This window comes from Capra hircus, chromosome 6 (genome assembly GCF_001704415.2).
Source record: "Capra hircus breed San Clemente chromosome 6, ASM170441v1, whole genome shotgun sequence".
Taxonomy (NCBI): Eukaryota; Metazoa; Chordata; class Mammalia; order Artiodactyla; family Bovidae; genus Capra; species Capra hircus.
Window position 1 is genome coordinate 22478776 of NC_030813.1, and position 243069 is coordinate 22721844.

The 243069-nt window shown below is 39.9% G+C and overlaps 1 protein-coding gene and 1 pseudogene across 2 annotated transcripts; one reads left to right on the forward strand and one right to left on the reverse strand.

Moving 5' to 3' along the window:
* On the reverse strand, positions 336-125887 carry NFKB1 (nuclear factor kappa B subunit 1). 2 transcript variants are annotated; one of them, XM_018049265.1, is made up of 24 exons: positions 125795-125887; positions 98290-98335; positions 94219-94294; positions 89871-89908; positions 85210-85308; positions 51726-51874; positions 39239-39402; positions 37097-37255; positions 35649-35753; positions 33417-33508; positions 31601-31739; positions 25505-25648; positions 23520-23609; positions 21326-21511; positions 19690-19831; positions 16300-16414; positions 10288-10489; positions 9502-9671; positions 9082-9184; positions 7141-7265; positions 5325-5391; positions 4826-4998; positions 3838-4009; positions 336-1267 (listed from the first exon to the last, which is right to left on the reverse strand). In XM_018049265.1, the coding sequence occupies exons 2-24, from the start codon at positions 98326-98328 to the stop codon at positions 1110-1112; spliced, it is 2907 nt and encodes a 968-aa protein (XP_017904754.1). In that variant the 5' UTR covers positions 98329-98335; positions 125795-125887; the 3' UTR covers positions 336-1109. The 2 variants fall into 2 exon arrangements, with proteins under 2 accessions (XP_017904754.1, XP_017904753.1); XM_018049264.1 differs by having other exon boundaries at positions 89871-89911.
* Positions 156993-190309, forward strand: LOC102182208 (annotated as a pseudogene).

Below are 243069 nucleotides of genomic sequence, written 5' to 3' on the forward strand. Positions count from 1 at the left end.
TCGCGCTGGAAGTCTTCCTGTCGCAGAGCCTCTGTTGTGCTAATGTCTCAGGACTTCATCACAAGAGGCATGGGGAACACAGAGGCTTGAAGAACAGTGCTTGATGTGGAGGAAGATGAGGTGATATGGCCTACATAAAACTAGCCTAGCAAGGATTTGACAAACCGAAAGCTTTCATCTCCAGTTGAAACACTTTTGATAATTTCTGTTGTTATTCATTTCTGGATCAAAAACTTGATTCTACAGCGAGCTGTGAATCTGAGAACCAGGCTGTGGAGTGATCCTGTGATTATAAAGAATAATCTTAGAAAAGTATTTATAGAGATCAAACAAGATGAGGTCATTAATTTGCTTTTCCTTTTATTATAAAAGTAAAATAAAAAATAGCATTTATAAATCCAACATTTTTTCCTTTAAAAGTATTTGATCTAAAAAACATATTTACAATAGCAAAATGCAGAAAAGGGAGGAAATACCATTTTCAGCATTGATTGTAATCATGTTTAAATATTGCCATGTACATGTTCCTTTTTCAAATCACAGACACAATTAGAAAAAGCAGTGAGCTTTTTTTTTTCCTTTCTCTTGCCACCTGGCTTGCAGGATCTTATCAATAGTTCCCCAAGAAGGGATGGAACCCGTGCCCCTGCAGTGGGAGCGCCAGGTCCTAACCACTGGGCCCCCCAGGGAAGTCGCAGTGAGTCTTTTAAAATCATACCAAGGTGCAAGGTGACATCCCTTTCCATAAGCCTTGATCCGAGTGCACACCTGTGCTGTGGACAGCCAGAAGGCAGGCCAGGCGGGGGGTGACAGCTTGTAATGAGAGAGGGTAGGCAGCAGAGGGACAGCAGCAATGACAACAGAAGGCAGCTGGTAAAGCTTGACAAGCTACTGCACTCCCAGCGGGGCATCAGCCCAGCCGTCATTTGAGCTAAAATTCATTTCAGAACCAAAGAAGAAATCCACGTTTAAAAGGCCTGGAACTATATCCAGGGTGCTCCAGGCCAGCCTGTGTTCCTCGGAGCACCCTTGAGTGCGCCTCCTTCCTCCGGGCGACACGGCGGAGTCTCCAAGCTTTGGTTTCCTCGCTGTTGGAAACTGCCAGCGGGCTAAATTTTGCCTTCTATAGGTCCTTCCTGCCCGTAGTCATGGGGCACTTTGTTAAGAGTTAGCAAGGAGGTGCCGCTGGTCAGAGACTCGGCGAGGCTGAGTTTGCGGAAGGAGGTCTCCACACCGCTGTCACAGATGCTGTCGTCCTGGAGCTCGTCTGCGGAGAGAAAGCACGGGTCACGGGGCTGCACCCGACGTGGCCAGGCCGGCCTGCAGGGTGCCTCCACCCCAGCGGGGGCTCCCCGTGCGTCAGGCAGGCTCGTGGGCTGCGTCGTGGGCCTCCGCTCATCCCCACAACCCACACAGTGGGGTGGGGCAGAAGACACCGAGCGATACAAAGGCTGTGAAACCATCAGAATCAGCCAAGTGTTTTCGCCTCTCTTTCTTACAATCTAGCCTTGTGTTTGTCAGAATCCTTTCTGAATTTTCTTGACTCAAAGTGTACTTTTTTTCTTAGAAATTAGGCGTATTTTTCCACCTACTACCTATTGTATAGCAGAGGAAATTGCTGAATGTAAGCAAAATAAATTGGTGACAGAAGTAGGAGCTAAAAATGAGCCTCTGGGCTGCACATGCTATTTGACACCATACACTGCCTCAAGAACATTTTGGTAGCAAAAAAAAAAAACAAACCCAAAAAGTGAAAATGCGCTTCTACTAGGCAGGTAGGTCTGATTTCCCTTTGAGAAGTGTCTCTAGGGAGCTGAAGAGTGTGAATGATTTCCCGTCGGGAGAGAGTGACCAGGGAAAACGGAAGTCGACCATACCCGAGTCAGAGGGCTCCTTCTTGTATGTTAAATTCCAGCACTGAAACAGTAAGACCTTCATGGCACTGACAAGGCCATGGTCACTGATGGATTTATTCAACCGATCAGTCTTTATGGGTTTCTGTCTTGTGCTAGGAACTGTGAGGTATTTTACAAATAACTATAAAATGAGGGCTTGATGCTTTTTAAGTGTTTACCTACTTCTTCGTGTGGAAGGAGCATCAGGTCATGGACAGGAGATGAGAGGGTGGTTTTCTGGGGGTACCCTGCTCTCTTCTAAAGGGTGTGTAACACCTGTCCTCACTCCCTTAGGATGGCCACCCCAACGAGGAGACACTGGTGTTGAAACGCATGGCAAGAAGGAGCCTGTCAAGTAAGGACCTGTCCGGGGAAAGGGAAGAGAAGGCTCACAGGCCCTGGGCCTGGATCAGTGCAGCGAGCTGGGGGAGCAGAAGGAACACAGGGCAGGGAGCAGGAGGGGGCGTGTGAACACCACGTAGGAAAGAGAGGACAGACAAGCCCGGGCCGCCACCGCCCGCAACAGTGCTGGGCAGGCAGGATGCGCTCAGTGGAGACTGGCTGAGTGGATGCCTGAACAGGAGCACACACACCAGAGCCACGGCATTTTTAAAGGGAATCACACTCCCTGTGTGTAGAGAATGGACTGTAGGTGCTGGCAGAGTGACAGCCTGGAAACTGGAAACCAGCTGGGAGCTGCCGAAGAAATGAGGTAAGAAATGGGGGCGTGGGTCGAGGGTAGTGGTCACAGAGGGGAGGAGGCTGGAGGGAACGCTGGGAGGTGCTGGGACCAGGGAGTGTTCACGGTGTCGCGGCCTCCTGGAGCACTGCCTTGCCCACGAGCGCCATGGCAGTGCTGAGTCTGGGCGTGAGGGGGTCCGAGCCCTGTGACGTGAGGAGGGGGCTCTGGACAAGGTGGGGGTGGGCATGGCGTGGAGAAGTCCAGGGGCAGGTGGCCTGAAGCAGGAGGCGGTGGTCACCTGTGCCCCGGGGGCAGCTGAGGAGGGTGGTGAGCAGATCTGAGTGGACGTGGGTCCTCGTGGTGAGAGGACTCCTGCCGCACGGGCAGGAGGAACTGACCACAGAGGGTCAAGGAAGGACGTCATGCGGTGTGAAGAATAGCTACAGACTTCGAGGAAGCTTGGTTGAATCAGAGAAATTGGTCTGCAGCTGGGGATCAAGGGAGTGTTTGTTTTCTGTTTACTCTGAAAAGATGAGGGGAACCACACCTGCTTGCCAGGGGATCCGGTCAGGAAGGAGAAAAGGCTGACACGTGAGAGAGGCAGGAATCAGAGGAGTGTCTGGACAGGAGAGGGGTGGGCTGGGGGGTTTGCTGGCGCAAAACCAGAGTTCCAGCTCTTTCTGTGTTCTCAGTGCAGCGAGGCGAGGACGCTGGGTAAGGGGCAGGAAGGTGTGCCGGCAGTTTGGGAGGAGAAGCCGAGATGGAGGTTTTGGGAGATGGAGGACTCTCGTGCTTATGTGTTCAGGCGGGGTGACAGGTCAGTGTTGTGGAGGTTGGCGGGGGAGGCAGCTGAGGGCGCAGGAATGAGGGGACCCCTGGAGGGAGGATGCTGAGCAGCTGATGGAAACATCGGGGTGTTAGCCCACAGTCTGGGGCGCTTAGTCCTGGTTCCACAGACACTGGTCTGCTCATCCCGCTCATAAATTTAAGAAGTGAGAGAAACTGAGCTTACCTTCACCACCCGTATCGTGGTGTTTTTGTCATCTGTTGCGGACCTCAGTAACTCGTGTGTCAAGGTGACTGTGCTGGGGACAGCCCCTCCCTGAGCAGTAGCAGCGGGAGGGGTGGGATGACGCACCTGGGGTCCGAGAGGGACACGGATACGGGGACAGTGTGTTCAGGAGTGATGGTGAGAAGGACAGGCCACACCCCCAGAGAACAGAGGCACGTCTCAACTGCTTTCTGTCTGTTTTTCGTTACCTATTTGTGGCCTTGTGGAGGCGGGGGCGAATGGCAGCGAGTGGGCTTGGGAGGTGGTCTTGGCCGGGCTGGTGTCTGCAGTGCAGAAGGCTGCCTGGATCACGTCAATGGCCTCGGTGTAGCCCATCTGTCTCAGGGCCTCCATCAGCTCCTTTATGGTGCCCCCGGAGACCTGAGAAATGAAGGAAGAATGTGCTTCTATGTTCCAGCCTGTGCAGGAAATAAGCAGGCAGGCTGTAAACTCGACACCACACCCTGTCCCCCTGCCAGGCTGCCTCCTCCACTGAGATAGCCAGGGGGCATGGAAGGTCTGGTGGAGAGCCTCTAAAAAGAAAGCAGGGAGCCTCAACATGGTCTTTGAATCAAGTTTCCTGTTTCAGCTCAGAGACCACTCAGGAAATCACAGAGAAGCACTTCATAGTGAGCAGAGAGACTGCCGAGGCAGTAAAGCTCTAGAGTGAAACCTACAGTCTCCCTGAAGCTCTGAAGACCGCTGAGAGATGAGCAATGATGGAATCTTCAATGGAAAGTAACTTCACCCCGCGGTTTTTCAGCATTTATTTTAGAAATTAGAAGCATCACCAGGTAACGGCTCTGCTAGGAGTGACCTCACAGAGAGCTGCTTCTGGGATGTGCTCACATGAGACCAAGGGCTGTACTGGGGTAGAGGAGGGCACAGATGTGGGCCACAGTCTCTCGTTCAAGAGAGCGGTGTCCTGTGACCATCCTGACCCTCCAAGTAGCATTTCTGCAGCACACCTCAAAGTATCTGAATACAACCAAGGTGGGTTTCCTCCTGGCCCGGGTCACCCTCCCAAGACTTGGGGAGTGACTAAGATTTGATTGCTCAGAGTTAAGGGAGAGGGGAAGGGGCTGTGCTCTGGCCGGTAATGTTAACACAGTCAGATAAACACAGCCAAGGGGGTCGCAGAGAGTTGGACGTGACTTAGTGACTGAACTACAGGGACAACGTAAGGTGACACGTTACCTCGTAGTTGTCCATGAGGGTTTTGGAGGGAGCGGGACTCAGCCGGAAGGCGTTGTTCAGTATCCCCAGACCTAATTTCTGTGCCAGAGTAGCCCAGTTTTTGTCTGGATCAGGAATTTCTAGCAGCTTGTAGAGCTGCAGCTTTGCATCTTCAGTCAGCTGTTTCATGTCTCCTAAAGGAGATCAAGAAGAAACATGACCATCCTAACTGATCAGAGACTCTCACGGGGACTGGTCACGGCCACACAGCTCCCCCTCCCACCCCAGGGAAGCAGTCGTGCTCTTGCACCGGAGAGTCAGCAGCCACCCAGGTGAGCAAGAACGGCCCACGCTGTGGTAGATCACAGCTGGACCTTCTCCGTGGCAGGACCCCCCACTTCTGAGAGAAGCCCCCGCCTTTCACAGCAGAGTCTGGGTAACGCCGGCTCTCCCTCAGCCCCTTTCAGGGTCAGGATGGAGGTGACACTGGCTCAGGGCACCTGGTCCTCCCACAGCTCACCTTGTGCCAGCAAATCATCAGGCGTAAACTCTGGCTCATAGGGTTTCCCATTTAATATGTCAAATACCTGTTGGGAAGAAAAACACGGGGATGTTACAGGGACTACCAGGGAAATCAGCTGCTTTGTGGTAAGGGACTCAGCCCTTCTTCCTCAGGAGGGGCTTGTACGCCCCTAAGATGGAGTGGGAAGGGGCATCGGTGCCCTGGCCTGCAGACTTGTTTGCCCTCTGGGGCTCTGGGCCCAGGAGGCTGTGCCCCACAAGCACTGTCTGAGCCACATAGGAAGACCCCACCCAGCCTCACAGAGAACCAGGCCACAGCCCTTTTGAGGGACAAAGGAGGTCCAGGCCACCCAAGCAGCCACATGCTGGTCAGAGTCGATGGTAAATGACGTTTCCCTGAGAGTTAGGGCAAGAACTGAACCCAAGTCGTGCTGTGAAGCTTTACTGTCTGGCTGCCCCTCTTTCCTGGTAAAAAGACTCATGAGAAGCAGTTTTTTAAGCTTGCTCAGATTGTCGGAGAAGGCAATAGCAACCCACTCCAATACTCTTGCCTGGAAAATCCCATGGACGGAGGAGCCTGGGGGGCTGCAGTCCATGGGGTCGCTAAGAGTCGGACACGACTGAGTGACTTCACTTTCACTTTTCACCTTCATGTATTGGAGAAGGAAATGGCAATCCACTCCAGTGTTCTTGCCTGGAGAATCCCAGGGACGGGGGAGCCTGGTGGGCTGCCGTCTGTGGGGTCGCACAGAGTCAGACACGACTGAAGCAACTTAGCAGCAGCAGCAGCAGCAGACTGAGGTGTACAGATGCTCACAAGGCTTGAGGATAGCCTCGTGCCACCATTCACCTCTTAACTGAGGGGGCAAAAAAGTCTTGGGATAAAAAATAATAAGAACCTACTGTATAGCACAGGGAAGTCTATTCAATACTTTGTAATGAACCACATGGGAAAAGAATCTAAAAAAGTGGACATATGTGTAACAGATTCAGTCTGTTGAAACTAACACAACACTGTGTATCAACTATACCCCCAATAAAAGTTAACATGTAAAGGAAAAAGAAACCTCCATAGCTATGGAGGCTTTCCTGCATTCCCTGCAGTCACTTGGCTGACTGGCCCGGGTGAGGACCACGCCGGGTCACCCAGTGGCTTATCTTTGTGTTCTGTGGTGAGGTTTCTGGGAAGACCAGGCGCTCAACGTAGTGGGCTCTCTGCAGGGTTACTCAGCTCACACCACACAGGCCCTGGGGAGGCGGTTTCTGCCAGGGAGCAGCGCCTGCCCCTCAGGAGTTCAGTTAGTTGGGCTGGAGATGTGCGCTGCCCACCTCCTCCTGTGGCTCCCCTCCCTGGGCCCAAGGACCTGGTAACCGCTTTCATCTTCAGATCTTGGGTCAGCAGAGTTCTGAGGAAGGCTTTAAGTCTTTTCTGTTTCCACTGATGAAAACCCCCAGAAGAATCCCCATTTCGTCTCATGTTCAGCAGTTACTTACCGAAGTTCAGGCCAACCATGCCGTGCATCCTGGCTTCAGAAACTCAGATGGGAAGGATTCTGGTGTGAGTTCAGAATGGGCAACACGCTTTGTGAATTCTGAGTTTCTCTCATCTAACTCTGATCTGATTAGGCATACGCTTTTATGTTCAGAACTCTGCTGACCTAGATCTTTAGCGGATAGGCTTTTCAAGATAAATACAGCTCGTGACAAGCAGCCTGTCTTTTAAAAATACCAGGTGCGGGCTTCGGGGAATAAAGACTGAGGAAGACCACTTGCCGCCTCAGAGGCAGCCAGCACGCTGGCGGAGCGGGGCTCACCTGCCAGCTGGAGGCCATGTCCAGAGGAGTGGTTCCCGGTACGACCCCTTCATCCTCTCCATCCTCATCCCAGGAGTCATCCAGGTCATACAGAGGCTCGAAGTTCTCCACCAGGGGATCTGCTCCTGCGGAGCCAAGTCACACAGCATTAGGTAAAACCCACATCTTCTCGGCTCCTCACTGCCCACAGGGGTCAGATTCTATGAATATATAAAACACATTTCCACTGAAATATCCAGAAACCTGCTTTTAAATTCTAATATATCTTGACTGTAAAGGTGACCAATGATAGCTCTGTATAGCCAAGGATACTTTCAAAAACACAGACTTGGACTGAGGCTCACATTTGACCCCATAGGATAGTTGTGAGCGATGCACCTTTAACGTGAGGACTGAGGACAGTGGTTTACAGGGGCTACCTGGTGGCTCAGGAGACAAGGTTCCAACCCTGGGTCGGGAAGACCCCCTGGAGAAGGAAATGGCAGCCCACTCCAGTGTTCTTGCCTGGGAAATCCCACGGACAGAGGAGCCTGGTGGGCTACAGTCCATGAGGTCACACAGAGTTGGACATGACTTAGCGACTAAACAACAAGGGCACACCCTTAGGCTTAAGGCCCCATGTGTTCAACTTGATGCCTGGCACCTCGTGTTTCTGTGTCCTCACCTGCTTGCTCAAAAGAGCAAAGCTGCTTTCTGTCTAGTGCCAACCTGTTCTGTTTTATTCCTGGGTTATGGCACTGATCCTTAAATGCAAAGCACCAAGAAGACCTTCTGGTAGGATGTGTAGTTATTGAAAGGTCATAGCTTCTAGTCTGAAGGCATTTCATTATCATAACCAGTGACTCCCCAGACTAACCATAAACACTGCAATCACTGTCTCTTGTTCATGGGAATGTTCAGCTTGACGAAGGAGAAAAGAGAAGGCTGCTGCTTATTTGGGATATGATGTCAGAAAAATATGGTGCCAAAGAAAAGGTTCTTATATTTTTCCTAGTCTCAGTTTTTTTTTTTTTAAAGAAGGTATTTAATCTGCTATTTTCTTGAATTTGTGAGGCATTTATTTTCTAAAAACAATAACCTTGTAAATAAATCAAATATGCCAGGATAGGCTTGAGATACCAATTACAATTAAACATTTTTGAGGTTCTAAATGTATAAGGCAGTGGAGATTCAAAGAGGAGCAGGAATAATTTTCCTATATCTCACAGGATGAAAGGGTTGAATTGGAATAACACTCTACATCCTTGAGCAAAGCAGGGGAGAGAAACAGAGAGAGAAGAGTCTGGAAGTTCAAGGTGACAAGATGTGACTCAAGCTCTGCCCCTTACTGGGGCCCAGGAACTGGGATGCAAAAGTCTCACCAGTCTGTTTCCTTGGCTATAAAATGGGAATAGTAATGGGATTTGTCTCAAAGGGTCACTGCAGATTAAGTAAGATTAAATGAGACAGTGTGAAGTACCTAGCCCAACAGAAGCTAGCAATGTTTAGGGTTTGGTACATGACAGTACTCGACACATGGCCCATGTGTTTGTCCCTATCATTTTGGCTTCTCAGAGACCTTTCTTACAAACGGAAGTCTTCAAATGCTTTATTATACCAATAAACGCTTCCTTCTGAGGACCTGTGATGGGACCTTAAGGTTGATACTGCTCCAAATTCTACAAGGAATTCAGTTCAACCTTAGGATCTCCTGTCATGGGACTCAACTTAATCCAAATCCAAAACATGTGAGTAAAAATTAACATGACCATCAGCATGGCACCCAGGATTACTAATACAAACAGAGCCTTCATGGCTTCTAAGTGGGATTTGCAGCCACTTTTATTTATTTGTGCCTTTCTGCAGCACGTCTGTAGGTTAAGGAGGCGGCCTGGCTGCTCTAGCGGTCTGGGTTTGCCTTCCTGATGACATTTTCTAGGGCTGACTACCAGGCTGCCTTACCTGCTGCTTTGAGAAGAGCCGCCAGCCTGGTGGACCCCCTCCCGGCTGCTATGTGCAGGGGTGTAGTTCCGTCATAAGTGGTGCTGTCCACGTGGGCATCACCCTAAAATCCGCCCACACAGAAAAGGGTTAGCTCAAGGTCCTCTCGCCCTTCTGTCCCCACCTCCCCTGCCTGCGTGGCTCTCCAGGTCATGCTAGAGGCCTAGCTGTATTCTAGGCAGGCTCTGCCAGTGCAGAGATCCTCAGAGATGCCGGGCAGGGGAATACTGGAGGGCCTGAGCGGCTATTCTGAAGCCTCCAGTAGATACTACACAGGTAGAGCCCACGGTAGGGAGAGAGGAGCTGTTAGCGAAGTTTGAAAAGATTTTCCCAAATACCCTTTGGGAATTGAATGAGAAGGCAGGTAAGTGCATCCCTCACCTCCAGGAGCAGGCAGCCAGCCAAGGAGATGTTGTCATGCTCCACGGCCAGGTGCAGGGCCGTGCGCCCCGACTTCCGCTCCTGGGCGTTGACGTCGGCCCCCGCGGCCATCAGCAGCAGCAGACACGGCAAGCTGTTGCTCATCATGGCTACATGTATGGCATTCAGACCTACGGCCCAAGCACAGGGATGGTCATGGGGAGGCAAGGCTGTTGGGGGTCAGCATGGGTCTCTACTCCAGTCTTTATAGGTGCTGTAAGTCAGCTGTCCTGCATGTAAACCCCAGACTCCTTTTGTGTTCTAGAGACAATGAGAGCACATAAACATTCTCTGAATAAAGGATGCTTTCTACATATTGAGGGGGCTTCCCTGGTGGCTCAGATGGTAAAGAATCTGCCTGCAATGCAGGAGACCCAGGTTTGATCCCTGGGTCAGGAGAAAGGAATGATAACCCACTCCAGTGTCTTGCCTAGAGAATGTGTAGCCTGGCGGGCTGCAGTCCACGGGATCGCAGACAGTCAGACATGACTGAGCAGCTAATACTTTTTCTACATATCCAGAATGGTGTTTGCTCAGGTCTTGCTTTTCCCTCCTACTGACTATTCCAGATCATCTTTAAAGGAATTAGCTGCAGCCAGCAATGGAAATTTCCATGAGAGACGATGAATTCCCAGTGGTTAAGGAAAGCACTTTGGGGTGCAGATCAAATAGGCACATTTATCTGGTAGCTACTTATTGTTTGGAAAGCAGACAGAGGTTATACCACGATGTGTGATTGTCTCTTACCTTCCCCGTTGGGGTGGTCAATAAGTTGTGCTGCCTTCTTGTGCTTGAGTAAAATACCGAGAATTTTATCATGTCCTTCTTTGGCAGCGAGGTGCAAAACAGAGTTACCCAAGCGGTCCAGGAGGCTCAGGTCAGCGCCCGCCCTCAGCAAGTCCTCCACCACAGCTTCCTGTCTGGTGATCACTGCCAAGTGCAGGGGTGTCTAGGGAGTGGAGGAGAGGCAGGAGGTGACACTGGTCAGTGGCACAGACACGTGTAATCCACTGGCTTAGCTGTGACTGCGACAGGTGGAATCATACTGAGGGCCCATTTCTCATTCCCAGATTAAGTTCTCACCTGTGCAAATGAATTACTCTCCATTCCATATCATATGCTAATGATAAATATACATTGGACTGACATTTAGTCAGTTATCAAAACTATTTTTTATATTTACAATTCTTTTTTTTAAAAAGTTTTTAATTTTTATAATTCTTAATAGCTTTGTTTCTGGCTGCAGTCAATTGATTTTTGACAGTTAACTCCTATTAGTAAATTCGGTTTTCTTGAATTTCTAGTAGGAGTCTTACCTTCAGCTTAGAAATCATATGTTAACGAACCAAATCAACTTATGGTTTTACTGAAAATGTTTAAACAAACTACCCAACAGAAACCAACTGACAAAGGTACTGTTGTTCTATAATAACATGCAAAAAAAATTGGTAAATTAAAAAATATTGTTTCAGGAACAAGATCCATGAGACCAACCAACAGGATTCTGCCACCACACTTTATAAAAGGATTCTCAAAGGCATAAGAGAACAAGAGAGCCACCTCACAAAGAAGGCTCAGATGGACAAACGAGCCAAGCTGCTGACACGTAACAGGTGCATAAGTAGTCCATTTGATTATCCTGCCCACAAAGCGGCACCTCAGTGAATGCAAATGAGATGTTTTGAAAACTGCATTTTCGAGATGAGTAAGACAAACACACTCAAGAAAGTATCTTTCAAAGAACTTAGGTCACTGCCAGAACAGCAGTATATTTTTATACAGATCAGTCTATTTCACAGCAGCCTGTGAAATCCAGTCTCTCTAAGGACAATTTGCCTACACTTTCCTTCTCAGTAAGCAGTTTCTGGCTGTAGTGGTGACAGCAGGTGGACCACCAACATCCTTGTTGGGCACACGAGGTGAGAATGGGATGAAAGATACTGTGCTGCGTCATTACAGTGATTATTTAATATAACAGAAACAAAACAGGATTTTTTTCCCCAACATTTCTACTCTCTTTTTTCCTACCCCCCTTTTTTTTTCATCGTTTAGAACTATAGCCTGGCTTGAAATGAATCATGTCCTTGGAACTTTAGACATTATAGCCATGAGCTTTCCTCTCAAAATAAAAAATAAACTGTGTTTAGTAATCAGATATGTCATTTGGGGAGATGAGGAAAGGAAAGAGAATGAGATTGGAAAAAAGACCTGAGACCACATTATACCATTCAGAGATTTAACATTATCTGTAGTTTTAATATAATTTTCATATCATACAAAATCTCTTAATAAACTTTTTTTATTTTTACTAATGGTAAGTTGTTTTTTTTTTTTTTTGTTCTCTCTATGGTCCTATGGAAGGTTTTCTATGATATTTTAGATCCTAAACCCCAGGATTATATCTTAAGTAATTATACAATGTAGGAATCTAGGAACTTTTAATACCATGCTTGCTGGCACATGGACTTAGGCAGACATTTTGCAGAGCCAAGTAAACAATTACCCCAGCAACCCAATTCCTGCCTGAGGGACACAAATCCACAAGGGCATGTGAGTGAGACTCTTCACTGAAGTACCGTCTGGAGGTAGGAAGTGAGAGGCTGGCTAAGTGTCAACTGTTGGGAAACAGGTACAGAATAGATAGAAGATGTACACAACAGGCTCCTCTTCAGGGGCGGAAGCAATGAGCTAGTTGTATACAGAGGTGCATGGATAAATTCCACAAACAGTGAAGGCAGAGAGATCGTGACACGTAGGACAAAGCCACCCATGCAACTTAAAAATACATGCACGAAGAACTGTATGAACACACACCCGAGAGCAAGTAAAACTGGCAAAACCCAAGTGAGATCTGTGGATTATATCAATTTCCTGGCCTTGATACTGGACTAGAGTTATACAAGATGTTATCACTGGGGAAACCAGGCAAGGGTACATGCAACCGCCTCGTACATTTTTTGCAACCACCTATGAATCTAAAATTAAAAATTTAAGGAAGTTTTTTGCAAAGCAGAAGCAGTATGTATAATACACCATGGTTTGCATGTAAGAATAGACTTTCCTAACACCATACACAAAAACAAACTCAAATGTAAGGCCAGAAACTATTAAATTCTTAGAGGAAAACACAGGCCAAACATTTTGACATAAATCACAGCAAGATCCTCTTTGACCCACCTCCCAGAATACTGGAAATAAAAACAAAAATAAACAAGTGGGACCTAATTAAACTTAAAAGCTTTTGCACAGCAAAGGAAACTATAAATAAGATGAAAAGACAACCCTCAGAATGGGAGAAACTAATTGCAAATGAAACAACTGACAAAGGACTAGTCTTCAAAATACGCAAGCAGCTCATACAGCTCAATACCAGAAAAACAACCCAATCAAAAAACGGGCAAAAGACCCAAACAGACATTTCTCCAAAGAAGACAGACAGATGGCTAACAAACATGAAAAGATGCTCAACATCACAAGCAAATCAAAACTACAATGAGGTACTGCCTCATACTGGTCAGAATGGCCATCATCAAAAAATCTACAAACAATAAGTGCTGGAGAGGGTGTGGAGAAAAGGGAACATTCCTGCACTGTTGGGGGAATGTAACTGATACAGCCACTACGGAGACACATGTACTCCAAAAAAATCTACAAACAGTAAGTGCTGGAGAGGGTGTGGAGAAAAGGGAACATTCCTGCACTGTTGGGGGAATGTAACTGATACAGTCACTATGGAGACACACGTACTCCAATGTTCACTGCAGCACTATTTACAATAGCTAGGACACGGAAACAGCCTAGATGTCCAGCAACAGATGAATGAGTAAAGAAGTTGTGGTACATATATACAATGGACTATTACTCAGCCATAAAAAGGAACACATTTGAGTCAGTTCTAGTGAGACGGATGAACCTAGAGCCTGTTGTACAGAGTGAAATCAGAAAGAGAAAAACAAATATTGTATATTAATGCATCCATGTGCAATCCAGAACAATGGTAACGATGAAGCTCTTTGCAGGGCAGGAATAGAGACCCAAACAGAGAGCAGAGTTGTGGACACGGCAGGGAAAGGAAAGGGTGGGACGAATAGAGCAGCACTGAAACACACATACCACCATGTGTAAACCATGGCTACTGGGAAGCTGTGGTGTAACGGAGCTCCGCCTGGTGCTCTGACAATGTAGAAGGCTGGGCGGGAGGGGCCACACGTATACTTACGGATGACTCATGCTCTTATACATGAGAAACCAACACAACATTGTAAAGCAATTACCCTCCAATTAAAAATAAATTTTGAAAAGGTATATTAAAATATCTGTCTACTTTAAAGTATATATGTTAAGGTAGCAAATACCTAGGGAAATACTTATATTTGGGAGTGGGACTGAGAACTTGTATGCTGCTAGGCCCGGTAACTTTGATTCTCTAATGCATATCCTTACATACTATTTTAAAAACTGCAAACATATATATGATAATTAAAAACAAAAAATACATGCACAAACCCCACACTCAGGTTTTATAGGAAACATATGCAAATAAAATTGGTATCAAGCTAGAGTGGTTGTTTATGTTGCAAGCAGAGGAATGGGAGAAAATAGTTTAAAAGGAAAAGATTTCAGAAATATTTTCAGAAAAATCTTAACCCTATGTACTTATATTATTTTGAGTGCAGCTTTCTCTAGAGGGTGGGTGGAAGAGAGATTTGGTCACGACAGATGGCCACAGAAATGTACTAAGATTAGTGAAAGGTATTTTGGGAGCATGTTTCAGACAATTGCCAAATAATCCAAATTATTTAGGGAACTGTATAATTTCCCATCAAGAATAGCTAACAGAGAACTTTTACAACAGAAAAATGAAAGTTTAAATATTAGTGGGTTTCTAGTTCCCAAATAAAAGTCACCACTGGGTGTGTGTTTGACACCTTAAAGGCCAGCCAGGGGGTCCCAAATCATTGCCCATTAATGAAAATGATGGTAAACGGGTGCAGGAAGTGAACCTGCATGCCCCCAAGAGTCCCCACATCAGAAGGCATGGAAGCATCAAAGGGGGTGGTTTCAGAGTTCTGTCCCCAGCACAGTGGAGAGTCTCAATAGGTGTACCCGAATGATACAGTGAGGAGTTTGGCACATAATAAATCATAACTACTAAGCCTGTTGTGCAGTGTCCTTTGCAGGTCCTATTTATAAACAGAAAAACAATTCCTTGAATCTGACATACAGGCACTGAACTTAAGCACTCTTTGAAAGGGGGACTGAGAAGTACAAGGTCCCGTTTCCAGTTATATCTGTATACTTGTGACGGTGAAAGGAAGAGGCGGTCCTAAAGCCTGAGAGACTCAAGCTTTATGGGCCAAGTGACTTTCCAAATACCAGCAACACCCAAACTGGTATGAAAATGTGAAGAAGCTATCCTTTAAATACATACCTAAAATTAGACCTCATTCCTAGTTATGAGTCAGTGAAGAATTCCCCAGCTTCATTTTCCCTTCGATCTTAAGCATGACAGCCAAAGACGTGGCCTAATGCCTTAATATCCAATGGGAAACTTACTTTCCCTTACCAGGAGACACAGATCAACCTGATCCCTCTATTCACAGATAAAGATCTACTGGGAGCTACATGTAAACATTTCAGTGCTACTGCTTTTACAAAACGACTCACATCACTGCTTTAAAAATTAAGAACTGGAACAAGCACCTTTACTGTATAAATAACTGTACATGGTGGGTGTCTGTATTTTTAGAGGGAGGGGTAGGCTTGAGTCAGGCATCTGGGCATGCCATGGAGGCCCAGGAGGACTGGGAAGTCATTTTGAGTCTTGAAGGGAAGGAGAAAACAGAAAATCTGAGAAGGGCACAAGACCAGGAGGCTGTAGAGAAGGCTGGTGGGGCCGGGGAAAGGCAGCGGGAAGGGAGAGCACCAGGGGGAGAGGGAGGGCGCAGACCCCATTCACCTCCTCCCAGAGTGGCCCCTTGGCCTGGGAGGCTGGCCGGGGTCTGCCGGCTCCCTACACCAGCATCCCAGCTTTGCTTCTGACACCCGCAGTCTCCTTCCCTCACCTGAAATCTGCGTGTACCCACCAGGCAGCCTCACTGGGTCTCCAGTCAGCTCTACTCTCTGAGATACTTGACGACCTCTGTAACAAGAGTTCCTCAGCCTGCTTTTAAGTCTACCTAATTTCTGTGTGAATCTGATTTGGGCAAATCTCTTTAGTGTTCCCTGTTTACTTCACCTTGAACGTTATTATTATTATTTTGTATTTTGAATTTTCTGTTTTTTGAAAGACACTTGTTCCCTCTCAAGCAACCTTTTTAGTTTTCTTTATTCTTGACTCAGCACCCCTTCATTCGACAACCATTTAATCTAGATGCTGTCAACCTGTTCAGCACACTTCAGACTTCTTGTAAATCACTGGCCTTTCAAACTGAAAACTTTTTGCAATTCTATTTTTTCTTGACACGGGTGATGTATTTATCCTGCAGTAGACTGTCTGCTTTGGCAAGTTTCTGAAGCTTCAAGTTTGCAGTCTCTCGGCAGGATGCTGAATTTCACTGTGGGGTGACTGCTATTATACCCATAGATCAAAGGGTCCTCATTCATAAAAGAACATTCCTATGTAATGGGCTTTTTGCTATTACACACACTGTTTTATTTTTGCTACTGTTCACATTATATGTTACCATTAATATACACACAAGCATAGGTACACACCATGGCTTTTTCTTCATTCATCTCCTAGATATTTCTGCTTACCTGGTAGAGATCATTTCTCATGTTGATAATTTCATCAGAAATCAAGCCAGATGTGACTTCCAGCAGATCTCTCACAAGCTGATTATGAAGGTGGATGATTGCCAAGTGTAAGACACTGGAATAAAAATATAGTGGCAATAATCAGCTAAAGTGTTAATGGAAAAAAAAAGAAAACAGGTTCTCATGATAGGATTAGATTTGTAAACTGAATTTGGCTCTCCTACCTAGTTTCCTTTGGCGCGCAAATGTCTGGAATCTATGAAACATCCTGAACCCGAGGTGGGTGTGTTACTGCCTGCTCACTTACAGAGCCTGCCTGGTCTCTGGGGGCTCAGTTCGGACTCCTTGATGTGTAAAGAAGCCTGGACTTTGAGGCAGAGAAGTCTCCAAGATCAAATCCTAGCCCTGCCTCTGTGCTATGGTTTCAGGGCATTTTCTTCTCTAACTTTTCCCTGACTTACCCAGACACACAGATGATGAGTTAAATGCCTGAACTAGGATTTGTTCAGAAAAATGTAGTTATCTCACCTAGCACTGCCCCCTCTTCCAAAATACAAAGTGGTGGCTCTTGAAGAACTTCCTAGATCCCAAGAGGGGAGAGTGGAGTTAGACTCGTAACTATAGGAAGAGGCCTTGAAGGAAACCTCCAGAGGAACAATGTGATTGAATTTCTCCCCTGAATTCTCTCCTCTGCCTGGAATGGTTTTGCTCCTCTTGTCTGCCTCAACAGTGCCTCTTTATCCTTCATGCGCCAGTCCAAAACTCACATCCTTGGAGAAGACTTTCTCAGTTTCCAAGGCAGAGCAAGCTGTCCCCCGCTCAAGTTTTCTGCTTGGTTGAGCAACTACAGTTTTCTGTACGTCCCCTCTCTCTGTCTTCTGAGCCTCTTGGAGGCTGGTTCTCTCTCGGTCAGTCTTACAGCCCTGGCACACAATTTAGACACTAAAATAAGGATGACCGAACAAACTGAGGGCTTACAGTAATGAGGCTGAAAATATTGGCAGGTGCCAAGCATCACTCCTAGAAACAAAATTTGTTTGTTAAAAAAAATTACTATTAAAATTAATTGGAAATGACACAAGAATAAAAAATGGCTAGTTTGTTTAGAGCTTTTAATACCAGACTACACTAAGCATTTGACATACATCATCATATTAATCATAGTCTTACAAGGTAGGTAATTTTGGTGATGAAACTGAGACTTATGGGTATAAGAGAACTCAATCCAGGTCATATATCACGTCCATGACTGTCTTGCTCCAAAGCCATCCCTCAGTTCCTTAAGGTCTCCTGCTTCAGGGGCACGTGTGCGCTGCTCTGTGGGGTGGTGGTGAACATCCCGGATGATGAACCCTCTGAGGTATGGACAGATCCCGGTGCAGCACACACCCAGAGGATCCCGTGGTGGCAGCACACACGGGATTTGAGCACAGGCTGCATTCTCTCTAAACATGGCAGGGGTCATTTTCCTCAGGCCACTTTCTTGGCAATAGCAAGTGTGTATTACGTGGGATTAACACTGACATAGTGGCATCATTATTTGAGAGAGATTTTTAAATGAATTATCTCAGGGTTTCAGTACTGTCTCTTGAAACTTAGGACTGAAAGAACACCGATGAAAAGGTCCTGAAGTCTGATGCAGACGTGATGTATGTATACCAAGAAAAAGGTCGTACTTCAAAAACTGCCTAAAAATTTCCATGTGTAGCTCAGCATTTCATAGCAGAAGTACATTCCCCCTCCCCCATAAATTTTCACACCCTTATGGGAATTTCCCCAGTACCAGAATTTTTTTTTTCATTGTATTTTCTGTGATGACTAATGGCCACAAGGATTCAGATTAATAGCCGAATACAGAAAGCTCAGTGAAAACAAGGGACCTGAGCTGTGAAGGCTCAACACTATTCCTGTCTGCACTCTTATGAGGACTCTTCCTTGGCCTCCCCAGTCTCACCTGTCTGGCTTCCAGCTGCGGGGAGTCTGGAGGGAGGGCGTGCTTGCATGAGAGTGTTTGGGGACCTGGGAGGGGGCTCTAAAGATTCACTTCCTGCCTGGGCAGGGAAGGCTCCGTCCCCAGCCTCTCCACATACTTCCAGGTCCTCACATCCGTTCATACCTTCGCCTCAATGCCCCCACTTGAACGCGTGTGCCTGTATCCCTTTGCACAGTCCTCCCTTCGGACACCCGCGGTCCCTTTCTAACTTAACATGCGCTCACCTTTCTTAGGCTCATCAGCTGGTCCCTAAGAATGTCATCTGAAGTACTGCTGTCCTGTCCTGGTTAACTGCTTTCTCTTGTGGTTATATGCTACTGAATGCTAACTGGATTATTTAACCCTGTAAGACACGTTCTGCTGTTGATGACATTACACAGCGACGGCTGTGCTGGTTCCTCCCATACTGTATAACAAGGCCAGTGGTTACACCACATCCTTGGTTACACTGCAAGGAATGAGAACAAAGGTCTCTCTTTGAAACCCTGAGGTTGGCACTTTCCTAAAGCATTTGCTTCAGTGTTTAAACTAGGTTTAACACAGCACCCAAGAGCTCTTCCAGAGAGAAGGATTTCTCACTGTTGATGCTATTTTGGGGAAGGTTTTGAGCAAACCACTGGACTTGGACTTGAGAGCTGCTGTTGCGTGCTATTTTTATAGGCTTTTGAGATTATTTTAGAAGTCTCAGTGAAAGGATGAGGAGAACTGTTTTAGAAAAAAGCCAGGTGTCCCTGCGCTTATGAGCCCTGCGACACCAGAAGGGGGAAGCACGGTTGTGGAATGGCGGACTCCCACACCACGTGGGTGAGAGCAGAAGAGTCTGGTCCAGTCACAGACTGGTGGCCATTAACACAGGCAGCAGAGAAGGAGCTGCCCACCAGGAGAGAACGACGATGGCCTCTCAATCATTTTGTCATTGTTGCTCTTGTGCTGGTCTCTGTTGGGCTTTTCCTTGAGATTACTGTTACCACAGGTATGCAGTGGGGATAATAAGCACTTTAGACATGTGGTAAGACCAAACTTTATTACATTATTCCAATAAACAAAAATATTCCAATAAACGAAATGTTTATTAGATATTATTCTAAATCTTATTCCAACAAATGAAGCAGGGCTTTTCAAAAAGTACCATTTGCCACCCACATCTTAGTTTTCTAACCCAGAGTGCTGTACTCTTGGATGAGTAACCAGCTATTTTAGAACTCAACAGGTGGGAACCACAGGATAGAGAAGCAGATCACACCACAGCCTTACTGGTGCATTCTTTTTCTTGAGGGGATGCTTCAGCAGCAGGATTCAGTGACTTCAATCAATTTGTCTCACCTCTAGCCAGCATGCACACAATTCTTTTCTCTCTGTCCCTTTAAAACACCTTGTTTACAAAAGTCCTGACTTACCTGTCCCCGTTCTCATCCTGCACGGCAGTGAGATGGCGCTGGACGGCCAGCAGCATCTTCACGTCTCCCGTCACTGCATAGTCAAAGAGGGCATTGGCGTGCTGCTTGGCCAGCTGCATAGCCTTCTCCAGAAAGAGGTTATCTGCAAAGCAATGGTCACAGTCACAGTTGAGTTTCCTGTACTTGCTCTACAGGAATGGCATGCTTGAGGCCAACACTGTCAGCATCAGCATTCTGAGACCCTGAGACACATTGATTTAGTGGAAAATGCTCCTTTCAGGGGCTTCCCTGGTAGTCCGAGTGGTAGAATCCACCTGCCAACCCAGGAGACACAAGTTCAATCCCTTGGCCGGGAAGATTCCCTGGCAGTGGAAATGGCTATCCACTCCACTACTTTTTCCTGGAGAATCCCATGAGCAGAGGAGCCTGGCAGGCTACAGTCTATGGGGTTGCAAAGAGTCGGATGCGACTGAGCGAGCACGTGCACACACACACCTTTCAGTGCTTTTGGATTGCGTTCACTGCAAAAAGCACAAGTGGATGTTGGCTCACTGACAAATATAGAGGTTGATCTCAAAAAAAATCTGTCTACAATTTTTTTGGGGAAAAGAAATTCAGAAATGTCTGTTATTTTAAGGGGAATAATCAATCTCCAAATAATGCTCACTGGATTTTGCCACGATTGTAAAGAATCAATCTCTTGGGGAAATAATCCTTCACTGGAATCTTAAATGACTCTCTTGTTGGGCAGGAAGTGTCAAAAACCAGTCTCTGCCACAGACAGACAGACTCTCTCTGAGCCACTGGTGTTTGTGTGTTAGGTCTTTATTTTTATCGTCTGTGACTTTGTTTTATTAATTTTTATTGGGGTATAGTTGCTTTACAGCCACTGGTGTTCTTGTAAACTTTGCTTCCTGAAGGTCAGTGGGAGGAAACTTGTGGCTTGCAGGCCAAATCCTGTGTGTGGCCTGTTTATTATGGCCCCCTAGCTAAGCATGGTGTGTACATTTAAGAAAAAAAGAATATGCAGCAGAAACCCTATTAGCCCCCAATTCTACTTATTCACTATCTTTCTGTTACAGAAAAAGTCTTCCAAGCATAATCTGGGATGACCTAGACTTGTGACTCATATCCTAATGGGTACTGGTTCCAAATAGGCACTGTCCCTCCTAATCCTAATTCTCCAAAGAAGGCAGTAGCATAAAGGGAAAAGTTCCTATTTTCAGGCAGTTCCACCTCAGTGTGACAAGTCAAGCTACAGGCAGAGAAGGGAGACTGTCAAAATTAGGCAAACTGCTCTCTATTGTCTGCGGTGGAAAAGATCTAGATTATCTCTCCTGATACCCTAAAACTGCATGACATGACGGTAGAAGCATATGTAAATGTCTGTACTTTATTGCCAGAGATAACACTGGGCAAATGGAAACCCCAGAGTGAATAAAGTGACCCGGCGGGCTTTTCGAAAGGCATACAGGGCTCCGGAGAGCACCCAGAACCAGATGTGGACGTGTCATCTTTAGTCTTCAGGTCGACAGAAGATAAACCTGTCTTCTGGAAACAGGTTCTCCACCCAGACCTGACTCAGCCCTCGCCAGCCAGTGCCACGCGGTCCTCCGTCCTGCACGAGCTCGCTCACCCTGGAAGCTGCAGTTCTCTTCTCTTACTCCCACCGAGCACGTCAGGTTAGCGGCAGTGCCCCCCGTGCAGGATGCTCCATCTCGTTCTGTGGTTTCTGTTACTTGCTCGGAGAGATTTACAACCTCTCTGTCGTCACTCTTGCCACAACTTTCAGGGTCATTTTTAGATGGGGTGTCTATGGTTCCTAAGATAAAAGCCAAAAAAAAAAAAAAAAAAAATCAGCCTTTTCTCAGTAAGATCTATTCAGTTATAATTCACTGTTTCAGCAAAGGTCAGCCAAAGGTAGAGGCAGGTTTACTGCAAAGGGAAAAGAAAAAGTTAATTTAAAATTCCTTTTCAAATGATCTGTTTTCCAGGATATGTTAACACCTACAATTTCACTAACTGTTGATGTTATTTTCTATTGAAATTGTGGGACCTAGGGAGCTATTTGTTTTTTTTGTTTGTTTGTTTGTTTATTTTCATTCTTATTTTCCTGAAGAAAGAAACTTTGTATAGCCTTCAGTGCAAAGACTTGAGAGCCATTCTTTGTATTATACCTGGTTGCCTCTTGGCTACATAACTTCTGAGTGCAAATCACTGAACCCTTTAACACAATATTGCAGAGAATAAATCATAATGGGTAAAAATTGTTTAAAAAATGGTCATAAGTAACCCAGTTTGAAGCTATTTTAAAGTCACTTCCAGAAAACTTTTTTTAAATTGAGGTGTAATTGACATATAACATTGTAATAATTTTACATATACAATACAATGACTCAATATTTGTATCTGTTGCAAAATGATCATTACAATAAGTCTAGTTTAACATCTATCAGCATATAGAGTTACAAATTCTTTTCTTGTGATGAGAACTTTAAGAGCTTAAAAAACATGTTTTTACATTTCTAAAAATGTACATCTTATCCTGTTTATTTGGAAAGGAGGAAAATGAAGTAAAGCTCTTCTAGGAATTACAAGGAAGTGGCATTTTTAAAATTCTTGAAAGCAGAGCAGCTATTTTCCCCATCCCGTGCTCAAGCAAATTATGAAGATGTGGTCTAAATTCACATTCTTCACTGTGGGAGCATCCTGTGCAGTTTCTGATCATCCTCATTCAGGTCCTACTATACTCTCTGACAGCTACTTTGAGAGCACTGAGGTTTACAGGCAGACCTGGTTCAAATTCTGGTTCTGCCACTAACAAATAGGTACCTTCAGTGAGTGAATGGACATCTGTGAACCTTGATGTGCTCTCTCTATAAAATGGAGAAACTAATATTTTCTTTACAGTGGAATCAAGAAGACGATTAAAACATGTAAAAGCATCTGACATGTTCAACAGGTGTTGAACACACGAGAAGACCTTTTTGTATTCTTTTTTCAATAGGTACACTGAAATTGTACATCAAAGAATTGATGCCTTTGATCTGTGATGCTGCAGAAGACTCCTGAGATTCCCTTGGACTGCAAGGAGATCAACCAGTCAATCTTAAGGGAAATCAACCCTGAATACTTGTTGGAGGGACTGATGTTGAAGTTGAAACTACAGTATTTTGGTCATCTGATGCAAACAGCCAACTCATTGGAAAAGGCCCCGATGCTGGGAAAGATTGAGGGCAGAAGAAGAGGGTGTCAGAGGATGCGATGGCTGGATGGCATCACCAATGCAATCGACCAGAACTTGGGCAAATTTTGGGAGATGGAGAGGGACAAGGAGGCCTGGTGTGCTGCAGTTAATGGGGTTGCAAAGAGCCTGACACGACTGGGCGAATGAACAGCAACAACACGGGAATGGACAGGCAACGTGAAGCACGAACACATGAACAACTGCTAATTAGCGGGTACATTTGATGAGAAAAGACCATCCCTATAACATTCTTTTTTTTTTCCCCTATAAAATTCTAAATGTCTTCAAAAGTGTAGTAGTTGATAAACAAGGAGAATCGGTAAGTTTGGTGACTTTATGTTTGTTGTTTAGGTAAGTCTGTTTACGCTCCTTTCTAATGTTCTTTTCTTTCCCCTGTTTATGCCATGTACAAAGTAAATATATAAATATAAATACAGCATCAGGAATATAATTTCTACTCTCCACAGGAAATAATATTTTGGGGGAAAGAAGTTATTGTCTTAACTTATTTGCATTTATCAGTTTTTTTCAAGATAATGTTGTGTAAGTAATGACTGGAAAAAAAAAAAAAAGTGCTACTTACCATGCTTCATCCCAGCATTAGATTTAGTGGTTCCAGGATGGAAGGTAATTCCACCATACGTGGGGAATCCATAGTGGGGGAAGCCATACCCTGAAATGGCAGATGTAACAAATGAAACCTCATGACAATTAAAAAAAAAAGCCTCAGCAGACCTTAGTGTCCCCCCATCAGGTGAGCACAGGCTTCCGTGCACCTGACATGTTGCTCCTGTTGTGAGTTAGTAACACGTGCAGGGGGTCGTGGGATCATGAACATTCCATTCTGGCCAGAAGCCAGGCTCTGGGCAGTGTGCAGGAGTTCATATCTGAGGCCTCCCACTCCCGCATGGTGGGGAGAGCCTAACGGTGAGGGGCTACCACCCAGACTCAGACTGGTGGACACAGAAGACGGTGAACTAATCTCTGGAGAGAAAAAACTGAACCAACCCAAATACATCTACTGACTCCTCAACAGAAACACGCCCCCACTGGTCACTCTCCTGCACCTTTTGGTGGAGGCATAAGCTGGTAAAACTCTCTGGGGTGGCAGTGGGCATCAGTCATGCTCTGTGACTTAGTAATTTTACTTCAAAGAATTTAATTTACAGAAATAAACTGGAATAAAAGAAAAGCAATGTGGATAGAGGAGTTCAGTGCATTTTATATAAAAAAATTAGGAAACAATGTTCAAGTAAGTTATACTATGGTTTGTTCACTTGATAAAATATGAATCATTAAAATGATGCTTAAAAATTATGCTTATGTAAAATTTATATAACCATGGAGAATGCTTATGTTAAACTGTTAGGAAAAAAAGCATACATAACTCTATTCACAATCATGTGAGAATAATGAATAGGTCATATGACTAAATGGATTAAAATAATATATACAATGAGGAACACAGCTATGCTTGGAGAAATGTATAAATATATAATATATATACAAAAAAATTAAATAGCTAATCTATAATGGCAGGACTTTATATGTTTTCAACCTTTCTATCTGCTAAGTCACTTCAGTCGTGTCCGACTCTGTGTGACCCCATAGATGGCAGCCCACCAGGCTCCCCCATCTCTGGGATTCTCCAGGCAAGAACACTGGAGTGGGTTGCCATTTCCTTCTCCAATGTACGAAAGTGAAAAGTGAAAGGGAAGTCTCTCAGTCGTGTCTGACTTTTTGCGACCCCATGGACTGTAGCCTACCAGGCTCCTCCGTCCATGGGATTTTCCAGGCCAGAGTACTGGAGTGGGGTGCCATCGCCTTCTCCGCAGTATAGCATAAATATAAAATGAAACCTTTTCAATGTTTCCAAAGAATACCAAGACAACTGTATCCGCCTCCTCTGCCTCTCAAAAAAACATGAGGTGGTAACATACCAAAATGTTAAGAGGTATTCTTTGGATAACTGACTTCATGACTTTTTTTTCTTCTTACAGTTTTTGGTATTATCTATCTACATATTCGCAAAGAGTTAGACACGACTCAGCAACTGAACTGAACTGAACCAATCTACATACTATAAATTCAACATGTGTTCCTTTGAAAAAAGCTTACTGGGAGATTTTTCTTTTTTGGCCATGCTGCACTGCATGCAGGATTTTACTCTGACCAGGGGTCAAACCCATGCCTCCTGCAGGGCCAGTCCCACTGGACTGCCAGGGAAGTCCTAGGAAAGTTTAATGAATGTTAATACATCATGTTCAGTGGAGTTCCCTGGTGGTTCAGCAGTAAAGAAATCTGCCTGCCAACGCAGGAGACATGGGTTCAATCCCTGGGTCGGGAAGATCCCCTGGAGAAGGAAATGGCAACCCCATTGGGTTGAATCCCATGGACAGAGGAGCCTTGTGGGATACAGTCCATAGGGTCATACAAGAGTCGGACACGACTTAGACCCTAAACAATAACAATCATGTTCAATAATGTCACAAATACTCAATGCACAGACAAGGAAATCTAGAAGGAAATCCACCGTCTCTGATGTGAAAGAACAGCCTCGGTTCATACCTGGGCCGGTACTTCCAGCACCCCCACCTCCACCACCGCTGCCAAACATGCCCCCGCCTCCGGCTCCAGCACCGCTACCACCGCCAAAACTGTCCGAGAAATTGGGCATGAGCTTCTGTCGTTTCCTTTGCACTTCTTCTTTATCTGTATTTAAAGGAAGAGAAACCAAAGGAGAAGAGATTGATTCAGTTCCACTACTAGCCACAGAAAGAATATTGATTCTGATGGTATTTTTAAACATCTTAAAGGGAAACAGAAAACACCCAAGGAGGAAGAGATGCCAAATTTCAAGAAGCATTATATTTATTCCAATGAATACGAAGACCAAGAACTAGCCTCAGAGAGACCACAGAACAGTACACACCCAATTCTCTCTGGAATAGATTAAGTGCCCCACGTCATTCAAGTTAGTGAGACACTAGACTCCCCCAAAAAGATGAAGATATTGAAAAAACTGAATGAGAAAAACATTACTGCATTACATTACAACATTACAACATTTTCACATGGTCATACAAAACAACTGTTACTAATCGGCTAACATTTATTATGCATCTACAGTGAGCTAAGTGCTGTGGATAAAGAGAAGTATGACATCATGTCCTTGCTGTCAAGAATCCTCCAATATAATTTTAAGGTTTAGGGGAAAGACAGAGAGGACACGATAATACTATGTACGTTAAATTCATGGTGCCAACTAGGGTTCCAGGAGTTTATGGGAAGACTTCGAGGGAGGACCCATGAGCTGGAAATTCAGGAAAGGCTTCCAGAATCAACCTCCTATTAGGAGGGGGCAAAGGGAAGATGCTCTGGGGAGGGGATGCACAGAGAAAGAAACAAAGGAACCAATGTACGCTGCACGCTTATGAGAACACAGGGCATCAGTTTAGCTGACGTGGAAGTTTTCTACAAGGAATTGGTGAGAATCGGGGCTGAAGGGGACCACACTGTCAAGCACCTGGACTGTGAACCTAAGGGATTTAATTTACAGGCAGGAGAGCCATGCACTGTTTCTGAACTGGGGACGCTGTGGACAGGGTGGTGTTTTAGGAAGATCAGTCTGGCACCGGTGCATAGGTGAAAAGCAGAGACAGCACGCACAGAAAGTGACAGCAGCTGCTCCTTGGTGGTCACCACGAGAATAAAAATGGGTGGATCCAGAAAGACAACAAGAGAGGGACCTGTCGCCTCTGGTGACTCATGAAATACGTGAGGCGAAAAAGTTTAAGACCACTGCTTGACTAAAATACAGTGATGCCCGCTGAGATTTCTGAGTGTCCAGGTCTAGATGCTCTTCAGCGCTTCCCCCCTCATTCCTTGTGTGATTGCTCTGTTTCTTTCTCGCTCCTCACCAGCCCCATGGCCCCTGAGTTCTGCAAGCGCCTTTGTGGTCTATCACTGCATTCTTGTTTCTTCTTTCTGTTTCCCTTTCTTTACCTTCTCTGATTTTCCCACTATATATATATATATATTTTTTTTTTTTTTTTTCTGCCTTCTCTCTTTTGAAACAAAGGAGTGAAAGAAGCTTTTTGGGTTTTGTTTAATAGGGCATTCTTTTTTTTTTCAGTCAGCAGCGCAATACTTAACAATTGTCCTATTTCTGGTTCTTCAGGTCAGTTCTGGTAGTTGCTTATGTTCAGAAAGATCTTCAAAATTTCTAATTCTGTGGTTGTTTCAGCCATCTCAGGGCTAGGAAGAATACTGTTGTTTACTGATTATCTCGTGAACATCTAAGGGCAGTTGAAAGATGAAGCAGGGGAAAGTAGGGTAGCAAGGCATACTTAAAAAATCATCTTTTAAAAACAAATCCTGTCCAGACTCAGGAAAACAAAAGCCAGCATGGGTCAACTTTGACGAAAACATGCTCCCACTAGAAAAGGGTGACTTCAAAGTGGAGAAACTTGAACAATTTCCTTATTAAAAGGTTTTGGACAGATTTACAAAATTTATTTGTATCATGACTAACAGAATTATTACTCATCCTATAAACTGTTGATCTTACATGAGATATTTGTTCATCAGTAATATGAAATACAAGAGCAAACCAGACAACACATTCATCTTCAGAAATAAATATCCACTGACATGCTTTCTAGCAAAAAGATCATTTGGTATTTGCTATGTATTCAACAGGGACAGTCACTGGTTACATCACTGTAAAATGGGAATTTTTAAGAGTCAATTTAAAAAATATTAACTATCCTACAGTCATTAAGATGTCAAGGACAAGAAACTCCACAACAAGCTTTCTTAAAATAAAAGAACCTGCAGTCTGAATTTCCATGGACTTGAACATGGGGACTTTCACACTGGGTTCACTCAATCTTGTGGTCTGTTTTTGACGGTGGACCATGGGATGTACTATGAAACATCAACCTATTCTAAAAGGGCTCAAAACAAGCTCTTCTTTACAGAAGAGGAAGCCGAAGCTAGGATGTTAAGGGACTTGTAGAGGTCAGGGCAGAGTGCAGATCAGATACGAGGTCTACTGAGCAGTCCATTATGTCATCACTTTTTTGGGAAACACTCTAACACATCCTCACTTCCTGTAATAAAGGATGGCTTAAGGTAACAGCTTAGCTCACTAAGTGTCGGTACAACTTTTAGCCTCTACCACCTTTTGCTGTGCATGTGCCTTAAAAGTACCTCATTCTTGCTTTCTGGGTCCTAGTTTGCTAGTAAAGAAAGAGGTCTGCATTTACCCTGACCATAGCTTTCGTAACTAAAAGGTTACGATCCTATTTCTTCCTAATCCCCATCTTTTCAGACTGAGAAGTCATTTTGGTCTTTCTTTGCTTTTGTACAACGGCTCCTCAACTATCTTCTTCCCTTGCCAACCATCCCTCTCTTGATTATTTTGATTGTTTCCTTGGACCCAACCATCTGCATGACACTTTAATGAGACACAATGTCAGTGGCCATAAAGGATGCGGAGTTCAGGGCTGGATGAGTCTCTGCAACGAGAAGTATTACATACTGCTTTGTCTATTGTCCTGCTTGATGGCACCCAACAAGTTACTAGTGTTTTGGATAAGGATGGCAAATTAGTGGGTCAATTAGTAGCTTAGGTCTCAGATATTTAACAAACATCTTCTGTGTGACATATATTGTTTGAGATGCAGCAATAAATATGAAAGACCAAATCTGTGATCTCAAGAACATTCTTCCTACTAGAAGTACAAATAACAGACACATAGATTAATAGGTAAGATAATATTACATATTGATAAAAATAAGTGAAGAATATAAAACGAGGTAATGAGACAGGCAGTGACTCCAGGAGCTGGGAGCAGTGGAAGGTATGTTCAATGACTTCTGAGAAATGAAGACAGTGATCCTTTGGGTTGTACAGTTGGATTCATTTCCATACAGTTACTCTGATGCTAAATGGCCTGCTACTTTTCGGGCCAGTCACAGGTCTGGTGTGATTATTTCCCCCTGTGATTATTTCAACCTGGGATTTTATAATTCAGAAGGTATTATAGACTACGGTAATTTGTTATCTTCAATAAAACAGTTCTAATCTCACAACAGGGCTTCCCAGGTGGTGGTAGTGGTAAAGAACCCACCTGCCAATTCAGGAGACACAAGAGATGTGGGTTCAATCCCTGGGCTGGGAAGATCCCCTGGAGGAGGGCGTGGCAACCCACTCCAGTATTCTTGCCTGCAGAATTCCATGGACAGAAGAGCCTGGCGGGCTACAGTACATGGGGTCTTAAAGAGTCGAAAACGACTCAAGTGACTTAGACCACGCACAGAATTTCACAACTCAATCCCAGTACGTGCTGGCCATTCTCTCTGTGGAGCTCAACTATTAACTCTTATTTTTCCAGGTGGTTCTTTTTATACTACTTGTATAGATGGGGTTTTTAGTCAGTGATAGCCTGGAAGGTAAGTGCTTCTCGCGTAGAGGTGAAGTTTTGAACTTTCAGAAGACCCCCAACCCAAGATAGCTCCTACTATAATAGAGTAGCAATGAGAGTAATAGTCTGATGTGCCCCTGCTGTATCCATGCACAGATACCACTGGGAAAAAGACTCAGGCAGCCTAGAAACCAAGTTCAGCTTTGAATATTTCTAGGCTCAATATGGGTAGGTAATCTGAGTTGCCTTTATTGAACTAATTCTCTGTACTGGAAAAATTGGCATTAATTTGAGCATGTTGTAAGGGGAGAAACCTATTTTTTTCCCCTCAGAAAGTCCAAAAAATTTGCCCTGTTTCTGTTTTGTGTCTACTTTTATAGAAGGATGTTAATCCAGAGCGGGGAAGTGAGGAGACGTGACCACTCCTGGGGAAGCCAAGTGGGCAGGGCTTGCCACCTCATTTTACACAGAGCTGCTCAGCTTTATACACTGGAACTTCACACGAAATTTTATGTGGAGATAAAAAAGTCATCTCTGCTGACAGTGTCTTCAAACCATCAACAAAATGCACTATGAACCTGACCCATCTTTGGCAGCGTCACAAGCTCAGAAAAGAAACAAGAATGCATGGAGCCATTTTCTAAATGGTCCTGCCACAACATGAGTTCTAGGAGAAGCAAGCCCTCTTAGAAGGCCAGCCACCACATGCTGCTATCACAGGGTCAGCAGGCCGGTGCACTGCTGCACTGCACCTTGCGGCTTCCAGCCTCAGCCGGGACCTGGGTGCCTCGGCCCTCCCCACTCTCACTTCCCCTAGTCCAGGCCTGCTAATTTTGTTTGTGCCACAGCTTCTTTTGCAGCCTGGATCTCTTCTTAGGATCATAATTTTCAGTATTAAAATACAGAATAGGATTACAAAGAAACCCAGTTGTTTTAAAGTACTTTTCTTGCCATGGCCCTGCAGAGGAGTCAGTGGACTCCAGGTTAACAAATACTCGTGGGGCCTGTTATACTCATTTTGAGAGGATTCTCATGGCTGAATTTCCCATTCTGCCCGCTTGGATTCCAGTCCTGTCTTTTGAATGGCCTATTTGGAATCTGCCACAGGAACCTAAAATGCAACATGGTTTAAACTGACCTCTGCCTTTGCCCACCCAAATCTACTTCTGCTCCACTGATCCTTCATCAATTCATCCACATCACAATCTTCCCAGGCGAGGATTCCTAGAACCATCAATGACTCCTGATTTTCTCCTTCACTTTTTACCCCAACCAACAGCTGGGTCCTCCTGACATCATCACTGACTAAGACCTTCACTAACCTCTCCCTTTCTTACTTGGATTCTTGCATTATTCTTCTGACTCACTGCTGCCCAGACAGTGTCTTCAGGGTCTATGTAGAGAAGGCAGAGGCATCATTCTAAATCTAAATTGGCCTGGTCCTTCCCCTTTCCCATTTCAAAGCACAATTCTGTAGGTTCCAATCACAGCACCCCAGAGCCTGGCCCTGCCTTCCTGCCTTCCTTCAGGAGTCCATCTGGGTGCACCTTAGCCTCACTTTTCTCTGAACATACACTAACTGTTCCTAAGCCAGGGAAACCCTTTCCTTCTCAGTGGCACACTCAACTACTGAAAGACATGCCCAACTTTCATGACGTTGAAGAAGCTTTCTTCTTGTGGCTTCTTCAGAATCTAGGGTTCTCTCTTCTTGGCATTATCCTATGTTTTCATGGCTGTTTTACTTTCAGAATTACCAAAATAATAATTTGCATTATAGCAATTTAAGGAGACTATTTTCTCTCCTCCTTGAGGCATCCTTTGTGAGGAATAGAGAGCTGCCTTACCATTTTTATAGCTCTGCACTGCATGGTGGCTGAGTCTTCGGTGACTCAGTGAGGCCAGTGGCTGATTCTCCTATACAGCAAGGCTTACGTTTTCATCTCAATTGCCTAACCCCCGAGTTATTCAATAAATGATAGATTCTCAGATTCAAAGAGAAATTTTAAATGCTCAACCTCATATAAAACTCGGTGGAAATAACATTATTTTAAAAGGCTAGACTTAATTCTATGACCCTAAAATCATATATTACTTCTTTCTTCTCTAAAAAGAAGTACCATGGACCCAAGGACCAGTTACTAGGAGGCTGGTCAAAGGAGGTGACTACCTGACCTTTTCTCAACAGCCTGTCATCTTGTTGGAACAAGTGCAAGTGTTTAAATAACCGAGTTACCTTTGATTTCAGGATAGTAGAGGAAAGGTTTTGGTTCGCTAGTTTCCAAATCAGATTTCCTCCGAAGCTGCACGAACACAGAGGCTGGTTTTGTAATGTTGACATCTTTATACTTTGGAGTTTTGAAGACAATGGCAAACTGCAGGATACAAAGATACAAATGTTGGAATAGGACTACATTTCTTTTAAAGCAGTGGCACTCATTAAACACATTCTTTATGCCCAGTGCTTAGACACAGTGTCTTAAAAAAAAATACAACACCCTAGAGAAAGTTACAACCTTGGAATTCTGTACCCATATATGTTTATTATATTGCCAATGTGAAATTGAAATATAAGATTATGCCAATGTACTGCAAATCCTCATTAGTTCACTTGTCTAAAGTTTCAAATGTCTTTCAGTGTAAATAACCATGTGAATAAAATATATTGCATACATCCTCTTTTCCAAATTAGCCTTAAAAGCCTCCAAGATTATTTACAGCAATATCATAAAGACATAATGGAAGGAGAGAGAGGAGGATGGCCAGCCAACAACCACAGCGAAAAACTAAGCCCTTAAGGGAGACACTGTGACTGGGTAGCAACCGTGAGGCGGGGATGGCCAAGGCTCTAGACACACACAGGGCATCCGTAACACCTCCAAGACAGCCTCCTTGATATCTGCTAGTACAAGAAAAGTCAGATTTAGTTGTATTTCATCCACAAAATTAACGTTTAATCTAACAGTTATGCACAGAACTTCCCAGAGTTTCTTTATGCTATGTAAACATGAACACAGAATCTTTTTTTATATACACTTTGTTTCATATCTATCTTTTAAAAAATTTCAGTGTTGTATCTTTGAGACCTTTCCACGTTAGTCTGTAGAGTATTCATGCTTTCTTAATAACTGTACAATATCCCCTCACATTGACTTAACTGGTCACTAGCTGATGGGCACTTGGATTTTTTCCATTTTGTGTGTGTGTGAAAACTGTATTCCTCAATCACTCAGAGTAATTGTTAAGCTGAGGATTCAGCATTTTTATCTCTTTGTCATATACTCAAATGTTCCTGGGAGATCTTAATTTATCATGATGATATCAGCCTCAACTAGAAGACTCCTCCTGTCAACACTTTTCATTAGAATACCCTTTTAACAAGTCTCCTCAGGTTACTCTGGGAGAATACCGTTACAGACTAATTGTGTTTCCCCCAAAGTCGTATGGTGAAGCCCCAACAGTGTGGCTGTATTTGGAGACAGGGCATTTATGGAAATAAGTAAGGTTAAATGATGTCATAAAGGTAAGGTCCTGATTGGATAGGATTAGTGGTCTTAAAAGGAGAAGCAGCAAAAAAAGAGAAAAATAAAAAGACACGACACCAGAGAGCTTCTTTTCTCTCTGCCATGTTAGGACATAACAGGAAGGTGGCTGTCTGCCAACTCGGGAGAGAGCCCTCATCAGGAGCCAACCCTGTCAGACCTTGATCTGGGACTTATGGGCTCCAGAACCATAAGCAAAAAACTGCTTTTGTTTTATTCACTCAGTCTATGATATTTTGTTATTAGTCTGAACAGACTGGTGAAATACATAACACATGTCTACTTAAGGATTTGAGGGTCACAGCCTTGCATCTAAGCGATCAGATCCTGACAGAGCTTTACCCATAATTCTAGGTAACTTTTCTGGAACAACTCCAAGACATAGTGCTCTTTGATGAAAGTTAAAGAAATGCTTATCATTTTTCCTTTTTTATCCTTGGGATCCAAGTACTGAATTTCAACAAAGCAGAAAACATAGTATTATCTTCTGTACCATCATCATCCACTTACTTGTCTATGAACATCTGTGGGGGAAAAATCTCCAAATCCTTCCCAAATTCCACCATTTTCCTCCTCTTCATAAAATCGAATCTGGATGTCATCTGTAAACAGTCACGTTCAGGTGTATAATTTCATACATTATAATAGCATTTGTAATTGTGATGAAAAATAAAGCTGGTTCAAGAGTCTACCTACTACGTACTTAACCTTTTTTTGAAAGTAATTCATATAAAATAGACTTCTGAATTTATTTAAAATTTTGAGTAAAATTTTTTTGTCACCATAGTAATGGGCCCCAAGTTTCATTTACAAGGACAGAATTCTAGATTTACCTATTCAATCTGAGTTTTCTCTTAATCAATCTTCGACTTTCCCACTTCTCCAACCCTAAACCAATTCACTCCCCAGGAATATGAAAGATAGTGAAGAATATCAGAATCCCACAAGACAGTTCACCTTGATGCAGATTTACATAATAATATTTAACTTATATAAAGTTTACTATTTGGCAGACACTGTTCTAAGTGATTTTATATGCATATATTAACTGATTTCATCTTCAACTCTGTGATGCAAATGTACTATTAATATCCTCATTCTGCAGAAGAGAAACTGGAGTTCAAAGAGATTAAGTAACTTATCTAAGGCTGAACAGTTAGTAAGGGGAGAGACCAGGATTTGAACACGGACACTGAAGGTTCAGACCCCAAGCTCTTAAACATCCTACTATGCTACCTCTCTACAATATTCTAGTAGTCCCTGTTGAGAAACTGCTAAATTATGTGTTGGTCTAGACCCTTTGGGTTAAATTAGAATGTCTTAATTTCACACTTCAGTCATGGATTCTACTCCTGCAGAAATATGACTATATAACTCAGGTTGGCATCTCCCTGGCTTCACTTCCTAATTCACAGGGAGGAGTATACATTATTGACTTGCAAAAACTAAATGTATATTTCTATTTAAATAGAATTTTAGAAATATTAGGGTTGGGTAAGACATTCATAGGACTACCCTAGACCTAGTTATTCAGATTCTTTAAGCTGGGTATAAAACTTCTCTTAATTAGCCATTTCAATGTAATGATGATGACTTAGAGTCACATTTACAAATAAAGGTACTTAGATTGTGTTTACTCATAGTATGCACACCCAGGAATCTAGAAATGCATAATTACTTGGATAGAATTGGTTAAAAGAAAGCTGATACCAGAATCTGCAGAGAAAGTGTAAACATTTTGGGGACAAAGACATACACCTTTATCTTAAAATCTGATCTCATTTTTTCTGACTTTTTATCTCAGAGCATTTGGCCTCAAAGGACAATTTTCTTTTTTTAAAGCCATAGTTCTTTAAATAGGAGGTAAGTTTCCAGTTATACAGCTGCTTACTCTGAAAATGCTCATCAGAGTAAGCAACTGGGTAACTGCTTGTAGTGAGTATATCTTTACTATGGTATACCTTTTATGGTTTTATTTTAAAAATGAGTAAAGCTTGAGAAAATAACAATCTCCTTCTGCTTTTCCTAACTTATAAATCTTATGCCATATCTAGTGAGAGATAAATGCCAAGACCTTTTCTGAAAGTGAAAATTATGAGAGAAATATGCTCTGAGACTTTTCTTATGGCCCTTATTCTTTCTTTTTCTTAAATGACATCACAGTGTCATGTGAAGATATCCAGAGAAACTCTCAGTGTTGCAACAAAGCACTGTAAGAGAAAAAAATTAACAATTTTACACTATGTAAAACATTTATCATGCGTGTGTGTGTGAAGCATGGGCTAGTACTCATTAATTTAAAGTTCACATATCAAAGTTTAAAGCATAAAAGCACTGAAATATCACTGATTACAATGATCACTATTTTCTTATTTCTCTTACAATAAGGGAGACCTGGGTTCAATCCCTGGGTTGGGAAGATCCCCTGGAGAAGGGAAAGGCTACCCACTCCAGTATTCTGGCCTAGAGAATTCCATGGACTGTATAGTTTACGGGATTGCAAAGAGTCGGACATGACTAAGTGACTTTGACTTTCACTTCACTTTTGTTGAAAATTTTAAATGAATTAGTTGGGTTACAGAATAACTATGGACAACTTAATTTTGGAAGAGATGAAATGTATAAATTTTTAAAAGGAGTTCTTTGCCAGAAGAGAGATGTTACTGGGCTCCCTGCCAAAAAGTGACTCACAAACACACTCAGAATTACACTTCACATCTTGAGATCAGAGCATGTATTTACCTTTCTGAACCTTGTCACAGAGAAGATAAATCTCTTCCCCTCCAGTTACACATCCAGCTGTCCTGTCCATTCTTACTATTTTCAAGTTAGATGCATTGGGGGCTTCTGTTCACAGGAGAAAAACAACAAACATCATGATTTATCCTCAGCTTCACATGCTGACCTCCTGTGAGGGACCTTAACCAAAGCATACTTAACCAAAAGAAAGTTCAAACAGATGCTTTCACTCATATTGCTATTACAAAAATATGGATTAAAAAGTGCCTTCTGAAATCCTCAGAGCACTGCTTGGGCATGGCTCATTCATTATCCCCAAAATAGATAAGGCAGAAAGGAGCAGTATTCATTTCTCCCATGAACACAGTAAGAGACATTAATAGAGAAAGAGAAAGAACTTTTCTGATGTTTCAGGAAGTTCCAAGCTAAAGGATGTGTGGAATTTCAGTTAGGTCAAGACTTTAACCCCAAACTTACATCCATGGTACTGATATACCATTTACAAGAGTCCTAGAAATTTAGGAAAAGTACAGTATTCTAAAACTATTAATTTTTATTCTATAGAAAAGAAAAATGAAGATATTATATTTCCTTTTCCTAAATTAGAATTTTGTGTGGTTAAGACATAAAAGTTTTGTGTGGTAATAGTATAAAAGCTTCCTTTTTTTCTCACTCTAACAGCTGCATTTTAAAGTGATCTTTGGTATAGGAGCCTACAATATTTTATAAAGCTTTCACTTCCCTTTAAACCTGTTTAAATTAGAGAAATCAGTTAGTTGCTGTACTTGGGGCATGGAGTTTTCTACTTAGACTAAACTCTATGACCTTTTAGTGAGCCTAAATACTGCCCTTACAGACAGTTTGGAAATATCTATCTGTTTAATAAATCCCATGCATACCAAATAAGAAATCTGCATGGCAAATGCCAAAAACCACTGTAAAACTCTTCAAAAACTCCAGGAACTACAAATGGAAATAGAATTTTGAAGCCACAAAACATCAAAATATCTGTACTGCTCATTTAGTTAACCTGAAGTTCCTAAATGGATAAAGCTGTAACAAGTAAGAATGAAAATGGGTAACTATAAGAGTTATCTTTTATTAACTTCTCTTCAGAGCCCCAACTATTTTTCCCATCTAAGAGCACCAGCAATATATCCTCATTATAAAGAATTCATAAATAACAAGAAATTTGGCATTGCATGTAAAAGACTATAACAAACACAAGGAAGGAGATTTTTGAGCACCTCACCATATTTCACTTTTAATCTCGACATCAACTTTTAAAGCTAGATTTCTGTATTCTTATCTTGCAGATGATAAATGTGAGGCTCCAAGGGATTAAGTTACTTGCCCAGGAATCACAGCTAGGCAGTAACTGCCAGGAAGGGGATGGAAGTCTGTTCCTGACTTTGCAGCAAGCTGCCTCAGGTCAGGAGTCGAGTACTCACTGCTGTCATAGATGGCGTCCGACACCACGGGTTCCAGACGCCTCGTGAAGCTGCCGGTGCTGTCTGGAAGGAAAGCTGTAAACATGAGCCGTACCACGCTGAGGTCCATCTCCTTCGTCTGCTGAAGAGCTGCCTGGCGGATGATTTCCTTTTCCCGATCTAGGACCAGACAAGACAGGGTGTTCATGTCCAGGGAAAGGCGTTAAGTATGAACATTTTAGATTGAGTGCTTTTATAAAGCCCCAATTAAGAATGTCAACTTAAAGTAAAAGTCATTTGTCTCTTTTGAAATTCTTCATATTGCTAATAAAATTTTAAGAATTATCTATGTCATCCAAACATAAAGGCATCAGAAGAAGGCTTGCATTGTCTCTGGCTCACAGTGAAAACTGTCCTGTATGTGACAAATGACCTCATTCCTTTCCTATTATCCCCTGACCTCTCCCAAGACACAAACGGTGTGATGGAAATAGAAAGGAGTAAGCTGACTATGCCTCAGTTGTGTTGAGGAACGTGAAATTAAATATTTCAGCACTGATAAATATATATACACTATCATGGGTAAAACAGATAGTGGGAAGTTGCTAAAGAACACAGGGAGCCCAGCCTGGTGCTCTGTGACAATCTAGAGGGGTGAGGGTGGAGGGAGGGGAGACGGGCTCAGGAGGGAGGGGATTATGTATATAACCATGACTGATTTGCACTGGTGTACGGCAGAAACCAACACAAAACTGTAAAGAAAATTTCCACCAATTAAAAAATAAATAAAACATTTACAAAGGAAATTAAATATCCCCAAAGCTGTATTCATCCCATGGCGCCCAGCACAGTAGCAAGTAGGATTCAAAACGTGCAGTTAAGGAGCCGAGTAACTCAACTGCGTTTGGATCCTTTCCCCCTGATGGAGCTTTCTTGTTGATGGACATGACTGTATGTAACTTATAATATCATAAGAGGTGATAATTCAAGTGAAGAATACCACAAAAGAGCTACAGTTTAAGTGATACAAAACCTCAAAGGAGGGGAGAATCCAGAGGCTTTGGAGCAGAAGAGTCATTGCCCTGAATCTTGAAAGAATGGTAGAACTTGAACTCAGGAAGAGAATGAATAAAGACATCCAAGGAAGAGAAAGAATGCGCCAAAGAGAGGAAGAGAGAAATCATGGTGCTCGTATGGAGTGGTTCAATTTGACAAGGAGTGTTGTGGGAGACAGTTGGAAATGCAGACTGGGGCCAGCTCTCGGGATGCCTAAAATGCCAGGGTCCAGAATTTGGATTTTGTAGGCAACAGGGAGACCCTGAATAGTGGTGATGTGCAGGCTGTAGTAAGATCCGTCTGGTCAGAGGACATAAACCAGATTAGAAGTAGCAAGGGACAGATAGAGCCACAAAAAATTGCCACGAGGAATGGAACCCCACAGAGCACAGAGGAGCCGGATCACACACTGGATGGAGAGGCAGCAGAGGTGAGGAGGGGGCCTCAAGGATGGCGTGAAGGTTTCGAGGATGAGTATCAGAAGACAGAACGTGCTGGTGGGAAGAGGATGCCTGCTTTTGGGGCACCTGAGTATGAACTGGTGGCAGGATGGCTCGATGGGAGGACAACACAGAGAGGCAAAACGGCACGCGTCGAGGGACAAAGATTGGGGTTGGAAGAAAAAACACAAGCAACGGCAGGGAAATGTAAAGCCACAGCACTTCTTTATGATAGAGGATAGCTTATAATGTGCCTGAGAGCACAAAGCAAGGAAGATTCCTCATGATCAGGGGAGCTGGAGGAGTTACAACAAAGGAGGCGTTCTTTGAATCTTGAATTCTGAACTGGTTTTGACAGGCTGTAGAGGGAAAGGTGGCAGTTTAGGTAGAGGCAGGAGTGCATCAGTGTTTGAAGGGGTGATGGGAGGAGGTGGGTACCAGGTGGAACCTGAGATAAAGCTGGAAAGGGGGCTGGAGTCAGGCTTGGTATGCTCGGCTATGGCAGTACAGAGGTTATCTAGAAGGAACAAGATGCCATCAGAGGTTTCTGAGTGGTGACGGGGTGGGAGCAGCCTGGGGCACAGACTGAGGGTGAGATGAGCTCCAGGTCTACACCCAGGGGGAGAACCAGAGCTCTCAAAGGACCAAGGCTGGGAGGGACACTCACCTGTGAGCTGCCGGTCTCCTCCACCTTCTGCCTGCAAATAGGCAAGATCAGGATGCACCAAAAGCCCGGGATTATAGCCCCTTACACAGGCGTCTGTCATTCGTGCTTCCAGTGTTTCAAATACTTTTTTCTTTGTCACATGAAGTATACCCAGGTTTGCAAAGCTGGAGGAAAAACAGTAACGGCAACAACAACCAAAAGTTAGGCAGACAGAGACTAGAGTCCTGTTTTGCTTTAACAAAGCGGATTGAGAAAATAGGCACAGACCCTCAGTCATACTATCACCAGCTGCACGTCAGGTCAGGCTGGGTTTTGCCACCAAATCAGGCTGTGGTAAACTTAGAAAAATCTTCTGGTTTTCAGAGCTTATCAGACTTGCAAATTATGGGTATACATACCTTAATAAGAAAGTTTCACCTAGACGCATTTTAAAGTATTTTCTAGGAGAGTTGTATAAAAGGAAATTTTAATTCCAGATATACTAACTTTACAAACTTTTAAAAAATAATATGTGAAATACTATATTTGGAAATTATTTTTCCCTTGTGGATCATCCTAGGGCCTTGACGGGATTTAAAATCTACCTAGAACCCCATCTCCTTCTGGGCCATCTCTAAGGTTGGAATTATTTATGATCACTAGAATGTCTACTCTCCACATGCACTCAGTCTTGAGGTTCACCTGTAATCAGGGGTAGAGAAGCTTTTATATGACAAAGGCTACATATCTATAGAACAAAATATGCTCATTAAAGCAATTCAAGGAAGTTTTAAGAAAACATATGAAGTGCTCCAGCAAGTAATTCACTTTTTAAAATAAAGTACATGAAACAAAGAAGTGTGTTCAATAAATCTAATATAACAAGTAAAAAAAAAAAAAAACTGTACCAAGGAGACTCATTCAACAAATATTTATTTTGCTCCCTAGTGCCAGGCAGTGTCCTGGGTGCTTCTGGCAACAGTCAAGGAATCCCTAACTTCATAGAGTTCATATGTTGCTGTAACAACAGAGAGAAAACAGGGCAACAACAGAGAGAAAACAAACAAGTAAGTTTTATAATTTAAAAGGTAAAAAGTGTTACCAAGAAACATGAAGAAGGCATGGGAAACAGGAAGGGTAGAAGCAGAAGGCATAACACTTAAAATTTTAGAGACAGGACATCCCTGGTGGTCTGGTGGCTAGGACTCTGAGTTCCCAATGCAGGGGCTCAGGTTCTATCCCCAGTCAGGGAACTAGATCCCATATGCCTAACTAAGAGTTCACATGCTGCAACTAAGACTGGACACAGCAAAATTGATATTTCTAAAAATAAAAGGAATATTTCTAAAAATTAAAAAAAATAGTTTTTTAAATAGGGAGAGGCCAGAAAGGGCCTCACTGAAAAGATGTCAACTGAGCCAAGACTTCAAGGAAATGTGGGTTGGGACATGGATATGCAGAAAAAGCATGTCTAAGATGGAAGGAACAGTAAGTGCAGAGACCCTGAAGTAGGACCATGGCTGGCCGACGAGACAACAATGGCAAGGAGGCCACTGTGGCTGGAGTTAAGACAGGCAAGCAGTCATGAGCACATACAGCTGTATGTGAGAAGTTCAGAGAAATAAGCGGGGCACAGATCTTTTAAAGTCTTGTAAGCTTCTGTAAGGGCCCTTCTTTTTCTCTGGCTTTTACTTGGAAGGGAAAAAAAATATTAGTAAAGGAAAGATAGAAATATTATGACAACTGGATCAAACAAAATAAAGAAGAAGATAATGTTGGAAGCCAGATAAACTAGACAAAGAAAATACATGAGGTAAAGGCAGAATGAGATGAGCACTCAGACAGAGGCTCAGATACGAAACAAGACAGGGGTCCACACAGTGATGAGAAAATGTAGGGCAGCGGAGACACACAGAGAAAGGAAAATACAAAATATACCCTCCTGGAGAGCAGAGGTATCTGGTGCCAAGAACAGTGCTTGACACTGGGTATTTAATAAATGTCTGTTGGATGAGTAAGTGCAGGAATTAATCCAGCACAGAAAGATATGCACTATGACAAACTGGTAAGTGAGGAGGCACAGTCAGATTCTCAGAAAGAGCGCCTCCATATGCTGGCCTGTTAGTCCTTACTACTATTCAGGACATCAAACAAGCAAAACAAGGCTAACGCCAAGGTCACAGCACTGACAAAGATGGTGTAGCGCTTTCCACTTCACCGTCTATAAAGGGCTTTTCATGTATATTACCTAATTTAATCCCTGTGGAAAAGACATCATTGTTACTACATGAAGTGTTAAGTCCCTCAGTCGTGTCCGACTATTTGCGACCCCATAGACTGTAGCCAGCCAGGCTCCTCTGTCCATGGAATCTTCTAGGCAAGAATAATGGAGTGGGTTGCCATTTCCTTCTCCAGGATTATTACATGAAAAATGGATTTACTCTGGTAACAAATGAAATAATACAGAAGTCAGTCTTCTGCTTTAGGTTACAGTAGAGCAACAAAGACCATTTAAGCTTCTCACTCTAAACAACAAAAAATAGTTTTCATACCCTGGACAATAGATGGCTTAGGACAGTGAACCTAGAGGAAAGGAAGACAAACAAGGTGAGTCTGCAAATTACGCTGCACTAATATCTAGAGCGAGCTTCCAGGCTGCAGCATAGGGAGGAGCAGCTTTCTCTTTAAGCCTGCTGATCTCCCTGAGTTGAGGAGGCAGGAGACCAACGAGGATAGAATTCATGGGCAGATACCAGTGAGGAAAGAATTCCACACAGAGAGATACCTAGAGCATGAGTGCAAGGACATGACCCAAGGCTGGGAAAGGAACCATCAAAGTACAGATGCAGCTTCTCCTGGGGCACACGCAGGGCTAGAATGGTCCAAGAAATCTTGTGAAGCATGAAGGATTAGAGTGGACAGTTAGAAAGACATTGCCTTAGTAATGGTTTCAAGTTAACCCTAGATTAAAGTCTGCTCTGGTCTCCCTAAAAAAGGCTTAAAAGTAAGTCTAGAAAGGGCCAAATTAGTCTCAAATTTAACTTTATCCCAATGCTCAAAAATATTTGCAAGATTCCCCCAAAAGCCTATAGAGATGAAAATTACAATGTTTGGGAAGAAAAATACACTAGATAAAATTAAGAACAATTTAGACACCATAGACAAAATGTTTAGTGACCTTGAGGACACAGTAATAGAACAATCTGAAACGAAACAGAAAAAAAGTGAAAAAGAATGGATCATTCATGAGCTGTGGCACAATTTTAAATGGCCAAATACATGAGATTGATGTTCTAGAAGAGGAGAAAAAAACAGGAGCGTATGGGAAAAGTATTTAAAAAATAATGGCTGAAAAGTTTTAAAATTCAGTAAAAATTGAAACCCAGAGATTCAAGAATCTCAATAAATCACAAAGAACAAGAAACACGAAGAATATGACACTAAAGCTTAACATAATCAAATTGCTGAAAACCAGCTGATAGAGAAAAACCCTGACACATGATGTACGGAGGAATAAAGATGTACGAATGACAGGAGACTTCGGAAACAAGGAAAGCCAGAAAACAGCGGAGCAGTGAACTTTAAGGACATGCAAGAAAACCCTGTAATTCTACACTCCTCAAAAATATCTTTGAAAAACAAAGGCAAAATAAAGACTTTAAGATGTACAAATTGAAAGAATTTAGCAGCACACCAGTAGTTAAAAAAAAAAATGGAAAAAAAGTCAATAATGGTTAAGTATAAAATATTTTTTTCCTTATTTAAAAGTTTCTTTAAAAGGTAATTGATAACTTAAAGCAAAAATAAAAAAAACAATTTATGGTGGGATTTATATTAATAACATATACAGATATAAAATATATGACATAATAGCAAGAAGGCCAAAAGAGGAAAAATGAAAGTATACTGTTAACATGCTGTAAGTAAAGAGGTATAGTGCTTTTTGAAGGTAGACTACGATAAGTTAAAGATGTATAGTATAAACATAAAAAGATTGCTAACAAATACAAACAGGTATAAACCTAAAAGGAGATAAATGAAATAAAAAATAATCAAGTAATCTAAGAGACAGAAAAAGAGGAAAAAAGGAACAAAGAAAAGATGTGATAAGCAGAAAACAAACAGCAAGATGGTAGATTTAAACACAGCCATATCAGTAATCATATTAAATAAAAATCACTTAACACCCACTAAAAGACACAGAGTGTCAGACTGAATAAAAAGACCCAACTATATGTAGTGCAAATTTATTTTTAATATAAAGACACAAAAACACTAAACTGAGCGGATAGGGAAAATGTTTCAAGCTAACATTATTCAAAAGAAAGCTGAAGTAACTATGTTAGTCTCAGTCAAGGTAGATTTCAGAGCAAAGAATATTACCAGGAATAAAAAAGGTAATTTCATAATGATAAAGGGCCTGATTCTTAAGAGGACATAAGAATCCTAAACATTAATACATCGAATAAGAGCTTCACAACATAAGAAGCACAATCTTATAGAACTGAAAAGAGAAACAGATGCATCTATGAATATAGTCAGAGATTCCAATACTCTTAATAATTGATAGAACAGTAGAGAGAAAATTAGTAAAGAGACAAAAGCCTTGAACAAACAACCCAATTGATATTTACAGAACATGCATTCAATATGATCACGCTAAACACTCTTTTTAAGTGCACAAGGAACACATATACCAAGACAGACCGTATTCCATCCCAAAAACAAGCTTCAACACATTTAAAAGGAGTCAACTCATACCAAATACTTGCTTACTACAGTGGAACCCAATCAGACATCAATAACCAAGCTACCTAGGTAAGAATGTATTTAAATCAAGACTGGCCATGTAATAACTGTTGAAGGTGAGTGCTGGGTACAATGAAGGCTCATCATGCTAATCTTTCTACTTTTGTATATGTTTAGAAATTTCTATAATAAAATGCAAAATAAAAATGAGATCAGATATTATTATTATTAGCTCATGAAACAGAAAAAACTGCTACTGCTGCTACTGCTACTGCTAAGTCGCTTCAGCGGTGTCCAACTCTGTGCGACCCCATAGACGGCAGCCTGCTAGGCTCCTCTGTCCCTGGGATTCTCCAGGCAAGAACACTGGAGTGGGTTGCCATTTCCTTCTCCAATGCATGAAAGTGAAAAGTGAAAGTGAAGTCACTCAGTTGTGCCCGACTCTTAGTGACCCCATGGACTGCAGCCCACCAGGCTCGTCCGTCCACGGGATTTTCCAGGCAAGGGTACTGGAGTGGGGTGCCATTGCCTTCTCCGAGAAAAAACTGAGAGGATCATAAATGTTAACAAATGAGAACACAAAAGGGTACAGTAACTTTGGAAAGCAATTTGGCAGTTTCTTATCAAGATAAGTGAACTCTTAGCACAAGTCCCTACAATTCCATTCCTCAGTATTTGCCCAAGCCAAGAAAAATTACAACTTCTGTTCACACAAAAAAGTGGCTTTGTTCTGAAAAACTAGAAACCAACCAAATATTCTTCAACAGGTAGATAAACAAACTGATATACCAATACAACACAACAATGTAATGCTACCTAATAATTAAAAAGAATAAACTACTGATGTACACAGCAACCTAGAGGAATCTGAAATATATTATGCTATGTGAAATAGGCCAGATTCAAAAAGGCTACACACTGTATTATTGCATTTGTATGTCATCATGGAAAAGGCAAAATTATAGGGGTAGAAAACAGACCAGAGGTTGCCAGGGCCTAGAGCTGGAGAAGTATTTGCCTCTAAAAGGTCACACAGTGATTTTCAGGAGGTGATGAAACTATTCTCTACCTTGACTGTGATTACACTAGTATTTATCAAAATTAGAACTGTACACTTTAAAAAGTGAATGTTACAATATTTAATTTCAAAAATTTAATGAAGAAAGGTTATCACTGCTAACTGGACTAGAACTACAATCCTGCCTCTTAGTCAAAATGCCATACATAAATGGCTTTCAAAGTGTACTCTCTAGACCAGCAGCATTACCTGAGAATTTATTAAAATGCTTATTCTTGGGCCTTATCCCAAGCCTACTGAACCAGAAACTCTGAGGGGTGAGCCTCAGCCATCTGTGTTTCAAGAAACCTTCCAGGTGATTCTGATGGCCCCTAAAGTTTGTGAACCACTGCTCTGCACGATGACCAGGCAATGAGATCAGAATCTCTGGACACAGCGCTTGGCATCAGTAAAAAGTGATCAAAGGTGACTTTATTTAGCAGGCAAGTTTGAAATCTGCACTATGCCAGACATTTCTATCAATATAATCATCTGGGAACTGCCTCTGCCCTCTCGCTAGGATCAAATCCCCAAGTCCTTGCACTGGGATTCTAAAGTAGCTCCTCCATCTGGCCTTTCTTCCTCTAAAATGATGTCACAGCAGGCCAGAGACTTAAAAGCAGCCCAGCTCAACTCACAATACACACCCAAGCTTGGAAACTGGATACTACCAATCTCAGTCTAGATCTTGTCCATTTTCCCCAAATAGCTCCGTTTCTGCGTATTAAGGTTGAACCATACGAACCAGCCAAGTCAACTGTTTCTGGATCTACAAAAACAGCAGTTTAATGTGGTCTGCCTTACTTCGCCTCATTTCTCTTCTGTGTTTTATATCTATATATCTACTTTGAGAGCTTGCCATTGGTATATGCTGGAAATATTAGTTTAAAAAAAAAAAGAAAAAAACTTCACATCTCTCTAAATCAGGGCTGCCAGGAAGCAAGCAGAGGGTGTGGTGATTATTGGTGAGGAAGGTGGCTTAAAGCAAAGTCAAGTAACAGTTTCCATTGAATGCATATTTCAGAGAACGAAAATGTTGTTGAAATGAACTGCTGATATTTAAGATTGAAAATAAAACACCAAACTAAGATTATTTTTATGAGGATAAGCACTAAGGGCTGACTAAAGGAGTAGGAAATATTGACAAAAAGTCAAAATCAAAGTTAGTTTAAAAAGTTACTCACCCCTCCGCATTAAAGCAATCAAACATATAATATGACTTAGTTATCTAAAACATGAATATTTTAATATAGGTAACAAAATACCTTTGAACACAGAAATTAAATTCTATTGAAAACTCAGGCTGAGAGTTAAGAGAAACACTCCAAGGAAAGGTCATTCTTTTGGCTTTGATAATTTGGTTTTGGTAATAAAGGTTATTTATCCTCCCAGGGTCATTTTCCATATGTCTTTTTTGATTATGTTGGATTGATGCCCTGCTTATGAATCTATCCTTTTAACCTAAACTGTTCCACTGGAAACAGCTTATCAGGGTTTTCATTTCTAGTATTGACAAGTCTGAGGAGTAACTCTGGCTATCTTCCTAAATTTCTCTATGTGCTATTCTTACCTACAAGTTAGAACTAAATAAGAATAATCGATGACATCCTTTAAATACTCATGTGCAAGTCGGCTCATGTTATTTCATAAGACTACCTAATGTTAGTTCAGTATAGACCTTGGATGTTAAGCGCCTGGAGGTAGATTCTGTGGCCTAACTCTCAGACTGCATAAGAGAAGAAATTAATGTCCCCAAGAGGTCATGCATATTACCCCTAGTCCTGCAGTGGAAAGTGACAGAACTGCAAACAGAACTCTGGTTTCCAGACCACTAGAGACTCTTTCTACTAAAATGTGACAGGTTCTCACATTAGAAACTTAACAAAAAATAAGTGAGACAAATGAATCATGAAGGAAACACTGTATTTTGGGAAACACTCTAAGCAAAAGTTGCTCTGTTAAAAGTCAAATTATGGAAGGAGTACCAAGGTTTCACAGCACGCTGAACAGGAAAGGCTACCGAATCTACATGGAACATAGAACAATGGACTGTTTCAAAATTGGAAAAGGAGTTTTCAAAATTGGGAAAGGAGTACGTCAAGGCTGCATATTGTCACCCTGTTTAACTTATATGTGGAGTACATCATTTGAAATGCTGGGCTGGATGAAGCACAAGCTGGAATCAAGATTGCCAGAAGAAATGTTAATAACCTCAGATATGCAGAAGACACCACCCTTAAGGCAGAAAGCGAAGAGGAAATTAAAGAGCCTCTTGATGAAGGTGAAAGAGGAGACTGAAAAAGCTGGCTTAAAACTCAACATTCAAAAAACTAACATCATGGCATCTGGTCCCATCACCTCATGACAAATAGATGGGGAAACAATGAAAACAGTGACAGACTTTATTTTCTTGGGCTCTAAAGTCATTGCAGATGGCAACTGCAGCCAGGAAATCAAAAGACGCTTGCTCCTTGGAAGAAAAGCTATGACAAACCCAGACAGTGTATTGAAAAGCAGAGATATTACCTTGCCTACAAAGGTCAATATAGTCAAAGCTATGGTTTTTCCAGTAGTCATGTATGGATGTAAGAGTTGGACCATAAAGAAGGCTGAGAGCCAAATAATTGATGGTTTTGAATTATGGTGCTGGAGAAACACTCTTCAGAGTCTGTTGGACTGCAAGGAGATCAAATCAGTCAATCCCAAAGGAAATCAACTTTGAATAGTCATTGGAAGGACTGATGCTGAAGCTGAAGCTCCAGTACTTTGGCCACCTGGTGTGAAGAGCTGACTCATTAAAAAAGACCTTGATGCTGGGAAAGATTGAAGGCAGGAGAAGGGGACAACAGAGGGTGAGATGGTTGGATAGCATTACCGACTCAATGGACATGAGTCTGAGTAAACTCCAGGAGTTGATGATGGACAGGGAGGCCTGGCATGTTGCACTCCATGGGGTCGCAAAGGATCGGACACAACTGAGTGACTGAACACCACCACCACCCTAATCTAACGTAACTCTCATAGCATCCTCTTGATTACATTTTTTAAAATTTACTTATTTTTTAATTGAAGGATAATTGCTTTACAGAATTTTGTTGTTTCTGTCAAACATCAACAAGTATCAGCCATAGGTATACATATGTCCCCTCCCTTTTGAACCTCCCTCCCATCTCCCTCCCTGCCCCACCCCTCCAGATGGTTACAGAGCCCCTGTCTGAGTCAGAAAGAGAAAGATAAATACTGTATACTAATGCATATATATGTAATCTAGAAAGATGATACTGATGGATTTACTTTTAGGGTAGCAATGGAGAAACAGACATAGAGAACAGACTTACGGACACAGGGGGCAAGGAGGAGGCAGAGGGTGAGCTGTATGGAAAGAGCAACATGGAAACATAATACCACATGTAAAACAGATAGCCAATGGGAATTTGCTCTTGATTACATTTTTAGTAAAACTGCACAGTATTAAAAAAATCCTGCAGAGCTATGACCAGACATTTCTATGACCATATTTATAAGTTCAGATGCTCAAACTGTTTGTTGAATGAATTCTCCCAACTATCAAACCCGCTATGCCAGCACTAAAAGAGAGTAAGTAACGCATTTCCTCACTTTGCTTGGAGACAGAGAATTTACTTTGACTGCTGCTGTAGGACCCAAATTAAATAAGTATTAGTTTCTTCTAAAATCCTCAAAGACTACTAAGGCAAACCACAGAAACACCAAATTACAGACAATATACTGGAATATTTATAATAACAAACATTATTAGTAGGGAACTTCATCTATAATTTCCTCTGAAGCATATGATTATCACACAGATTAAACAGGACCAAAGAGAATAAACACTTCAAACTGACAATAGCCTATCGGAGTAAATTTGCAGAGATACTAAGTGACCGATTTGTCTGAAACTCTGACATTTACCCTGCGTTTCAAAGCTCTCCAGAGGTCAGTCAGGAACTGTAAGGGTATTCCAAACAGACCATGAACCAACTGTGACACACTACAGGAAACAGACCAGTCTTTTAAGAGGATGTTGAAACAAGTTCATTTAAAGCACAGTTGAATTTTTCAAATCAATTTAGGCTCCTTCCTCCAATCTAGAGTCTTTTTTTTCCCTGACATCAAAAGAATCAGATTTTAGTGACTTAAAAGAAAGCTCTCTCTCTAGGTTTTTCACACTTGAAAAATTTAACAGTCAAACAAAGAAATACCCAGGAACATGAAAGCTCAACCTCCCCAATACCAACCAACTTGAAACCTGATCGGAATTCAAAGCCTGAAATGTTACCATGAGCTTAATTACAGTTCATTTAAACAATTCTTTTCTTTTGAGTGAATAGTCGAGATTAAATGGGATTTTAACATAAACTATTTAAACCAGTATCAGGAAGCCCTGAAAGATATTCTTGGAAATTACACAAATTGAATTAAAAATTTCTTTTGAAATTGAATTTATTTCTGTAATACTTCATTCATTAAAAATGGCTTGTTTCAGGGCTTCGCTAAGTGGCTCAGTATAAAAAATCTCCGTGCCAATGCAGGAGACACAGGTGCAATATATGGTCTGGAAAGATCCCACCAGAAGACTGTTTTAAAAAAGAAAAAAATGGCTTGTTTTATCTGTCTGACCAACCTTAAGTGGATATGTCACTTTATATTTACATTTCAAGTCTACTGAAAGCCAAAGCAAATTTGTAATTCTTGGTTGTGTACACTTTTCCAAAAAATTGAAGTATGGTTGCAATATTATGTGTTATAGGTCTACAATATAGTGATTAAAATTTTTTTAAGGTTGTGTGTTGTGTGTTAGTTGCTCAGTCATGTCTGACTCTGTGTGATCCCATGGACTGTAGCCCACCAGGCTCCTCTGTCCGTGGGATTCTCCAGGCAAGAATACTGGAGTGGATTGCCATGCCCTCCTCCAAGGGATCTTCCCAACCCAGGGACTGAACCCAGGTCTCCCACACTGCAGGTGGACTTTTTACCATCTGAGCCTTAAGGGAAGCCCTCACTTACAGTTATTATAAAATACTGGTTATGTTCCCCATGTTTTACAATATATCCTTGTAGCTTATTTTATACCTACCCCTATCCTGTCCCTCCCTCTTGTCTTCCTTCTCCCCACTGATAACCACTTATTTGTTCTCTTATAACTGTGAGTCTGTTTTTTTGTCGTTGTACTTATTGCTGCTGCTGCTGCTAAGTCACTTCAGTCGTGTCCAACTCTGTGCAACACCATAGACGGCAGCCCACCAGGCTCCCTTGTCCCTGGGATTCTCCAGGCAAGAACTCTGGAGTGGGTTGCCATTTCCTTCTCCAATGCATGAAGTGAAAAGGGAAAGTGAAGTCGCTCAGTCATGTCCGACTCTTAGCAACCCCATGGACTGCAGCCCACCAGGCTCCTCTGTCCATGGGGTTTTCCAGGCAAGAGTACTGGAGTGGCATGTCATTGCCTTCTCCGTCGTACTTACTAGTTTATTTTATTTTTTAGATTCCGCATATGAGTGATATCACACAGTATTTGACTGTCTTTGTCTGACTTACTTCACTTAGCATAATACCTTCCAGGTCTATCCATGTTGATGCAAATGGTAAAAGTTCATCCTTTTTTATGGCTGGGTAGCATTCCATTGTGTGTGCATGTGTGTGTACACAGCACATCTTCATAGTCCACTCATCTGCTGATGGACAGTTATGTTGTTTCCATATCTTAGCAATTATAAATAATGCTGCCATGGACCCTGGGATACATGTGTCTTTTTGAATTAGTGTTTTTGTTTTTATAGAACCCAGGAGTGGAATTGCTGGGTCATATGGCAGTTCTAGTTTTAGTTTTTTGATAAACTTCCATATTGTTTCCCACGGTGACTGTACCAACTTACATTCTCACCCTTTTTCCCACATCCTCACCAGCATTTGTTTTTTGTATTCTTTTTGATGATAGCCATTCTGTAGGTACACGTAGTACTTCATTGTGGTTCTGCTTTGCATTTCCCTGATAATTAGCCAGATCAAGCATCTTTTCAGACGCTTGTTGGCCATCTGCATGTCTTCTTTGGAGAACTATCAGGTCTTCTGCCCATCTTTTCAATCAGGTTGTTTGCTTTTTTTGACGTTGAGTTGAATGAGTTGTTCGTATATTTTGGAAATTAAGTTCTTATGTGTCATATCATTTCTGGGCATACTTTTTACAGCAGCACAGAACTGAAATAAAACCCACTGTATGCACAAAATGTTCACAATGCAAATCTGTAGTCAATAGTTCATTAAATGAATCATCAAGGGTATGAAATCATCCATAAAGTACTGATTTCCACTATAGCTAGTTTTCTTCTAATTTGTCCATATCTTTATTTCTAGAAGGAAAATACTGCTAAAAGTGGCACAAATGCCTCATAGGTCAACTGACTGTATAATTCATCATCCAATCTGGGATACTTTTGAGAATGAAAAAGGGTGCTATAAATAATTAGGCCAGGACAACAGGTATAAAGCGAAATGTCTCAGGAAAGTCTCAGACAAGTGGGCAGCTTACTCCTGGAGTGCAAGTGACAGCTCAGATTTTCATATTCTAAGACTCTCTGAGGGTCTTGAAAAGACCCCTAACGAAAAAGGCCTGTCCAGTCCAAGTCCGCAGGTGCCATGTTTGATCTGCTCCTCCCTTCTACAACAACACACACCCTCACTTACCCGACCACCATGTCCTTGGGCCCAGCTGTCACAGTGCAGACGCCATCCTCACAATGTTTTCCCACCAGGCTGTGTGCATGCAGGTGGATGTTTTTTCCATTTGTGACCAACTGAACAATAACTTTTGCAGGTCCCACATAGTTGCAGATCTATATAAGAAGCACATTTCAAAGTTAGCATATCTGACTATATCACAACATGGGAAAACGCTAAGACAAGCTAGGAAGTAGAAAAAGTATGATATCAAATTAGCCTATCGGTACGTATACAGCCACAGCTTGGTTGTGAAAACATATGTGATGAACAAATGATGGAATGGAAATAAAACACGAGTGGTATTTGTTTTGGATGTGAAAGATACTCTTCAAGAAGCAGACCATTTAAAATACATATGTCTTGTTAAAGTTGAAAGGAAGAGCACATCTCAGAGGATGCTGTGTAGCCATTAAGCACCCTCTTCCTATTAACCAAGAACACGTTTTCATCTGCACCCACACTGCATTTTAGGTCATAAATGCTGAGTCCAAGATCAATGAAAACGGTACTGGGAGTGACTGACGGATGGAAATCAAGAGAAGGAAAGAGTTGCATGGAAAGAGTCCTTCCTAACCTGCCATGAGATGAGGCAGGAGAGAGTCTTACCCAGGGACCAGGCCACAAGGGTTGGCCATAGACACCCAAGCCCATGGCCTGCAGTGATCTGTTTCTTTAATTTAAAAAAAGTGTGCTCCCTAAGTACAAATCCTTAGATCTGACACCGGTTTAAGCTCTTGTTTTATAAAATCAGATTTCTCCATTTAAAGTAATTTGTATTTTTATTGTTGTACCTTTAAAATGATGACAACAGTAACAGAAAGGACATCCTATGGAGATGATGACATTTTAAGTAACAAGAGCTTGGGCACCATTTCTCCTCTAGCTGGTCCTCTAGCCTCCTACAGTAGATCACATATTCTTTCCTTGAGACAACCACAACACTAAAATCATACTAACAGAAAACATCAATGACCTTATTTTTACATTCTTGAATATTATAAGTCAGAATCCTGGGATAAATTCACCTAAACTTGGAAATGCGTTCTGTTTCCTCAAAGGGTGATCAGCCATCCTGGTTTGCCTGGGACCAAGAACATTTCCTGGGGGTAAGACTTTCAGTCTAACATTGAAAAGAGCTGGTCACTCCATCTCTTTAACTCATATTATCTCTTCTTGAGGAAGCATATGACTGAAATTGAGGATCTCCCAACTATGCAATTATTGGAAATATTTTAATCTGCGCAAGCAGCCCTTAGCTCAGATGAAAAGCTAAGGAGACACAAATTTCATGTGGCCATGGGTCCTTGAATGATGTCTTTCTGATATAAACTTGAGGAAGAACCTATACTTGCCAGTAAAATTTCTTGGAAAAGGACCAAATCCCTTTCAACTCATCTATTTCTACTATAAATACCATCTCATAGATTTACATTCCTTTGAGGCATGATTTTGTTAGGAGTTTTTCAGTACAGATTTTTTTTTCCCAATCTAATCTCCCATTGCAGGGTTGAAGAAAAGTTGATTAGAGCTGGGATTATGCCCCAGACACTTCTGGGAGAAAGAAGTTCCCTTTCTAAGCAAAGGTCAGACTCCCTGTGGGTCTGTAGTGTAGCTCCACTGGAAATACAGGGCCTGTCTGCCTGAACCCTGGCTCAGAAGTGTTGCAAATCTTGCTTTGCAACCCTTTCCAAGGAGCAAGGCGATCTGCGAGAATGGCCTCCAGTCCTAGCAGAGCAAGCTAATCACAAAGCATGTTTAGGATTAATTAGGTTTTTACCCCCTTGAAGCACAAATAAATAATTTCTTAAACAGGTAAGCACTTAAATAAGCCCCCTGGGCATAAAACCAATTATGAACTCAGTGCTTTCCCTTTTATAACAGGTAGAAAGTACCCTGGGGGCGATAGAGGGAATGAAGAGTTCTGGGTTTGCTCCAAAGTTGGCTGCTGTCCCTACATACTCCCTGGGTTGCTGATGCCAGTTCTGTGTCTTGGTATTGACATCTGAAATCAGCCTTTGTTATGATGGCATATTCCACAGGGACTTCTTCAGCAGTAAATGAACAGTGAAAGAGCATTAAATAGACCATGTAATTCCACTTTTAAGTGCACTGAGTACAGGAATGCGACAGTGTAAGGCATGACGAGACGCTTCACTTGGGTGAAATCAGGTAGGCTTGCCACTTGAGCAGGACACAGAAGGAATCTAGCAATTAAAGCCCAATCACAACGTAGTTCAAATACAACGACACATTCTAATTTACCTTCACTCAAAACTTCAATAAACTTCCATGTATTTTAGCATCTAGTATTACTGCTAAAAGTCTGGAAAGTTTATTATCTTACTGATCTTAAAAAAATCTGAATGAGGCTAAAACCTCTAATCCAGTTCTGAGAATGTAAAGAAATACTATGTTGTAAAAGAAAAAAAAACCATGAAATTAACATGTGATACAGTAGTATAAACTTTCGTTGTCGTTCAGTCTCTAAGTCATGTCCACAACTCTTTGCAACCCCATGGACTGCAGCATGCCAGGCTTTCCTGTCCTTCACTATCTTCTGGAGTTTGCTCAACCCCATGTCTGTTGAGTCAGTGATGCCATTCAACCATCTCATCCTCTATTGCCTCTTTTCCTCCTGCCCTCAATCTAAAGTACAGACTGTTCAAATTTCACAAAATTTTATGCTAGTGTCCCATTATTTGTTTTCATACCTTATTCAAGACTCCACATTCTATCATTGAGCAGCTTCAGCTGCATGCAACAAATCCTGGTAAATTCTCTTTTCATTTTTATTCTATTACAAATATTTTCTATTTCCTTGTTTTGGCTTCTTAGATCCATCCTTTAAAAGTGGACATTTCATTTCCAAATACATGGGATTTTAAACATATCTTTGATATAAATTTCTCATTTTGATATTAATTTCTCATTTAAATCTTTCATCTCTGCAATCACCCTCTGTTTTTTTTTTTTTTTTCAATCTTCTACCTTTATTGAGGCTTTCAATAGCTAAGTCAAAGATCTCTCTTGGTAAAAGTCAAATTGCACTAGAAAATATGGGGATTATTTACAAATATCTTTTGATATTCATTTCTAATATAATCCCACAGTGATAAAAGAACTGACTCTGTATGATTTCAATACCATTAGGCCATCAACTGTTTGCACCTGGTCTTATATCTCTGGATGTGTTCCTAGGTCTCCTAGTTTATAGTCTAAGGGAACTTGAATAGAATTTGTATCCTACCGTTGTGTGAAAAGTTGTATAAATCTTAATTATGTTGAATTCATAGTGCTTTTCAGGCCTACTATAACCTTCTACTTCTCTGTATATTCATCCTATTAATTTTTGAGAGTTTGATATTAAAACTCCAACTAAAAAAATCTTAATTTATTTACTTAAAAAATAACTGCAATATATAGTGGAACTACATGTAACTTTGCTGTGTATTTTCCAAGTCTCCTGTAAACGTGTTATCATACTCTCATAATTTAAAAAAAAATTTTTTTTAAGCCCTATCACTTTGGATGCCTTCAACATTACCATGATGAAGGAATCAGTCATGGGCACTGAAGGAAAGAGGTGGGAGGTGTCCTCAAAAAGTACTCACATCTTTTTCTTGCTATTACTTCATGATTGAAGGGTGGCAAGAATGAGGAACTGGGTAGTCTCTGAGGTAAAGGGCCTGAAAAATTTGCCAATGACTAATGCGCTGTTTGATCCATTTGAAAGAGCTCAAGCCAGCATGGCATCATCTGGTTTTTTACACAGACCACAAGGCAATGACAGGGAGGGCCCTGGGTTTTGTGGACTTTCCAAAATGCCAACTGAAAGAAGAGAGCTGAAGTGTAGGGACACACAAAAAATACTATTTTCAGGCTCTGTGGCACATGAAGACAATGGAATCCCACCTTAGGGGAGGGAATACTTCATAAAATGCCGCAGTGACTGACAGCTATTTCAACTGACTCAGAAATCCATTTGTTCTGGGGAGAATCTGATTCTTTTTATTCAGTCTGCTACTTCTTTGCATAGTAGTTCCCTTGAAAATTAAGTTTATAGAAAGCACCTGTATCTGCCAGAAAGGATGGGTTATTTTTCAAAGAGTCTGAGTATAGCAGGCTTTTAATAAACACGAATGGCTTAAATACAAGTTAAGATTTCAATTAGAGGAAAGCTTCCAAGAGCATGTACTTGATGAACAGACTAGCTAGGTTTGAAGACAGTGCCACTATCTGCAAGCCCTGTGACCTTGGACAGCATCCAGCTCCTCATCTGTAAAATGAGGATAATAATTGGACCTCACAGGTTTGCTATGAGGATTAAATACATTGACACATATAAAAATCTTTAAGACCTCTGCCTAGTATGTAACAGCAGTATCCAAGTGTTAACCACTATCTTATTATTGTGATGTATTCCTCTACCCAGAGATCTTTAAATAGTACAACTGCTGTGAGGTGATTTTTTAAAAATTGTGTTTAAAGGCAGGTGGCTTAAATAAATGACCAATTCCAGCTACTTCTATTTCTAGGCTAAGTCTTTTTTCCCAGGGTGACACATTTTGTTGGGCTTTTTTAAAGTAATAACTATGTTATTGTAGTTACAGCTATCATTCTTGGAGGTACTCAGGAGTCCTCGGTTTCCTTGATGAAATCAAGCCTTTCTTCCAGAAGCTTTATGACTCAATACATACTGCTGGCCACAGGCTAGATCTGCTTTTTGAGTAAGAAACAGAAACCAAGGGTCTCAGATAATACCCAACTTAGTCAAATCACCTCTTTTCATTTAAAGCAACTAACTCTGTCATGCTCTGGAAAAGTACATACTGGTTCTTTAACAGCGATTAAGGTACGTGGTCTACAAGTTTCTAAGAATCAGATTTTAAAAGGTCCAGTTTATGCACTGAGTTAATCTGGACATATCACTTTGGCAGAATGTAGAGTCAACATGAATGTGAGATGTCACGCATGATGTAGTTCTTTTCTGAGTTTTTCTCATGAAGTGGTGATAATGATGATACTTGAGGGAGAGGAGGAAGAGGGAAAATTCCACACTTTTAAAAGAGAAATCTACCCTGACTTGCCTCACGTATCTAGCTTTGGCCTCTACTGCTAGAGCAGCAGAGCAATGCGGTTAAATCCAAGAGTTCTGAAGCAAGGCTGCTGTGCGCAAAAGTCCCTCTGCTGTCACTTATCAGCTGGGCCAGTGGGAAAGGATGGTTACGGTCTCTGGACATCAGCTTCTCCATCTTTAAAAGGAAAGTAACAATACATCTGGTTTCACAGGATTGCTTTTTAAGGATTAAATGAGTTAAGAGCTTGGCACCTAATAGGATTAGCAGTCTCAAAAATAAACCCTATCTCCTATCCAGCCTATTACCTCACCAATAGCCAAAATGTATATATTGTTTCAGTGAGCATTTATTAAGCCCCTTCTATGTTCCATGTACTGCAGTAAGTAGGTAAAGGAGTGGGAGATACACAGTTGAGTAAAAAACAGACACAACCCCTGTTCTTATGGAAGCTAAAGAGCAGGACCGATACGAATTAAAAACTCTCACAAATAAATGTAAATGCATTAACTATGAAACACTTCCAAAGGAATAGAGGTGAGAGGGCGTAGTAAGGGCCAAACTCTGAAAGAGTAAGAATGTAACAAGGGATGGGGTGGGCAGGGGTTGAGAAGCGCATTCCTGGCAGGAAGAAGGGCACACAGGGAAGCTCTGGGATGAGAGTCTGCCCCTCAGCTCCTCAGTCATAACTGCTGCCACTCCTTGGGGCTTCCTCCACGTGGTTCCCATCACACGGGATGTCCCTTCCTTCTCTTCTCTCTCTAGAATCACCCATTCTTCCAAGGTCCAGCCGAAATCTGAATCTTCCATGACACTCCACCACTTTAGTCCTTTATTGGGGAATGTGATGGAATGGGGCAGGAAAACATCGCTTATTGCAGTAAGAAGATGGTAAAATCTATTGGCAACTGAAGAATTACTGTTTCACCTCGCTTGTTTGTTCCCAGAGCACATACATCTATACTTCCTCACTTTCTGTTTTTATGGAAGCGAAGGGGGCTTGCTAACTCGTCCAATCTTCACTTCAGCCCCGTGGGGTCAGTAGTGCTACCGCATTCCACAGCCACGGGAACTGAGCCCTGTTAAGGTGACATAAGCTGCCGCCATTCCTGTAACTGGGGTAATTGGGCAGCCCTTTGAACTTGGGTCTGTCCACCTCCAAAGCCCATTCATATTTTCCATTACACTGGCTTCCACTTGGCTTAATTGCTTTTTCTTCTGTATATGTCCAGTGAGCCCAATGTTTTATATCTCTTTGTGTAGCACAGTGTTGCTACACAACAGTTATCCCTGAAAAACCTGTTTTGGTTTTGTTGGTGTGTATTGTGGGAAAGAAGGTCTCAGAGACAGCTGTGAGACGGCAGAAGTGCACTTGTCCCCTTGTAAGCCTTTTTTCATAAACAAAATCATGCCACAGACATTACTAAACCACATACTGATTCTCCTCTGTTCGAGTGCAAGTCATAACCAAGAAAAAGGAGAAGGAAGGCAAAGGAAGGGGAGAAGAAGAAGAAGAAGAACAGGAGGAGGAAAGAAAAGGATACTGTTTTCATAATTACCGCCTCTTAGTAATGCAAAATAGTCAGATTTTATTGTTCGTTATTACTTATTCTATGTTGATGACACAGGAAGTACAGAATAGACTTCATCAAATAGATAGCACAGAACCATATCTAATAGTTTCTGGCATAGAGTAGGAAGATGCTTAGTAAAGTTAGTTCCTTCTTTTTAAGCCAGGGAGTTTCACATTGATCCAATCTGGGACCAAATCCCAGCTTTTCTTCTTCCAGCTCTGTGGGGTTACTCAAGTTAAATAACCTCTCTGAGCGGAAAGCGCCTACAAATGAGCCAATAATGGGACCTCCCTCAGAGGGCTCTTGTGAGAACTACACAGTGTCTGGCATATGGCAGGTCCCATGGAAGCACCAATCTCTCTCTCTCTCTCTCTTTTTTTTTTTTTTAAATAAAAAGGGGCTGCTTCTCTCCTGGGTTTCCCAAAGACCTCATGAAGTAAACAGACTTGGGCACTATCATCCCCATTTTGCAGATAAGAAAACAGAAATTTAGAGAGATTAACAAGTGACATAACTTAAGGTCACAGAGTCAAGACCCAGAGGCCCTTGGAATTCATCCTGATTCTCCTGAATGTAGCTGTAGTGTTCGTATAAGATTGAATGACGTGAAAATATCCTCTTTGCCCCACTCACTGTTGATGACATGGCTGTTTTCTGAGTGGTGCTACTGGATTTGCATTAATTCATTCACATTTGTTCACCTTTTTTATTTGCCCTACTTGTTTGACCAGCATACACCCCTTAGATGTTTGCCTGAGATTAGAAGGGCAAACTGGGCCATTAAACACAACAAAATGGGCAAAGAGGGCTTCATCAACTACAAAGGGAAGTAGAATAAAATCACTATTCAAAACTCAGAAAGTTTGAGGGGTTTTTTTTCGGTCATACTTTGACCTCTGGTTTCTTGTTTTATTTGAATTTTCAGTTTCATTATATCAAATATAGTTGTTATAAATCATACTTGGAAATCCAGACACTTGCTAACTCCAGAAATGGTTGGGGATTTGTACCTCAATAGGTGTCACTACCTCATTAATAAATTACAAATAAATGTTTACCCTTTTCATAGCCCAATTATCCATGGTTACAAAATAATATGAGAAGAATAGAAAGTTTTTAATTTATGGATGAACTGTGTCTCAAAGGCGTTTTCATTTATAGGCCAGTTTTTTGGGGAAGCTGGCTTGGCTTACAAATTTGGTTTATTCCTAAATAGGAAATAAAATTTAAAATAGCAGTCTTTTGGTATCATTTTTTTCTACATCTCCTTACCCTTGTTGCTGCACTATGTACAGTGTCAAATTCTTTTTTTGAACAAAGCATAAAACACATGGTATCTAGTCACAGAGTCAGATGTGACTGACACGACTTAGCAGCAGTAGTCAGATCTTTAAAAGATATCCCCAAACTAACCACTTCTCCTGTCTCCACTATTCCCTGGTTTCATGGAGGACTAGCCCACTCGGAGGGGCCTGGTGGGCTGCCGTCTACAGGGTCGCACAGAGTCGGACACGACTGAAGCGACTTAGCAGCAGCAGCAGCAGCCCACTATGATTAGTTTCCTAAGGTTTTGCTCCTGTGTTTCTTGTGCCTCTCCCACTTCCCCATGGCCTGTTCTTCTGGGTGATCCTGTTCAAGTCAGGTCATGCCAAATCCTGACACACCTCTGCTCAAAGTTCTCCAAAAGTGAAAACTGTTGAAGCTGAATGAGTCGTCAGCAGGACTCGTTACAGTATTTTGTGTATATATGATTAAATTTTTCCATGGCAAGAAATTAAAAAAAAAAGGCCCAGACCCTCTAAAGGCTTTCCATCTGAAAAGCCCAAGTCTTTAAAACAGCGCACAGTCCTTGGCCATGTGAAGCCACTTCCTCTTTGCTCTTGTTTGTTACTACTTCTGGGCAGTCACATAACCTGCTGCCAGCTCAGCTTCCACCTGAGAGCTTCTGCACTCGCTGTCTCCTCTGCCTAGAACACGCCTTCCCTGTATACTTGCGCGGTCTCTTACTTTTCAGGATTTGCAGAAATGCCATTCTCTGGCGAGCTTCCACGGCTCACCCTACCCTTATCTAAACTTCTATCACTCCCATTCCTGAATTCCTTGCTGCTTCCCCTGCTTTACATTTCTCTCTGTACTAATTATCATTTAATAGAATATACACCTTACATGACTACTGCCTAACTTCCCCATTAGAACAGAGGCCGTGTAAGAGTGGGGACGATGGTTTCTTCCATGCCACATCCCCAGTGCCTACAATAACGTTTATTATATTGTGGGAATTCAATAAATAATTCTTTAGTGAATGCATGATTAAAAAGAGGCCTAAAATGTTATCTATGGAAGGTGAGATATTAAAACAAGAGTGTGTTAGGTGACAGATGGAAATTGGGAAACTATATTCTATTTTATCTCTTCCCCCAAAATTGGCTAGATCCTGGTGCACCCTCTCATTAGGCTATTTAAATGAGAATGTGACTATTTACATCAGGACAGAACATTAGCCTAAGCAGATAGAAAGGTGTTGGGGTGTGGGCTCTGGGCCTGCAGTGTGGTCACAGGACTCTGACTGCTGAGGCGCAGGGACGGGCAGCTGTGGGAAAGAGAAGGGAAGGTAACTCTTTGATCCTCTTGTTGGAAAATCAAGGTAGCAGCACTCTTCTTACAGTCCAACACACCCTCCTGGACACCCCTCCTCCCACCCTAACTGCTGGCACCTGGTGTACTGAGGATTCTAAACTCACACACTCTATTCCGCGCCATACTAGGGCACTCAGAGGTCCAGGATTCACATTTCTGGTTCACCCCAGTTTCACAGTCATGCACTCCCCAAATAAGAAAGGCCTTTCTTTGATATTCACTGTGGTGACTGACAGGAATAAACAGCCTACAGAACCTTATCGTAAAGCTGTGCAGGTCCGCATCTACAAGACAGCAAACAACAGTGGGCTCCCTTTCAATGAAGAGCACAGGCTCTGGAGTCTGAAGGACAGGGCTCTGAATCCTGGCTCCTCCCTCCCCTAGCTATGCCATCCTGGGTACGTTACTTGACCTTTTGACGTGTTTTCTCATCTGTAAAACGTGAATACAAATCCCTAATGTCTGACTTTTCACAAGGATTAAAGGAAGCAGTTTACAGCATCTAATGCAGCACCTGATTCCCAGCAGATGCAGAGCGTATGAGAGTGACCTTGACTCTGTCCCTTCATGCCATAAGCAGACATCTGCAGTGGAGACTTCCTCTGAATTTAACGAGAAGGTGGACAGCATTGCATGGCAGGCTCTCCAACCTCTCTTCTCCTCACTGTCTGTCACCCAGGAGCAAATGTCCCTATTACTTTCCTTATCTGCTCCCAATTCAGAGAAGTGTAGGTCTGTTCCCTTTTCTAGGTTTTAACCACTCTGCTTTTGCACTTAACACCATACTTACTCAAGATCTCCTTAAATGACGCTTCTTCTTCCCTCTCCAAAGGACACTTACTCTTAGTCCACAAACCATATACTTTCTTCTCCCGTAATTCTGAACAATGCATTTCCTGATAATGATGATGACAACTGTACAGGCTAGCATTTACTGAAATCTATGGGCCAGGCCCTACAGCTACAGAACCATTCTTTCATTTGATCTTCTCCATAATTCAATAAGACATGTTCTTAAAAAGTACTGTTCCCTGCTTGAGTGCCATTCTTTTTTCTTATCAAGTATGCAAGAAAAGCTCTAATCACCAATGCTGAAACTCCAACTTAATCTGCAGTACCTTTGAAAAGTGAAAGTGAAGTCGCTCAGACGTGTCCGACTCTTTGCGACCCCATGGACTGTAGCCTACCAGGCTCCTCTGTCCATGGAATTCTCCAGGCAAGAGTACTAGAGTGGGTTGCCATTTCCTTCTCCAGAGGATCTTCCCAACCCAGGTCTTCCACATAGTAGTACTACCTTTGCAATTAATCCTTTTATGCCTCAAATAAATAAGTGCCTAAAGGTCATGATTTACTCCATGTTTCCAAACTCATCAGCCATTTCTTGTTCTTCATCCCACTTGACTTCTCTGAAGGGTTACCTTCCCTCCTCAAAATGTTCCCTTCTCACTGCATTAGACACTTCTGCTAAAGCATTCTTCCTCCTCACAAGGAGATCTGTCAGAGATATGCCGTTGGTCCATCTCTAATCTTTACCATAATCACTCTCTTCACATGGTTATGTTAGTCTCCTAGATTTAGTTACCTACTCCATGCAGATGACTCCTCAATTTAAATCCCATGTGCCCTTCCTTTTTCAACACCTATAACATTTCCAGCTGCTTGCAAGGCATCTTCCTGTCCATAACTTATAATCAACTTGACCACAACTGAAGACCCATGAATGGCCTTCCTTCTGAAACCTACTCCACCTCCTATTAAGTGAAACCACCTTCTAAGCAACTGCACCAAAATTCTCCTATCATCTGCTGTCTTCTAGATTTAATAAGTTACTGAATTAACTGATTCAGCCAGGTGGCTCGCTCGAAAATCTCTGGTTTCTGCCCCTTCCCTCTATCCTCATTGCTCTAGTTTATCTATCTCACCCTGAATCCGAGTTTACCTCATGAGGAATCACTGCAGTTCTTCCCAAGTGGTGTCGCTGTGCCTTTCCCTTCCAATCCCTCAGGAGACTTCTACCAGATTTACATTCCTAAAGCACAGTGTTCATTATAGCAAACCATTTCTATATTAAAACTTGAACAATTTCCCCACTTTCTACAAAATGTGGTTTAAATTCCTGAGCCTTGCACAGTTTGGTCCAATCTTACCTCTAGCCTCATCCCCATCTTTCTCTTTCGTGTTACTCTTCATTCAATTATTCACCATTCCCTCCCAACTTCAGCGATGTCTCTTTTTGAGCCTTTGCCGTTCACTTTTCTGCCTCTGCTATTTTCCCTAATTAGATTCACATTTTCAAGTTTCTACCTTTCCCTCAGGATCTTGCCCCAAATGTAATCTCTGCCTTGAAGTCTTCTCTGCCCACTTCAACCAGCCAGCTCTTCAACCTTAAGGCTATGAGGTCATTCACTCTTTCATCTGAAAAATACTGCTTTATTCAGCAATTCCTACACGGCAGCTATAGGTGCTAGTTCTATAATGGTGAATAAAACAATATTATCATATTTCAGATATTTAAGGCCATATCTTAGGTCCTCCATTAAACTGACTGGTTTTTTAGGATCAAGGCATTGTCAGGTTCTTCTATTTCCCCAACCCCCAGGATGAAACTAATCAGTATTTGCTCAAAGAATTCATGACTGAACACATCACTGGCTCCAGGCTGCTCTGAAGAAGAGGGAACGCCAAGTGGTTGACACCTCCCAGGCCATACTAGGTAAGGATGCTGACGGCAGAGCCCATCAGGCCATCCTGCCTTAAGATCTGCTGAAGGGTTACAGTCACATGACACAGTTCATCTCTCTACTACAACTGTGAGGAATTACCCTGAGAAGTTTCTAAAAATCCCTAGCAAAAAGTGAGCGCGTGGAGTCGATAAACTTGGAAATTCTTCTGACTTCTTGGCTTGAAACCACAATCAGGAAGACCTAACCCTGAAACTATTTTTATTTCTAAGAGGATTATTTTTTGAAGTACTCCCCTGAGAAAACTAACTTTCATATACAGACTATATGCCATATATATATATATATATATATATATATACACACACACATATATATACACACACACACACATACATACATGCATGCTATGGGCCATAGGCCACCAGGCTCCTCTGTCCATGGGACCATGGGACTTCCCATGGACAGTCAAGAATACTGAAGTGGGTAGCCATTCCCTTCTCCAAGGGATGTTCTTGACTCAGGGATCAAACTCATGTCTTTTGTATCTCCTGCACTGGTAGGCAGATTCTTTACCACTGCCCTACATGGGAAGCCCAAAAACATCTTTAATTTTTATACATTCAATTCTCAGTGAGGATTTAACCCTGCCATACAATTCAACAATGGTGCTGGGGTTTGGCCAAGGCGTCAGGATGGGCAGAAGACAACCATCAGGGGCTGGTTCCAGGTAAACTAGACACAAGGCCGGGAGGAGGGGAAGTGCTGTCTTGGCCATAGGTCCCAGGTAATCTGGAGAGCTGATCTCATATTCATCATCTCAGCTTGACTGCCAGGGCAGCTGCATGAGGGGAACTTTCCCCATCAGCAATCCTTCCACTTGAAAACAGGCCTAACTTGGCAGCATCAGTTTATGCTTCTAAGTCACTGAAAAACGCCCCAGGAGTGTAAAATCCAGACTCTTTAACCTATCCCAAGTTGTAATTTATTTTCAAGTGTGATTCCAGGTTTGGAGAAAACAACAGGCATGACAGTACTGTTTATAGAATTTAGTAATAGATTGTGCTTAATATAAAAGCCTCAACATTCTTAAACTTGTAAAAGAATACCTCACATTATTAAATTTGTAGAAGAATATTCTCCAGAAGTCTGAACATTTTCAGATTAAAAACATGTGCATTAATTTTTAGTGCTCCAGTAAGTGGCCAGAGTTCCAGCTGCCAGTTACTGCTATGACCTTGTGTTAGTCCCCTAGCCTCCTTGGGCTTCTGAACTCTTCATGTGTAGAATCACAAGATAACATTTAATACATCTTCCAGCTCTAAAATTCTATGATTCCTAGTCATATATATATATATATAGGAGAGGACACACAGGACAACAAGCAAAGATCACATTTTCTAACTGAAATATTTCAAACATATTTCAAAAAAATAAAAGCTTAAAACCACAGAATTTCTGAGTTGGAAGGACCCTAATGGTAAGCTTAATTTGTAAAACTGTGAACATTTTAGATACATTTAACACAATTACAAACTGAGAAAACATACAATCAACACTCAAATTACCTGTTGTAATGGGGCCTCTGAATGCATGAAAATCAAAATTTAGAGACAAAGAAAAACCTTTATGTTAGGCAAAGATTTCAACTTTTCTCATTAAAACTGAAATTGAGTAATCAAAGCATTTAGTTTCAGTAAATCCAAGGAGGGCACTGCCCTGGGTAGTTAAATCCTGATAATAAAGGACTGACTTTCCTGAGGATAGGTCAAAAATGCTTAGATTACACAAGCAGTGGGTGGGAGAGAAATATACAAGCCAAACAAAGACAGAATGAAAAATTTTATCTACAAAAGTTTTTTTTTTTTTTAATTCTTACAAACTACATAAAAATAACTAGGAGGATTAGATAACATGTAAGGTATAGCTGAAGTATGTGCAAAATGAAGATTTTAATTGGGGGATTTATTCTTTGAAGACAAAAATTATTAACGTAAGTTCTAAACAGTCTTTTAAAATAGCCAAAAGTCTCTCAGCACATTGTCTTTGATACAAACCTAATTTGAATAATTAAGAGTATCCTCTGACTCTGTGATATCCAAATTTACTTGGAATTAAATATCACTGATTTCTTTCTGTTTAAAGGCATATAAATATCCTCATGTTATATTTTTCTTGCTTAGAAAACCCATCATATCACCTTCACTGAAATCCACTGGGTAGAGAAGTAGCTAAATAATTTGGCTCCTAATGATTGAAAGTACTTAGAGACATCATTTAGCAGAGAATTTAATTTGTACTATAGTAAACACAGCTGCCTGGTACGAGAATTTAGACCACTCTGCGAAGAAGACAATTAACTGCTCCTTCAGAAGAAAAGTACATAAGATAAAGCATTTCAGCTATTCTTCTGTGATTTCCTGTGGAAAACCCCTACAAAATTAGGAGAATTACAAGTGAGTAGAAATGGGAAATTTTCTCTGTCTGATTTCTTGTTGTCACTTTATTGGTTAATTTACATCCCAGACACTGATGGGGCAAAAGAGAAAACGCGATATAAGTGTCAGACTGAGGTTAACCAACATATTGTACCATCTACATACTATGATGTAATAAGCAAAAGGAGGAAGGGAGAAACACGAAAATTTCTAACATGGTTGAGGATAACATCAGCCAGCAATCTGGAAAAATGATTGTACTTTAAACCTGCTAAAAACCCTCCCATGCGATAACTTTATATTGTTCAGCCTATGCAGACTAAAACACAAAGTATATGAAATAAATCATATACTTTTATACTTAGACAAAATGTTCTGCAAGCAATTAATTTCTATTACTTTTACAGATTTGCCAAAAAATTATAACTTCCCTATAATCAAATCTTCATTTTTCCCTTATCATGAAGTACAATTTATTAAGTAAAAACTCTTTTGAAAGGTATAAAAAAGGAATCTACTTCTCATTAAGCATCTTAACATAAGGTGCTTCCTTGCTCTGTAGTATTTTAGCTTGTTTTTGAACCAGTCCAGTGATAATGAACTTCATCCTGAGGCTATACATTCCATCCTCACGCAGCTCTGACTCTCAGTAACAGCAGAACCCTCTCTCCCCCAGGGCTCCTCCCAGTGCTTTTTATCGCATCTTCTTGGGACAGACGGGACATACCTCATCCTTCTCTCCTATGACAGCTGTGCAAATACTTGAAGACAACCAAATTTGCCAGGCTATAAGTATTCTCATGGTCAGTGACTGCCTTACCTTGAGGAAGGTTTCGGTTCGGTCACCATTCTGCTCTGAACACATTCAAGTTGGTTTGTATTTCTCTACAATGGTGGCGTAAAGCAGGGTACACAGTTTCCCTGGCACAGGAGTGAGATCACTGTCTGGTCTTAAATACCTACCCTTCGTAGCATTACCTGTTTGGCCGTCACACCACATTGTCGGCTCACGTTGAATTAACTAAAACCTCTAGATTTCTTTGCATGCATATCCCTCCCACCCTGTACTTGGAGTAGTTTGTTTTCTGGAGGCATTCAGCTTTTTAGAATAGCCTAATTGCCTAAGAAGTTAGCCCTAGGAGAGGGTGGGATGAATGGAGAGAGTAACATGGAAACATATAAACCACATGTAAAACAGACAGCCAGTGGGAATTTGCTGTATGACTCAGGGAGCTCAAACTGGTGCTCAGTGGGATGGGGTAGGTGGGCCAAGAGGGAGGGGACATATGTATTCCTATTGATGTTCATGTTGATGTATGGCAGAAACCAACACAATATTGTAAAGCAATTATCCTTCAATTAAAAATAATTTTTTTAAAAAAGAGGTATGACAACAAAAAGAAAGTTAGGCCTTGTTTTGATGGAGATATGGATGCTCAAATATATTTCTGAATTTTAAAACTCAAAAGTAATAAATTTTATATTAAAAAAGAATGTAGTTCTTTGCCTCAGCTTTTCAAAATAAATTTGAACTTAAATTATTTATCTATCACTCCATGTCACTGCAAATTTGATAAAACATCCATTGAAGACAATGATAAAATACACTGAAGTAGCTGCAGAAAGATCCCTGAGGCCAGAAATATCCCTCCAGGTTGACATCACCAACATGAGAAATACTGTTAACCCCTAAGTACCAAACCAGAGATCTCCAACATCTCAGTATTACACCATCCCAGAAACCCTGCCAAAGAAAACAGTGAGATGTATCCAGTGTGATTTGTTCCTACTAAGGTGCCTGAAATGGATACCTAGCTCTCTGGTCTCTAGTTTGAAAACACATCTTTCAAATGCCATGAGCATTCTGTCAAAAACAGAAGTTGAGGCTACCTAGCCAGGAGGTGATCTCAAAGCAAAGGTGCACTTCCCCTACAGTGTGTAGCCCTACACACCTACACACACACACACACACACACATTGCAGAACATCCTTTGAGGAGGCCTCCTAGCCCTACACACACACCTACACACACCCCTACACACACACCCCTACACACACACACACACACACACACACCCCCCACACACACACACCCTGGAACACCCTTTGAGGAGGCACTCCTCCAGTGAGTCCCGAGTAACACTTGTGTCATCATCTTGTATGTGCCTGTATGAACTGCTCCCTGCCTGTTCACATAGGTCCGGGGGCAGAGATGACCACATTCGAGCATGTGGCCACAGAGCTCAGCACTGTGCCTGGCACAGGACATGTGCTCCACGAATATGAGGGAAGGCGGAAGGTCAAGGCGGCTGTAAAGTCTATGGATGGAATTTCCTAGGCTTAGACGCATTCAGGTTTCTGAACTAACAATCCAGAGTACAATTTAAATCAAGGCCCTGACCGATCCCTTTTCTTCGTTACTATTTTTAAAAGTAATAACACTTAGATCTTTAATCCATTTTGAGTTTATTTTTGTGTGGGGTGTTACAAAGTGATCTAGTTTCATTCTTTTACAAGTGGTTGACCAGTTTTCCCAGCACCACTTGTTAAAGAGATTGTCTTTACTCCATTGTATATTTTTGCCTCCTTTGTCAAAGATAACGTGTCCATATGTGTGTGGATTTATCTCTGGGCTTTCTATTTTGTTCCATTGATCTATATGTCTGTCTTTGTGCCAGTACCATACTGTCTTGATGACTGTGGCTTTGTAGTAGAGCCTGAAGTCAGGCAAGTTGATTCCTCCAGTTCCATTCTTCTTTCTCAAGATTGCTTTGGCTATTTGAGGTTTTTTGTATTTCCATACAAATCTTGAAATTATTTGTTCTAGTTCTGTGAAAAATGTGGCTGGTAGCTTGATAGGGATTGCATTGAATTTGTAAATTGCTTTGGGTAATATACTCATTTTCACTATATTGATTCTTCTGACTTCACACCAGTCAGAATGGCTGTGATCCAAAAATCTGCAAGCAATAAATGCTGGAGAGGGTGTGGAGAAAAGGGAACCCTCCTACACTGTTGGTGGGAATGCAAACTAGTACAGCCACTATGGAGAACAGTGTGGAGATTCCTTAAAAAATTGCAAATAGAACTACCTTATGACCCAGCAATCCCACTGCTGGGCATACACACCGAGGAAACCAGAATTGAAAGAGACACATGTACCCCAATGTTCATCGCAGCACTGTTTATAATAGCTAGGACATGGAAACAACCTAGATGTCCATCAGCAGATGAATGGATAAGAAAGCTGTGGTACATATACACAATGGAGTATTACTCAGCCATTAAAAAGAATTCATTTGAATTAGTTCTGATGAGATGGATGAAACTGGAGCCGATTATACAGAGTGAAGTAAGCCAGAAAGAAAAACACCAATACAGTATACTAACACATATATATGGAATTTAGGAAGATGGCAATGACGACCCAGTATGCAAGACAGGGAAAGAGACACAGATGTGTATAATGGACTTTTGGACTCAGAGGGAGAGGGAGAGGGTGGGATGATTTGGGAGAATGACATTCTAACATGTATACTATCATGTAAGAATTGAATCGCCAGTCTATGTCTGATGCAGGATACAGCATGCTTGGAGCTGGTGCATGGGGATGACCCAGAGAGATGTTGTGGGGAGGGAGGTGGGAGGGGGGTTCATGTTTGGGAACGCATGTAAGAATTAAAGATTTTAAAATTTAAAAAAAAATAAAAATAAAAATAAAAAACAAACAAACAAACAAAAAGTAATAACACAATGACGTTATAATGACTTCTAAAGGGTCTAGTTAATCGCATTTAAATATGAGACTGATAAATATTGATATTGAAAAAATAAAATTAAATCAGTAAGATGGGAAATCCCTGAAACTGAACAAAAACAAAAAATTTAACTAACTATATTTCTAACGGCACTGTAGCTACATAGAAGGAAAAAATTATCCTAATAGTTTCTGAACATATTACTCTGACTACCCTCTCTTGAATATATCTGAAGGTCAGAAGAACTATTCAAAAAAAGACTGTATATTTAGTAAGTTCATAGCTAGAACTGATATTGGTATAGCGATTCTGAAGCTATTCTGTATGCATCAAAGGGCTGAGCAAACTGCGTGGGTATGCGGATATCATTGGCAGCTAGAGTTTTCATTATTGGAGAAAGGCAATACAAATATGGAGCAGAGGAAGAAAGGAAGAAGCCCGCAATGTCAGACTGGAATTTAAAGGTATCAGTATGAATTCAAGATTAAAAACAAACAAACAAAAACACAGTTTTTGAGCTCTGCCTAATGAAACAGACTGGAAGAAATTTCTCCAATAAAAGGAACCAGGGCTTCTTGGAGAGATGGCTGATTACAGGACTGGGGCAGAAAAAGTACAGGATGAACTGAGAGTATCATATTACTTCATAAATAAGGAAATATTCAAAATCGAGCAGAGACATGTTAAAAGGATATAGAAGCTAGCATGAAAGACTCCTACTGGCTAAGAGTCAGGCAATTCTAACAACAAATAAATAATGACAGGAGTGGCTTATAATACACTGAAAAACAACAACAACAAAAAAATCCATCAGTATCCAGAGAAGCTAAGTTTCTAAAGGTATATGAAGAACAGAGATTGTTTTTGTTTTTTTAAACACAATTTCTTTTTAAACAGAGAATTTCAGCTAACAAAATTTCTATAACAAAAATGAAACAAAGTGATATAAATATACAATCACAAATTTGTAATCATCAACTACTGATAACAATCGATTCACCAAAGACTCATCCATGGAAGCTAAGACCACTGGGAAGAGATGTTAAGGATGGTAGCTTGTACAGGGTGGCTACAGTGGTAACAAGTGATTAGACTCTAGGTAAGTTTTGAAGGCACAGCCAACAGGATGACCCAATGGGTTAGAGTAGTTCAGGATAACTCCAAGGTTTCTGACCTGAGCAACTGGAAGGATAGAGCTGCCACTTCCTGAGAAAGGAGAGATATTAGAAGGAGTAGATTGGTAGGGTGGAGAAGGCGATGGCACCCCACTCCAGTACTCTTGCCTGGAAAATCCCATGGATGGAGGAGCCTGGTGGGCTGCAGTCCATGGGGTCGCCAAGAGTCGGACACGACTGAGTGACTTCACTTTCACTTTTCACTTTCATGCATTGGAGAAGGAAATGGCAACCCACTCCAGTGTTCTTGCCTGGAGAATCCCAGGGACGGGGGAGCCTGGTGGGCTGCCGTCTCTGGGGTCGCCCAGAGTCGGACATGACTGAAGCGACTTAGCAGCAACAGCAGATTGGTAGGGAAGATTCAGAATTCAGTTTGTTCACTATCAGATATCCAAATGATGTCAATCAAGCATCTAAGCCTGGAGCCTAGATTTCAGAGTAGAAGTCTAGGCTAGATAAAAGAATTTAGAGTCATCAGCATATCTACATTACATAAAGGGATAAGATGGAGGCAATGGAGAAAGAAACCCTTCTTGGTCAAGTTTTAAATAACTGTTTTTTAACTAAACAAGCTAACTTTCTATTTAAATTTCTATTTCTAATTAAGCTTCTAATCAGTAAGCAACAATGGACTACCCAAAGAACGAAAGAGAACTCAGTTTAATTCAGTAAATATTTGTTGTACATCTCCCAATAGAAGGATATCATGAAGAAATAAGACGTGGTGCCTGTCCTCAAGAAATAAGATCTAGAGGTGGGGAGACCGGCATGTAAGCAAGTAAGTAAATGAATATGAGGAACAGTGGTGGATGCATTCAAAGATTTCACAGGCTGATTAAGGAGGAACACTCAGAGGTCAACTAACTCAGCTGGAGAAGTGAGGGCAAATCAGGCAGATTTCTCAAAGAGTGATTGCTGATAAATGTGTCAGAAAACTACATAAGAAATAAATGACATGACAAGGAGCTGAAATAATATTCCAAAGAGATTAAAATTAAATTCAGGACAAAACATCCCCACAATTCATAAAGAACACTCTCAGAAAAAACTTCATGGCTATTAAAAGTCAAGTTAATAACAAAATACATTTAAAAAATAGAAAGACCCTGGAGTCAGGGAAAAATCAGGATCAAGTAGAATTATCAGGGCAGGTAGGCTTTTTGAGCTTGTCTTTACCAGGAGAAAGGAAAGCAGACAGCTTCAGAGACTACAAAGGATGGTACATGCACAAAGGCAGCGTGAGAAGCAGTGTATGATGAATGGAACACCTTACCAAGAATAAGGTCGGTTCCCACAGCTGACATTCACAGAGCACTTACCATGCATTGGGCACTGCTCTTTACATACATGAACTCACCTTAATCTTTCCAACAACCCTGGGAGGCAAGGACTCTCAACCTCCCCTTGCTACAGATGCAGAGAGGTTAACCAAGTTGTCCAAGATGAAACAACTAATAAGGGGCAGAGTTGGATCTGAACCCAAGGCAGCACGCTCTAGAGTCTGCTACTAATCATTTTACTATACCACTTCCCTAGATATCTATCAGCTGCTGAGGAATGTCCTACCAAGCTCATTAAGTGAGAAAAGCAAGAGGCAGAGTGTTTTATAGATTAACAGAATATAGGCATGTGTATAGATGAATATGTATAGTTTACAAATATTCGTATACACATCATGCTTACACACATAAACATACATACGCATAGACTTGCGTATGCATGGAATATTTTTGGAAGCTTACCCAAAGAAATTCAAAGCAGTGCTTCTCTCTGGGGAGGAGAGGGATCATAGCAAGAAGAGACGCTTACTTTTCACTCTATGTATCTTTGTATTATTTGAATTTCTATTAATTTCTATGTGACATTTATGAATAAATAAAAAACTTCTTAAAAAAATGAAACAACAGGAATGGCACACAGACTAGACATTCTCCAGTGAGGGAGCACACTCGATCACACAATTTCCAGAATAAAGGAGGTTTAGATGTCTCAGTTTGCTCACGGTGGGGAGAAATGATTGCTATTTGTTATTTTGGTTCCCCCTTTGGAGTTTACCAGTACTCATATGTTGTGCTTGGGGATCCACCTCCCACCTTGTCCACATGTCCGAGGTGCAGCTAACTCCGCTGCCAGATCCAGAGGGTGGAGGCTGCGAATGGTTATTAACGCAATCACCTTGCCTCACACTCTCTGTCCCAGGTGTGACCTCCAGGGAAGGGCTATGAAACAAGGCAGACCATGAGGGCCTAGAAACCTTTGACTTGGGACCCCTTAAACCTGTTTCAGCTTCCAGGAAAGCACACTTTCTGCTGTAGGACCTGGTTTCCTAACAAGGTGAGCCTGAGACAGCTGCTGTGGCTGCCTTGCAGAGCTGAAGAGGGAAATCTGAATAACAGAAGTCAGAGCTGAGCAGCAGAGAGAAGCCAAATGACAGTGTCAGCTCTGAATCCAGTGGGCTTTGAAGCTAGCTAGCTTTTCCTTTGGACTTTCCAACTTTTTAAACAAATAAGTTACCATCTGCTGCTTAGTTTTCGTTGATTTTTCTCTCACAGCCATGGAAAGATTCCAATAGAGAAACTGAGGCAGACAAAGCCCCACTTCAACCTCGAAGTCTGGTGTCATGCCCAGGGTCTAAGTTCTAGTGTTCCAACTCACTGACTGGGACATGAGACGCGGGATTACAAAGTCAGGTGAATGGGGGAGGAAAAGGAAAAGCAGGCTGGTGAGGCAGGAAGAACAAGACGGAACAGCAGGCGGAGGCGAGCTGTGAAGGCTGGTTGAAGACTGTATTCCAATAACAACCTGTGACTATAATGTCTATGTAATAGACTATTTGTCTCTTCTTTAGCAGAATTATGATACTACTAGTGATAGTCTGGGAAAGATAATTCTAGCATCTCCTGCGCACTGACGATTCACGTACTATACAGATAATTACTGGCTACCTACTATATACTACGTATTATTCCAGGTGCTGAACATACAGCAGTAAACACAACAGGAAAAAAAAAATCTCCTCCCTTCATGGCGCTAGCAATCGTATTTATTCTTAAAAATATAAAATGTCCCGAATGAACATTTAATGCTATAGATGTGCCATGACCGGGCTAGGTGCTATTTATGACAATCACTTAACCCTAATACAATTCATATTTCTGCAAAGTAGGTATTTTTTATTTTCATTTTATAAATGAGGAAAATAAAGCCTGACGAGATTATGTGACTTGTTGGAGGCCACACTATCTGTAAATCATATAATCTCAAGTAAAATCTAGCTTTTGCTTTCAAGTATGTTATTTTGCTCACTAAACCACAGCTCTATTTAACTACCATATGACAGATGTCATATAGCAACTCAATGGGTTTACTCAGATTCTGCAAAGTCCCTAGGTATTATGTAACTAACACATGAATAAAGAACCTTACATGAAGCGATTTATTATCTTCTCTCGATATGACTATTGCTCATTAGGTTAATATCCAGGATGTGATCTCATATCTGCTTTGCTTATGAAATCTTGCAGTGGTATGCTAGAATTGGCTTGACCAACTCACAAGAACTGTTAAATTTTCAGAAAATTTGCAAACCAGTTGACTTAATGTTGATAGCTTGAAAGTGATCATACTATAAGTATTTACATCAAGAAAATTAACAAATACTACAAATCAGGGTTTTGTTTCAATTTGCTTTTTTTTTTCCTGGACAGTCAATTGTTAAGCATTTACTAGGGCACAACTGTATTTAAGGTCCACCATTTACTCAATGGAGAGAGATCACAGGAATTATTCTGTTAGAAAATATTCAAAATACTGGCAAACTTTGCAACTTGAAAGATTTTTAATAATAATGATCCCAGGTGGTACTAGTTGTAAATGTGGGAGACATAAGAGATGTGGGTTTGATCCCCGGGTTGGGAAGATCCCCTGGAGAAGGGAATGGCAACCCACTCCTGCATTCGTGCCTGGAGAATCCCATGGACAGAGGAACCGGATATGCTCCATAGTCCATAGGATTGCCAAGAGGCAGAAGCCATGCCATGCATGCAAGAGATACCACAGATACATGTGAATATCTCTCCCAGTGCATACTGGGCCTAAAATGGTCATTATCCCAGACTTTCAGAGCCACTGCTTTATAAGCTTAATGCCATAAGACACTTGTAATGGGTTGAATATTATCCTCTCTAAATTCAAGTCTACCCAGAACCTCAGAATATGGTCTTATTTGGAAATGGGGTCTTCACAGACATAATTAATTAAGATGAGGTCAGACTGGATTACGGTGGGGCCTAAACACAATGACTGTTGTCTTTAGGGGAGAAAAGGAGATTCAGACACAGAAAGACAAAGGGGAAGTCTGGGGAAGACAGAGGCAGAAACTGGAGTGATACCGCTACAAGCCAAAGAATGTCAAGGATTGCCAGCAACCACCAGAAGCTACAGAGGCAAGGAAGGCTTCTTCCACAGAGCCTTCAGAGGGAGCGTGGCCCTGCCAACAACTTGATTTTGGACTTCTAGCTTCCAGAACTGTGAGAGAGTAAATGTCTATTGCTTTAAACCACCTAATTTGTGATAATTTGTTATGGCAGCTCTAGGAAACTAAAACAATACTTGTGCAAATTATCAGATGCATAATGCCTAAGAGAACACAGTTAAAGAACCTAAAAAGAATTTGATAAATTCCTTTCTGGCCTCTTGCTACCGATCAATATTTTCATAAGAAATCATGCATAACATTTAAAAGCAAGCTTTTGACATAGCATCTGTTTTCAATCTCCCACCTTCCTAACTTTAGAAAGAAGGACATGGCATAAATAGACTGGAAGCAATATTAATTAGTGAAGTTGTGCTGAAAATAAATTAGTGGACTGGTGAAGCTTTTGTGTAGCTCCATGGTTCCATAAACCAATCAGCAAAACTGTCGTTCAATACTCAAATTAATGTATTTTGGAATACAAAAAATAGAAGCTGACGATCACTTTTAAGTGTTTACTCTGTGCCATACACTAAACAACTCAATTCATACTTATATCCTATGAAGCAGGTATTACTTATCTCATCTTTACAAATGAAGAAACTGAGGCTTGACCAAGTTAAATACCAATAACATTGTCAGTAGATGGCAAAGCTAGGAATCAACATCTTTTCAGCTATGAACTGACTGACTTCAGAGCCAATACTTAAAAAACACCTAAAAGTATGGTCCATAAGCTGCCTGAACTTTACCCTAAACGAGAACCTCTAGGTGCAGAACCAGAAATGTGCAGCTTTCTTATCTCCCTTCAGGACTTCAATTAGACAGCTTTACTCTTTCTTTGTAATCTGTATCTCACCCTTTCTTTCAAGTTTTCCTTCTCTCTGTGCTACAGTCCAGGAAATTACTTCAGTTCTGTTTTTAAATTTGGTAATTCTTTCTCCTGTCTCTAATCTTAACTTTAACTCATTCACTGAGTTAAATCACTTCAGTGATATTTTTAATTTAGAATTCTGATTTTTTCCTTAACAATAGGTCTCAAGTATTTCCCATGTTGTGCAATCCTCATGATTTTTTAAACAGTATTCTATTCCATGGTTACACCATGTTGACCTATTCATTCACCTGTTGTTATATCTTGTCATTATATGACATGAGTCCTTAGAAATTATCACAGAATTATCATACTAATTGACCCACAGTGATTTAGCATGAGTGGAGTGGGCCCCTGACATCTCTGCAGTTAAAATATTCTTGGGTGATTCTGATGCATATCCATGGTTGAGAACCACAGATTTAAAGAACCCCTATAATTAATAGTATTCCCATGATGGTGAAGAGTCTGGACTATTAAATCACACTATCTGAACTGAAATCTTGGGCTCCATGCCTCAGACCAGGGTAAGCTTTTTAACTTCTGTGGACTTTGGCTTCCTCATTTATCAAATAAGGATCACAGAACCTACTGCAGTGGGCTGTGATGACTAAATGAGATGATGTAAATAAGCACAGCAAGCCATCCTCACCATCGTTCTTCTGGGTGGATGGGGACCTAAGGGTGAGAGGCATTATCTGTGAAAGTCTGCAGTCCACCCACACGAGAGCTCAGCGAGGCGAATGGAGACTAGAGGACTCTGGCCTGAAATCCACCTGGCGGGTGAGGAGAGGTTGTGACAGCAGGGTAGTTCACAGCCTCAGCTCTAGATCTGCTGACAAGTTGAAACTCGGCTTGTCTGTGGAGGAGGAGGTGTTACACCTTTGCGGGCCATAGTACTTCTGTATGCTCTTTCCTTATCAGGAAGAATTACCAGTATGTGACCTGATGAGAGCTGAATTCTTAAATGTAAGGAAAAAAGGCTATCTAATCTTCAACCTCTGGGGCTGGAAGAAGCCATCCGAGATTTGCTTCTGATTAAATAATGGTCCCAGGAACAACCATGAATTTAAGGAAAAGTGGATGAGAGAAAAATGGGAATAGTCAACTAAGGAAGGTCACCAAGGGGTGATGGACCAAAACAGAGCTTAAGGTTCACCCTGTCTGTAAATTCAATAAGCCTATTAGGTTAATAGTTACATTTTTACTGTACTCCTAGTAGTTACTTTTCACAGCTATGATCTGTGCTAGAAGTTTCTTCTCATGAGTAGCTTTTTCTAGTTCATAATGCAGACTATGACTACATACCATAAATTTAGAGGGCTGTTTTTAAAAACATTCTACAAGGTAATATTTTGTTCTGGAGGCCCAGTGAAAAACTTTTGAAAGAAAAATATCCAGAAGTCTAGGTTAAGATTACACATGGAAGGAGTTTTGTCTGCTTGCCAAGATAGGACCTGACACAGAGTGCTCAATAAATATTTGTTAAATGAACTGTTTTCTCTCTTTTGGCTTCAACCACTAATGGTTAACTTCATGCTTAATCAGCATCTCTGTGGAAGAGCAAGAAAGGAAAAGCAGTGACGCCTACTCCCGTTTAGGGCCACTGCTGCTGTGTGTCCTTGCTTCTCCACCTGATACCCAAAGTGAAGGGAGGCTTTCCTGGGTCTTGTGTTGACCAGCCTTAATTGTTTTCACTCACTAAGAACAGGTAAAAATACAAAAATGTACTTTTTAAAAAGTACAAAATTAAAAAAAAATTTTTTAAGACAGCCTATATATCTTTTTTATTAGCAATTTTTAAAATCAACCACTGTCAGAAAGCCAAAGTGATACGTACTCTGCAGCACTGGTTCTTAACTGTATTTGAATCCTTCCATTTGAAAATCTGATGGAAAGTTATATTTATCTCCCCAGAAATGTGTGTGTGTACACACACACACACATACACACACACACGGTTGGCCAAAAAGGTCCCTTTTTGGCCAACCCAATAAATTTCTGCATATAAATTAAGAAGCTCCAAATCCCTCTGAAACCAGTAAAAGGTATCCAGGTTACAAAGTGCTCTTCTTCAATATACAGAGCACAGGGCTCTTGGTCTAGGGGATACGGTTATTTTTCCTTTTTAACATATGCAAGTAGTGAACAGCTTAGGGATACTGATGGAAATTTTAATAAATGCTATGAAGGAAGTTTTATGTGCAAACCTAATTGACTATTGGTGATCCTTGTCCCTGTTGTTTTTAGTAACTGAGTCAGATTAAATTATTCAAAACTAGCACTATAAAGAGATACTTAAAATGGCAAACCTCCTAAACCAGACAAGTCCATACAAAGGAAAGGGAGATTACACAAGGATACATGATATCCCTAAATGCCACAAGAGATCAGCCAGTCTTCATCTGACCTTGACAGAAACTTAGCATTTAGGATTTTAAAGTGAGAGGCACCGAGAGTGGAGACTTAAGAAGAAAAAAAAAAATCGTGGGGGTCAGGGAGACAATAAACATTGTCTGTTTTTGATCTAAACATTTCAATACTTTGCCTTCTGTTTAATCTGAAACACTCCGGAAAGAAAACATATGTTGAGAACCAGCTTTCAGAAAACATTTGATTAAAAATAGTTACACTTACATCAGCTGTGTTTCAAGTTGTAGTCCACTGCATTTGATATTTATAACTAAAGAGAAAATAAGAATACCGACTGGTCAGCTACTCGTATTTTAGAGCTAAGGTCACTGACAGCTTTCTGGTTGGAGTAGGCCAAGCTGGAGGATGTCACATCGGCTGAGGATGGGGGCTTTCTGGCCACTCTGGAAGAGAATCAGTGAGGGTTTCTGAAGCCCCGTGGGGCTGTTCCTCTTGGCAACTTTCCACCTCTGTGAAGAGGAAGGTAGTTTGGTTAATAAAAAAAATCTCATGAATAACTTTCGGGAAAGAGGGAAACGAGCCTTCCCTGGCACTCCTTGCTGAGTCAAAAACAGGCAGTGACAGGCTTGGCCTCGAGGAAGGCACTTGTGCTTTTCTGCCAGCCTCTCCCATCTGGAGCTCCACGATGAAATTAGAACTGAGGAAACTTTAAAGGAGAACTTGGTAGGACTGTAAAATAGATGATTGAATGTTTAACAACAGGAAAGCTTTCCTTAAAGGGGGCAAGATACACGTTTCCGCATCTCTATTTTCACATATTTATGCAAGTTAGTCTGCATATTCTCCCTAGATTTTCTCTGAATATTATTATTATTTTCTTCCTGTAGGAGTCAGAATAAATTCCACATTGTCAATGGATAAATTTTATCTGAATAATAAAGAAGAAATCAATCGAATCAAAGTGAAAGTGTTAGTCACTCAGTCATGTCCAACCCTTTGCAACCCCAAGAACTGTAGCCCACCAGGCTCCTCTGTCCATGGAATTCTCCAGGCAAGAATACTGGAGTGGGTTGCCATTTCCTTCTCCAGGGGATCTTCCCCCCGCCAGGGATGGAACCTGGGTCTACCACATTGCAGGCAGATTCTTAACCATCTGAACCACCAAGGGAGCCTCTAATAGAATTAAACCGAACACTAATCTTCAATGGATCCCAGTCTTAACTCTTATTTGTCCTGAAAAAAAGAAAAAAAAGCCACCAGGTATAATAGAAAATTTGAGTTAAAACCAGAAAAAATTTCTATCAGAGATGGAAAGTTCAGAGCAGCAGTGATTTACCTATGAAGAACAGGGAAAAGTGATCAATGGGTGGGGCTTCAGCAATAACTATGTTTTATTTTAGCAAGAGATCAGAAGCAAATACAGTAAAATGTTAATACAGTTGGCCCTCTGTATCCTCAGGTTCCACATTCATTATTCAACCAACTGCAGATGGAAAAAATATGTTTTAAATTCCAGAAAGTTCCAAAAAGTAAAATAAATTTGCTGCACACTGGTAACTATTTATATAGTATTTACATTGTATGAGGCATTAAAATAATCTGGAGATGGTTTAAAGCATACAGAAGGATGTGCATAGATTATATGCAAATACTGCTGCATTTTATAAAAGGAACTTGAGCATCCATGAATTATGGCATCTGTGGGGATCCTAGAAACAATCCTCCAGGATACTGAGTGATGACTGTCGCTATTAAATCAGGTAGTGGTATATGGTGTACTTTACGTCAATTTTTAAATGTTCTATACACATGGAATTTTTTATAATTAAAACAATGTTTTAAAAAGAATGTGAAAACTCTTGAAAGCTAAATAAGCTAAATGGCATCCTCTGACATGAAAGAAACATGCCGAACACCAGATGGCTCAAGAGCCCTAATCCTAGAAATAATCTCAACATAGTAAGAGTGTGTCTAAGCCCAGCCTACACTCAGCTTACTGGAAATGGGGTTTTAAGCATGGGACAAAATTCCAGTAGCAAATGGAGAACTGGAGTAGACTCTCAGAGTTGGTTTTAAAATGGTTTAACTTTAGGTACCATATTTGGACAATCAGCAAGAGACAGACCCAAGCAGGTTATATGTTTACAAGTTCTATAAACCACAGCTAGGGGTCTGCAGCCCCCAAACCACAGCCAGTCCCCATAGCTTTGGGGCTGGCCGTCAGCACTTCACTGCTCCTATGTAAGACCGAGGGCATGCGAACCACCAGTGTTCCAGGGGCCTCTCCAGGACGTGGTATGTTTCCCAGAGGCATGAGGAGAAGAGAAAGAATGAGGCTGGAGGAGAGAGAGGAAGCTAAGAAGCTGCAAAGGAGGAAAAGGCAGAGCCTAGAACATTCCACGCTTCAGCCTGAACAAATATACTTTAATAAACATGTATCATATGTAAATTTCAGAAGTATCATTTCCTTCCTGTAAATGTAAATGCTCTCCCTCTGAAGTTCCTGCAGAAATGGGATTTGGGGAAGAGTGTGGGGGCACTCTCCATTACACCTGCCTCTATGGGAAGGGAGGCTGAGGACCACTGCACAGACGTTCTCACTGCTCTCACACAGCGGCTACACAGGTTTACAACCTTGACTGACACCATCTCCACTTTCACTTTCTCTTCTGTAACAGTTTACAACAGAGAACCAACAGAACTCCTATGTTGAGTATGCAGTTACCATAGGATATGGAATGTTTAGGATATGTTTTTTCTTCTCTTTTCTCTCTTTCTCCTTAATATCCAGGCACACTAACTCAGACATTCTAGAAGAAATTATAGAGTCACCATGATCATCATCTTGAAAATAAACATCTAATAATCAGGAAAAGTATATATGTTTGCAAAATAATAGACTTAGGCAAGAACCCGGGTCTCCTGCATTGTAGACAGGCGCTTTACCATCTGAGCCACCAGGGAAGTCCTCTCATATAACCTATGAGCTACTGTCCTATATAGCAGAAAAGTATGCAAAGAAGAAGGATTAAGGTTGATTAGACTTTGCATCTAGATCAGTGGTGCTCAAGCAGGGTGATTCTGCGCCCGCCCCCCCCCCCCCCCAGGACATATGGCAATGTCTGGAGACATTGTTTGGTTGTCACAACTATAGCGCTGCTATTGGCATCTAGTGGGTGTAAGTCAGGGATGCTGCCGAATACCCTCCAATGAACTAGAAAACCTTCCAAAGCATGAAGTCTTCCCACCCAAAACATTAGTAGTGATGAGTGTGAGAAACCCTGATTGAGCTGTATCTGTCACACAACTTCTCTTGCAGCCTCACATGGAGCGGGTGCTTAGTGAACTGCTGCAGACACATGTATGATTGTGACGATCCTCCTGATAAAGACACACACAGAGCAATTCCTTCCTTTGCCTAAATTTTACATGTAGGAGGGATTTATATCCCTTTGTAAACCAAAAGTTCGCCCTTAACTATCCTTTGTAAAAAAGATTATTAAAAGTGATATTGGAAGAAGAGCTCTGGAAAAACTACCTCGTGATTGACTCTCTCTTCTCCCCATATCAGCTCTTCTGATTAAGAGTTTCTATGATAAATAAGATTACTTCCTTTAACTATTACAAACTTTCAGTGAATGATGACAGGCTAAGAGAACAATGATAGTTTATAACAGACTCTCTGAACTGCTCTATGTTTTCTTCCAATTGGGTTAAATGCTTAATAAATACATGTTGAATTAGTGAATAAAAAAATATTGGGTGAAATAGTGAAGCTGCAGCTGAAGGTCAATAATGAATAATCATACACATTTATATTTTGACTTTCTTAGTATTAGCTGTTTACATATCTAGATTTCCCAATAAGTATTAAACTCCTTGATATATAAACTATGATTTGAGAAGAACATCGAATATCCACTAGGTTGTTTTATTTCTAGACTATTTTGTAAATGTGAGGCATCAACCACTACATGAGAAGGATGTATGAAGACTGAGCATAATAGTATATATAAAGTTTTTCCACTAGGTAACAAATCTATAACAAAGTTACTACTATGTATCTTTTAGTATCAAGAACTGTTACTTAGTTATAAAAGACTACAGCAATACAAGTCAACACTTAACAATATTGTAATTTATATTTGTTTGTACAGAGACAGTCCAGAAAAAAACTCCCAGTTTTACTCTTAATGCTAATTCTTCAGTAATTACAATCGTAATCAGTGTCAGTGCCCATAATATGTATCACACATATGAACACATACAGTATTTCTATACAGGAGACACAGGCACGTGTTAAAAACATGTATTGGATTTGACTCCCTGATATCTGAGTACCCACTATTCCTGAGCTCCTCTCTCTCGTTGCCCAGAGTTATAATTCTGTGTCTTCTCTTACTGCCATCCTCCCATGTCCTGCTCCCTAGGTCTCTGCTTCCAGTCTCCCAAATGCACATGTTCCACATGACCGTTCAATGAGCAAGAGTCTGCTGCAGGACGACAAGCCACCAGTCCTGTGAGGACCACAAGGCTCCCTTTTAAGAGCCTCGGTTTCCTCACAGGTATTAAGACTTTTTACCTACCAGGGCTGTTATGAGGATAGAAAAGATAATGTATGTAAGTTTCAGTTCAGTTGCTCAGTCGTGTCCAATTCTTTATGACCCTATGAACTGCAGCACTCCAGGCCTCCCTGTCCATCACCAACTCCCGGAGTCCACCCAAACCCATGTCCATTGAGTCAGTGATGCCATCGAACCATCTCATCCTCTGTCGTCCCCTTCTTCTCCCAGCCTCAATCTTTCCCAGCATCAGGGTCTTTTCAAATGAGTCAGCTCTTCGCATCAGGTGGCCAAAATATTGGAGTTTCAGCCTTACCATCAGTCCTTCCAATGAACACCCAGGACTGATCTTCTTTAGGATGGACTGGTTGGATCTCCTTGCAGTCCAAGGGACTCTCAAGAGTCTTCTCCAACACCACAGTTCAAAAGCATCAATTCTTCTGCACTCAGCTTTCTTTATAGTCCAACTCTCACATCCATACATGACCACTGGAAAAACCATAGCCTTGACTAGACGGACCTTTGTTGACAAAGTAATGTCTGCTTTTTAATATGCTGTCTAGTTCAGTCATAACTTTCCTTCCAAGGAGGAAATGTATGTAAAAGCACTTGGCAAATCTTTGGTGCTTAATAAATGCTAATCCCCGTGTTTTATTGCTGTTCTTATTTCCTCATTCAGATTCTAAAGGACCAGAGACCATAAATCTGTGGCTAAACCTGTATTTATCTTGACTAATAATCCTGAACAGGAAACACGTCTTTCATTCCACACAAGAGCTCGGATAGGAGACTTAAAATGCAAACACAATGGATAGGACTAATACTACAATATTACTCAAGAGGTAAAGAATCAAGGGTTTTGTTTTGGACCAGAGGTAAGAAATTAGAAAGGCCTGGGCCTAGAAGTGGGCTATGAGGAGACGGAGGAAACAAAATGCAAAGCTGGCAAAACCAAAGACCAATTTCTTTGATATCACAATTTTACTAAGGGTCTGTCCTGTACAAATGAAAATGTTTACAAAAGATGAAACTGCAATATTTGACTGGTTTACCTGCAAAACCGTGAGCAATCAGTCTATGAAACATGACATTACATTACAAAACTAAAAAACTCAAGCTACCTCAGCGGATGATAGTCTCAATTAAATACAAAGAAAGAAAAAGAACCTGAAGAAGTAGAAAAAGCTCAGCTAAGCCCACCACAGCATGTCATGAAGCAGTATGTTCCAAGGACCATCATGTGTAGACGAATAGTTGCTCAAGCAGAGGCCCTTTTGGACCACTGAGATACATTTTCTCTTTCAATCTTTAGAAGACGACAAAGCACAGGTCCTTAACAAGTCTGCATTTTGCACAACCAGGTACTGAGGTTCAGAAGTGTTGGATAACTCAGTCAAAGGCACACAGCTGGTAGCAGAGTCTGGATCAGAATTCATGATCTGAGGTATTCTACTATATAATCCACACACTCAGTCATCTGAGTCTTATTTTTTTGCTAGATCTCTAAAGAGCTGAAATTGAGCACTCTCTCAAAGCATTTTACAAGTCTTAGGAAGTATACAACTAAACAAATTTTTAAGATAACCAAGAAATAATAAAAGTTTTGTTAATGTTGAGATAATCTGTACTAAATGGAAATATTAACAGTTTTAGAATCTGTCACTTCTATTGCTACGAGACACATTTCTACATAAATATTATAAATAATCATGTGAACATTTCAGCTTATAAGCAGAGGCATATAGTAGTTATTTAAAGCATTCCTTTCTTTTGCTCTGAGGATACCAAATCTTCCCGAATTCACATGGAAAGACATCACAAACTTACTTTGACCTGAGGGTAGGACTTCTTGTTCTTTTCACTAGACGCACCAGGGAGTCCTCCATGGGAGGGGCCTTCACACACATAACGGAAACGAAATCCTCTCTGCAAAGGTGAACACAAGGTGAGCAAGTTTGAGGAATACTTACTAAAAACTTATGGGGACAAAATTACACCCAAATTTTATATTATTGTGTGTATTAGAGGAGACACAATCTGTGAAAGAGGACTGTATATGAGAACCACTTCTCCCCATAACCTTATCATGAATATTGGTGTTAACTGATATTTGGGCCCTGAGCTGTGGCTTAAAAGCCAGGTCCCTGGCCCTGCAGAAGCTCTCCTCCTGTGCTATGTGGAGAGTAAACTGCTGCAGACTTTAGGCCTAAGGACTCGACATGCTACAGCTTGCCTGCATCAGAGTTTCCTCATCTCACATTGCTTCTGCCAAGCTCTGAAATTGGCCATATGACTCAAAGTTAAGCTTCTCTGACTCTTATTTAAAGGCATTTCTTTACCTACTCTGATGACAGTTGGTTCAGGAGGGAATACAGAAATGTCTTGTTAAATATACCCCACCAGGGTTACAGAACACCGCCTATGCAAGCCCGCACATCTGATCAGTAACTCTCAACAGTTCAAATGGTAAGAAGTTTCAATTTAAGATTGTTAATACTATCAAGTTCAAGCTGGATATATTAATTGACCTGAAAGAATCCAAACCCAGAGAGTCCCTTTATATATTAACTCAAGAATTTTTATAGACACAGTAATATCAACTAGGAATTAGCAAGAAGCCTTTACTGTGTGGGCTGATAAACATATGAGTTCCATGTATTTTTTTTTAATTCAAGTAAGAAGATCAGACCATATTCAAGGTCTATTCCAGTTTTAACATTTTATGACTTAAGAAGCTAACAGTTGTAATTGTGCATATTTGCATACCAAAAATAAAACAAGGACATTTATGAGAATGGCTCTCATCATCATATGAAGGGAGATTTCAACATTTTTCCTGAAAGACTCAGCTTTATAAAGATATCAAACAATTTGTGGTAGTGTTAGTAGTTTATACAGTCTCTTGACCAGATGGTCTTCTGTTTCTCAAATACACCCTTTAACGAAAAGAATATGTTAACATACTTTAAGGAACATTCTCACCTTTCATTTATTTTATTGTGGGACTGACTTCATATGAACAGTGCTAGATCCTTAGGCCCTCAGAAGCTCCGCACACCACTACTTGTTAGTGGGGGCTTTCTATCTTGCACACTGGGTAGTTGGAGCTCATTGAATATACAGGTTTTGATGGCTTTGAGCTAATGGATCAATGTAAAATTTCTGCCCTCCTTAGACTGTACTTCATTTCACTATGCCCCGTAGGGTCTTGAAAAACAGCCTGAGAGGTTCAGGGAAAACACCTGGAATTGTTTCTAAATTCTGTGAGACTTTTCTAATTTCCAAAGAGGACCAGTCTAAAGTATCTTTTATGGGACCAGTGAGACCAGACGTAAATTCCCTAGGGGAGGAAGCTACCTTATGTCACACATGGGTCTGGAGTATATGATCAACTCATTAACTGCTGCTGCTACTGCTAAGTCGCTTCAGTCGTGTCCGACTCTGTGCGACCCCATAGACAGCAGCCCACCAGGCTCCCCCGTCCCTGGGATTCTCCAGGCAAGAACACTGAAGTGGGTTGCCATTTCCTTCTCCAATGCATGAAAGTGAAAAGTGAAAGTGAAGTCGCTCAGTTGTGTCCGACTTTGCAACCCCATGGACTGCAGCCTACCAGGCTCCTCCATCCATGGGATTTTCCAGGCAGGAGTACTGGAGTGGGTTGCCATTGCCTTCTCCAAACTCATTAAAGTGGGACCTAAAAAAACTCTTGAAAAGGGGTCCTTAGGTGACCCCAAACATCAACACCTGGAAAGCCTTCTGAGGTAAGATTAGTGATTTGAAGGTGACTCTCCTTGTTTTGGGAGCCTGGTGGGCTGCCGTCTATGAGGTCGCACAGAGTCGGACACGACTGAAGCGACTTAGCAGCAGCAGCTCCTTGTTTTGCTTCTCAAAAATTCGAACTAAAAAATAAGTTACAAATTCAGCTCTATACCTTTTATAGTCAAAGGCTGTTAGTGTATTTTCAATAATTAAATGAAATTTCTAAAAGCATGAAAAAGCAACAGTCAGCCTCCAGAACTGGCTAACCATAAAATAGGGATTACTCGACTGCTAATCGGTTTAAACACAACTTCAGCTTTTAAACAATATTAGATAATTAGCACTTAATAATATGCAACAGAACTAGCTATCCTAAAGATTAGTAGTAGTCTATGCTATGACTCATTTCTGTCAAAGCTAGGGAAAATTGTGGCAGAGACTCCAAAGAAAAAAGAAAATTTTTCTAGATTTTATTTTTAAAACAATAAAGTCATTCATTATCTTTAATCATAAAGTTACTTTAGGACAGTTGGAGAAATATATACTTATACTATTATTATATCTTATTGGGAGTGGTGTTCAGTAAAATATAAGTAAAGAGACCTGTCTTAATACCTTGCTTATCATTTGAAAAACAACATATATCATTCATAGTTGGATAAAAGTATCTAAACTTCTATGCAAAGGAATTTATAACCTGAAGATAGAAAATTATCTTTTTTTTTTTTTTTAAAGGAAACTAGGATGTCTTCAAATGCACAGTCTGGATGCATTTCAGATTCTAAAATTTTGAGATTAAAGGTTTACCAATCCACAGCCATTCATCTCAGTAACTCCACTTGCTTAAAATGAGTCATCAACCTCAAAGGCAAGGCTCCATCCATCCGGTCAGAAAGTCTGACTTCAATACAACCTTCTTACTTTCACTGGAGTCAGACATCACAATATTACAGTTTGGTAAGCAAGCACATTGATTTACTCAGATAAGCTTTAACACATCCACCAACAGTGAACTAAATTTTGAAACTACATAACTCATCCTTCAGATAAATCATAAACGTCAATTTTTCCTTATGACTATTGACCCATAGTAAGAAACTTCATTTTAAAAACCTTATGGTAGTGCTATGCTTATGAAAATGAATATTTGAAAAACACATTTTGCCTAGTATGCAAATAAATTTTAGCTGATTTCTTGGTTTCACGGATTATCCAGAAATTTCCCAGGAGGCCAGGTAACACTGCACAGGATGTTAGGGGATAAACTTCCACTGGGAGCGTCCTTTGAGAAAACTGGTGGCATCCTGTGAGAACTCACTGATAGGGAATTGGGAATGGACATAAAGCAAAGTCATGTTGGCAGCCTGTGGAGTCAGGGTGTGTCACCTGTGAGCCATGAAAACAATGTCCCAAAGTCTCATATGGTATTCCAGTCCCCACACCAAAAACTTTTATCAAAGGTCAACCTCGTAAGTGTAGTCTATGTGGTCATAGATAAGATACTGATATCCTTTATATTCTGACCAAAACCCAAATACATATGTAATACCATGATTACAGTAACCACATGCATACTTGAAGATCTTGACCTAGTTAGTATTTGTTAAGTGTTACATAATACAAAAATGTTACGCTTACTAGCCTGAGCTACTAAAACCATTTAGGAAAAGTACTGGGTGATATAGCTGCAAGAAAGCAGGCACACGCATCCTCAGTCTCACACGTTTGTGAAAATATGCATATCCAGTCAGAGATATGCTAACTTTGTCCTCATTCTGCAGAGGACTATACCATTACTTCATCCCCTAATGACTATGGGAAGATATTAAAGAGTCTCTTCCCGCCTCTTTCATAGCACTGGTCCCATCCAATTTCCAATAAATATTTATTTACCCACAGGGACATGGTAAGGAAGCCACTTCAATTCCCAGGTATCCTCTATAAATAACAGCAGTAAAAGGAAAGTGAAAGTGAAATCCCAGTGACCACACAGACTGTAGCCCACCAGGCTCCTCTGTCCATGGAAATCTCCAGGCAAGAATACTGGACTGGACTGCCATGCCCTCCTCCAGGGGATCTTTCTGACCCAGGGATCAAACCCTAGTCTCCCACATTGCAGGCACATTCTTTACTGTCTGAGCCGCCAGGGAAGGGCCTGATAAAATAAAATGCTCCTCTCCTGACTCCAAAGAGGCTAGATCTAAAGTTAATACCCAAGAGAACTTGACTGTCTATTCTAGGACTTTATCTATACTCCACTGGTACTTTTAGTATCTTAGGTTACATGTTCCAAATAGCAAAGGCGGTAGCTCCTAAGGATGGAGAAAGACTCAGAAGTACTGACGTGCAGGGACATGGTGGAAGCACCTGACTCAGTGTATGTAAATTGTGTGTATGTGTATTTCCTCACACATGAAAACGAGTGGAGATAACCTATATCTCTTCTAGGAGTGGCTGGTAAGTCAAAGTCTTGGAGATCATGGGATACCATGGATCGATACTTAAGTTTTATAGAACTATGTACTGAGGTTCAGGACACTCTGAACAATGACTAAGAAAAGAGGAAAGCGGATGATAAAGTTGTTACATAATTTGGCAGGTTGTTGATCTTCCAGATAAGCTACTTCCTTTGTAAAATTCATTTACTATTTTATTCAGTGCTGGAGGTATTATTAAGACTTATGGATCTAACAATTAAAGACAAAGTCCCACCCCTTTTATCTTCTTACCTGTTTAGGTTGCTCTAATATTTGAAGGTATGGGCCATCTGCTAAAAACAAAACAACAAACAGAAACCAAAAGAAACTGTGAGGCTTCTCAAATTTGGTAAAAAAAAAATATATATATATGTATATATATACAAAGCAAGTAAAAAAATTGAAAATTATGTTTTTAAACAGAGGCTTCAAATAAATGTTTTAGCTAAAATTCCACAAGGCATATCTTCTTTTGATTATTAAATTTATCCTTATTTAGTAACAGTTTTACACCATCAGAGAGAACCATACCATCTAGACGTCTGTTCAGTGGTGATGGCACCTTGCAGAATGCAACAAAAGGCATGACGTCTGGCAAGAATTAAGACGTCAACAACCTTCACAATCATGTCTACTAACAAAGCATTTTTAATAATGACACAAATACCAATTAAAAGCAGCAGCCACTTCCTGGTCACTGTGAAATTTTCTTTTGCCATCACATCATCACACTGACTTCCATTCACAAGAAAATGTGCCTAATATGAAATTACAAGAGGCTGAGCCGGTAACCTACACGTGTGAAACACACAGATGATGATCTCAGGCTCTCTGCTTTTCCTTACACCAAGTTTGGGTTCCCGGTCAATACCTGAATCCACAAGTGCTGCCCTCATTCCCTAACTGGCTAGCTTGTTTCTCCTCTCTCCCATGTTTAATTTGGTCCATCAGACATGATAGATTCTTCTTATTAACTCATAGCTTTTGATGTCTGTGTAAAATTTTTGAATGTTGTACTTTCATATAAACTCTGTTCCAAAATAAGCATTTTATAAAATTCTGAAAATAATTTAGATGGATGTATACCAACTAATAAGAACGAAGATTACTAGAAGCTTAATGATAGCCTGACTATACCTGAGTTTAGAAACTCAAAGGAAAATCAAAACCTCTGACAGTATAAATACAAATTTATTCAATATGATAAAGTCCCTAAGCTTCCCAGCTGGTTCATATGTCATGTCAAAAGTATAATAACCCATAGGCTCTGTGATACACAGAGGCTCACGGTGTTTCTCACTTGTTTGAATGTAAATTTAAATGGTACTAAAAAAATTCTAGGAGGATGCTTCTGTGTCCATTTCAATCTTCACTGTCTCTAGGCCAGAAGTTCAAGACTTATTATTTTAGATAAATAAATTTATGAAGAAGAGCTAAACTTTCAGGTTGAAATTAAAAATAAACTATAACTTGAGAGGATTTATTTTTATTTTCAGCGCTATGATGAATCAGGATAAGGCAGAGAACTGTAGGAAACTAAGGTATAATTATTTCCTGTTATTATTCAAGAAGTTTACAAGGAAGTCAGTTGAAAAACAACTGAATTTGAACTGAAACATACACAAGAAAAGAAAAAGGGTAGGGACTGAGCAATGCTATATAATTTAGGTAAATTATCTTCCTTTTTTTGTCTGAAATTAGTTCCTGGACATATTCAACTATTTTTTAGAAAAGAAACTGTTAGAACTTTAAAATTCCGAAAAATGACTAGAATTTAATTTCTAAGGAGATAAAACTGATTAGAAACATAAAGATTTTCACATTGCTAAATAAGGTCTATACAACGTTTCAACAAATCTACTCATAAACAGTCTCTTTAGAAAACTAAATGAACATATGAAGAAGAAAAGTCTTTAAGAAAGCAGCATTTGACAACAAGGTCCTACTATATAGCATAGGGAACTACATTCAATATCCTGTGATAAACCAAAATGGAAAAGAATATGAAAAAATGTATACATATGTATAACTGAATCACTTTGCTGTACAGCAGAAATTAACACAACACTGTAAATCAAATATACTTTAGCAAAAAAAGAAAAAATGAGGCAACATTTGGATATCATGGAAAATACAGAGGAATTGGAGCACATTTATATCAGACTTCAAGTCTCTCCCTTCTTAGTAACTCTTCGAAAAACACTTGAAATTTTGTTATTATTTTTGCTGTATGGTTTAATTTCTTCTAAATACATGAAATACTAAGGCTTGGTAATTCTGCTAGTGAAAAGGGACCATTTTTCTCTTTCAGGAAATACACTCAAACGTTAAACCAACTAGAAAATGAGATTTGCTATGCAAATATTTGCTTTAATGCCAATTTTCTTTGGCTGCATTTCCATGCCATGAATTGATACCCTACTGTGTAGAGTAATTTAAATTACAGCATGACGTTACAGACCTAGCAGTTGTGCCATAACTCGTAGAGTTTTCAACAAGTAGCATGGTTTTAGATTTCAAGAAATAGAGAAGATAAAACAGTTCATATGAAAAGTACAAGTTAATATTGGTTTATATAACCTCTCTATTCCTTTAAAGTGTGAATAAAACATCCACAAATCTTGGTTTATAAAAAACTGAACTCTGCCACTGCAATGCAGAGGGAACGTGTATGTGACAATAAAAAACGATGAGGTAATAACTGGAAAATACAATTTTGAGGTATAATTGTATAAGTTTTTCTAATGTTGCATGCATGCCAAGTTGCTTCAGTCATGTCTGATTCTTTGCTATTCCATGGACTGTAGCCCGCCAGGCTCCTCTATTCATGGGATTAACCAGGCAAGAATACTGGAGTGGGTTGCCATGCCTTCCTCTACGGGATCTTCCTGATCTAGGGATCGAACCAGCATTGGCAGGCAAGTTCTTTACACCGACTGCCACCTGGGAAGCCTTTTTCTAATGTTATGGCTAAATAATTCCTACAACATGAAACTTTGACTACAGAATATTTACTGAGCTGGTTCTTTTGATAACCGTATTTCTATCTCCATAAGTTTGATGAAATAAAAACATTAGGAAATCTTTTGCATTAGGATACTGTTTGGCATCTATAAGCCATTAAATGGAAAAGTATATGTTTCCTGAAGGCAGCAACTTTTATGTTTTCAATAAAGCATCAAAACCAAGAAAAAGACTTTGATCCCCAGAATAAGAAGTTCACAGAAAACACAGAAGCTACCAAGACAGCTTCCAGTTGTTCACAGGAAGCTGATCTAGAGCTTATTTTGGACAACACTTGAGGACATCTCAGCTATGATCTGTGGGGTAAAGAAAGGCCTCAGCAATACACTTAGTGAGGCTAATGAAGCTGAAGATTTAGCAGATTTATTTTTTCCCCTTGCGTGAACTTCTATAGATATAAAAATGCAAAAAAACACCTGATTCAAAAAATGAACAGTAAGTACAAAGTAACAACAGCAATTTTAAATGACAATGATACAAACTGCACAAAGTCTCCCATTGAGGATAGGCAAGTCCATGGTAAATAGAATATCTGATGTACTTCAGTAATTACAAAACTCTCTTTTATACAACTTCCAAAATTTACTCACACAGCTTTTGAACATCTGTTAAGTCCCTCTGGTGATGTGAGGAATACATAAAAAGAGCTATGACAGCAAGCTTACATAAAAAGCAATAAAAACAGAGACTGATTTTTTAAAAATCATTCATTTAAAAAAATAAATCAACTTGTTGATGGGGCTAATTAACAGTCACGTTAAGAGGATAGATGATTATCATGAGTTTATCCAACTGGTCAGAACATAAAGCAAGAAGTTTTTTAAAAAGATAATTTTTCTACTAAGATGATTTTTATGACTTTTGTATAATTTATGTTCCCAGTGTGTGGTATACTAGCTGGCACATAATAGGTACTCAAGTAAGTGTTTTGGGAATACACCTGAGAGTTGAGACTGCCTCATGTGCCTGGGGCAAAGGAAACAGGAGTTACAAAGACCCCAGAGATAACAAGATTGGGTGAAAGGAAAAAAAATCCCACACAGTAAAAAAGTTCCTTTTGAGCTGTGCTAGCAGATATTAGCAACAATTATCAGTATACAATGGGTTGCTGCTGCTGCTAAGTCGCTTCACTCGTGTCTGACTCCATGTGACCCCATAGATGGCAGCCCACCAGGCTCCCCCAACCCTGGGATTCTCCAGGCAAGAACACTGGAGTGGGTTGCCATTTCCTTCTCCAATGCATGAAAATGAAAAGTGAAAGTCAAGTCGCTCAGTCGTGTCCAATTCTTAGCAACCCCACAGACCACAGCCTACCAGGCTCCTCTGTCCATGGGATTTTCCAGGCAAGAGGATTGGAGTGGGTTGCCATTGCCTTCTCCGATACAATGGGTAACTGGAATCAAACATGTTTGTGCAAATGTAGTCCAAAAAAGTATACTGAAAACTGACTTTTAAAACATAAATCACCATTTCCTTTCTAGGTAACTCACTGACTTCATAAAAGAGTGTATAAAAAAATCAGATTTTAGAAAAAGCAAAAGCAAAATGATAGGCAAGAGATGAAGAATTTTCTTACCTGTTGGCAGTGGCATCTCCGGTTGAAATAATTCTGGACTAAACATTGTGTGATTCAGAGGATCCAGATGAAACATCTACAAAAAGGAAAATTTAAATATTTCAATCATTACTTTCCCACCACTGTATTAAAAACTTGAAAAACCTAAAACTTAATTATAGGAACAAAAACTAAAAACAAAAACCTGAAAATATTTCAAAGCAGAATTTTAAAAATATGCTCAGGAAACCTAAGTTCTCGTGTGTATAGAACTTTACATGGGGTTGGGCTATGGTTGTGTGACAAAGGGATTTCAGAACAACCCAGGTGTACAGTCCATGGAGGTAAGGACCTAGTGTAGTGTGCTTACTAGTATATTTGCAGGGTCCAGTGTATATTTGAGTAGGTACTTAAATATTTGTTGAATAAATGATTTAAAGCTTATACTCTCTTAGAAATATAAACATGAGAATATAATCCTAGAAATCTGTATTTCTTTTATAATGGAAAATAAACTCCTCCTCTAGCATCCAACTGCAAATCCTGAAAGATTCAGACAGTGAGAGCCTTGGAACAATTTATAGAAAAATTCAGAATATAACTTAGTCCAAAAAGCAGATTAACTGAGCACTGAGCTCCCTCATCTCTTTTTTTTTTTTTATCTTTATTTACCTAGTATAATGAAAATACCTGGAATTTAGTGGGTTTGATATGCTGAATAACAGCTCCCCCAAGGACACCCACATCCCAACCCCTAGAACCTGGAATGCTGTCTCCTATAGCAAAAGGGATTTTACAAATGAATACAGAGATGGGAAGGTAAGTCTGAATTATCCAGGACGGGCCTGATAGAGGGATGCAAGAGATCAAAGTGAATGGTAGGAGATGTAACAATGGAAATAGGAGGCTAAAGTGATGGAAGGGGTTGGGTCACAGGCCAAAAAAGGCAAGCAGCCTCTAGATGTTCAAAAAGGTAAGGAAAACTTTCAGAAGGAATACAGCTCTGCCAAACCTTGATTATGGACTTCTGACCTCTAGACTGTAAGAGAATTAATTTGTGTTTTTTAAGTTGCTAAATTTGTGGCAATTCGTTACAGGAGCACCAGAAAATCAATACAGTGGGTAAACAACATATTGTGATTGAATTATAATCTATCTTGAAATGTTACTAAAAATGACTTATCCCAAGAGTAACATTTCCTTCCTACTTAGTTCATTCAGGATTTAAAATTTGTATTTCTGAGTTTCGTGTTTTGGTCTAAATAAGTCATCTATGAAATGTCTGTGGACAGCACAGAAATCAAACACACTTCAGTTTTTATAATACACTAGTTAGTCAGTAAATGTGCTGGATCAGGCATTAAAAATAAACACCAATATTTTACTCCTTTTCTTTACTAGTATATTATTGGACATTCTTGGATACCTAAGAATCTATCAATCGTATGTCTAGTTAAAATCAAGACTGAAAAACACAGTGTTTAAACAAAGAACGCTTCAGATCCAGTTGTGAGGTGTGCAGATTTTCAACTGAGGAACAATAAATGTGCCTCACATCAATGCTCAGGAGTAAAATTCATCTACACTATTCACTGTTTGCTGAAAGGGAAATAAAGGAATGAAAAACGTGTTGTTATAGAAATGGGCCCCATCCTACAGCGAGAATTTACCAGTCTCAGGGCAGAAAAGATGATCTAGCAGAACAAAAACCTTTCCTGTGGTCCTGCAGGAAATGGCTGGTTAAAGGGCAAAAACTCTGATCTCAGGAGAGCACAGCCCCACTTCAGACAAGGAAAGCAAAGCAGGGGTATCTGCTGCAGCTTACACGTGCGTTAGGTCAGGGGTGGGGAGTAAACCCCCGAACACATTAAAATACTGAGGATCTTACTGAAGACATATAAACTTTAGGAAATATAAATTATTAATCTTGAGACAAGGGGGGGAAAACTCAAACTTCAAGGACCTCTCTCTTTAAAAATGGAAATATCAGAACATGTCCCCACCTCTGGTGCTGACAAAAATGCCCACAAAGAAAAGCTTTCGAAATTACAATTTTCAGCAGGTTTTACTCTTGTGTGGCATAAAGGACCGTCTCTTGCTGATAGGATTTCCTGTGCATAGACAGGAAAGCATGGTTTAAAACCAAGCCAACCAACCCTAATGCTGGTTAGTGTTTGCCTTTGTTAGAGACAGCATATTAAAAGTGAAAGGTAAAGCACAGGTTTTTGATAATATGAGTAGCCAAATGTTTGTCATGCTGTAATCAGAGAAAATGCTGCTAGATTTATCTGTATCATTTATACAATAAAATTCAAAAGCAGCATCTTAATACGAAAAGCAATGCATACTCATTCTTTCTAAATCAATGAGTACATTATGAAGAGTAATGAATATGACATAAGTATTTTATTTAAAGAAGTAATACTAGATCCCTCAAAAAACATTTCACTTTTGGCTTTCTGACTGATTCTTCGCATGCATAAATTTGGGAAGTACATTTTTTTTTTAATGTGGCTAAAGTGTGAAATGATTATGAAATTTGGACCAGATGTCCTGGTACCCACTGCTCCCTCTCTTTGCCTAGCCTAGCAAACTACACATTTCAAATATCCGCTTACACAGACTGCCTTTGGAACGTCTGCATAACCATGCCCTTCTTCCCTCTCGACGTCTGTGTCCTGTTGCACGCAGACTACTACTACAGTGTTCATCACCACAGGGAAACTATTCATGTCTCTGTCCCTCCTACTAGAAAAACGGCAGCGTCCTGAAATGTGTCACATTTTTGCATCCTTCCTTAGCCAATGTTCTGGTACATAGTGATGTCTCAATAAATAGATCATGAGTGAAGAAATGGCACTATTTTAAATGCCCTTAATATTGCCATTGCAATTACCCTAGAGTCTGAAAATTGCTTCCAAATGGTTCATTACATATATATATATATACACACATACACACACACTATACATAAATTCCTTTCTGTGTGTGTACACACACATATACATGTATAGAGCAAAATATTAACAATCAATAAAGATTTGCTGGACTATTCAACATTTCTATAGACTTGAAATTGAAATTTTTCAAGTTATGACATTAGGAGAAAAAAAAAAGGACACCAGTATCCCTTTATAATTGCTAATATAATTATAATGAACAGTTCCATGTCCCCAAAGCACATTCATTGCCCATTAAGTCTTTTAAACACTCCTGTATGTGAGCATGGGGTGTGGTGGGGGTGGGGGTGCTAAGTGATTCCTCAAGTTTTAAGAGCAGTCAGTACTTAGTTAAGATCTTTGAATTCTAACTCCTTTTCACTATACCAGTTTGCCTCCTCATTAGATGAGTTTTATTTTATTTTATTTTTTAAGATGAGTTTTAAATAAATACTTTGGCCTATCCCCAAAATGATATGTTCAAGTCCTAACTCTTAATACCTGTGTATGTGACCTTACTTAAAAACAGGGTCTTTGTAGATGTGATCAAGTTGAGATGAGGTCATCCTGAAGAATGGGCCCTCGATCCACCGCCTGATACTTTTATAAGAGAAAAGAGCGGGGAGGTTTGGGTATCTCCATACCCAAATCTCCATACAGAGGAGACAAAGAGAAGAAGGAATGTGCTGGAGAGGAGCAGCTCCAAGCCAAGGAATGCCAAGGACTTCCAGTAACCACCAGAAGCTAGGAGAGAAGCACAGGTTCTCCTTCAGAACTTCCAGAACTAACCAGTCCTGTTGTCATCTTGCTTTTGAATTGCTTGCCTCCAGAACTGAGAGGGAATATATATCTGTTGTTTTAAGTCACCCAGTTTGTGGTAATGTTACAGCAGCCCCAACAAACTAACATAGTAGCTATCATTTGACCAGTAGCATATATAACTTTTATGCTACAAGAGTGTGACAGCAGGGATACTGTTGTTTTACATGGCATGTCCTCGAAGACCTTATGTAAATGCTCTAAGACCTTATGTAAATAGACAAGAAAAACAATTTAAAAGAAATTTTTTACCTCTTTTAAGAGTTTTCCTGATAGTTACTGTTGTTTATACTGTTGTTGTAAAAATTATTAGCAAGATTATTATACTACTTACTTGTTCATGTCCTCCCAAATATGGGTCGTCTTCTGCCATTCTGGAGCTGTGCATCAAAAGAATACAAAACCGAACTGTTAAGACTGGAATAAACCTTAAAAACTCCACTATGAAGGAGTAAACTGTATTATTTCAGTAAGACCAAATATAACCTTCCCCCCCCACCCCCCGCCTTTTTTTTAAAGACCTTAGGAGGAAATACTGTGTAGTTCCTCTTGGGAATCTAAGTCTAACAGTAGAAAGATTGCATAATCAAGGAATTACCACTTACGCATAACCCACAACGCTTATGTCAACCTCACAACAGTGTCCTGGAGTTTGGTACAGCTAGCCTTCATCCTCGGTACAGAAATCATGCCATTGGATTTCTTAGAGGCCATTTCTTTTTGTTACCATCCAGACTTCAAAGATTCACTGAGCTCTTTGTGTAGGTTATTTTCCAACCCTTCATGAATTCTGTCATGGTCCTGGAACTATCTCCCCACTTTCTACATGCCACTTGAGTTGAGAAACTCAGAGGGAGTCATCTGGCTGCCGGGGGGCCGGTCAGTGCTTTGTACAGCACGAGGGGAGGACAGCCGCAGTGTGCAGTGCGCTGTCCTCTAGAACTCTCTGCTGTTTCAGGCCACTTCCTCTCACTGTTAGAGCAGTACAGAAACATTGATATGAAGTGTGCAATCAAAAGGCATGAACATAGGAGCCTTTATTATCAAGGCTAGAGTCTCAGATTTACTCAACCCAGCCAGATGTCAATACATCAAAGGCCCTAGACATCTTCTATTACCCAAAGGTCCTGACAAAAATGAAGAGCCACATGACCAGATAAAAAAAGTGTTTAAAATCACACATCATTTTGGATTTCCGTAAGAAGTACTCATCATTATTTTAAACATGTATAGGTTAACTTTAGTTAACTGTAGTTAAAATTACTTAGACCAAATTTTACATATATTCCCTGAAAAAATTAGAAGATTTAAAAACACACAGTTGAAAGTAAGTATTAATTTGAGGCTAATTTTTCTCTTTTTCTTCATGAAGTCTATAAAGCATTCAAGGGCACTTGAGATGGGCGCTGCCCTAAAGCTGTCTGCAGCCCACTAGAATCTGTCCTCTCCTTTCCCACAGTAATAGACTTGTAGCTGGAAACATGCTCAGTCAGAGTATACCCCATATGCCTGTTCAGTTAGGGACGGTCATCTGAAGAAACGCTTGCCAGTGGCATGTCAGAACTATTTACTGTGTGCCATTTCCAGGTCTGGGCTTAAAGCTCTTGACATCCTTCCTCCGTGTTTTTGTTTCTTCTCTTTCCCACTGTGGCTTCTGCCACCTACATAATGATGAACAGCAGCTGAATGATGGTGATGTGAGAAAAGAAATCAGCTCCGCTGTTGCTTAACCCAGTCTACTGTCGGGTCTCTTTGTTAAAATGGTTTAGCCTGCACTCTAATGAATATATCATTCAACAATCCAAAATCCCGGAAAGAGGACTCCAATCTCCAATGAGATCCTCTCCTACTACAGCACTCTGTGACTGGGCAGGGGTCGGGGAGGCACTGGAGGGCTCCTTGTGGGATGCAGAACACACCCAACTTCAACAAAGGGGAAAGAGCAGCTCTGAGTTCTACACAGCAAGAATTCCTACAGATTTGCAGGAAAAATATTTGTTGAAAATAAGAAACTAACAAATTACAAACAGCTGTAGTTGATTAAGGCCAGCTAAAAGGAGGAAAACTGACCTGATACAGTGAAGAATTGAGTCATTTGAAATTCAAGAGTTTTGCCACTGCTGGGTGTGTGACTGTGGATATATAACTAACCTACAGTGTCCTATGTTTCCTTATCTGCAATATGAGAGATTGTGATGGGGGATGGACCTTTGAAAGAAATAGAATTCTGCTCGGAATATCTTAGTTAGCTAACAAATGCTTATTCAAAGAACAAGTCACCTACATCAGAACTCTTTTCGTAAGTGGGGAAGTTTTAATATGGAGTTCCATATATATTCAAATTAAAGATTCAGTAACATGATTTTCAGTTACATAAAGAATACTAGGGACTTTCCTGGTGGTCCAGAGGTTAAGATTTCATGCTCCAGTGTAGGGGCCCAAGTTCAATCCCTCATCAGGGAACTAAATCCCACATAGCACAACTAAAAGATCCCTCATGGCACAACTAAAGATCCTGCAACCAAGACCCAGAGCAACCAAGTATGTGAAAGTCACTCAGTCGTGTCCGACTCTTTGCAACCCCATAGACCACACAGTCCATGGAATTCTCCAGGCCAGAATACTGGAATGAGTAGCCATTCCCTTCTCCAGGGGATCTTTCCAACCCAGGGATCGCACCCAGCCAGGCCTCTCGCATTGCAAGCAGATTCTTTACCAGTTGAGCCACAAGGGAAGCCCAGCGCAACCAAGAGTTTCAATAAATAAATATTAAAAAGAAAAGAATGACTGCCAATAGCCTTACACTGAAACACACGGCTAACACTGGTTACAACATTCCATGTGAAAAATTCTTATTCTCAGAACACCACAGAAGCCTTAGCTTCCAAGAAAAATATTAAGACCAATTTTTTTTTTTTTTTTGCCTTTAATGTGGGCTCATCACCTGAATCCTCTAATCTTAGCCCACAGTCTTCAAAAGCAAAAGGAGGCTGCTGCTTTGTTAAACTGACAAAACCTGTTCAGAATCTCAATTACACTGATTTTACATATATATTTAAACCTGTGGATGGTTTAATGTAAGGTGGGCCTGACCCTAATTCTAAAAATGCAACTAAATCTACTTGATTAGAAATGACGCAGGGTTATTATCATGATCACCACTGTAGTGAAAATCTCAAAGATCTCTAAATCAAATCACTGGGAAAAACACCCAATTACATAAGAGTCCTCCCTCCAATATCCTCCCTATGATTTATGTACGAACCTGTACCAAAAGATCATAGTTTTAAAAGCCCAAAAGCAGCCCAAGAGATATGGATGATGGTTAAAATCTGAACTTGGCCTTTGTAAGACAGTTCCCTGTGAAGAGCTGAGGTAACAGTACCCTGGGAGTGATGTCAATGTTAATTCATGATTTAAAAATAAAATGTCAAATGAAACCAAGAATTATTTGGAAAGGATGAATCACTGAGTAATATTTGCATTAATTGTAAGAGCAGGTTTTATTTCAAAATTCTGAAATACCAACTAAGCCTTTGGAACTGAAGGATTAGGAAAGACCAGGGAAAGTCCCTACTTCCTTCCTGCTCCCCCAGCCCTTCCTCTCACTTTCCCTTTGCACACAGTTCTGTGCTTTTGAGGACGTACTCTGAAACAGAAAGGGAGACACTGAACTGACTGTGAGAAGATGGGCCTAAACTGCATCTCTCTCCCTCAACAGCGAGCTTTCAGGAACATTTTCATACCATGGAAAGGGAAATTGAAAATGTAGCTGGTTAGCAATAAATAAAATATCTCCCCCAGTGAACTGCTCGTATTTCTCACATGAGAGGCTAATGTTATAACTGGTTAGGTTCTGAATATGTGGTGAGTTCTGCATGAAAGGCCTAATGGATTATTTTCTGCACATCTCTGACAATTCCACCACCGATATCAGAGGATAGCACAAGGAGTTCTTAGTGAGGGTTGCAAAACCAAGGTACAGGGTTGGATCATTAAGGGTAGAGTTGGTGGCACTCCCTTCCTTGTAACCAGGGGGATTTTCCAGGATCAGATATATTCACACTCCTTGACCAGAGCCCACTGTAAGAAAATACATTCTATTTGATTTAATTAAAAATTAATGACAATTTTTCACATCCATTAAAATGACTTCACAATCTGCAGTTTGAAAAACGGAATCTTCGATGCCATTCAGAAGATGTGGTTGGGAATCAGAGATAGACAGTAACTCCACTTTCAAATTTATTTTCAGTCATAATAGTAACCATTGAGATGTAATTTTAGTACCTCATCTTGGATGAAATTACAAGAAAAAGAGTGACTTTTCATCATCTCTCTGTTGGATGCTTAATTAATAAAAAGAAAGAATATACTGGAGCTTCTTTTCATGGAGGGATTTTTTGGAGGAAACATGCTGCAAGATATAATACTACATATATGAAACATTATATATGTACTACATATAATGTGAAATATTCAAATAAGAGTGTCTATTCATGTCACAGACCTGTATGAAGGTCAAGAAGCAACAGTTAGAACCTTACATGGAACAGCTGCCTGGTTCAAAATTGGGAAAGGAGTATGAAAAGGCTGTATACTGTCACCCTGTTTATTTAACTTATATGCAGAGTACACCATGCAAAATGCCAGGCTGGATGAAGCACAAGCTGTAATTAAGATTGCAGGAAGAAACACCAACAACCTCAGATATGCAGATAATACCACTCTAATGGCAGAAAGTGAGGAACTAAAGAGCCTCTTAATGAGGGCGAAACAGGACAGTGAAAAAGCTGGCTTCAAACTCAACATTATAAAAACTAAGATCATGGCATCCGGTCCCATCACTTCATCGCAAATAGAAGGGGAAAAAGTAAAAGCAGTGACAGATTTTCTTGTCTTGGGCTCAAAAATCACTGTGGACTGTGACTGCAGCCATAGAGTTAGAAGACGCTTGCTTCTTAGAAGAAAAGCTATGACAAACCTAGACAGTGTATGAAAAAACAAAGATATCATTTTGTCAACAAAGGTCCATATGGTCAAAGCTACGGTTTTTTCCAGTAGTCATGTATGGATGTGAGTGTTGGACCATAAAAAAGGCTGAGCACCAAAGAATTAATTGATGCTTTCGTATTGTCGTGCTGGAGAAGACTCTTGAGTGCTCTTTGGACTGCAACGAGATCAAACTAGTCCATCCTAAAGGAAATCAGAGCTTCCCTGAATATTCATTGGAAGGATTGATGCTGAAGCTCCAATAATTTGGCCAGCTGATACAAAGAGCCGACTCACTGAAAAAAGACCCTGATGCAGGGAAAAACCAAAGGCAAAGGAGAAGAGGGCAGCAGAGGATGAGATGCTCAGACAGCATCACCCACTGGGGGCTGCAGTCCAGAGTCCAACATGACTTAGCGACTGAACAACAACATTCCCTCTGCAATTCCGCTTCCAGAAATGCGCACTGAAGAATCATATGGGCAAGTGTGAAAAAGATTACAAGGCTATGAAGTGAAGTGAAAGTGAAAGTCACTCAGTCATGTCTGTTTGCGACCCCATGGACCGTACAGCCCATGGAATTCTCCAGGCCAGAATACTGGAGTGGGTTGCCATTCCCCTCTCCAGGCGATCTTCCCAACTCAGGGATTGAACCCAGGTCTCCCACATTGCAGGTAGGTTTTTTACCATCTGAGCTGCAGCAAAGAACTGTAAACAATTTAAATGTCCTTTGATAGGAGATCGTTAATTATAATTATGCTACATTCATCCAGTTACACGTTATATAATTGCTAAAATGATAATTCAGACCCATACATAGCAATGTAGAGACTTTTACTCCTTAAGTATAAATTTCTGTTTTAATTTTCTAACTTAATTATGTAGTTGGAAACACATATTTTAATAGCAAAAAAAAAAAAAGGAAAATAAAACCCTGTCCTGAATTTAAAGTTTAACTCTGACATCTTTAACAATTAATGATTACAATGAATAAAACATAAAACATGAATGAATCAAAAACTAAGTACTACTGGACTCTTCTTCATAATAAATAGAAAAAAATTAACTTTAAAGGGGCTATTTATTTATATCTTCTGACCATATATTGATAGTGAAGATGAAAGTTAGTGGTGAGTTTACTTTTCTCAGAATAGCTGATTTTTTGAGTTTTTGAAAAAGAATAAATATTTGTGTCCTACCACATTTAGATTTGCATAAACTCATTTTCTGCTTTTCTACTCCTCCATTTCATTTTTAGCTCCCTACTGGCTCAGAGGTTAAAGCATCTGCCTGCAATGCAGGAGACCTGGGTTCTATCCCTGGGTCGGGAGAAGGAAATGGCAACCCACTCCAGTACTCTTGCCTGGAGAATCCCATGGACAGAGGAGCTTGGTAGGCTACAGTTCACAGGGTCACAAAGAGTCAGACACGACTGAACGACTTCACTCACTCACTTTTGAATTAGGTGCAATGGGACCAATTAACATGTAGAATAGCTACCTAGTAAGTACAACTTCCTAGTAAGTACGAATGAAATTAAAAGACACTTGCTCCTTGGGAGAAAAGCTATGACAAAATTAGACAGCATATTAAAAAGCAGAGACATTACTTTGCCAACAAAGGTCCACCTACTCAAAGCTATGGTTTTTCCAGTAGTCATGTATGGATGTGAGGGTTGGACTATAAAGAAAGCTGAGCACTTCCTTGGACTGCAAGGAGATCCAACCAGTCCATCCTAAAGGAAATCAGTCCTGAATATTCATTGGAAGGACTGATGCTGAAGCTGAAGCTCCAATACTTTGGCCACCTGATGTGAAGAACTGACTCATTTGAAAAGACCCTGATGCTGGGAAAGATTGAAGGCAGGAGGAGAAGGGGACAACAGAGGATAAGATGGTTGGATAGCATCACTGACTCAATGGGCATGAGTTTGAGTGAGCTCCGGGAGTTGGTGATGGACAGGGAAGCCTGGCGTGCTACAGTCCATGGGGTTGCAGAGTCAGACATGACTGAGTGACTGAACTGAACTGACATTTCCAGAAAATATAAACTCATTTTCTACATTTTTCCACTCCGCCATTTCATTTTCAGCTCCCTACTGTTTGAGTTAGATGCAATGTGACCAATTAACATGCAGACTAGCTACCTAGTAAGTACAAATACATTATGCTTGGAGCTGGTATAAGATAAGGTCCTTGTTCGCGACGGAATGCCAGTGTGACACAACATTCAACTATTACTGCCTGCAAAGCTTACTAGCACAGTCAGTGACACAGCAAACGCTAGCCATTTTATGTAGCGCAGTAGACAATATGTTCATAGAAAATGATGGGAATAACAGGCGGTAAAAGTTTTAGGCACTCTGAGAAGAAACAAGTGTTTTTATTTTTTTCCCATCCTACATTTACGGATATACTGCCACATTCCCTCCCGATCCGTATCACTGCTGAAAAAAAATGTTTGCATTTTGCCTGCAGGGATATTTGGCAATAGCTGTAGACATTTTCATCCATCACAACTGGCAGGTTGTCCTATTGGTATCTAGTGAGTAGATATTAGAAATGCTGCTGAACATCCTCTAATGCACAGGACAGCCCCTCACAATAAAGAAATATCCAACCCCAAACGTCAACCGTGCCAAGGATGAGAAACCCAGATGCATGGCACTGTGTCATGACAGTGAGCTGCTTCACATGAAGAAAGAACTAAACTTTACTGAGCACCTGTCATGAGTAAGGGATGGGAGTTAGTGCTTCATATATTTCACGTAACTCTCAAAATAATTCTGAGAAACACTGTCCCAGATGGGAATACTGAGGTTTGTAGAGAGGAAGGCATACCCTTAGATGGACAGAGTAACGCCAGCTAATCTGACTCCACCATGATTCAATCATTTTCTAAGCAGAAGTAATTTTCCTCCTGGTCTCACAACTTTAATACAGCATCTTAGCTCCAGGTCTCCCGAACGTTCAGGTTGGAGGCAGTCTACCCTTAGTATAGCCTGAAGGCTGGAACAGGATTGTGACAAGACACAGTACTTTAGAGAGTTCTTCCGAGACAAAAGTAAAGGTAAAAATACCAGACAACATTAATGTAAATGGTATTTGTCTTTTGCTTTGTTTTGCTTTAAACATCTTCTTTGATCAAGTTCAAAGGCTAGAAGGAGAATAAAGAGATTCTCTCTGAAACATGCCCATAGAAAACACCATTCTCACCAATGGTATGATGAAAGTATAAAATTAAGGTCCATTGAAATGCTCCTTGAATGCTTCCTCCCTACATTAATTTAGTCATTTACTAAAAAAAATTCAGGCCTACTATGTGTCAGTTGCCAAAAACACCAAAGTACACAAGAATGATGCGGTGCTTGTACTCACAGAGCTGACAGTTGCAGATTGAAAGCAATGACCACAAATTCTTTGCAACTCCACTTGACAAAAAGAAAAATCTATTTCTCCATCCTTTGAATCTTGGTAGGCCTATTACTTACTCTGACTGACAGAGTAGACAGAAGTGTGAGCTGTAAATGCAGACTTCAAGGCCTTGCAATGACCATCCTGCTCTCTTTAAACACAGCTGCCCTGTGAGTAAGCGTGGGCCCTCCCAGTGCAGAACAAGAGACCACACAGGGAGCAGTGAGGGGACATGCAGGCTGCGGACCCCTAGACCACACAGCACCAGCAGAGCAGCCAAAAGTTTCCAGAGATCCGCAGATGACCTGGACAGCCTCACTGATTGAGACAAATAGCAAATGCTTGTATCTTAGCTTTGTGGTAATATTTTGTTTTTATGCAGCAAAGGCTAACTAATGCAACAGTTTAGTAAGTTGGAGGGCAGGCAAAAGCAATGCAGCATTAAGGTCACGGGAAACGGAGCGAATGTGGGGCATCGGTTAGGTAGATTATCTTGGTAATTTGGTAGTTACACTTTGTTAGGGTCTTATTTAGACCACCCCCTTTGTACTCATTTTACTTGTTGGCCTATTCAGTTTCCAAGTGAACAAAAGGAACAAAGACAATAGGCAAAACCAACAGAGTATAAACAGAAATAAAATTAGTACTGTTGAAACCTTCAAAATATAAATATTAATAAACTGGTGCTAGCTTTAAGCAGATACCATTATGTGCCAAGTCGCGTCAGTTGTGTCTGACTCTTTGCAACCCCATGGAGTATAGCCCACCAGGCTCCTCTGTTCGTGGGATTCTCCAGGCAAGAATATTGGAGTGGGTTGCCATGCTCTCCTCCAGGGGATCTTCCCAAAAAAGGGACTGAACCCATTATAAAACAAATTAATAATGTTTTTAATCCTTTTAACTCTCTACTTCTTGTTATTTAGTTGCTAAGTCGTGTCTGACTCTATTGCAACCCCATGGACTGTAGCCCACCAGGCTCCTCTGTGCATGGGATTTTCAGGCAAGAATGAATATTAGAGTGGGTTTCCCTTTCCTTCTCCAGGGGATTTTTCCGACCCAGGGATCAAATCCACATGCTCTGCATTGGCAAGTGGATTCTTTACTGCTCAGCCACTGGGGAAGCCCAACTCTCTACTGCTAAGTCACTTCAGTCGTGCCCGACTCTGTCCGACCCCATAGACAGCAACTCACGAGGCTCCACCATCACTGGGACTGTCCAGGCAAGAACACTGAAGTGGGCTGCCATTTCCTTTTCCAATGCATGAAAGTGAAAAGTGAAAGTGAAGTCGCTCAGTCATGTCCGACTCTTAGCGACCCCATGGACTGCAGCCTACAAGGCTCCTCTGTCCATGGGATTTTCCAGGCAAGAGTACTGGAGTGGGATGCCATTGCCTTCTCTGAACTCTCTACTACTTAACACCAAATTTGTCATTCCTAGGGTACGGCTGGGAGAAGGCAATGGCCAAATTCATACATAAATTGAAGAAAGTAGGGAAAACCACTAGACCATTCAGGTATGACCTTATGATTATACAGTGGAAGTGAGAAATAGATTTAAGGGCCTAGATTTGATAGAGTGCCTGATGAACTACGGACAGAGGTTCGTGACACTGTACAGGAGACAGTGATCAAGACCATCCCCATGGAAAAGAAATGCAAAAAAGCAAAATGGCTGTCCGAGGAGGCCTTACAAATAGCTGTGAAAAGAAGAGAAGCAAAAAGCAAAGGAGAAAAGGAAAGATATAAGCATCTGAATGCAGAGTGCCAAAGAATAGCAAGAAGAGATAAGAAAGCCTTCCTCAGCGATCAATGCAAAGAAATAGAGGAAAACAACAGAATGGGAAAGACTAGAGATTTCTTCAAGAAAATTAGAGATACCAAGGGAACATTTCATGCAAAGATGGGCTCGATAAAGGACAGAAATGGTATGGACCTAACAGAAGCAGAAGATATTAAAAAGAGGTGGCAAGAATACACACAAGAACTCTACAAAAAGATCTTAATGACCCAGATAATCACGATGGTGTGATCACTCACCTAGAGCTAGACATCCTGGAATGTGAAGTCAAGTAGGCCTTAGAAAGCATCACTACGAACAAAGCTAGTGAAGGTGATGAAATTCCAGTTGAGCTGTTTCAAATCCTGAAAGATGATGCTGTGAAAGTGCTACACTCCATATGCCAGCAAATTTGGAAAACTCAGCAGTGGCCACAGGACTGGAAAAGGTCAGTTTTCATTCCAATCCCAAAGAAAGGCAATGCAAAAGAAAGCTCAAACAACTGCACAATTGCACTCATCTCACGTTAGTAAAGTAATGCTCAAAATTCTCCAAGCCAGGCTTCAGCAGTATGTGAACTGTGAACTTCCAGATGTTCAAGCTTGTTTTAGAAAAGGCAGAGGAACCAGAGATCAAATTGCCAACATCCGCTGGATCATGGAAAAAGCAAGAGAGTTCCAGAAAAACATCTATTTCTGCTTTCTTGACTATGCCAAAGCCTTTGACTGTGTGGATCACAATCAACTGTGGAAAATTCTGAAAGAGTTGGGAATACCAGACCACCTGACCTGCCTCTTGAGAAACCTATATGCAGGTCAGGAAGCAACAGTTAGAACTGGACATGGAACAACAGACTGGTTCCAAATAGAAAAAGGAGTATGTCAAGGCTGTATAGTGTCACCCTGCTTATTTAACTTATATGCAGAGTACATCATGAGAAACGCCGGGCTGGAAGAAGCACAAGCTGGAATCAAGATTGCCGGGAGAAATATCAGTAAGCTCTGATATGCAGATGACACCACCCTTATGGCAGAAAGTGAAGAGGAACTAAAAAGCCTCTTGATGAAAGTGAAAGTGGAGAGTGAAACATTTAGAAAACGAAGATCATGGCATCCGGTCCCATCACTTCATGGGAAATAGATGGGGAAACAGTGGAAACAGTGTCGGACTTTATTTTGGGGGGCTCCAAACTCACTGCAGATGGTAACTGCAGCCATGAAATTAAAAGACGCTTACTCCTTGGAAGAAAAGTTATGACCAACCTAGATAGCATATTCAGAAGCAGAGACGTTACTTTGCCAAAAATGGTCCATCTAGTCAAGGCTATGGGTTTTCCAGTGGTCACGTATGGATGTGAGAGTTGGGACTGTGAAGAAAGCTGAGCGCCGAAGAATTGATGCTTTTGAACTGTGGTGTTGGAGAAGACTCTTGAGAGTCCCTTGGACTGCAAGGAGATCCAGCCAGTCCATTCTGAAGGATATCAGCCCTGGGATTTCTTTGGAAGGAATGATGCTAAAGCTGAAACTCCAGTACTTTGGCCACCTCATGCGAAGAGTTGACTCATTGGAAAAGACTCTGATGCTGGGAGGGATTGGGGGCAGGAGGAGAAGGGAACAACAGAGGATGAGATGGCTGGATGGCATCACGGACTCGATGGACGTGAGTCTGAGTGAACTCCGGGAGTTGGTGATGGACAGGGAGGCCTGGCATGCTGTGATTCATGGGGTCGCAAAGAGTCGGACACGACTGAGCCACTAAACTGAACTGAACTGAGGGTAATGAGCCCCACTACCTGACTTTCCAGTTTTCACCAATATATCACTGTCTCACACACTCAGGGGCAAAAATCAATCAACTTTTTCTCCTTTTCCCTCTGCCTATCTCACACATATCTAGTTAATAATCAATTTCTGTTGATTTTTTTTCTGTATTATTTCCTGCATCTGCCCCTCCTTTCCACATTCCTTACAGTGTTACATTCCAGTTGAACTTTCACTACCTCACCTCTGAATGACAATGATAGCCTCCATTATTGTCCTTTATTGTGGTGTTTTTTCTTCCTTAAGCATCTTTCACATTATTGCCTTATTTCTTAAAAGACAAAGTCGAAAACAGTTAGCCATTCACCATATCACACTATAAGCATCACCTTAACAGATTCTTAATGCTTAAGAGGTTAATGCTTATCATACAATATGCTGAGTGATTGAGGGTTTTCCCTACATCCTAACCAAAACCTTCTATGAGGGGCAGACTGATCATTCAAAAATGCCTTGCTGCATATGTACACCTATAGTTAATTCATGTTGATGTATGACAGAAATCAAAGCAATATTGTAAAACAACCATCAATCAATTAAAAACAAGTAAATTTTTTTTGAATGCCTTGTTGGGTGTCCCTGGTGGCTCAGTGGTAAAGAATCACCTTCCAGTGCTGGCAATATGCGTTTGATCCCTGGTCAGGAAGATCCCACATGCCTTGGAGTAACCAAGCCCGTGCACCACAACTATTGAGCCTGTGCTCTAGAGCCTGGGAGCCACAACTCAGCTCCTGAAGCCCATGTGCCCTAGAGCCCCTGTTCCACAATAAGAGAAGCCACTGCAATGAGCAGCCCTTGCACAGCATTGAAGAGTCGCCCCCAGCTCAGTGCAACTAGAGAAAGCCCACAGAGCAACGAAGACCTAGCACAGCCAAAAAATTACCAAAAAAATTTTAAATGCCTTGATCATTTTTATGTTGTGTTATTCATTCACATTATGCCCTGCATCCTAAAATACCTCCTTTCCTACTTAAATATTACCACTTCTCAAGCTTCTACTCAAATACAACCTTTGCCAAGAAACCCTGTATTTCCCCTGTAACCTACAGTGCTACAGTGCACGTTTAAGGGCTATAATACGTCTGTGTATTGATTACTTCACATTTGACAACATACTATTCTATTTTTTTTTAATAGATACCTAAAAATAGATATGGGCTTCCCTAGTGGCTCAATGGTAAAAGAATCCACCTGTCAATGCAGGAGAAGAGGGTTTGATCCCTGGGTTGAAAAGATCCCCCGGAGAAGGAAATGGCAACCCACTCCAGTATTTTTGCCTGGGAAATCCCATGGACAGAGGAGCCTGGCAGGCTATAGTCCAAGGGGTTGCAAAAGTCAAACATGCCTTAGTGACTAAACAACAACAACAACAAAAATAGATGAGAGTTCTGCTTCTTTGTATTGCCAAATTAGTAAATAAATATTTTAAAAAATAAATTTTGCATTAATGGAAATAAACAATGCAATTTCAGATTTGTCCAAATGTGAACATTTGGTTTCAGTCATGACAGAGAAACAATTACTAAACTTTCCCCCGTTGCCATAATCAAATGTAAAAGCTACACAAAATACCTAAAGCAATAATTTAAGACACTGGACAAGAGACAGTATAAGACAATATACTGTAAGAGAATGGAAACACTTGAGGTGTGCTCCAAATTCATGGTTTGACTGAGGGTGTGTTTCAAACTATGACATGAGGAAATAGAGCTCAAATAGAGGGCAGCAATCTCACTAGGGAGAGTTTCAGAAAGGAGAGATACACAGAGAAAGAGGCTCATAAATCTGCATAGGAGTCACTTCTGGGCATCGGCCAAATACTGAACTGTGCGAGTGCAGGACAAGATTCTGCAAAGTCTACTAGAAACCAGCTGCTGGAGATCCAAATCCAGACAAGGGGAACAAGCATAAGCTGAACTGAGATTCCAGAAGTTCCTGGAACTTCTGAGAGACTCTGAAGCTCCAATCATCTAGGGTAAAGAGATATCATTTAACAATCTAACATTCAGCTGTGACCTCATAAGACCACGCAATGAGAGTAAGGGACATATCCTAGAATAAGAGTTACTCTAAACTCATCTTAATAAAACCCAGTGATCCATGAGCAAATTTATTGCCTGTTACAACAAAATTCAACAACCTTTAAATGAAAACAAAGATCCATACTCTCTACAATGTGGTGTTGGCAATGTACAACAAAAAATGACAAAATATGCAAAGTAGGAAAATATGACTCAGAAGGAAAAATGACACAAATGATGAAATTAGCAGCAAATGCCTTTAAAACGGCCAATAGCAGTATGTTCAAAAATGTAAAGGGAAACATGGATACAGTGGATAAACAGGAGACCTCGGCACAGAAATTAAAACTATTAAAACAGAAAAACGATCAATAAAATCCTAAACTGAAATGAAATTTCACTAAGTGGAATTAGAATATTGAGCAATGTAGAAGGAAGAATCAATAAACCTGAATAATGGTCAGCAAAAAACTAGTCAAAGTGAAGCAGAGAAAAAAAGCAGAAAAAAACACTTTCACTGACTTATGAGACAACATGAAGTGGTCTCATATATATGTAATTTAGAGTCCCAGAATGAGAAAAAAGAGAGAAAAAATATTGGAATAATGGTGGAGAGCTTTGCAAACTTGATTTTAAAAAAATGAATCCACAATTCAAGAATCTCAAAAAACCCCATGTTGGATAAAACCATGGACAAAACCCTGGTCAGTCATATTATAGCCAAACTGTTAACAATTAATGATACAAAAAATTCTAAAAGTATACAGGGACAACAAGAAGGAACAATGGTAAGTATGATAGCTGACTTCTCATCAGAAACAATAACGAAAGTGCTGAAAGGAAAAAACCAAATCAGTGAAAAATTCTACATTCAGCAAAAATATCCTTTAAAAATAAAAAGTGAAATTGACATTTTTCAAATAAACAAGAGCTGAGAAAATCTGTTGTCAGCAGGTCCGCTAAAAGATATGCTAAAGAAAGTTCTTCATGCTGAGGGGAAATGGTGCCAGATAGAAACCTGGACCTACATGAGAGAATAAAAATCACCAGATGCGCATAATAGGTGCGTAAAGATGAGACTTTTTTCTTGTTTGTTACTCAAAAGAAGCACGACATTTTGGGGTTTATAACCTTTGCAGAAGTAAGCCGTGTAACAACATAGAAGGGAAGAGGGACAAATGGAAGTAAACCACTATCAAATTCTTACATTATATGTGGCATGTTATAGTACTCCTTCACGGCAGACTCAAGCATGCATCTTATGATCCCTAAAGCAACCACCTGAAAAATAGCCGATGAAGGAGATAAAAATGGAACTTTAAAAGTAACCCTGATTTATTCAAAAGACGGTAGGAAAGGAGGAAAAAGAGAATAAAGAACAGCTGGCACAGATGGATAACAATTAACCGCGACAATAGGCTCAAGCCCAACCATATCAAAAATTACATTAAATAGAAATAGACTAGAGTCAACCACACAAAAACAGAGATTGTCTGCTGGACACAAAAGCAAGACTCAGGTATAAGTCTGCATAAGAATTACAGCAGCATGCTTTACAATAGCTAGGACATGGAAGCAACTTAGATGTCCACCAGCAGATGAATGTATAAGGAAGTTGTAGTAAATGTATACCAAATGGAACTACTCAGCCATAAAAAGGAATGCATTTGAGTCAGTTCTAGTGAGGTGGGTGAACCTAGAGCCTGTTATACACAGTGAAGTAAGTCAAAAAGAGAAAAACAAATGTCGTGTATTAACACATAAATATGGGATGTAGAAAAACAGTACTGATGAACGTAGGTGCAGGACAGAAGTAGGATGCAGACACAGAGAACAGACTTTGGACACAGTGGGGGAAGGGGCTGGTGGGATGACTTGAGAGCACCAACATATATACACTACCATGTGTAAGACAGACAGCTAACCGGAAGCTGCTGCATAGGCACAGGCAGCTCAACCTGGCGCTCTGTGACAACCTAGAGGGCTGTGCTGGAGCGAGGGCTGGGGGCAGGTTCAGGAGGGAGGAGACATACATGGACTTGTGGCTGATTCATGTTGTTGTATGGCAAAAGCAATTACCCTCCAACTTAAAAAAATTAAAAAGAATTACACTTCAATATTAAAGACTGAGTTTAAAAGTACAAAGATGGAAAGTTATGCCAGCTACACCATGGAAATACTAAATGCAAGAAAGCAGGTTGTATTAAAATATCATCTACAGTAGACTTCAAGAGAAGAATGACTACCAGGGACAAAGAGGAATATTTCATAAAATGAAGAGTCAGATCATCATTGGGAAATAATATTGTAAGGCATATGTACATATTCACAGAGCTTCAAGATACATGAAGTAAAAAGTGGCAGAACTAAAAGAAGTGGCAATATCTACAATTAAAGTTAAGATTTTTAACACTCTTCTCTCCGTAACTGATAAAAGCAAATCAAGAGAACATCAGTAATTTTCATAGAAAATTTAGGAACACCATCTTGAGCTGAATTAACCTAAATGCATATACTATATAGAATATTCAACAAATGACTGCAGAATACCCATTTAAGTGCACACGGAAGTCACCAAGAGAGACTATATGCTGCTGCTGCTGCTAAGTTGCTTCAGTCGTGTCTGACTCCGTGCGACCCCATAGACAGCAGCCCACCAGGCTCCCCCATCCCTGGGATTCTCCAGGCAAGAACACTGGAGTGGGTTGCCATTTCCTTCTCCAATGCATGAAAGTGAAAAATGAAAGTGAAGTCGCTCAGTCATGTTCGACTCTTCGCGACCCCATGGACTGCAGCCCACCAGGCTCCTCCATCCATGGAATTTTCCAGGCAAGAGTACTGGAGTGGGGTGCCATTGCCTCCTCCAAGACTGTATGCTGGATCATAAAACAAGTCTTGATAAATTATATGCTGGATCATAAAACAAGTCTCGGTAAATTTCAAGGAAGCAAAAGCACACAAAATATATTATTCGAACACAATGAAATTAAGTTAAAAACTAAGAACAGAAAGATATCTAGAAAATCTTCAAATATATATGATTAACTCAAGACGTTATATTGGAGGTGTGCCTTAGAATCAATAAGCATAGTAAATACAACCTCATTCCCCTGTATGAAAGAAGCATCTAAATTCTCATTGTATCTTGTCCACTGCAATCATGGGGGACAAGGATTTTCTGAGAGAAGTGACTAGAATGAATTCCAACGCTTTCTGTAAGAAACAAATCTTTGCCTGTGGTGTTTTCTTAATCATAAATGACTGAAATGCATAGGATCAAAAATGTTTTGGACATTTTTGAATATTATAATTAAATGTCAGGTATATTAAATGGCTGGAGGAGGGCATGGCAACCCACTCCAGTATTCTTGCCTGGAGAATCCCCATGGACAGAGGAGCCTGGTGGGCTACAGGCCATGGGCTCGCAAAAGTGTCAGACACAACTGAGTGACTAAGCACATATCAAATGGCAGATTCCATTCTAGTAACATTTCTTTTTGTTTGCACTATAGCAGGATAAAATCTGGTGAAAATAAATTTGGGTAGCTGGGGAAGTTCTCTAAAAATTATCATAAATTATCTATAACCTTTCATGTTATAACTGAAGTCACTCATGAAATATTGCTGCCATTTCCACATTAAAACCAACTGAATATACTTACTCAAAGTTTAAGGTCTTTCGTACAAGTGGCATCAAAAAGGGATTTGACTCACTGGACTTTGTTCTGCACTTTTTGCTTCCACATTTCTATTTCTACAGATTTCTTCCTCCCTGAAACTAGAGTATGATGGGGGTGCAGGATGCATGTCTCTACAGAGCACAGAGGCTTCTTAGGACAGTGAAATATATACTCTTGTATGATACCATGACAATGGACACTTGTAATTATACACCTGTCCAAACCCACAGAACGCACACACCAAGAATGAACCATAATGTAAACTTTGGACTTTGTGTGATTATGATATGCTAATGTTGGTTCATCAGTTGCAACAAATACACTGCTGTGGTAGGAAACACTGATTATGGGGGAAGCTACGAATGTGTGGGACAGGCAATACATGGTATATCCCTGTTTTTCCCCTCAATTTTTCTGTAAACTTTAAACTGCTCTAAAAAACTAAAATTATAATAAAAATAGAGTATGACCAAATTTCAATTTCATGTATGGCCTTTGTCTTGAGTACTATTATGGAGTATTTATATTTGCAAATTGAGGAGGAGGAGACTTCACAGATTACAAATTAGAGATTAATGTTGTTTTTTCATTTTTTTGGCCATGCTGTGTGGCATGCGGGATCTTAGCTCCACAACTAGTGAGACAAGGGATCAAACCTGTGCCCCCCTGCAGTGGAAGCATGGAGCCCTAACCACTGGACCACCAGGGAATTCCTAAGACATTAAAAATATTCTTTTGATCAAATATAGAGAAACTGATCACATTCTCTTAAATCTGATAACTTTAGTTTGGGTTTTCATTTTTTACTAATTCTCCAATATCAATAAAAATATGTCCCTTATGTTTTAAGAGACAAGGATTTATCATGTGAACCAGCAATATATGCTTCTTTGCATATTCCTAGAGGGAGAAAATGGTTTCCTCAAAGAAAAAAAATCATACATACACATAATGACTTGCAGGCACCAAAATCAGGCCTTATACAGGGGGCTGTTCACTTCTAGAGTCTTGACATGAAGGCCTTTTCACAATGACCACTCCTGTAGATAAACCCTTCAATATACGCAGATGTCAGTGTATAAAGCGAGCAGAGGGGAAAAAGGTTAACCACCCTCTCTTCTATGTCTGAAAAGATCTGATGCAAATATTTCTTTCTCTCATGTCTCTGTCAGTGATCTTGAATACATGGCAATAAACAAAATATTTACTCAAACTCATAAATGACAAATTAGTGTGAAAATGTGATTTGCTTTACGTTTTTATTTATATATTTTGTTTAGTGAGGAAAATCTAAAATGAACTGCCTATACGGCTTTTAACCATAAGAGAATGCAACTTTTGTGAATCTCCCTGTTAGCTCCTGGAATTAATGAAATCATTCAGTCAACTCTCAACTGTATGTGGATGAATGAATCAAGGATAATCCAACAGTCATTAATGAAACCTTTTGAATGAGAGTGAAGGGTAGGAATCTTGACTAAGAAGGAGCAGAAAGGGGGCTTTTGGGTGCTGGTAATGTTCTATTTAACATTAAATGTGTTCACTTTGAGATAATTCATTAAATCCATACTTTCGTGGTTTGGGCAGTTTCTTAGTTATGTGATTTTCCCATTTCTAAAAAGCTATTATAAAAAAAATTTTTTTAATGAAAACATTACATGATCTAATAAGCTCCATGGAGTCATGTATTTGTCTTGTTCAACATTACATTCCCAGTGTACCTGGCACATAGGAAGGACTCAACATATATTCAAAAGAATTAATGGTTAAAAAGAAATTCTACATCACACAAGTGGAAGACCTTATACAAAACGCAAAGGTTCTTTTTCAGAGTGATTCACTTTTCAATGCTCTTAACTTCCTCTTTTTGGTTTTCCTGGGTGTTCTTTTCATATCTCCAAACACCATGCTTCTATCTTTTTTCTTAGTTGATCAAGTTCAGACATTGTGTTCTTGCTATGAAAGATGAGGACTCAGCTCATACCACTACCACTTACCTATCTTCTTCCTCCAAATATAGCTATAATTAGTGAGACCTTGAACCAATTCAGAATCAAAATACTGAACTTTACATTCAATTTCTGTGTCACGTTTGCCTTCAATTTCTTTGGCGATACAAACATTGAGTAAAGAATAGTTAATGACAAAAAGATGCAACTCCAGAACACCTGAATGTCAGGAAGAAGCTGGACTGGGACCATAAATGATAACTCAGAATACAAAAATAGAGAGCTCCTCATATTATCCTTATATGATAATCAAGAATTGTCTTTGTACCTTCTCACATTCATCTTCCTTAAGTTGACCTATCTCAGTAAAGCAAGAAAATTGGAAATCTTCCAACAGTACTATTACAAGAAAAAATTAATTTGAGGGAGGAGATGCTTAGTCTAACCTTTATTTTTTTTCTTTGAAGAGAAAAAATGAGGCCCAGAGAAATTAATTTGCCCCAAATCACACAGCTTGTCAATAGCAGTCTACCAATATTTGGCTAGTTATTTACTTATTCAATCAGCAAACTTACCGGGTGCTGTGCGAATAAAAAGCAAGATGAAATCCCTGCTGTCAAGATATCTTCTGCCTAGAAAGTATAGGAAGTCAAGAGTCCATGGACTGGGAGCACCAAAGACTTTATAGGGAGGTTAGGGAGAATGGATAGAGAAGGGACAGAGAATTGGTGATGTGTACATGATGCCTGAAGCCTGCGTAGCGAGTATAGTGGCTAGGAAGGAAAGGGTACTCCTCACCCAGCGAATGCATATGCAGAGGCATCCAAAGTGAGCAAACATGGTGGACAGGAACTGAAAAGTGATCTGGATGACTTGAGAAACAGAGGACAGAGGAGGAGTAGGGTTTTCAGGTGAGGGGTGCAGGAATCAGCTTGTGAAGACAATGGAGATTCATTTCAAAAATACAAAGATTGAGATATGATGAGACTCGCCCTTTAGAAAGCTGACTTTTATGCTGAAATGAAGGATGGACTAGAAGCAGGAGATTATGCATCAAGAGACAATGCAAAAATGAAAGCTAGAGATTCAGTGAGGAAGGGATGGATTCCGGAGAGGAGAGGAGTCTGAATTGATAGAATTTGGTGAGGTACTGGAAGAAATAAGTGAGTGTTCATGAAGAATGGGTTCCTAGATTTCTGGCATGGGAAACCTACTGACTGGGCCATAGTGGGCCAACGACTGCATTCCCTAACATGCTGGGAAAAGCAATTTGGTGGGTGGAAATGATGATAAATATGATATTGGCATATTGATGAGGACATCCATGTAATGATACTTAAGTCCCTTAGCAATAAAATTATTTTCTGTGGCCTGCCTTGAATGAATGGACTCCTTCAGTTTAACACATACTTAGTAAGAATAGCACAACTGCCACATGCTCCCCAAGTGGCACCACCCCCATTAGGAATCTATTTCAACTTGGACTAATTCCTATTTGACCATCATGGTAGATTTTCTAAGAGAAATTGGAAACTTTCCCTGCCCATCATGGAAAAGAACTCCAAGGTAAATGACTGATAAGGCAATGTTTTAAAATAGTCAGGAAATACTAAAATGTTCCAAGCTGTGCTTGTTCAGTTCAGTTGCTCAGTCATGTCCGACTCTTTGCGACCCCATGAATCGACCCCATGAATCTCCCTGTCCATCACCAACTCCCGGAGTTCACTCAGACTCACGTCCATCAAGTCCGTGATGCCATCCAGCCATCTCATCCTCTGTCGTACCCTTCTCCTCCTGCCCTCAATCCCTCCCAGCATCGGAGTCTTTTCCAATGAGTCAACTCTGCATGAGGTGGCCAAAGTATTGGAGTTTCAGCTTTAGCATCATTCCTTCCAAAGAAATCCCAGGGCTGATCTCCTTCAGAATGGACTGGTTGGATCTCCTTGCAGTCCAAGGGACACTCAAGCGTCTTCTCCAACACCACAGTTCAAAAGCATCAATTCTTTAGCACTCAGCTTTCTTCACAGTCCAACTTTCACATCCATACATGACCACTGTGCTTGCTACATTTAGTTAAATGTCTAAAATGGGAAACTGGGTAAACACATGGAGAAATCATAAAGGCGTTATATCAAATGAATGGTATGACATAGCACAGGAGCAAGGAAGTACAATTAACTGTTGTCAAAAACCATGCTTTTGCTTTTAACGTCCCACATGTACTGAGGTCTGCTTAACACAACTGACTTCAGAATGTGAGAGAAATGACCACTGATTTCAATTAATCAAAAGGAGGATAAGCCACAGCGAAATATCTACAAAAAAGTTCTCTTCTCCTTTCCCTTCTTCCTTTCATTCTGACCTTTCTCTTCTCATCCATAATATATAGAATTTATCCCTTTCTCTGGAATTCTGATTCACTTTCTAGATTATTTTTATTTTTCACATTTAAGTAAAAAATAAAGTTCAAGATCTAATTTCATAGAGGATTCTCCCCAAAACCTTATCTATACTTTCCTTATCCTTTGTTTTGGCCAAATTTTTCAATATTAAATTTAACTTCTATTAACTTCATGTTTTCTCCTCTCTACTTTAAATGTGCTTTATATGAACAGCCAATCATCTGCCTTCCATCCTTCCATATTGTCTCTAACTTTGTAAGTCACACAGGTGCTTATATTATATCAACAGCATCACACCAGATGCTGTACAGTTTTAGGGATTCTTTTCCTCTGATCTCAGGACCACACCTACTATTACTACTAACTACTACTAAGTCGCTTCAGTGGTGTCCGACTCTGTGCGACCCCAGAGACAGCAGCCCACCAGGCTCCACCGTCCCTGGGATTCTCCAGGAAAGAATACTGGAGTGGGTTGCCATTTCCTTCTCCAATGCATGAAAGCAAAAAGTCAGAGTGAAGTCACTCAGTCGTCTCCAACTCGTAGCGACCCCATGGACTGTAGCCCACCAGGCTCCTCCGTCCATGGGATTTTCCAGGCAAGAGTACTGGAGTGGGGTGCCATTGCCTTCTCCATAGGACCACACCTAGCCCCCATTTAAAGAAAAATACATTCTTTGTAAGTCTTAATGATCAAACACCAATAAATGGTTAATTTAGAAAACAAACCTGCACCTAAGTTAAGAACTAATAGACAAAGTTCTTAAAACACCAATAAAACATGAGTCAGGGATTCAGGTTAAAACACTAAAAAAAAAGTCATTTTCTCCATTCCTAAAATTCTTGTCTTGGAAGACATATTTTCCAAGACAATTAAGCAATTTATTTTCACTGTTCAAATGAACTGCAGGCTTGAACCTAGAACCAATGAATAGATTAGGGAATCTGTCATCACTTTTAATTTTTATTCTTTCATGCTTAATATCATTAGAATTGATTTCTGGAGATAAAAATGAAGGATACATTTGCCCTGACACTGAAATATAGTTTGATGTGTTTAGTAAAACTACACAATAACTAGTAATAATAAAAATGATAATTTTGTAAAATAATTATTTTGACAAAGTTCATTTTAGCAATTATTTCCTTAATGTTAATTAAACTCTTACTATAGATGAATGCTTAACTTTACATAGATTTTGTTTTTTTTTAGTCCAAGTTAGCAAATAACTGAAAATTTCATGTACAAGCACTAATGCAATGAATCTCATGTATCCAAAGGCTTAAATCTAAGAAAAACTCAGTTTTATTTTCTAGTAGGAAATGTTTGAACTGTCCATATAATTTTTGACTCCTACAGTGAAGACTGTGACAACATTTTAGCTCTGTGTGTTGTTTATGCCCAGAAGTTATGAAAAAAAAAAAATTCTGACTGATGGAGCTTTTGTAAAATTCTTTATGTCTCATTCGTTAAAAAGGAGAGGAAAATAACTATCTGAGAAAATAAAAATTCCATAGTTCCAAATAAAAAGAAATTATATCCAAGCTATACTGGCAAATATCTGACACTTTGCACTTACTGGTACATAGAAGGCACTCAACAACTATTTGTTGAATGAAAGAATCCCATAAGTTTTGCTGTTTTGTTTGCTTTAAAAAAAAGGCAGCCATTTTCTGCAAAGAACAAAATTTATACTATTTTACCTTGCATTCTGGGAAGAAGTAAAAAACTAATTCTTGCTTCTTAAATACCATATTCATATTCAAAGAGCATCTGAAATTCACTAGAACAATAATTTATTAAAAAGTACCCCGTATGGGTCAGAATAAAAGCTGGTTGTAAGATTTTTGGCCTAATGATGAGATGTAAATGAAAAGCAAAAAGCCAATTTGTAATGGGGAATTAAACCATCTGTTTCATTATTCTAATATCAAATAGGCAAGAAAGTAATGCAGCTGAAACTTGTACTACTGATAATTAAATTGATCAGTTACTGTAAAAAATATAAGAGAATAATAAACTAATTTATTTTTAAAATTTAAAATACAATGTTAAAATTTTAAAATACAATGATTTTTTTAGGATTAATATTCTAAATGTAACAAATATTTTCACCCATAATCTACAATCTTGAAGAGTCTATACTCTTTAACAAATCATACTGTGTATCACTGTTGTGTAAAACTGCTTAGGTTTAATTTTAGTCAAGCAATAAGATTTCACTTCACAACTTATTTTCTAAGCTGTTAGTTGATGTTCAACAGTAGGTCTACCAACTTCACCTGAAAATATGAAAGCATGTTAATTTGCATTCAGGACCCCTCTCTAAAACAACAGACACCAAAGGTATGAAACAATGTCATCATTGTGCAAAGAATGTTACTTTTTTTCATCTAACAGAGAGGCACTGGATACTAATTAATGAAATATTGCCAAGATAAGTGTCTTGGTAATATTATCTTAACTACTAACTCCCCTAGATTATCTAGTTGCAAATATTAATCTTTTTTGATTTAAAAGGAAAAAACAAAAATCATGCTCAAGGAACTAAACTGACTTGATAAACTATGTCGCAAGTCCCAACTTTTCTCTCTGAACATGAATGAATGCCTCTGTCTTAAAAACTCTCAGTCTCCTAAGCAGTGACAGGGTCAACTGGGTATATTTCTGATGACTTATTTGCTCACCTCTAAGAATACTCTAGGGGAATTTAGTATTTATGGGAGATACAAGACAGCAAATGAGAAGTCATTCCCAGAACGCAGGGTAAACTGCTTCAATGTGGTTTTCTGGTCACCAAGAAGCAGCCGTCAATTAACTGAACAGAACAAATATAGGTACAGCGGCAGCACGTTTAAAAGTGTCTCCTAGCCTGAAAATTCTGTTCTTTCCCTTCCTCCTTCTCTTCTTAAAACATAATCATGCCACCTTTATATAATTTATCATATGAACAGAAAACCAATCAGCCAAACAAAACAACCTCCCTACTAAAAGGGAAATAAAAATTTTGCATAGCCATTGATTCTTAAGCATCCACTCCTAGTTAATAGTAGACTAGAAGAGTATAACCTGAATATTCCCTCTTACTGGTTAAACTACTCTGCATTTCCACATATACTTTCTACAGCAGTCATTTCTGTGCTCAGAACAGCACTTCTACTAATAAGTTCCGAAAAAAGATATTTTGACTACTTTATAAAAAATTTATGCAGAAAGTCAGATATCATTTTTTAAATGTATTGTTTCAAAATATCAACTACTGTTCTTACTTCTCCCAAGTTCAAACTAATTGAAGGTTATGAAGTAACCACTTCCCCCAGAAGCCAGAACTTTCACCTCTTCTGAACAGGGGAATACCTCTCATAAATTAGGTAAAAATAAGGGCTTGCTGATTGAATGATAGTCCAAGATTCCTGTAGCTGCCAATTCCTTATCGAGGCCTTCCATCTACCACAATGAGCAATCCCTGAAAGTAAAGTTAAGGTAGTAACCTTCTTCATCAGTTATCTGGAAGTCTGAAAGCAGCAGTAAAAACAAGCTCCATAGATACCAGTTTCTCAACTAGCGTCAATTTGTTCCAAGGAACCTAACAAGAGAAATATGAGGACTGTGATCACTAAATCTAAAGTTCTGCCTATTTCAGACCAACTGAGCTTTCATTAAGGGCAAATCAGTCATTACAGATGATCTTGTTTAAGAGGTAGAAGAAGGAAGTGCAAAGATCAAAGGAGTGCTTACAAAGGGGAACAACTATTTTTGTACCTATACTCCAGTATTTACTAACGACTTTGAAAAACAGGGGCGTTTATTTAGCCCATGTAAATGCCAGCTGCAGGACATAAGATAAAATTGAAAGTTTAAAACAAAGATAACAGATTTTCAAATGCCACCAACCCCTAATGGGATTAGGGCATTTTCCTGAAAAAGTCTTTCAAAGTTAGAAGTGGTTTTCTGTTCACAGCAAGCAGTATTTCACTGCCAGCATTAAATCTACACATAATGAGTCTTTCTTTGTGTTCACATTTGCCCAGTAGGCCGTGGCTTAGGAAGACATTTTATCTAAATAAGCTCCAGAGGGCTTTGAGGAGTTGCAGGTATGTCAATACAGATAAGTAAATTCAGGAGATCTCTGTTTGCTTTATTTCTTCTCACTTTAGCAATTTAATTATATGATAAATCAATCTCTCTTTATTTCCTATCTTCTGCAGTTCATAAGCTCAAAAAAATGCTTTGCTTTAAGTTATTTATATGATTTCTTTAGCGCATCAAACAGTAAAAGGACTCATCTCTAGAAAGCACAATGTTAAAATCAGGAAAACAACATGCTTCAGCTGAGGGCTTTATTTTAATCAGATCCCCTTTTAAAAGTTCTAGCAAACACAAATGCAATTTAAACTACTCAGGAATATTCAACTGAGGTATTTTGCCAGAAAAATAAGCACTGACTACCTCAATCCTAAGCTTCAGTGTTTACTAAAGATCACTAGTTTGTAGAGGAGCCATTTCTATGCCAGAGTTATTAAATGTTTTAGTAATACCATAGTCATTTTCACAGATTACGGGCTTTATAACAAAACCCTTAAGTTAAATATAGTTATTTAGTTAGCTGCAATGCTAAAAAACCCTACTTAACAAAGTCCACGAAAAGATCTTAAATCTTGATAATCAACACGGTCAACCAACCAACCAATCATCCTACAAGCAACTCTCCTAATTTACTACAGTAAATTAATGAGAAATTTTACCTAGCATTGATTCTCATACAACACTCCCGGTACTATCATTACTGTTCAACCTATAGACTAAAAGAACACAATCTGAACATTTACTCTATTGGTTAAAATACTCTGCATTTCCAGATACACGGTCTACTGCAGTCATCTGTATGCTCAGAACAGCGCGTCTACCGACAAGTTCTGAAGATGAGAAAGATAATATTTTGACTTCATCAAAATTGTATACGAAAACTCAGCTATTTTTAAAATTTATTATTTTAAAATGTCACAATAGCTTTGCTTATATCATTTTTGTTTTAGAAGTTATGCACAACACATGGTCCAAGTGTTTTACATAATCAGACTGTCTCTAAAGTGTCCTAAGTGGGTATTTCGCTTTCAAATGCTAGTCCCTGTAGGATCAGTACCAGGCCCTCCTTATTTTTTGAAAGGTACACACAGGTCCTATAGTAGGTGAATATATTCTATCCTGGTTGGGGGTGGGGTGGTGTGCGAGAGAGTGTGAGGGAACTGGGGGCTTCTTTAGGAAGTAGGAGTTCTGGAATAAGGCTGTCCGGTCAATCTGGGGGAGCGGGGAGGGCTTTCCCAGCCGAAAGGACTGACATGCACTTCTGCTTTCATTTCGTGAAACGCCCTTAGGTGAAATCTGGTTCGGCACTGCACCAACCACCTTCCCCCTCTCTCCTCCGCGCCCAAGCGCACCCTAATCCTCAAGCCACCCGCCGGCAGGGAGTGAGGGTGGCTATAAACAAAAGTTTCCCCGAGTTCTCCTCCGCTTCCCGTTCCCGCCCGGCGGAGGGACAGAGGAGAAGGAACTGCCCGGGCGAGCAGCCGCGGCCCTCCGGCCGACCGGCCCGTGCTCCGTCCGGATGTGCCAGGCCCCCGGCTCGCCGAGCCCATGCGCCTCTCCACCACTGTCAACCTTCCCCCGCGGTCTAGCCGGACGGTTCGCGCAGGAATGAGGAAGTCCGAGCGGGGCTGGAGGGGTGCGGGGCGGGCGGGCGGCGGGAGCCGGGCCGGCGCGGCCCCCGCTTGCCCGAGTTTGGCTTACCCTGCTGGCAGGTCCGCGCTCGGCCTCCCTGCGCCTGGGGCTCCCGCTCCGGGGCGGCGCGGGCCTGGGGGCCGGGGAAGGGAGAGGCGGCGGCCGGCCGGAGCCGGAGCGGGTCCGGGCAGCGGGCGGGTCGGCTCGGGTCCGGGCCGGCAGGCGGGCGCGCGGTCTCGCCGGGCCAGTCAGCGCCGCGCCATGGCCGCAGCGCGGGAGGAGGGAACGCCGGGCGCGGGGCTGCGGGGCCGCGGCGTCGCCGCCTTCCCGGCCGCGGCGGCTCCGGCCGGGGCTGCGCTGCGCGCTCGGGGCCGGGCCGGCGACTGGGCGCAGGCCGAGGGCGGCGGCGGCGGCGAGGCCCGACCGACGGGAAGGGCAGGGGAAGCTGTCAGCGCGTCGCCGGGCCGCTCCGGTGGCGAAACCTCCTCTTCCTGCCCCGGCTCGCGGGTGCACTTCTCTCTCTTTCTCTCTCGCTCACTCTCTCACTTCCTGGCTGGAAATTCCCACTGACGTCGAAAGAGAAGACAGACAGAAGGACACACGCGCTCAAGGCGCGGGGGCGGGAGGTGGGGTCGCCGCCGGGGGTGGGGAAAGCCCGCACTCCTGTGGGGCCGTGCGACCCCGGCCCGGCCCCGCCTGCGCGCTCGGCGCGCGCCCCCTGAGCCGCTGCGGGGCGCAGGCGAGGGGCGCGCGCTCGGCGGGCGGGACGCCGGGGCTCCCCGCCGGCGCTCCCGGAGCCCCGAGGGCAGAAGCGGACGGGGACGCCCCCTGCAAGCGCCTGCGGGGCCGAGTCTTCCCGAGAAGCGGGAGGCGCGGAGGCGGCGGCCGTGCGGCTGTCCAGAGTTGAGCGGTCCAGAGCCCCTGAGGACAGGCCCCAGCATCTGGAGGGGATGATGGGTCGGCGTGGGGCCAAGCATGCTGTGTATAAAAATAAATCTCATCGGTATATTCCATTTAAGTGCTCTCAGTTACTCTCAAACCTCTTCACAGACTAAACTGGAATGTCTATAACAGAACTAACTGATTTCTGTCCAGGAAAGTCTGAACACCCATTGGTTTTGGGTGAGGTCTCAAATCTCCAGGTTTTGACAGTTATTCAGAACTTCCAATTACAGGGCATAGTCAGGCCTTTATGATAATCACTGTGGGTGGATTTATAGTGATGATGGTAGAAATGGTTTTGGTTCACAGCTCATAAAGAAATACTGATCCAGCAAATGGGAAATTTCTGTTTTTTTTTTTTTTCCTGGAGAGATTGATGATAGAAGTCACAGAGGGGCCTCCCAGTGATCACCATTCACTAGATTTTGAGCTTTATGTGCCAGGCACTGTGCTACGTGCGGGCAGGGAATCCCTTGGGGTAGATTAGTTCCCCTCAACTGACAAACAAGAAACTGAGCTGAAATAGTTTAGAGCTAATTATCTCATTACTGAATTCAGTGATAACCGTGTAAATTGAACTTTAAAAAATCACGAATCAGGGAACCACCAGGCCAAGCGTTGCTATGGCATTAAATTGCCCCAGCAATATTCCCTTGGAGCCCACTCCTTGCCTTCCCTCCTGCCCTCTCAGGTTATAAGAATCTTCTTGGGACTTTCCTGGTGGTCCAGTGGCTAAGACTCCGCCCTCCCAAAGGGGCGGGGAAGAGGGGAAGAAGGGTGGAAGGCTGTAGGGTTCCATTCCTGATCAGGGCCCTAGGTCCCACATACCACAACTAAAGACTGAAGACCCCATGTGCCTCGACTAAGACTCAGCACAACCAAATTTTTAAAAACTCAACATTTAAAAAACCGAAAAGAGTCTTCTTGATGGAGTGTTTGGCAAAGGAGTAGAGATCCGTTTGTTTGGGTCTGGAGTGAATCTCTGCGGTGACCTTGGGACCAACCATAACAACTTTCCTTCAGCTCTAACATCACCTTTTAAAGCACATTCACAGCGCATAAAATCTATTCCATAAATAGTAAATGTCTTTAAAGATTAATTATTCTTTTCTTTAAAATGTTATACACACTGTTTCACCAAAGAATTTGTCATAAGAGTATATCCCAGACATGGAGAGACCTGAAAAGGAGAAAATATGGGAGAGTCAGGGTTTGGACCCAAGGCAACTTGACCTCTGCTTTTAGAAGGCTAAGATGCAGGTGGTGGGAGAGAAGTGATGAATTGTGGAAAGCAGGCTGTAGAAGTCCTGGCATCATAGATCCTTTTCTTTGAGGCAGTAAAGAAGGAATGGAGTATCACTGCTTTACCTCTTTATGGGGAACACAATAGTCTTTTGCTTCTGTACATTAATCATTTGGAATTTACCAACAATGTAACTGGGCAAAACAAAGACTTCCGTGGCACAATATATCTTAAATAAACAAACTACTCAGGCTAGAAAGTTATTTTATGAGATCCTCTCATAATCTAAGTGAAAGATGATTTGGACTCAACCTCCTATCATAGCAGTAGAACAAGTGCTTATTATTTGTGGCATTGTTTCCAGCATATTTATGTGATGTTTGGGATGAATAAGACTATCAGATTTAAAAAAAAAAAAAAAAAAAAAAAACAGGATCTCAGGGATTCAGCGCAGTAAAACTTTAAAATGTCACTTCTCTCTCACTCGCAATCTACTGCAGAAGCCCCTGGGTGGTGGCACACAGGGGCAGCTCTCCTCCAGACAGGGCTCAACCCTTCAGAATCCTCCCATCATCTAACTCCTCCATTATTATGTGTTGCTTCCAATTTTTGCCTCAGAGAAGGAAGAGAAGGAGCATAGGAAATGCATGTCTTCTTTCAGCTCCCTTTGATTGAAAGTGACACAACACTTCTGCTCACATTCCATGGCCCCGCTTTAACGCAAGGGACCCAGGAAATAGTTTTGCTGGGTGTTTAGGAAAAGGAAATAGGTTGGGTGAGCACCCAATTAATCCTTGCTACACATGTATTAGGGAGGGCTTCCCAGGTGGTTCAGTGGGTAAAGAATCCACCTGTAGTGCAGGAGACACAGGAGACTCGGGTTCGATCCCAGAGTCAGGAAGATCCCCTGGAGGAGGCCATGGCAACCCACTCCAGTATTCTTGCCTGGAGAATCTTATGAACAGAGGAGCCTGGCAGGCTACAGTCCGTAGGGTTGCAAAGAGTTGAACACAACTCAAATGACTTAGCACACACACACACGTATTAACTTATTTAACTCAAACAATCATATGAAATAGGTTCCTTTTATGCCTATTTTTACAGTCTAAAAATCAAATAATTTTCCTAAGGTTTCATACCTAGGTAGTAGTAGGGGAATCAGGGTTCAAATTCAGTTGATTTGCTGCTGATATCCATGCTCTTAATCGCTGCACTAAACTATCCAAGGGAATGAAAAGGAGAAGGATTTAAGAGATTTTAGAAGCTAGGGTCAATAGGATGTGCTTACAGATAATACATGCAGGTCAAGTGGGAGAAACACTGAGATAGCTCTGAGTTTTCTAGTCTGAGTAATTAGAATGGTAACATCATAACTGAGAAAGAATCTGTGGAAACATGAGTTCAGTTTTCGTCATGTTAATCATAATAGGCTCTATGAGACCATGTGGCAGTGACTAACATTCAGTTGGAAATTCAAGCCCAATGCTCTGAGAGACATAGGATTGGTGATCTAAATCAAGAGATAACTACAAAGATGTGGAGGTGGTTGTCATGAGTGTGTTTCTAAAACATTAGTGACCAAAGAGAGCTGGAAGAGAAGAGAACCAAGAACAGAAATTTGATGAGCAACTATTTCTGGAGTTGGTGTGTGTGGGTGTGTGTGTGTATAGCAAGCAAGAGGAGAGAAAGACAGAGACACTTAAAGACTCCGCAGGTGCCGCTGAAGGTAGGGAGAAGGCTTGGAAAACCAGAGAAGAGAGAGTTTCAAGGGTCAGAGAGTGTTCAACAGTGTAAGATACTGCAGACAGTTCCTAAAAGGTCAGACTAAGAAGAAACTGTTCCCTGGGAAATTATGAAATTCCAATCATGGCTTCAGGGAATGCTTATGCAGCTAAGGAAAGAAACCACCTTGTACTTTGTTTGGAAGGAAAGGAGACCTCATTATAATATTTTCAAAATGGCACTGATACCCATGGCTGCAGTCTAGGTTACTTTAAAGTTTCAGTATAATCATGAGAGCCAGGAACCAGGTTATAGGGGGCTGACGAGGGAGTGGGAAATGGAGACAGGAAAACGATAAATGCAGAAGAATTCGGAGTGAGAAGAAAGAAAGGAAAGAGAAGCTAGTGTCATTTTTCACGTATGTGACTAATACTTACGGAGTGCCAGGGTTAAAGGAAGTTTGGAAGGGTTGATAAATAGTTTAATGAGTTACGGAGTTAATAAAAAAAAAAAAAAAAGAGGAGTCTGAAGGAACAAGGAGCTAGAAGAAAAGGGAAGTGGGAAGTGTGGAGGTCATAGTCTAGGTGAAGGAATTTCTGGGGACAGGTCTTCCTGTGTGAACAGTGAGGAGGAAGCCTGAGAAGAAGAGAAACTCTCAGGAAGGGGAGATTAGGCTCTAACTGTCAGTCAAAATTCACAGTCAAAAATAACTATGAGAGACTGTGATTTCAGTTCGGGCTGCCATATAATACGTTCCTTAAACAATAGAAATTAGTTTTTCTCCTGATTCTGGAGGCTACAAATCCAAGAGTAAGGTACCAGCTGGGTTGATTCTTTCTAAGGCCTCTCTCCTTGGTTTAGAGAGAACTTTTTTCTGCTGTGTCTACACATGGGTCCCTTAGTATGTCTGTTCTAATCTCTCCTTATTGTACGAACACCAGTTATATTGGATCAGGGCCCACTCCAGCTACCTCATTTAAACTTAGTTGGCTCTTTAAAGGCTTTCCCAAACAGTCACATTCTGAGCTACTGGAGGTTAAGACATCAACATACAAATTATGGGAGTGGGCAGGAGACACAATTCAACCCAAAACAGAAATATCTTCTACTGACCTTCATGAGGACACAGAACTAGAGGAACAAATCATCGCAGTTTGCCCAGTCCCATCTTGGTTTTAGCACAGAAAGCACTTTGTTCAGGAACCCCTCAGTCTCCAGTGAACCAAGGTGATTGGTCAGGACACCTGGAAGCCAACAAAATTGGTTTGAATAAAATCAGATTGGCTGATTTGAGACTGCTGCCAATTACTTGTTTATATGGAAGGGGTTCCTGTCTTCTGCAAGGTTCTATATCTGGCTGTCAGAGCTACTCATAAGTAACGATCTGATGCATATATATACACACACACACACATATATATCTTTAATAGGATAAATATGCCTTTGAATACGTATATCTCCTGACAAGTTTTTGTAGGAATCTGAAAGATATTGTCATAATAATACCCATTATAATAGATCAACATTCATCACTTTGGCAGCAATACTTAAAACAACAACAACAACAGTGTCAGGACTTGTTGAATTACAGATTCAAACAATGCTGCTTCTCTGTTGACAATTTCACAATTATTTTTAAGTTTTAGATTCAGTATGCTTTAGAATTACATTCTTTTCATTAAAGAAATTGTTATAGCAGCACTTACATAATCTTAACATCTAAATTTTTCTGACTATGTGCCCACATGGTCATAGGTAGATGTCATTAGAACTGCTAAAGTAGGGGAACCTTGAAGAGAGGTTGGAGTGAGACTATGAGCAGCTAACCCTGGGGGTCCTGAAGTTATAGGGCAGTGAGACCCCCAATTCTTGAGTAGAAAGGGGCAGCCCTAGGCTGTGTGGTGACCAAGTCCTACTCACTTTCTCAGTGGAATCTTTTCTGAACCCCAAAGTTGCCTAAGATACTCCTCTTATTTGCTTCTCTAGTTCCTGGGTCATTGCATTTAGTTCATTGTATTGAATTGTATGATATCAAGTAAATGGTTTTTGAGTCAATGTTTAATTTTAAATTTTAAAAAATGTGAAAATTTCAAAATTTGTCATAAAGTGCAAAGTATATAAAAGGAAAATCAATGTTAATAAATATAACTAGTTGAACTTATTCTATATAGCAATTTGTATGGACAGAAAACAGATGGCACCATCAACAAGTCATTAACAAGACTTTGCTGAAGGAATTACTTTCAGGGGTGGGAGCAGAGTTAAGGGAAACCAACAAAGAATGGCATCCCAGGGCTAACAAGAACAGGGAGTCTTCACACTCCCAGGCCTGAAGGGGCATGGAGGGAGAGCAGTGCCTGGAACCAAAGAAGAGCTTGCAGCTACAAGAGGAGTTTTAGAAAAGGGCAGAGCACTTCACTAGAGAAATGAGCTAGACAGGTCCCCTCATGGCCAGGAGAGTACATTACCCCACCCCTCTCTCCACCATTTACGCCTCCAGTGGTTCCCATTAAGAGAAGCCCACTGGAAGCCAGAATCACAAAGTAGGATGTCAAGAAGTAGAGAGTGGAACTGGAGAGCAAGCGCAGAGTGACAAAATGCAAATCCAAAATCACCACTATTTTAAAAGAATTTAGGGACTTCCCTCGTGGTCCAATGGTTGAGACTCCACGCCTCCAGTACAGGGGGCCCAGATTTGAGCCCTGGTCAGGGAACTGGATCCCACATACCGCAACTGGGAGTTCCCAGGCTGCACCTAGGAGTTCACCTGCTGCAACTGAAAGATCTCACATGCAGCAAAGGCCCCGAATACTGCAACTAGGACCCAGTACAGCCAAATAAGCAAATAAATAAATATTTTTTAAATAAAAAAATTTAACTGGTCAGTTTCTAAAGGTGCATGTAAGCTCCTTCTGTAGCTAATCCATCCTGACAGGGACAAAGAGAGGCTGTGGGGCATAGCATGATGCATTGCCTGTTTATAGGATGGAAATGCTGTAAAGAACACATTACCATCCTTGTCATAGAGCGTGACCTTAGGCATTCAGCAATCTAGTTCTTTTTTAAAGCTTGTTAGAAGGAAATTATAAACAGGGAAGAGCATCTACTCTGTAGCGCATGGGTGCTATTTACTCCATTTTAAATTCTATTCTTACATCAAACTGGATCAGCAGAAGGCCTCCTGAATACCAGATTACATTAGTCCATAGAAGAACAATTTTTGGTGATTTGAAACTAAATTGTTTCTAAAACTTTTTATCTACCTGGTTAGATCAAGTCTTATCTCAGTTGAAAATTTCCAGTGGCTTCTTTGGTGACTCAGCACAAATAACCAGAGTCCTTACAGAGATCATCCCCTACAACCCTGCTGGTTACTCTCGCTGGTCCAGGAAAGGCTGTCTGCTTGCTCCTTGAACACCTCAAGCAGACTCCCCTACTGCCCCAGAACTTATGCAAATACTCTTTTCCATGCTTGGAACAGCCTTGGATATCCACATGGTTCACTCCCCTCCCTTCCTTCAAGCCTCTGCTCAAATGTCACCTTATAAGATAGCAACACTGGTTCTTCAACTTCTGGAATGGAGATACAGTTCTATCTAAGTACCACTGCCAGTCTGAGTCACTCTTTTTCTCATTTGGCTATACTCAAGTAGCAAATCATATAATTCAGAATTACCTTTATTACCATTTGATGGTAAATATTTGTATTTTGCGGAGAAGGCGATGGCACCCCACTCCAGTACTCTTGCCTGGAGAATCCCATGGACAGAGGAGCCTGGTAGGCTTCAGTCCGTGGGGTTGCTAAGAGTCGGACACGACTGAGTGACTTCCCTTTCACTTTTCACTTTCATGCATTGGAGAAGGGAATGGCAACCCACTCCAGTGTTCTTGCCTGGAGAATCCCAGGGACGGGGGAGCCTGGTGGGCTGCTGTCTCTGGGGTCGCAGAGTCGGACACGACTGAAGCGACTTAGCAGCATTTGTATTTTGTCATTGTCTTAAGAGACTATTTCACTGCCTATGTAATTTAGATTAGGAGTCACGTTCTCTTTACGTTACAGATGTTATTCCACTTTTATTTCATTCTTGCTTTTTCAGAAGTCAGCTTGGATCAGTCTAATTGCTGCTTTTCAGGCCTCTTTGTTTTTCCCAGTTTCCTTGTGACAGATGTAGCTGTAGTCTGCTTTTATATGCCTCACTTGGATTTTGTTTGTTTTTGTTTTTTAAATAGCACTTCCTGGATCTCAGGATTTAATATCTGAGTAAATATTTAATATCTTTCAATAATTCTAGAAAATTCTGACCCCATTATCTTTTGCAACGTTGTCTCTCCTCCATTTTCTCTCGTCTCTTCTTTTGGAAAATTTAATTAAGCATGTGTTAGATTTTACTATTCTAACTTCTGTAACTCAGTATTTCTTTATCTTTGAATTGAATTCTGGGTAATTTCTTTACATTTATCTTCAAGTTCACAAATTCTCTGTTCAATTATATCTCCTATGATATTAAATACATCAACTGAGTTTTAAATAATAAATTATATTTCTTGAAACTTTATTTTAATAAATTCTTTGAAGGCTGAATTGAAGCTGAGTACTCCAAAGAGTTATTTGTTTCTAGTAACATGGTAACACTTAAAATTCCCTACTCAAGTATTCTTGACCACCAACTACCTACAGTGTGAGTGGTTTTTAATTCTCAGGAGAGAATTCTTCTCTTTTCATACAGGGACAATGACTAGACAGGCAATTCTTCAGCTGTTCCCTCCTGCTTTCAGTTTAAGAAATGTATGAGCTTCTGACTTTCACAAAACTTCAGCAATGCATTGATTTTTAAAATATGTTAGCCAGCATATCACTGTTATTTCCATCACTTATTTCATTTTGGTTACTTCAATCAGGAAAAGCAACATGTAGCTATTATACATTTTAAAGCGATTTTCTGCTCGAGTTATGGCATCTATCCTGTATTTAATTGTTAATCTTTTAACCTTTAATTATATCTTCAATAACTTATTACTTAAAAAAAATTTCACCTGACTCTTTCAACAGTTCTATTTCAACGAAACACCTGTTTGAAGCATTATCTTGGTTTTTCTCCTCTGGCTTGCTGGTACTACTAGGGCAAGATCTTATTTTCCATTTCCTGCTCAGTCCTCAGGCTCTGCATGAACTGACCTATTTGAAGGGTCAAATGATTAGGGTCTTTTGTACAGTGGCAGATTGACAAAGGGAAAAGCTTCCGCTCTTGTGGGCTGGTGGTGAACCCACTGGCCATCTGTTAACATCTAGCTGAAGCTTTGGAAATGTGTAGCTGTTTCCTAGAGGGACTCATCGGTTTCATGCTACAGTCTTTCATTGGAAACCATGAAACTGGGAACTTGTCTTTATGCATGCCGTAAAGATAATCACGATGGTATGATCACTCACCTAGAGCCAGACATCCTGGAATGTGAAGTCAAGAGGGCCTTAGAAAGCATCACTACGAACAAAGCTAGTGGAGGTGATGGAATTCCAGTGGAGCTATTTCAAATCCTGAAAGACGATGCTGTAAAAGTGCTACACTCCATATGCCAGCAAATTTGGAAAACTCAGCAGTGGCCACAGGACTGGAAAAGGTCAGTTTCCATTCCAGTCCCAAAGAAAGGCAATGCAAAAGAATGCTCAAACGACTGCACAATTGCACTCATCTCACACACTAGTAAAGTAATGCTCAAAATTCTCCAAGCCAGGCTTCAGCAATATGTGAACCGTGAACTTCCAGATGTTCAAGCTGGTTTTAGAAAAGGCAGAGGAACCAGAGATCAAATTGCCAACATCCGCTGGAACATGGAAAAAGCAAGAGAGTTCCAGAAAAACATCTATTTCTGCTTTATTGACTATGCCAAAGCCTTTGACTGTGTGGATCACAATAAACTGTGGAAAATTCTGAAAGAGATGGGAATACCAGCCCGCCTGACCTGCCTCTTGAGACACCTATATGCAGGTCAGCAAGCAACAGTTAGAACTGGACATGGAACAACAGACTGGTTCCAAATAGGAAAAGGAGTATGTCAAGGCTGTATATTGTCGCCCTGCTTATTTAACTTATATGCAGAGTACATCACGAGAAACACTGGGCTGGAAGAAGCAAAAGCTGGAATCAAGATTGCTGGGAGAAATATCAACAACCTCAGATATGCAGATGACACCACCCTTATGGCAGAAAGTGAAGAGGAGCTAAAAAGCCTCTTGATGAAAGTGAAAGAGGAGAGAGTGAAAAAGTTGGCTTAAAGCTCAACATTCAGAAAACGAAGATCATGGCATCCGGTCCCATCACTTCATGGGAAATAGATGGGGAAACAGTGGAAACAATGTCAGACTTTATTTTTTGGGACTCCAAAATCACTGCAGATGGTGACTGCAGCCATGAAATTAAAAGACTCTTACTCCTTGGAAGAAAAGTTATAACCAATCTAGCTAGTATATTAAAAAGCAGAGACATTACTTTGCCAAAAAAGGTCCATCTAGTCAAGGCTATGGTTTTTCCTGTGGTCATGTATGGATGTGAGAGTTGGACTGTGAAGAAGGCTGAGAGCCGAAGAATTGATGCTTTTGAACTGTGCTGTTGGAGAAGACTCTTGAGAGTCCCTTGGACTGCAAGGAGATCCAACCTGTCTATTCTGAAGGAGATCAACCCTGGGATTTCTTTGGAAAGAATGATGCTAAAGCTGAAACTCCAGTACTTTGGCCACCTCATGTGAAGAGTTGACTCATTGGAAAAGACTCTGATGCTGGGAGAGATTGGGGGCAGGAGGAGAAGGGGACAACCCAGGATGAGATGGCTGGATGGCATCACTTACTCGATGGACGTGAGTCTGAGTGAACTCTGGGAGTTGGTGATGGACAGGGAGGCCTGGCATGCTGTGATTCATGGGGTTGCAAAGAGTTGGACACGACTGAGCAACTGAACTGAACTGAAAGAGGAGCCTGGTGAGCTACAGTCCATAGGGTTGATAAAGAGTTGGACATGACTTGGTGATTAAACAAAGGAACAACAAGAACAAACAGGTGAAAGAGAGTGTCTTTCCTTTCTGAGACCCTGGAGCCTATGACCTCAAGGACCCTATTCAGGTGTTCCCACTTACCTGCTCCAATTTTTTCTTAGGAGAAGTAGTTGAGAGAGGGGGTTGAGAGGTGAAATTTGGGGACTTGGGCTCTGATGCCAGTCTTTCTCACAATGCATTTGAATCACATGTCTCCTGTTAGTGACAAGGAGGACTTATCTCACCTGAAAAATGTGAACTAAGAGCACCAGAGAAGCAGTTTGCTAAGGGAAAATTGGAGTGCTGTTGTTAAAAGGAGGAAAAGTTATGATGGGAGGATATAAACACCTGATATCTCCTATATTGTAGGGCCTATAAACCTTACACACAGTAGATACACATATATTGAAGGTTATTAAAATATATAGGTAATTTAATTAAATACCAAGAATAGAATTCCATCTGATTGCATTGTTATTAATTGCTAATATGGTTCTCAAATGAGAATATGCTTATCCTGATTAGGCTGTTTTTCATTGCAAGATATAGAATCCTGACTAAAACTAATTTACCAATTATGGAATATTGTTAGGTCATGTAGTTGAAAATCCTTAGGTAAGGACTTCAGATTTAATGCAATCACGATTTTTCTTCCGTTCCTCTCAGAAGCATTTGTTTCTGCTTTTCTGTGTCTGGGTTAGCAATTTCCTCACGCTGACTTTCTTCTTGGTCAAATGATGGCTTCCAGCTATAATATCGACAACATACTTTCTTTTTCACATTGAGCCATCGAGGTGGGGGTGGGGAGGGGGAGGGAAAAAGAGAAACATCTTATAGCTCCTTAAGATCAAATAATTTTCTCAGAAGCTTTCAGCAAGTTTTTCTTTAATTCTCAATGTTCAGAGTTAGGTAATGCAAATGTTTCTTTGTTAATGGCTTTACTGAGTTATAACTGATATACAGTAAAATCACACATGGGCTTTTCTGATGGCTTAACCCATAAAGAATCTGCCTGCTGTGCAGGAGACACAGGAGATGCAGGTGCTGTCCCTGGGTCAGGAAGATCCCCTGGAGAAGGAAATGGCAACCTGCTCCAGTGTTCTTGCCTGGAAAACCCCATAGACAGAGGAGCCTGGCGGGCTACAGTCCAAAGAGTCACAAAGCATTAGACACAACTAACTACATAGGCACCTAAACCACATATATTTAAAGTATACAATTTGATAAATTTTGACATATGTATACACTATACAGTCATCACCACAATCAAGTGGTGATGATTTATCCATGATTTATCCATGTTTCAGATTTATCCATGTTGTTGTGTTTATTAGTAGTTAATTTCTCTTTATAGTTGACTAGGATTCTGTTGTATGGATATACCATAACTTATTTATTCACTCCTCTGTTGATGGATATTTGGGTTGCTTCCAGTTTGGGGCTATACAAATGAAGTTGCTAAAACATTGTATATAACTACGTGTGTAAATATATACACATAGTTTTTGTTTTCATGTGTAAATACCCAGGAATGAAATGGCTAGAGCATATGTTTGGCATATGTATAAAGTTTTAAGAAGCTGCAAACTGTTCTCCAAAAAAAGTTATATTATTTTAAATTCCCATCAGCAGCTTATGAGAATTCTAGTTCAATAATACTCTTGCAACATTTGGTATAAATTTGGTCTTTTTAGTTTTAACTATTCTAAATGTTATGTGTGGTACTATCTCATTAAAATTTACTTTGCATTACTCTAATGTCTAATTATAAAGTGTATCTTATCATATGTTTATTTTTCATTTGATGTAATGAATGTTCAAATAGTCTGTCCATTTTTACTGTGTTGCTTTTTATTACTGAATTATGAATTTGTTTTATATTCCAGATAAAAGTCTATTATCAGATACATGTTTTCTTTCTTTCTAGACTTGGAAGCTTATCTTTTCATCTGTTGAACAGAAGTTTATAATTGTGTTGAAGTCTTATTTATTTATTCATTTACTATATCGTGGCTTCAGTGTTATATCAAAGAACTCTCTGATTAATTCAGACTTAGACTTTCATTTGTTTTCTTCCAGAACTTTAGTAGTGTGAAGCCTTAATTTTAGATCTGTTATTTAAGTTATACATATAGTCCTTTTAAAAAATACATATGGATACCCAATTTTTCCAAGATCATTCATTGAAAAGATTACTTCCTCCACTGAACTGCCTTTACAACTTCTGATGTTTGCTATAGGTTTTCCAGATATCCTCTAATACATCTTAAGAAAGTTCCTTTCTATTCCAACTTTGCTGAGCATATTTTATAGCATGAATAAATATTGGGTTTTATCAAATGCTTTTTCTGAATCAATGGAGATGGTGATTTTTTCTTTTTTAGTTTAGTAATATATTGAAATACATTGATTGATTTTTGAATGTTAAATGAACCTACATTTGAATTTCAGTTATTTTATATTGTCTTGTTTATATATACTAAATTCAATTTGCTAAAATTTTATATAGGATATTTGCATCTATGCTTATTAGCCATATTGGTATATAGTTTTTTTCTTTTCTTGTAGTGTCTTCTTGTCTGGTTCTCGCTCAGGACAATGACACCAGTTTAGAATGAGTTGAAAAACATTCCCTTCTCTTTTTTTTTGTATGTTTGTGTAGAATTGGTACTTCTTTTAATGCTTAATAAACTTTATCAGTCAAGACTTCTGGACCTAGAATTCTCATTTAGGAAGACTTTAAACTACATATCCAATTTCTTTAATTGATGGAGAATTCTTCAGGTTATTTATTACACTTTGATACTTAGTGTCTTGCAAAGAATTTGCCATTTCACCTAAGTTGTTAAATTTATAATCATAAAGTTGTTTATAATACTTCCTTATTATCTTTCTTTAAAAAATTTGACTTCCTATTCTGAGAAAACTGAAGATTCACATGGAGTTGTAAAAAAGAATATATGGAGATCTTATGTACTTATTAAACCAGCTTCTCCCAATGGTAATGTTTTGCAAAACTATAGTACAATATTACAAAATTATAGTAATTATACAGTCAAGACACAGAACATTTCCATCATATGGATCCCTCATATTCCTCTTTAATAGCCACATCCACTTCTCTCCTTCCTCCGTATCTTCTTAACCCCTGCTGCTGCTGCTAAGTCGCTTCAGTGGTGTCCGACTCTGTGCGATCCCATAGACGGCAGCCCACCAGGCTCCACCGTCCCTGGGAACTACTAATTTGTACTCCATTTCTATAATGTCCTTACATCAAGGACATTATATAAATGAAATCATACCATATGTAACCTTTTGGAATTACTTTTTTCCACTCAGCCTAATTTCCTGGAGATCTATACAGCTGGTTGTGTGTATCCATCATTCATTTCTTTATTTTGCTGAGTAGTATTCTATGGTGTGGATGTTCCAGCTTGTTTACTCATTGCTTCTACTTTTTGGTTGTTGCAAATAAAACTTCTATAAACATTCTTGTATAAGTATTTGTGTGAGAGTAAATTTTCATTTCTCTGGGATAAAGCCGACAAATGTAATTACTGGGTCATCTGGTAGTTGCATGTTTGACTTTTTAAGAAACTGCTGAACTGCTTTCCAGAGTGACTGTACATTTTACATTCCACCCAGTAATACCTGAGTGATCCAATTTCTTCACACCCTCACCAGCATTTGACGTTGTCACAATTTTTTGTTTTAGCCATTTTCATAGGTGTGTTACAATATTTCATTGTGGTTTCAGTTGATACAAATTTTTGAGAGCTAATGAAATTGAATGTATTTTCAAATTATACCTGCTTACCATCTGTCTACCCTCTTTGGTTGAGTTCCTGTTCATGTTTTTGTCTATTTTCTAACTGGATTGTTTGTTTACTTAGAGATTTGAGAGTTCTTTATATATTCTAGTCAGTCATCTTTTGTTGCCTGTGTGTTCTGCAAATATTTTTCCAGGCATTCTTAAGTGAGTCTTACAGAACAAAAGGGTTTAATTTTAGTGAAGTCTAATGTATTATTTTTTCCTTTCATAGACTGTGCTCTTGGTGTCAAGTCTAAGACCTCATTGCTTATTCTCGGATCCCCAAAGATTTTCACCATGTTTAAAAAAAGTTTACAGTTTACATTTTACACTTAAGTCCATGATCCATATTGAGTTAATTTTTAACTTAAGGCAGGGTTCACTTTGTGCTTGTACATGTCAAATTGTTCCCGCACCATTTATTGAAAAGACTGTCTATCCTCTATTGAATTGCTTGCACACCTTTGTCAAAAATCAGCTGGACGTATTTCTGTGAATTTATTTCTGGGTTCTCTGTTCCATTGACTTGTGTGCTTACACTACTGCCAATAATTCATCACCTTAGTTACTTTAGCTATAAAATACCTTGAAATTGTGTAGACTGGTCCTTCCCACTTTATTCTTCTTTTTCAAAATTACTTTCACTATTCTAATTCTTTTGTCTTTCCACATATTTTTTTTTTACTTTTATTTTGTTATTTTTAAAAGGACAATATTTTGTCCTTTCATTTTTGCTATTTCAGTTCCTTGTCTTTTCATTATATTGTAGGATAATTTTTGCTTACATTTTGATAGGAATTACTTTAAACCTGTATATTAATTTGGGGTTAATTGACATACAATTGAATTCCAATCCATGAACATGATATATCTTTTTACTTATAGCTTTTTGATTTGTTTCACCAGCATTTTGGTTTCAGGAATACATGCCCTGTACGTATTTGTTTAGATTAACACCTAAGTGTTTCACTTTTTCGAGTGATTTAGAAGGTATTATATTTTTAATTTCAATGTCCATGTGTTCATTGCTAGTATTTATAAATATAGTTGGCTTTTAAAAGTACGTCTTGTATCCTGCAGCTTTACTAATTCCATTTTTAGTGCTAGGAGTGTTTTGTAGATTCATTTGAATTCTCTATGTAAACAATCCTGTCACCTGCAAACGGGGGCAATTTTATTTCTTCCTTTTGGCCTGCACTTTATTTGTTTTCGAACTATTGCACCAGCTTGATCTTGAAGCACTGTGTTGAATAAAAGTGCTGAGAGTGGGATCTTTGCCTTGCTCCTGCTCTTAGGAGGAAGGCATTTAATCTTTCACCAAGTATCAAGGTAGTTGCAGGTTTCCTATTGACACTCTTGATCACTAACTGATTAACACTCACTGATGAACACTAACTAATCACTCTCTTGATTGACACTGTGAGGAACTTCTCTGTATTCCTATTTTTTTCAGAGAGTTTTTTAAAAGCCATTAATGGGTGTTGGATTTTTCCAAGTGCTTTTTAAAATTTTATGTATTTATTTTCCTTTTGGAGGGGCTGGGTCTTTGTTGCTACACAGGCTTCTCTCCGGTTGCTGTGAGCAGACTCTCCTCTCTTGGCAAGGCTCTGCCTTCTCATTGCGGCGGCTTCCCCTGTTGCAGAGCACGGGTTCAAGGCACTGGTGCGCGGTTTTCAGTACTTGCAGCGTGTGAGCTCAGTAGTGGCTCGAAGGCCCTAGAGCTATACAGCATGTGGCATCTTCCTGGATCAGGGATCAAACCCGTGTCTCCTGCACCGGCTGGTGGGTTCTTTACCACTGAGCCACCAGGAAAGCCCCTCCCAATGTGCTTGCTGCCCCAGTTGATATTCATGTGATTTTTCTTCTTTAGTTTTATATTGTGGATTACATTGATTGATTTTTAAATATTGAAGAAGACTTGGATCCCAGGGATAAATCCCATTTTGTGATGGTATATAACTCTCTTTAGATATTGCTGAATCTTTTTGGTAAAATTTTCTTCTCTACATTCATGAAAAAGAGTTTTCCCTTTTTGTACTGTTTTTGTCTGTTTTTTTTTTTGTACCAGGGTAATACTAGATTCTTAAAATAGATTACAAAGTATTCCTCTTCTATTTTCTGGGGGGAAAAATTGTGTAACATTGATGTTAGTCCTTCTTTCAACTTTTGGTAGAAGTCTCCAGAGAAATTCTTTGGGATTGGAGATTTCTCTTTGAAAGTTTTTCATTAATAATTATACAGATATTCAAACTATCTGTTTTCATGGTAGGTGAATTGTGGTAATTTGCATTTTTCAAGGAGTTGATCTATTTCATTAAGTTGTCAAATTTATGTATGTAGAATTGTGTCCTTATCCCCTTTTGATGTCTTCAGAGTCTGTAATGATATCCCAGTTTTATTTTTGATACTTTTGTTTGACTCCTTTGGATTACAGTTTGCTGTGGGTAAAATAAGAGGTTTTAACTAGTCAAGATTCCTTAATCTCTGAAGATCTACTACACTGTAAGCATGTAAGCAACTGTAACTCAGAACAACATATGTTTGTACTCATTTTAAGTGGGATATTTATTTCCAGTCCCCCCGCACCTGCCTTACAAAGCACTAATGGAATATTTGAAGATGGAATTCAAAGTTTTACAACAATACTTTAGAGGTTCTTTAGAGTTAAGATTTTAAAAACTAATAATAAAGAAGTAGTAAGGAGTTTAAAAGCTGCTTAAAAAAAATTAGCTGTTTTAAAGAATAATCTATTTTATGGTTTTGCTGAGATGACTCAATAACTTATTCCCAATAACTATAAATCCAGGCTTTAATTGAATGTATGTGAATAGTAAGCTGTACTCTCTCAAACAATTAGCATCTTTTTATCAACAAGCTTAAATCCTGCTGAAGGAAGGAAGCGAATACAGGAAATAACTCATTTAATGACGCGATATGTTAAAAAAGTACTATCTCTACCATCAGAACCAGCATCACAGACTTAAGTCAAACATTTCTCTATGCAGCCATTACTGCCAGATCAAAAATTTTGTGTTGATTTACCTTAATTGGTTGTACCATCAATTGATTTCTCATTTTTCCCCCCATAGATACCTTACTAGTGAGCTTTGTTCGCAATTTGTGTGGGCCATTTGTAAAATTTTATACTACTTATGCTAAAATTTACATTCAGGAAAAAGCCCAGTTTTTGTAGTGGTGGCTGTGTTCGTATCACCATAGGATCCTCTGCTAGATGAGGCATTGTGAATTAAAGAAAGAGGATGGAGCTTGGAGTCAAAGCCATCTGACTATGAAACTTTGTGTTACAAGATCTTAACAGTGAGCTTTGGGCAAGTTACTTATACTCACTGACCTTCAATTTCTTCATGCAAAGTGAGATTAGTGGTAATTATGGTGTCATGAGAACTAGATATCTAAAGTGCCCGCCTGACAATAACACTCAATAAGCAGTAGGTATTAATATTGCTCTTCAACGAACAACAATAATAAGGAGAAGAAGAAACACAGTAAATTAATTTTTCAGGAATGTCTTAAATATTGAACTAGAGTTTTAAATTTAAATGACATCTGACTAGCAGGTCCTGTTTCAGTAATTCTCGCAGTTCCTCACAGAAACATTTAAGAAGAGATAGCAAAAAGGATGAAAACTCACAAAAATGAAAACTAAAACTGACAGCTTTTTAAAGGTTATTCAAAGAGACAATCATTTAGTCATGCTCAGAATTCATGGTCAAGTGGATGATTTTGTTTTGTCTCTTTTTTATTCTTTTTCTTTCTCGAGATGGAATAAACCTACTGTCTTGAAAGTACCATCTGCTCCACTCTCAAAAGGAAAAAAAAAAAATTAGGTTCTGTATCAATGGATAAAAGTTGGAAAAGACTGTTCCTCTATAACCCAGGTGCTGTTCTTGAGGCATTTGGAGCATTGTTCCTACCGTGATCCCAACCTCCTTCCTGTCCCATTGGTACCTGTCTTTATACATCCAGTCTGAAACTGCAACCTTTACATGTCCATTTGGAAACAATGAGACAGGATATGTGGAGTTCTGGTGATTGTTACAGGCAGAGGAGCAGCGAGAATAATACTGGTTTATTGTACACAGAGAAATGTAGTCCTGGAAGGAAATGAGTGTAGTTAGGGTAGATATTGGGAGAGCAGTGAGCTGTGGATTGTGTGTGTTCTCTGGGATTAGAGGGTCAGTGAAATTGGTACTCTGAAGGACCTGACTTAGACCCATAAAATAAGAAAATAAAAACAGTATATTTGCATATCAAGCAGCTTCCCAGAAACACCACAAGAAGGGAATTTGATTAACCCCAAAGGAGAAACTGAGGTAGGATTATCAACGAGTAGGACTCTGACAACTGGCATTTATAATGACAGTGAAAATTACATTTCCTCTTTCAATGGAATTAGAGAGGGAAAAGAAAAAAAATTATGTGTGTTTTTTAAAAAAAGGATTTATTTATCTATGTTATTTTTGGTGGCACTGGGTCTTTGTTGCTGGCCCACAGGCTTTTTCTAGTTGCACTGAGCAAGGGCTGCTCTTCCTTGAGGAGCACAGGCTCACAAGCTGTGGTGCAAAGGGCTCCGCTGCTCTGCAGCATGTGGTATCTTCCCAGCCCAGGGATAAAACCTGTGTCCCCTGCATTGGCAGGCAGATTAACCACTAGACCACTAGCAAGGCCCCTAATATGTGCTTTTAGGAAAATAAAGACAAGAAGAAGCCATTTGTTTTTCTCTTGAAGATACAGAAGGGTTGAATATTTTCAAAATGATTTACTACCAGAACCAGGAGAAAGTTTGGAAAATTTTTTGATAGAGTCATTAAAATGCCAAGAAAGCTAGTTTCTATGAAATAGCAACATAAAACTGAAAAAGAGAATGCAAATTAGCCTAAAGAGATAGGGGGACCAAATGTGTGAGAGAAACATTCTGGGGGTGGGTGGAAGCCAATAACATATGTTGTATTCCCCATGATATACAGATACATTGTATATCATGATGTATCTGTATATCATGTATACATACAATGTATCTGTATATCATGGGGAACTGGTTCATGCGACTATGAAGGCTGAGAAGTCCCAAGACTTGCAGTCAGAGCTGGAGACCTAGGAAAGCCAATGGCATGGTTCCTGCCTGAGTGTGAAGGCCTGAGAAGCAGGAACGCTGATGGTGTAAGTCATAGTCCCTGTCTGAGTCCTAAGGCAGGAGAAGACTGATGTCCCAGTTTGAAGACAGTCAGGTAGAGAGCGAAGTTTCCCTTAACCGTTTTGCTTTGCTCAGGTCTTTAGTGCATTGGTTGAGGCTTCTCTGCATTGGTGACAATACCCTGCTTTACTCAGTCTACTGATTCAGATATTAATTTTATCTAAAGCACCCTCACAGACCCACCTAGAATAATTTAACCAAATATGTGGGCACCCTGTTATCCAGTCAAGTTGACACATAAACTAAACCATCACACTAAGTTTAAATAATTGTTATATGTTTGGTCATTAAAAAGTGAATGCAAATGTAAGAAGCTTTTCTTAAAGAAAATTAATGTAAAAATTATATAAAAATAAATCACAATAACGTGAGACTAAGTGTCCAGATAACACAAATAAAAACTTCAGTTAGAAGGATGTAAACTTGGAGAAGGTTAAGAAATAGTCAATTTTAAAAAAATGTAAGTGAAAAGAAGTAAAGAATAGAAAAGGACTTTTAGATAGCGAATATCAGTAGAACTTACAACATGATTGCTGCTGCTGCTGCTAAGTTGCTTCAGTCGTGTCCGACTCTGTGCGACCCCAGAGACTGCAGCCCACCGGGCTCTGAAACCTTCCAAATCTGTAGAAGATAAAATCAACCCAAACAGCAAATGACAGAAAAGAGAGGAAGTGGTACAAAAGCCTAAAAAATACATACAACCCAAGATAGTTTGAAATGATATATGAAATATATTAATTCTGATAACAAACTTAAATGAGTTATGCTCCCCAATTAGAATAAAGTTTTGCCAAATAAGGAGATTAAAACAGTATCTCTGTGCTGTTCCCAAGGAGTATTTCTAACGCAAAAACATAAATTTTAGTGAGAGGATAAACGAAGATTCATAAGGCGAACTGAAAAAAAGTGATGTAATTAATTTCAGATGATGTAGCCATCAATGGTCAAAATATTATAAGGTTAAAAAGAAGGTCATTTTTTATCATGAGCACTACACTGCACAACCAGGTTATAAAAATCTTAATCCTCTGTGGGCTAAAATAGGATTAACATTGATGTCAAAAGTTATTAGGAGAAAAAGGAATATAGAGAACTACTATAGTTGCAGGGAAATTGAACGCTATCTCAGGCTTCGTGAGACAGCACGGTCACTTATTGTGTCTGCCCCACATCATTTCTTTTGGGAACTGCCCACACTGGTCAGATTGTTTTGGTGGTGTTGGTCAAGAGGCCATATCTTGGCTATCACAGGACTGGGCACATTTAGCAAATGCCTGATGCCCCACTCAGGTTCTTTTGGCTTGCTCTGCCTTTTTTTGTTAAACCAGTTCTGTGAGCCCTTCCCCAGCTTTTATGAGCTTACTGGCTAAAGCTTTGCCCTTCAGAGAAGGGCTTCTGGGCACTGGAGCTGCCTCGTCCACATGGAGAGCTGAAAGTGCCTGAATATTCCACGGCCTCTCTAGACTTTGACTCCTACATTGGAGGAGGAAAAACTTTGAGGTGTAATTTATCTTGGGCTTGCTTATCAAGCTTTGGGTATTGTTGGGTTCTTCCTCTTCCCATATGGCTTTCCCCGCTGTTACTGTTCTCTCTGAAGCATGTCCTTAATAAATTACTCTCAAAGCAATTACTGACTCAGATTTGCCTCTGTGAAATCCCAGTTGAGATGATGTGTGACCTAAACTGATTGATCAGAGTGGTTTATCTGTGTGACTTAAAGATTGGGCCTAAGTGGGCAACTTACCTAAACTGAATCAGAGTCCTTTATCTTGTCTTGACGGTGCTGGGAGAAAAAAAGAGTCTCTGTTCCTGTGATTACAGCATGCAGGGACCAATAAGCTTCCCAGGAGCTATCCCATTGCCACGTGGATAGAGCTGGCCTGACAAATGAAAACAGGCAAGCAAAGCCAAGGGATGAAGAAATACAGTACCGATTCCATCACTGCAACCCCTAGACCCAGCCTTTGCTAAAGAAGTTTATATTTTAGAAATCCCAGTTATATTAGCCCACCAGTTCTCTTAATGCATTATGCTAGTTTGAATTGGGTTTCTGTTTTTTGTATTGAAAAGATTCTTAACAACATAGTTCAGGCATTTAAAGAATAAGAGAATTTGAATAATAAAATTAATAATAGATTAATAGTGCATAATCTTTGGAAATGAGATGGATTGTACACATTTAAAAATAGATAATTTACTAGTTATACAACAACCTCACTTCAGTCCTTGAAACATTACTTTTAAAGAAAGCATCCTCTAAAATGTAGCTATCCTAGAAATTAACTTTAAAAGATTAAGGATATACAAAGTCCCCCATGGAAATTAGAAATCTTTCACCAGTGATAAAGGGATAAAAAAGAATCTAAAGTGAACAAAAAATAAAAATGTTAGTACTAAGGGGATATGATTTTAGAGACAGTTCCTCCATCTGACCCATACTTTCTGTCATTTTCTTTCTTTGGTTAATCTTTCAAAGGTCTAGACCACTTTGTATTACTTGACTCAGTGTAAAAAGAAGCAATTTATTTCTTATGGTTCTTTAACTTATCTTTGAAAAGCTTAGAGTGTTTAGAGAAATATTAAGATATAGAGAAGATATCTGGGCACTGACGGTATTTCTCCAACACCATAGAGGACAGAAAAATATTTTGAAAGTTGGAAAGAGAGGGAGGACAAGTGGAGGAGCCGTCATCGCTGGAGCTCTGTACAGGGCCCTTGGATACTGCCTTATAAGCAGAGTTCTGGGAACTGGCAACAGCTGAGAGGAGGAAAGACTGATCAATGAGTTCAGGATGACAGGGATCATAGAAAGTGAGCCGAGCGCCCTTGCTGTAGAATGGGGTGACATCTCAGTGGCATTTTGTTTGGACTAATGATGATCAAGCCCTAAGGACCAGGTTGGATGATAGACGTCTCAGCTGGTTACTCCTGTGGATGGTTGACACTGAAGAGCAGATACCCTGCCTCTTACCTTGGTGCTACAATAAACAACCTGGCTCCTGGTGGAATGGGAACTTGAAATAAACATGAAGTTGATTTGTGTAAAAGTAAAGCAGGTTGGATTTCTGATACCTTTGAGTTTGTGACTAAAATTTAAACTCACTTTCTATCCCACTTGTGGGACGTGCTGAAAGGAGCTTGGGAAAGCAGAACTTCTCTTCTTCAGCTCCAGTCCCCAACCCCAAATTCAGTCTTTGTTCATGAAACTGGGGCTCACGGAGCTAGTTTAACATCTATCTCTATTTTTAGAAATACATCCAATTTTGATTTCCAGGGTTCTTTGTGCTTTTGCATTCAATTTATTAGCTATAGGACGATATTTATAAATATAATCTTGCTCCTTTTACCTTCTTCTCTCCTCCTTTTCCCCCAGGTTCAGAACTTTGCATTTTTGGATGTAAAATCTTATGATGTGACTGACTTACAAACCTGTTTATTGTCTTACCATAAACTTCTATGTTGGGTTGAAGCTGTTATTACTCCAAATCTTTTTTTTTTTTTTTTGGTAACCCAGCAAAATAGTTACTAGGGAATGCTAAGGTGAAAGTCCTGTATCTCTAAAGAGAAAAAGCTAACTAATAATGTGAAAATGCTAATTGTCCTTTTATAGACATTATACCTTAAAACATACAAATACATTTTATCTTAAATATGGGTATTTTTGTATCTCACTTTGGGGTCCACTCTCTCACTGTGGTCTAGCCTGTGCAGGAGGGTATCAGACAACTCTGTGTTGATGGGTATGAGGAATGGGCACATGTTCTGCTACTATATTTTGAAGAGAGGTGGAGTTAGCTTGAGTATGAAGCAGAAGCACACCCCCATCCCCTTCAGGAATGTTTGGTTTGGGTTCAGAGGGTGAGTTTGCTATCTAGTGCAACCCATCTCCCTTCACTATCTTTAGGGAAAAATTGCACCCCTCGTTTGGGGGAAATAAGATCATCTGCATTTACAGAACTCCTTTGAGTTTATAAACAAAATCAACTATATTCATGGGTATGTTAATGGAAAGTTGGGAAGAAGCATATTAGGCAAATTGAAATTGCCTCTTAAAGTCCAGAAAAATTCTCTCTTCAACTTCCTTCTGGTGACCCACAAAACACACAAGTACTTTTTTTCCCTCTAATTTCTTTTTTCCTTCTAGTTTTATTGAGATATAATTGATATATAGCACTGGATAAGTTTAAGGTGTACAGCATAATGGTTTGTCTTACATACATCATGAAATGATTACCATGATACATTCAGTGAACATCTATCCGCTTTTATGGATACAAAATAAAAGAAAAAATTTTTCTTGTGATGAGAACTCTTAGGATTTATTCTCCTAACAACATTCATATGTAACATACAGCACTGTTAATTATATTTACCATGTTATGCATTACATCCCTAGCAGCCTAGTCGCTATGTCTTGTCTGACTCTTTGCGACCCCATGGACTGTAGCTCACCAGACTCCTCTGTCCATGGGATTTCCCAGGCAAGAATATTGTAGTTGTTGCCATTTCCTTCTCCAGGGGATCTTCCTGACCCAGGGATCCAACCTGTGTCTCCTGCATTCCAGGCAGATTGTCTACTGTCTGAGCCACCAAGGAAGCCCAAGAGTACTGGGTTGGGTAACAGTTAGCTTCTCTAGGGGAACTTCCCAACCCAAGAATCAAACTAGGGTCTCCAGCATTGCAGGCAGATTTTTTATCAGCTGAGTTACCAGGGAAGCCCTTGCCTGAGGATCCAGATCCAAAAAAATATTGTGAATACTGATGTCAAAGAGCATACTGCTAATGTTTTCTTATAGGTTTTCTTATATGGTTTCAAGGCTTTCATTTAAGTTTTTAATCCATTTTAGTTTATTTTTGTATATAGTGTATAAAATCTAGTTTGATTTTCTTGTGTGTGGCTGTCCAGTTTCCCTAATACCGTTAACTGAAGAGGCTGTCTTTTCCCCACGGTACATCCTTGCCTCCTTTGTCATAGATCAGTTGTTCATATAAGTGTGGGTTCTTTTCTGGGCTCTGTATTCTGTTCCTTTGATCCATGTGTCTGGTTTTGTGTCAGTATCATACTGATGTAGTATAGTTTGAAATCAGGGAGCATGATACCTCCAACTTTGTTCTTCTTTCTTAAGATTGTTTTGGCTATCTGTGGTCTTTTGTGCTTTCATACTAATTTTAGAATTATTTGTTCTGATTATGTGAAAAATGCCATCCCTATCTCTAATATTGAATATCTAATAACTAGAATCAGTATTTAATTTCTAATAAGTGACATAGGAGGGTTCTACTTGCACTTCTGTTGCCACAAACATGTATTATTCCATTTCCATATTTTTCTCCTTGCTTTTCCAAATACTTGTACCACTCTAAGCATTTTATTCTCTTTTCAAACTACATAGGTACATTGATGTTAGTATTATCTCTTTGTAAGCTTGTTATTGTTAAATGTATGCCAGGTTGAGCCAGATAGGATCTCATAAAACAGCCATTTCATGTAATGAAACACATGGCTACTTGGAATTCATAGTTTACATGGTTAGCAACAAAGGCTTTTTTTCCTAAAAGAAGGAAGGCTTCAAAACTAATTACTTTAATTTCATATATATATGTATATATATATATACATATATATAGTCATGACTACTCCAAAATTACATTCTTCAAATTTAAAAATATAAATATTCTTGATTACACTTTTTAAAATGTCTCATCTGCCATGTAAAAATGTTGGATTGCATTATCTCTACATTTCCCCTCTAGCTCAAAAGTTCCCTTTTGAAACCTTAGTGTCAGTAGAATTTGGTGGATTTTTATAAAGCCATTTGGGTCACAAACTTGCACATTTTTGTTCTGGGAAGTAATATATAGTAATTAACCTGTCTATTCTTCAGAATTCTGAGTCATTCCAAACCATGAATGATTCACTTGTTTGTTCATTTTTAGTTCACTCTAGATGAAGGATTCATAAGTTGCAAAAAAAGGGAGACATTAACCCAGAATAAATTTTAGTCTTTAAAGTTTTGATGTCTATTTTATTAGAATAAAAATATTACACATAGATGGTAAGGTAGATGATAAGGGGAAGAATAGTAGGGCCCTAATCTACATGTCCTCAAGTCTTAATTGTGTATCTCAACAAGATAAACACAGGTCACTTTTTTAAGTTGAGAATTTCTTTTTTCTAAGTTACTCTGTTCAGAAATTAAAGCAAGGATACATATGGTGAATATCTTTCTGTGTAGAAGCATAAGAGGCCAATTAATGATAAGAGAAGCCTTTAAAATTGAACATTGATCTGGGGCTGTGGCAACTAGAATAATTACATTTATGATTATTATAAATGTGATTGTTCTGTAGAGTTATTGTTGGCTTGAAACCATGCTCAGCAAGAAGCACTTCATTACTGACTGTCTTCCAGGTTTGTCTGCTACTGTTTCCCAGACATTCATGGTCATTATATTTGTAATGATTTTCCTATGGGAAAAGCATGAGAAGCAAAAATAGAGCTCCTAAAGGCTGGTGAAGGAATGGTGTTCTGGAGTAAATCTCCTGTGGTAGTGAGACTAAATTAGGAAAAGGAAATTAATATTTAGGTTTTTCAGTTTGTGCTTGGCACAAAGGGAAACCTCTACAAATATAATGTATGAAACAAATTGTTCATGGAGACAGTTCTGGAACTACACTTTAGTCATATGTCTTTCAATTGAAATCTATTCTCTACCTGGGTCCCTCTTCCTTTCCTTTGAAAATTGCAACAACTTCGGTTTATTCCCACTAGCCAAGATTTTTGCTAAAAGAACACCCTATGAAAGATAAGAATCTTTCCATATATCATTTATATGTGGAATCTAAAAAAAAAGACACAAATGAACTTACAAAATAGAAATAGGCTCACAGACATAGAAAACAAACTTTTGGCTACCAACGGGACAGTGGAGGGTAGGGATAAATTGGGAATCTGGGATTAACATATACACACTGCTGCTGCTGCTGCCAAGTTGCTTCAGTCGTGTCTGACTCTGTGCAACCCCATAGACGGCAGCCCACCAGGCAACCCCGACCCTGGGATTCTCCAGGCAAGAACACTGGAGTGGGTTGCCATTTCCTTCTCCAATGTATGAAAATGAAAAGTGAAAGGGAAGTCGCTCAGTCGTGTCTGACTCTTTGCGACCGGATGGACTGCAGCCCACCAGGCTCCTTCGTCCATGAGATTTTCCAGGCAAGAGTACTGGAGTGGGGTGCCATTGCCTTCTCCGAACATATACATACTGCTGCCGCTGCTGCTGCTGCTGCTGCTGCTAAGTTGCTTCAGTCGTGTCCAACTCTGTGCGACCCCACAGACGGCAGCCCATCGGGCTCCACCGTCCCTGGGGTTCTCCGGGCAAGAACACTGGAGTGGGTTGCCATTTCCTTTTCCAATGCATGAAAGTGAAAAGTGAAAGGGAAGTCACTCAGTCGTGTCCGACTCTTCGCGACTCCATGGGCTGCAGCCCACCAGGCTCCTCTGTCCATGGGATTTTCCAGGCAAGAGTACTGGAGTGGGGTGCCGTTGCCTTCTCCACTATAGCACGGGGAACTATATTGACTATCTTGTAATAACCTAAAATGGAAAATAATCTGACATATATATATACTTATAAATTAATCAGTTTGCTATACACCTGCAACGTTGTAAATCAACTATACTTCAGTTAAAAAAAAAAAAAAAGGAGAGCTTCCTTGGTGGCTCAGCAGTAAAGAATCTACCTGCCAACCCAGGGGACATGCGATCGATCCCTGGTCGGGGAAGATGCCACATGTCACAGAGCAACAAAACCCATGGGCCGGCCACAACTACCGAGCCTGCGTGCCTAGAGTCAGTGAACCGCAACTACTGAGCCCATGGGCTGCAGCTAGTAAAGCCCTGGCGCCTAGAGCCTTGTTGCTCCTCAACAAGAGAGGCCGCTGAAACGAGAGGCACACGCACCGCAACAAAGAGTAGTCCTCCCTCCCCGCAACTCGAGAAAGTTTGCGGGAAGCAATGAAGACCCAGAGCAGCTGAGAATAAATTAATTAACTAATTTAAAAAAAACAAAAACAAAACTATGACACCACATTTGTTTCACTTTTGAGTACAAAATTACGTTATCGTATTGTCCCCAAGCCTGTTCAGTTTAAACAGACTGCTGTCACTTTATCCTTATTACCACCCTGCCCCTCTAAATCTAATGCAGCAGCACAGGTTCCCTTTGGGAAACCGCTTTAATTCGTACAATCCAACCAGCTGTGACGAATGCTGCCACCTGCTGGCAGCTTTTGAAGAGGTGAAACCTGGTGAGCAAAGACTTGCCCTTGGTTTCCATGCTATTTGCCTCTGCACTCCTCAGACATGGCCCTTTACCCACCCATTCTCTTCTTGCTTAGAGTCATCCAGTTTTGGCTGCTTGTGATAGAACAGAAGGAGTTTGGGTAGGTCATCTGTTCTAACATATTCAACCTGACGGAATTTGAAAACCTACTTGGTGGTTCTATTTTGCCATTTAACGTGCAGCAGCCATAGTACCTGATGCTTATGAAAGAACAGTGAAGCCTTTGATGAGTACAAGGCTTCCTATTGTTTATACTGTACAGACAAATTTGAGGCAGAAACCAGGACTTTAATCTGGAGCACTTGCACATATTAATCCAAACTAAGGTAAAAAATTTTCTTGCCACATAACTATACTTATTTGCTTTAATTTTAATGGATATGATCTATCAAACTTGCCATAATGTAGTTGCTAGTAACCTGTGCCATGCATACAAGCACCTTGCAATTTATATTACTAGTTCATACAAAACAGAGCAATCCTAGTTCATGGCATTAAACTGCCAATTATTTTCAACATCTGACATCTAAACAATCTGGCAGGATTCCTAAAAATATTATGTCAACAAAAAGTTAACACAAGGACCAGGACAGATTCATTTTGACTTGTGAATTATGAAAGGTCATTTATTTATTGATTGATGAAAAGTCTTTTAATCCACATTCCTTTTGTTCTTTCTGGGGAACAGTCAAAAGTAGATTTATCAAAGACACTTAAAATTTTAAGAACACATTTATTTATTTAAAAAATGAACCTATTACACAGTAACATAAATAACATTTATGTAAAATAAGTATATTTTCCAAACAAAGCTACATTTGGTGAGAAAAGTGGCATTATTTTATAATTTTGCTATCTCTTTAATGTCTGACTTAATGAGGATGACTGGATGCTTATATCTGCTTTTGCATTCAGTCTCCTGAAATACGTTTAAAGGCACTTGATTTAGTTACTGTTGAATTCCCAGGACCTGCCCTAAGGGCTGGGTCTTCCCAGGTGGCTCAGTGGTAAAGAATCTGCCTTCAATGCGTGAGATGTGGGTTTGATCCTTGGGTCGGGAAAATTCCCTGCAGTAGGAAATGGCAACCTACTCCAGTATTCTTGTCTGAAAAATCCTATGGAGAGAGGAGCCTGGTGGGCTATAGTCCCTGGGGTCGCAAAAGAGTTGGACACGATTTAGTGACTGAACAACAACAACCATAAGACCTGGGATGTAGAAAACTCAATAATGGTGACTGAATAAATGGTTACTTCCTAACTTTTTATCTGTACAAGTATCTGAACTCTTAGCTTCCCAGGTGGCGCAGTGATAAAGAATCCACTTGCCAATTCAGAAGACTCAAGAGATGAGGGTTCGATTCCAGTGTTGGGAAGATCCCCTGGAGTAGATGGCATCTCACTCCAGTATTCTTGCCTGTATAATCCCATGGACAGAAGGCCCAGCAGGGCTATAGTCCATGGGGTCGCAAAGAGTCGTCCACAACTGAGCACACACACACTGAACTTTTCAGATTAATTCATAAGATTCTGTTTAAACTTAACAGAGGATATGGCCTTTACAATAAGCAGATTCTGTACACGTTGTGGGTCGAAGTGTGCTTGGGTGATCAGGATGGATGGCAACACCTGAGGAGCTTGAGAGAGGTGCTGAATCTCAGACTCCACCTCAGACCTTGCATTTTAACAGAATTTGCATTTTAACAAGATTCCTTAGGTGCTTCAGATGTATGTATATTAGAGTCCAGGAAGCAATGCTTTTAAAGCACTTTACTCCCCATTATTGTTTCCACGTAGCTATAGAATCCCTTTTCTTCCACAGGTCTCTGTTTACCTAAATAAAATCATTCTATGACTGGACTTTACACTGCTTTCTAGTTGAGTTTTATGCAAAATAAGTTTTCACATCTTAATTTCCCTCTTTCTTGTCTAAGAGTTGCTCAAGTTTAGAAACTGTGTGAAGTCCTTCTCCTGAACTGTGAATCAGGGGGGCTTTCTATAAGGGAAACTCCCTTTTAGGGCCATCTGATTGAAAACTTTACATTAATGAACTCATGGTTGTCTATTAAAATAGAGCAACTTAAACAGCTTTCTTCTTTTAAAATAATGTTTGTTCAGTGTGCTGCAGACTGGCACAAATTTAAGGGAAGACTTCCAGCAACAAAATATTTGTAACAACTCCTGAAAGAGAAAACAATTATCACAAGTCAGGTCTTCAAATTTTTTTTTCCTGAAGTTACATGTACAAATTTTAGAGGGGGTTGGACTTTTTACTTGTTAATTTAATTGTTATTTGCTTTTCACTTCATTAACTCAACAGCTTAGTTTTTATTAGAAGACAACTTTGGCTGTTTTTAGTTTGCCTAGAGTTGTTAAGATTTTTAGCATAGGGAAGCAGTCACAATAGTTATTATTTTACTCTTCAATTTAATGAGATGCTTATCTTAAACATGTAGTTTCAAAGTTAGCTTTAGCATACAAAGCAGCTTGGGTCAGTGCCAGGTGCAGATATGCTTGGGTGAGGCAATCCTTTGCCTGAGCAAAGACGTTCGCCATATGAATGTCTGGGGTCTGTGATCAGAGAAAGAGAATCCATTTGGCAACATTAAATTGCCAACACATGCACAGGTCTTGTCCTGGTACGAGTCACTTTTTGGAGAAATTATCTGTTTGTCAGCAGTTTTAAACAGGATCCTGGAAAGAGCCTGGGACTTTGGAGGCAGACAGATCCAAGTCTTGTGACATCACAGGTCTCCTCAAACCTGTGATCACTTTTTAAATGCAAAGGTTTGAGCTCTGTTTTAATGAAAATAACGTGCTCTTTGTTATCCTAGATTGAGAGCTCTGTGAGGACAGCGACTAGTCTTTAAGGTATGTACTTCCCTGGCCTAGAGGATGGCCAGCACAATAGTAGGTTTCCAATAAATGCTAGTTTTCATTTTATCGTGTATTGTTTCATTTCCTCATGGAACATGATTAGCGAGGACAGTGACTTGTTGATTTTTTTTGCTGGTCTGCATGCAGCCTCCGATGATACCTTGCATGTGGTAAGTGCTCAATGCAGCCGAGGACAGGAATGAAATAATGTCTAGGTACTTGTTAACAGTTCAGGCATTACCCATTCCTACTTAACCCTTAAAATATTCTGTGATTAACAGTAACTAGCATATATTGGCCTAGATGATGTTCTAGGATCAAAGTTGTTTACATATATTCTCTCATCTGATGTTTGTGATAACCATTTGATGCTTGAAAGTAGCTATGACTATTATCATTTTCATTTCCGTATGAGAAAACTAAGACACAGGAGGGTGGAGTACATTGCCCAAGGTCATGCTCACAGGGAACCAGTCTAGGTTTTGAACCAGGTGGTTTGGCTCTAATATATGTGCTCTTAATCACCATAATAAAGTTGCTCCTCAATTGTCCCATTTCATGAGAAAGGAAGTTGAGATTATAATACAGCTCTGGGCTGCCATCTCTGGGGTCGCACAGAGTCAGGCATGACTGAAGTGACTTAGCAGCAGCAGCAGCAGCAGCAGCAGCACCTTGAACAGGACTTCCCAGGTGGTGAAGTGGTAAAGAATCCGCCTGCCAAGGTAGGAGACACAAAAGACATGGGTTCAATCCCTGGGTCACGAAGATCTCGTGGAGAAGGAAATGGAAACCCACTCCAGTATTCTTGCCTGGAAAATTCCATGGACAGAGGAGCCTGGCGGGCTACAGTCCATGCGGTCAAAGAGTCTGACATGACTGAGTGACTAAGCGCACCTGTAAGATCCTAGTTAAATGGGCAGATTGACAAAATCACTGTGGATGGTGACTGCAGCCATGAAATTAAAAGAAGTTTGCTCCTTCGAAGAAAAGTTATGACAAACCTAGACAGTGTGTTAAAAAGCAGAGACATCACTTTGCCAACAAACGCTTGTCTAGTCAAAGCTATGGTTTTTCTTGTAGGCATGTATAGATGCAAGAGTTGAACCATAAAGAAGGTTGAGCACTGAAGAATTGATGCTTTCAAACTGTGGTGCTGGAGAAGACTCTTGAGAGTTCCTTGGATAGCAAGGAGATCAAACCAGTCAATCTAAAGGAAATCAACCTTGAATATTCGTTGGAAGGACTGATGCTAAAGCTGAAGCTACAATACTTTGGCCACCTGATGTGAAGAACCGATGCTTGGATCCTGGGAAAGACTGAGGACATGAAGAGAAGAGGATAACAGAGGATGAGATGGTTGGATGGCATCATTGACTCAATGGACATGAGGTTGAACAAACTCCAGGAGATAGTGAAGCAGAGGGAAGCCTGGTGTGCTGCAGGTCACAAAGAGTCAGATATGACTGAGTGACTGAACAACCACTATCCTAACATGAGTTAGAACTGTGTGGGTCCACTTATACAGATTTTTTTTTTCCCCATAGTAGATACACAGGACTATACAACCTGAGGATGGCGAATCTGCTTATGCAGAACCACAGAGACAACTGAACGGAGGATAGGGAGGGCAGGGTGGCTATAAATTTTTCATCAATTTCTGAGTGCCTGGGGGGTTGGCACCCCAATCCACTGCACTGTTCGAGGGTCAACTGTACCTAGTTCCCCCAATTACACTTCTACAAATGATCAAAGCAAGAAGTTGCATGTGAGCTGCCTACCTAGAGGCTAGAGTTCTTTCTGCTGCACCACAATTGTACATGTTCCATTATGACCTTGGAGACAGGGATTTCCAAGAAGAGCTAAAATGTATCCCCATTGCCAAGAAGGTCAAGAAGATTCATCATCAAAGACACAGAAAAAACAAAATAAAACTCCCTTGCATTTCAACAAATCCATTTAAGGTATAAGTGTATAATACTTTTTGTGGCTCTAGTCAATGCATCTTAAGAAAAATATATGAAGATATTGAGGAATGCCCAAGAATTACATGAAAAAGGGATGGCAGAGCTGCTATGTTAGAGCATCATAGCAAATGAGAGTGCTTCAGTCTAGGAACAACTGACTGGATTTTCCTGACATCTAAGAATTACAAAATGTATGGCTGAATTTGGAAACAAATCCTAAGATAACTTTGAAGCTTAAAGAATTAAAGCGTTTGCTGCTGCTGCTGCTGCTAAGTCGCTTCAGTCGTGTCCGACTCTGTGTGACCCCATAGACGGCAGCCCACCAGGCTCTGCCATCCCTGGGATTCTCCAGGCAAGAACACTGGAGTGGGTTGCCATTTCCTTCTCCAATGCACGAAGGTGAAAAGTGAAAGTGAAGTCGCTCAGTTGTGTCTGACTCTTCACGACCCCATGGACTGCAGCCCACCAGGCTCCTCCATCCATAGGATTTTCCAGGCAAGAATACTGGATTGGAGTGCCATTGCCTTCTCCAATTAAAGCGTTTAGAGTTTCTCAAACAAAAAATTTTAGACATTGGATTCTAAACTAGTGGAAGTACCTGAACCAATTGGGATGAATTCATGAATTTGTTTTTAAAGGTCTAAATAAAGTCAATGAACATATATATTAGTATCACTGAGGAAAATTATCTGTTGAGTTGGACATCCAAGAGCTTGATGTCTGGAATCAGGCCTGGCTTGAATCTCAATTTTGCCTCTTGTTATGTGACTATGGGCAATATTTTGAATCTCTTGGTTCCTCAGTTTCCATAATTGTACAGTGGGATACTAATGACCCTAACTTCATAGGTTTAGAGGTCATTAACTGATTTAATTTTGAGCTGAAGTCATTGAATTTAAGCACATGAAAAGGACTTAAAACAGAGCACAGTATATTGACAGGGTTCAATAAATGTAACCTACTGTCATTAGTTTTTTCAATGAGTCACATGTCCTTTGTCCTAGTCAGTAGTTCTCAGCTGTGAGGAGATAATGCGGAGGTATTTCAGTAAAAGCACAGGGTAACTTGTTCTTCCATCCTGCAGAACTTCCCAGTGGAACCCTCTAATGGAATGCTGGTTTTGTCTGTGTAGGTAGAATGCATGGTCATTAGTGCACCCAACTGTTTGTATTTTCTAACAGAGAAGATTCAAAGACGTAATAGCCCATAAAGATAGTAAGAACTCTTACTAAACCTGCATCCTCTATGTTGCTTCAAGGTGATTTACATGTAAGGCATATGGGAAGAGAGCTCAATGAAGAACATGACTGAGTAAATACTTAGTGAATGGTTTAATTAAGTGGGCAGAAAACCCCCTTGAACAATGGACTGTGGCTGAGAAGTTACCTTGTTCCTGATTGACTCAGAGAGAAAAAAGTCATGCAAATATTGATACTAAGAGGCTATTCTTTGTGTGTAGAAGTGATCTAGGTTTTAATGGAATGCTGCTGCTGCTGCTACTAAGTCGCTTCAGTCATGTCCGACTCTGTGCAACCCCATAGAGGGCAGCCCACCAGGCTCCCCCGTCCCTGGGATTCTCTAGGGAAGAATTTAATGGAATAAGTGGTTGGAAAGTAGAAACCATCTCATCTGAAATAAATTCCAGTGTGTACTTCAGAAAAAAAGAAAACATGATCGCTGTCATAGAGATGTCATAGAGATGCCAACCACAACTCCAAAAGGCAGATTTAACAAGGAAAAACATTAAATTTTAGTAATAAAATACAAAATGAGATGATTGTCCATAGATTTTTTTTTTCCAGGATGATTGAAGAATTTTAGATATTTACATATATTAAGAATTGATCAAAAGAAAATGCTGTTAAAAGTTTTGAGAAATGAGTAGGTAGTTGTAAGTGTAATTCTTTCAAAGAGCCATTGATAATGTGTAACAAGAATCATAAAAATTCATGTATTTTGACTGAAGTCCATTATTGGGAATTTGTTTTAATAAAAAAATTCTCTCTCCCCTGTCTCCTAAATACTCTCTTTTTTGATCAAGCTTCAGTCAGGCTCCCCTGAACCTTGTTCTCAACCAAGCTTTGACCCTGGCCTTCCATGGCCAAGGACATGGCAGGTCAACTTCCTGTCCAGCCTTGTTTGGCAAGAATTGCCTCATCCTTGATATCTAATCATCTGTGATGCCTGATCAGATTCTGCACCCCCTAACTTTGATGTATAATCCCTTGACCTGCCTTTACGGAGAAATCTGTTAGATGAGTTTAGCAAGAATGCCCCTACCCTTGAAGTCTCCTCTTAGCAATTTTTCCATCCATCAACCCCTCACCCTGCTTCTCAGCCATAAATCCCCACTTGTCCTTACTGTATTCAGAATTGAGCACAAAGTCTTCACTATTGCAAGTGTCTTGATAAATTTGTCCTTACTGCTCTAACAAGTGTCAGATAATTTTTCTTTAACTCTGTCTATCCGTATTTGCTAGAGTAGAGAACTGAAAGGAGCCTAAATATTTACTAGTGGGGGGTGACTAAATTTTAAACATAATCTTTGAAGTAGCAGGCTGGCATTAATAAGTAAGTAGTGGCCAACATTAACAAGATATTGTTATCTGTGTCATACTAGGAGGTTTATCTGCCAGATCTCCCAAAGGAACTGAGTCAGCAAGAGCCTAAAGCTTCAGTGCTCTCCATCCTAGGCTCCATCTTCTTGTGAGCTGTGGCTTCCTCTGTTCCTCAGACCTCACTGCAGAAACCACGGCTGCAGCACGGCTGCTCACCTTCTTATTGTGGAACAGACCCTTCTCTCCTTTCCTCCTCAGAAGGGAGCAGTACTGGAGGAAACAGTTTTATCCTTTGTTTTATTCCTGTGTCATGTTCTTCCTTGCAGGAGGAGGACTGGTTTATCTTACTGGTGACATCGACCAATGACACATACGCTGAGGTCACAGCTTCAGAATGTGGGCGGCATTGTCACCCGTCTCTCTTGTTGCTTGTTAATTTGTGGACCTGTGTTGCCACCTGCCCTGTGTCTCCTGGCAATAACCGGGCCAGGCCAAGGGTTGTCTCTGTAGGCCAGTTTAGCTCTAAGCCTGCTAATGAGTGAGAATATCAAGTTGAGCTGCTCTGTGGACCAGGGGTCTTCATTTTAGGAGAGCACTCAGATCAAAATTGTGTTTCCCAACACAAGTTATCAGCATTCTTTGTTTGGGGATTGCTTGCTTTTGCCTGACCTCTGATGCTTGGTTTGTATTTCTTCACCTCTAATTGGATCCTTAAGAATATTTCTCAAATGTTAGAAAACATAAGGAAGGAAGCCGTAGTGTGATGGTAAGCTGGCTCTGTGGGACAATAAAGGCCAGATTATAAACGTGCTGACTTTTATAATGAAATGCGCTCACCATGGCATATTTCCAGGTCTCAACAGGCTGCTGGGCAAAATTAACTATCAGCTCTTGCAAGTGTGCTCCAGCACACCACAGGAAGGAAGGAAACCACCAAGCTTCATTAGGTACAGTTTGCCACATCGAGGGAACAACTTTCTCTCAATCCATTTTCAAACTCCTGGGGAAGATTCTTAGTGGCCCCACCTGGCTGTTAGGTTTCTGCCCTTAGGTTTGCCTGTGACCAAAGGACAGTGACTATGAGGTAGAAGGAATCATAGTAGTTGGAAGTCTACTGTAAAGGGTCAGAGGCAGTTAGGGTCAATGTGTGCTGGGCTAATAGCCTGAGTCTCTTCAAACCAGAGCCTAAGATGAAGACTTATGTACATGAAGTTTACTCAGAAATATGACCCCAGGAAGCAGGAGTACAGGACCAATAGGGAAGGAGAGAAAGACAAAATACAGATACCTTATTAAATTCACAAATCTTACTCTTTCATTAATACTGGGTAATAAAAAGCCAATTTACCTAAAGAATTTATAGTAAAACATGAACTGGGAATCACCAGGAGCCATCACTAGAGCTTGAGAACAAATGCAGGGTGGAAGAATGCAGGGTGGAAGAGGGTTAAGTGGAGAGGGCAATGGCACCCCACTCCAGTACTCTTGCGTGGGAAATCCCATGGACGTAGAGCCTGGTAGGCTGCAGTCCATGGGGTTGCGAAGAGTCGGACATGAATGAGTGACTTCACTTTCACTTTTCACTTTCATACATTGGAGAAGGAAATGGCAACCCACTCCTGTGCTCTTGTCTGGAGAATCCCAGGGATGGCGGAGCCTGGTGGGCTGCCGTCTATGGGGTCGCGCAGAGTCACCCACGACTGAAGTGACTTAGCAGCAGCAGAAGAAGAGGATTAAGAGAGGAGCACATGCCAGTCCTGGTGACATCACTTCACCTCTAATTGGAATGTGCTACGTGTCAGCTCTATGGACCACTCTGTCTCCTTCAATTTTGGTTATGTGAACCAATTAAGTTCCTTGACTTCCCTGGTGGCTCAGATGGTAAAGCATCTCTCTACGATGTGGGAGAGCCGGGCTCGATCTCTGGGTCGGGAAGATCCTCTGGAGAAGGAAATAGCAATCCACTCCAGTACTGTTGCCTGGAAAATCCCATGTACAGAGGAGCCTGGTAGGCTACAGTCCACGGGGTCACAAAGAGTCAGACACAACTGAGCGACTTCACTCACTTTATTGCTTAGTTCAGTTCAGTCGCTCAGTCGTGTCCGACTCTTTGCGACCCCATGAATCACAGCATGCCAGGCCTCCTGTCCATCACCATCTCCCGGAGTTCACTCAGACTCATGTCCATTGAGTCCGTGATGCCATCCAGCCATCTCATCCTGGGTCGTCCCCTTCTCCTCCTACCCCCAATCCCTCCCAGCATCAGAGTCTTTTCCAATGAGTCAACTCTTCGCATGAGGTGGCCAAAGTACTGGAGCTTCAGCTTTAGCATCAGTCCTTCCAAAGAAATCCCAGGGTTGATCTCCTTCAGAATGGATTGGTTGGATCTCCTTGCAGCCCAAGGGACTCTCAAGAGTCTTCTCCAACACCACAGTTCAAAAGCATCAATTCTTCGGTGCTCAGCCTTCTTCACAGTCCAACTCTCACATCCATACATGACCACAGGAAAAACCATAGCCTTGACTAGGTGGATCTTAGTCAGCAAAGTAATGTCTCTGCTTTTGAATATACTGTCTAGGTTAGTCATAACTTTTCTTCCAAGGAGTAAGTTTCTTTTAATCTCATGGCTGCCGTCACCATCTGCAGTGATTTTGGAGCCCCCCAAAATAAAGTCTGACACTGTTTCTACTGTTTCCTCATCTATTTCCCATGAAGTGATGGGACCGGATGCCATGATCTTCGTTTTCTGAATGTTGAGCTTTAAGCCAACTTTTTCACTCTCCTCTTTCACTTTCATCAAGAGGCTTTTTAGTTCCTCTTCACTTTCTGCCATAAGGGTGGTGTCATCTGCATATCTGAGGTGATTGATATTTCTCCCAGCAATCTTGATTCCAGCTTGTGTTTCTTCCAGTCCAGCGTTTCTCATGATGTACTCTGTATATAAGTTAAATAAGCAGGGTGACAATATACAGCCTTGATGTACTCCTTTTCTTATTTGGAACCAGTCTGTTGTTCCATGTCCAGTTCTAGCTGTTGCTTCCTGACCTGCATACAGATTTCTCAAGAGGCAGGTTAGGTGGTCTGGTATTCCCATCTCTTTCAGAATTTTCTACAGTTTCTTGTGATCCACACAGTCAAAGGCTTTGGCATAGTCAATAAAGCAGAAATAGATGTTTTTCTGGAACTCTCTTGCTTTTTCCATGATCCAGCGGATGTTGGCAATTTGATCTCTGGTTCCTCTGCCTTTTCTAAAACCAGCTTGAACATCAGGGAGTTCACGGTTCACGTATTGCTGAAGTCTGGCTTGGAGAATTTTGAGCATTACTTTACTAGTGCGTGAGATGAGTAAGCCAGTTTGAATTATGTTTTCAATCACTTGCAATGAAAGAGTTCCAACTGCTGTCCTTTCACAATCACAGAGATCACACTGTATTCTGATTGCTCGTGTCTTCTCCAGTAAATCGTCACATCCTGTGCATGGGTGCTGTTGGGTCAGTCATGTTCAAGTCAGTGCAACCCCATGGACTGTAGCCCTCCAGGCTCCTCTGGCCATGAATACTGGTGTGGGTTGCCATTCCTTTCTTCAGGGGATCTTCCTGAACTCAGAGATTGGACCCATGTCTTCCACATCTCCTGCATTGGCAGGCAGGGTCTTTACAGCTAGCATCATTTGGGAAGCCCTCACCTCCTGAGGTCAGAGCATCTTATTCCTCTTGCACCTCCAGCAGCTAAGAAAGCATGTGACATGTAATAGGGAGTTCAGGAAATGTTGGATCGAAGGACTAAATTTGTAATATTAACTTTGCATCTGTAATACTGATCCTTTCTGGTTTTATCAATTAAAAAAAAATATTAAACCATTTTTTATTATTTAAAATAATTTATCTGTGCATATAAACATTTTGCAGTTACAGTCTATTGCTTTGTCTTAAAAACACCATTTTATATTTTTTTCTCCTTAACATTATTTAATACTGTCAATACTTTTATTTTCTATCCATCGAGATAGGCCACTGAGCTGTGATTTCAAATAGGTTTTTAGCATTAAATTTCTTCTTTTTCTTTTTGACTTTCTTCACCCAGTTCTCCTACCCCTCGTTAATACTTTCTCAAAGAATATAAGTGGGTTAACCTCTCTGGTGCAGACAAGAAACACATGAAAATTTACAAGAAAATTTGATGAAACACACTCACAAAGAAGAGGATGGTTAGATGGGAAAATTCACATTATTTAAAACTATTCAATCAAAAGTATATCTTCATAGATATTTTTTCTTTTTAACTATAACAGGGCTAAAATGATAATAAAGGGGACTTGCCTGTGGTCCAGTAGTTAAAACTCCATGCTCCAGGGAGCACTGGTTTGATCCCTAGTCAGAGAACTAACATCCTGCACAATGCACAGTGAAAAAAAAAAAGAAAAAATTTAATAAAAGTCTAGTTGTAATTGATTGATTTACTGAGCAACACGCTGCTGACTAACCAACAAATCATAGAAGAAATCAAAAAAGAAATCAAAATATGCGCAGAAATGAATGAAAATGAAAACACAACAACCCAAAACCTGTGGGACACTGTAACAGCAATGCTAAGGGGAAGGTTCATAGCAATATAGGCATAACTCAAGAAACAAGAAAAATGTCAAATAAATAACCTAACTCTACACCTAAAGTAACTAGAAAAGGAAGAAATGAAGAACCACAGGGTTAGTAGAAAGAAAGAAATCTTAAAAATTAGGGCAGAAATAAATGTAAAAGAAACAAAAGAGACCATAGCAAAATCAACAAAACCAAAAGCTGGTTCTTTGAGAAGTTGAATAAAATTGACAAGCCATTAGCCAGACTCATCAAGAAACAAACAGAGAAAAATCAAATCAATAAAATTAGAAATGAAAATGGAGAGATCACAACAGACAACACAGAAATACAAAGGATCATAAGAGACTACTATCAGCAGTTATATGCCAATAAAATGGACAGCGTGGAAGACATGGACAAATTCTTAGAAAAGTACAACTTTCCAAAACTGAACCAGGAAGAAATAGGAAATCTTAACAGACCCATCACAAGCATGGAAATTGAAACTGTAATCAGAAATCTTCCAGCAAACAAAAGCCCAGGTCCAGATGGCTTCACAGCTGAATTCCACCAAAAATTTAGAGAAGAGCCAACACCTATCCTACTCAAACTCTCCCAGAAAATTGCAGAGGAAGGTAAACTTCCAAACTCATTCTATGAAGCCACCATCACCCTAATACCAAAACCTGACAAAGATGCCACACACAAAAAAGAAAACTACAGGCCAATATCACTGATGAACACAAATGCAAAAATCCTTAACAAAATCCTAGCAATCAGAATCCAACAACACATTAAAAAGATCATACACCATGACCAAGTGGGCTTTATCCCAGGGATGCAAGGATTCTTCAATATCTGCAAATCAATCAATGTAATACACCACATTAACACATTGAAAAGTAAAAGCCATGTGATCATCTCAATAGATGCAGAGAAAGACTTTGACAAAATTCAACATCCATTTATGATAAAAACTCTCCAGAAAGCAGGAATAGAAGGAACATACTTCAACATAATAAAAGCTATATATGACAAACCCACAGCAAACATTATCCTCAATGGTGAAAAATTGAAAGCATTTCCCCTAAAGTCGGGAACAAGATAAGGGTGCCCACTCTCACCACTACTATTCCACATAGTTTTGGAAGTTTTGGCCACAGCCATCAGAGCAGAAAAAGAAGTAAAAGGAATCCAGATTGGAAAAGAAGTAAAGCTCTCACTGTTTGCAGATGACATGATCCTCTACATAGAAAACCCTAAAGACTCCACCAGAAAATTACTACAGCTGATTCATAAATATAGTAAAGTTGCAGGATATAAAATCAACACACAGAAATCCCTTGCATTCCTATACACTAACAATGAGAAAATAGAAAGAGAAATTAAGGAAACAATTCCATTCACCACTGCAACGAAAAGAATAAAATACTTAGGAATATATCTACCTAAAGAAACTAAAGACCTACATATAGAAAACTATAAAACACTGGTGAAAGAAATCAAAAAGAACACTAATAGATGGAGAAATATACCACGTTCATGGATCGGAAGAATCAATATAGTGAAAATGAGGAACTACCCAAAGCAATCTATAAATTCAATGCAATCCTTATCAAGCTACCAACTGTATTTTTCACAGAGCTAGAACAAATAATTTCACAATAAATATGGAAATACAAAAAAACCTCGAGTAGCCAAAGAAATCTTGAGAAAGAAGAATGGAACTGGAGGAATCAACCTGCCTGACTTCAGACTATACTACAAAGCTACAGTCATCAAGATAGTGTGGTACTGGCACAAAGACAGAAATATAGATCAATAGAACAAAAGAGAAAGCCCAGAGATAAATCCATGCACCTATGAACACCTTATCTTTGACAAAGGAGGCAAGAATATACAATGGAGAAAAGACAATCTCTTTAACAAGTGGTGCTGGGAAAACTGGTCAACCACTTGTAACAGAATGAAACTTGAACACTTTCTAACACAAAAATAAACTCAAAATGGATTAAATATCTAAATGCAAGGCCAGAGACTATAAAACTCCCAGAGGAGAACGTAGGCAAAACACTCTCCGACATACATCACAGCAGGATCCTCTATAACCCACCTCCCAGAATATTGGAAATAAAAGCAAAAATAAACAAATGGCACCTAAATAAAATTAAAAGCTTTTGCACAACAAAGGAAAGTATAAGCAGGTGAAAAGACAGCCTTCGGGATGGGAGAAAGTAATAGCAAATGAAGCAACTGACAAAAAACTAAACTCAGAAATATACAAGCAGCTCATGCAGCTCAATTCTAGAAAAATAAACGACCCAATCAAAAAATGGGCCAAAGAACTAAATAGACATTTCTCCAAGAAGACATACAGATGGCTAACAAACACATGAAAAGATGCTCAACATCACTCAGTATCAGAGACATGCAAATCAAAACCACAATGAGGTACAATTTTACGCCAGTCACAATGGCTGCGATCCAAAAGTCGACAAGCAATAAACTCTGGAGAGGGTATGGAGAAAACGGAATCCTCTCACACTGTTAGTGGGAATGCAAACTAGTACAGCCACTATGGAGAACAGTGTGGAGATTCCTTAAAAAACTGCAAATAGAACTGCCTTATGACCCAGCAATCCCACTGCTGGGCATACACACAAAGGAAACCAGAATTGAAAGAGACACGTGTACCCCAATGTTCATCGCAGCACTGTTTATAATAGCCAGGACATGGAAGCAACCTAGATGTCCATCAGCAGATGAATGGATAAGAAAGCTGCGGTACATATACACAATGGAGTATTACTCAGCCATTAAAAAGAATACATTTGAATCAGTTCTAATGAGGTGGATGAAACTGGAGCCGATTATACAGAGTGAAGTAAGCCAGAAAGAAAAACACCAATACAGTATACTAACACATATATATGGAATTTAGAAAGTTGGTAACGATAACCCTGTATGCGAGATAGCAAAAGAGACACAGATGTATAGAACAGTCTTTTGGACTCTGTGGGAGAAGGAGAGGGTGGGATGATTTGGGAGAATGGCAATGAAACATGTATAATATCATATATGAAATGAATCACAGGTCCAGGTTCAATACAGGATACAGGATGCTTGGGGCTGGTGTACTGGGATGACCCAGAGGGATGGTATAGGGAGGGAGGTGGGAGGGGGGTTCAGGATGAGGAACATGTGTACACCCGTGGCGGATTCATGTTGATGTATGGCAAAACCAATACAATATTGTAATGTAATTAGCCTCCAATTAAAATAAATAAATTTATATTAAAAATAAAAATAGTAATAAAATAAAGCTGATTTTCAAAAAAATTATTTAAACTGCAGTTAATGTAATGGAAATAATTTTTTCTATGTAAAATGAAAATATCTTACATAGAAAAAAATGTAAAATATGGCTTCCCCAGTGGCACAGAGGTAAAGAATCTGCTTGCCAATGCAGGGGATGCAAGAGACACAGGTTCCATCCCTGGGTCAGGAAGATTTCCTGAAGGAGGAAATGGCAACCTATTCCAGTATTCTTGCCTGGAAAATTCCACAGACAGAAGAGCCTGGTGGGCCACAGTCCAAGGGATTACAAAGAGTCAGACACAACTGAACACACACACAGACACAGACAATGAAAATACGGCAAAGAGAAAATGCCATGATGTCAATAATATTTTATTTTACTTAGTCCTAAAGGAGAGTTCCCATGAGCAATTATGGTCATATTGATTAGAAACTCACAAAAGAAAAGCTTATTTTATAACCTACTAAATACCTTTATATGGATAGTAATACCTCTTCCCTGTCCATTTAAAAGCTTTCTCAAAGAGAAACTATAAAGTGGGAAATTCAGGTAAACCACAATTTTGTCTAACTATTCAACATTGTCTCTGAATTTCTTGTACATGGTTTGTTGAATGAGAATTTAAAGCAATCTTTACATGAAATCTTAAAGTTCTACTCAAATACAAGTTCTACTCAAATACAGTTCTCTACAAGCCAATATCCAGAAAAACAATGCAGATAAACAAAAAGGAGGCTATGTTTTAATAATGATATCATGGGGACTACAATAAATTTTGAAAAAAGCTATAAATTCTTTCCCTTCAGAACCCCAAATCCCAATATTTTTATTAAACCAAATCATTACCAGCTAATACATTTTAATCTCAAAATAAACCTTCCTTCTTAGATGACTGGCAAGAATAAAACAAAAATTTCTTTTTCAGTAAAAGTTCCAGACTGAATCAAAAGTGAAGGAAAAACAATTTATCCTCCTTGCCTTTTAGTAAGACTCAGAAATCAGGAGCAAATTAAGTCTGAAAGAAAGAAAACTTTATAATTCCTTCTTCCCAAATAAGGGATCAACATGTCAGCATTAATGCCCAGCATTTTCTGAGTGTGTGAATGATCATACAGTTTGAAGGCTAAGTGAATGATTCACAGATGTGTTCTACACATCTGCAAAACTGGAATGGAGTACATCATGACTCTTCATTTCCATAATGCTTGTCTTTATTTGCAAATGTTCACTCTGTATTTTCCCTTCCGTGAACCTTCTGAATATAGCTTGATTTTGATTAATCTTCCTTAAAGTCACTTATGTTAACTGTAGAAATTATTAAAGTCTGAAAAAAATGCAATGCTATGATTCTTCAATGTGAATTTGAGGTTAGAACATTTTAAATTAATGAATCTCTCTGGTAAAAATGAAATGTTTCACCTCTCAGACAATTTATTCTATACGTAATTATTTTCATGATTTCATGTTATGCTTCCTAAGGTTTTTAAGCTTTACACATTTTTGTTTAAATATAAATAGCAAAATGTTGTATTTTGAATTTGAAATAAATTACATAAAGCAAATGAACAAACAAACAGAAGCAAAATCACCAATATGAAGAACAAATGTGGTTAACAGCAGTGGGGGGAAGGATGGGGAGCTGCAAGTATGTGATTAAGAGTCAAAACTACTATGTATAAAATAAATAAGATACAAGGATATAATGCATAGCACAGAGAATATAGTCAATATTTTATAATACCTTTAAATGGAGTATAATCTGTAAAGATATTGAATCATATTGCACACCTGAAACTAATATAATATTGTAAATCAACGGCACATCAATAAAAAAGTAAAATAAGTGATATATTGATAACTCTTTGAACGTCATAGATTTTCAAGCTATTAATAAAATTTATTTGTACTAAAATGTCCTTTCTGTAATTAACAAAGTTTTATTATAGAATTATGTAGGTATACAGTCAGAATGTGAAGGGCAACTTTAAATCTAAAATTCTCTCTTGATTATTAAGAAATCCTCCTTCCTTTCTTCCTTCTTTCCATCAATCTTTCATCCCTGTTTCCTCTGTCTGTCTGTCTCTCTCTTTTTTTAGAGATGATCTCAGTCTGGAATAAACATTCTTGCGAAACCGGCCAGGATTTTCGCCAAGCATAGTGTGTACACGTCAGCTGTTTTCTGGAAAATAATTGCACCGTGTGACAATGTCTATTATTTTAATTAGTACTGAGGAATGCCTCCAAGATATTTCATCAGGTCAGTCTGACAAAGGCAATGGCTTTTCATTTCCTGAAATGCTGATTAAGCAGATAGATGACATTTGACATTTTGTATAGATGAACAAAATAATTGTTATAATTAAGCCAGAACTCACAGAAGTAATAAAACCACTCCCCAAGTTCACAAAAGGCTTTAGTACCTGAATCCTGAGAACAGGGCATCTTTTAGAGTGCAGTGTTCAAATTACCCAAAGGAAATAGTAACTGACCTCTATTTGTGGGAAGGCCACTCTCTGGGAAGATCCTGGCGTGCCTGGGGAGATCAAAGTCGTTTTGTCATAAGCTTCCAAGGCTTAGTCAGTCAATGGGAGCTGTTATATTTCCAGGATACTTGCCTGTATTTCTGTGTTAAATTCAAGAAGCATTGATTCCAAGATCTGAACACACCTCCAGAAACTGACAAACTTGAAAACACAGTTTTCAACAGTGCTGGAGAGGGGAACGGAAGCTTTATTTTCTCTTTCCACTGCTGTTCCCCAGAACCACTGTCAGATAAACTAAAGATCAGGACAAGAAGTGTTCATCTGAAAAGGAAGACATTTTGTAATCATCGTGCTGTGTCACATAGTATCAACATGATTTTGTAATATTAAAAAAGCACACATTTATATACTGGTTTTGCATGTCTTCTGTGTGAATAAAGGTGAACAAAGGTGGTTAGTCGGTTTTATTGCGAGGCTTTGTAGAGGTTGGCAGGCCACACCCTGTGGGTGGACTCCTCTCCTGTCAAAGAGGTGGTAAGATGACAGTCAGTCCTCCTGGGCAGAGGAGGTTTTCAGACTGGAACTGGACTGATACTGGTTGAAAGAAAGGATTCTCCTCCTCTGCTGGGTCTTCATCTCTTAGTCTGAATAAACTAGGAGACGCTGGCCTGTGCTTGTGGGTGGTGGGTTCTGAGACACTGCACAAGCACTTAGGCGCTGGCATGTAGGTCAAGCTGGGTTTCAGAAGCGGACGTCATAGTTTGCAAGTGTTGTCATCTCTGTGAGGGACTGACTCTGCTCTGCCTCCACTTAGCATTTTAAAATGCTGTGTTTTCCCATTTTCTATCTGGTTCTTCTCTCCATTTCTGAGTGATGACAGGAAGTTCAACACTGATAAATTGTCATCTCTGCATCGCATAGGAACCCTGGGCCTTATTCAATCCAGGGGATTCAGGGAAAGCTATAATGTGGGTCTGTATTGTTGCCACTATCCCTTTTCATTGCCTGCCCTTACAGTGTGGCACAGTGGGGAGGATCTGCCTGGAATGTCCTCTCTTGTGCTAAACTTAGCGACAGGGAAGCCTGCTCAGGCCTCCAAGCCCCAGTAGCAGTGCCCAGACTCTCACAACGTGTGCTGTATTTAAGGCTCTGCCACATACAGCAGGCTGTGTCTGTGTGGGGGCCTGGTCCTCCCCCTTGCTGTTGGGGGAATTACCTACCAGGGTTGAATTAGAATAAGGGTGGGGAAGGGATAATTTAGGTTTAATTAACTTCATTCAATAATTTAATTCTTTTTTCTACCCAAAATGGCAGCACAGATTTCTCATGTTTTTTCTGCCTCTAAATCCTACTTGGTAATTATATATAAAGTTTCTTCTGTTCTAAACATAAGAAGAAGGAAAGAGAATATTGGTGAGATTCTGTTGACTAGGTTGGGCATATTAACATAGGAAACAAGCAGTTATTTCAATATTTTGCCTTTTTTTGAGAATGAAGTGATTATTAAAAGTATAATAAAGTATATAGAAATTAACTAAAGAGTTTAAAGCAGATATTATACATATGTCCAAAGAACCAAGAAAACTGCATCTAAAGAATAAATGGAAATATGAGAACATCTCACATATAAGAAATATCAGTAAAAAAGATAAACTTCATTTTAAAAAATTCTGGAGCTGAAAACTACCATAAATGATATTTGGGCTACCCAGGGGATAGGGCATTGTGATAGCCAGTCTGGGGAAAAGAAGGAAAAAAGCATAAGAAGCATTATGGAGGAAGGAGAGAAAGCAGAAACTTCAAAAAATTTAAATTAGATTGTAAAATGATGCAGCCACCATGGAAAAGTTTGGCAGTTCCTCAAAATGTTAAACACAGCTTTACTGCATGACCCAGCATTTCTACTCCCAGGTATAAACCCAAGAGAAATTAGGCATATGCTCACACAATTTTTACATGGATGTTCTTAGCATTATTCATAATGGCACAAAAGAAGTGAAGTGAAAGTCACATCTGACTCTTTGCGACCCCATGGACTATAGAGTCCATGGTATTCTCCAGTCCAGAATACTGGAGTGGGTAGCATTTCCCTTCTCCAGGGGTTCTTCCCAACCCAGGGATCAAACCCAGGTCTCCTGCATTGCAGGAAGATTCTTTACCGGCTGAACCACAAGGAAAGTCCAAGAACACTGGAGTGGGTAGCCTATTCCTTCTTCAGGGTGTATTCCTTCTCCAGGGAATCTTCCCGACCCAGGAATCAAACCGGGGTCTCCTGCATTGCAGGCAGATTCATTACCAACTGAGCCAACAGGGAAGCCACTTAGTTCTCAAAGCCTCTTTAAAAGGAAATCTACTGCCACCTAGTGTCTAACTCTAAGAATAACTATGCTTAGAAATATATATTTTTAAACTGATAGAACCGCTTGGTGGCACTATGGACAAGTACATTAAAGCCACAAATTTCAATTTATGGACTAGTTCTATCTCTATGAATAAGCGTTTGTTAAATGTGACAAATACATTGCCTTTTCCAGATTATCAATGTTATATTTTCTAAGAAAATCTGGCATATTTTTGGAACTAAACTCTCATAAGTGATGAGAAACCTCAACTTCAGATTTAATTTCTGGTTTTTGAAGATTTAAAGCTTTAAATAGTTCACACTAGATTTCTTTTCCTCTCTATTCTCCCCTTTAGCCACATAAATGTAATCCAAACCAATTTCAACATACGGAGAGAGGTTTAAAACATTAGTAAAAGACAATATGCAACACATTTTCCACATCATCCAAAAGAAGAAAGAAAAACAAGTCCAGTGAAACTATCTGATAACAAGGGCTCTTTGTGTTTAGAAAGAATGGTGTTAGGCGTGAAGGTAACTTCTGCTTGAAGCATTAATCCAGTGGGAAAAGCCTACCTCCTAACAAAAACATCTGCCTGATATAATGGTTCATTATATAGTGACACATGCTTTGAGTCCAAAAAAAATCAAGAATGATACTATGAAAATTTTTGTAATTTATTATATGAGCATACTTCTGGTCCTTTTTTTTTTTTGATGCCATCAAATTTTGTAGTAGTAGCAATGGGAAATGAAATTCATTCTATTACCTATAAAAGGCAGATTCTTGAAGAAATTGGTCTAATAAGCTGACTTTCTTTATGGTTACACAAGGAAGAGAAGGATGAAACAAATCAAGGCTTAAAAACATAACCCCTGGCTATTGTACCCTAAGCACATGAAAACATCAAATAAAATTTTGGTACTTAGTATCATGTAATATCTATGTATTTATGTATCTAACCATCATACGGATATACATCCATAATGTCTACTATAGCTTTTGCAGTTTTATAAGTCTAATATATTACTGGGTAAAGAGATAATTATAATGATCCTATCAAAATACTATTGCTAGTGAAACAGGAAGACTAATTGCCAACATATTTTTTGGTATGTTCTGGTAATAATGATTAAGATTTTAAAGGTTTACAAGAAATAAGTTCTTACAGTTTATCACGGAGCAAGAGTTTTTTACTTGTTTGATTAGATTTCTTCGCCATCCCTTTTGGTCTCTATTCCTAAGTACTATTCTACCGTCATTCTTCTCAACATTTGCCTCACAGTGTTCTCCAAGCCTTACTTAGCTGGGAAAGCTGTGATCATCTGTAACTGTCAGAGATCATCTGTCAGCTGATAGCTGTACTCATACTTGCTAATATATAAGCATTTCCCTCCTTCCTTTCCTCATACTCCAAGAACAATGTACTCCTCTGTTAGGGAACATTTAACAGGAGGATTCCTGCATGCTGTTTTCTATTTCTCAAGGATTCTCTGTTCCTTATCAGTTCCTATTCCGAGAATGAATGGATATGAATATGAATGATGAAATTTACAAAAGGCCCAATTAGAACAACATAAAATATTTCAGAACTTTCCTCCTAATCCTACCCTGGCTGTTCCAAATGCTCCTCCTCTGCCAGTGGGCACAAATCCAAAAGTCTCTCCTTTGCTAGACTTGCTCGCTCTCCTTGGAATTCTATTTTTGTTATAAAAAAGAAATCTAGCAAATGGCATCTCTTCAGTTCAGTTCAGTTCAGTTGCTCAGTCGTGTTCGACTCTTTGCAACCCCATGAATTGCAGCATGCCAGGCCTCCCTGTCCATCACCAACTCCCGGAGTTCACTCAGACTCACGTCCATCGAGTCAGTGATGCCATCCAGCCATCTCATCCTCTGTCGTCCCCTTCTCCTCCTGCCCCCAATCCCTCCCAGCATCAGGGTCTTTTCCAGTGAGTCAACTCTTCACATGAGGTGGCCAAATTATTGGAGCATCATTCCCGCCAAAGAAATCCCAGGGCTGATCTCTTTCAGAATGGACTGGTTGGATCTCCTTGCAGTCCAAGGGACTCTCAAGAGTCTTCTCCAACACCACAGTTCCAAAGCATCAATTCTTCAGCACTCAGCTTTCTTCACAGTCCAACTCTCACATCCATACGTGACCACAGGAAAAACCATAGCCTTGACTAGATGGACCTTTGTTGGCAAAGTAATGTCTCTGCTTTTGAATTTGCTATCTAGGTTGGTCATAACTTTCCTTCCAAGGAGTAAGTGTCTTTTAATTTCATGGCTGCAGTCGCCATCTGAAGTGATTTTGGAGCCCCCCAAAATAAAGTCTGACACTGTTTCCCCATCTATTTCCCATGAAGTGATGGGACCAGATGCCATGGCATCTCTTAACAGACCTTAAAAAAGTTAATGAAAGGAGATCCTAACTTAAATAGCCCTCATTCACTTTCTCAAGAGGAACTCTATTTAGTGCAAAATAAATTACAAAAACAGTTTCTTACTCGCATCAGACTAGATTTACCTCTAAAATTATTTGTTGCTCCCTTCTCTTCATTCTTCCACAGGACTTCCTGACCCAACAGCTCCAGTCTTGATATAACAAAAACATGCCTAGGCAAAAGCCTGTAATTAACTCTTATCACATTATTGAAATAGACAACCCACTTTGCCTGCGATGTCAGCCTTAGACAGATTAGTATAACTTCAGGCCAAAAAAAAAAAGGAGGAGGGGGGGATAAACAGACCTTTTAAATCTTAAAGCAGAAAGCTATGAGATCTCTGTCTAGATATATATGTATGTCTCAATGTATGTCTTTGTCTTTGGATAATATTGCTGAGGTTATTTTATAAATGAGCTAAACAACAGTTCATGGTTTCTGAAAGAAAGTAAGATGCATATTTTCAGTAAAAAAGGTATGATAAATGGAATTACATTTTATTAAGAGAAAAAGGAATTATGGCTTATAAATGGCTATTCTATGAATGGACAAATAAAATGATGAATACAAAAAGTGTAAAAAAGGTTTGTGGAAAGTGAAACCCAAGAAAAAAGTTCTATGTGTGGTACATTTTATTAAGAGAAAAATAAGTATGGCTTGTAGATGGCTGTTCTATGAATGGACAAATTAAGTGATGAATACAGAAATTGTAAAAATGGTTTGTGGCAAATAGAAAAGAGTTTTAGGCATGATACAAGTTTCTTAAGACTTATGACTTTGCTAATAACTGCTAGTGATAGCTATATTGTTTTCTATGTCACTTGTTTCGTAAGAATTTCTTACATTAACAAATACGTGACTGAACCTGTGATATAATGCTGATATGCAGTTCCATATGAGATCAATGATTGTAGTAATGTAACTGTAGATATGGGAGGAAGCAACAAGAGGGAATATTTTCCTGGACCAAGAGGCTAGTAAGACAGTGGTCCAGAGACTTTTGCTGCTTGCAAGGCCTGGTCCAATAACAGCACACTGAATAGCCTATCAATGGAATCTTCCCTAGACCTGGAAATGAGCCTTCCCAGCACCATGGGACACAATGGCCATGAAATGCCCCCCAAACGTGGTCAAATATGTGGCTATAAAGGGATCTTGCTGACTGGAAGTTGGTACTTGCCAGCTGCCTCTCCAAAGATTACATAATGACCATTGCAAGCTGCTGACCGTCAATACCCCCTGAAAGGAGTTCAGCGTGGAGATCAGAAATAAGGCACTCTGTGCTCTGGGAAAAGCCCAGAAGAACCAGCCTTCAGATAGTCAGATGTTTTCAGGTAAAGATTTTATGACCCCAAATTCTTGCATCTTCTCACACCTAGAGAAACACCAACATCATGAACCAATGTCTGGTCCTGGCTCTCCTGGTAGCCCCTGAGCAGCTTTTCTACTTCTATTAATCTTTGGGCCATGTACCTTTAACTTTCTTGTTAAGTTTGTTTCTTCCAGAATGCAACAGATCTCCAAATGGTAGTATGACAAGAATATTCCCTGACCAACACCTAGACAATGATGAAATGAGTCACCTTATCATTCCATAGACTCTTATCTCCCTCTGTTAATGCACCCTGACAGAGAGCAGGCAAAGGAAACCCAAAACCCCACGACACCCCCGTACAGCCTGAAGAAGCCAGAGCAGTCATTGCCCCTTTTCCCCTGAGACTGGGTTCCCAAATGCCTGAGAAGGGAAATAGGTAGACAGTTAGACATGAACAGGGTATCAAAAGGGACCAAAATCCAAAATCAGGATTTCCAAAACCAGGAAAATTAATGTTTATGGCTAATCATACAGTTGTCAATTGGGGACCCCATGGTATGTGGTTATCTAACTTCTCAGATGATATTAACAGTACTATGTATGACTATGCTACTCAAGTAGTGTGAAAAGTTACTAATACTATGATGGAATATTACTATGACAAAAGACTTCTTGGCTGGCTTGATGGTGGAATGACACCCCCTTGTCCTTGAATCATCCTCGATAAACAGATTGGGCCTAAACAATGAGACATCTAGAAACTTGCTGCGAACACCAAAGAAGCTAGAGCTTGGACTGGACATTTCACAGAGACCAATCGTAGTCATAGTAACTATTTCTTTCATTACAGTCAATCATATTTCATACAAGCTTGTGTTCCCCTTCCTTTTGTTACAATTATATTTGCTGTTTACCATTGCCTTTATGCAAAAATTGTTAAAACTAAACAAACTCAGTTAGTCAAGACCCTTTTTACAAATATAATAAATAAGGGGGAATTGTCAGGGAACACTTAGCAGGAGGATTCCTGCATGCTGTTTTCTATTTCTCAAGGATTCTCTGTTCCTTATCAGTTCCTATTCTGAGAACGAGTAGAGCTGCACGCAGTTCTCAGAACTGAGGTCATAGGATGAGACATGCAGTGACTCTTTTAAGCATCAGCAACCTTGTATGTATTAGTCTATCCATATTGTGGCTGTTGATAAAATTTCATCCTGTGTAATAGCTGAGTAATCATCTTACTCAAGGTATATAAGCCTGCATTTCTGCTAATAAAATACACTTGCTCCATCAGAGCTTGGGTCCCCATGTCTTTCTTTCTTGCTTTCTTTCTCTCTCTCTTTCATTTTCTTATCATTGACTCTGGACCACCTGGTTCCGGTCCATTAAAGGACCTCAACACTCCTCTTCCTGCTCAAAGCCAAACCCTCTCCTGGAGTCCTTGGACTCTTCTTCCTTCCTAATCTCCACTGAATGAACATCGCTTCTTCAATCATTCCCACACACCCCATCTTCCACCTTAATCTTTCTATTGGCCTTCATCCTGGGCCCACAAACCTAAAGTCCTTCCGATCTTTCAAAAACAAAGAGACAAAATACCCCAATGATCATTTTAACTCTTATTGGACCTGTTTGACAAATTTGAGAGAATTTATTGCAGCCTCCTTCTTGAAACCATCCCATGTTCTCTTTGTAGCTTTCTTGTAATCCCTTCTGTTCTTCTCTTAATCTGCTCATTTCTTAAATGTTGATTTTTCCTTTGTTTGATTCTCAACTTTTTTCTCTTCTAACTCTGCATCAAGAACTTTTAAGCCTGGGGTTCTTCAGGGGTCTACAAACCTTCGGAAATGGTGCGCAGAATTTTGGGTATTTGGTTATGTGTAACTGTTTAGTGAGGAAGCCTTCTTAAAGGCATTCATGTCTTTCCGTGGTCTTCCAAGGTAATCTTAGTAATTGATTTAGTTTAAGCTAGTAACATACATCAAGTCCTAATTAAATGCAAGTATAATAATTTTCTTAAGTAACTTTCAAAATGACTGTATAAAGTAAGTGTGATAGCCACTTTAAAGACTAGAAAACTGAGGCATTGAGAGATTAAGGCACTTGGCTGAGGAGACATAATTACCGAAGTTGGCATAGTTTTAACTACCATTTATTCACTGATGATTCTCAAACTCACATCTCCAGCCTATATCTCCTAAGCTTCGAATGCGGCTCTTTAAGTCATTTCCATGGATGCTCCATGGGCTGTCAAATTCAACATTTCTGCATGTTGACTTATTATCTTCTTTCCCTAATCCACTTCTCCAATGTTCTCCATTCATGGGCCATATTATGAGAATCGTCTTCACTGTTTTCTTTGCTCTCCTACATTGGACCAATCTCCCGTCCTACCAAATTTATTTTTTTTTTTTCCTAGTGACCCCATGGACTGCAGCCTACCAGGCTCCTCCATCCATGGGATTTCCCAGGCAAGAGTACTGGAGTGGGTTGCCAGTGCCTTCTCCACCGTCCTACCAAATTTAAATGCGAATTATTGCTGCTTCAGTTCAGGTCCTGATCCTCTGGCTTTATGTATCAGTGTCCTATCTGCCTAAAATGCTTTGATGACATAGCATTGTGTGGCGATAGGATAAATGGGAAACAAGGCCTTCCATGTCTACCTATCTATCTCTCTACAACCATCTCCAGCCTCTCTCTTCCCATATCCCTTCGGTTTCACTGAATTACTTGGTGTTCCTACTAGATGTCCTGTTATCTCTCACTTCTATGCCTGTGCTCATGTGGTCCCCTCTGTCTAGAAGGCACTTCACTTCCTCTTTTATCCAGCTAAGTCCTATTCATCTTCGGGTGTTGCTTCATGAAGACTTGAAGGCTTCCTTCTCTGGGCAAACACTATTAGCTGATGGAATGGATGAGAAGGGGAAGAAATGAAATGAATTCAAGGTTTTGGCCTCAGGAACTAGAATAATGGGATTTTTGTTCTTTGAGACAGGAACAACAGAGGCTTTATAGGCTAAAATTATGGTTCAGTTTTGGACATATGGAGTTTGAATGACTATTAGATTTCTGAGTGAAGTTATTGATTAGACATTCAGCTAGATGAGACTGGAATTCAGGGCCAGACTGAGATGCACATCATCATCGAGATGGTTTTTAAAGCTGTGAGACTGAGTGAGAGTACCAAGCGAACGAACAAAGATAGAGGAGAATAGGTCCAAAGACTGAGTCCCATGGCATGTGTAGTAATAATGTGTTTATGTATATGCATCCTCGCCAGGTGGCTCAGTGGTAAAGAACCCACCTGCCAAGCAGGAGATGCAGGTTTGATCTCTGAGTTGGGAAGATCCCCTGGAGAAGGAAATGGCAGTCCACTCCAGTATCCTTGCCTGGGAAATCCCATGGACAGAGGAGTCTGGTCGGCTACAGTCGGTGGGGTTGCAAAGAGACGGACACAGCTTAGTGACTAGATAGCAAACAGTGCTCATCAAATGATGAGATCATGGTGCTCCTGGGCTTTGTTTTAGTCATCTTTTCCTTTTAAGCTATGTTTAGTAAATGCTTGTTGAATAAAATGAATGAGTGACTGGATGGATGAGCTAAAATGGGTGATATTAAATAGGGGTCATCAAGTAAAACACGTACAGGATTCATGCAATAAATAATGCAGGTTAGTGAAACATCTTCGGTAAGTAATATGGAGTGGTATGGTTATGGAAAATTGAGAAGTACATGCTTTCGCACAAGGAGAAACCTGGGCTTAACTCCATTTAGTTGTCGTAGTTGTTCTTTATTATTAAGTTGTGCTTAACTCTTGTGACCCCTATGGACTACATGTTGCCCACTAGGCTCCTCTGTCCATGGGCTTTCCCAGGCAAGAATATTGAAGTGGGTTCTATTTCCTTCTCCAGGGGATCTTCCCAACCCAAGGATTGAACCTGTATCTCCTGTGTCTCCTGCATTGGCAGGCAGGAGAGCCACCTCTGAGTCACTAGAGAAGCCACATTTGATTGTTACCATGTACAATCAAGGGTGGCCAATTTTTCTGATTTCAAGAGGTGGTGGAAATACCTGGCTTTTTTAAGGTAAAACTTCTGTGAGCCAAGACTCTGCAGGTCAGATGAAATTTGTCCTGAATCTGTTCATTATCCTGCATGGTCATGATCTCCGATCAAGTAGTTCAATATTATTTCATAGAAGAAGAAAAGGTTTTTCTATAATCTATTATTAGATAGAGAGATACATTTTTGCAAATTACTTTCACCTTTTGGTTAAGATTTTAGACTGCCTTTTAGCACCAACAGAAAAGTAGAAAAACTGTAGCTACAAAAGCTGCTCAATAAATACTGTTATATGTATTCTGCTTTAAAAGCTATGGTTCTTCCAGTAGTCATGTATGCATGTGAGAGTTGAAGAAGCCAGAAATGCCAAAGCTGAGTGCCACAGAATTGATGCTTTTGAACTGTGGTATTGGAGAAGACTCCTGAGAGTCCCTTGGATTGCAAGGAGGGCCAACCAGTCCATTGTAAAGGAAATCAACCCTGAATATTCATTGGAAGTACTGATGTTGAAGCTGAAACTGCAATACTTTGGCCACCTGATGTGAAGAACAGACTCATTGGAAAAGACCCTGATGCTGGGAAACATTGAAGGCAGGAGGAGAAGGGGATGACAGAGAATGAGATGGTTGGATGGCATCACCAATGCGATGGACATGAGTTTGAGCAAGCTCCAGGAGTTGGTGATGGACAGGGAAGCCTGGCGTGCTGCAGTCCATAGGGTCGCAAAGAGTCTGACACAACTGAGTGACTGAACTGAACTGATACATAACACTGGAGAAGAAAATGGCAACTCACTCCAATATTTCTTGCCTGGAGAATTCCATGGACAGAGGAGCCTGGTGGGCTGCAATCCATGAGGTCACAGACAGTCAGACTTGACTGAGTGACTAACACACTTGACTGCTTAAATCATTCCTTTAATTTTGGACCCCAGAGATTTAATTACCATATATATCAGTTTTCCCCATCTTAAAAATGAGAATAATAATCTTTACCTTAATTATCTAACAGGGCTATTATAAGAATCAAATAAAATAATCTATGTTTAAGTGATATGAAAGGCTTCAATAGAATGTAGCTGGGATGTGCTATTGTCTCACCACTTCAGAGGTTAATCCAGTGTAAATATCTGCCTATGCTCAATGATCTTGGACAGTTTGATATCTTTCTCCAGGCACATAATTGTTTTCCCCTCTAATTTTAAATTCTTACTAAACTTTGGAAGTGAAAAATTATAGAATACTGTAATATGGGCATCTCAGGTGGCGCTAGTGCTAAAGAATCCACCTGCCAATGCAGGAGATTCCAGAGATGTGGGTTCGATCCCTGGGTCAGAAAGATCCCCGGGAGTAGGAAATGGCATCCCACTCTAGTATTCTTGCCTGGAAAATTCCATGGATGGAGGAGCCTGGCGTGCTTTTAGTCCATGGGGTCACCAAGAATTGGACACGACTGAGCACGCATGTGAAATATGGAGTATCTTGTTAATGGAAAATTTAAAATATTTCTTTCACTGAGTATTAGCACAAACTGATACTCAAAGCATTGAAATTTCATTATATCTAGTTTAAGGAGATGTGACACAAGATAAATTTCTTAGAGCTTTACTAGTTATTTTAAGTGTTATTTATTTTCTGAGGCTGAGTTCATCCTTAAAATTTTCAGCAAACTAGTCATAAGTACTTTTAATTCTACATGATTTTGTTTTTCTGAAGTTCCAGTTCATACATTGTTTCCTTCTGTGGCATTTGTTTATGAACAAAAAGCTAAATGGTTTTTTAAAATCAACATAGTTCAAAAAAACATATGATAATGTTTGCCATCTCAGTATTAATTTAGTATTGTTAAAAGTTGGTAATGTATTTTTCTTATTATATCACAAGAAGTATATGTTGTCTTTTATTTTCCTTTCCTTTGTTTTCTTCTAAAATTTCAGTAAAGATTGCTTGAACATCACTTTTACATAATTCAAATCAGGTACAGATATGACAAGTTTGGTGGATTTTGGTGCAGGTTTTATTTTTATGATAGGGTCTCCAAGGCAGAAAAAACAGTTTTTCCTCCTAGTTTCTGGATTTATTAGTATAATTGACTTACACTATTATATTAGTTTCATTTATATTAGTTTTACTAGAATGTAGTGATTCAATATTTTTATACATTACAAATAATCACCATAAGTCTAGTTACCTTCCAGCACCATACACAATATACAATATTACAGTATATTACAATATTATACCATACACAATTATTACAGTATTATTGACTATATTCCCCTTGTTATACATTTCACCCTTGTGATTCATTTATTTTGTAACTGGTAGTTTGTATCTCATAAACCCCTCATCTATTTTACTCATTCTCTTCCCTCCCCAACAACACCTATTTGTTCTCTACTATTAGTCTGTTTTATTTACTATGTTTGTTCATGTTTTATTTTTTAGATTCCACATATAAGTGAAATCAACTAGTATTTATCTTCCTTTGTCTGACAGTTCTCTAAGCATAATACCCTCTTTGTCCATCCATGTAGCTGCAAATTCTTTTGTCCTTATCACATATATATCTCACATCTTCTTTATCCCATTCATCTATAGAGAGATACTGTGGTTGCTTCCATAACCTTGGTTGTTGTAAATAATGCTGCAATGAACATAGGGTTGCATTTATCTTTCCAAGCTACTGTTTTTGTTTTCTTTGGAAAAATACCCAGGGATGGTATTTTGGATAACATGCTAATTCTATTTTTAATTTTTTGAGGAACCTCCATAATGTTTTCCATAGCGACTGAACCAATTTACATTCCCACCAACAATGCATAAGGAATTTTTTTCTCCACATCCTCACCAACACTCATTATTTCTTGTCTCTTTCGATAAGAGCCATTCTGACAGGTGTGAGGTGACATTTCACTGTAGTTCTAATTTGCATTTCTCTGATGATTAGTGATAAGCATCTTTTCATGTGTCAGTTGGTCACCTGCATGTCTTCTTTGGAAAAATGCCTGTTTAGGCTCTCTACCCATTTAAAAAATCTCATTGTTTATTTTTTGTTGTTATTGTATGAATTCTTTGTAATTTTGGATATTAGCCCCTTATCCAAAATAAGATTTGCAAATATCTTCTTTCATTCAGTTGGCTGCCCTTTCATTTCGTTGATTGTCTCCTCTGTCTGTGCAAATGTTTTCAAGTTTGATGATGTAACATTCAATTATTTTTGCTTTTGTTCCTCTTATCTGAGGAGACAGATTAAAAAAAATATATTGGTACAATTTATGTCAAAGAGTATTTTGCTTATGTTTTCTTCTAGAAGTTTTATGACTCCAGCTCTTACCTTTAGGTCTTTAAAACATTTTGAATTAATTTTTATATATGGTTAGAGAAAGTAATCCAATTTTGTTCTTTTGCATGTAGCTGTCCAGTTTTCCCAAATGGATTTACTGAAGAGGCTATCTTTTCCCCATTGTATATCCTTACTTCTTTTGTTGTAGACTAATTGTCAGAGAAGATGATGGCACCCCACTCCAGTACTCTTGTCTGGAAAATCCCATGGATGGAGGAGTCTGGTAGGCTGCAGTCCATGGGGTTGCTAAGAGTTGGACACGACTGAGTGACTTCCCTTTCACTTTTCACTTTCATGCATTGGAGAAGGAAATGGCAACCCACTCCAGTGTTCTTGCCTTGAGAATCCCAGGGACGGGGGAGCCTGGTGGGCTGCCATCTATGGGGTCGCACAGAGTTGGACACGACTGAAGCGACTTAGCAGCAGCAGCAGCAGCAGCAGCAGCAGCAGCAGCAATTGACCATGTAAATGTGGATTCGTTTCTGGACTCTCTATTCCATTCCATTGATTTATGTGTCTGTTTTTATGGCAGTACCATATTGTTTTGGTAACTGTAATTTTGCAGTATAGTTTAGAATTTGGGAGTGTGATACCTTCAGCTTTGTTCTTCTTTCTTAAGATCGTTTTCACTATTTGAGACCTTCTGCGTCATAATACAATTTTTAGGGCTGCAAGTCCTAGTTCTATAAAAAATGCCCCTGGTGTTTTGATAGGAATTGGACCAAATCTGTAGATTGCCTTGGGTAGTATGGTCATTTTTAACAATATTTATATTTCCAATCTATAAGCACAGAATACCTTTCCATTTGTTTGTATCATATTCAGTGGTCCTGGGCAACAAGACCATTTTATTTAATTTTTTTTAAGATTTAAAATGTTTTATTTTATTTTATTTTTTTTTAAATTTTAAAATCTTTAATTCTTACATGCATTCCCAAACATGAACCCCCCTCCCACCTCCCTCCCCATAACATCTCTCTGGGTCATAAATTGAGGCAAAATAACAGATACATACAGTGTGAATGAAATTTGCAACTCGACTATACATCTCCGCTTCTACTTTCTACAGTTTAGAAACACATTTAGGGTTAATGTTTCTTTGTCACATTTCTGGTAATGAAACTTAACAATTCTGAGCAAGCCAATACTAGGGTTTTCAGAATATTTTTTAACTATTATTCAAAATAAATGTTTCAACAGAAACATTTTTCTAAAACTGTAAATTGGTTTCTTTTTAAGATTAAGATCCTACATTATAATTTTTATATAAACCAGATCATGGACATCAGCAATTTTTCATTTATTTAAAAACATGTGATACCTTCAGGAATTTCTGTTATAAACAACCCAGCGGTGTCTTTACCAGCATTCTCTATTCTGCCTCTTACCACATCCTACCACCCATAGACTCTTTAGAAAGTTTTCGAGTCACAGGATTATGGTTACTTATTAAATTATAATCTGTGCTGAGCTTAGTCACTCAGTCGTGTCCAACTCTTTGTGACCCCATGGACTGTAGCCTACTGGGCTCCTCTGTCCATGGGGATTCTCCAGGCAAGAACGCTGGAGTGGGTTGCCATCCTCTCCTCCATGGGATCTTCCCAACCCAGGGATTGAACCCAGGTTTCCCGCATTGCAGGCCAATTTTTTATCACCAGGGAAGCCCAAGAATACTGGAGTGAGTAGCCTATCCCTTCTCCAGGGGAATGTCCCAACCCAGGAATCAAACTGGGGTTCCCTGCATTGCAGGTGGATTCTTTACCAGATAAGCTACAAGGAAAGAATTATAACCTACTTTCTTTCAAAAATATTTGAGATAGCTTACTGGATTGCACAAGTATAATAACATGAAGATTAAAGACATATTTACAAACAAAATGATGAGATATAACTAAAGAAAAAAGTTAATAATACACAGAAATATATGCCACAAGTTCCCACAAAACTCTTAAAAGACAACTACATACTTATACTTAGTTTTGAACTTCTGATTAGCCAAAACTAAAAGGACGATATTATCACATAGAGAAATACTGTCCTAATGATAATAGTAATAAAAATAATAAATGTGGATAAAACTTAATAAACTAATGTTTTTATGGCTATGAAATTTGAGAAAATTTTCTCCTCCAATTTAATATTTTGAATGTTAAGAATATAACATGGAATTCTTAGGAATGCGACAAAGAATGATGGAAAGGAAAATATTATCAACAATAGTCTTAAAATCAAAATAACTAGTTTTGTTTCTATAGTGCCCTTCAATGTAAATTGAGAGCATAAAGCCAAAGTACAATGTAGCAAATGCAATTCTCTGTAAGTGGGCAGTACAAAAAAATCAAAACAATGAAATAAGCTCTCTTAATGTCTAGATTGGTCTGGAGATAAATATTGTAATAATTTATTGGGCTGGGTGAACTTCATGCCCTTTAATTTGTCCTTCATGGATATTATTTCTTGTACTTTGACTTTTTTTAAAATCAAAGCATAGTTGATCTAAAATGTTGTGTTAATTTCTGCTATACAGCAAAGTGACATATGTATACACACACACACATTATTTTTAATAGTCTTTTCCATTATGGTTTATCCCGGGACACTGAATATAGTTCTCTGTGCTGTAAAGTAGGACCCTGCTGACCATCCATTCTACATGTAATAGTTTGCAACTACTAACTCCAAACTCCCAGCCCCTATCCCCACTCCTTCCTTGATCTCTTGGATGCCACAAGTCTATTCTCTACATCTGTGAGTCTATTTCTGCTTCATAGATCAGTTCATTGGTGTCATATTTTAGATTTCACAAATAAGTGATATCATGTATTTGTCTTTCTCTTTTTGATTTACTTCACTTATCGTGCACTTTGATTTTTGATAAAAGTTGGCCAGTGGTGATTATCTGATTATTTGACAAATGTTTTGGAGTAATTATTTAGTGTTACTAGTTGAAATACATATATTTTAAAAACTCATATACTTCAAAATGTATATATTTTAAAAATCATCTGAGTAAAGAGACATAAGAGAATGTCCTCTTACGAAAATTCAGGTGCCTAACTTAGACTTTGTATTGAGTTGGCACTGGCCTACCTCTGCAGAGAGGAGGTCTGAGAGCACTGTGGAAAATATAAAAGATTTTTCTCAGAAAACAATTCTGAGTCTGCTCCAGGATAAGGGCAAATCAATAAGCAAAGTTCCAAAGTTCTACACTTTAGACCATGACTTTGACAATTTTAACCTGGAAAATTTTCAAAGTAGAATTACCCATAGGAAAATTTCATAAATCCATTTGTGAAATGTCTGAATTTAACAGCTTTCTAGTGACCCTTTTGGGGAAAATGACTTGTGAAATGCACTGCATACTAATAAAAATGACTGACATGCTGTTTAGAGTTGTTGGATATAAACCAATTAAACCTTTGGAGGACATCTGCCAGAAATACAAATTTGTGTTTAGAGACAACTGACCTTAAATGAACTCTTTCTGATTATTACTTGGAAGGAATATTGTGTATTGAGGCCAGAATTATCACAGAATATTTCTCTTTTCAGGTTTTTCTTTTTTTTTTCCAGCAAGGGGAATTATACTTTGGTTATATTGTTGAGCTTAGTCTCTTTCAACTAACAGTCTTAATGAGACTGCTGTTAACTAGGTGTTTGTCTAACACTTAACAAACTGTAAATATCAGATTTTTCCACATAACCTCCAAGAAAGGTGGATAATTAAAATAAATACCCAGAAGCCTTCTAAATTTCCACTTACTAGCTATGCACAAAAACTTTGCTTTCTAGAGGTTCTCTGTGACTGAACCTGTGTATAATGAATCATACTTAGTCACTTAAAATGGCTCCTTTCCTCTGCCAATGACCTCACACTTTCCTTATTAGCACTTCTAATTTAACTCATGTGCTGCAGCGTATAGAATTCTAGAAGTAGATCAACAGACATCACCGTGGGAGGCTGTGGGGATAAAGGAAAAAGAAAGTTGGCATGTTCTAAGGCTTAAAAAAAAACCCCCAACATTTCCCCTTTAATTTCTCTTCAAAAATTGCAAAAGCAATATGTGTTTAGTGAAAGTGAAACAGTATAAAGAAAAAAAAAGAACATTGAATATTTTTTGTCACCTCCTCTCCCTGCCACCTAGGTCTTGTCACCTCCTCTCCCTGCCACCTAGGTCCTCCTCATCTCCTGGATCCTCACAAGCAACAAATGTTAACAACCTGGTGCACATCCTTTTACACATTTCTACATGCTCATTCATTCACAAACCAACTAGCACATATGAAACTCCATGGGTCTTGAATTCAGGTGCTCTATTCTCTCTACAGACCTAGACTTGGACTCTCTTTTCCTTCTGGACACTAAGGAGAGTACTGATTGAAGAGTAGACCCATGTAGTATTTGAGAAAATAGTAGAATACATCGGGGAGACTTCAGCTACGGTCGACAGGCTTTATGGCACCTCATTTCAGGCTACACAAGGACCGAGCGTAGTACGTGAATGAGATGATCTTGAAGTTGGCTGCCAGTATCTCCAATGGCACAGCTGGTGTCTTTGGGGACATGCAAGACCTACAAGTTTTAACAGAATAATTCTGGATTCCCTAGCACCCTCTGCCAAATATAAAGTGTGGATAAGTCCTGGAGCAGAGCATTCCTTATTGTATGGGAACCTTGTGAAATCTGGACTTGGAGGAATCACTGAAAATATTTCTCAGTACCAGGAAGTCCTGGTGTACTCCATGGCAGACATCCCTTTGGGTTTTGAGGTGGCAGTGAAGTCTACACAAGACTGCAGGAAAGTAGACCCCATGGCAATTGTGGTATTTCATCTAGCAGACATTGGGGAATATGTGTGGCATGAAGAGACATTGAGTTTAAATGAAATCATCCTGAGGATGTATGGCTGTGTGGAAGGGCCTGGCTTTGTTTCCTTTGTCTGTGTGGGCTCCACCATCATGTTGAATTTTGTCGACACTCTGACGTCTTCAGGGGCTTCTTAGTTTAATATTCTCTCTGTTAAGGACAAATGCAGACTAGATTTTTATTATGCAGAAATGGCTCAGAAATGGAGTTTTGGATCTTTGTAATTGTGGCAAAATTGAATTTGTTGTTGTTCAGTCGCTCAGTTGTGCCCGACTCTTTGCGACCCAATGGACTGGAGCACACCAGGCTTCCCTGTCCTTCACCGTCTCCTGGAGCTTGCTCAAACTCATATGCACTGAATTAGTGATGCCATCCAACCATCTTGAAGAATGTCTAAATAGAATACTGTGTTTTATATTTGAATCCAAGGGCTTCTTGTTTTGAGTAACAGGTTCTAAATTGTTGGAACTGAGGACAAGAATAGCTTATTATTTGTGATAACACTGTTTTCCAAACACAGGGTAAGAACATGATGGATTTTCTTAATTAATTATTAATACTATGAAAGATAGATATTGCTATATCAGAATAATAGACTGTATCAGGGACTTTACAAATGAAATTTGGATAAAATAATAAGAGAAGTTCATTCAGCTGATTTTCTTTATGGTAGGCGCTGTGTGGTATGGAAGAAAAACTTGCATTCAAACACCAGTTCTAACATCTACTAGCTGTTTGGCCTTAGATGAGTCATTAAACTTTAATAAGCTTTATTTTCTTTTTCTGTTTCAAAAAAACAACTTAATTGTCTTCCTAAGAATAGTTTTTAGAATTAGAAATCATGACATTAAAGCATGATTGCCTGGCAAATGATAGGTGTTGAATAAATGGTAAGGATTATTTTTATAATGTTTATACTAAGTATTTCCTACTATGAGTAAGATATTATGAATATAATTTTATTATCTTGACTTTTATAAACTTTTTTTAATCTTTCTTTTTCTTGAATAGTATGATCCCAGGCTGAATATTACTTTTATCACCTTGATTTTCTAAAATGTAATTTCTCTTATAAATCTTTTATTTTTTTACTTAAAATTTTTTATTGAATTATAGTTGATTTACAATGTTGTCTTAGTTTCAGGTGTTATATAGCAAAGTGATTCAATTATACATATATATATATATATATATATTCTTATAAATCTTACCTTACCACTGAACTGAACAAAAACGCAGTAATCAGAGACACTGAAATAGTAATTCAGCTCCTCCATCCTTCCCCCATGCCTTCAAAAATTATTAAAATATTTTTTATGAAAAACATAGCACAGACAAAAAAATTTTAAACTACCTGAATTGTTAACTAACTTCTTTAGTGAATATTTTGCTTAGTTTAAATGCCAAAGGTGATATCTCTAAAATTTTTCAGTTAAAAAAAAGAAGAAATCATATGGCATTATGTGCTCTCTACCCTGTTGGTGGACAGACTCACAAGCCCAATAAGATCAGGGGAAGGGCACATGTTCTCACCTCTCTATGGGAAGATGGATACAGAATTTGTGGTCACTCCCTGAGTTATACTATGAAATGTTTATTTGAGAAATTCATATTTGCATTTTATCAAAGTAGAATATGGAAAGGCTAATAGGCCGATAATTTGTTTTGCTCCTTTAACAGTTGCTCTGTTAAAAATAGAGCTGACTGTGTTCTGAGTCTAACCAGACAAGACCGATAGAGTGCCAGTAGAGATTATAAGTGTCAAAGTCACCCATCAGAGAAGACCTTGAAAAATCATGGCAAGAATTCTTTATTAGGCACTTTATTTAGCTTATGCTGTTAATCAGTTCTTCTAAAAGTGAAAACTTCCCTGGAACTGAGGTAGAAATAGGCCTGGGTCACAAAGTTTATGGTTATTGCCCTAAAAATAAAGCTAAGAAAAGCAACCTTCTCAGGTATCATGACTTCCATGATCTCACCCAACACAATACTACTATTGGATTCTCCATCCCTGAGTCTACTTGCATTAGTGTTTACAACAGTGAGATTCAGGCCCTGCACAATCATTTATTATACCTAAGCTTTTATAAAGCAGCAAGAATTATAGTAAAACCATGACTAAGTGGTGGCCATGGTACCAGGTGCTCAGATACAACAGTGGATGAGGTAGCGTGGCTGCCTTCAAAGAACACATTGTCTGGTGGGTGTTTCAGGTATGTGAACAGATAAATTGCAACACAAAGCACTGCTTGTAAGTGAACCATGTGCCATCGGGGGAGAAGATCAACCTGTCTGGGTGTTCACACCCAGCACCTATGACCACTCCCTCTCTGTCCACACCTGAACTTTGAACCTTATCTCTTATTCGGTCTTCTAGGAGGTCTCCCTGAAAGACTTCAAGCCCAGTTTTTCCCTCTGCCTAGATTTTTGGCTTTTATGATTTTTTTGGTTTCATTTCCTAATATTCTCCCTCCCTGCAATACTTTGTTTCAACACTGTTTATTTATTTGTCTCTGTCTTCTAAAGCCTGAAGATACAAGATTCACTTATTAAAATATATGTTGAACAGTGACTCTTTACTGGGCAAAGTATTAGATGCTGGTGAGCCTGTTAGATAAGGTTCCTATCTGTTGCAGGGAGTTTCCTTCTAGTCAATGCTTCCTAGATTTTTGAAATTATGTCTGGCCTAGTCAGATGTGGGGTGGGTTGCTGTTGTTCAGTTGCTAAGTCATGTCCGACTCTTTGAAACTCCATGGACTGCATCACACCAGGCTTCCTTGTCCTTCACTATCTCCCTGCATTTGCTCAAACTCATGTGCATTGAGATGGTGATGCCATTAAACCATCTCATCCTCTGTTGTCCCTTTTATCTCTTGTCTTCAATCTTTCCCAGCAATAGGGTCTTTGCCAATGAGTCAGCTCTTCACATCAGGTGGCTGAAATATTGAAGCTTCAACTTCAGCTTCAGTCCTTCCAATGAATATTCAGGATTGATTTCCTTCCGGATTAACTGCTGTGATCTCTTCGCTGTCCAAGGGACTCTCAAGAGTCTTCTCCAGCTCCTCAATTTGAAAGCATCAGTTCTTTGATGCTCAGCCTTTTAATGCTCCAACTCTCCCATTCGTGCATGACTACCAGAAAAACAATAGCTTTGACTAGATGGACCTTGGTTGGCAAAGTGATGTCTGTGCTTTTCCATATGCTGTCTAGACTTGTCATATCTTTCCTTCCAAAGAGCAAACATCTTTTAATTTAATGACAGAAGTCATTGTCTGCTGTGATTTTGGAGCCCAAGAAAATAAAATCTGTCACTGTTTCCACTTTTCCCCTCCTGTTTGCCATGAAGTGATGGGACCAGATGCCATGATCTTAGTTTTAGGCTTTGAAAAACTCAGGGAAGCCTTTCTAGCCGGGTGACATTTGATCTATTATTATTATTTTCTATTGAGAAAATAGAAGTTTTTCTCCAGGTTGGGGTAGAGGTAGAGTGGGGGAGGGCCAGACATTTCATGCAGAGGGCATAACACATGCAAAAAGTAGGAAGAACATGGTCAGTTTGGGAGATAAAGAGAGATTCATTTGAGAATGTAGAGAGGCATATCAGAGTGAAGCTAGAGAAGTGGTTGGGGTCATAATTGGAAGGCCTTTGTATGCCCTTTCTGGTTTTTGGACTTAATCCCACAGGAAAGGAAGAGTCAGCAAACATTTAGAAGTAGAATCGTGACAAAATCAGATCTATTGTACTTTAAGAAGATAAACCCAGCAGGATGGTCTCAAGAGTGGTAGAAAGACAAGCAGCAGCAAGACCAGTTAGGAGATGGTTGTATTAGCCTAGATGAGAATGTGTGAGCACCAGGTGACTAGATCAAAAGAGAGGACAGAGGTTAATTCTGCAATAGGGGTTTAAGGAGGAATCAAGACTGCTCAGCTACTCATTAGCACAGAACACCTGATGGACAGTAAGATCATGAGTCTGAGATGGAGGAAGAAGAATGAAGAGCATATTTGGTGAGTAAGGTAACACCAAGTTTTGTTTAGGATACTTGGCTATTCAAGTGATGATATTCAGGAGGCAGCTGGAGGCTTCGATCTGAGTCTAAAGAGGGAGAGAAGATGGGCTAGAGACTCATTTTTTGAGAAGCCATAGAAGAGGTAAACGGAAAGAAAGTTAAATATTTGAGAAAGGAGAAAAAAAAATAAACAAAGATTGTGAAATCAGTGAATAAGGAGGAGAAGCAGCAAAGATTAGACTCCTGGAAAGGGAGGAAAGGTCAAGTAGATGAGTAGTGTTGCATTGCTATTGACCAAATTTCTGTGTGTGCCTGGGTCAAGTGTTGGCACATGTGATGATGAAGGTATAAAAAGGGCAGGTGTCAGCTCTGCTGCTTAGGATGTCGCACTGATGCTTGCATCCAAAGTGCTCCTGTGTGGTTTCAGGCCTTCACTCTTAGTTCTTGCATGTCAGGAGTCAGAATGGAGTTAGAACACTTCCCAGGCTTGTCTCACTCTCAAGCAAAAGAGGACCCTAGAAACTCTTCCAAAAGTTGAGAAACATGGGAGATATAATCTGCCTCTTAGGAGATAATAGCATTCTAACTCGAAACCAGCTTTTCCATTTCTGTGCCTGAATTTTATCTGCCTGATGCATTTGGTTGAATATCACTTTTGTTTTCCATTGTACTAGAGATGTTTTTGAGTTAACTGTTATGCAATTTTATGCTGAAAAAAGTTTCAAATTGTTCTGAAAATGTCCTCCCCAAGAAAGTGGTAAGAATTTTCTCTTTCCTCATCAAACATAAATACACAAGTTGACTGGATGGGAAGACTTTTGCCTAAATATCATTTGCTTCCATAGTTTATCTGTTCATTTAATTTCCATTGGGAAGTATATAGATTATAAATGCTCCAATTGTTTAAGATGAGTCATTTAATTTGCACAGTCCCTTGTGAGTAGTGTTTGGCATCAAAGGATTCAGTTTTGATACTAAGTGACACTTAATTGGGTGTGGTAGAGTTAGTTCAGAATGATGCTGGCTGAGGGCCTTAGAAGGATTAATATCCTGATACTAGATTATCTAGCTGGATGAAAGCACTGTTTGTAGATTAAAAGAGAGTATAGTAGTCAGGTGACCTGGGAATAATCATAACCAGGGAGGAAAGTTATCCTAAAACCAAACCAAACTAAATCAAACCAAACATTTAGTCTGCCTAGGGAAGCTGATATGGGGACAAGGCTTAAGGGAGCCTTGAAATTCACTTCCAAGATTTAGTCTTTGCTTGACCTCATTGTTATTTTCTTTTTTATTTATTTTAAATGATATAATCTGTAAAATGACTCCCTTCTTTTCAAAAATTCGATGTTAATCAGCAGCATAACTGAAGCCTTTCTTGTTTGGCTCTTAAATGAAAGTTCTCCATTATATGCATTTAACTGGGCTTTCTTTCAGATCAGAATCTCTGTTTTGAAATACAGTGGCAATCATGCCACATCTACTGGCTTGTAATTTACACAACTATCTGTGTATAAGTTATATTTTTCTTACTTGATAATAAGTACCTTCAGGGCAGGAAACACTAGCTTTTCATGTGTTTGTCCGTCCATCCATCTGGCGACTTATAGAAAGTTTGAGTATGTGTCAGGAGCTGAGATGAGGACATGCTTTTTTCTCTCAAGGAGCTCAGTCCTGTTAGGGCCCTGGTTCCCTACCAGGGCTGAACACAAGAATCACTTGGGTTGCTGGGCTCCATTTACAGGAAGTCTGTTTTCATTGTGTGACCTGGGTGTTGGTGTATATATTTTAAAATTTTCTTTCTTTTACTTTTTAATTTGAAATTTTCATTTTATTAGGTGATTCACAGGAGCAAACACATCGAAAGCCATCAAGTTAGGTGGATAGGCCTACATTCTGTTATGAAAAAGAAAAAACAGCATTTTCTTGGTACAGAGAAAATGGTATACAGTCACATACTTTAAAAAAATCTTTTACTCTTCATAGCACCTACCATAGGAGATGCAGTTTCAATCCCTGGTCGGGATGAGGAAATGACAGCCCACTCCAGTATTTTTGCCTGAGAAATTCCATGGACAGAGGAACCTGGCGGGCTACAGCCCAAAGGGTCACAGAGTCAGACATGACTAAGAGGCTAACCACAACACAACACAGCAGCAACTACACAGGACACAGGGTCTTGAGTATACTAGATTAAACATTTCTTTAATTAATGATATTACCATTAGGCTCAATTACCTACTTCATTATCATTAGATGATATTCTGCATTGCAATTAAATTAGGACAATTCTTTCATTTATTAATTGATTTTCTGTAACATCTTAAAGACTTTGGGGGCATTTTTCTTTGAGAAATAATGAATGTAGTTGTTGCTATATTTAGCTTTATAGATTCTTGACTTTATAGCTTTTGGATTCTTGACTTTATTTGATGAAATCTGACACATCTTTTTATGGGCAAAGTCATTTTTTTCAGTTTGAAAAACCTGATTTTTAGAAATCAGCATCTCTTAGTTGAGACAGGTTTTATAAATTAATTATGGTACAAGTAAATTATCTATCTTAATGTACTTCATCTGTTTAAAATTAAATTTCAAGCCCCATAAATTGGATACAAAACCATAGCATGATAAACTCTTGACCTTAGAAGAACATTTGAAAGGATCACTTAGCCCAAAGGCATTGTGTTTCTCTTCAGTGGGGAGTCCATTTTTGTTCAGACACCCAGTCTGGAACTTACTCTTCTCACTCAAGTTCAAATGAAATAAAATCCTCCTCTCCTTACAGTAAGCGTGAGATTGGAGATCACACAGGGGCAGGCTACTGAGTGTACACATCAGAGACAAGCTCTAGTAATGTTGAAAGAAGCCAGTTTGGGGAGAGCTGGTCTGCCAGCGTTAGTGGCAGACACTTTGTGGTGTATTGAAAATAACCAACCTCCTCAGAAATACTGATGATTAACATAGTTCTTATAGTGAACTTTGAGCAGTTTCAGATCCGAAGTATATTTTTCAAGGAAGACTTTGGCATAGGAAAATGGTTTCTCAACACAAATCACATTTTCTGGGTTCCCTTGCAGCTTGGTATGTATGTTCACATGACTAATTTTTGGTTAAGAAGATATGATTAGAAGGCATGTGTGCAACTTTGAGTTTCTGTACTTTATTTTATTTTTTCACTTTTTGGCTGCGTCCCACGGCATGTAGAATCTTAGTTTTCCAACCAGGGATGGAACCTGAACCACGTGCACTGAAAGGCAGAGTCTTAACCACTGGAACACCAGGGAAGTCCTCCGAGTTTCTGTTCTTCTAAGTGATGGGGATTCTTTCCTCTTCCCTCTGTTTGTCTTTCCACGGATTGGAATGTGGATGTTGCAGATGAAGATAAAGATAAGAATAACTAGATACCTTGATGATTCTACAGAGTAGAGTTACCATACCTGTTCAGACTTTTATGTGAGAGAGGAATAAACTATCAGCTTTCAGTTCAGTTCAGTTCAGTTCAGTTCAGTCGCTCAGGCGTGTCCGACTCTTTGTGACCCCCATGAATCACAGCACGCCAGGCCTCCCTGTCCATCACCAACTCCCGGAGTTCACTCAGACTTGCGTCCATCGAGTCAGTGATGCCATCCAGCCATCTCATCCTCTGTCGTCCCCTTCTCCTCCTGCCCCCAATATCTCCCAGCATCAGAGTCTTTTCCAATGAGTCAACTCTTTGCATGAGGTGGCCAAAGTACTGGAGTTTCAGCTTCAGCATCATTCCTTCCAAAGAAATCCCAGGGCTGATCTCCTTCAGAATGGACTGGTTGGATCTCCTTGCAGTCCAAGGGACTCTCAAGAGTCTTCTCCAACACCACAGTTCACAAGCATCAATTCTTCAGCACTCAGCTTTCTTCACAGTCCAACTCTCACATCCATACATGAGCACAGGAAAAACCATAGCCTTGACCAAAGCCTTGACGGACCTTTGTTGGCAAATCAGCTGTAAGTCACTGTTACTTTGTGTCTCTACCACACAAAGTGTGCCTGTGTGCTTAAGCTGCTTCAGTCATGTCCAACTCTCTGTGGCGCTATGGACTCTAGCCTGCCAGGCCCCTTTCTCCTTGGGATCCTCCAGGTAAGAATACTAGAGTGAGTTGCTGTACCCACCTCCATGGGATCTTCCTGACCCAGGGATCGAAACTGTGTCTCTTACATCTCCTGCATTGGCAGGTGGGTTCTTTACCACTAGCACCACCTGGGAAGCCTCCTACCACATGCAGTTAGTATCATATCCTAATTCACTATCCCCTTAACCTCTAGGTCAACTGGGTTAAATTAAATACAGTTCCCTGAACTTTCAATTGTAGTTTTAAAATTTCTTCTTACCTTTACCTGGACCTGAACTGCATTTGCAAATGTATTTTCCCTGTGAGCCAAGTAAACTTCTCATTTTTCAAGATTCTTTTTAAATATTGCTCTCTCTCAAGCAAATCTTCCTTGATTTGTCTATGTAAAGGTGATAATCCTTTTATGATTGCCTTCAATAGACTTTGTATGTAATTAAAATAATAATATACATACTTTATTATCTACTATGTGTCACGTACTTTAAATGGGCTCTACATAAAATAGCTCATTTATTCTCTCAGTAGTGTTATGCCATGTGTATGCTGCTGCTGCTGCTGCTAAGTCACCTCAGTCATGTCCGACTCTGTGTGACCTCATAGACGGCAGCCCACCAGGCTCCCCTGTCCCTGGGATTCTCCAGCCAAGAACACTGGAGTGGGTTGCCATTTCCTTCTCCAGTGCATGAAAGTGAAAAGTGAAAGTGAAGTCACTCAGTTGTGTCCGACTCTTAGCAACCCCATGGACTGCAGCCTACCAGGCTCCTCCGTCCATGGGATTTTCCAGGCAGAAGTACTGGAGTGGGGTGCCATTGCCTTCTCCAATGCCATGTGTATATCAAACTCATTTTATAGATGAGAAAATCTAGGCTTAGACAGAGAGGCTAGGTAATTTAATATGTTCAGTTCATAATGTTAGAGTAAACAGTAGAGCTGGAATTCAAAACCAGATGATCCTGGTCCCATTCCATGTTCTATCCACTCTGCCTTCATTACAGCCCCTCTTCCATGGCATCGCATTTGTTTGTTTACCTGTACATCTCATCCAAATATACCCTGGATTCCTCATATCTAACTAATTGTGGGAGCTCAATATATACAAGTTAAATAACCGAGCTGCCACCAACTTTATTCACCAGTTGTCTTCCAAAAGTTTTGCTATAAACTCTAGTAATAGTACCATACCCCAGGGTCAGGGCCAAGGAGAGTCACTGTTGCCTACTCTGGTTTCTCCTTGGATCTCGCATCTGCAGTTGATCTGATGCTCCATGTCCTAGGCTAGCTTTGGGTACTGTTAGGATTTTAGTCTTCTAGGACTACCATTGGAGAAGGAAATGGCAACCCACTCCAGTATTCTTGCCTGGAGAATCCAGGGGACAGAGGAGCCTGGTGGGCTGCTGTCCATGGGGTTGCACAGAGTCGGACACGACTGAAGTGACTTAGCATGCATGCATGCATTGGAGAAGGAAACGGCAATCCACTCCAGTATTCTTGCCTGGAGAATCCCAGGGACAGAGGAGCTAGTAGGCTGCCGTCTATGGGGTCGCACAGAGTCGGGCACGACTGAAGTGACTTAGCAGCAGCAGTGGCAGCAGCAGGACTACCATAACGAAATACCACAGACTGGGTGGATTAAACAACAGAAATGTATTCACTATCAGTTATAGAGGCTGAGAGCCCAAGATTAAGGGGTTGTCAGGGTTGTTTTCTGATGAGACCTCTCTTCCTGGCTTGTGAACGGCTGCCTTCTTGTTGTGTCTTTATAGGCCTTTTCTCTGTGCCTTGTAACTCTGGTGTCTGTCTCTCTTCTTATGAGGACACCAGTCCCACCAAATTGAGGCATTCACCCATATGACCTTATCATTGAAATACATTTTTAGGCTCAAGATAGAACTACTCCCAGCTGGGGTGCCTAGTCAGCACATCACAACTTAGAAAACTTTTTGTGCCTGTAAATGCTCCACTTGAGCAGAAGCATAGTATATGCAGTTAGCCAATCCCCAAATGCCAAGCTAACTCTGGATTCTATAGATTATTTATTTCCTCTTTTCTTATTCATTTACTATTTTTTTCTTCCTTGTTCCTGGTTTTTTATCCTATAAAAGTTTCTTGTCTTCTGCTCCATTGTGCAGTCCTCTGGACCCTTGGGAATGGAGACTGCTTGCTTCATGAAATGTTAAAATTTGTTTTATTACCTAAATGATCTTTGATCATTTTTAACACTACAGAAAGAGTTTTTCCTCTCCAATGTGTTCCACATACACATGAGTGTGTCATGAGGATGTGAAGGGTGTTAACTCATCCAGCCTAATCCTCAGTTCCCTAATCTTTAAAATGGGGATAATAATAACAATCTCATATATCTCATAATGAGATTTTTTTCTCTTCCTTTTCTTAGTATTAAATGCAATAACATTCAGAAGGTGCTTTACCAACTGAAAGTGTTATGTCTGTAATGTCTTTCTCCCAATTGCCTCATAAATATTGACTCATTTTTTTTAAGACTCAGACTAAATATCACCTCCACTGTGGGCTAATATTTTTCTTTATCATAACAATTGACTGGTGGATGATGGATGAGCGAGGTTTTTACACCCCAGGGGCCAAGACCAATGCAGAGAGAATGTAAAAAGAGCATGGGGAATTTGCTGGTGTTTTGTAAGTAACCAGCACTTGCTTCTCTAACTTGGAACAACATGGTCCTATGTGTGTCCAGACACAGAACAGACTTCCTGCCCCTTCCTTCCTTCCTTCCTTCTTTCTCTCCTTTTTAATCCATGAGCAAAAGATTTGATCAGGGTTTAAACCTGATTCTCTAACTACCTACATAGTTGACCTTGGACAGCTCATTTCATGTCTATGAGTCTCAGTGTTCTAAGAGTTGATTTGATACTGCAGATCTGGTTGCTACATCTGTGTGGGCATGAAGTGAAGGGGCTGTGGGTGCAAGGGAGGGAAGAGAGGGGTGGTGGAGAGGGAGAAGGAAGAGTATTGAGAATTGTGAGGACAAGTGACATTTGTGTCAATCTTTGTGTTTTAATTGCCACATATGTCTCCAAATTGGGATTTAGCTCTAAAACATTGATTATGTTAATTTCCCACTAGGTAAAGTCAGGCTTGTGTTATCTTTTACAAGTGATGCTTCTTTTAAAAAATTAATTAATTTATTTGTCTGTGTTGGGTCTTAGTTGTGGCATATGGAAGTCCTTTTCATTGGGAACACAGAGTTTTAGCCACTGGGCACCAGGGAAGTCCTACAAGTGTTGCCTTTTCTGTTTTGAGGAGACAGACATCACAGTTTATGCAGAGACTTCTGGGAACTAGAAGGGGAAGCAGGAGGCCTGTCTGGTAAAGCAAATTGTTAGATTGTGGGTGCCTGTCAAGCATGTGTGTGTTGGGTATTGATTATTGTGTTGACCTGGCCTAAAGTGAATTTTCCAAGAAGGAAAAAAATTTATTTGGGGCACTTGGGACTGAATAAAATAAATTAACCATCTCTGATTGGCTTCAGATTTGCAGATCTCTGAAGAATTTGAAAAGGGTGTGGCAATTAAGCAATAGTGGAACTCCACATACTGAATAAACTAAGAATTTTGAGGCTTGCACAAGTTCTGAATATGGTCCAGACCCTTTTAGTAAACATCTATTACATTTCTCTAAACTTAAATGGTTTAAGAAGAAAAAAAAAGGAAACACGTAATGAGAAAAATGAACCAGTTTATGAAAGGATCAATTCAGTTCAGTTCAGTCACTCACTCGTGTCCAACTCCTTGCAACCCCATGGACCACAGCATGCCAGGCCTCCCTGTCCATCACCAGATCCTGGAGTTTACTCAAACTCATGTCCATTGTGTCGGTGATGAAAGGATAGAAAAGGTTTTTATTCTAAGACTTTTAACAAATATTCTTTTATTCAAGGATAATCTGTAATGCTCAGTAGTGACTTCAGTTCAGTTCAGTCACCCAGTCATGTCCGACTCTTTGCAACCCCATGGACTGCTGTGTGCCAGGCTTCCCTGTCCATCACCAACTTAGAGGCTTATTATCCCTACCTTGCCCTGCTGTAGAATATAGATTCATTCTTTTTGTTAGAGTGATATTTTGTTCAATGGACAATGTTTATCCATATCCATATCCAGTGATAGATTTAAAATGTAGGTAATGTACAAGTGGTTTGAGAGACTCCAGGGCCATGAATTGACAGGAAGCTAAGGGCAAAGTGCTGCAGTCATGACTGGGTTACAAATTGCATCTAGAAAGGGTGTAAAGATTCAAAGCAGACTTATTGGACTCGACAGCCTATTCTTGTCCCACAGCCTGGCCTTGATAATGCTGCTCTGTCTCCTAGTGTAGTCATGAGGATTCAAGAATTGCATGCCATTTGTAATGCTGGTACACTGTAGGTATTTTTCAGATGTCAGTCCTCTTGACCTTAACTTCAAGTGCCAACACCTCGCCTTTGTCAAGATTATTTCCATCTTTAAAATATGTGCATGTGTCTGTGTGTGTGTGTACACACATTTGTGATAGGAGTGTTTGTAATGTACATGTACAAATGTACATGTTGGTGCAGTAGCCCACTGATCAATCAATCTTGGACAAGATGTTCAGCTCTGGATCAGTTAGTTTTCATTTATTTATGGGACAATCAGTTTCTATTTTTTTTTATAGTACTTTGGGAATAGATATAACAGGAAACCTAAAATGAGGATTAGGGAAAGAAACATACATAAAATGGAATCTGTGGTACCATGTTCAATATATAAAGGGGTAGGCTGAGGGCCTTTTCATGGGGTTCAAAGAGAAGCAGAAAGTGGCTGATGTGAAAAGCCTCTTCATTGGAGAATTCAGAATAAGCTGAGTGTTGCAGGACAAGACCTCAACAGGCTGCTGGGAGATGAAAGTTTCATCATAAAGACCATAAACTTGGAGGCCAGAGTCTTACTGATGTGGCAAGGTTTTTGATTTGAAGGACAAATTTTCTAGGGAAATGGTAATAAGGCAAGCTTCCTCTGGGTCAGTGGGGTAACCTAGCAACCAATAATGATGATGTGTATCTAATCTCTGAAAGGCCTTTGACCATATCTTCCCAGTAGTCTAGACCTGATCATTCTGAGGTGATGTGTTGACTGATATTCTCTTTGAGGAGAGCTTTGAACTATAGTCAAACTAGAAAGAAAATTAATTAATAGCTAAAGAAAAGCAAGGCAGGTAACGAACCCTGGTTTAGGTGTTGAATAGTTAAATGTACTGCATATATATGCCAGAAATTTATACTGGAGAGTGAATTAGAAGCTGAACCTTTCCAGAGAAGCTTTCAATAAAGACTCTTGCTTCTTTCTTTGCTTCTTGTAGGCGACTATGTCAGTTCCCATTTACTGAATGGAAAACACAGGGCATGAGCAGACAGAATGACAGCTGAGTTTTATAAAACACAAAATTTCCCTGGTGTTTGCCAGCACACTAATGTAGACTCCAGCTCAGAGTTCTGTCAGAGGTCTGTCAGTCCTGCTAAATCAAGGAAAGGTCGGGGCGGGGGGGTGGAGCAGTCATAAGATGACAGAGGAATAGGATGGGGAGACCACTTTCTCCCCCAAAAATTCATCAAAAGAACATATGAACGCCAAGCAAATTCCACAAAACAACTTCTGAATGCTGGCAGAGGACATTAGGCACCCAGAAAGGCGGCCCAATGTCTTCAAAAGGAGGTAGGAAAAAATATAAAAGATAAAAAGAGAGACGAAAGAGGTAGGGATGGAGCTCCATCCAGGGAAGGGAGTCTTAAAAAAGAGAGGTTTCCAAACACCAGGAAACGCTCTCACCGGCAAGTCGTGGTGAGCCTTGGAACCTCAGAGGGCAACATGACCGGTAGGAAAAATAAATGAATAATTAAAACCCACAGATTACGTGCCTAAAGGCAACTCCCAGCGGAGAAGCAGCACAGATGCTTGCGTCCGCCCCTAGCAAGCGGGGACTGGACAAGGAGGCGCGGGCTGCATTGCTTAGGGGCTGCATTGCTTAGAGTAAGGACCAGGTGTGAATGCCCCGAGGGCAATCTAAGGGACCTAGCTTGAGATAGCAACGCAGACTGTGGGATAGCTATCCCGTGAAAAGCCTGAACCTAAGACACCGCCAGGCCTGCTCACAGAACAAAGCACTGAGCAGAGCTAGCCCGCTGTGGACCCATCCATCCCCCACCGGAGACAGGCAAGGCAAGGGCAGCCAGAGTCGGAAGGGGCAATCGCGGCCCCAGAGAGGCATCATTTACCAAACTGCAAGCAGGCTTCATTGCTAACCAAGACTCCTCGGGATTCTGCACTGTCGACATCTGCCGGGAGGGTCGCAGCCACAGATCAGCTCCCCAGGAGAGACACACGGCACGGCACACCCGAGAAGGCGCGCCAGTTGTACACCCAGAAAACCGAGCGGCAGGGACAGGGGAGGTGATAAGTCGCAGCGACCATGCTCGCCAAGCACCTGGTCACCTGAGCTGCTCGGACCGGGGAAGGGCACAAAACACAGGCCCATTCAAGTCTACATCTTTGTGGAGTCCCCGAGAACCTGAACCTGAATGGCTTAGACCTGGAAAGTACACTCAACCCACAGCCAACATCACAGTTCCGGGCAGACTGGGAAAGCACACATGCTGTGAGCAGGAGCAAACCCAGTGTGGCCGAGACACTGGGAGCACCCCCGACAGATGCCAGTGAAATTTTAGTGTCCCCCGCTCCCCATAGCATGATTGAACAAGTGAGCCTAAAAAAGTGACCACCACCGCCCCCTTGTGTCAGGGTAAAAATTAGACACTGAAAGGCCAGCAAACAGAAGAAGCCAAAATGAACAGAGGGAACTGCTTTGGAAGTGATAGGTGCAATAGATTAAAACCCTGCAGTTAGCACCGACTATATAGGAAGGGGCCTATAGATCTTGAGAAGTGTAAGCTGGATCAAGGAACTATCCGAAAATGAACTGACTGCACACTGTCCACAACACCAGAGAAAGTCCTAGATATATTTTTACTATTATCATTTTTTAAATTTTAAAACAATCTTTTATTTTTAAGTCCTCTATTACTCCTTTAATTTTCATTTTTATAACCTACCTATAACTTTGCAAAAAAAAGACCCAATTTTAAAAGCAAACTTCATATACATATAATTTTTGTGACTCTGTTTTTTCCTTTAATATTGTATTTTTGAGATCTAACCTATACTCTAGATTTTAAATCTTTGCTTTTTGGTATTTGTTATCAATTTTGTACCTTTAAGAATCCAATCTTCAGTACCCATTTTTACTTGGGAGTGAGATTACTGGCTGGATTGCTCTCTCCCCTTTGGACTCTCCTTTTTCTCCACCAGGTCACCTCTATCTCTTCCCTCCTCCTTCTCTTCTCTGCCCAACTCTGTAAATCTCTTGGTGTGTTCCAGGTTGTGGAGAACACCTAGGGACCTGATTACTGGCTGGATCAGTCTCTTTCCTTTTGATTCCCCCTTTTATCCTCCTGGCCACCTCTGTCTCCTTCCTCCCTCTTCTCTTCTCTGTATAACTCCATGAACATCTCTAAGGGATCCAGACTGTGGAGAGCACATAGGGAAGTGATTACTGGCTAGCTTGCTCTCTCCCCTTTTGATTCCCTGTCTTCTCCTCCTGGCCACCTCTGTCTCCCTCCTCCCTCTTCTCTTCTCCATGTAACTCTGTGTACCTCTCCAGGTGTCCCTCACTGTGGAGAAACTTTTCATCATTAACCTAGATGTTTTATCATCGGTGCTGTATAGATGGAGAAGTCTTAGGCTACTGTAAGAATAAGACTGAAAACCAGAGGCAGGAGGCTTAAGTCCATATCCTGAGAACACCAGAGAACTCCTGACTCTAGGGAACATTAATCGATAGGAGCTCATCAAATGCCTCCATACATACACTGAAACCAAGCACCACCCAAGAGCCAACAAGTTCCAGAGAAAGACATACCATGCAAATTCTCCAGCAACATAGGAACATAGCCCTGAGCTTCAATATACAGGCTGCCCAAAGTCATACCAAACCCACTGACATCTCAGAACTCATTACTGGACATTTCAGTGCACTCCAGAGAGAAGAGATCCAGCCCCACCCACCAGAACACCGACACAAGCTTCCCTAACCAGGAAACCTCGACAAGCCACCTGTCCAACCCCACCGGCAGTGAGGAACCTCCATAATAAAGAAGAACCACAAACTGCCAGAATATGGAAAGACCACCCCAAACACAGCAATATAAACAAGATGAAAAGGCAGAAAAATATATAGCAGGTAAAAGAACAGGATAAATTCCCACCACCGCCCCCCTCCCCAAAAAGAGGAAGAGATAGGGAATCTACCTGATAAAGAATTCCAAATAATGATAGTGAAAATGATCCAAAATCTTGAAAACAAAATGGAGTTACAGATAAATAGCCTAGAGACAAGGATCAAGATGTAAGAAATGTTTAACAAGGACCTAGAAGAAATAAAAAAGAGCCAATATATAATGAATAATGCAATAAATGAGATTAAAAAAAACACTCAGGAGGGAACCAACAGTAGAGTAACGGAGGCAGATGATAGGATAAGTGAGGTAGAAGGTAGAATGGTAGGAATAAATGAAAAAGAGAGGAAAAAAGAAAAAAGAATTAAAAGAAATGAGGACAACCTCAGAGACCTCTAGGACAATGTTAAATGCCCCAACATTTGAATCATAGAAGTCCCAGAAGAAGAAGACAAAAAGAAAGGCCATGAGAAAATATTTGAGGAGATAATAGTTTAAAATTTCCCTAAAATGGGGAAAGAAATAGTTACCCAAGCCCAAAAAACCCAGAGAGTCCCAAACAGGATAAACCCAAGGCAAAATACCCCAAGACACATATTAATCAAATTAACAAAGATCAAACACAAAGAACAAATATTAAAAGCAGCTAGGGAAAAACAAGAAGTAACACACAAGGGGATTCCGATAAGGATAACAGCTGATCTTTCAATAGAAGCTCTTCAGGCCAGAAGGGAATGGCAAGACATATGTAAAGTGATGAAAGAAAATAACCTACAGCCCAGATTACTGTACAGAGCAAGTTATCTCATTCAAATATGAAGGAGAAATCAAAAGCTTTACAGACAAGCAAAAGCTGAGAGAATTCAACACCACCAAATCAGCTCTCCAGAAATGCTAAAGGATCTTCTCTAGACAGGAAACAGAGAAAGGGTCTATAAACTCAAACCCAAAACAATCAAGTAAATGGCAACGGGATCATACTTATCAATAATTACCTTAAATGTAAATGGGTTGATGCCCCAACCAAAAGACAAAGACTGGCTGAATGGATACAAAAACAAGACCCCTATATATGTTGTCTACAAGAGACCCACCTCGAAACAGGGGACATATACAGACTGAAAGTGAAGTGCTGGAAAAAGATATTCCATGCAAATAGAGACCAAAAGAAAGCAGGAGTAGCAATACTCATATCAGATAAAACAGACTTTAAAACAAAAGCTGTGAAAAGGGACAAAGAAGGATACTACATAATGATCAAAGGATCAATCCAAGAAGATATAACAATTATAAATATATATGCACCCAACAAAGGAGCACCACAGTATGTAAGACAAATGCTAACAAGTATGAAAGGGGAAATTAACAATAACACAACAATAATGGGAGACTTTAATACCCCACTCACACCTATGGATAGATCAACTAAACAGAAAATTAACAAGGAAAACACAAACTTTAAATGATACAATAGACCTAATTGATATCTATAGGACATTTCACCCCCAAAAGAATGAATTTCACCTTTTTCTCAAGTGCACATGGAACCTTCTCCAGGATAGATCACATCCTGGGCCATAAATCTAGCCTTGGTAAATTCAAAAAAATTGAAATCATTCCAAGCATCTTTTCTGACCACAATGCAGTAAGATTAGATGTCAATTACACAAGAAAAACTATTAAAAATTCCAACATATGGAGGCTGAACAACACGCTGCTGAATAACCAACAAATCACAGAAGAAATCTAAAAAGAAATTAAAATATGCATAGAAATGAATGAAAATGAAAACACAACAACCCAAAACCTATGCTGCTGCTGCTAAGCTGCTTCAGTCACGTCTGACTCTGTGCGACCCCATAGACGGCAGCCCACCAGGCTCCCCCGTCCCTGGGATTCTGCAGGCAAGAACACTGGAGTGGGTTGCCATTTCCTTCTCCAATGCATGAAAGTGAAAAGTGAAAGTGAAATCGCTCAGTCGTGTCCGACTCTTAGCAACCCCATGGACTGCAGCCCATCAGGCTCCTCCATCCATGGGATTTTCCAGGCAAGAGTGCTGGAGTGGGGTGCCATCGCCTTCTCCTATGGGACACTGTAAAAGCAGTGCTAAGGGGAAGGTTCATAGCAATACAGGCTTACCTCAAGAAACAAGAAAAAAGTCACATAAATAACCTAACTCTACACCTGAAGGAACTAGAAAAGGAAGAAATGAAGATCCCCAAGGTTAGTAGAAGGAAAGAAATCCTAAAAATTAGGGCAGAAATAAATGCAAAAGAAACAAAAGAGACCGTGGCAAAATCAACAAAGCCAAAAGCTGGTTCTTTGAGAAGCTGAATAAAATTGACAGACCATTAGCCAGACTCATCAAGGAACAAAGGGAGAAAAATCAAATCAACAAAATTAGAAATGAAAATGGAGAGATCACAACAGACAACACAGAAATACAAAGGATCATAAGAGACTACTATCAGCAACTATATGCCAATAAAATGGACAACGTGGAAGACATGGACAAATTCTTAGAAAAGTACAACTTTCCAAAACTGAACCAGGAAGAAATAGAAAATCTTAACAGACCCATCACAAGCACGGAAATTGAAACTGTAACCAGAAATCTTCCAGCAAACATAAGCTCAGGACCAGATTGCTTCACAGCTGAATCCAACCAAAAATTTAGAGAAGAGCTAACCTCTATCCTACTCAAACTCTTCCAGAAAATTGCAGAGGAAGGGAAACTTCGAAACTCATTCTATGAGGCCATCACCCTAATACCAAAACCTGACAAAGATGCCACAAAAAAAGAAAACTACAGGCCAATATCGCTGATGAACATAGATGCAAAAATCCTTAACAAACTTCTAGCAATCAGAATCCAACAACATATTATAAAGATCATACATCATGACCAAGTGGGCTTTATCCTAGGGATACAAGAATTCTTCAATATCCACAAATCAATCAATGTAATACACCACATTAACAAATTGAAATATAAAAACCATACAATTATCTCAATAGAAGCAGAGAAAGCCTTTGACAAAATTCAGCATCCATTTATGATAAAACCCTCCAGAAAGCAGGAATAGAAGGAACATACCTCAACATAATAAAAGCTATATGTGACAAACCCACAGCAAACATTATCCTCAATGGTGAAAAATTGAAAGCATTTCCCCTAAAGTCAGGAACAAGACAAGGGTGCCCACTCTCACCACTACTATTCCACATAGATTTGAAAGTTTTGGTCACAGCAATCAGAACAGAAAAAGAAGTAAAAGGAATCCAGATTGGTAAGAAGTAAAACTCTCACTGTTTGCAGATGACATGACTCTCTACATAGAAAACCCTAAAGACTCCACCAGAAAATTACTACAGCTGATTCATGAATATAGTAAAGTTGCAGGATATAAAATCAACACACAGAAATCCCTTGCATTCCTATACACTAATAATGAGAAAATAGAAAGAGAAATTAAGGAAACAATTTCATTCAGCATTGCAATGAAAAGAATAAAATACTTAGGAATATGTCTACCTAAAGAAACAAAAGACCTACATATAGAAAACTATAAAACACTTGTGAAAGAAATCAAAGAGGACACAAATAGATGGTGAAATATACTGTGTCCATGTATTTTTCACAGACCTAGAACAAACAACTTCACAATTTGTATGGAAATACAAAAAATCTCAAATAGCCAAAGCAATCTTGAGAAAGAAGAATGGAACTGGAGGAATCAACCTGCCTGACTTCAGACTATACTACAAAGCTACAGTCATCAAGACAGTATGGTACTGGCAAAAAGACAGAACTATAGATCAATGGAACAAAAGAGAAAGCCCAGAGATAAATCCACACACCTATGGGCACCTTATCTTCAACAAAGGAGGCAAGTATATACAATGGAGAAAAGACAATCTTTTTAACAAGTGGTGCTGGGAAAACTGGTCAATGACTTGTACAAAGATGAAACTAGAACACTTTCTAACACCATACACAAAAATAAACTCAAAACGGATTAAAGATCTAAATGTAAGGCCAGAAACTATAAAACTCCTAGAGGAAAATATAGGCAAAACACTCTCCGACATAAATCACAGCAGGATCCTCTATGACCCACTTCCCAGAATATTGGGAAAAAAAGCAAAAATAAACAAATGGCACCTAAATAAAATTAAAAGCTTTTGCACAATAAAGGAAACTATAAGCAAGGTGAAAAGACAGCCTTCACAATGGGAGAAAATAATAGCAAATGAAGCAACTGAAAAAGAATTAAGCAGCTCAATTCCAGAAAAATAAACAACCCAATAAAAAAATGGGCCAAAGAACTAAATAGACATTTCTCCAAAGAAGACATACAGATGGTTAACAAACACATGAAAAGATGCTCAACATCACTCATTATCAAAGAAATGCAAATCAAAACCACAACGAGGTACCATTTCACCCCAGTCAGAATGGCTGCGATCCAAAAGTCTACAAGCAATAAATGCTGGAGAGGGTGTGGAGAAAAGGGAACCCTCTTATGCTCTTGGTGGGAATGCAAACTAGTACAGCCACTATGGAGAAGAGTGTGGAGATTCCTTAAAAAACTGGAAATAGAACTGCCTTATGACAGTGCCTTATGACTGTTGGGCATACTCACAAAGGAAACCAGAATTGAAAGAGACACGTGTACCCCAGTGTTCATTGCAGCACTGTTTATAATAGCCAGGACATGGAAGCAACCTAGATGTCCATCAGCAGATGAATGGATAAGAAAGCTGTGGTACATATACACAATGGAGTATTCAGTTCAGTTCAGTTGCTCAGTCGTGTCCGACTCTTTGTGACCCCATGAATCGCAGCACACCAGGCCTCCTTGTCCATCACCATCTCCTGGAGTTCACTCAGACCCACATCCATCGAGTCAGTGATGCTATCCAGCCATCTCATCCTCTGTCGTCCCCTTCTCCTCCTGCCCCCAATCCCTCCCAGCATCAGAGTCTTTTTCAATGAGTCAACTCTTCGCATGAGGTGGCCAAAGTACTGGAGTTTCAGCTTTAGCATCATTCCTTCCAAAGAAATCCCAGGGCTGATCTCCTTTAGAATGGACTGGTTGGATCTCCTTGCAGCCCAAGGGACTCTCAAGAGTCTTCTCCAACACTGCAGTTCAAAAGCATCAATTCTTCGGCGCTCAGCCTTCTTCACAGTCCAACTCTCACATCCATACATGACCACAGGAAAAACCACAGCCTTGACTAGACGGACATTAGTCGGCAAAGTAATGTCTCTGCTTTTGAATATACTATCTAGGTTGGTCATAACTTTTCTTCCAAGGAGTAAGCGTCTTTTAATTTCATGGCTGCAATCACCATCTGCAGTGATTTTGGAGTATTACTCAGCCATTAAAAATAATACATTTGAATCAGTTCTAATGAGGTGGATAAAACTAGAGTCTATTATACAGAGTGAAGTAAGCCAGAAAGAAAAACACCAATACAGTATACTAGCACATATATATGGAATTTAGAAAGATGGTAACAATAACCCTGTATGCGAGATAGCAAAAGAGACACAGATGTATAGAACAGTCTTTTGGACTCTGTGGGAGAGGGCGAGGGTGGGATGGTTTGGGAAAATGGTATTGAAACATGTATATTATCGTATGTGAAACAGATCGCCAGTGAAGATTTGAGGCATGATACAAGGTGCTCGGGGCTGGTACACTGGGATGAACCAGAGGGATGGGATGGGGAAGGAGGTGGGTGGGGAGCTCAGGATGGGGAACACATGTACACCCGTGGCAGATTCATGTCAATATATGACAAAACCAATACAATATTATATAGTACTTAGCCTCCAAAAAAATAAATAAATAAAGTGAAAAAAAAAAATCAAGGAAAGAGTCTTTGCTTACTCTTCGTCTCTTTCCCCATGTTGCACACACAGTACGAAAACAAAACCAAATAAAACACAACAAACTAAGCAAAATCCTATACCGGAGAGTATACAGTTTACCTCCATGAAGACTGAATATTACAGAAACAAACTCATGAAATAGTGAGCATCTGAGTAGCTGTCACTGTCAGGTAGTTATCATTTTTCAGTCTGGCTCAGACAGGTTATTCAACTGGGGAAGTTTACTAAACCCAGGGATTTGGTTCTGAGGACATAATTATGGGTCATGATTACCTGAAGGCCTTCAATATGCCTGAGGATATAGAAAGTGATTTAAGCCAGGGCTCTGAACAGTGACCTTTGCTAGTGGACTCACTGTGACCTTTGTCTGAGAAGCTCTTCCCAAAGGAAACTTCCTCACATGTTTCTCTCCACTTCAACTCTTTTTGATCCAGGAAGAAGGCCCAATGTGTATGTAATTCTTGAACATTCCCTCTGAAATTTCATTTTGGTGGTTTGTCTCATAACTCAATTTTATATCTGATATATTTTGTACCTTGGGTCTTTTATTTGCAACTTCTAATTTAAGGTTCTGTAGTGTGGGAATTGAGAGAGATTTGGTGATTCTTTTCTTCTTTATGCTTATCTGTATTTTCCTAATTTTCTATGATAACCACATATTATTTTTAAAATGGCTTCCCTGGTGGCTCAGATGGTCAAGAATCTGCGTGCAATGCAGGAGACATAGGTTTGATTCCTGGGTTGGGGAGATCTCCTGGGGGAGGCCATGGTAACCCACTCCAGTGTACTTGTCTGGAGAATCCCATGGACAGAGGCGGCTGGTGGGCTACAGTCCATGGGGGTTGCAAAGATCGGATGTGACTGAGCAACTAAGCACACACAGCCCACATTTTTAAAAATGAGAAAAATTCATATGAAAGTGTCACTTAATTTCCTTATCTTTTTACCTCTAAAATGCTCAATGATACTTGGACAAATGTGTAATTGACACTATTCGTGTACAGAAATATTTTATACATGAACAAGGCAAAACAGTAATTCTATGGCAAGTAATTGTCCTTGTACCCTATTAGGTGACACACTGTGGCTAATTGTCCCATTTCTGATGGAGTTAACATTGATCACTTTTTCATGACGGATCTGTCTGGTTTTTCTATTATAGTATTGCTTTTTTTCATTTTAATTAATAAATATTTGTGGGGTGACACCTTGAGATCAGGTAAAACCTGAATCCACCTTCCCATTCCTTATCCCACCTTCATCTATCAATTTTAGCATCTATTGATAAGATATATTATTACCATGTTCAGTTCAGTTCAGTCCAGTCACTTAGTCGTGTCCGACTCTTTGCGACCCCATGAATCACAGCACACCAGGCCTCCCTGTCCATCACCAACTCCCGCAGTTCACTCAGATTCACGCCCATCAAGTCAGTGATGCTACCCAGCCATCTCATCCTCTGTCGTCCCCTTCTCCTCCTGCCCCCAATCCCTCCCAGCATCAGAGTCTTTCCCAGTGAGTCAACTTTTTGCATGAGGTGGCCAAAGTACTGGAGTTTCAGCTTTAGCATCATTCCTTCCAAAGAAATCCCAGGGCTGATCTCCTTCAGAATGGACTGGTTGGATCTCCTTGCAGTCCAGGGGACTCTCAAGAGTCTTCTCCAACAGCACAGTTCAAAAGCATCAATTCTTCGGCTCTCAGCCTTCTTCACAGTCCAACTCTCACATCCATACATGACTACTGGAAAAACCATAGCCTTGACTAGACGGACCTTTGCTGGCAAAGTAACGTCTCTGCTTTTCAATATGCTATCTAGGTTGGTCATAACTTTCCTTCCAAGGAGTAAGCATCTTTTAATTTCATGGCTGCAGTCACCATCTGCAGTGACACTGTTTCCACTGTTTCCCCATCTATTTCCCATGAAGTGATGGGACCGGATGCCATGATGTTCGTTTTCTGAATGTTGAGCTTTAAGCCAACTTTTTCACTCTCCTCTTTCACTATCAAGAGGCTTTTTAGTTCGTTTTCACTTTCTGCCATAAGGGTGGTGTCATCTGCATATCTGAGGTTATTGATATTTCTCCTTTACCTAATTAAATGACCCTAATTTCACCTATGTAAAGTTCCAAAATGGTGAAGATTATTACTTAACAGCATAGATTGCTGTTGTAAATCACATCATTTTTCAACAGTTATATCTTTGCTTTTAATAGTTAACCTTTCTAGACAGATGATCCTATTGTGAAACAATGGTGGTTCTATGACCTCAGTTTAAAAATAGAAACATTCTTAAGAGGAATGGTTGATGGATTGCTCAATTTTCATAATGTTCATCCTCGTTAAAGTTGTTCCAAACTAGGTAGATCCAAACGGGTAGGATATGAATGGTGGAGTGACACATATAAAACCAGTTATACTTAATAAGGTTGCTTATTAATAGAAAGTGCTAGTCACTCAGTCATGTCCAGCTCTTTGTGACTTCATGGACTATAGCCTGCCAGGTTCCTCTGTCCATGGAATTCTCCAGGCAAGAATACTGGAGTGGGTTGCCATTCTCTCCTCCAGGGGATCAAGCCCAGGTCTCCTGCATTGCAGGCAGATTCTTTACTGTCTGAGCCACCAGGGAACCCCTATTCTTTGAAGTTTGGGGCCTAAAAGAAAACAGGCAGCCAACTTAACAGATAGTTTTATATACTATAATATTTCTTCTAGTAAAAGAGCTTAAAGAATGCATGCTCATTTGTTAACATGATTTGAGGGGAAAACAGACAAAAATTTATTATAACTATTACTTAGTAACTCAATTATAAAATATAGATGAAGAAATTTTGATATACTTTAAGTAAAGTCATGATGATAATACATATTCAGCAGTCAACGATATGTTAAACACTATTAATTAACTCATTTAATGCTCACAATAATCTCACTAAGGAGAGCAAACTTTATATTGTTAGAGGTTAAGAAATCAGAAACCTGTTATCTAAGATAACACAATTTTAGGAGGTGGATTTCTATTGAAGCTTAACTAACACTCAAGGTAAGTTCCTTTGATCCTCCAAACAGTATTAAATTTCATTACATTTCATGTGATAACAGTGATGATTAATTATATGTGTCAACTTTGTTAGGGCACTATACCCAGATATTTGGTCAAACAACTTTCTAATGTTTCTGTGAAGGTGTTTTTTAGATGATACAAACACATAAATCAGTAGACTTTGAATAAAGAGTTGCAATTATTTGATAATAAAAGATACATGTATTAAAGGAGATTAATAGTTTTGCTTGCTCAAATAGAATCATGATTCAACATTCTGCCAAGTGGATCAATTAGTCTTAATAACATTCACTAAAGGAACTTGGGATAAGCATGTAGGGAGTTCTTGCTTGCTCTCCAAGTTTTCATTAAGGGGGGTCCCCCAAGTATAGTTACAAATTTGCATAGAGGAGCAAAAGTCCTCTTAACATGAAAATGTTTACTAATGACTTTCTACTTATAACTAATCTCCCCTTACACATTCCTTCCTTTAACAGATTTTGAAGCCAGCAGATTGCCTTCTCTATCACCCTCTGACTAATTTTTGGATGCCAGGATAAAAGGCAAGTCATTTGCAAAGTGAAATTCCAAATCTTGCAAAAAGATAGGATTACATACAGTACTGAAAACTTTGTTGAAGAACGCCTCAACCTTTTACTGCAAAAAGACATTAGGCATAGTTATATCAGTTAGCAGTGGAAGACAAAGGAAATAGACCCAGATGACAGAATTTGGTTCCTTTTATTTTGATGGAAATTTTACATATAATGAAATACATACATTGCTGACATCAACAAATTCTTTCATCTGTGTACCTCAAATCCCTATTGAAATATAGGCTTCTACCATCACACTGGAACCTTGTGGTTTTTTCCAGTTAATATTCATACCCACTGTCCCGGAGAAAACTACTATGTTCAATTTTTCCACTACAGAGTAGTGTAGCCTGTTGTAGAAGTTTTCATATATTATATATATATTCATACAGTATGTGCTCTTTTGTGTAAAGTGTCTTTCATTGCAGAGAGTCTTTGAAATTCATCCATGTTACATGTATCAGTAACTTATTCCTTTTTATTTTGGAGTTGTATTCTATTGTTATCCCACAATTTACGATGGGTTGTCTTGAATGTTTGACAATTATGAATAAAGTTGTGAAGAGAATTTATATACAGATGTTTTTGTAATCATATATAGCTGTCCCCTTGAATCTCTGGACATTGGGTCAAGGAGCCCTGTAGATTCCAAAATCCATGGATTCTCAAGACCCTTAGGCACAATGGTATACAACAGTCAACCCTCTGCACCTGTGAGTCCTGCACCCATGGGCACAGGGTGCATTTCATTTCTCTTGAGCAAATCCCTGGGAATGAAATTGATGGGTCATAGACGAGGTGTAGCTTTACAAGAAACACTTGGCTTTTTCCTTAAGTGCTCATACCATTCTCATTTAGTTTTAAAAAATAAGCATACTTACTGCAATGTGGAGAGGATTTTAAGAGGTCAGGAACACAAGCTGGGAAGCCATTATCATAGCTGATGGCCAGAAACTAGGGGCAGGTTTTACCTAGACTTTCTGTAAAATATTTGTGTGATTTTTAATTGCTCGTAAGGCTGATATCTGACTCAGATATGATAGCTAACCACAGGGCTAGTTTCAGCTGTGTACTTTGGAAATATGTGAGGAATTTAAAACTCAAGCACTACTTACGGGAAAGAGTCCTTCATTTTAGAGAAGGTAATACTTGTAAATCATGCAGGGAAGATATTCCTGTGAGCTTCTGTGCTATTTTCCAAGCGAGTGATGAGGTGTCAAACAGATCTGTTTTTTCCTATCACAAGGTTTATATATTTTTCCTTTTTTATTGTAAAATAAAATGCAGATCCAGAAAAACCACACAAAAGAATAGTATAACTCTGAATTATTATAAGCCAAATACTGTTTTAACTACTACCTGTGTCAAAATATAAAGTTATGCCAACCACTCCAGAAAGCCCTCCAGGTGACCTGTCCCATACCCCTGCCGCTCTCTCCAAAGGTAATCACTTCCCTCTTTTTGATTTTGTCACTTAAGTATGTATTATCATACTGTAGTTGATTTTGCCTATTAAAAACTGATATCTTTTGTCCCTTTTAATCTACAGGTTTATCCTCCATTCTCGTCTCTGCCTTATAGTTTGTTGAAGAACTTAGGCTATTTCACTAAAGTGTCTTGCAGCCTGGACTTTTTTGATTGCATCCTCATGGTGAAGTTCAGCATGTTTATCCTCCATATTTCCTGAACATTGGCAGCTGGATCCAGGAGCTTGGTCACACTCAGGTTTAGTTCAATGGACCCATTATATCTGACTGTGTTTCTGACTTTTAGCAGACCTTGACACTAATTGCCTCAAATCATTTGTTGTGGGTCACAAAAAGGCTGATGCTCTATCATTTGGCTAAAGTATTTTTATTAGCTAAAGTATTTTTATTGAGATGCTTCTTTCACCTATTGGGTTACCTAGCACTATGATTCAGAGAGGAATGACAGGATAAAGTTTTGATTTGTGCTCTTTACTCACCTGTTAAAATATTGGAATTGGTTCCATAATATCCTCTGAAGGTGAGTGATTAGTTTTACAAATGTGTAGTAGGAGGGAATTTGTAAAACGTTTTGAAAAATTCTCTCACCTGGAATGCTAGCAATTGTGCTAGTATTCAAAAGGAAGGGCTGTTTTGTCAAGTTTTATATTGTGTGATTTAATTGTGTGTTTGTGTGTATGTGTATGCATGTGTGATGGGAGAAACAAACTGGCACAATAAAAATGTTGGTGAATAATTGTATTTTGGCTAAACTACAACTAGCACTTCTCATTTTCTACACAGTATGTTTTCTGTAAAGCAAGACAAATGACCACTGTATGTCTGTACTATGACATGATACACATTAAGTCACCATCTTTATGGAAATTTCTGTCTTTATATAAAAAATTTTTTGAGTAGCCATTTTACTTCACACATTCTTTCTTACAGAGTATTATATTGTAGGATAAAAGAAAGTTTAAATCATAGCGTTACCTGATTAAGAGTTAATATGTGAGGCTCTAATGTTGATCTGACTCACATAATCTTACTTTATTTCTTTTATGAAAGAAGTAGAATAACTTCACCTTCAAAAAAAAAAAAAAAAAAAAGGACCATGCTTCCATGACAAGGCTGTCCTTTGGTGGCCAGACATTCTAGGACATGGGGTCATGGCCCTAATCTGGGCACTGTGGCTGTAGCTCCCATCCAGACTGGTGACTCATTTACAGCCAGCATATCTCTGTTCCACGTCTTTAAAGAGGGACAACCATAGGCATCTTTGTTTACACTCCACTGGCAAAAAGGGAATTAAGTAAATTCAGCATACCTTTTTTTTCAAGCCTCAGCTATGATCGGGAACAGATGTAAGTCTGGAAAATCCTTTCTCCAGGACCTTTTAGATGTCCTCTCTTTAGGCTAGCTGATAGTTTTGTTGAGATTTGAAATCATTTTTCTATATGTGCTATGCAATAATTAAAAGGTTTAATGGAATCTCCAGCGGTGCCCTAGCCCAGTTTTAGACTTCATGTCTCAGACATCTCTCAATCTCTACCTTATAAAGACTCCTGGTAGCAACTTACATACTTATCTGCATTTCAAGGAAGGGAACCTTAAAAAATATTTTTCAAATTCCCCTCTGCGTTAAAAAATAGAGCTAGTCTTAGCAACACCACTAACTACTTTCTGTAAATTATCTGTGAATCGTGTATCAAAGTTCAACACTGAAGTTCTTGGTCATTTTAGAGCTAAAATGGTTCTATCTCTAATTTTGGCTTTGTTTTGATCATATGTTATTTACTTTGTAAGTGATGTCATTCTAATTAATGAAGGTAAGTTGTAAACTCCTGATATGGGAAAAAAAGCAGAATTGCCATTTAATGTAGAAGAATAATTAACATCGTCATTATGAACCATGTCTGCCATAGACTACTGATTAAGATGAGCTGATCTTAGCCAGTTTCTATTGCCTGAGTTCTGAATGCAAAAAAATAGTCTTTTCACTGGGTAAATGAGTTATTTACTGCTAAAGCTGCCATCTGTTAATAGGTTAATTGACTCAACTTAACCAGCAATCAATCTGTGCTAACTGTGCCCACTCTGTGCTACCTGAGGAGGTGCACAGGTGACCAAAACATGCTCCCCACCTGAGGAATGTGTATCCTAAAGCGGTGCTCTCCAAAGTGTAGGCTGTAGGCCAGCGCCAGCCCTCAAACTGTTTCTTAACCAGCCTGTTATGAAATAAATACAGCAATTGAGAAAAGATGGTTAAGATAGGAAGATAGGAATGTAACAGTGTAATTTTATGTGTGTTAATATCATTCTGCTAGTTATTTCTTTTTATTGTATTTTTTTTAAGTGTTGGTCTGAGACTGGAAATTGAAAAATGTTGGTTTTTTGCAACTGATAGTTTCAGAAGCACCTGTTAAAGGTGTAAGCCAGACATGTTAGTTCCATTTTTTGGTGATGAACACCATAAAAATGCCTTTATACTTTTAATATATAATTATATACACATACAACACGACTGAGCGACTTCACTTTCATTTTTCACTTTCCTGCATTGGAGAAGGAAATGGCAACCCACTCCAGTATTCTTGCCTGGAGAATCCCAGGGACAGGGGAGCCTGGTGGGCTGCCGTCTCTGGGGTCGCACAGAGTTAGACACAATTGAAGCGACTTAGCAGCAGCAGCATATACACATACATGTTATACATACATATGTGTAACAGGAATGAAAATTCTAAGAAACATTATTTACCTTTACTGTAAGTGATTCTGACCTTGATATTGTTATTTGCTTCTCTTTTATCTGATAAAAAAAAAACTGATATTAACTCATGAAGTAGGATGTTATGGCCAATATGAATACTCTGTCGTAAAGGGTATGATTTAAAGGTATCTTTCCCTAAGACCTCTTACAGATGTTGTATTTCTAGAGCTGGAAATTGAGATTTTGGTTCTCTGTTAAAGCGAACATCTTTGGAGAGGGGATAAGTTTTGCCAATCCTATATCATAGAGTGAATGATTTATTTTCTGGAAAGTTAATTATATTAGAGGGAAGAATAGAGACAACATGGAAGTCTGGAGTGTGCGCCTGGGACCAAAGTTGAGAGAGGTTCTGAGAAAGAAAACTTACTTTACCATTTTACCTAGAGGTTACTACAATAAATACAAAGTAAAATGAATGTTTACTGCTATGATAAGACCTGAGCAGCGCATTCTCTGAAAGAAGAAGAAAGAATTTGGAAAGGAGGTTGACCTGGGATTGGCAAACAGGACAGTAACACATCATTCCTAGCAACGTAGATAAGATATTAACTAGCATATCTGGAAGACAGAAGACCAGAAAGGGGGAGGTTTGGGATTGTCAGAATAGGAAAGGTGGGAGAGTATGGGGTTTACCTTTTTTTAAAGCAAGATGTGTCAATGCTATAATAAAAGTGACTCTGGTCCTCGGGTTTAGGCAAGATGCCTAGTCTGGGTCCTCTGTCTTTTGTTGCCAAAACTGAGTCCCACTAGAATTATCTGTTGGAACAAATCAATGCAGAGGGAATTAAGAAAGCCGGCTCAAAGATCTTCAGTGATTTTGTTAGGAATACAGAGGAGTCAAGCAACTGGTGTTTTCCTGGTGGTTCTGAAGACTGAAAAAAATAATCATATCAGGAAAGTGACTTAGGGCATAAGCCTACATTAGTGAGTATGGAGAAGGAAGGACTTGTTCCAGTTTGCTGTGAGAGTCCCAGATTGCCAGCTGGAATTTTGCTGTGTTGGTATGTTCTGTACTTCCATGAGTTGTCTGGGCTGAGGCTCATTTATTAACACTGCAGGGTTATTATGTACCAGGTCAGTTTGTCAGTATGTAGAATATGGCCATTTTACCCTCAAATCTGAGACATTAACTAAGCAGCGACAGCAGTCAGTGAGTGAAGTCAAATAATTTAAATAGAACACAGTGGGTGCATTAGACTGTATCATAGCCCATCTGATCTCTTTTATCAGTTGCATGACGCTCCCTGTCTTTGAAAGGATGCCTAAAGCAAAGATCGGTTTTCTCTTGCTTCATAGAGGCATTAAGTATTACCTGCAACTTGATCCTCACAATTTGTAACTGAACATTCTCTTTAGTTTGGAGTAAATTCCGTGGAACTGGAATGACCAGATGAGGTCATCCATTTTCTTTTTGTCAGTCTACAGAGAAGGAGTCAGATGAATGGATATGGCCACACTGCTCTCTTCCCAGAATAGCAATCAAGTGCTGAGGAGAAGCCCCACTCCGTCACTGTTGTGAGTGTGAGAGAAAGAAAGTGGATTTGTCCTCACTGCCTTGAGATTGAAGAAGAGGGGAAGGCTGTGTGTGAGTTTGCCATTAAAGGCTCGCATAACTCCAGAAGTCCACACTTGCCTTGGGTGGCACCAGTGGTAAAGAATCTGCCTGCTAATGCAGGAAATACAAGAGATGCAGGTTCAATCCCTAGGTTGGGCTGATCCTCTGGAGTAGGAAATGGCAACCCACTCCAGTATTCTTGCCTGGTAAGTATCATGGACAGAGGAGCCTGGCTCTATAGCCCATGGATATGGGCTATAGTCCATGTAGTCGCCAAAGAGTCGGACACAACTGAGCACGTGTGCATGCTCGCCACTTGCCTGACTCTAGAAGCAAAAGAATTTAGCTGGATGGTGGGATCAGAAATATCCCTGCACGTTGTGCCCTGAAGAAAACTTTGCCATTTCCTATAATTGTGTAAAATGACTCATGACTAACAGGTGGGTGTGACTCCTGTCCCTCAATGCAGATGCTCCTCACTCGCTACTCCCTGTCCGAGATAGAGGTAAATTCTAGCTAAATGCACTGGCCTGGGCCAGAGATGAGAGCTTGTGGAAGAAGTAGTGGACCATGGGACTGGATCTGAAAGTTCTGAGCCTCTTCTTGTCGAGGAGCAGTGAGTACCTACTTGAGGTCACTGGTGAGTAAAACACCTGCCTCCTCTGGCACTATGTGATCATCACTTCATTGATTCTGCAGTGAACCATAGTCTAAAGGTTTTATCAGAAGATTTCTTCTGTGAAGATACGCTTTTTGTTCTGTTTCACAGGCATAGATGTGAGAACTTTAAGGACAAGAACAAATCAAATGACCACTAATTCACTGTCTGTAAGACATTAGCATTTGAACATTTTGCATGATTTCACAATCATGATGAATGAGAAAGAACAGTGGAGAACATGCAACCAGCCAACTGCTCAATAATAACTGACTTCAAGAGATGGATTCTCCATTCTGCGGAAGTCCAGAGTGAAGAGTCTTGATTTTTGTACCATATTCCTCTCCATTCCTGGATTGTAGTTGGATAAAACGTTGGGTCATATACCAAGGATTCTCAACCCATGTGGGTCAGGTGTTCACAAGGGCACAGTGAAATTAGAGAAGTCACAAAACGGAGTGGGTTTTTCATAAGGCCAAATTTATTGCATTTAAAGAAAAATTGCATTCTGAGTGATAAAACATCCTTCCCTTGTAAGGGATATTATGGAAAGAGTGAGTGTGTGTGTATTTCATATACACATGTAGATTTAATGTGTTTATTTGGCGAAGGAAAGTGGAAAACTCTTTGTCTCTTCCTGACTCTTTTTGGGAAATTTTACAGGCCTCTGAAGTTCCAAGATCTGGGAACCATTATTTTATATAGGGTTTTGTACACTGGAAGGTCAAAATGAAGTTCATTATAGACTATATCTTAAAAAAATAGCTTACAGAAAAATGAATGGAAATTACAGAGATTTCCATAATTCCCCTCCCATTCCCCCAGTTTTCTCTATCCTTAATGTGGGGTGCATTTGTTACAATGATAAGTCAATATTGGTTCATTATTATTAACTAAAATCCATAGGTTGCATAAAGGTTAACTACTTGTGTTGCAAATTCTATGGGTTTTGACAACATGTAATGACGTGTTTGGGCTTCCCTGGTAGCTCAGACAGTAAAGCAGTAAAGCGTCTGTCTGCAATGCGGGAGACCCGGGTTTGATCCTTGGGTTGGGGAGATCCTCTGGAGAAGGAGGGGACCCACTCCTGTACTCTTGCCTGGAAAACTCCATGGATGGAGGAGACTGGTTGGCTACAGTCCATGGGGTCAAAGAGTTGGACATGACTAAGCAACTTCACTTTCACTTTTCAGTGACATGTATCCACCCTTAGAGGTATCATACAATACAATTTCATTGCCCTAAAAATCCTCTGTGCTCTGCCTATTCATCTTTCCTTCTACCTGAGTCAGTGGTAACCACTGATCTTTTTACTGTCTCCAGACTATTTTACCCTTTCCAGAATATCATATAATTGGAATCATAAAATATGTAGCCTTTTCAGATTAGGGCCTCTTTCATATATCAGTATGTACTGAAGTTTCATCTATGACTTCTATTGCTTGATAGATCATTCCTTTTTATTATTGAATAGTATTCCATTGTATAGATCGACCACAGTTTGTTTATCCACTCATGTACTGAAGGGCATCTTGGTTGCCTCCAACTTTTAACAATTATGAATAAAGTTTCATCTTGATCTATATTTTTGCATTTAAAAATATTTATTATATTCATCTGCTACTATTAAAAGAGTATTCATTATGAGATTTTAGAAAATATCAGAAATATAAAAAATAAATATTATTGGTAATTTCATGCCAAAGATAACACTAGTAACTGTTAGTGTATATTTATACTTTATAAAAACCTAATCTGTATCTAGCTATATCTAGAAGCTATATCTATGTCTATATATGCCTGTATTAATTATTTAAAAACTTTGGTATTTATATATATATATATAAATATAGTGTATATAGTTTTGTATCTTTGTTTTTCCCCCACTTACCATTATGTATATATATTTTCAAATCGTCAAAATTTTATTTTGGGGGAAGATGATATTTAATAACTATACCATGACTCATTATATGAGTGTTTTAAAAAATGAATTATATGTGTTATTTCATTCTTCCTCTTGTAAAATATGAACTCTGAGAAAGTAAGTATTTTGCCCTTTTTTTTTTAAACAGGCAATCCTTCAGTACATAGAAAAGTGCCTGGCAGGCACAAAAAAGGCACTCTTAAAAAACTTTTGTTGAATAAATGAAAGAATTGTAGTTTTGAAATTTGTATGATATCATTAACTTCCCCTTAGAATCAACTCTGCACTTAGTTTTGGTGACTAAGTTATTGCCTGCTAAATTGAGGATCAAAATAATTGAACAGTCTCAAATATAGTGTTTTTAAGAAATGGATTACTATAGCAGTTTTTTCAAATAGTGATGGCAGTATATGTACAACTGAGGGTTTTTCAGTGGTGCCCTGTCTCTCTCTTGAGAGAAACTAAGCATTATTGTTAGGAGGCTGACGAGAAATAAAGCTTTGTCTCCGGCAGAGAACTTTAGCTGGATTATGTGGCTGCAATGATGCCCTGATAATAGGGTACCTGCTAGGAAGGGCTTTTTGATGCTTCTGGATGGGAACCACTTACCCAGAGTGACTGGCAGTTGCCAAGAAAACTGCCTCTCCATTTTAGCTAACTGGAAATTCCTACTCATGGTTTCAAGTGCTGGCATTGTTTTGTCCAGCAAGGCCAAGAGACGGGGAGTGGTGATGATTATATGATGTTTAGAAGGTTGATAGCTGGAAAGGGCAGTTCACCAGGACATCCTGCCAAGATTCTTACATTCACCAAGGGACAGAGTAGTGAACGGACACAGAAGGCTGCTGATTTTAGAGCAAGACTTGAGGTGGAAGCATCAAGAGAATAAGTCATGGAGTCCAAGGCCTGAAACAGATTTTACTTCTTTCTCAGCTTTACTGTGGAGAAGGCAGTGGCAACCCACTCCAGTACTCTTGCCTGGAAAATCCCATGGACGGAGGAGCCTGGTAGGTTGCAGTCCATGGGGTCACTAAGAGTTGAGGACAACTAAGTGACTTCACTTTCACTTTTCACTTTCATGCATTGGAGAAGGAAATGGCAACCCACTCCAGTATTCTTGCCTGGAGAATCCCAGGGACAGAGGAGCCTAGTTGGCTGCCATTTCTGGGGTTGCACAGAGTTGGACACGACTGAAGCAACTTAGCAGCAGCAGCAGCTTTACTGAAAGGCTAGTCCTGTTCAGCACCTATTGTTTCATTGGGTGAGGTCATAAATTAAAGCCATGTCATTTAAAGTTATTTAAAAATTCACTAATCTGCAGGATTGATTTAAATTTCCATTTGAAAATGCCTGCTTTGTTTTACAAACTTTTCTTTTTTTTTTTTAATTAGCAAAGAATAAACCCAACATCGCTGAAAATTATGTATTAGATTTTTTAGAATAAAGTGAAAGTAAAGTTACTCAGTCGTGTTCCACTCTTTGTGACCCCATGGACTATAGCTTACCAGGCTCCGCGATCCATGGGATTTTCCAGGCAAGAATACTGGAGTGGGCTGCCATTTCTTTATCCTACAAACTTTTCAAATTGCTTTCTAAGTAATAGATTAAAAGAATCTGAGTAGGCATGTATCCACAGTTACAGCAATAATGGTGTCAAAGATTTCTGAAGATAGAACTTTTGTCCTAGATTTTTATAGAGTTTCTATTTATTAATCTTCCTTCTGGTTTGCTTCAACACTTTCTATATGATCTGAAAACTTGTTTGCCAGTTTTTTGTTATTAAAAATATTTTATAACATTATTTAACAATGTTACTTGTATTTATTAATTAATTTATTTTACCGGTATTTATTGAATACCTAAAATATGTGATGTACTTCATACCCAGGGGGAAAAAAGCCCTCAAATAGTGTAACTGAGTGTATGATCTGAATATATAAACAGGCAATTAAAATATAGCATAACATATTTTAAAAACAACTCACCAAAAAAATAAAAATAAAAAAACATCAGATGTTTTCAAGAGTAAATACTGACTAAACTAGGAAGGGTAAAGATGAGTGATAGTGGTATGAGGAGTGGAGAAGGACATTTCAAGAGGCAGGAGCAGAGTATGCAAAGGCCCTGAGGTGACAGATCGCATGGCTAGTTAGAGATCTAAAAGTAGCTTAATCAGACGAGCTTAAGTGAGAAATGAGAGATGAGACTAGGGATGAAAACTAAGTCTGAAAGATCTTGCAAATCATGTTAAGTACATTATGTTAGAGATTATGGGAAATGTTTGAAGGATTTTATGAGTAAGTAGGATCAGATAGTCCATTTAGAAATCACACACTGACTTTCCCCTGGAGAACCATTTGGTGAGGGGTGATTCACAAGGCAAGGAGGTTAGTTAGAAGACTGTAGCATTGTCCAGATCATAGCTGATGATGGCCCGAACCCAGAATAAAGGCAATGGGCTTTTATTCCGGGAGAGTAGGTTGACCTGAAAGCCATGGTAGAATCACCAGAATTTAATAATTGGTGGCCAGATAAAATGGATAAAGGAGAGATCTAAGAGAGTGACATTGACAGTCTTAGTGTGAGTTCCTCTACACACAAGTCTGAGACAAGGACTAGGGTTCAGGAAGTTTAATTTAGAGGAGATCCTAGAAAGTAAGAGTGAGGAAATGGAGAGACCTAGTCAGGAAAGGAGAAAAGCTGATTCTAGGAAGGAGGAAAATCAATCAAGTGTGTACCACTGAGCTCTTCATTGCTGCAGAAACTGGAGCACAGTCTTGTGGGGGGATCCTCTGAGGAACCATACTGAAATCTTGCAGCAGGGTCTCTCTGGAAAACTGGAGACTGGGCCTTTAGTCCCCAATTCTCCTATCTCTTTAGTTTGTTGACTCCAGGGACATTAACTCATAGCTGCTGAACAAGTTCTTAGAAATTTGGATAAAACCCTGAGGCAGAAAATCTGAGAGAACTGCTTGAGGTGAAACTGGAGTTAGAGGTGGGATCAGCAGATTTGACTTGGAGCTCAAGTAGAGTCTACTATGGTGAAGATGTTTCATGTTCAGGCAGCTAGATGCAACAGCATATAGTTCTCGAAATATTTTTGAGACATCTGTGTGGCGAGACTCAGTAGGCAGTAGGATATAATTTTGTGGTTAGACCTGATACCACAGTAATGGGAATCTTCCTGCGCCAGGGATCAAAGCCGGGTCTCCTGCATTGCAGGCAGATTCTTTACAATCTGAGTCACCAGGAAAGCCCAGTGAATTTAGGAGCTGTAGGCCAATTCACAGGTCTTGTATTAGTTTGCTAAGCTGCCAAAGCCAGATTCTACAGACTGAGGGGCTGAAACAACAGAACTCTCATAGGTCTGGAAGTTAGAAGTCCAAGACCACAGCGTCCACAGAAATGATTTCTTGTGTGGCTTCTCTCTTTGGCCATCCTCTCCCTGCATCTTCACATGATCTTTCCTTTGTGTCTATCTGTGCCAGAGTCTCCTCTTTTTATAAGAACATCAGTTATGTTGGTTTCTGTCCACCCCTGTGATCTCATTTGAATTACCTTTTTTTTTGGTAAATTATTTTATTGGAGGCTAATTACTTTACAATGTCGTATGGTTTTTGCCATACACTGACATGAATCAGCCATGGGTGTACATGTGTCCCCCATCCTGAACTCCCCTCTCACCTCCCTCCCCATCCCATCCCTCAGGGTCATCCCAGTGCACCAGCCCTGAGCGCACTGTCTCGTGCATTGAACCTGGACTGGTGATCTGCTTCACATATGATAATATACATGATTCAATGCTATTTTCTCAAATCATCCCACCCTCGCTTTCTCCCACAGAGTTTGAGTTTCATTTTTTTACAAGTGGTTGACCAGTTTCCCCAGGACCACTTATTAAAGAGATTGTCTTTTCTCCATTGTATATTCTTACCTCTTTTGTCAAAAATAAGGTGCCCATAGGTGTGTGGATTTATCTCTGGGCTTTCTCTTTTGTTCCATTGATCTATATTTCTGTCTTTGTGCCAGTACCATACTGTCTTGATGACTGTAGTTTTATAGCATAGTCTGAAGTCAGGCAGGTTGATTCCTCCAGTTCCATTCTTCTTTCTCAAGATTGCTTTGGCTATTTGAGGTTTTTTTGTATTTCTATCCAAACTGTTAAATTATTTGTTCTAGTTCTCTGAAAAATACCATTGGTAGGTTGATAGGGATTGCACTGAATCTATAGATTGCTTTGGGTAGTACCCTCATTTTCACTATATTGATTCTTCCAATCCGTGAACATGGTATATTTCTCCATCTATTTGTGTCATCTTCGATTTCTTTTATCAGTGTTTTATAGTTTTCTATATATAGGTCTTTAGTTTCTTTAGGTAGATTTATTGCTAAGTATTTTATTCTTTTCATTGCAATGGTGAATGGAATTGTTTCCTTAATTTCTCTTTCTGTTTCCTGAATTACCTTTTTAAAGACCCTATGTATTCGCCAAATGTAGTCTTATTCTGAGGTACTGGGGTTAGGACTTCAGCACATGAATTTTGACAGGACACAATTAATCTCATACAATAGGTAGTAATAGACATGAAGGGAACAGATAAGCTTGTTTAAGAAGCAGGAATAAGAAGGAAAGGTTCTTGAACAGGATTTGAAGGGATACTATCATTTAACAGGATTAACACAAGCACAAACAGGACTAACCTTTAATACTAACAAAACAGACTGATAAGGAGTTTAGAAAAGTAGGAGGAGACCAGGATAGTGTGGCTTCATGCAAGAAGGGGGTTGGATTGTTTCCAGAAAAGAGTAAGCAGCCAATGCTAAAGGCTGCTCAGAGACACAGCAAAAGAGAGAGGCTATGAGGTTGCTGAGCCCATGAGTTGATCATTGAAGAGAAGTTGCAAAACTATGGCTGAGAGAAGAGTGAAATAGTGCAGTAGCTCCAGTGGAGCATGGCATAAATGGATGGGTTTCAGTGCTACTGGGAAGAACCAACAAGGAAGACGAGCTGGGGGTAGAGGAGAGAGAGGAGGCGATAGGTGAGCAATGACTGAGGTGGAGGAAGAGGAAAGGATTCATAGTTCATGTACAGGACTGGCCTTAGATAAGTGCAGAGACAGCGCTTCCATTTGTCCAGGATGCGGGGGAGAAGTGGTGGGAAAAATGATTGGAAAGTAAGGAGGAGTGTTGGGAAAGCAGAGTTTGGGGGGGAGAGAAGATAGTTTGAGTTAAACAAAGGGTTGAAATAAGATTCCATAAAACAGCAGGTAGGTGTATTTTTATAAATATTTTTATGTTCAGTCTAGTATCATTTTTGGTCTTGAAATTTCTGGAATCCATTTTCTTCTTGAAATCAGAACACTGACATATTTGTCAAGGAGTTTATTTCATAGATATAACAGTTTTCATACAATTTTTGTTATTGTGTCCATACATGGATGATTAAATAATATTGTTATGTTACTCTATTCCTAAAAATAGCTTGAATAAAATACATAGTGCTCTTCTTCTATGGAGGACTTGACAAGAAGTGAAACAATGTAGCCCCAATATCAGCAGTTAGCAAAGTTTCAATGTGTTTAATATGCTGCCTTATCTGGCTGTTGAGCTACTGTTTACTACTGATAAGGAGAGCAATGGAAAAATGGAACGACAAGTTTATGTGGATATAGATGTTTTATTACTGTGTACTGTCACATCATGGACCAATGTGATCATATTCTTGTTCATGTTTAGATAATGCATTCTATAAGCACATTTAATAGTGCTGCCTAATTTTCTCTTTCAATTCAATTCATTGTGTAAAACTTCTGCTGCTCCTCAGAGCCTTGAATTAAGCAAGGAATATTCATTCATTGTATCATTTGTGTAATCTCTCTGATTTAATATTCCTCATCTGTAAATTGCCTTTATATCCAGCAGGAAGTTATTTTTTCATTTAATATATTAAGATAATAATCTTAAATGTCAATAAAGTTATAAGATAGAGTTGGTGATACAAGAATTAAACTTATGTGATAGTGAAAAGCTTTTACCAAAGTTTGCATTTTATCATTTACCCACTTAGATATCATAGGAAGGACTTTTGGTTTTCAAATCATTTAGTTTCTAAATGTGCAAGATAAAAGTTAAAAAAAAAAAAACCCTTTCCTTAATACATAGGCTGAATATGAAGATTATGATCTTCTGGTAGCTTTGGAAAGTATAAAATAAAATAAAGACATAACAGTTTACCTTGGGATAAATATTAGGATAAAACATTAAAAATTATGTTCTGTATGCTTACAAAACATAAAAACCTTTTTTATTGATAATCTTTAAATACTTGAAAAGTTTTAACAAAATACTTGTAAAATTTATAGCATCCATAAATAGAGTGCTTATATCCAAGTGGAAATTTTATGTATCACATGTAATTAATAATCTAAAAGCAAGTGAATTGCATGGTTCCACAAAATTTCATTAAGAACCTGCCAAGTGCCAGGAATTGCACTGTAGTGAAAAATACACTGTAGTGAAAAGACACTGTAGTGAAAAAATACATCAATTCTTTGTCTTTTTGGAACTTAGATTTCAGTGAGGAAGATGGGAAGTAGCAAAATTAAGAAATAAACATTATTTGTTTCGAAGAAAAATAAGGTACAATAAGTTACTTTGACAAAAGTAGTTTTGGGGACCAGTGGAAGGGGCGAGGGTCCTGACCAGAATATGACCGTTAGAGAAAGGGGGAGTGGGGTGAGTGATGACAACAATTAAAAGTAACTGTTAAAAGATATTTGCTATAAAAATGAAGCAAAGGAATAGAGTGCTAGCTTTAGGATCAAGGGAATTGTTAAGTGATAAGAGAGAATATTTTCTGCTTATTAGGAATAACTTAGTGCAATGTGCAAATGATGTATTAGTTTCTAGGGCTGCCATAATGAAGTACCACAAATTGGGTGGCTGAGACAACAAACATTTATTGTCCCACATGCAGTTCTGGAAGCTAGAAGTCTGAAAACAAGTTGTTGGCGGGGCTACACTCCCTCTGAAACCTTGAGGGGGAATTGTCCTTTCTTCCCAGCTTCTGGTAGTTTGCTGATAATCTTTGACATTCCTCGGCTTGCTGCTGCATATCTCCACTATCAGCCTTCATTGTCCCATGATGTTCTTCTCTGTGTCTTCACATGTCCACCTTCAAGGAAGGATGCCAATCATATCAGATTGGGACCCACCCATCTCCAGCTAAATTACATCTGCAATGACCTTATTTTCAAACAAGATCACACCCTGAGTTACTGAGAATTAGGAGGACTTCAACATACCTTTTTCTGAGGAGTATGATACAACCTATACAAAATATACTGATTTCCTGAGAAATACATAGTAGGAAACGATCTTTTCAGACATTAGAAATAATGTTTTCTGTTCTTGGGAATGCTGTAGCACAGAGAGAAAAACTGATGGCATTGTAGGAGAGAGAAGGTATAATTGTGGGAACAAAGACCTTGAGTAAGCAAGAGAGGATGGGAACCACTGTACCAGTGGAGGCTGATCTTGGAAAAAAAGGATGGAAAGTTCATTTGCCCTAACAGGAGAGAAGAGTTTAGGAATTCAGGTGAGGGTGGACTACAGATTTGATGGCAGGAAAAGAAATTTCCTTTGAGTATTTATATTTTCTCAGTGAAAAAAGAAACAAATGTTTCTGACTTGAACTTCAAATCAATATAATAATCACAATTAGTGTTGTTTTAGGGAATTGTAGTCCATGTGAGAAGGCAATGGCAACCTACTCCGTACTCTTGCCTGGAAAATCCCATGGACAGAGGAGCCTGGTGGGCTGCAGTCCACGGGGTCACTAGGAGTCAGACATGACTTCACTTTCACTTTTCACTTTCATGCATTGGAGAAGGCAATGGCAACCCACTCCAGTGTTCTTGCCTGGAGAATCCCAGGGATGGGGGAGCCTAGTGGGCTGCTGTCTCTGGGGTTGCACAGGCTTGGACACGACTGAAGCGAATTAGCAGCAGCAGTCCACGTGAAAGTAGTGTGGTGCTTGAAACACACACATGCACCCAAACATATTCCTATGTCTTTATGCTAGGTACTTTACATATATCATTTACTTTAATCCTCATAACATTTGACAAAGAAATTTTCTGGCAAAAGAATTTCTTTTTCTACATACCATAAAGGTTTAAAGTATTAAATATCCTCTCATAGTAGTCTAGAGGTTAGCTAATAGCACATTGTCAATAGGTCCTTTGAATGCTGCAATGCAATCAGTACAAAGCTGAGAAGAATAGTTGAAAAAATTTTAATAGATTAAAATACAGATTTTTGAATAGATTAAAATATAGAGTATAGATTAAAGATCAATTAGTGAATATTTACCTAAACTAAGTGATTTAATTAATACCACTGTTTATCAATAATCAGTTTTGTGTTAGCAATAACAGGACAAAGAGACCTAAGACCAAACCAAACAAAATCTCTTTATTGTCATTTAAAACTTTCAGGGCACTCCATACTTCTTTGTCATATATATATATATATATATATATATATATATATATATATTTAATAATAATTAGCTATTAAGAAGAATCTAGGATGATAAAAGGAATGTCAACCCTCCCAAATAGGTAACAAATAAAACAAATAAATCACACCCATGTTAACAGCTATAAGAGTTGTAAGTAGAAATGCACTGTGAACAAGCACACTTGGGTTCCTCATAACTGACTTTATGTGCTGATCAAACACTGCAGCTTCTTGACCAGAAGCCCAGTCCAGGGGGCATTGTCTTTATGTTTTAGTTTCTCAAATAAAAATCAATTTGTTAGTAGGTAGTAGTCTTTACCATTCTTATAAGTATTTATATCAAAAGAAGATTACAAATTTAAAATGTATAATATTTTTTATTTTAATGTTACTTTTGTTACAAATGAGTCAATATTTAAAAAACTGGTTTACTTTTCTGTATTTAACCTACCTTTGATTTTATCTTCACTTCTATAATATTTAAGAATATAAACTGTATGTAAAACTTTCTTGTCTGATTAAGGCAATGAGTTAATGTTCCAAATGTTCACCCGCTAGAATTAAAATATCAGATAGTAAAGGTTATATGAAGAAAATAACATCTGTAAGAAAATGATGGCATTTAGACAACTACATATTAATCTAGATGATAAAGCAAGAATGCTGTTATCTTTGTTGTAGGCTTTTCCCAGACCTACCCTATAGACCAAATTGTCCCCAAAGAGATCCTGTTTTTATAGTCAGTGTGGAATAGAGAGAGTAATTGCAGATATTAGTTTTGTTGATGGCACTGGACCTTCAGTTATAAATATTGAATCCGATAGTGTCAGCAGAGTGTTAGATTAAAAAAAATGACAGTAATATAAATGTTCTCTAATTTAACTTATATGGAGAGTACATCATGAGAAACACTGGGCTGGAGGAAGCACAAGCTGGAATCAAGATTGCCAGGAGAAATATCAATAACCTCAGATATGCAGATAACACCACCCTTATGGCAGAAAGTGAAGAACTAAAGAGCCTCTTGATGAAAGTGAAAGAAGAGAGTGAAAAATCTGGCTTAAAGCTCAACATTCAGAAAACGAAGATCATGGCATCTGGTCCCATAACTTCTTGGCAAATAGATGGGGAAACAGTGTCAGACTATTTTCCTGGGCTCCAAAATCACTGCAGATGGTGACTGCAGCCATGAAATTAAAAGATGCTTGCTCCTTGGAAGGAAAGTTATGACCAACCTAGACAACATATTAAAAAGCAAAGACATTACTTTGCCAACAAAGGTCCATCTAGTCAAGGCTATGGTTTTTCCAGTGGTCATGTATGGATGTGGAAGCTGGACTATAGAGAAAGCTGAGCACAGCAGAATTGATGCTTTTGAACTGTGGTGTTGGAGAAGACTCTTCAGAGTCCCTTGGACTGCAAGGAGATCCAGCCACTCCATCCTAAAGGAGATCAGTCCTTGGTGCTCACTGGAGGGAGTGATGTTGAAGCTGAAACTCCAATACTTTGGCCACCTGATGTGGAGAGCTGACTCATTTGAAAAGACCCTGATGCTGGGAAAGATGGAGAGCAGGAGGAGAAGGGGACGACAGAGGATGAGATGGTTGGATGGCATCACTGACACAATGGACATGGGTTTGGGTGGACTCCGGGAGTTGGTGATGGTCAGGGAGGCCTGGCACACTGCGGTTCATGGGGTCGTAAAGAGTTGGACATGACTGAGTGACTGAACTGAACTGAACTGAATAATCTTGAAAGCCAGGCATCTTTGAACATACACTAAAGCAGTTTTGATTTGATCTGATCTTTGATGACTCCCTACTCCATTCTTTAATTTTTAAATCTGTGGCACAGCCAGGTGGCGCAGGACATGAGGATGGTAATGCCACACACACACCTTCTTTTCTAGTCCCAGTCATTTTGCTAATCCTACTCTCCAATGTTGGCCAGTACCGAGCATTAAGAACCTCTCTCAAGATAAAGGAGTAGAAAGGACACTAGAGTTTGTATGAGCTACAACTTTCTGTCTGAATTGTCTGGGTGATAAGTTTATCTTGGCTCCAAGTTTGTCCTAAGAGTTTTCCAAGCCTTCCTTAAAAATTCATTTCCTAGAATCAAAATATGTTGATGAATAAAATAGGCAGGAACCTAATAGAAGAAATTCTAAATTGAAAGATTGAAAACTTACACATAATATTGACCAAAACTTGCATTGTATTAACTTTCAGTGGATTAACTAGGGAGAAATAACTGAGAGAAGCCACTTGTTCCTATTTTGGATATCTTAGATAATTTTCTTTTAGCTTCAATTTTTAGTTTTATATAGGTGCTTTAGTATTTATTTAGTAATATTTCAGATTCAGTTCAGTTCAGTTCAGTCACTCAGTCGTGTCTGACCCTTTGTGACTCCATGAATTGCAGCATGCCAGGCCTCCCTGTCCACCACCAACTCCCGGAGTTTACCCAAACTCATGTCCGTCAAGTTGGTGATGCATTCCAACCATCTCATCCTCTGTAGTCCTGTCCTCTTCTCCTCCTGTCCCCAATCCCTCCCAATATCAGAGTCTTTTCCAATGAGTCAACTCTTCACATGAAGTGGCCAAAGTATTGGAGTTTCAGCTTTAGCATCAGTCTTTCCAATGAACACCCAGGACTGATCTCCTTTAGGATGGACTGGTTGGATCTCCTTGCAGTTCAAGGGACTCTCAAGAGTCTTCTCCAACACCACAGTTCAAAAGCGTCAATTCTTCAGCGCTCAACTTTCTTCACAGTCCAACTCTCACATCCATACATGACTACTGGAAAAACCATAGCCTTGACTAGACAGACCTTTGTTGGCAAGGTAATGTCTCTACTTTTTAATATGCTATCTAGGTTGGTTATAACTTTCCTTCCAAGGAGTAAGTGTCTTTTAATTTCATGGCTGCAATCACCATCTGCAGTGATTTTGAAGCCCCCAAACATAAAATCTGACACTGTTTCCACTGTTTCCCCAATTTGCCATGAGGTGATGGGACCAGATGCCATGATCTCAGTTTTCTGAATGTTGAGCTTTAACAACTTTTTCACTCTCCAATTTCACTTTCATCAAGAGGCTTTTTAGTTCCTCTTCATTTTCTGCCATAAGGGTGGTATCATCTGCATATCTGAGGTTATTGATATTTCTCCCAGCAATCTTGATTCCAGCTTGTGCTTCTTCCAGCCCAGCATTTCTCATGATGTACTCTGCATAGGAGTTAAATAAGTAGGGTGACAATATGCAGCCTTGATGTACTCCTTTTCCTATTTGGAACCAGTCTGTTGTTCCATGTCCAGTTCTGTTGCTTCCTGACCTGCATATAGGTTTCTCAAGAGACAGGTCAGGTGGTCTGGTATTCCCATCTCTTTCAGAATTTTCCACAGTTTATTGTGATCCACACAGTCAAAGGCTTTGGCATAGTCAATAAAGCAGAAATAGATGTTTTTCTGGAACTCTCTTGCTTTGTTGATGATCCAGCAGATGTTGGCAATTTGATCTCTGGTTCCTCTGCCTTTCCTAAAACCAGCTTGAACATTTGGAAGCTCATGGTTCACGTATTGCTGAAGCCTGGCTTGGAGAAGTTTGAGCATTACTTTACTAGCGTGTGAGATGAGTGCAATTGTGCAGTAATTTGAGCATTCTTTGGCATTGTCTTTCTTTGGGATTGGAATGATAATGGACCTTTTCCAGTCCTGCGGCCACTGCTGAGTTTTCCAAATTTGCTGGCATATCTAATATTTTAGTTTAAAATCTTCTAAAATAATTATTAATCCTGTGCTATGTTTTAGATAAAAACTTGCAAAGTGGTAGCTACCCAGCATGTTTTTCACTATTTACTGTATTTTAATCATTTGTATTTTAAGGTTTTAAGCTGCCTTTTATGTAGGAGGGTATAATTGCACTTGGAAAGTTTCATAGAGCATAAAAATTCTGGCCTTGGGGGACTTTTTTCCCCTACTAGATATTGCGCTAGCTGACTTAATTCTTATTCTTACTGTGACTCTGTAATTAACCATAGAGACTGGAAAAAAGCAAGGTTCTGTCCTCAAATTAAAGGAAATCCCACAAGCATGAAATTGAGAGCAAGAAAGTCTCACTACATTTTACCACTGGTTTTCAATGAAAAGCTGTTTGTATCCTCATTCTACTTAGCTTTCTAACTTAACTTTATTGTCATTGTTGTTTTAAAATTAATAGTAACAACTTGATTGTGAAATCATTTTTCAGAAGATTTAGAAAATATAAAACATTATAAAAATTTCACATTTTCGATCATCCAGAGATTATCAAGCTGATTTTGTGCATTAACTCTTTTCTTTATGCATTATTATTATTATTTAGTTTCTTACAAAAATGAATTTAACCTCATTTTAAAAAATTATGACTTTATCAGCAACATTTTTTTCATGACATTTAAAACAATGAAAACTGTATTTAAAGAACAACTACAGTAAGAGGATGAGAGCTAAGATGTATAAGAAACCCTCAAGTTAGTTTGGAAATTACAATTTGGAGTCGCAATTTCACTTTCAAAGATAAAACTAATGGGAAATGTCAAAGAAAATATGAACTGATTCCAGTATGTTGCTGCTGCTCAGTCAAGTCTGACTCTTTGTGACCCGATTACCTGCCAACTCCTGTGTCCATGGAATTTTCCAGGCAAGAATCCTGCAGTGGGTTGCCATTTCCTCCTCCAGGGGATCTTCCTGACCCAGGGATTGAACCTGTGTCTCCTGCACTGAGGGCAGGTTTTTACCAGTGAGCCACTGCTGCTGCTAAGTCACTTCAGTCGTGTCTGACTCTGTGTGACCCCGGAGACAGCAGCTCACCAGGCTCCCCCATCCCTGGGATTCTCCAGGCAAGAACACTGGAGTGGGTTGCCATTTCCTTCTCCAATGCATGAAAGTGAAAAGTGAAAGTGAAGTCGCTCAGTCATGTCCGACTCTTCACGACCCCATGGACTGCAGCCCACCAGGCTCCTCCATCCATGGGACCCTCCAGGCAAGAGTACTGGAGTGGAGTGTCATTGCCTTCTCTGACCACTGAACCACGAGGAAGCCTAATTCAGTATGTGACACATCAAATTCAGGCCACTTTAGAGCATTTCCTTCTATCCTTCTTCTTTCTTTTTACTTCCCTCAAGTTTGGAAATGACAGATAATTAAAAAATAAAGAAAATTCATCTGAATGCTGTATTTTCCTGGAATTAACTCCATTATAGCAATTCTTTCTCTTTTTTTTTAGATGACAGAAACTTAGGCAATCATCCTGGGACTTTGGAATAAAGCACCTACTTATTCCTGCTTGTATCAACTGTAGAAAGACTCATAGTGTTTTTGCCTGGGTAAATATTTAAGCTTCTTTTAATGTGAATTTTTTTCATATCTAATTTAGTTCCCAAACTGCAGTGGAAAGTCCATTTTTCACTTGTAAGACAGTACCAATATGTTTTGGGTAACTTGGATTAAGAAGTAGGCTGGGTTCCTAGAAGACACCCAAGGTTTATTAGTTGTCCATAGACTTTAAGAAATACACAGGTACCAGATGAGGCATTTCTAGAGCTTGTGCATGGAACATAAAAAACCATGGACATTAGTAAATCCATCATTTTCTCAGTGGCATCAGACTTTATGTCCGAGGAATATTTCTTCCTTCACAAATATTGATGTTATGGAAGATGTTACAGAAAAACTCGAACATTTTGGCCAACCCAATTCAAGCTGAACAGTTCTCTACAATTCCCAGGGTATTAGAATATGTTGTTTTCAAATCAGTATCTTTACTTGTAACATCTATCCTGCTTTTACTTTATATTTGTGTCCATTTTTATTCCAAGTACTTTTATGTACTTTAAGACTTTCCCATAACAATGGATCATATTAAGTATAAAGCCACAGATACCAAAGCTTGATTTTTCATTGAGCGCCAAGAGTAATTTTCCTCCTTCTGAAACATACCAAAAAAAGCATCTGAATAAGAAATCACACTGAAAAAATTAACGTTTCTATGATTAAATGACAAATTCCATCCAAGTTAAAAAAAAAAAAGTGTTTTTGAAAATGGGCTCTCTGGACCATGTCCTACAGACAAGTAATTTTCCGGTCTATAGAAGATGAGCTACCTGGCCTGTTTGATACTGTTACGTGTGTCAGACAAACAAGTGGTTGTCACAATGCTGTCAACTGTGCTCAAAATGACGTCTCAGTCTGGTTTGGCTGGTTTGAAATTTTAGTTTTCCTTGGCTTTGTTGATCATAAACTGCTTTAATGTTTATCTCGGTGAACTATCAAAACACCCCAGTGAAGTACCAGAAGAACTAAGGGACTTAAGCCACCCAGATGACAAAGTTGTTCGCATGGTTTCAATTAAAATGAGAACTCAAGTTTTCTGATTCTTATTTCATTGTTCATCCCTCGGTACTGAGCTGCCAAGAGACCTGGGGTGAGTTAGCTTATGATGCACCCCCAAGAGACCATATAACTCTGATAGGGACAGAGTAAAGAGAGAAAGTAGGTGACTAAACAGTTAATTCCACTGGTGGGAGAGGGGGCCTTCCCAGATGGCACTAGTGGTGAAGAATCTGCCTGCCAATGCAGGAGGTATAAGAGAGGCAGTTTTGATTCCTGGGCAGGGAAGATCCCCTGGAGGAGGGCATGGCAACCCATTCCAGTATTCTTGCCTGGAAAACCCCATGGACAGAGGAGCCTGGTGGGCTATGGTTCATTGGGTCTCAAATAGTCAGATACAACCGAAGTGACTTAGCATACCAACTAGGGGATTGTAAGTATGAAACACACGGGAGACCCCTGTAAGTTAATGATTACTTAAGAGAGCAGGTTTGTTTAACCACAAAACCAAGCAGGTTGCTTAGCCACAAAAACTTGCAACAGAAGCCTGAGACATGCCCCTAAACCATAAAACAATGGAGGCATGAGACTCACATACTGCCCAGTGAGCTCAGGAAGTCAGTGATCCCAGGACATGCTTCTGCACATATCGAAAAACAAAAAACAACGATTTGTAGATCTAGCTTGACCTTATAAGGAAAAGAAAACCCCCCTTCTCGACTTGGAGGAGGAACTTATAATGGAGACATGATATCTACTCAAGAAAGACAAAGAAGGTCTTCTTCCTCTTCCCACTTTTCTTTTGATTGTTAGCAAACCACTCCAGTATTCTTGCCTGGAGAATCCCCATTGTCAGAGGAGCTCCTCATAGATGAATGCTTCCTATAGTGAGAGTACTTCTGCAGCAAGAATGTGGTCTGAATGAGCCTTGGGGAAAAGACTAGAAGTGAAACTGGTCAACAGGATTCTTAGGTAGATTTAAGCTCCTCATAGTGCACACATTGGGCTTCCAGGTGGTGCTAGTGGGAAAGAACCTGCCTGCCACTGTAGGAGACAAAAAGACATGGGTTCAGTCCCTGGGTCGGAAAGATCTTCTGGAGAAGGGAATGGCAACTCATTCCAGTATTCTTGCCTGGAGAATCCCATGGACAGACGAGCCTGGCGGGCTACAGTCCATAGGATTGCAAAGAGCTGGATATGATTGAAGCAGTTTAGCACAGTGCCAACATACACTGAAGAGAGAACACTTGCTCTGTCTCCTTTTTCACTTCCAATAGGCTCTTCTGAACTCTTCTTAAGTTAAAAATGCTTTGTGAACCAGGTAAGCCAGTGATACCATTGGCATACAAAATTTTGCAAATAATGCCTGGGTCAGATCACTTTTTAATTCTTAATCTTTGATATTTTAACAGAGATATTTGACGTGAGTGGAAAACAGAATATCTGAAGGAAGGGAGGGCAAGGGAAGAGGATGGGAGTCCAGTTATTAAGAGATTGGGAACTCAGAGGTCCTTTTCAAAGTTGCATTCCAAAAATTTGCCTGAGGCTAGACTTTGTACTCAGATCTTATCTTGAAAACAAAATTCATAACTGTTTTCACATGATCCTACTTCCTACAGCTCCATTTCACTCCAGCATTGGGCCCCTGACTCTCAAGTGTTGGGAGAATTGAGATATGGGGAGCCCTGGGTCCAAGGAGAATTATTCGTGCCTGATGTTCAGCTGACTCCATTACCCATCAAATACCCAGATGGATGCCTTTCAGGGCTATTGTTGTAAGCCCATGCTATTTTTGTTAGCTTTCAGTGATGATGAAGCATGGGCATCTGCACATCTGCGCATCTGCACGTCTGCCACTCAGGATTCTCCTCCTTGGGCTCACAGAGGCATATTGGTTCTAACTCCCTGAGTCCCTACATTAGAGGCTGCCTAAAGTTCTACATGTTGACAGTTTTTATTCTTTTAATTATAAGAGTGAAATACAACTTTTGAAAAATTCAAACTCTATAGAAGTGTACAGAGAAAAAGATAAACACTGTATATTAACACATGCACATGGAATCTAGAAAAATGGTACAGATGAATCCATCTACAGAGCAAGAATAGAGAGGCAGACATAGAAAAATGGATGGGTGGACATGGGCAGGGACAGGGGAAGGAATGAACTGGGAGACTGACATATGTACACTGCCGTGTGTGAAACAGATAGCTAGTAGGAAGCTGCTGTCTAGTGCAGGGAGCTCAGCTTGGTGCTCTGTGGTGACCTGAATGGGCCGGGGGTGGGGGATAAGGGGGAGAGAGGTCCAAAAAGGAAGGTATATATGTATACATGGAGCAGATTCATTTTGTTGGACAGCAGAAACCAACATAATACTGTAAGGCATTTTTAATTCAATAAAAAAGAGGTAAAAACTAAAGCAAACTCAATAATACTGCAAAAAAGAAAAGAAAAAAAAAGATATGTTTCTCTCATTCTTCCCTCCAGAGAAAGGTGTTATTCTTCCTTCAGAATCCCCTGCTTCTCAAACCTACTGTTGAAGAGGAAGACGTAAACAGCTTGGTGCATAAACCCACAGATGTTTGATGTTGTAAGTGTAAACACACACACCTGCACACATAAACACACACACTGTTGTTCATATTGTTTTACAGCGCATTCTGCTCTTAACTTTTTTTTATTAATTTACTCAGCATCTTTCTGTGAGTGTGCATATACATTTTCTAAAAGTCTAGGAATATCTTCAAAAAATTGTATGGAATTAATTAAAAAGCACACAAACCATGGTGAGGTCATGGTAAATGCACTAAGCTAAATGGGAGCAAAAGGCCTGGGGATATTGGTCCATTAGAAGGAAGCAGAGCTAGGAAGAACATAGGCTGATATAATTTCCAGTTTCATTTGCTTATTCAAATTAAAGTCACATGGGTAACACTCTCCAAACATTGCCTGGTGTTTGCTTTTGGTGGTAAAATGAAAAAAGTCAGGCTTAGGCTGATTGTTATAATACTTAACCATGTCCCTCAACTTTCCTGAGGTTTTCTTTCTCCACTCGAAAATGACTAGATTAGAGTCAACGATACCTATGATTCTTTCCATTTCTGATTAGCACTTTACTTTCCTTGGGGGGAAAAAAAACCTTAAGAATTTAGTTAGGTATAATGTAGTCTTTGTTTCAAGGCTCACAGTCGTTTTTGTCCTTTTCCCAAAAGCAGTTCACTAGGCTGGTTACACAGGTCAGATTACCTTACCATTTTAAAAAGCTTATAATAATACCAACATTCTAAGTATATAAAGGGTTTTCACACACCTTACCATATCTGATTTTCACATCCAGTGACATAGATTGAGCAGATATTAATTCCCATTTTATAGACTAAGAGTTAAGTTCAGAGAAAACTTGCAGAAATCTGACTACTACCTACATTTCCTGTGGCATTGATGGTTGAATAGTCAGTCTGGACAGAGTCATTATCTTGCTCCCATTTGAGAATTTTATGTGTGGCATGTTTGTAATAATAAGGAAGGAATAATATTTGATGCTCATAATACAGGAAATAGAAGTTTTAAATTCACTGAGGAGAACTCTTACCACAGATGACCATAAGGAATCTTTTGGAGCATCACTAAAGACATCTTTGATCCCCTGGAACTTTGAGTTCCTACTCTAGACTCTTCAGGTCCAAAGGCCCT

What these genes read in the sequence shown, in the direction of transcription:
- NFKB1 (XM_018049264.1), bottom strand. Translation starts at nt 98,328, where the DNA reads ATGGCAGAAGACGACCCATATTTGGGAGGACATGAACAA. An exon ending in TGACCACCCCAACGGGGAAG is followed by an intron (nt 9,672 to 10,287) that starts GTAAGAGACAAT and finishes CTTGGGCCGTAG; the next exon opens with GTCTGAATGCCATACATGTA. An exon ending in TGATGATTTGCTGGCACAAG is followed by an intron (nt 4,999 to 5,324) that starts GTGAGCTGTGGG and finishes GATCTCCTTTAG; the next exon opens with GAGACATGAAACAGCTGACT.